The sequence below is a fragment of the Bombus vosnesenskii genome, unplaced genomic scaffold, assembly GCF_011952255.1.
Source record: "Bombus vosnesenskii isolate JDL3184/JDL3185 unplaced genomic scaffold, Bvos_JDL3184-5_v1.1 scf7180000013349, whole genome shotgun sequence".
Classification (NCBI taxonomy): domain Eukaryota; kingdom Metazoa; phylum Arthropoda; class Insecta; order Hymenoptera; family Apidae; genus Bombus; species Bombus vosnesenskii.
The window spans coordinates 101766-322487 of NW_022882985.1; the positions used below are offsets into that span (position 1 = coordinate 101766).

A 220722-nucleotide genomic window follows, 5' to 3' on the forward strand; every position below is an offset into this window, starting at 1 on the left:
AAAAGCGCCAACAAACCGCGAATGAAAAGAGGACTTTTTTCTTCCTCTTTTCAATTAAAGAAAATAGATCCAACAGGTTAACGAAGAACGTGTCTACTGAGTCGAGGACCAAGCAATAAAATAATGTGAAAATTGCACAGACGCGATATTATTGGAAAATATGATATTCATAGTTCAAACTTACCTATACAGGGTGCAACGGGAATATTTGAGCTGGTTCTGGGGAAGGTTCCAATAATCAAAATTAATTGGCGGAGAACCTTTTGACATAAAAGAATCCTTTGGGGACTTTCTTTTTCCAGAAAAAAATTGGTGAGCTTCGAAAGTACAAAAGAATTTTACAATAGCACATACTGCACAACCGAGGACGTAAGAAAATTCCGATAATTTAACAGACACGATTCTGTGTGCGATTCCTTCGCGTCTGTTCAGATTAATATCCAGAGAAGAAACTAGTGATAGAAACATCGTTAAACGAATTCTTCGATACGCTCCTTTTATAATTACGATGTCGAGAAACATAACTCGATATTGAATAATCACAATGATAAAAAACAGATTCGGGTACCTACGGTAAATTGATCGATATAAAAAAAGAAGAAAAAAAAGAAGGAAACATCGCGTTGGTTTACCATGTTTGCCCCTTAATGGATTATCGAGAATCGAAAAAAAGTAGAAAAATGAAGGAATCGAACGCGGTTATTTCGCTAATTAAATGACTCGATGGTGCGTGAACGTGAACGCTGTATTTCATTTCTGGGAGGTTGCCGGTGGTTTCGTTCAACGTCGATGCGTTTCGACCGTGTGTATCGATATTACGCGCGACCATCGTGCCGACGGACGCGTGAAAACCAATCCCGTGGAATTCATTCGGCGTTTTCTCTCGGCCGAGTAATTAAGAATTTATCAATTTTCATTCGGAATATTCGGTGATGTTTCATTTTTCATTCGCCTGTCAGCGGAGAATGGGAGAACCGCGAAAATACAGAACGACTATTTGCACGGCTGGGCCTAATATTTGGTGCGGTTGAAACGACAATTAATCGGCACTTCAGTCGCATGCAATTCTTTCAAAACATTGTTCTATTTCATAAAAATAAATTTCAAGATTCTCTATATCCTATATTCGTATCGTGATAGTTTAACGATAATGGATTAGTTGATTGCATTGAAAGTTCGTGTCCTAACCTCTTAATGTATGAAAGTCATTGGTTTTAGACTCCGTTTCTCGTACAGTTTCAGAAATCGTTTACGTCCACATTAAAGAGATGAAATGTATCTAAGTTGGAACTTAATCTACGAATGAGAACTAACTTTCAGTCACGATAAATCGCGTAAAACACTTCATTTACGTGAACGCAGCTTTCTGCCGATTAAGAGTCTAACCTTCGCCCAACTAAACCTAACCTAACCTAACTAATCAATGCTAATTCGTTCTAAATACAAATTCATTTCGCCCGGGTCTTTCTACCGCCAATCTTTTCTCAGCTTATTGCCTGGTCCAAATGAAATTCGAAGCAGAATCAAAATTATCAATTATTCGAACGCAGGTCCAACTTACGAGAAGCAAACTATTATTTAACTCCCAGACTAGGTCGAACTTAACCTAACCTGACTCCTGTATCAACTCTTAATCTGACTGCGTCTAACTCGCGCTTAACAGCTATCGATCAGAAAAGTAGCGGAGAGCAAAGGAAAGGCGCGGTGTTCTGAAACGGAAGAGAAGAAAAGGAAAAAAATGTGGGAGAAACAGGTGGTGGTGACGGTGATGCGGGGATGGAGCCAAAGGTGCAGCTGTAAAGCGACTAAAACGTACGACATAGTACTTCTCTACTGCCTGTACTACCAGAATACGAGAGAAAAAGAAGAAAACGATAACGGGGAAAGCAACGAGCCGTTCGCATGAAAAAAGACAACGACAAAGCGAAAACGAGGAAGATGAGAGTGGTACTTAACCGAGAGAGAGGCCGAGGCTAGCGTAGGGCTGTACCACTGGGAAAGTAGTAGCGGCACAGCGAATCCGCTTAAACTGGGAGGAAAAAGCGAAAGAGAGACGAGGTTCTCTATAAAACCGGTGAGAGCCAGGGAAGGATGCGTAAAACGCTGACTGCGAATGCGAAAAGAGGAAAAAAATAGCATGAAAATAGAAAAAGCAACGGAACCAGATGTCCCTGCGTCTATTTCCATCGATCGTTTCCGGAGATCGAACTGAAGTTTCCCTTTCTCGGAGATTTTCTTAGGTCTCCTGCGGTCGCGGATTGTTAAGACGAAAAGTCAGTTGAACTATGCAAAGATCGATGATCAGACCGCGGATGTTTTTACAGATAAAAATTCCTACGAGGGTAACTTCGTTTTTTTTATAAATAAGTAGAATCTATGCAAAGATTTGTTCAACCATTTAACGTTGCAATATAAAAATTATCATAATTTAAAAAACACGTTATTTCATTAATTCTTATTTTTCAATGACACGTTTTTACCTCTGGCTTGTAACGTTTCGTTTCTATAGTGTTACGTTTTTATGACGATTCGAAGGTATCATTAAACGATACTAAATGAAGGGGGAATTTATTGTAATCGAAAATAATTAACTAGTACGTAATTTGTACTGTATTTTACGTACAGTAGCCACTGTATATTTTCTATGCATTTTTGCATCTCCCAATTCTTCGTGAATTCATAGAAATCCGCAGTCTGGCAATGTTTCTAAAAATTCGCGCTTTGGAAACACCGACGTAGTTGATCGGAAACGCCTGTACAAAATATCGTACGATCGACGCTCGATAATCTCATTATTAAAAAGAAGAATGTAATATTCCGGATCGACATGAAAATTCAAATTACGTCGGATTCTAACGTTGGTCGAGCGTTTCATTGTTGATAAATTGACAAAAAAAAAATTTCGTTTAAAATTACCAAGAATCCCCGCATCCTTACTGACGATAGATAAAACGAATGAGATTAAAGAAGAAAGTCGATAGCAGCTAAAGAGACTGATGCAGCGTACAAAGGAGAAATTTGGACCGCGAGCGAAAGGGAAAGTTGCGATCGAAGGTGGTAGAAGTGTTTCGTCGGGATGTTTCGCGGACACAAGTTAAAAATAGAGGCTGACGTATCGGCGTCCGTGGCAAGTCGAGAGCCGCCTAAATTATTCCGCCCGCAGAAGAGGAAATTTCACGCTCTTTTGCTTCCTTCTTTTTTCATCCCCGTCAGCGCGCACCTAAGTGAAAAAGAAGGAGAGAAGGGAAAAAAAGAAACGCGGAGAAGGGCGCAGCAAGCCGCGAGGCTCGGTATACTTTGAGGCGAAGATGGAAACGGTGAAAAGAACAGATGAATACGAGTGCATACAGGCACACACCTGGCTTACCCCCGAGCACGCTTCAAAGCCACCCCTTTGATCGTTTCCGCGGGGCAAACTCGACCTAAGTGGGCCAACACCCGGATTCCGATCCAACAAACAACGATCCCTGCTTTATTTTTCCGTGGAATATCTGCCACTCTTATGAAAAATACGACAAATTGTTCAATAATAGACGTGCAGAATGTGACACGTCTCGTTCGATTTGACGTGTACCGCCGCGTAAAGCGAAAAGGGAGCATCTGCGACTTTCGTTTAAGCGAAGTTATTGCTGCCAGATAGAACGGAAATAATCTATTTATATGCGTATGAAACAAGGAAAGCGAAGATACACGTAAGAATGTTTTATATTTTGGACGTATGTGAAATCGACGATTGCTTGTTAAATGATAAAAGTGATTTTCCTGGAAACCAGCCTTCGACCAGATACGCCTGTTTGAATTAACACGGCAGTATAATAGTTTAATCGTAACTGTATCCAGCATGGTGAGTCGTTCGCGTAGATTCATTTATCGATCATGCTGAAGGAAATTAGATTCTCTTGCATCCGATAGCTTCGGACACGTGCAACGCGAATAATGCAGGGGACGGTAAGGAAATAATGCAAGGGATGGGAAGAAGCGTTAATCTCTTCGCTGAATCAAAGGAAGACAAGACCAGCGCGCCAACACGTTTTAGAGACTTTCATGCCAATCGTTGTGTGCTCAATAATTCTGACGCCTTTAATAGTCCCTTTAAACAAAGAACCATCGTCTTTTTATCAGAGAATTTAAGAAAAGGTTTTCTTCAGATATATCTTCGTAGAGTTCTTCGGATTCTCTTCGAATTTTCTTTTATCCTCCTTTGCCTGTTTTTTCGAATGTCTTCTATGGTTCCCATGTTCCACTGCATTTCGAGGTGTAAGCAAACGAGGAAATAAAATAAAATAATATAAAATAAAATAACAAAATAAAATAAAATGTGCTCAACGAAGATAACCTCTCTTCTCCATATATATGCTTTAGTCGCGTGTCAGGATAGAAAGAGGAGAACAGCATAGTTTTCCAGAGAGATGAGGGAAAAAGGAAGGAAACTTCACTTTGTTTTAGTACGCTAATTAACGACTATCATAGTGGACAGAATCGTGCATGTCTGTATATAATATATATAATGATATAACACCATATGCAGACATATTCTATATATATAACTGATTTTTATATATTATATATATTATATAAAACGATATATGTTATATATAATATGAATATATATTATATATATATATATATATATATGTATGTATGTACGTAACAATGCACTTGCACGGAGTGCTCGCGCTTTCGCTTTTCGTCGACGAGAATTCGAGGTAAAGAAAAAGAGGAGCACAGGCTGAAACAGCGAAAGTCGGAAAATTAAGGAACAAGAAAAAAAGACAAAAAATCGCCCAAAAAAAGAAAAGGTGTAGAAGAGGAAGGGATGTTAACGGAGCAAAAAAAAAAAGAAAAGAAGACGAAAGAGGGAAGAAGAGTATATAAAGAGCAAGGGTGAGAATGAAACCGTGTGTATGCGTGCGTGAAAGAATGTACTACGAGAATAAAACATGCGAGAGAGAAATGGGAGAACAAATTCTGTGAAATTGTGCGTCGCGTTAAACGTTGTTAGGTTACGAAGAACAAAAATAAATAAAAGATAAAGATATTATAAATGTTACACACCGTTGTACGTAATGATTAAATCGAAACCAAACCAAAAAGAAAAAGAAAAAAAAAAGAAAAAAAAATGAAAGAGGAAGAGAGCAGAGAAATGATGCTATGTATAAGAGAAATTAATGTAGTTACAATGAAATAAACGATACGACGATTACTACAAGTTCGAGGACTTCCTCCACCTTTCACTTCCGGTCCTCCACTTCCTCCCTAACGAATAGCCAAATAATTACACAAGCTTCAACGACAACGACGTGTACAGGCGGGCACTAGGTGATTCCTTGTGAAAAAATAAGAAGAAAATATAATACAAAATCTTTTCATATGACGCTTCGTTTTCAGGAAAATCGAGTTTGGAAATTTGTCAAGTGTACGAGGTGCTATTGGTCGCTGGGAAAGTTCGTTCCGATTTACATTTCGATTCGATATGCATCTATTGAATTATATATATAGGTGTCATTTTGTTCCACAACCTTTCTCCATCTTTCGCGCCACTCGAACGTTCCATCCTTCAAGAACCTCTCAGATTTTTCGTCGAAAAGCTTTTCAATATGATTCCTTATGTCGATCAAATTCCTTAAAAATCGGAACGAACTTCCCGGGCAACCCATAAAAGTGTTTAATAGAAATCGGTCTGAGTTTATAAAAGCTTGTAAAATGTTTGTTTGTTATAAAAGTTTATAAAATGTCGAAATGTCGTGCCTTGAGCTCCAATTTCATTTTGAGAAATAGAAACAAGGGACTGAATCCACAAGGTATTTGTTCGTAGGTTTGGCAGATTCAGCCCCTTACGACCTGTTCTTATTTCGAAAATTGAAATTTAAGCTCCGCGCTTTAATTTATCTGGTAAGCGCTGCTCTCTGAAGAACAGACTGTTAACGTAGATGGGCAAAATAATTTTCGAAAATTATTTGAGACATGTGAGAGTCAATCTGATCGCTATACCAACGCAGAAAAGGATTATTTTGAAGGAGACGGTAATCAAGTTTAGATTGGGACTTTGATAATATTTATAAAATATTCGTTGAATAATTAATAAGTATTTATAAAACCAGCCCGGTTTCTTTTTAATAGCATCTCGTACTTTCTCATTTGTATGTCCATTTTAATACGAGAGATCGCGATCGATAATCGATTGCGAAATTGACGAAGTTGGAATGGAATCGCGTCCGTATTCCACTTGAAATTTCAATTGTTATCAGAAACCTGATTAATGAATGCCGATTAACCTGACGCAAACGAAAATTCGAATTAACGAGGCCTTAATTAAACGCCAGCCAAGGAAGACCTGATTATTAAGAGGCTAATTAACAATCCTTGATTAACGCCTGTCCAATTAGAGGGAGGGGGAGGGCCCTAATTAACGAACTTCTGACGAGCTGGAATTAGGACGCTGATTTAAGGAGCCTGCGAGGACAAGGAAGGTTTATTAAAAACATCGTACAAAAACGACGCTAAATTCACGATAGAAAATTTGTAAAATGTTGGAAATACAGTGGCGTGGAAAAGTTTCCGGCCAGTTAAATTTTCATAAAGAATTTTAAGGGATATTATACATCTGATACAGGCTCGTGAGACATTTTTCCATTTAAAAGTTGTATAACTTTATTTTTCTTCTTAAATCTTCCTCAGTATCTTTTTAAATCTTTCTAAATTTTTGCCCCAGATTTGCAAAGTTTGGTTTCTTGGAAATTTATAATGGAAAAAATCCACAATGGAGCAGCGAGTGAAAATTCTGAAAAAAAAAAGAAGGTCCGATTACTCTTTGCGACGTAATAATAAACAGCAATTGATGAACAATTTTTTGAGTTTTCGATGACCCAGAACTTGGTATCTTCTTCATTAATATATTTATCCGGGTGAAAAAGCGTGACATTTTTCGTTGGAACAGCGTTGGAAAGATGGAACATTGATTTCGAAAATAAAATTCGCTTATTTTTATTCGTTGCTCCGTTATAAATATTCCTGTTACAAATTTCCAAAGAAACAGACTTCACGAATCTGAAACAAAAATTTACAGGTATACGATAGAGAAGAGGTTATAAGATTTTAAACCGAGCAAGTGACTTATGGACCACCCTGTATAGCTAGACAATATAACGTTCGTGTATCGTATGTGTATGTATCATGTGTACGTGTAGTATATGTATTCTTTTACTTATCACACTCTTATACCCAATATTACTTAAAATTATATTAGATGTCGCTCTTCGAATATAGAGCGAAAAATTTATCTGGAAATTTTTGCACGCCACTGTAGCTTGAAGGAAAATAGAAAAAGAAGAGACAAGAAAGTTGGTAACCTATACTCGTCGATTTTTATTCAGATCGTTTCGAGACGTTGGATGACAAGTCGTAGAACTTTTATTTTTCGATAAAAGAGTGCAGCCAATCCTCGCTTCTACCTTGGAAATCGATTTTATATCCGATATGAAGTCGATAGACGTGCCATTCTTCGTTAACGATAGAAAAAGAGAATAATGCATTTTTATGCTTGGAATTTAAAATCGCACGAGAAAAATTAAGTGAAATCGGTTAATACTGTACAATTTCGATTTTTTCTTAGACTACGGTATATCGAACGTGGCTATTCAAAGGGTACAATATCATTTAAAAAATCGTCGTACGCAACTTTATGTACCTTCAATTCCATACATTATAACTAAACTCAAAGCTAACCTAAAACTAACTATATAACTTCTTCATTTTTATTTGAAAATTCGTTTAGTGTGTGATCAAGTGACAGTGTAGATATTTAAAAAGATAAAATGTCACGGAAGAAGATACTGCAAACAATTCTGAGTGATTCTAACCTTACTGAACCTAAACCTAAACCTAACCTAAAACTCGTGTTATATTTTGTCATTTCTATCTGGGAACTCGTTTAATGGTCCAGCAGGTATCAGTATCGATATTTAGAAAATCAATTTAGGAATCATTAAAAAAAGTGTTGTAAATATGTTTTACTTTATACTACAACTAAACCTGAACCTAATCTAAGACTCAATTTTGTCGTTTTTTATTAGAAAATTCATTCAATACGGAAGCAAGCATCAGCAGCGGTGATAAATCTTTGTAAAGAATAAAGAGCGTGAACACACTCCAACAAGTTTTTTCTCTTTATCCGACAGCGAGCCAAATGGCCAGTAAGTTCCATTCTTTTCTTTATTCTCTATTTATTATCTTTCGTCATTCCAATTCAATATTAATAAATCTTACGTTAAACTTATTTTTTAGCCATTTGCTGTTTACTTTCTACCACTCAATCTGCAGAATTGTTTGCAACAATTTTCTCATAATATTCTACCCCTTTAAATAACCCTTTTTATACAGGGTGGTTGGTAACTGGTGGTGCAAGCGGAAAGGGGGTGATTCTACGCGAAAAAAGAAGTCGAAAATATAGAATAAAAAATTTTTTTTTTAATTTTTCCATCGAGACAACGATCCGTCATAACGAGACGCGATAAAGTGCACGCGTACCGAGCGAAAATTCAAAGTCGATTTTCTCGAAAACAGAGCCTCGAACGAAAAATTGTTATTCTATATTTTCGACTTCTTTTTTCGCGTAGAATCACCCCCTTTCCGCTTGTACCGCCAGTTACCAACCACCCTGTGTATACCGAAGATTGAAGAAAATCGGACAGCAGCCAAATTCCAGAGTATCGGCTGAAATTGTTTAAAAATGGCAGAGGAAATGCCGGATGCAAGGTTGTAATTAAAAAAGAAAAATCGATTTGACACTTACCGAGAGAAGAAGGTTGAGGATTCCTCTGGATCAGCTTCCTCTTTGACCGTTTCCATCGGGCAACACGACTTCTTCATTGAAACAAGGACAAGTGGTCCGCGAAACCCGTTATAACACGGCAAACCACATTTAACTATCGGATATTTTTAGAACCTGATCGATAACCCGATTGCGTTACTGCCAACCAGTTGATGATTCTTCCTCTTCTATGTTCGTTTGGTCGAAAAGTTAGTGGAAACTTGGGATCGCTCGAGAAATCGCACAAAAATTCCGATTGGCCTTTGCTAGGTCCGCCAAGTTGCGTCATACTCAAACTCGTGGTAAAGCGATTAGCTTAGCGAATAGAGTTTCGTGAATCATGAACGACAGAACCTGATCTTTCAACCTGTTAACTCATTCGAATAAAAGTTTCTTTATTTAGAGATTCCCTGTAATTTTATATGCAGCACGTCTCAGCTGACTTGAGACATTTCGTATTATCGATGATGGGAACAAATACGAGAAACATTTATTTGATTTTGAGGAGCAGATACGACGGTGAGCCTGACATTTTTCTGCGGCTCGTATTTCGCTAGATTTTAAGGTCACCGGTGTATTTTTAAATGGGGCTTGAATAAAATTACAAAATCTTGCATCGTTCCAAAATTCTACTGCCTTGAATGCTCGAATCTTCCTTCAAACATTCACCGTTTATATCTTGTCGCTAGTGCTGTAACAGATTGAAACATACCACAGCCAAACCTTTTAATTTTGTCCAAAATATTACAACACTCGTTATCCAAGTTACTCGTTGAGAATCCTTCAGTCCGTGAGATTTACTTTATCCTGATCGCTGTAAGAAATTTACCATCAAGACGTAAAGGTAACGAATGACGAGTCTGAACTCACTCGCTCCTAAATTCTTCCGTATTCTTCGTCGACTCTCGAAAATTTCAACGCACGAAACTGACGTGGAATCCCGAGAGAAAGGTTGCTGCGCTCGAAAATGGAACTGAAAGGGAATGAAATTCTACGCCACTGTTATATTTTTTCTTCGCTGTTCCGAGAAGCCGGAGGACAGAGTAGCGATAGAGGCGTTCGCGGGAGATAAATCGAAGTAGACAAGGCGAAACTCAGGGCACGTACCACGGGAGAAAATTTTCTCGGTGGCGCGCAAAGTGGCGGAGGAATTTGCATTCCAAAGTGCACGGGCCTGATGCGCCGTGCATTCGCTAGCAGCGTCGCTTTTCGCACGTTCGAGGCGAAATAAATCATTTCGTGCTAACTTTCGGTTTAACAAACCGCTCGCTCTATCTCACGTTCAACATTTAAAATATCCGCAATAGCTGGCAAAACTGTTGCCACAGTTAGCTGGCACGGAAATCTTTCTACGAACATACTCTGTCCGTTATACGAAACATTTAAAATTTCCTTGCCACTGTCGTGCAAGATGACTATCTTGATTATGTAATGGTCGAATTTGAAACGAATCTAAAAACGTGTATACTGTGGCTCGAGGAAATATTCCGACGCTGTTGGCAACTCTTCACGCGTATACTATACGAGACATTTCGAAGTTTCACTGGCACCAGAGCTTATCGTGATTATAATAGTAAAATATGAAGCCAGTCGAAAGACGTATACACGGTGGCCGGCGAAAGTATTCGTACACTTTCGGCAACTCGTTCAGCGTGCATTGTAGAAAACATTTTAAAACTTCATCGACGCTGTAACGAGAGACTATGGTGATTGCGGTAGTAAAATTTGAAAGCGGTCTGAAAATGCATATACCGTGGCTGAGGGAAATATTGGAACACCGTTAGGAACTCTTTATGCGTATACTGTACAAAGCATTCTGAAGCTTCATTAGCACTGTAACGAGGCAAGACTATGACCGATGTCGGACAAATTTTTAACGAATTTGAAAACGTGCATAGAAGTTGGGAAATAGTAAGAAAAAGATATTGGAACGATCGATTATTCGCTATATTAATAATTAAAATAATAATTTAACGAGACCATCTTTTTTAGACCATGCTAATCGGATGCTTCAAAATTCGAACGTTTCGTAATTTCTACTAATTTTTTTACTAACTGTACGTTTGCAATAAATGTCTTGTAAATTCCGTACACATCTTCGAATTGCTTTCAAACTTTACTGTTACAATCGCGATACTCGTGTCTCGCCACAGTGCTAACGAGATTTCAGAATGTTTCGTATAATATATACAACCGTGTATAAGTATTTGGACGCCTGATCCAATCCATTCGAAACATCGATATCTCTATTTTATTTTCAACGTTATGACAGAAAATTATTTCACTGCTATTAATTCTCACGAATGTCCCGGCGAATCGAAACCGAAACGAGCAACGTACTTTCATCGATCACGAACCATATTTACATTTAGCAAATATCGTAGATTTTGTCAAACGCGTAGAAACTCTTAGAACGTTGATCGATAGCGCATTAGCTTCCTGCCATTTATCTTAACGATTTGCCCATAAAGATTCGGCAAAATTCTCTCCTAGCGTTTAAAATTGCCTCTACGCAGAGTGAGATTTTTCAAGCGAAGAAAAATACCTCTGAAACTCTTCCAGGGAATACGAAATTTTGCGAGAAAAAATTCGCTCGTGTCTTTTTGTTGATGGAAGAAAGGGAAGACACGGCTGTGAACTGGTTTTCGGAAGAAATTGTCTCAGAGTATTATAAATCGTGGATTCGTTTCGGAATTAAGTAAAAAATAATGGAGACCAAAGTCTGGACATGCAAATGACTGGAATACCTAATCGTTTCGGAGAAACAGCTTCGCGAGGAATAATTCATTCGAGATTCTGGAGCCTGGCAGTCTGCTGGCTCCCAACGTCGATCGCTAGAACCGGTCGATACACCTATTCGAAACTTTATTCCATTTAAAAGAAAAAAGAAAGAGAGAAGGGAAAAGGACAGACGTTTCGTGGTCCGCGCGTATACGTTCTGGAACATCGATAAATAATTAACGCTTAAAAGCATCGCAAACCTTATCGAAATGAATTATTTTACGCACTAATTAACTGTTAGACGCATGCTTTCAATAATTACTTAAACATTCCAGCAGCTGATCAAAAGTCGACCATTAAAGCTTCATACAGGAAATTATTATTCATGAGACATTTAGAAAGTTACATAGAGATTTGCGAGAAGATAGTTGTCAGCAGGCTATATTTGATTAAAGAGAATCGATCGGATGAGTCGATGAACAGCAGAACTCCCGAATTAGACACTTTCGAGAAATATTAAAATCGAAGTGTAAACGCGTGAAACTACACGCCAATGCGAAAAATTACTCTAGAAATACATAGACGATATATGATAGTCGTTTGAGTTTAACAAAATGTGAACAAGTTAACGAAGCACGTTAAGAACATCAAACGAACAATTGACGTTCTATCGAGAAATTTGTTGAGGGAAGGCTGCTGTTCGCAGACAGGACGACGACGACTAAAATTCTCTTAACGGCATGATGAGTTTGCTTTAAGTAGTATCTTTTACCACTGTATTATTTTCTTTAATTTCCTAACTGCAACATGTGTCGAGCTCGGCAACAGCACGGGTCTAATGGTTTTATTTGAATCGTAAGAGACTTAGGAATAACGTTGAACCACAGGTAGACAGACATGAACGTTCGTCTGAGTTGGCATGACCGTATTTGCATTGGGAGAGCACTGTAAAATTAACAGCGTTGACGATAAAAGGCAAAACTAACGCTATTCGTCGAAATGTCTGAAAACGTGGCTTTCGAATACGCGCTGTTCTTCAACTCGCCGATTCAATTAGACAGCTGGAAATAATCACTGCGTTTGTAGGGGAGCACGGCATCCTTTCGGAAATTTCAAACTTGTCTATCTTCGCTTGCGGATGTATCAACTGGAGAGCGAATCAGTGGAGACGTTGTTAATCCTACGATACGTAGACGCGAGCCGCAACGACAATTGTAGAAATACGTTCTGCGCGCGTATGTCGGTTAGTTTAGTAGAAAAGTTGATGGGAAAAATTCAGTCCGCTGGAAAAGTGATAAATTCCGCAAGTGAACGTCGCAGGGAAAAATTGGCCGTTTTAATAGCGACGTTTAGCCAGTTCGGAGCTGATATAAACATAACCCAAATCCTGACGTAACTCAGGTATAATCGAATCCTGGATCACACCTGACAGTGATATAATCCTTGCCCAAGTCAGATTTAATAAAAACGTGACCAAAATCCTGATTTGACTAAAGCGTCACCCAAAGCTAACTGAAGTCTACAGCTCGTGCATAACTCAAATCTAATCCAAACCTATCTCAAGGTTCTACTTTTTGGTCTAACTGCAGCCTGGATGAAATCTAACCTGAATCTCGGTCGACTAAGAAAATGCATCGATTACACGTGAAATTATTCTACGATCGAGACGAGGAGATTACATTTTTAAAATTCATTGCTCGAGAACATCGCGATTTGTCCGAGTGTGTGTTAAATCACGTGTGCTGAACCGCAGACTCGTGAGAGGGAAAATCCGATAATTCTGAATGGTACGGCTGAACTTGAATGGCAAAAAGCATTTTGTCGTTACTGTTTTTCATCCTTATCTCTAATTGTAAGTCCACGCATGAAGATAGCATTGGACGCAAGCGTAAGTTTCGAGCGCTTATTCAATGATCATACATAGACTCATAAATGTGCTGAGAGCGAGTGGTGAATAATTGTTTATAGCTGCCATATCGGTTCGTGAAGCTGAGAGCTATAAACTGAACTAGACGTAGACCTACACCTAGACCTAACTCTCGTAGAATCTAACGTAGACTCGGATCTAGAAGTACACATAGATCCAATTGCTAATCCTGTTCTCTGGATCTTGCCATTTCCGGCTGAATTTTATTTTTCCAGCGTTAAAAAGTATCTCAAGTTTGAAGAAAACATGGCAACATTCTTATCGGTACGTATCCTTCCTCGTTTCAATTGCGCGATGAAGTATCGTCTTAAAACATTGCGAATCTTTTTCGTTTGCTAAAATGAAAGCCGAATTGAAAGGTAAAAATTCGATGATCGCGTAGCATGGTTAAACCTGACATTGACCTTAAGTCGAATGGAATCGAAATCTGACTGGCTTTGATCCTACCTTTCTAATACCCGCTTAACTGATATTTAATTCTCTACGACTGAAAATTGTCAGGATATTGTTAATCTTCCGCCGATCTGTTAAACAAAAAGCTGCTCCCTCGATGGCCTTGAAACCAGTCACCCTGACCTATGCAACCGGTCCCCACCATGTAAACTGGTAGCGCGAACAATTACACGGTCCAAGCCATGAGACAGGTGAATATAAAGGCAGTCGCACGACCGTGCTAAGCTATTAGTCCGTCTGCTTCCGACGACCGGTTCTCACCGGTCAATCGGCCGATTTTATAGTTCGATTGACCTATGTTCACGTATTTAAGCCAACCATACGTATTTTATCGACTTACGCATCAATTTTCGTTGTACAACGCGGGAAAATCCGAATCGCCTGCTGCCGGACGCGAGTTAACAATTGAAGAAGATGATGCTCGATAGAAATGCCAGGCAACTGACGTTGATCTTGACCGTGGTCTCCGTGGCCTCCGCCAACAATCTGTGGCCATCGTGCTCCGGAAAAACTATGATGAGTAAGTGATTATAATTCAGATTTTATTAGCGGTAGTGAATTGGTAAAGATTTTATTGCATGTTATGTTAAAAATGGAATTATGAAAATTTGGGAATTGGAGCGTATGTATGTAATTAGGCGATGTGGAAATCAGAGTAATTGGAAATTGGGACGTGGAAAGTCAGGGAGAATGAGGATTAGAAATCGAGAAAAGGGAAAACTGGAAACATTGGCACGAGAAAATGGGAAATTGTAGCATATATAGTTGCGTAATGTGGAATTAAGAGTAATTGGAGATTGGGGTATGGAAAGTCAGGGAAAATGAAAATTAGAAGTTCAGGAAAGGGAAAATTGGAAACTTGACACGAGGAAATGGGAAACTGAAGAAATTGGGACATATGTGATTAAGTAAAATAGAAATCAGAGCAATTGGAAATTAGGATATGTAAAATTAGGGAAATTGAAAATCAGGCATAAAGGATTAGGAGATTAGAAAAGTTAGAGGGTTATAGAAATTGAGCATTAGAAAATGAGATTAGGAAAATTAGAAACTCGGCAGGGAAGTAATAAAAGAAATTCGAGATTGACGAATTAACAAAAAATTTAGGACTAGCAAACTACGGAAACGGTACATTAGGTAATAAGCAATTAAGAAAAATTAATACGAAATCAGAAGGTGGAAAACTCTAAATCAATGAATGGCCCATTGAAGAAATTAGAAATTGGAGAGCTTGCAGTCAAAAATTAGACAAAGTGCAAATTAATTAAATTTTCAAAATTAATCGTATTAATTTAACGATTGATAATTAATTGTGTGAGAAAAATCAGAAAAATACGAAATAAAAGAAGCAACGAATCTTTGGTAGCCGAGAGCAATGAGAATTAACATAAAAGACCACAAAATTCCAAAATCTTCTATAGAAAAGAATTAGCCATTCTATCGTTAGAGAAAAAATCTGGAACAATCAACGTCCCAGTGGTCACGAAATAATTTCTTCATTCTACGCTCGTTTAACCACAGAGGTTTGCGTAAGGGTCGAAGAATTCGCTCCGGAAAGCGTTGGTTCGATCTTTGCACTTGCCTCTGTTCCACAGTTTTAACGCTTTGTTCGTGGCACGTGGATTTCTAGTGCAGGTGATTCATCTCGTCGAGAAGCACGATTTGAATAATCGCCACGGAACCGTGTACCGTGATTTCCAGTTCGTCTAACGCTCTTCAGCAAGCGCGATAAGAACGTGACTAGGCATAAGCAACTTTTAAGTATCCTTAACTGTCGTTCAGCTATAATTAAGTCATTTCAAGCTCCAGTCATGAAATGCAACTACACGCTGCATTTTTAACGCTTCATCTAGGTTTTCAATACGATTTTATTTTTCATTTATCTGCAATTGTTGATTCGAGAATGTTCGTTCCGTTTATACGGTCAAACTGAAGCGCGTGATTTTTCCTTTACGTGTATCGTTTCCAACCAACGTACGCATCGTTCTTTTCCATGACTTTTCGCCATTATTGTGGCGAACTTCGTTATTCCATCGGCGTAGAATTGCTTAGTCTTGCGAGGAAAAGAAACGTACCAATTCGTTTTTGCAATCTTCCAAAGAAGGCAAGTTCTCATTGTTGAAGTATTTTTCTAACGAGCGAAATAAGCGATGATCTGAGCGTGCAAGATCAGGAGAGTATGGTAGATGGGGTAGAACGTGCCATCCAAATTGCAACAATTTTTGTCCTGTGACGATGGACACGTGGTGGTCTTGCGTTGCCTCGGTGAACCGTGCCTCGACTCCTTTGAACAGATCAACAGAGAACAAGTTACTTTATTGTTCAATTTAATATAATCATCGATATAATTTCGTTATATTTTTCTAATATAGTTTTGATAATTTGCTATATACAGTAACGGACGAAAGAAAGTTTAAAATTCATACGCTATGAATTTTGGTAACTTTCGCCATACTAACAATTTTTTATTATATTGGTAACGGTCAATGAAATATTTTTGCCTATACCTCGAAAACTAAGGTCAAGCGACGATAACGCGTATAGGGAAAAGTTATTCAGAATCGTGTCCCTGACCGTGTATTTCAAGGTCATCGAAATTGGTGTAGAGTACCGTTCGTAAATTATTATTATTATATTATAATAATTATTATTATCGTATACGTGTACGTATCCAATTCAATGTTCGGATATTATCGTAGAGTGGCTATACATCTCACAAAATGAAACAACTGCACGACGCCGGCAAATTGTATTTACGTTGCATCGTTCTAACAACCATTTTGTTAGAAATGAGTAATTGTCCGGTGATTTATGGACAGAGCATGTATATTTACGATACTGGACAGTTAAACGACCGAATTAATTTCCGATTGGTTCTGGTAGATAACGATACCATTCGACGAGAACCGATAAGTTCGTTTCTTCGACCTCTTTTCCATTTTTCAACGTCTCTTCTTTTTTTCCTCTGGCCGCGTAATTGTTCCGCACCTTGGGCATTTTAAATGTTCTCAAAGCAGGGATCCTCCAATTACCGCGGAAAAAGCAAGTTCCTTTGTTCGTGCGGTGCGTCAGGCGCACCGCTCGGTCTCCGTTGAATAACAGTTTCCAGTCGGCAATTAGTCAAGTTCGTTCAACGATCGCGTATCTCGTTCCGCTCGTGAATATTCCCATTGAGAACGAGCATCGGGAAACTGTGCACCGAATTCGAAATTTCGCAGAGACGCGCCGTGCTCTTTTCCTTCCCTTGCCCTCAATTCCAACGGCTCGTTTCCGGTCCGGTCGGGACGCTGCCCCGCAGCCTCTATTGTTTCGATTAAAAAGCTGCAAAATGAGAACGATTTTATTTGCCAAGAAAAATTCGATAGAAAATAGGAAAAGGAGAGAAAGCGAAGAGAAGAATATTATTTCGGTCGTGGGGATATTTGTCTAGGGGAAAGAGAAAGGGGGGGGGGGTGTCAAAAAGTGACAAAGTTGAGAAAGGCTTTGGTTGGTAGGAAAGAAAGGTTCGAGAGAAAATACATGGAATAGCGATGAAACGAATGTTATATTTGTCATAGGGATATTTATTTATCTAGAGAAAAATGAAGCATAATGAAAAAGTACCAAATTTGTCCGCTCTCGGGCATCCAAATTTCTAATCGCACTATATCGGCATCGCGCTATAGTTCTTAAGATAGAAAAATACCTATGGCAAATGCGACGGGAAAGCTGTAAAAAATGTAGAGAGAAAGAGGGAATTTAGGTTTAAAAAATTGTTCTTCTAGTAACGAAGATTTAAAATTGGAGGGAAAAGGCAACAAAGTCGCGGGGAGAATCGGTATTTCAAGAGTAATTATCGACTGAGACGGTCGAGTGATCGGGCAGGCCTTCCCTTGAAGGAATGGAAATAACTGGGAAACTTTGAATGGAGGCCAGCAGCCAGGGACTATTTATTTAACAAGCTGGCAAGTCCATTCCCACGAAATCCATTTAACCAGGCGCTACGACAAGAGAATGGAGTTAGCAGGTGTCGGTCGAATCGTTACGTACCAACCAAGCCCTGCTCATTTCCGCTGCAAAAAGAAACCAACCCGCGCCCAGTGCTGCCAACTGATCCGCCGTCGCGCTAGATCGTTTTTTATTTCTACCGATTTTACGTAATAATACTCGAGCCTCGTCGTTTCTATAGCTCTGATCGTGTGACGTGGGTATTCTAATTAAATGTCAATCAAATATTAAATAGAACGACAAAGGAAATCAATTTTTAGTGACAAAATGACTGAAGATTATGAAACAATTAATCGTTTATAGAGATTAACTCTTGGATGGAAAACTTTCATTGGTATAAATATATCATTAAATGTATATTATATAATATAATTATATTACATGAATATGTTATGTGATATCATATGACATATATATATATCTATCGTTGCGTATTGTTTCTTTGTTCTTTTCGTTTTCTAGTAACTTTGATGCTCTCCAACGACGAAAACGCGGAAAATTGGAGGAAATGGAAAGAAAGAAAATTATTTTAATTTCCGTGGTAACCCGATGTTGTACAGCGAACGTGCCACTATTCGAAATTTCAATAATTTCAGGTCGTTACGGCAAAGCCGAGAATATAGGACTCGTCGTAAAAAAGGAAACGTGTCTATTAAGAGGCGAAATTAGCCGAATATTTGCTCGGTGAAAATGGCGGGAAAATCGACGGCACAGTTTCGAAATGCAATCGAAATGAGCGACGCGACAGTTAACAAATAGAAAAACACGTGCTAGATATAGAATTAATTTCGCAATCTCATTTTCGGATAACGATAGACGTAGGTATCTATGAAACATTAATTCTTTAGTTCAGGTCACATCGAAATTTAAATTCCGATGTTTTTACTTATCCTAAAATAATTAAAAATAAGTACAAAATAACATGAAAGTAGAAACAACTATCTATTCAAAATTACACGTTGTCATTTAAAATATATTCGTATTATACGAAACAAAGAATTAGCACAAGAAATAGCTTCCAAAAGTTAACAAAAGCAAACCATTTCGTTTTCATAACTAAGAGAAATATGTTTATTAAAACAATCAATAACAATTGGACTGCTCATTTCGAACGTAGCGTGTGAATTCATTTTCCTTTGTTCTAAACTATTCGCACTTCCATGAGTCGACAAATCCTGATAAATCACGAACTAAAAACGCATTGAAAAATTCGATACTCGAAGATTTCGTACGTTCCAAAATGTCATCAATGTGATCAAATGTGATGAATGGCAAAATCAGAGACAGCACACGCGCTTACTCGAATGAAAGACACTGTACTTAAAAATTCTCATTACGTGCCGTTTTGTACGGGGATATCCCCCAATTCCCCAACCATGTTACAGCGAATCCGTGTTGTAAGAGTAACCTTTTGCACGGCGGATAGGTGTATTTAAAAAAAGAGAACGAAAAGGAGGAGGGGGACGAATTGAAACGTTAAAGAAAATTCATGTAAAGTCCCGTTGTTTTTATCGCCGGAAGTATCGAACAAATTCGCCGTAATTAAACAGACAAGGGAGAGATAAAGGTGGAAAAAGAGGGACAGAAGAAGCAAAGTAACTTTATTGCTCCGGTTTTCGTCCAGCTGTGCGCCGACCTAGCTTCATGAATAATTCAGCTCGTACATTATTTACGGGGAGAAAATTGGAATCTATTACATTTCGATAGAACGGCGAACATCGATTCGACGGTAAAAATACCGTATTCAGCCGTGCGAGCAGCCACGAGATTCGATTACATTTGCGAATTAAAGCAGTTGCCGGTTAATTACGGGAAATCCGTAAATTTGTGGGCGCGCGCGTGCAATAAACGCCAAGATGCTCGGCGAATTGTTATTCAAAACGAACGACTCGTGCTGAACTCTCGTTTCACGCATCACCGGCGAATTACGATATTTCGGATTTTGCCAGCTTCTCATTCCGCCTACGAATATTTTCATTTCAAATTCCAATACGCGAGATAGCGGAACGCTACATTTACGTTCGACCCATTCTATGGTATGTCGAGTACTACTATAATTTAATAACTATAACGTTAATGAAAATTCCAAGCTTTATACAAAGACGAGCAGAACGTGCCGAAGATGCAAAGAATGCAGGATGGCGCGTAATTCGTGGTACAAATGGGGCCGTGGCTGCGGAATAAGACGAAACTCGATAATAACAAAATTGCGTGGCAGGCGTAGTTTTTGAGAAAAATCGAATTTGAAAATTTCCGAAGTATGCGTAAATTTGCTCGATTCCCAGTTAGAGAGGAGGTTATTCAGATCGATAGAAGGTTATTCTACGCGTGAAGATAAGTCGAATACGTAGAATATAATGTCTTTATCTTAGATTTTATTTTCGAGAAATTCGAATTTGAAAATTTATTTAATTTATTTAATAAATTTCTTGACTAAGATACATTCAAATCTATTTCTGCCCTTAAACAATGAAATTTTATACTTCGTTCTCGACTTATTTTCGAATGTAACATAACCTCTGTCGATTTCTGTCTATTCCTGTCCGACCGGCTATTGATCAAATTCACGAATACTTCACAAATTTTCAAGCTCGATTTTCCCCCAAAAAAATGAAGCCTTCAACGTAATTTTATTATTCTCGATTTTTCCATAGAATCTCCTTGACCCCATTTGCATCATGAATTAGGGATCACCCTGTACAAAATAACCAAAGTACAGTACCCTTCGCCATGTTTAATGGATAAACCAAATTTTTTATCCAGGTTCTAGTTTCTAAATTATATTTTAAAAGATAGAAATTTGCATAAATATCTGTACAACGCTAAATATACTTTTTGAATAACCTGATACTAATCGGTAAAACGAGAAAGTAAGGCGAGAAAGTGACTAAAAATTGTCCAGAGCTGCAAGAAGAAAATTCGATTGCCGATTCGCGTCCCAGCGGGATAGACATTTGCATTCCTCGTCTTCGTAGAGGAGCTAAAAGTTATTAGGCGAAAGAATACGGTAGCAGGAAAGTTGTCTGTCGAAAGACAGAGGGAACGTCGTTAAAGCAGATTCCTGGAAAGTTTTCCGGCACGTTGGCTAATCCAGCTGGCCAAGAAAATGGACGAAAGACTGAGCGGGAAAAAAAAAGACAAGTTTCAACAAGGCGATAGAATCCCTTACATTAACGTTACGTTTGAATAATTGCACAAAACGTTTGAAACATCCTGTACGTGTTGAAAAGAACACTAAAACGATCAATCGAAGTGTTGAAAGTTCGAATTCTTAATTAGAATCTACCAGAGAATGTTCATATTATCGTTTGAACGTTGCTTTGAATCATTCTGGACAATCTCTAACTATTCTCCAAAGATTCTATTAGCGTTAGATCATCTGTAGACTGCCCAGAGGGTAGGAGAACTTACCAGTCTTAACTAATGTCCAGAACAATCGAGTTCGTAATTCAGTTAGTACCTGTTGCTACAGGAAAATACAAAAATGGAAACTGCGGAGCAAATTATAAGTTTCCAATTCTGGGGGAAGATAGAAGGAGGAAGCCTCCTACCAACGTAGCTCGTGGGTGACACTGTTCATGGGAAGAATCTGCTTTTTCCGTGAAATCCATAATCCGTTGATCCATAAACGGAAAATGCTTACAGGATTAGAGATTCCTTCAAGCTAATAAGATTAAGTTAAAAGATTCAGTTTTTGGTGGGGCCATACGGACCATCTCACTCAAATGTAAAACAAAAACCAGTTGCAGTCTCTTTAGAAATAGTTTGTCACTATTTTACAGCGATACGTAGATTGGTGCGTATAGTGGATCTACTTGATTGCTTATGGATTTATTTCTAGGATCCACAGATCTATCCTGCGAGGAGAAACAGACTATCTTAGACGAGCATAATCGCTTGAGACAACTAGTGGCTCTGGGCCAGATCAATGGACAGCCCAGTGCTGCCAATATGAGAGAAATGGTAAGAAATAAAACTATTCGAACTTAACCTTCAAACCTAACCCCAATCTATCCCCGCCTTTTTATCTTCTTGCAAAGAACTACTATCTGTACATAATCTACGATAGATCAACTACAGATTTTTATTCATTTATGAGAATTTTAATGCAAGAATGCGCAGAATACACGTAATATATTAAAATATATAAAATATCCAAAGTGTAGTACCCCTTGTGATATTTGACGAGTGAAACAAATCAGTGCTCGGGTCCTGCTTCTCCAGTTACATTCATAAAAATACGAATTTGCATAAATATCCGCTGCCTAGTAATCAATTGCCTTCTTAAACGATTTTACGAGAGTTCGATTTGGAAATTTGTTACTAGGAGATAGGGACTCTTTTCAGATCTGGGACGACGAATTGGCTGCCATGGCGCAAAGGTGGACGAATCGGTGCGCTGAGATCCACGACGATCTAAGGAATGTTCGTAAGTAGATCTACAACTACTTGTAACCGCTTTAACTAGCAGGACGCTACTTTTGAGTCACTCTGTAGATCAACGCTGTGCTGTGCAGCGTTTGCATGAAAAGGGCATCCGCATGAGACAAGTCACGTGATCACAATTGATCAACAGCACACTTAACAATTCGAAGCATCTGATAAAGCTATAATAGAGATCCCTTTATGCGAATTTCATTTATCAAAAATAAATTTTAATTAGTGACCGGTTGATTGAATTCCAACCGATTGAATCCGCTTATTCGAATATGAATTCTTGATTTATTTAAACGAGAAATGACAAGCAGTATGACAACTCGGTAACTAACTTCTTGTTATATAATAACCATAAAATCTTCTAAGATCATAGATCAAAAAATCTTAAGACAGGTACTGTGACATTTGCTTTAAGATTGGAAAAGATTAAAGATAGTTCAACCTAATACTTGACTCGATAAAAAACCAAAGTTTTATTAAAAATAGGAAATATCCTCAGGCGCTTAAACTTCTAAAGAACATACATACAAACACATATTGTATATGTTCTTGCGTATTTCGATTCGCCTAACTTTTACGATCAATGGGCCCCCTTATAAATGTTAGACTTTTCGTGTACCTTCTTCGTAACACAAATTCAGATCGAAATCGGCAGATCCAAAAGAGATTTTCTTTCCCTTTCACGACATTATTGACGTGGCCTGAACAGCGATGATCCACGCAACTTAGAACAATCGATAAATTAGTGAAACAAGAAATCAGCCGACAGAGAGTACGATCCTCTGTCGGTCCACAGTGAAACAGACTATCGATCATGATTAACGACGATCGATCTGCAGGCAGGTTCTCTGTGGGGCAAAATATGGCTCGAGCATGGACAACGAGGCCCCCGGGACCGTACGACGACCAGCCAAACTGGCGCCAGATGATCAACGGCTGGTTCGACGAGGTACATCACTATCAAACAGGCTATAGCGATGCCACCGGCCATTACACTCAGGTTAGTTGTCCTTGCCGCTCTTAGATGTCCTATCCGATCCCTTGAAACCATTATAGTAGGTCACTATACTGTGATTTCATCGAGCAAAAGTGAGTCCCAGGAAACTATTATGGGAGACCACTATAGTACACTATAGCTATGGTACACGTTAAATGGAAATAAAATTTCTGAGAGAATCTAACGTCAACGGAGAGAGTTCTTAAGATATTTTAAGTGGCCGATGGCTCGGTTGTAATGGAAGATGTCTTGAAATATTAGAATTTTCTATCCAAAATTAGATGTCATTAACTTCAGTTTCTCAAGCTCTGGCATTGCCCAGAAGATCGTAAAAAGATTAGAATAACCCAATGATGATTTTCTGAAAATTCTAAATTTTATTCAAACCCCAAACCATTAAGTTCAAAATGGGACAACTATTAGATGGAACAAATGAAAGCACCTGTAGCACCAATAACGCACTAATCTGATTCACGAATTAAATAAACATAGAACAAAATAAATAAACGAATAAAATGTAATCGCAGAAAGATGAAACAAAAGCTTGTCTGGTATAATATTCCAAAAACTGAAAGAACCTGTAGCACAAGCGAGATACTACTCTAACCTAACTCACAGACAACAAAGTAGATAAATGAAGGAATAAAACGTGATCACATAAGCAAAAGTTTGTCGAGCATGATAATTTAAAAATTTGAAAGAACCTGTAGCGCCAGCAAGGTAATAGGAAGCATCAAGGGAAAGCATTCGAGAAATTCGTGAAAAAGATTCTAGGAGACCTTAGACCTTAGGCAAAAAATCTCGAGTATGCAAAGGGATGAAGTAGGTTTTAAATTACTTGCAGCTTGTCTGGGGTGACACATATCTGGTGGGCTGTGGCTACTCCTTCTATTACGATCCTGCCCGGGGCTACACCAAGAACTACGTCTGTAACTATGGGCCCAGGTGAGAATTCTGTTTCCCCTATTTCCTTTGGCCAATCGCTTTCATTCGATATTTGAGCGCAAATTTTCAACAAGGAAGACCCAGAAAGAAAACTCTTTCGAAATTCGAGATCTGATTCGGCCTATTCTCGCCGCTTCAATTGTTATCGATCAATAACAAAGCCAATCCTTCTCCAATATTCGATTTTTATGTAGCAATGTATTTCGACAGTAGAAGCAAGAATTACGACAGATGGCAGCAGTATCATAAACAACAATCTATGCTCTGAATTATCGTCGAGTGAAAATTGATTGGTTCTACTGGAGAAATAACCTTTGTCGAAGCTGGTTCTCATTAAAATCTAGCTTGTCCGATGAAGATTTTCAGCAAGACGGTCTTTATATGAATTTCAATCGTCACGAGTATCATTTCAGTAACTTCATACTTTAATCAGTTACAATAACAAACGAACGCTATTTTATATAATTGTTTTTAAATATAATATCGAGCACTATATTTTATACGTACATTTTTATACGTTATACAGGGTGGTTGGTAACTGGTGGTACAAGCGGAAAGGGGGTGATTCTACGCGAAAAAAGAAGTCGAAAATATAGAACAAAATTTTTTTTTTTAATTTTTCCATCGAGACAACGATCTACAGTGAGATCCGTTATAACGAGACGCGATAAAGTGCACGCGTACCGAGCGAAAATTCAAAGTGGATTTTCTCGAAAACAAAGCCTCGAACGAAAAATTGTTATTCTATATTTTCGACTTCTTTTTTCGCGTAGAATCACCCTCTTTCCGCTTGTACCACCAGTTACCAACCACCCTGTATATAGAGCACTATTCTATGAAAAATAGCAATCAATTGACTTTCACCACAATGATTCTCAACCAGCCACATTAAGATGATTTAATCTAATAACAGAAACGAAGGAGAAGAGTATTAATAATTTTTTTGGATAAAAATATTAAAATTATTAAAGAATATTAAATTTTATTAATTAAAAAGATCCGGTGCAAAAAAGATTATTCCCTATATCGATCTAATTTGGAAATGTTTCGCTCCAAAAACATTGGATAAAGATTGGAATATATCGATGGAAAATTATTTATTTGCCTCTGGTGGAAAAAGATATCAATCGACAGAGATCGTATTTGTTATGGGTTAATTTTTAATCGAGTTGAGAGTATGCGAAAGGAACGAAAATCGGGGTTGGTCCCGATATTCCTCGAGGAAATAGTCGGAGGCTTGCAAACGAAACGCCACGCGTATTCAATCCTACCATAAATTTCCTTGCTTCTCGAGTATTTCCCGTCGATCGGTAGCTTATTACTGTCAACAAATTGAACGCGCCTGTACCGCCTTTTTCCACTGTGAAAAGGCCTCCTCGAATACGCAATTTTCTGGAATCTGTGGTTCGATTGAATTTTTAGAAAAAACCTTTAATACATTCCTAAAATGCTTCAGATTTCCTCGATTGACGTATGAGCGAATCTTTTCAGTCTTCTGAATTTTTTCTTTTTTTTTTTTTTTTTTTTTTTTTTGAGAGTTCAACAAAAACGAAAAGATTGAAAGGAGGAGAAATAGTTAAAACTGTATGATAATACAAATATCCTATGTCCATCTTCAGGATTATCGAGAAAAGCAAATAAACAAGTAAAAGAAATAAACAAACGTTTCAATGAATTCGATTATATAGTATTGGTTGCCAATTGTACATTGATCCCTTGTAGGGACATAAAGTGACAAATATAGATCAGAAAATGGTTCCTGAAGATATTTCTATACAGATAGTACACTTATAGCACAGTACAGTACAGTACAATACAGTATAGTACACTAAATACAATAAACGAAAGTATTGTATTTGACAACTTCATCATCAACTTAGGTATAAATGTGATTCTTATACAGCTACTTAAAGAGACAGTGAAGAACAGAATTTGTTGCATACAGAAACAGCAAATTTCAGAAAAGGTGGACATGGAACATTTGTACAGTGAACCATCGATATCTGAATATTTCTTCTCAAAACTCAAAGTTTACACTTCTATGCCTCGAGTTCGAGTAGCTTATGGAAAACTATCTTCTTCAACTCGCTTCTATATAACGGCTCTTCCTAACTAATGACTCTAATAAATCTCACAATCCTAATAATTCTTTGTAAGTCTCCGTAACTGTAACTTTCTATAATTCTCCGTAGGTCTGTACAACTCTACTAGCACTTTGTAAACAATTTATGACAATTTGAAGAAGCTTCAGGCGACCAGTCATAACCGTTTTTCTTCTAACGTTTTATTTTACGTTGCAGCGGGAACGTGATCGGCTTTGAACCGTATCAATCGGGCCAGCCTGCCTGTGGCAATTACGGGATGCTTTATTCAAATCGATACGCTGGCCTTTGTTGTGAGTTTCACGTAATAATTACTGTCCAGTTATCGCGATTAATTTCAGAACGAAAGAAACGACTATTTTTAATAGTAATTATAATAATAATAGTAAATAATAGTAATTAATTTAGCGTTAATCTTGCAGAGGTCTTAATCATACTCAAACTATGTAGATCACAGTTAGTAGATCATAGTGACACTATGTGGTTGTGTACTGTGCGGACCTTTACGCGTATTTATATTTCTACGGACGTATTTAAAAAAGATTTCATTTCTCTACTGAATATTATAATAAACACCGCGTTGGATATTTCATACATTTTTTAACGTTGCATGCATTTCGTAGATTTTTGCATCGTTGAATTGCCCAGAAATGCATAAACATTCGCAATCTGTTAATACGTAGCGACTTTAAAGCCACGTAGTAATGTCAACCCTTGCGTGAAGAAAGCTATGTAAATACGTCGGAGACATTTACCTTTACTAAAACAACAAATTTGTAATTATTGGATAAAACATTCTTATCCTCTTGCGACGCGAATAAAAGATAAAATTAACACCGAATTGAGTAAAGCGATTAAAATTTGTTGATCAAAGAACGCGTGAAATATTAGGTTGCACGAAAAGTTATTTTATCGAATTTATTCAATTAATCTATTAAATGTACGATCCATTTTATTCTATAAGAACAAGAGACTATTGTAGACAACTATAGACTCTTGTTCCAATAAAACAAAATGGATCATACGTAATTCAATAAAATAATATAAGACAAAAAATGTTGTGCATCTATTGTTTCCTTATAAAACGAAAGAAACTTTTGGTACAACCTATAACATCGGTCACAAGTAATATTAATATATTCGAGACATAGAAATCTCTTATATTCAATAAATGATAAACATGTGAAAAATCTTTGCAAACGATTTACCATGATAAGAAGGAGAATGTTAGTATTTCTATTTAGATTTATATTTCTATTTAGATTCCTCTTCGGTTTAGTATTTCTCCAATGAATTTATGTTGTCCTGTTTTCAGCTGCGGAGCACTACTACTATCTGGGAGCGTTGTGCAGTTATGGTTAATGATTTTCATATTCACATGCAGAAACAGACAAGTGATTCAATTGGTTTTTCAAGGACCACGCGTCGTCGAAGCCGATCGATAGATCGTTCTATCTGATTTGCTTGAATATTCTAGTCTCTAAAACATAGTCCGTGATTGTAAAGACCAAAACTATAGAAAAGTTATTAGAATAATAAGTACTTACTAATCGTTCCGTGCGGTTTACCCAACGATTACGCGAGTTTCCGTTAACTCATTAAGCTGAAATTCGATCATCCCGCTGGCAGATCTGTTCTGTTACATAAAGCAAAATTAAACGAGGATCCATATTTGAAATATGCGAAAACCAAGCGATTTCGTGTTTCACTGGAATGTAATAACGATTATTGCGAATCACGTGTAATACAACTTTGCGAAGTGACGATATATGTAACATCGATACGTAACGTTCCGCCAGGGTAATAGGATTTTGTAAATATTAATATCTCGTGGCCTCGATTCAATATTGAAAGAAGTGAAAAATTAAATCGTTGAAATTTGTAATCTTGTAAATGTTGAGAGTCTCGCGATAAAATTATTCGCGGAGCTTGAAATATGTATGGAAAGAATTAAAAGTAAAATACAAATTGTAGAAGAATGTTGAAAAAAAGAGGAATTCGATCATTGATTTTAATTACAATCCTTCTAAATGAAAAATATCTGCTTGTTGATCGTTAATCTTCTTCCTTGTATTGACGTTGTACGATCATGATGACACTGTTTTATAAAGACAAATTAAAAATCACTATTCTAATCCATGTTCAACATCCTGCTACGAAAGAACGATAAAAGGAATAGAAAGATGGTAGATTTTTAAAGGGATAAAAGATATTCAGTCCTCCCACCAACGCAACGATTATGTTTCAATTGTGAAATCAATAGTAGAATCATTTTTGGAATTTAAAATATGTATGAAAAAAATTGAAAATAGGATAAAAACTGTAAAATAATATTGAAAAACAGGGAGCTCAGTCATCGATGTTAATTGTAGTATAACTTTGTATTTTTATATATTTTTTTGATAACTTTTTAAACCATCAATATTTCCTCTTTCGTAGTTAATCCACTCTTTTGCATTATCGACAAATTTTTTCGACATATTTTTTTAATCCTTTGTTCCATGACTTTATTCAATGTCAATACTCTGTAAACATGGCACAAATATTTCGACAATAAATAAATGAAGAACTATCCTAATCCATGTTTAACGCGGTGCTTCGAGAGAATAATAACACGAATAGAAAAATGGAAGATCTTAAAAGCGAAGATGAAACGTGTGCGGAGTAATCTTAGAAATAACCAGTCCTTCCACCAAAGCGACCTCGATTATGTTCCAATTTTTCGATTTCCGTTTCCTACCCATTTTAGCAAAGTGTAATCTTCGCGATAGGATTTGAACATCTTCGGAATCAAACATTTTACGCGAACGAGAGTTGTGCACCATTCTAGCAAGTTTCTTCTCATTTGATACCTACACTTCCTATGCATTTTGCATCGCGGTCGTTACGTGACTGCAACTGCAAACGCCGGGTATAAATATTTACGCGACCAGAAAGATACGGCGCTCGGGTTTTTTTCACAACCCATGCACGGCGATCATTCTTTTTTCCAAGCTGTCTCAATTAATTCAATTCGTTTCGAGCCGTTTAATTGTCGGTATAACGTGGAAAAACGCGAGCCGGTTTCCTCCAGCTACAAAATATTCCAATTTAAAAAGCTGCCTGTGTAAATTTTGTAGCAGCTGCAGTTGTGGAATGCGGCAAACAATTGAATCGATGAGTCGAAGAACAATATACCCTGAAAACCACATTTTGAGATATTTCAAAGAGTAGCTTTAGTTTCTTTCTTTTTGTGTGTATATGTGTATTATCAATGTCATTGATTTTATAGCGTTATTGCAATTTAAACACGGTCATGCTAAACGAGATAAACGTCCATATATCTGCCTACCTGTGCTTGAACATCGTTTGTGAGTCTTTTATAATTAAAATGAATTTAATAATTGGACTTTCACCGTTCCTCGACTCAACAGAATTTTTAATCTGCAAATGAAACAAATTAATACAGTGGCAAAAAGTAGTAGTACCTGTTAACGTTAAAAGTAATTAAAATAAAAATGATTTAACGCAAGTTGATTACCAAAGTAAATTCAGCGTGATGTATAAAAGAATTAGTCGTCTTGTTGACGAGTCCCATTAGTAGTTTTCCAAAAACAAACTTCATAGAACGTCGATGCTTCGCTTCAGATGTACTTTATCAATTTGATCACATTTTCTATACTATTTTTACTCTCATCAAACCGGAGGGACTGTCCCAATCGCAGACATTTATACTTCCAATTTTAAAAAGTGGCTAATTCCGTACTTATATCGGTTTTCAACTCGCTAGTTCGATTTCACTATTTTCCCTCGTCTAATTGCCAAGGATTTAACTTAGCTGATGCGATCTGTTCCGACCAAATATATTACCGCTATTTTTCTTCTGGAAACAATTTTGAAAGTTTCGAACGAAAATAAAAAGGATTAAAGAGAGACAGAAGGTAAACAAATTTTCTGTTCGAACGTTGCATCGTGTTCGGACAGGAAGACCGCTGACACGTGAATATAAACAGGCGGAATTTCGTATATATCGCGTATGGAATTATCGTTTAATAAAACACAACAGTGAGATAAAGTGGCGGATTATACAGACGCAAAAATCGCGCAATAAAGTTTAATTCCCTTATTCGGGGACAGCGAAATCCCGGATATCCGAGCAGCAGGCTTTCCTTCGCAATTCTTTTCGATTTATTGTTAGCCGCCTGTGGTCCTCCGTATTGTTCTATCCGGTTCCTGATTCACCAAGTCTAGCCTCGATTCTCTGCTATTTACACGTGCAAGAAACATGTATACTTAATTAGTTATCGTGCTCGTCCAAATAAGTTAGACTTAAGAATAAAAATGTAATATTCAAATTTGATGTGGCTATATATGTAACATGAAAAGAATATATTTTATAATCGCTGTACGTGTGCGAACCTTGTACAAATGTCGCCTATGTGCTATTGTTACGATTCTGTTATGGACACGTGCGGGCGGCACTTTCGCAGCTTGCGTCTCTGAATACCATAGTCTTCTCTATGACTTGTACGAGGTGAGCTGACCGGATTGAGTATCACTGTGCGCCCCGCTGCTCAGGCTGACCTTCTTTTGTTCGTGAATGGAGGTTTGCTCGCGTGCAGGGTTATTCTGGCCGATTTTTAATTGTCAATAACTAAAAAACAAAGCGAAAAACGCAATTCTTTTATTCCTGATTTTCATCTCATTTCGCCTTCAAGAATCATTCCTTAAATTTCCTCACACCTATAGCCGAACACACTGTATGGATCAACTAAAAAGTATAGACCAGTCGAGGTCCTCTGCTTCTATTATTTTCTCATTCCAAAGAAACCTTAATAGATGATAATTTAGCCTTCGGGCGACCATGACGGATTTGTCTTAACTTTATTATCCTAAACCTTAACCTTATTATCTGATTAATCAATTTCTAAATTTTTGTTAATATAATAATTTACATAAAGTTGGATGAACAAAAGAAATAACAATGGACGTCCAATTTTAAATTAGATTTTAGAACCGGTCATTTGATCTTGCTAGGAAAATCGAACAAAAACTTTTTGTTAAACCCAACAAGATGTAAGTTGTAGTTTCTCCGACGTTGGTGTCAACGACGAGATCTCTAGGAACTTTAACACCACGTCTAATGGCATAATTCCGAAAACGCACAGAACAGAAGCCCATATGAAACCTTAACAAAACATCTTCGTGACTACGAGCGTGTTGTGTTTGAATTACAGTTGTTACCACGCAAACTACTGCAATAACAGTTGGTAACCTGCAGGACAATGGCCCTGGGCATCGCTCTTCAACATGAAAGCCAAACACTGTTCAGTTGTGAAATACGGCCGATCAGGAGTCGAAGTTGTAATCCTACAAGAGGATCAGCGTTAATTGACATCGAAAAGTTGTAGGTAAATGGTCCGTGGAAAATGGTACGCACGAACAAAACAGCTGAACGTTCTATTTATGAAGAGGTCTCGCCCTCTTTTATGGTCAACGTTATATTCGTGAACTTTGTTAAAAAGAGAAAAAACGTATTAACAGACCCATTAACGATAAAGACGATTGCGCAATTGGGAGGAAGTTGACTCAACTTTCGGCCGGAATGAGAAACGTAAATGACAAGATAACGCTGGAACCAGTTCGACAGGGTCTGTTATAGCCCAGAGAATTTATTGCCACTCGTACGTACAGTGGCTGGCAAAAGTATTCATGTTAAATAAAGTGAATTTTCGTGCGTGTTATATAAAACGTTTTGAAATTTCATTAGCACTATAATGACATGCCACTGTCAAGATTATATTGGCAAAATTTAGACTTTACCTGAAAATATATACAAAGTTACAAGGTACTTATTGCATGCTATTATTCGATAAAAAAATGAATACACGATATGAATGGTAATCTTAGCCATATAATATTATTAAATATGATATCATCGAATACCGAGATTTAGAAATATTGCGGATGACGCTTACCTGTTTAAATGCCTCTGTCATCTTTGCCAGATATACAAGATGTTCGGCTACGGGTGCCAGAAAATTTAAGGGCTGATTCTTGAAATCGGAATAATTTGTTTTTTAATTATTGACAATTAAAATTCGGCAAATAAAAAATATATATTTGTACTAAATACCTTGCAACTTTTTTATACATTTCAAGAATCGTTTCAGGTTTTACCAATATCGTTGTAATGGCTGGCTGTCGTTGAGGCGCTACTGAAACTTCAAAATGCATCGTATAACACGCGTAACATGTTCATAAAAGCAGAGTCGATAAATATACGAATACTTTCGTCAGCCACTGTAGTTCTTCGATAGGCTGGCGACGAACATTCTACGTCTTTGAAACTCGAATTTTCGGTCGCTGTTAGTCTAAACGTATGCTAATTAGTCAAATGGATGCGCGTTCGTTGATTCAGAGAAGTTTACAGAACTGCACCGAGAGAGATTCTCCGTCTCTATCCTCGGCGAATATTCAAATCAGCCATAAACCAGTCGTGTATACGGCGTGAATATACGTGGCATTTAAATTTTAATTCGACGCCAATTTGGTCCTCGGGAGCAGCAGTCAGCGAAAAGGTGAGCAACAGGATCGTTGACGATTACCTTTTTTCTTTGATCCAAATAAATAGTACAGATATTTCATAAGAACAAAGATACGCGGACAAAAGAAAGTTTATAAAATAAGAAATATGAAAAGACATCATAATTTTACAAAATGTTTTTATATTTAGTAAAAGCAATAAATAGATTTGTATTTAGTAAGAGCAATTAAATACCACAGGCTGGATGACTGTTAATTATACGGTAATAAATTTTTAGTGTAAAAGTTACGACAATTCATAGAGTATCAAGTTATTAACTTTCTTTCATCGACTACCGTAATGACGAAATTAACTGATTTGGTTAACGATACAATTAAATCAAAAACTTACGATATCGTTCTGCAAGAGGGCAGGGGGAGGGGAATCTTTTCGTTGCAGAACAAAAATAACCTAACCCCAAATCAAGCGAAAATTTTCACACAAAAGATTGTCTGTTCTAAAAAGGAATAAAGAAACATTTATCAAGCGAGAAAATTAATTCCGAGTGTTTCTTAAACAGAATTCAAATTTTATTTATGGATAAATAAAAACTTAATCGTTGATATAATGTCCGTCACTTGCCTAAGTTATGTGAAATTACGTAAATGCAGACGGCGTTTTTTTCTAAATTGCTATATGAAATAAAAAAAAAGGATATTTATATTTAAAATATTTAAAAATTGCCCGCCCATTTTAGTAATTATTTTTGGCTTAAATATTTACCCGTTTCATATCAGTTTTAACGAAATGTCATCTACATTTACGTGGATCCACCGTGTATCGAATAATAGAAATTATGTTAATGATTTGAAGCTTACGTCACAGCGAAATTTGAATACTCCTCGAAAAGGTGGCGAATTAATTTACAAGCCAAATAATTATCAGAGACGAGCAAAACTGAAAAGTTATCGAATTAATGTACTAACATAACGTATGGTTTCCTGAGTCTCTTATAATCAACTGTTATTATCAGAGGAGAAAATGGATGGATTAAACCTGATCGGAAATTCAATCTCGCCCATGATACAATCGAAACCTCGATAACAGTATCGTAAACTCGAGTGTCGTTTAATCGATTCGCGATTGACGCGCTCCTACCTCGAGGATCAAATTTCCCTATAAACGTCCGTCTGCTAGTGACATGCGTATATTCGACGAATTGGGTCGAATTCGAGTCGAGAAACGACAGCACAGAATTGAGAATCGAATTAATTAAGATGCCTCGAGTGGTTTCCACTTTCGTGGTTTTCGTTCTCCGATTACATTAAAAACTCAAGGATTCCTTAAGAAAACTAGGTCTCGAAAAAAATTCTTCAGAAAGAAACTTGATTTTAACCTTACATGATTAAATTTGATCATGTTTCTGTTAAATATCTTCAGGACATAACACATTTGCTGCCACGATGATGATCGGTAACCCACGTTACTAAATATTTTAGCACGATTCAAGTATTATAGATTTCAGGAGCTAAAAATGTTCGATAACGTGAGTGACATAGATAATATTATGAAAAAGTGCACAAGTACAATACAATATTTTGCAAAAATTCAATATTATGGTGTAGTATATTTTAATCTATTGTAACTCCCATGACACAAGATGTATAATATATAAAATTCGCATGATAAGCAACATGTTAATGTCACACGTTCCTAACTCTCTCAGATAGCAAAGGATTTCTAAGAAAAGAGAAAAGATAATAAGAGTAAGTTTTCAAACTGAAGCACAATCTTCAAGATTATATGATTTACCCTTATCAAGATTTTAATTGCATTTCGGTTAAAAACCTTTAAAACTAAATAATTCATTTATAGGTCTTTCAGGGAGCAAAAGGTTCCTAGAAAAAAAGAAAAGATAATAACTCTTCAAAAAGGAACATAATCTTTAAGATTATATGATCTAAGTTTGATTGTGTTTCAATTAAAAATCTTCAAGATTTTATGTTAATTCATTTTTGTCTTTCAGAGAGCAAAGGGATCCTGGAAAAAAGAGAAAAAATAATAATTCTTTAAAAAGAAAAAAGATCTTTACAATAATACATATATTTAAGATTATATGATTTGATTGTGTTTTAGTTAAAAATCTTCAAGGCTTAATGTTAGTTCATTTCTAAATCTTCCAGAGGATAAAGGGTTTCTTAAAAAAAGGAGAAAGAAAATACTGAAAATTCGCATAAATCCCGACAGCTATGTATCAAGTAGAATTGCCGGGAATTGCCATAGTAGGACGTTTATAGTAGAAATTTGGTGCCGGTCGGAGAAAGCTTGGCGTGCTTTTAAAGATTGCATGGGCTACGTTTAGCGGGGAAAATAACATGTTGGACATAATGTCCGGAATATTTTAGTATTCGGCTAAACGACGAGAAGTTGGGTGTTTTATGGGGTCGTTACTGTCGCGCAGTGTCGAGGACCATCGTAAAGAAGCGGGCGCAGTCAAGTGAATTTAAAATTACGCCAGTCGGCATTAACATTTCGTTGAAATTCTTTTTAACAGCTCTATACCATCGTGACATACCTAAATTACGACCAACAACCACGCTTGTTTTCCGGAGAAATTGCGTGACGAAAATAGGGATAAAAGCACAGCGTGGATTAACGCAAATTAAGTAACGCGAGTATCTGGAACCACGACGATTTAATTCATTTTCACTTACCTTACTTAAATTACCTTATTTAAATGTAAAAGTCTGTAATTCGTTTTATGAAATATTACGAGACGTAATTGTTCATATTTTTATTGTCGTGATTCCAAAACTGATGAGTAGCCTGCGGACATCTATGAAAAATACATATTTTTATAAACATAATTAACGAACTGGAATCTGAATAGAGCATTGTTTTGCTTATTGAATATTATAGAACAAAGAATACTGTACTTTCTCTATTTGATGCTTTTGCATATTACACATATTCTATGCAAATTTGCTGTTGTAAATTTCTCATAAACGCATAAAAATCCGTAGTCTACTTGTGAGTGAATTGGATCACTGAACCAGCGTCTTTTAAATAATATTTATTCTGATTTTAAAATATATGCACAACAGCTTAGGTGTTATTCACAATTAGGTATTTTCTTTCCTTCTTTTTTTTTTTTTTTTGATTTACAATTGTATGTATATATAATCTTTACAATTTGCAATGAGGTAAAACTAAGTTATCAAAGATATTACGACTGAGAATAGTTCGTAAGAATTGAATTCAAAATCGTCTAACTAATCGGCCTTCCGGTTTACCGTCAAGAATCTGACAATGATCACAGATCAGTAGAACGTCGATTCGATTTACGTCAACGGGGACAAGAAAGACCTAGTGTATAATATTTGATAGTTACATCATCGTATAATAATCGTTTCGTTAAATTATCTTTTATATCATTTTTTTTCTTATTTTCTGTTTCTTTTTCCTTTATCATTATACGATTGGGATATGAGATGGTCGATCATGGAAGCGAGCTTAATTACTTGTGTTTCTTTCGCTTGAATAATATACATAATAATCTTTTGGTTTTTTTAAATTTAATTAGTTCCTTTAATCCTAATTCGCTTATTTAGTTCCCCTCTGATATTATATCTTTTGTGCAATCACGTAACTATTTTGTCTGTGTTGTTAGGTCTCCCGCTAACGAGTGGTCGTAACAGGCGAAACATCGAAGCCTGTGAACAGAGATCGAAATTCCAATATATATCAAATCTCCTTGTTTCTTTCTTAAAAATTTTAAACTATCATTGATATCCATAGCGAGAATCGTTGATTTACATTCGTTACTTTAATAATCGTGGGACCGTGTAATGCCTCCTGCCGGCATCATTTCACATTTCGATCTCTGTTGGGACAGAACGTGAACGTTACCGGCAGACACAAAGAACAGGTGTTCTTCAGAAACGCTCTGTGAACAAAAGCAAACAGTTTTTGTGTTTTAGGCCGTTTGGAGAAACCTTCGATTCAATATCTAAAATGAAACAACAGATTTTTCATGAAGCAATGCGATATGAAAAGTAAAATAGGAACAAAAAATGAAGCACCTGATTGGCTTGTTTAAGACGCTAGCTTTATGAAAAGTAGAAATTGTTCAATTCCTTCGAGCCGCGTATCTGATTCTTCCTGTTCTTTTCTCCCCTTTAGCACAAGCTTGATAATCGCGTCCGCTGCGTATCTCTGTGTATGTATATATATGTATGTATGTGAGACGGCGAATATCTTCTGTCCTTCCATTAAACCCGACAAATATTCGTAGCGACATTAAAAATCGTGACGACGACGATAATAAAGAGATAAATCTTACTAAGAACGATGATTAGAGATTAGTGCAGAAATATCGAGAAAAATCGCTTCGACGATGTGGCGGTATAAAAACCAAAGTGTATTGAGCTGCGAATGCATACGACGGATTCCTGAACTTTTATTATTTTGTATGCTCCCAAACATCTACGAATACTTTCCTACGATCAATCATTTCGACTCGAATTACTAAGCAAATAAAATCATTTGCAAAGAAAGAACGAACTGCCAAAAAAAGAGTAAATTTAGCTTTAAAAATACTCATTTGGCACTTAGAACGTTTAGATAGTTGATTCACTAACCTTTCATCTGTACATAATCGATTATTAATCGTCGACCGATTACCAACGAAGCCTGTTATCGATTTTACAATTTTTACCGACCACACACTTTTTTATCAACTATAGATTAATCGAGTCGAACGTAATTGAATATATTCCAGTATTCGTATTTGCAAATTGTACATGTCATGCACGACACGTATGCACATCGGCCAAATATATTACATATACAACATATGTATATACATCGTACTATGATCAGGATATTTGAGTTGATATTTCGGGCCAGAAAGCGATTCATTTCTGCATTTCAGTTGCCCCAAACGATAGATATCTCTGTACTCATTCTTGTCATCTTTTATGTACATGATCAACTTCGTTCTTCTGTTTTCACGTGATTTCATTGATCACTATACATCACGACAGACAAAGAAAATACATCTTTCTAGTCTAGAGCACAGCACGTGTCTCTTCTCCCTCTATCCCATGATTTTCTGTTGCTTCGTTCAATTATTAAAATATATCAATTATTTGAACCTGATACATATTGACAATCTGTCAGCTCACAAGATAATACTTCGACGCTTTTAACAATTATAACTTCATTCGGGACACCCTCAAAAAGTTTGTTTCAAAGATGGACGCTGTTTATCACTTTCAGAATAATCAAAGCTGTCTAAGTTCTGGAGCCTAGTTTGGTCAGTACTATGTTAACTATAGTAATTAAGATTATCTAATCTTACACAAATATAGGTTCAGTATTTAAGATATATCTACGCTAATTAACCTCCAGAACTTAATTTACAAGTTGCCGCTTTAAAGGAAGACCAAGTTGCCATAAAATTACACCGGGAAAGTAAACATATGTACTTCACGAAATGTTTGCTATTTCCCATAAATTTGTACAGCTGTTCTCTGTCCCTCTTACAGAGAACAAATAATTTTGTAGAAAGAATTTGGAAAAACTGTGCCATATAAAAAAATCGACTCAAGTATTATGTCGAGGTCTGACAACAAACTCTTCCTTCCCCTTCGCTTTTGTATGGCCCGAGATTTTGACCAAAGAGATTTCGACATGCACATAAAGAAGAATACGCAATAGCTGGTAGTGAAAATTACTAGTAAGTCGCATTTCGCTGAAGTCGATTGATACAACGATCCTCGATAACTCTACAAAGTCGCCTGAATCAGTTCTGATCATAAACTAATCTCAAAAAGCGACAAATGACTAATTTACATAAACTAAAATACTTTAATACACTGTAGAACTCCATTTATTTACACTTCATTTATTGAAATAAAATTTTAGTTAATACCCAATCAACTGCACTTTCACTGTTTGAATTCACTCTGAATGTAAGCTCCCATTATGTGAACGAAAATTATAGAGAATACAGAAGATTGATTAACTCTTACTGTATGCACTTCAATTATATAAATTGCTTTCCCCCTGGCAATTTCAGATAAATAGAGTTCTATTGTATTTATTCTTTCAACAAAATGATGGAAAATAATGTCTAGATATTAATTTTAAGAATATCACGATGATATGAAAGGTCAGGCGACTTTGAAGCATGGTACAAATATTACTTTCACGAATCTGTGCCTACATACCTCGTAATGTTCGATCGAAAGCGTCGAAAGCTCGTCCCAAGCGACCTAATTTTCTCTACAGCGAGTATGAGCCGACGTGTATCGTTAAATAGTATACAATATCGAACTGCGGGAGGGAGCGTTTCACGGTCTTTGAGACCTCTCGACGAAAAACCAACGCGATATTGGTCGATCTGATCGTCCAAAATTATCAAAGACATAATCGCGATAAGAAAAAAACAGGACATTTTTATACATTATTATTTGCATATAAGAATTGAAGCAGATGTCTTTTATTTATCGGAGTTATCAAGTTATTGGAACATTACGCCCTTCGAATATTTCGGACGATCAACTAAATAATTCACATATAGTTTCCTCGATCCACGCGTGTGATATAAAATAGCTCGAGGCCCGCGAACGAAACTATGGACGGAGGATCCAGTCCTCCTTTTATCGTTTTAAAACACTCCTCGAGCTCTTGATAAATCCTTACTTACAAATAGAACTCGATTATCTTTGATAGGTAATACACTAAACGCGTGGAGGCCGCGCCGAATTGTTTGACAAAGCGAACGAGAACGTTTACAAAAAGAAACATATTCCAGGATGTTCTCTAGTATCATACGAGACTCTGGTCTCCAGGTCAGAATATTGTCTGAGACAGGACAAAATAGGACGTGATTCCTAACAGCGTTAGAATCTCGTGCAATACAGAACATTTTTCACTAGCTTCAGATAAAAAGGAAGAAACGTGTAAGGGCGTAGCCTCTTCTGATCTCGCTGTGCGATAGAACGAACAAAAGGTTACATATTATTAAATCGGAACTTCATCGAAATTACAATTATCGATCCCAACGAAACTATTATATACTATTGTTTTATCGTATACTTGAAAAAGAAATAAAACGAATGGCAGTTGCGACTAGAAGAAGAGTAGAAAACAGGCGAACAACATGGCGGATTCTACAGCCGTTCGATAAAGTAGAGATCAATAAGTCGTGCAGCCCTCCTGGGGCTCTGTAAAAAGCTCTAAAAGCGATTCTATTAGGTGGAGAGAAACGGTAAGGCGATTTTGAAACCTGTAGGTGTCCTTAGAGAAACGGAAACCCTCTCGTGGAGCCTCTACTTCCGCTACAATCGAATAGAACCCTACAAAAATAGTGTAAATTTTTCAACACACCGTGTACGAACAAGTATGTCTTCGATCCACATATAAAAAGTAGAAAAAGTAATATAGCGGTCATGGCGGCGTAAAGCAAGGTTTGAAGCGCGAACCGGTTCTCTCTCGCTGAAAAGATTGGACTGAACATATTAACACGCCTAATTTCACCTTTCGCACAATTTCCATGAACAAACTATCAGTTCCTTCGTTTTCATCTCAAGAAATCTCACTGAAGCAAAGCGATATCGAAAATGAGGAGCGTTATTGCCACATATTGTTTGAGGAAGTCCTTATTCACTATTTAAAGTAGAGTGCAAAGGATGAAAATGTGAAGATTACGAGATTATAGACAAAAGAAAGTGTATAAAGAAGATAACTTCCTCTGCTTCTTCGCATCGCTAATCCATTCGAACTTCACGCTTGCATGACATAAGCGTAAAGAGACAGTACTCATCTTAACAATGTCTTAGGCTAAACCGTCCGTGTTTAACTTGTCTAAACCCTGTGTGTGACTTTTTCCATGGTTCTCTGCTATCATGGTTTCGATAAATAGGCTATCACCGAGGAGATTGTGCGCGTTGACGCTGCTCTTTCATTATCGATTCCAAATACACGTTAACCGAACTAGACTTAAGGAATCTCCGATAGCCTCCACCATATTTATAACACCTTTCCTTTACTCTCATTTGTGTAGTACAAGTATCAATTTGGGAGAATATCTCTCTTCTTCATGTCTTCCTCCTTGGTCTATCTCCTATATAATATCCTGCGTCATTCTGCCGGGATTATTTAACTTATGGTGTTCTTTCCCGTCCAGGTTCAGCTTAGAAGCGCAATTTGCTAGGTCGATCGACGACGGGTTCCCGTTTTATCCAGTTCTTAATTCTGTGGAGCTCATTTCACTTATTCTTCTCAGAGAATCTGAGTTTTGAACGACATGATTACGGAATTCTGCAATGATGAGGGGTTTGCTACAAACATATTCATCTAGCTGAAGCAGGTTGGCGACGTTACTTTCTGATGCTAGTTGCTGCTTGGAACCTGGGTAGACAAAGACCAAATTTCGTCTCGATTCCAGTGAAGATCGGCAAGGCAATCTGGTAGCCTCCTATGTGATCCGGATTCGTCGATCGAATTTCCTCTGCCATCCCCGTTGCAGGCACCTTTTGCTCCGATCCTGTAGGTCGACTGAAAACATCATTTTACATTATATTAAGGAAAAAAAAATACGTTATGGATAATGATGAATTTCTGGTTAGTATCTGCTTGGATTCACGGGAAGTTGAAGCTATCAAACTGTTTACGCGAACAGAAACAGAATTTTGAATTCAGGAAGACGTACTTATCAAAAAAATAAGGAGTTCCAAATGATTTTTTAATTCGCATGCACATTAATCACAGAAAATTTAAACAAAATGGATAAACGGTTATTGAAAATAAATAAAAATTAATGAACACGGGAAGAAGCGTGTCGATACGCAAATAAAATAAAAGTATAATCATAAATGCACTTACGATCCTCCAAAATCAACTACGAAGAGCCTTTGCAAAAGCTCGTAGGTGAAAAGGGTAACACCAAACTGAGGGGATGATCTGAAGACTCGTGCTGTAAAATGAAAGGATAAGTTGAATACCATCGCTTGCTTCGTGTTACATTTTCACACACTGGTTCATACTCTTTGTCTGAATAAAGATTTGAATCCCAAATATGGACATGAATGTTATGACCTTTTATGAATGGACACATCTTCAGATTCAACATTCAAAGTACTCGAAAAATTTCCTTCCTAGGACTAAATTGACAACGTGATTAGTTTCATAAATCAACAGATAGTGAATAAGAATGAAATAAAAAATTACGTTACATGAGGATAAACTGTGAGAATGCAATGCTTTTTGATGACCACTCTGCATACAAAACAATGAACCTAGTAAAAGATAAGTTAAGACAAGAATGTGGCTAAACAAAAGTAACAAGAAAGTGGTGGTTGGCTGGGAAATTGAAAAAAAGTCACGATAACTGGCAGGCAGAGAGAAAAAGAAGTACTCACTTAGAAGTAAGACGCCAGGTCATATTGGGGAAAAAGAATAGTCGAATGATGCAGCAGGGCCGACGCCCGCGCATGCAATCGACCAAATAAAAGATGTATTACTAACTTTCTCAATGTAGAACTTAAAATAAATGTCATGTCCCGCTATTGCTACGAATTTTCTTCCGACCCTAATGTAACTTCAAAATAGAACTTGATACCTGTGGCTCCTTTCCAGAACGCTCTCGGACCTTCTTCCTTGTAAATTTTCTTTGCACAATCTAGCACTCCACTGTACGTTGTTTGACCTCGTCTAGCCACAACCTAAAAATCAAATTAATATTACAATCTTTTTTCTTCTCTCTTTCTTTCAAGAATAAAAGAGCAAGAAATGTTTAATGTAGAAAATATACTTGTAATCTGGTCTTTATCACATCTGCAGGAGTGACCAGCGCTGCTGCAGGAACACCAGCAATCGCACCAGATACTAGTAGCGACAGAGGAGTATTGTAACCTCCTTCATCGGCTAATCGCGCCTTTGTATGGGCGTACGTCGGGAAGTAAATTGCGCTAAAGGGGATATCCCTTAAGAAACAAGCTTTTGCACCCTGAAATATTAAGAGTTTCTCCAATTCTCTCGTCATATCAAATACTCGCTCCAATTGAATTATACTTATCGTATACCCACTTTATACAAGCCGAAGAGGCCTAACTCTTTGACGACAGTCCAAGCTCTAACTTTAGTTCCTCCTGCTATCTCACCAGCCACCTGCAACCGGATCTTGACAATTTCCAAAGGATTCGTAAATATTACTTGAGATCCTCCAGCCTAGAGAACAAACAAAAGTTCTCGATAAATTAGAATCACGGGGATTTATAGTCTACCATAGGAGTGAAAGGTCAAGGGATGTTCATGGATCACTTACACAGGCCCCGGCTATAATTTCCCCGAAAAGGGGCAAATTGCTGTTTTTATCCATGAACTTATCTCTGACGAAATCGTTGACGGTCAACTTGATGGCCTTTTCTGGCGCTACGCCCATTAGCTGTGGTACCAAACCTCGATAAAGGCCGAAGAAGCCCTCGTGCCGGATCACCTGTCAAACGCAGGATACCAACTTCATAATTAACAATGTAGGCAGTGTATCGTGGCGAGACTTTTCGATTCCAACCTTTTGCAGGCAGTCAAAGCTGTTTCGGTACATCAGCTCCCCAACCAATGAGCCGGTCCTCTGGTTCTGCATTCTCGTCTTCACCAAATCGATGGGGTAGACGGCTGTAGCGCCGACAGCTAAAGAAAATATTCTTCATCTAGTCTTTTTTACTTGCAACACTACCATTGCTTAATTCCACTCCTGATAGAGTTGACGTTCCAAGTTTAAAAAAGCAATTTCCCAAATACTTCGTATTTGTTAGCAAAATATTAGGAGAACTAGTAAATCTGGTATCCCAAAAACCTCCGTGGCTGCAAGAAAAGTAACAAATGGTGGGAACTGGCGGACTTACCTCCTCCTATGGATCCCAAAACAAAGCGGTATCCGCTCTCGAGTATCTGCACTACCACGCCGCGGTCTTCAGGACTCTGAAACAAGAATACTGACTATTCAACAACGGAACTAACGTGATTTCGGTAACATAGATTGTCTTCAACGGTAATTCTGGTGTCAGCTGATTGGCTTGAGTATTCTTCTGTCACCACACTTACCGACACCGCTTTGATCTCAGCTAAGCGTTTCGTGATCTGCTTGAAATACTGCTCAGGAGTAATAGCCACGAGATCACTGTACATTATTTTCCTGAAATTCGAGAAAATGCGTGCTCAATATGTAGATCCGTAACCATGGCGAAGATAAAGCAGTTTAAGAAAACAAAAAATTGGGGGAAGGAAGAAAGAGATCGTTTCCAATTTAAAGATTAAAAAAAGAAAAGAAATATAAAAGAACAAGGTATTTCTAGGATGGTCGTTATAGTAAGGACGTCGATGGCACTGCTTCGAGCGATACTAAAAATGCAGATCCTGTCAATACAAGAGAGTTCCTTAAACATATCCTTAAGTCTGTCATAGCATCGGATAAAATGGAATATCGTTAGTGCCCACGATGTGCAAACGTTTACAAATACCATCGTCCTAAGATAAATGCTAAAGAAAGTAGGTGAAGACAATGTGTATATTATCGATTTATGTACATACAAATACATTGGCAAAAGAAATGGGAATTGTCACTCTAAGAAACAGCAAACCTGGAATTTAGAAAAGAACGTGCATTACAAATTTAGCTAAAAATGGTGGAAATCTTCAACTAATTTTTCTAAATTCATTGTTTCCGTATCATAGAGGAATTCCCGTTACTTTCGCGCGAGGCCAGCGTTTATGCGTTAGAACGAATTTATAGCACGTGATTATTCTTGTAATACAAAGACGCACCCAAGCCGCGAATCTGCCTCGTCATCTTCCGTAGATCTGATCCAGGCAGCGTAAACACGTAAACAAATGTATTCAATCATGGGAACTTTAATTGGCGTTCACAAAAGATCGGAAATTATTATGTGGAAAGCTTTTAGTTTCTTATTTGGTAGGCATAGAAGGCGGTTTTTAGAAATGATTGTTTCAGCAGGGATAATCTCCATCCTTCCTTTGCCAAGAGACACTCGACATTTTTTGGATGATGACGATGTTTGCTTGCTGGTGCAACGATAGCATCTTAATTCTATAATGATTCACATATTGCTTCTCGTTGACCAGGCCAGCGTGGAAAAATCGTAATCGCATGTTTTACTCGTTCCATGTGACCTTTCTGTGATCTATCGATGCCAAGGAGGATGGCTCGCTCTCAGGATTGGAGATACTCACCCAGTTTGATGTAGCAGGTCGCATAGTTGAAAAAGAATATCCACCTCCAGTGGCGTGATCTGCGACATCATTTGTGCGGAATAAAGGAACCTCTCTGAAACAATGGACCATTTTGTTACATTCCTTTTATTTTCACATACTTACCAGGGATAAGAAGTAAATACCTTTAGTAACTTCTTCGAATCTATGGCCGTTCGTCGCGTTAAGGTAAATACGTTTAATGAGTTCCATATTGTGCAAGAGGGAATTGAACGCCATGAAATATGGGAAGCTGACTTTCCGTCCGCCCTGCCCGGTGCTGGCCGCCTATAATTATCGTAAATCAATTAACCAATCCTTTATACATCGATAAAGGAACACTCTAGATCGATTACTCACGGCAACTAAGTTATCCCTCACATCCTTAGTCAGCAAATGACTTTTGATACTCAGCATGATATCCTGAAAGTCTAGCGCTGAAATAAAACCCTGACCATCCTTGTCGAATTTCTTGAATGCCTCCACCGCGTATTCTTCATGAAAATCCTAAAAATAGAATATCTTAACGCTTCAGAAACTGAAAGTTTCCCTATCAAGAACTTACGTGCAAGAATTGACTGAACTCCGCGTAGCTGATCAGTCGCTGCTTATCCTTTCCGAAATAAAGTTTAATGAAACTGCTGTCCATGTTGAAAGGCATCCGCCGATGGAGTTCAGTTTTCTTCATCACCTCAGCGAACTCATCTGCAGAGCAAACACAAGTTAGAAACTCGAGTTGTTAATTAATCGAGAATTTACAGGCAGATTCTACGTACCAAATGTAACCATTCCATTTCCATTAGTATCGAACAGCTGGAAGGCTGTCTTGTACAGGGCATCTGGCACACAAAGAAGCCCTTCGAACGCTTGGAATTCAGCAAACGATATGAGCCTGTAGAAAAAGATACATTTTTATGTCTAGCATTTCATTTAGGAAATATCTTATAGAATTTAATTTCTCATGAACATAGAAAAGGATAAAAAGATTTAATACAAACCCATCTTTACTGGTATCGACGATACCAGCGAGCAGATTGACGGAGTCAGGGTTGTAATCTGGATTGGTATAGAGTCCAAGGTAACTCCGGACAAAGTCAGACGGGGTCATGAACCACTCGCCATTCTTCTCTTGTGAAGCGTACTACAATTTTCGTTTATTTTTTATTTTCATTCATTGTGTGTAATCATTGTGCGTAATGATGATATAATCGCTAAACCTTAATTATTACAAGAGAACCAATTAAAATTGGGTCGTTTACCTGACTAAATATTTCATGGAGGCGTTCAGTATTTGCACGCTTTAAATATCCGGAACCCTAGAAATTACATATAAGATTAATAATCTTTTGAAAGAGGAAAATAATTTGAGAGAAAAAAATTGCCTTAAGATTAACTAACGATAGAATTGAAGTGTTCCACGAGTGACGTCGACTATCGACATTATCAATTCGAAGGTAGGAAGAATGACAGTAAAGATTGAGACATTACGTCAGAAGTTCAGAATTCAGCAATAACCACTGGTTATTACAAACTTTACGAGCTTGATTATGGCTTGCACTACACGCTAGCACGCTAGCGCATTAACAAACAACATAATGCCACTATCTCAAAGTGAAGGCAAATAACATCTATGAACCATGGGTTATCAGCGACAGAATTTACCGTCACATAATACAAAAAGCATTTGTATTCCGTTGCACGTACAATTACGTAAATCGCGGATAGTATACATATATAATAATGAATCAAAAACACAGAATGTACCGCGATTTATGAAATTCCATATATAAAACCAAGAAGAACCAGTAGCGCTACCATAGCGTAACAAAATATAAACACAGCTGGTTCCATTAATAATATGACTAACGTTACATTAATGTACGTTTGACATTACAACAGCCATTGAGTAGTATAGTTCAAAGTTCAAAGGTGAGACTGAGCTTAAAAATGCCAGTCTAAAAAGGGATCACGATGTCGGTTGCCTCTGTCATTTAATAATTCTATCGAGTACCACATGATGTGGTACTTACGCCATCGTAAGTAAACGGTTGTTAGCCATCCTAAATAAGTAAATAAGTAAACGGTGGCGGAAAATCCGAAAAACGAAAAAGGAACACACAAAGTGTGTAAAGCGAACTTCCGAGAGCGAATGATGGACTGAACAGGAAATTAAATTTACACAGATTTCTGCATTTGCATACTCTACCGAATAACAACCTTGAAACAGAAACTACACGTGCTCGTACATCCAATTATCAGAAAGTTCCGCTAGTAATTGCGATACTCGCTCTTCTATCAAATAACTAACCTACATACCGTAACTTCTATTTATGAAAGTTCGAAAGAAAACAACAAACATGATACAACTAGAGAAAAGCACGCTAAGACGATCAAACCATTCTGACATTAATGTATGCAAAGGCGTGTCACGTACTAGTCGCGTGAGTAGCAGCCTGCCTCTATTATATTCGCTTTTTCACGGTCGCGCCACGTTCGAGAACTTGACGCAGAAAATAATGCAATGATACGACCCAGTCAGCCAGTGCGCCAGCGTTGCGAAGACAACTCTGTCCTTCTATCAAGGGAATATGAATGGTTCCCAAAAATAATCCACCCATCCGTCAAATACAATATTTCGCAGATTATTTACTCGGTGAACGTTCTTGGTCAATTTTGCAAAACAGATAACACAGAGGTCGAAAGGTCGCACGTTCATCATGTATGAGGAAGATAATATATGATACGATACGTGTCCATTGTGATCTATAAGGTAACAGAAGATGAAGACAAGAAAAGCTGAAGGATCTGGCGTCTCTTTCGACACTTGCACGTGAACATAGCACCAGAGAAGACACACCTGCATTCCCCACATTATATATCTCTGGGTTCTTCTTTCTTTGATTCCGTAAATAAAAAGGGTCCAATAAAAGTGGGACAGCCGCGTACAATATCTTTTCACGGCAACGACGTTAACTGCTCTTTGAGATCAGCATGCTGACGTTGAAAATGGCACAAAAAATGATCAGCAGGTCTTCTGAGGTGCTTCTGAGAAACATATGTGCGTTGCGATGAAAGGATGGCAATGATTGAAAAGTGCGTGCTTCGCGCTCGGAAGTCACGATGAGACTGATTCAGCCTTGCTGTACGAAAAGAGAACGTTGCTACGACTCCCTCCACCGTGGCTATCTCAAAGACCATTGCCTTTTTCTTCTGGTTTCAGCGATAGCGTGTTACCTCTTCGCCTCTCCTAACTTCTTCGGCAAATAACATTCTTAAAGGATCCTAGAAATCCATGTAAATTGTACAATTGTTTACAGACTCAGATATCGAAGCGCGAGATATTTTTAACTAAATGATTTCCTACTTGTTCAGATACCGTGGAAACGTTTTCGACGTTGAAGATGATCGCAAGTGGGTCGAAGCCATTACTGGCATCTTAACTTACATGGAAGCTTCCTGGTTTTTTTTATACTGTCTACATGTCCTCAATCTCATTCCAATTCTTTTTTGCTTCCTCCAACTGCACACGTCCATTTCTCATCTCTTCTCCTCGCGCTTTTTTTATTTTTATTTTCTCTTCGTGTAGTCCTGATGTTTCAGCAAGAATTCCCGTTTCTTCCGCTCCTAATTTCTCTGCTATCTTTCTTTCTCGCAATTTCCTTTGTTTCTTTGAATAGAAAGCAGATCTGTTAAACGCCACTAGCGATCTCGATCATTGTCAAGAGCAGGTATTTTTGTGTACTCACGAGCGCGTGCCTTGGCTAACCAGCGGATCAGTTGCTTCCATTTTGCAACGCCACGTGTTACATAATCCCGTAAACTGGTTCCCAATGCAGATGCACGTGTACGTTTATCGACGTACGTTAATGAAACCATTAATCAACTATTTTTTTCACACTTTTACAACGTATATCAGATACCTAATGCAAACGCCAAATGAACATCTAAATAATATATACAGCACGTAGCTTATAATTGATAATAATTGCTAATAATTTAAATTGTACATCGATACGAGCTAATTTTATTCTTGAAGACTCTATGAGGAACCTTTATATCGATAACTTCCTTGTATCCGAAACAAACTCTAATTCTTTTTCCTGATATTATACATATATGTACCATTTACGTGGCTTTATCAACATATTGACGTTGGGAGACCTGAATCGATGTCTTGCGTTTTTTCAAGCACTACCGGCGGCAAACCGGAAACGATATTTTTCATTTTTTCAAGCGTTGGCATATTTTTCATTCGCATATTTACCTTGCAAAATTGTGCGGAAGGTGAAACTACACGCACGCGACACGTACACCCACGTCAAAGTATTAAAAGGTGAATCAGAGGCAAGCTTCTTCCGCAAAAGATCTGTGTAATCAATAGATAATAGAAGAGTGACGCCCATGGAGGATTTCCTGCCATGTTTAACACGTGATTTACAACGACCTGTAAATAGATACATTCATCGCCGCTGAGTATGTGTTCGTTTCAGGAAGAAATACAAGTTTCCCTGGTGGAACTGAGATTCTATCACTGCACAGAACTCTGATTAGAGCCATGGTCGAGTTTAATGGGAATCGTTTTACCTCCGCTGGCTTGCGACATGATTCAAAATGGCGCGATTTATTGCCATCGTGTGTTCTGCGGTCTGCAGTCGAGCCTAAAATACGCAAACAGTTAACTAAAAATAGCAGTAATTGAAAAGAATGATCGGAAAGAATGCTGACAACGTTCTAAGAAAGTTAATTTCTTATTCTATGACGTGGAAAATTTGTTATAATTAGGACCAAGGCCACTCGACCGTTATGTTAGCCCTACATATATTACAGTGAATCGTGACTAACATACATCACATCATCTTTTCCAACTTCCTTATACCAATAGCGAACGTTAAATTTGACTGACAATTATTCCCATGAACTGAACATTCCGAAGAATTTAAATTCGTAATGTCAAGGCCTGGCATTTCCACTCAGTGTTGAAGTCAGGGTCACTCGGATGCGTTAACAATACCAAGAAAACTGTATTATCTGATTGCGCGTATCGTAATACACGTAACACCGAATCGCTTAAATACTCTTCTCGTTATCGGTTACATCAGGCGGTTGAAGCTTCCTCTTTGTTCCCTTTTTCAGATATGAAAGCGAACGGTGGGTACTCGTTTGATCGTAGCAGTCTAGACGGCTTCCAATACTAATTCCAGTAATTCCTCTTCACGGGCCATCCTCGTTTCCCGTCTAATCGGTCAGATCTCTCGGAACGGTCGAAAAGGTCTTGAGAAAAAAGGAAAAGAAGCAACAGGTGTGCCTCGAGACGGTAAGAGCGGGTACAAAAGCGACGACAGATAATCCGATGCGAATGTGTACGAGTCAAAGATCTCGTATTGGATCGGAATAGGCACGTACATATATACCTAACTTGGAAGGCATCTAATGCGGTTAAGGAATTTCAGTCTGCTGTCGGGAGCCACCGATGGATTGGACTGCGGATAATCTCGACAAAAACAAGATTACACATTTACGTAATGAATCAACTTGAACAATTGATATTACACCGTCATTCTTGCCAATTATCTAGCTGGCTATCTTGTAATTTTAGTTACGCCGATCATTAGTGCCTTTTCAAAATAATCTACTACCTCTCCTCTAACAATATCTTAACGACGTTTCTTCCTTTCCTTGGAACACAAGCTTTTATACTAGCCTTGGTAATTTTGTCCTCACGAGAATCGAAGATCAATTGACTTGGAATTTGTTTACACTACTTTCCACATGTCTTGATGATCCTAATCTTTTTAAAGAATATTATTTCCTTCGGAAATTAAAATCGTAGACTTCAATGTCTCGTTTCGTATGTTCTATAAATGATGCTTCTAATATCGACTATATTTTAATTTTTAATAAATCCTACTTTATGCGAGACTCACTTCCCTAGACTTAGATTCAAAGTATTCTTTTAATATCGTTCAAAGAAGCCTATTCTCTTTTTAGAAACTCGGGACATATTTTAATGTCTCTAGATTTTCTATGATCGATAACAACGACGTTATCAACTCCATATCAAATATCGGATATCGAAGAGGAAGATCGCCTCTGACAATTCTTTCCTGCCGTAGAATTCAATTAGCACCAAAGCAGATACTTATTAGCAGAATAGTTCCAACATACAGCACGTATCGTGTAACAAAACTCGCATTCAACCATCAACCGCATTCCAATCAAATTACTTCACTGTTTCTCGAGCCTCGCTAACACTTCCTCGAAAAAATCACTATTTCCACATCTCTTCTCCGTTCCCCTGTATCGCCCCAGATATCTAGACTAAACAACAAATCACGATTTACAATTCACACTCACGGCGATCCGTTTTTCGCAAAATTTGTATAATTAGAAAAATCATGGTGCACCATTAATAAACAGCGACTTGGAGATTAGGAATTTCAGTGTAAAAGTGGTTTAAAATGATCCCAGCTAACCTCTTCGTAAACGCCGTTGTTCTTCTCATACATTCTCCCTTCCTCATCCAATTTTCTAGTTCAACGAGTAAGAGTCCGACACCTGAGAATTCAATCAGTCGCTTATTTTTATTAAATGCACATAAACGCGATAAAAAAAAGAACGATACGTCTTTTGGTCCCGAATCACATGACGACGATATATATAAGTGGATCGTGCCGCCTCCAGAGAGAAGTTACCTCGAGAACGATCCAGGCGTGACTGGCGGTGAGCCCACGGCCGACCTAGCGAGTTTCACAACGCAACTGGTGCAGGTTCACGCTGGGAGGTGGACACGAGGTCCCCGACCCTCTTACGGGGAAAACTGTTACAGGAAGGCCCAGATTATATCGCACAGTTTTGTATACTGAACTTATTTTCCAGCTGATCTCCAACAGACGGCTGCATCCTTTTTCTTATCCTTTTTAGACGTATATCAATTTTCCTTCTTACTTCATACCAATAATCTTCTCTTTTTCTGCGAATAAATTTAAACTTCTATGAATTCTTAATAAATTTTTTTTTTTTTTTTTTTTTTTTTTTAGTATTTAATAGACTGCTTTTGATAATTATTAATGAAAATGAGGAAATGTTAATGAAACAAGCATCCTTTTTCTTATGATTTTTTGATATCTATATGCGTATGTATTTTACTTTTTAATCCATATCAACCTTCTTCTTTTTCTTCTGCGAATAAATTTAAACTTAGAGAACTTAGAAAATCAATAATTGATAGGAGATCGATTGAAAGATCAAGGTGACTAAAAGGACTGCAAACGTGTCGAAGGAAACTGCGGCAAAATCGGATTCCTGGCATGGTCGACCTGATTCTGCGACTGAGTCCAACGTGTCCGAAGCCAGGGAATGCAAAATCTCGCGGTTAACCTGGATTTATCTGCGCATCCGAGCCAAACTAGGATCCTGGACTTACCCAGATCTAGTCAAAGAAACGATCAACACGAGAAACCGGTTGAAACTAATCCAGAACAGTACGCTTGCGTGTCTTAAAAAAAGTGATGATTCCTGGTTACATGATGCTGATGCAACAATTCTATCATATTTCCAGTCGATTCTCTGCGCAACTGACTTAAATCTTGAGCACGAAAATTATAAGCCTTCTTGATAACATACTATGCTCTTGTGAAACATGTATCTCCTCTTAAAAGTTCTGAAAAGTTCACGTAATTTAATATATTAATACACCTTCAAATAAAATATTACTTGCTAATTTCAAACTAAATTTTCTATGTTTCAAATTACATTTCCAAAACTATAAATTTTTCAAATATCCACATTACAAAATTACATTACCAAAGTCATCAATTTTGAAAGAATCTACATCACAAATCTACGTTTCAGGAAATTATCAGTTTTAAAATATTTGTGAAAATTAACTCGAAAGAAGATTCTATTCTATAAATATTGTCAAACCAAAGCATGTCGATAACGTGATCAAACAAATTAGCTGTAGACAAAGCGCACCGTAGGTCTAGAGGAAACGTACCTCTATCGATTTTAAAAAATAAAAAAAAAAAAAGTGGGAACTATCTGACTATAGGACTGAAAAGGTAACGCGAGTTCGTCGGCAGATCGAACGAATTCATGGTAGAATAATGCCGTGGCTGGGATAATAATACCCATATCCAGGCCTCGCGTTATGCGAAAGGAATTGGGTCAATGCGAAGGGAACAACGTTGAACTCAGGATGAATCTCGCAACCGTGAGAGAAACGCATACCATTTTACTAGAAAACTGTACGTTTTGAAAAAAAATTCCACCGCGTTTTCAGGTCAACGACGAGCCTTTTGAACGAGACAGCGGTATACAATTCATTGTGTATAAACGATTCCTGCTTCCCTTGTTCCACTTTTATCTTCAATTTTCCTTTTCTTCTTCCTTCTCGTATCGTTTCAAACTTAACGTTATAGATACTGTAGTTATCTTATTTTCTTCTAACGCTCTTAACGAGAGGGGATATTAAATACAGATTCAGTTGGTCGCTATAGACGACTATACCGTAGAACAACAGTAGAAATTGGTGAATGTAGAGGGTGAAATTACGGCAGAAATCGAAGATCCAGGAGGCTCCTTTAGGCACGTATCCAGCGTATAAAAGTAATAATATATGTAGACTGTATCTTGTGCTAGGAGATAGCAAGAACGCGTATTTATACTGTCCTGAATAAATAAATCTCGCGTCCTATATTATTTGTAATATATATCGTTGGCCAAAGCTATCATTCCAATAAAAAAAATACAAATATCGCGATCTTCTCTTTGCTTCTAAATTTCAGATCGTCGATCAGATTCAACGTTGAACCGATTCGGCAATTACTGCTACCGTTCCACGCCGATCAATTACTAAAACAGATTTACAAAATTGGAGATTTTCTTATCTAATTAATTGAAGAAAAGAAAAGATAAGGAGAACTAGACGAGATCATGGTTTTTACGCAATGTTGTTCACGCAAAATACGATGGTTCGAAATTAGCACGGCCTGAAAATCTCGAGTCGCAGTATTTTCGGTCTACGAACCGCTGCACTAAAATCTACGAGCTTTCGCAAACCACCAAAGGCTATTGACTCCACAACTCCATTATCAGACCAAAAAAAAACGTTCCACTCAATTATGAGAGTTCCAATCATACGTCTGAAACTACCTTTAACTTTATATTAATTAGAAAATCATTTCATCAACTAACTACTGTTAATATTAAACTGCGAATAATCAGGAAACTTAGTTCAGTATTTTCTTACCTATAACGCTACACTACCATCCTAATTTCAAAGTTGCAAAAACCTAAAACGCTCCTTATCTATTCGTTAATTGTGCTACAATAATTCTTATCAGTATATTAAACCTCGTTATATAATTACCTGCTAAATCGATTATCAGCTGACAGCTCAATGATTATTTATCAAGTTATGTCAAAGCGAAATCACAAGTCGATACGAAATATTGTACGTATTACGATACGATCGAGTGGTGATCGGATGTTGTATTTTATCTTGAGAAAAATCATGACTTGCGCAGAGAACAGTTACGGCAATGCGGTGTATTCTTCGCGACAGATCTTCCTGGAACCGATAATAAAATTGATTCACTAGTAGGAACAGTCGCAACCACTCGTCTAGTGTACAAATTAAATACGTGGCAAATGAATTAAAATAAATAGACGATTTCAGTTGATTACCTCGAATGTTTATCGCCAATGTCGACGCGACCTTGAAGTAATCGTAATTGTCGTGTGCGTGACGTTCCTGATGTTTACCAACCTTTATCAAGCCCGAAGAAAACTATCGATGCATCGATAAGCACGTTTCACGTCTTCCAAAATAATATTTTATATTCAGTGAAAATTTGCTCGAGAGAAGATTAAGAAGGAAACAGCCGACAGATCTCACAAAGAACATAACCTAACATAACCTAAATTCGAAGATGGTATCCCACTGGGATAGCCATCTACATGTTACTTACCAATTAAGTTAGAAAAATTTACCAAATGTCCAGCTGGACAAATTGTAAAGTATAAATTAAATAATAAATAATAAAAAAAAAATTGCTCGAGTAATGACTGCTTTTAGATAGAAAAACGGCGACGACGAAGGTCAGGGAATCAGGATTTAAATCGCTTGCGAAATAATGCGACTTTAGCCTTCTCTGGCCGACTTTTTAGAGATTCAAGCTTAAAGTTCCTGTACTGGCTGCAGGGAGTAAACCTATGCTTCTTTTGTAATCAACTTCTTTCGCTATTAATGATCCTAAAAAAGAAAAGTAACCGGCAAATAAATGAAATTCACCAAAATGGAGAAAATCTGAGAAATCGATAAAAAAAACGCATATTGCTCTAGTAACTAGATTATTACATGTTAAGGTATCTCGTCGTGTTTCAGCTTGTTTTTCCACGATAAAAGTAGACAATAAACACGGGTGTTGTGAAATCCGGGACACGATAAAAAAGCCTCGCTGAGAACTCGATAAACGAACCGGTCAACGCACGCAATTTCCAAATACTAAATAATAGACAGTGTTACTCAAGAACGAGCGATTAGAAAGTACCGCAACAAAGAAAAGAAAAACAGGCTGTATACTGCGATAATATTCGTTGAACGTCATATTACGCTAAGAAATGTGTCTTTTTCTACCAATATTATCGTTACTGTTATTGTTAACATTTACGCAAGTACGATAGATTAGTAATTGTTTATCACGTGTATAGTCCGAAATTTATTATAAAATATTTATACAAAATTTATTAATTAATTTTATAATAAATACAAATTATAATAAATTTATAATAAAATTTATAAAATTTACAATAAATAACTTTATGATAAATAAAATATTTATTATAAAATATTTATTTTTTATTCTCGAGTCTGTTAATCTGCAATTAATTTGCTTCCTGTATCTTAACAACAAACGCTGCTAACACAATCTGAAAATACAGTTCGTTAGATAGTTAAAGTGATACCGGTTTCTACTGGTTTTCAACGCACTTTAACGTCACCGATGGTATTCATTGGAACGAAGAAAAGAATAACATGAAAATATGATGAACGATGAACTGTTTCTATGAATAAAATATCTCTGTTTTATTGTAAGAGGAATTAAATACGTAATACAGCGCTTTTTTCATTTGAAAAATTGCGACAATTTGTTTCGATACTTCGATAATGCAATAAAGACATTCAAATTCATAAGAACACTATTACGTGAATTTCTGTATTCAGTCCGCTCATCCTTACTGCGTACCCTCAATAGCCTTAATGCCCCAGCGTAAATCTAAGGAATTTGCTAGCTAAGGTCCTTCAGACCCAACAAATATCGTTTTTCCAAATTATTTTCTAAAGACTATTGTCTACTACGGCTTGACAAGGGAAAGTTAATTTTGTTCACGACCGATGCTTCCTACTGGCAACTTTCTATCGAGGACGGCTAAGACCCTTCCTAGTCCATCAACCTTCGTTTATCCAATCAGAAACAATGTATACTGCCCCCACTTTTCTGACCAAAAATGTCATGAACAACTCCGATGATCCCGTGCGCTAGACAGACCCATCGCTAGCTTTCCTCCGACACAGCATCGGCACTGTATACTTTAATTCTTCTACACCGCTAGAAAAGTCTAACTCGTGTCATCTATCTAAGTCGGTTTTCGGGATTACCGAACATTCACTTCCTCTATTAAGTATCCTCCAGTGCTACGTCCACTAACCTAATAAATTCAACTACAAGAGCCCTGCTCTATTGTGCATATCTATCATATCTTCGTGCGCCAAATTGTCATCTACGATTTATACCTACTGAACAGTGTAACTTAAGTGTTGGAAATAAGACCTTATAACCCTGTGAATCACAGTGTTATATTAACTTAATCATCCCTATTATCTTAACGGAAATCAGGGGATCGATCAACTCGTGGTGTCGATTATTATAATCGTAACGGGAATTTACGACTCCCGTTTACGTCTCCCCGCGATTGGTCGAAAATACAGCGATCGAGGGATATCGATTGCTCGATACAGAGACATATCGATTACTCGATACAGCTATGTACAATACATGTATATATTGATCAATAAAAATATCGAATATGTAGATATATAATTTATTTAAATTCTGTTTTTCATGCAAGAAAATAAATCGATATGTAAGTACGTATATCGATTAATCGAAATATCGTATATATTGATAATGTAGGAGAAAATAAAAATTTGGAAATTTATTTAAATTTTGTTTCCGATATAAAAACATACAATAACATTTCATAGGATTTATCAATCGGTACTTGAAAATAAGATTTGAAAGTACAACACGGAAGGATTATTGCGCTCATCACGTTCAAAGTGATTGTAAGTAGTAGTACATATATCGTTCGATTTGGATCGAATGTCTGCATTCCCCACGCTTGTTCCTGCATCTCTAGAAATAGGACACTTTCAGCGATTTCCTCGACCACTTATGTAAGTTATGCGCCAAAATTCTTACACATCAAGGTTACTGTACTGCTTAGTTACTTTTCCACTATTCCCTAATTACCTTAGATTGTCATCTCAGCACCTAAAGAATACAATCTACCGCAGTGCAGTGTGGAGATACTTGAAATATCTTTCCAGAACAACTTTGAAACTAGAGAAAGTTTCATAGTTACCGAACTGTTATTCTGTTACCCTAAATGTGCGGGCCGATAGGTCCGCTCTAAAGTAAACATCTGGTATCAATCAGCAACACCAGAGCAGATGCACCCACGATGCACCAGAGCAGATGTACATAAGCACAAGATTGGAAAGAATAGATTCCCATCTCGTGAAAACCATGGTGACGAGGACAACCCTCAGGATCAGTTGCAACCTGACTGATCGTCACCTAGTTGAGAATTCGCAACACGTACTGTATCAAGTATTGTATATTGTAGTAGGCGTTGTATTTTTACATTTATTTCAAACTCTTCCAACATAATCATGACAGTTGAATCTCATTACAGTGTTGATGAAATTCCAATATTACGTTCAAAGACTTTCATGAGTCACTGTACATTGTACACGTTATCAATGGTAAAAAAAAAACAGATTCTTTGGTGTACATGTTGTGTATTCATCGCTACGGGCAATCTGTAGTACACAGGATGTTAACAATCATAGTAATCATCCAGTAACATTAGATGGAAGGGAAGGCGAGGAGATGATGAAGGGAATGACAATAGACGCTTTGGTGAAAAAAGGGTGCGTGAAAAGGAAAGAAGAGGGATTGCGACGAAGATATCAAGATCGAGAGTGAGGACTGCGACTGAAGTCCTGGTGACCTCGAAAACAAGACGGCCTCGCGACCGGAGACTCCAGAGGATCGATATTCGCACCGCCATTCGTGGACACGTCCAACTCTATGCAGATGTCACTCGGCCAGTACCGCTTCCGTCTCTACGGCAGAACTCGATGAAAATCAAGCTAAAGCCGAATTTACACCTTTTCACTTTGGATGGTCATCACGGATGATTCATCGAAAAACATGTTTTCATCTGCGTTTCATCCAGAGTGACTAGTGAATAGAGTAAAATCAATCTCTGCTCTTGATTCCTTGAATGGATGATTCATTCGTAGTGAGACGATTCGGACGAGTTTAATTATATTTTATAATGTGCGTGCATGCTGTTATAAGTACGATTATACTAAATGCATATTTAGACCGCATTTCTATGACACATATCGCATGAAATGAATATGGATTTGGCCGATTGTTACCATTTCCTGGGCAGTCCTTTATTACAAATTTTAATAACAAATAAGAGAATGGAACAGGAGAATAAGACGTATTTTTTAAGAGAGGAGAATAGAGAAGACTATACTTCGTTTCAAGGTCTATCATTCTACTGGATCAACCTAGAGGAGAATATTTCAGTAAACTGTATAGATACTACTGCTTTTATCTTTCACATTCACTATAAAAAAATTATCTGTGATGATCATCCAAAGTGAAAAGATCTAAATTCGGCATAACCGGAAAATCAATCGTTCGAGGTGCAAGCAGCAAACGGCATGAATAAAGCCGGAAAGAAACATCTCGATTTTGAGAAAGGCGGTCTACATCGAGCGAACGTTATGTCGAGACGGCGTACCGCGTAACCAGGTGAACAGATCGGCAAAACTTACCCACCTCTTGGCAGGATGCTCGAACGAGAAGCGAGTCCATCAACATTCCCAGCAGGAAGCTTTTACCTCGATCGGTCCCTGCACGCACGAGTTTGTAGCAAAACTCGAGGACAAAAGATTCAAGACACCTAAAGAACGATACAGGCCCGCTTCTATAAAAGTCAACTTTGAAATTTTTCAAATCGACGTTCGACGACACACTCTCACACACACAGTCACACACCGGGCCACAACACCAGAGGGAACTCAGTAGCGAGCTTCTTCACCGTCAATCTATCCAAAGAGTCGCGACGCACTCTACGAAACGCTCACCTGTTCTTTGAAAACACTTGACGAAACGGAAGCTGCCATACTACTGTGCGTCAACCAGTCAGCTAACGCCATCTCATCGGCCATTCTATCATCATTCGCTAGTGGCACTAGCGAGCTTCAAAAGCGCGCTACTTTTTGAATATTGTGTTTCATTATCGATCGAGTTATCTCTCAAGAATTATCTACGTTTATCTACGTTTTCCTAAATAAACTCGCTTTATCTGTTTATGTACCTTTAACGAATCTCCTTAGTTCCGTTTCTGGTTACTGTTTAAATTGAAAATTTAATCTCCATTTAGTTTGAATGACAAAATTTTTAATCGGTCGACAATAAAATAGAATGTTATGATAGATACTATTGTGATAGTTAATGCCAGAAAAGAGGATGATCAAAGAGTAACAAATTTAATTTGTATACTTTTAAGCACTTAAAATTTTAATAAGGCATCATGTCATAAGTCCTAAAGTACTATAAAAGTATAATCATTTATGGTAAATATGATGGAAAAGTTGTAAAAAATGTAGATGAAGTTGACTTATTTTTGCATAAGATTGTATTTTGCGGAACGATTAAACGAATCAATTACAAATTTTCGAATTAATCTGTTACTCCAATCCAACGCAGATATTTGTTAATACTATATTATCTTTTATACCTTTTACTTTCTTACGAGATTGAAAATTTTTTAGACGAGATAAAATATTTTAAATCGTATATCGTCGTAGATAGTCATTGTGGCGAAGCAGCTGAAAGAGAAGTACGTAACGACTCTAGAAAAATCGAAACGGTCGGCCATATTGGATATCGACCTTTGTTTGCGCCAACTTCAGACGATAGTTGCATTTCTCTACTTTTTCGTGAGATTGTCGCTTCACGTCCACTGTGTGTCTCGTTCTCGATCGAAACGAAAACAATTACTCGTTTTCTCGCGGAAAATTCATTGTCGAGTGTGAACGGCGAAGAAAAAGCAGGAGCCACGTTTCGGTAAGTTATTCGATCTCGTGTATTTTCTCGAAATAATTCGACCGTTTATCACCACGAAAACTACGTCGTCGAGGGCAGCCGTTTCAACGTCGTGGAACAGGTTTCGTTCAAAAATTTCCAGAATAACACGTTGCAACGTATTAATTCGTACGTGATATTTGGCGATTTCATAATTTTGAGATTCATACGTCTTTCAGGTGCTGTGACAACGCATTTGTAGATACTATGAGCAATAATTGTATCGTAAACGTTTGCACAGCTATTACAGTCCTAGACGAAAAAGACTACTCGTGTCATTTAATGCCGATAATGCCCGTATCGTGGTTTAGTGTTGCTAGATAAAAGATAAGCGAGCGACGGTCTGAATCATTGTCACGAAAAATAGTATTTGCATGGAAATTTTGTGGAAACGTGTGTCGCGACTACATGAAAACATCTAGTCGCATCCCTAGCAACCACCATAACGAGTCTTTTCCCCCATTTTCCACCCTTCCGAGAGAATTTGCTCCGCAATAAAAAGCTGATTTTAAATGCCGATGTTGCATTTTTCGAATTACGCTCACGTTAGCTTCCTGGATTTATACTGCATCAGTGAAACTGTAGCACCTTGGCCGATTTATCTGGTTCTCACGGTATTGCGCGAATTGTTATTTTGTTATCATTTATAACACGAGTTTATGAAAATTATTCATGCTATTTTTTTCAATCCATACGGTATTGTTAAAGTTAATGGGATAATTTAAGGCATGGTGATTCTATAGGTTCTAATATATCTAATTAATACACTCAGTTAGAATATCTATATATACATCCAAATCTTAAACCTAATTCTAACTGTATTACAGTTTGAAAGTATTTGAATACTCATAGATGCCTTTTATGAATATATGCATGTTATATGAAACATTAAAAAATTTTATTAGCACTGTAATGAGGTACAAGTATTATGATTACATTGGTAAAATCTGAAACAAACTGGAAAATATATATCAAAATTGCAAAATATTAAGTACAAATATATAGTTTTCGCAGATCATAAAAGTATTTAAACAGCCAATTATTTGTTATATTGATAAGCCTCAATATTCAATAGAGTCATATTTAACATTTATTATATATTTAAGATGGCTATGAATACTCTATATTAATTTTGTATTAAATGTATATGTGCGATAAACATCTCGTTCCTGTAGTTTTTAGTAGTTTCAATATATATTTTCAGAATGGTTTAAAATGTGACTAATAAATATATTTATGATAGTCATGTCTAGTTATAATGAAATTTCTAGTTATGATGAAAAATGTTTTACGTAGCATATATGATATGGACATAAAAGATTTCTATGGTAACTGTTGAAATATTTTCATGAGTCGTTGTGTAATAATATAATAATAGATACTACAGTACATTTACAATTTTTAAATCAAATACAGTAGTAGTTCTATTTATATTGAGATCTTATATCCTAATAGGTTTCAGTAATGTCAGAAAGATAATAACAGCTCAGCAATAATTTTAAAAGCTACTTTCGAATACATGTTCTATCCTTATACAGTTATAAGTTCTTCAAAGTATCTTATATTGCATTAAGGTGTTTTGATTATTATATTTGCATGCATGTAAACATGAAGTTGTATTTGTCACGCTATTTTAAGCACAGGACAGACACCTCTGTTTCTATATTATGCCTTTGTATACTCTACAACATCATGCATTCTGTTTTCTTACATCTGTATTCTAATATTGTTGTGTATTTATATTATACAATTTATCACAAATTACATCTACACAAAAGTCAATAAATACACCTTATTATTATCGACTGCAGGATGCAACAAGTGATTTGTGATTAGTTTACAATCATTAGAATTTTTTATGAAGTTGGGTTATTTTTTATCTTTTTTCTTCTTCTTAATACATTCATCCTTATACAATAAAGAACTTCTAGTCATATCGAAGTTAAATTAAAACAAAAACGCAAAAGATATTTCAGAGTCAAGAAGGAGATCATCAGGCACGCGTTATCAGATTTTCACTTTCGAATTCTCTGTCTGCGTGTCCAATCTTCTTCGACAATATAAAGCGTTGCCTGGAAAGGCAACTGGCTTAATTATCTGTATGTATCTGCATACATCTGAAAGCAGTGTTTCAATAATTAATCGCAACTGACACTATCAATGGGGACGACGATTTCGCAACGGCCAATAGCGTTTCCTTATAAACACAACTGTATTTTCCAATCTCCCAAACAGTACACCTAACCGCTTCTGCATTAAGTTTGACTCTGTTGAAGAAGGAAAAGGAGAACAAAGCCTACCATCCTCTTTCAATCTCTGTATGGAACGATTACATCACATCATTAACTATTAAGAAGGACCTTATTGACGAAGAACGTAATTGAAATGCGATAGAAGATATTAAAGGTGCGGGGGTCCATAGAGATATACGCAACTAAAATTAAACAGCGCTCTCTGAGGTTGTCCTAGACCCTTCTATTGGCACTTAACCGACATTTTCTAGCAGCGACCTAGCGCAACACGTGTTGCGTATGCATTGTCTTCCCAAAAGCAGACGCCAAGCTAGAAGAGGAAGGCTCGACTGATCCTTCGAATAAGGAGGAACGAAATGGCACATTTAATGGACCCGATTACGTAATATCGCGCAACTGTGTGCACCACTATCGAAGCTGCCAGTAATGTCTCGGTATATTTATATAGTATCTGAAGATAAATCGATGAATTAGAAATAGCCGGTGCATGGTACACTCGTCCGAATGTAAAGTATCAGCTGGTAAGGGATCAAGAAGAAATGGGATTTCTCTTACTGAGTTTCTTTTTTAAACGCCAGGTGACGCACACTGATTATTTTGAAATGTACATAGTAGATGAGAAAGTAGATTGAAATAAGCGTGATACATTGTTAGCAAACGTTTCAGTCACACGGAGGCTGCGGAATTGTTTGCTCGACGCCACGGGAGACAAAGGAAACGGCCGGAATGGTATTTTAAACGGACAAGGATGGTCGAGATCGTCCTTCTGCCGGTAACCGACACAGGCAACAGCCTCTCGAGATCCTTTTTCCTCGATACGTTGCTCACACTGCCCGAATATGTATAACTGACGTCACACCTTCTCGGGAGAGCGCAAAAGGACACCCACCGTTGCTCTCCCTCTTTCCTACGTCTTCGTTATTTACCATAAAAATCGTAGCGAGATCGTTTCCTTATCCCCCAATCGATTCTTTAATCTCTCAATCGATATCGTTTAGTTATAGATGAAATTAAAAGTCCATGATAATTTCAATGAACATAACTTCGGTTTACTTAATTCAACGTGTGTGTTCTGTACTTTAAATGGTGGAAGGTATCAATGACATGAAGGAAGATATAGAATAATAATTTGAAATGAAATATTCCAAAATCAACTTTAATCGAATCTAAATTGGTCATCTATTATGTATCACCAATAGCAATACCAAATATTTCATTTATATCGATTATACATTCAGATTATATTTCATTTGACACCTCGTGGAGATTATCGATTCCAGAGATCAATTTTACGCCGCTTTTTCCAATTGATCGTTTAGTTATGCTCTTCTATGACTAATTTGCCGAGTAAATCTATTGCTACCCACATCGTGCTACATTTTTCTCGGAAATGCTTGCGATTACCAGGAACTTTTATTCATGTAAAATTCCACAAGTTTTTAAAATGATTCTTCATGAGAGATGATAGAAGAGGGGGAGTATTCTGCAGTGACCTTGAACTTCTGTTAAATTTCAAACAATCTGTAACTTCTAATTTCCAACCGATAAAAAAATAAATTATCGGCTACCTAAGGATAGCTTTCACTCATAAAATCTACCACGTCATTCTTCAAATATCTATTTGATATTCTCCACGATGAATTTCTATTTTTTAATTGGCGATTGATGGAGCACGGTTTTTATGCGTTTGTGTATCTTCTTTTTTTTTTTCTAAGAAATCTGTCACTTTAAAGAAACATGTCATTTAAATCCTGACGAGACTTTGTAAAACGAGCTGGAGTCTAGCAAACGGAAGTGTCACGCTGACGATACGTGTGCACTCGCGCATAATTGCCACGCGCGTTTTCTGCGGGGGCACGTTTTCAGGCAAATATTGCGCGTCAATCGGTGCTACACGATCGATAATTTTTCCTCTACCGAACCGGAAATATAAAGCGTCACATTAACAAAAAAACTTCCTTTCTATTCATCGTATTTTACTCGTTGAACTCTGATCTTCCCTTTACGTTGTTTACCAATCTGAGATTTTCAAGGCGTATCGTAGATGAAGAAGAAATTATAAATTAAGAATCCTAGATTCGTAAAATTTATTGTATCTTCCTGAATAGCTAAATATGACAAAGGTCGAACAATATGATGTAAACAAGGATAGTACAAGCGCAGAAAATGTAAATACGTGAAAGTTCGAAGAAGGTGTGAAAAATGGTATCTGAGACGAGGGAGTGATTTACAACCAACATTAGAGCAACGAAACCGCCTTGTAGCCGATCTTTCCATTCTTGGAGTAGTGCCCGGATCATTTCTCGACTACGACGATTATGTTTGGACGAATGTCAAGACCAAAACTGGTACGTGGCGTTTATTAACGATCAACGGATGCCTAGGCATTTCATTTCTTCATAGCAAACCGATTACTAACTGCAACAACTCGATCGAGTGTCTTCCAGATTACACGAAGAAATAAATTACAAGAAGAAAATCATTGGAGAGAATTATGCAAATTTCGACGGTACCATCTTCCAATTGTCAAGAAGAATTTAAAGCAGATGAATCAGCTAGATATACTTCGGAATAGTTTTTAGTCAAACTTAAGGTTCATTTTGGAAGAATATTGTCTAGGGACTGTACAGTTCTCGGAACAAGATTGTCCACAGGGCGGCCGTCGATTGATAAGGCCGACAGCCTTCCCGGCCGCGTTACGAACACAATAGGCATCCGAAACATTCGGAATTGCATGTTACGTAAGGCGATCGAGTCCAGTTCTCGAGGCGCCGGTGAATTTTAAATATCGAAGACCCGTTTCCAGCCGCGTTCCTCGCGCCGCTAAATCGCCAGCTCCTTTTGGCTGATCTACTTTTCCAATTACACGACCACGCTTACATGGTACTTCAACGTAGACGATCGATGAAACCGGAAAATTCCAGCAACGGCATTGTTTTTCTCGGAAGAAGCCACTGACCCGGTATTCTTGCCTTGCATGGAGAATTTTTTCTGTGATTATAGAGTCCGAAGAGACTTCAGAAACTCTTCGAAAAGTCGAAGAAGTCAACTACTACTTTGATTCTTTACGATTAGTGGAGATTGAAAGGCGTGTTGGAAAAATATCAAGCAAACCGGATTAAGATTTCAGATTATTAATGGATAGAGAATGGAATTATCATGTAAGGACAACGTATGAAGTGGAAGGGTGTTCTTCTCGCGGTAAGCTATTGGAACGACGCCCACGACGACCCACGTTGCGATGACTGTTCGCGTGGTTTTACCTGCGACGCTGGTTTTGCGTGTAGGCAGGCCAAAATCACTACCGAAACTGGCGTGAGTCATGGATTTCGCGATCCTCCCGTGATCACTGCAGATTTATTATAAGCTACAGGATGCTTCCTAATTCGTGGACTGGCAAGACTCTCTTCTCACCCGCTGCGTTCGCCAATATTAATAATCGAAGCCGACGATTTCCTCGCATCGGCGAAATTTGTATATTTCTCGCGCGTAAACCTTTCGACGATATTTGTCTAATTTTTATATAGAACGTCGAAGATTTACGAGGATGAAAAGATAGGAAACGACCTGTATAGCATTGCCTCGGACTAACGTCCTCGACCTGATCGCGGAGGTGGCGTCGACGATCGCGTATGGACATGAAACGCGGTCCACCTGGCGCGCAGAGAGAATTCCTGCTCACCTACTAACACACTCCAACGATTTCACGCGAGAACCTCCAGCTAGAATCACCAGCCACGATCAGGAATCGATTAGAATCGAGAATCTCCAACATAGCACATTGATTCGGAAAAAACTAGTTTCTGAAGTCATACACCTTTAACGAACGGTTTCTCTCGCGTAGTTCTTTAAACTGATTATCTAGAAACGTAAGATGGTCCGTTTCCAAACTTGGTCCTCGCAGAAATCCGTTTGCAGAATAAAACGTTTTCACTCGAGCATCTCTATATATCATCTTTTGGATGTTGAGATCAATGGATTGTTTTGGTGTACGTGATTCAATGCATTCTATAGCCCTGTTGGCTGATCAAAGTAATGGAACGAGCAGAATGCAAGCAGGCTGCTTTTTCTTGCCCACCAGGTGGAGGGAGGGACGTAGAAGAGCCGTGAAGCGGGATAACGTAATGACCTCCACCTCCGTGTTTCCAACTATTTTCGATACACGTCTCGGCTAACTTTAGCGTTTTCGTTAGTCCAGTCTTTGACTTTGAGCCCTCAGTTTTCCACCGGGCACTGTCTCACGCGCTCCATTCTCATTTCCTGTGTTGAACTCTTGTGTACCAATTTAATCACTTCCGCTATTGTCACCGCAGCTCTATTTAAAATTCAAAGTCGATCGCTATCGAGGATGATCGGTCCACGTGAAACGAGTCTCAGTATGGTTCAGTAGTGATGAAAGATGTGCGACGCGAAGGAAGAAGCATGTGTGTAAGTTAAAGTTCTGAGCTGATGCAGGCTTACGCTTCACGAGTTCATTTTTTAAACATAACGATCATCCTTTTGAGATAGGAGAGAGACATGTAACTAACTGGGTGGATAGGCGAATTTTGTTTTCCATGACGCAAAAGGAGCCATTTATATAAGGCTGGCCGACTATTTCGAAGATGGCACGCAAAATTAACTTGGTGGAATATATTCGCGCGTTCACTGGAATACTACATAGTACGTGGGAACTATTTTAGAAGTCCGCCGCGTATTTTTTGCCGGCGCTCAGCCTGTCGCCATTCAATGGTGTGCATTCCAACGATTCCTCGACCGATCTCGATTTTACCTAGCTGTACAATTTCGTCGACTTTCTATTTTTCCTCATTGCGTCGATCCTTGGGAAATCGAGCCACGAGATAAAATAGAACATCAAAGAAATAGTCGAGTCCCCTGTTGCCCCGGAGATCCGTCACTTTTGCCGGCTTTTAATCGGACCACGAATTAACTCGAGCGCTCTTTTCACTGTACAAAGCAGGTCGTGTTGATTGAACGCTTTTGAGACGCCTTCATGGGCAACAGGTGGTCGGAAGTTCCTTTGAAGAGAGTACCACTGGAAATCATTTCCAACGTCAAATCCACGAGGACCGTTTATGCAACTAATCTACCAATTATAATTCAGTTATCATCTAATAGATAACAGCATAAAACACTTTGAAGTTAATCTCTTTAACCTGCAGGAATCTCTAATCCTGTGAAGGTTTTGTTTTATGAATGATCCTCAGAAAGTCCTTAGGTTTATTGTGTGCTCTTACAAATTACGGAGAAAGTGGGCTTTTCCTCGTGAACCATGTCATCCACAAGCTGCGTTGGTAGAAGGCTTCCTCTACCTATTCTCATTCATCAACGTGGGTTATAACCAATGAGCATTCTGCACTGCAGACAAGCGGTAAACAGTGAAATCTCAGCTAGACAACCATCAAATCACATTCGCCAACACGAAAAGAGTCTCAGGTCGTACTCGCTCGTAGTTCTGAATTGTATCAAATATTAAAGTGGGCGTAGTTGTTGGAAATATATATGTCGGGGATGAAAGGACACCGGAGCCTTCCCTCTGGGACTTCGGGAAAATCCGTAAAATTGTAATTAAAGTTTACAGTCGTAATTAAACAATCTGCGTCATCCTATCCAATTGTACTTGTTTGCGATTTGTGATAATAAACTTGGGCAGAACGTAGCCGCGGTCAACGGGGCGGGCGCTTCGCCTAACAAAGGTGTGGAGTTATAGTATGACTCTCGTTAAAAGAAATACCAATAGAGGTACTTGACAGTAAAACATTTCAACGGTTCCTTCGGACAATGAATACCTGATGTTGAGGCACGTATACAGCACAAATCCAATTAGCCCGAGGACCCGCTATAAAACCTGGGCTTTTCCGGCAATTGAGATTTTCCAAACGGACAGACAGTCTTTGACCAATTGACAACGACGTCAATTTCCCTTACTTTCGGTACGAGGGCTATACCCGACGAATCCGATGATCTCGTGTCCTTAAACACACCCCATCATAGTTTTCCTCTGTGGCATCATTGGGACTTCGTTCTTGGGATCCCATCGACGAAGGAATCAGCGCCTGACGATTGGTGACTTTGAGTTAGAGCAAGTACATCTTTCATCCCGTTGACCGTGGATTCGTCATCGAACCTAAGACCAACGTCACTGATGTCGCAAGTGCCCAACCACCGCTGTTGATTCGCTGCTTGTCGAATCGGTTGTGTCCATACTCGTAGCATCGGGCCGTATCTTCGTTCACCCACAACCCTGTTTCTGACTCCTCTCCGACATATACAAGGTGATTGGTAACTGGTGGTACAAGCGGAAAAGGGGTGATTCTAGGCGAAAAAAGAAGTCGAAAATATAGAATAACAATTTTTCGTTCGAGGCTTTGTTTTTGAGAAAATCGACTTTGAATTTTCGGTCGGTACGCGTGCACTTTATCGCGTCTCGTTATAACGGATCTCACTGTAGATCGTTGTCTCGATGGAAAAATTTAAAAAAAAGAGAAGAAAGTTTTTATTCTATATTTTTGATTTCTTTTTTCGCGTAGAATCACCCCCTTTCCGCTTGTACCACCAGTTACCGACCACCCTGTATATTATAACCTTAAAATAAGCGTTACACTCGAAACAATATTTCGTTGAATTTGTTAACATCATAGAAAACTATCTTAAACGTGGAAGTATATAGGTCTTCTTTCTTCGTTAGAATTTATACTAGCCAGATTATCGTAATCTTTGGAAGGTTTAAAAACCTCTGTCGTACGTTATACTATCGAGCATTCTTTCCTATGTAGTTTTTGCCTTTTTTAAAGATGGCCCTTTCGTTCAAAGCAACTAGACTGTTGGAGAGTCGTATCTATACGAAAGCTGTATCTCTCCCTTCTGATTCGTTCGTGTCTCGTTACATGGTTGCCAATTGGTCTGCTAATTACTATAACCGTCTCTCTGCATTGCTTGACAGGTGGTTGCCTAAATCCTAACACCCAAGTGCGAACACTGTGAACGATGGTTGATTATTACAAGATACTAGAAGTGCAGCGAACCGCCACGAGCGGGGACATCAAAAAGGCGTAAGTAATCACTCGGTAAAAGCAGAGCAGCCCGTTATCAACGGAGAAGAATGTACAAGAATACTCGAATGTTTAACTTGCATTTGATGATATTCTATTATAAGATTGAATTAGTATTGGAAAAAAGTTATAAAGAAAAAGCCAAGTTCAACGAGGATATGTGTTACAAATATATATACATATGTGTATATATGTTCCAATGAATTACCTTATCATAAATAAGTGTGATTACTTGTTTGTCATTGGTGCTATTTTATTAGACGAATGGTAAATGCGATAGGTGGGGAAAGACTGAATGAATGGCTTTTTATTTCAACTCCGTTGAGGCAGCTGGCTCTGATCCAGAAGTCGATCAGTATTCTCGGTTAGAGGGAGTCAAGAGACTTCTTAAGTTCTACTATAAAGAAGCATCGCTGGTCGGTTGATTAAACAAAGCATTGCCTTACAGATATAGAAAATTGGCATTGAGATGGCATCCAGACAAAAACCCTGATAACCTGGAAGAAGCGAATAAGAGATTCAAAGAAATATCCGAAGCATACGAAGTCTTAATTGACGGTAAGCTTCAGCCGTTTCTCGTCGTCCTATTGTCGACTCCGAAGCGGATCTTATTATTGAAATTACCCTTTTCCAAAGAATCGATCATCTTCAACCTAAAGGATTTTTCTAAATCTTTTTATCTAAATGATAATAGTTTTAATTATGACTCTGTCTCTCTCTACGGCTTCGATTAATCGACGCTAGAGCTAGCTTTAGTAACGAAAACAGTGCGTCGCAATGTCAACGGGAGACGAACAACAACAACTCCTGCTTGTCAGCAAAGCCGAATTTCGCATGAGCCTTCTCTTTCGAGCGGTCTCCAAGTAGTACAACTTATTCTGGGAGCCAGCAGTTCAATCTAGAACGAATCGATTCTCCTTTATGAATGACTGTTTCATAACCAGCACTTGATACCAGCAAAGAGGAGGAGCTGCGAGAATTAATCGTCATCCAACAATAATACTAGAATCTTAATCAATTGGACAATTGATATTCTGACAGTAATTTATTCTAGAATATTGCACGAGAAATAGGGTTGTGAATGAGTACTCGCAGTTCCGAAACTTTGATTCTTGAGTTTCCTTATAAGTTCCATCTCGTTTTTATGTTTTTTAAGTTTGAAGTTTAACTTTTTGTTAACTTTCTGCTGTATTTAGTAAAAAGAGCGATCGTAACGTTACGTTGTTGAAACTCGAGAATCGAGTCAGGCTTGAACAGAGAGAGCAACTCTTTAGCCGAAGCATCGCTGCGACAACTGACAGACTCTGTCGTGTCGACATACGTGGGAGGAAGTAAAAGAGAAATTCAATCAGAAATGTTTGTTTCCGGTCAATCTCTCGTGACCGTGCTCGATGTCCAGATGCGAAGAGACGAACCTACGACCAACGATTGTATCAGAAGGCATCCTCGAGGCCAGGCCGTGGATTCACCTACCGGAGTTTCTTTGACTCCCCTTTCCAGCGATATTTCGGTACCACTTAAGAGAAAAAAGACTTTGAGAGTGACCAAACATTTTCCTTCGTTTTCTTTAAGTTTTATTTTATTTTTATTGTTTATTTTGAATTTGATTTTGTCTTTCTTTCTCTTTCACTTTTTTTTTATTTTTATTGTTTATTTTGAATTTGATTTTGTCTTTCACTTTTTTTTTTATTTTTTTGGATTTTATTTTTTTATTTTGATGGAACAAGACTAAGAACAGAAATATTATTTAAGGCATAGCAAATGTTTTATTGGCGAAAAATTCAGCATATGTCAGGTACCCTAATCCCTCATTCGCCTTAAAAGAGTCATTCCTTACTCGAACTCGTAGAACTCAGGAATCTCTAATAGGGTTTCGTGACCAGTTTCTCTACGAGTTCTTGTGGAAAACTCGAAAGATACTTTTTTCTCTTTGTATGAGTCGCCGTAAATGCAGATAATATTTCCTGTAATCTTACCGCATTTCTAACAATTCTGCCATTGCTCGAATGATTGTAAACACAAGAACGATCAAGTTGTTACCAATAATTTCCTCCTAAGAAAGGCAGATCTTCGAAGAACTAAGTCGTTCCATCGTATTTATATTAAGAAACAGTCTTTAATATTGGAATTATTTGATCTCTTAAAGTTTTCACAAATTCTTCGAAGGCTGTTTACGTTCATTTCATTCGTCCACGATTCCTACGATCGTTTCCTCTTTAATGATTTTGTTCTTGCGGTGGGCGACCTCAGACTGATATTACAAATCATTCAGCGTATTCTACTAACCTGACAAGCCTTGCAGTACTTGCTTCTTGGAATTTGGAGCAAATAAAATCAGCAATCTGCCTTCAACTTTTATTTTACAATTAGCAATAATCGCTTATTGTTTTATATACTTTTCAGAAAAGAAAAGAAGGGTCTATGATCAATATGGAAAGGAAGGACTTCAAATGCCCGGTGGTAAGAGGCGACACAAGGATGACTTTGATCCACACTTCACTGGTACCTTCATGTTTAGAGACCCTGAGGAAGTATTTAAAGAATTCTTTGGTGGTACTTCTTTCGAGAACCTGTTCTCTGGTAAGTACACCCATCCTGCTAGTCTTTGATCGGTGAATCTGTGTAGTATCAACTACATGTACCCTGAGACACATAGAATGAAATATTTAAGCACGCAAATAAGTATGCATTTACCTTATCCACCGAATGATAAAAACGCGTTCAAGTAATTAACCGAATAATAGATGTTTAAATAGTAGTAAGAACCATGTGATTAACTGGTGTTTTAATTGTCCCAAAGACCTTGCTGAAATCGGTGTGCGCCTCGGACCCAACAGGCATAGTCATCCAAGCAGTAACAGCATTAGCACGTCATTCTTTGGCCCGTTAGGAGTTTCTCACTTTGGTTTCTCACCATTCAACAACTTGTTTGAAGGTTCGTCAGGAAACTTCACCTCGTTCAATGCGTTTACGACTTTCGGTGGAGCCAGCGGTGGAGGTGCTGTGAAACGGACAAGTACTTCAACTCGATTTATCAACGGCAAAAAGATCACCACCAAAAAGTAAGAACAATAATACATCGTACAAAAGAGTTCTTTAAAGAATTTATCATAGATATTAAATCGTATGTAGGTGATGCCCATAAGACATGAGACGTCACTTATATTTGTAAAACAACCTGATATCTTCGATAAAATTTTGGTGTATTACCTGCAAGATGTGCAGAAACGATAATGATTTTTATCTGTGATTGTTACAGGGTTTTCGAAAATGGAAAGGAAACAATAATGTCGTACGAGAATGATGTGCTAAAGTCGAAGACGGTGAACGGCGTGCCACAATCAATAACGTATAGTTAAATCAGTTCTCTATCAAGAATGTTCGCTCGATCTCCGCTCGGCAATTGAGAAATTCCTGTCCTCGTGTCACGTTTGCGAGTAATATTTCTGCGCTCTACCGAGATGTTATGTTCCTGCTACCTATCTACCTGATATGAATATAAGAAAATAAAAGAAAAAAGAGCATAATCGTCACCGCGGCTAATTTAACAATTCAAAATGTTCTTGTGTCTCTTATTTAAATCGTCTCTTCATCAATTTACTTCTTCGTTTTATTGTTGAAATATTCTGTTAGAAAATATTGTTTAAATGTAATAGTGCCGCTGGTCGACGTACTTCTCCACACATTATACAACAAGAGAACGATAAAATACATATACATATATGATATATATAATATATATATAATATATAAAATATATAATATATATATAATATATATAATATATAATATATATTTATCACTTTAAAAAAGAAAAAGAGAGCAGTGAGATTTTGAGAAACAGCGATTACTCGACGAAATTCGATGACAGTGATTGGATCTCTAAGCTCGAGCGATCGAGTCCGTTTAAAACAAAGAAAGCAGGAAAACTTGCTTAATTTGGAAAAACTAACACATAAACAAAACACAGCCGCGACAAATTTGAGCTTTTGTTCCCGTCACCTTCTCTGTTTTACCAGGTTCGACGAGTCATCGACTAGTCGCCAGCTAATCGACAGTGCCAGCGATATCTCGATGGCTGGCCAGAACTCGAGAACAGTCCATGGTGACCATCAGAAGGCTAGCAGAATAAAGACGCACCATCATCCACTTCTCACTAAGAAGCACGATAAGAGTAAGAGAAAGTAGAGGCAACACTTTTGCAGCCTTCTCTCATTCGTTTTTTGTCCGTATCTTTTTCATTTTAGTCTCTTCGTTTTATTCTTTTTTTTCGAATTAAACGCATACATACATAAACATACATTATATACGTACGTACGTGTATCATTTACGAAACTGATGTAAATTATATCATTTCTCGCAACGTCGCTTTTGCTATTGTCTAAATAATCGGGATTAAAAAAATGAAGAAAAACTCTTCGTGAATTAGCATTGACTGGTCACAAATGTTCGATTTGATCAATAAATAAAAAAAAAAAAAATTCGCTGCAAAATTCATTGTAAGATTTTGCACCGAAAGTGGCATGTTTAATTGATTCTCGTTCGCTGTTGAGAGAGAGAGAGAGAGAGAGAGAGAGAGTGAGAGAGAGAGAGAGAAAAGAAGGCCCTTCTTTCTGCAAAGGAACAGAGGGATGTTGTTACTACAGAACATTCTGTTGCGTGTTATAGATAGCGCGTCGTTTCCGTTTAAAGTCTGGCGTGTTATGTTTAATACGGTAAGTTTCGCTTATCCTAGATTCCTTAGACAATTAATTTACTACGTCGTAAGTTATATAATTGCTAGATTTTTATTTGTAAGTAAGCTGCACGAATTTCGAGCGTGCATTCACACAGGAACTTCGACTGAGTTTAATCGAATTTAAATTGTTAAAACATACACGTACACACGAGGCTGAATTTCATCACGCGTATATTCGTTTAGGACATCACGATGGACTTGCAGCCGTAACAATTGTTCTTACAGGATAAAATTGTATTACGAGAAATTTTGCTACAATGGATCTTTTCCTTCGTTTGTTTTCTACTCGCGGTGAAGCATTCATGATGAAAGAAATGTGTTCCTTTTTTTTCTTTGTAATCGATTCGTGAGAAAAGAATTGAAACATATACAGGACTATGCTTTTCTGTGGCAGAAATATTTCTTCACAAGCAATTTATGTGTCGTAATTCTATTTGTTTACGTTAGTTAATTTCATATGTATCTGTATATAATAAGGACAAAAATGTTAAAACTAAACGTGGAGAAGAAAAAAAAATACATCATTAATGTATGGTAGTACATTTCATTACTCTCTATCGATATCCAACACTATGTCTCGTCTCTGATGTTCTCTCTTTTTGTTTGTAACAACATTTATCTCAAGGTGGGATACTAGTATAAAACGTCAAATTATAACAAAGTATTTACCACTTTATTTTGATCTTTTTTCTCAGCTTTACTGATATTTATAATATTCATACAGTGAAATTCACTTATAAATCGATATTTATATAAAGAAGATAGGCGAGAAATGTAAAAGTTATCCAAAACGAAGGGAGGACTACTTCTTTTTTTATATTTTCACCGTTATACGCTTCGATGTGGTATTAAAACTCGTGTATATGTATTCGAAAGATAAATATGTTAACAGTTGCATGTCGGTGAGTGAATATAGTACATGTATTGACTCCTCGCAAGTCAACAGCATCGACGTTGTAAATAGCTAATCAGTGATAGCAAAATAAATTCAGCTACCACAAGAATATTGATTCATCAATTCGATATATCAATTCCTTTTAGATAACATGATTTTTTACAACAATTCTTGTCCATACCCAGCATAGACAATTGAATTGTTTCCTCAAATATCAAAAAGATTAGTTGAAAATGTATTCTAACATTTTTGCAACTACCTTGGTATCAAAGACAATCAATACATTACACATTTATAAGTATGTAAAAAAGACAAAATTTGGTAAAAATGCTTAAATAAATGTTCAGTATTATAAATTACTTCCCAATAACGGATATTAGTTCTTCCACTTTCTGAATATATTGTTCTTTCGCAGCATCTTGACTCATGCCCTTCCTTTTGTCCCAAGCATCCCACTTGGCTTTGCCTCTGAAATCTAGCATGCCTGGCCTGGCTGGAAAAATTAAAATCTTCCTTGAAAAGAATAGTACTATCGATGTCACAGAATTCTCATTAGAATTCAACAAGTTTGAAATCACATAAAAATATCTCATCATTTATTCAGCTTTTAAATTTGGTTTCTGTAGGTCTATTAACATTCGCTGTGCAATTGAAATTGCAAATTAAGAAGACCACAGAACAAAAGTGTAGTTACATAATTTTAGTATTACAATAAATATTTACTTTAACTTGTTGCATCAAGTAACGTAATCATATAATTTTGGAGACCTATTCAAGATCCTTCCTAACACATTTATACAAATAGATCCAAAAATTTTCAGCCAAAGTATATTAAGTAATACTAAATGATCACAAGTTGTTTTACATACTTGTGTTGCAATCTCCAACTGTAGCTTGTTTGTAAAGTGAGTATAGTTCAAGCAGGTCAACATCTGAAGCTGGAGCGCGCAATTCCTTCACCTCCTCAGCAGCCTTGTTAAATCTCTGACAAAAAATATACAAGAATAAAAGAATAATTTTTATTTCTTTTTAATGAAATTGTGGAAAAATTCAAAGTATGTACAAGAATTCAAGCAACCAGTAAGCAATAATGACAAAATATTGTCTAATTACAATATTTTATGTTATTTATGTTATTACGTTAACGTAATTAAATATAAAATTAATTACTTCATCGAGAGACATTGTGCTTTAATGACAAAAAGGTCAAGACAAGATTTGAAACTTTAAGAATTTCACTGTCGTGTTGTGCCACTGTTTCGGATCTATAGAACGTTGGCCTGGAAATACAATCGATTAACATTCTCCCACTCCTGTACTTACTACGTACGATACGATCACGACCACCAATAAACTTTCATGCCATCAAGACCTTGATTAACAAATAATTATACCACCGCATGTTATCATAGTATTAGCAAAATTTTTATTCAATTCAACTTTAAGTTCTTGTGTAATATGTATTTATTTTTATTCTACATCCGTGGCAAGCACATTATAGTGTTCTGATATGATTAATGGCAGTTGATGACGTCACATTGCGGGAAGAATAGCGACACTAATAAGAATGCAAAGGAAATTGAGGACGATATTAAGAATAATTATTAAAAACCTTCATTCAAATAGCAATCGAACGTTTCGTAAAAAGCAAATCTATTTTTAGATGAAGTTGGAAGGTCGATGTTGAAATGTTCTCGATGGTTCCCATCTTCTTCAATGATGGTTTAAATATACATGCAAATCGTTAAGAATATCTTATGAAGACTAAAAAAAAGGAGGATAAACAATATATGAATATGTAATAAATGGACTGCGGATTTTTGTGCATTTATTTGAAGGTGCAAAGATCCACATAATGCATGCAGTGCAAAAATATACATATAAAATATTCAAAGTAGAGCGTTTGTTATGATATGTAGTAGATAAATTTCTTTAATTGTTAATCATAAAAATCCACAGTTTAGTAATAAACTAGAATTGAGGACCAGTCAATGAATGTAAGTAATCAATAAATTGTTTCCTTAGTACCAATATTTCGGATTGTATTTTTGGTTAATTGTATCTCGCAACGACGTTATTTAGTCAACTTTTACTAATTTAAATAAAACAGAAGTTATATAATGATTAGATATTACGACATTCTTACGTTTGAAAGAAGAAAAATTTAATGATATTAATATTATTACTACGTAAAATATGTAACTATATATACATGTATATATGAATCTATGTATGGATCACATGTAGTAGAGAATATTTTTTTATCTTCTAATGGATATGGCTAGATGGCGACACTTGACCACTTCCACGTAAAAAATGGCGGACTGCAAGGGTGCGTTTTGTGACTCCTTTCCTATACAGTAAATTAACGATAAATTCTGCACGATTATGTAAATTATAATAATTGAAAATTCATAGGAAATCATTGTTTTTTTTTATCCATGTTATTCTTCTTTGATTCCTATGTATTTCCGTATCTTCCTTTCTCGGCAATATTTACTCTCTAGAGCGTTACAACAGATTGAGGAAATAATTTTGTTTGACAATTATGTTAACTATCTGTTTTTGAATTTCACGTAGAAAATAAAGAAGAGACGAATCGACCATCCTATGTTTTAAAGGTAGATCCACCACAAGAGTCACCGGGGGATTCACCTGAAAATTCCAACAGTGGTAAATACGTAGTGTTATTTTTTGTTCCACATGCGTAACTTTATCATCAGTTTTTTCTATGATATTTACATACAGTTGCTATATTTGATATATTTTCATTATCTCGCTACAATGTAGCGTAGTTTCTGACCTGTCTCAATAACTTTTGTTGGAAACCACATAGGTTATGATGTGATAGGTGTTATTTGCATGTAACAATTTATGACTAGTAGTTTATGAAATCTGAATTTTTTCAGAAGAAATGGAGAGCTCATCGACAGAAAATAATATCCAGGAATCACCTTCGAGTTCTAACAAGCCAGTGTTAGCTGCGTCAAAGTTTAGAACAACGTTTGGGTGTAGTGATTCCATCAAGAACTTAGTCAAGGAAAGAAAGTCATCCACGTTGTGGCCATCTCAATTGAGCACAGTGACAAACAGTCAGCCTACTACTAAAGTATATCTACAACCAGCTAAGTTTCAGAATCCGTTTGCAAAAGCCACAGATTCATTATTAGATGAAAAGAATAAGGAAAAGGAAAATAATAAAACAGAAACAAAGGAAGATAAGAATGAAGAAAAGGATGATAAAAGTGAAAAGAAAAATGATAATAGTGAAGTAGAAGAAACTAAAGGTGAAGTAACAGAAAGTAAAAGTGAAATAAAAGAAGCTAAAAGGGAAGACAAGCCAATTGAGGAAGTAAAGCCCACCTTCCTGTTGCTAGGCACAAGCACAAAAGATAGTGTAAATACTACAATAACGCCTTGTGCGTCAGAACCAAACTTTGTATTTGGTCAGAACCTACAGGAACGCGTTATGATTGCGAACGATGCAGAAAATTCTGACAAAACGGAAGACAAGGAGAAAAAGGAAAAGAAGGAGGAAAGCACAAATGCAAATGGTTCCACAGAGCTTCTTTTTTCTAGTGCGTCAGCAGCATGCCGTACTACCTCCAAATCAAATCTAACATTAACCGAAGCTGCTCAAAAATTAGAAGAAGCAAACCGTGCTAATAAGAGGAAGTATAGTCAAATAACACCATTAACTGGTGAAGAAGGAGAAACGAATGTTCTTCAGATTAACTGTAAATTCTTCGCGTTTGATAAGGTTTGTATAAGAATTATTTCTGCTTTCAATTTTTCAGAATGATTCATTCACGATAAATTTCCGATTTTGTTCAGGCTAGTGGCAGTTGGCAAGAAAGAGGTAGAGGTACTTTAAGGCTAAACGACCGCGACGAAGAATCTCGATTAGTGGGACGCACTGCAGGGACGCAGAGATTAATTATGAACACAAAAGTATGGCCAGGAATGATCGCGGAACGAGCGGCACTTAAATCATTAAGACTAACGGCGATGGATGTTCAAGGAAGTATCAGAATCTTCATTATTCAAGCAGCGCCAAAGGAAGTGGAACAACTCCATGATTTGTTGGAAGAGCGGCTAGTACGCGCACAGCTACGCCACCCCAAGAAATTAGCTACTGAACAGTGACAGTCGATCAGTCGTCCCTGCGAGCTGTTTGCCAGTTATCATCTGAATGTACGCGACGCAGAAGTTGCTAACACGTGAGAACAAGATTCGGGAAACTACGTCGAAGTTATCAGGCCCTATTTGTTTCTATAGTAATTCGTACACAATAGAACTATGGCTATGATTCGCGCTTTTTCCCCTTGTGGAAGTTCTTAGACTTCGATGATATATCCCGTGGTGCACTGATGTTTGCAGACAAGCAAGAGGAGACAAAAAAGGCGAAAATACCAAGCCAAATTCTTTTTGGTATATATTTTCTAATCATTCCCAACCGATAATTCTTTTACACGAATTTCAAGCAGCGTTTTTTAAAAGGAACCGAGGAAACCACTGGCTAGGGAGTTTTGATAATAGCATAATACGAACACACATATACACATATACACACACAAATCAGTCACGAAACCGTGTTGTACGCTTTGAAGAAGAACAGCGTTTTTAGTTTCCAGTGATCAGTCTCTTTATAAGAATCATTTGGATTTTTATCGTAGCGATGTTCGTATCGATTTAGGATTCTCTATTCCTTGTCCGCTATACATAAATATAAATATATAAATATTGTACCTTTTAAGAAAATTAAGATTAGTCACATTATTTAAGATGTAGTTCCGCCGTGAGCGAAAGTAACAGCTCTACACATGTTTATCGACGAGAAAACATTGCGAGCCTGTTTGAAATATACATTACATAAGGTTCTATCACGAGCACATAATGTTCAGGTTGTTTCATGATCGAATCTGTAACTATTTGTACTTTACTTTAAGTGTATATAGTACCGAAGAAAATCAGACAATTTCCTCGCGGTATTTCAAAGGCTGTGTATAAAACGGCTTCTCTCTTTAATTTTCTGCTTAACGATATTTATCGACACGACAATCGCTCGTTTGTTCCACGAGGAAGAATGAGGGGAGTCAGTCACAAAATTGCTCTTTAATGCAATTTGCAGTAATGGAACTGCAAAGATATTAATTAACGTAGAAAAAAATTTTATTCATGATACAAATAATGAATTATTGCTATTGTTTTTCTGTACTTGATATGTAAGGAAACGAACTCATTGTACACATCGTTAATTACACATCGAACAAATACATTCGTTTGCATAAAAAAAATCAATCGTTAGTGTTTCTTTTTTTATACTATTCAAATTTATTAAAAAAAAAAAGTAACCAAAGTCAAGCTTGTCTGAAATGTACAAGTCTTTTCTTATCTAATATAAGGAACTATTTTTTTTTAACTTGTCCAGAAATTTTTCTGGAATCCATTTGCTTTTCCAGGCTGGAAAACGCGCCGGATAGCGCATTCTAATATTTCCCGCACGCGGCGCTACTCGACTCGATGGCGGGCGGTATTCAACAGGCTGATATTTATAGATTCGAGAGTTTCGTGCAAAGCTACACAACGTTTTAGGCGTCAAAATCCAGTTCCTATGTTCGTCAACATCCACGCGATGATCCATAGTTTTCAATTTGATCGTATGTATTCCATAAATTACAGCAGTCAGTAGTCGTTATTTTCAGAAAACGAGAGAGACTTGCTAAAGTACAGCATTCAAATATCGTGTGGAGTCAATCAAACTGTGTAGCTGACGTTTGAATATCGTTAATACTACTTTTGGTCGCGACACATTCCTGTTGAAACGATGTATCACATCGGAACGTTGGACCAAAGAAGAGGAAATTGAAAAGAAGAGACATCTTCCACTTCCATAGTCGATGTAACGTTTTCTTTCTCGAGTATTAGTCATACATCCATTTGATCAAAAACATGTGATCTTCGCAAGGGTGAGAAGAGTGAGACTGAAGTAGAGACTCGGTGTCTTCTAACCTTTTCTTTCAAAAATTTCTGTGACAACCTCAGGGATTTTCCTTCTCGCTTGGAAGCCATATCTTTTTAATTATAATCGCAGCTCTTCTTCTTATTATTATTTGGTGCACAAAGATTAAAAACGATGAAATCAGTGGTAAGTGAACAGTGCCGAATGTGACATCGGATCTGAAAAAGCCAATCAACTGTCAGAACTTATTCAGACGAGTAACGATACCGTTGATACAATTAAAATGACCAATTAAGGAGTCCAGTGTAATCCTCGATAAAGGAGATGATCGAGATTTAGAAGATTTAATGGTTATGCTTCGTTTCTTGTTGACTTGACTTATCAAGGTCACAATTCCTCTGATGACCCATTTCTTTGGTCGAGAATAGTCTATTATAATTTCACTAACAATGTGACGCGTGTTCTGCCCGCTGTTTCTTCGCGAAGGTGGAGTCAGTAAGTTTTAATCGATTGGAAGTGACCGATGCCTTGTTCGTGGCGGACAGAAAGGAAAATGTTGCTGGCCGATGGACGAGAATTCTTCTGGCATTACGCGGCCAAGTGCCCCGGAATTCGAGCGTCACGAGGCGGGAAACTAAAAAGATAGCATCGACGATCGAGCACGCGGTGATTCAGGTACTGATTCGTGAACGTTTAGCATGTTACCAGTGTTATTTTTCGACGTTGAAGCATCTGAATGAATTGTCATCAATGACAAAAGAATTAGCGTGGACAGAAGGCAAAGAGAGTAAGTAGGTGAATAGGAGGAAAATGATGTTCACCGGTGGTGCTCACGCGAAGAGGCGCAACGCAGGCGGTGGTTCAGGCCGGAAGTCGTCCGCGGACCGTAGAAGCCCACGAGCTGGAAGAAGTCCGCAGGCACGCGTGGGCGCGGAAGGATACACTTACAGGTGAGCCATTCGGTAGGTAAAGCTTGTTCCATGACTGTTCGATGTTACCTTCTGTTGTTAATCAACCTCTCCAGATAAAATACCTGCAATTAAATGATAGTTAAACGTATTTCACAATTGTACACTGTTATAATAGAAGATATTTAATCAGATTGTCTTTTAGGAACAAAATTTTGGTACGAAATACTTTAGTTTGGATATACAAATTTTAGAAGCTTGAATTACTTTCTTATGAAAATTTAATTAATTTAAAATCAGCATTAACAAATTGCAAGTTTACGCTTGCAAATTCACAAGTGAAATTTAGAATACAACTGAATAGCTAGAATATCTGTAATAAAAATGTTACAATGTTTACTACAGAGTTTACTACAGGGCACAGTAATAAGTCCAGCGCAATAAATTTTTCATTAAATATTTCGATTTAATCCATCGAGTTAAGTTCGTGTTAAAATTTCCACATTCAAAATGAATATCAGAAACTTCAATTACAAGCGTACAATTGAATCGACGAACACTAAACGAAAATGAAAGTCAAATTCCCTTAATGGCTCTTTAAAAGATTTTGAAGTGAGAAATACGAGTTTATAGCATCAAATTAAATTTTACCTCCATTGAAAAATACGCAGCAAGTGTGAAAGCAATAATTGAAAGATATAAGAAAAATGGCGTGATACGGTTTCAGAACCAGAATTCCAGTACTAAATCCAACAGATCTACCACCGACAACGTCCACAGGGAAAACATACGTATACAAAACCAGGGTTCCCCGACGGGATATCGCGGCTGCATCTGTGTCTCCTGCACGCGAAAAGAACAACATCGGCGGAGCAATTACGAAAAGGAGAGGAGCAGTAAAGCATAACAAGGTGCACGTGGTTCGAGGTCACAAACTAGTTGCAAAATTCTTCAGGCAACCGACCTTCTGCGCCTTTTGCAAGGATTTCCTTTGGTAAAGTTTGTAAAACGTAAATGAAAGAAATATGTCTTGAGGAAACAAAGCAGCCACGAACACACGTTTTATCGAGAACATTCGCTCTCAGACAGCGTAGTAATAATCGAAGAGTTTCGATTTATCGTAAAAGACGGCTGCTTCGACGATGTACGTGCGGACATCTAAAAATAGTTTGCACCGTGCCGTTCGGCATATCACTCAAGTATCGGCCAGCGGTTTCCTCAAGTACGGCGTATTTTCCAATTAATCTGTGATGTGCTGTTTGTCGCAGGGGATTCGGAAAGCAAGGGTATCAATGCCAAGGTAAATATTATATCTCAGACAGCACTTTTTCCCACTGTACCGGCCACGTTGTACCTCTATTAATATTCCATTCCTGCGTTTCAGCCTGCCAAACAGCGGTGCACAAGAAGTGCCATGATAAATTGTTAACCAAGTGCCCGGAAAGTGGCAGGGAGTCCGAAAACACGATAGTAAGTGCATTCGCTTTACACAACCTCGCAACGTACAAACGACAAATTTTCTTCAAGATTTATGAGAATAATCGATATTCGTTTGTCCATTTCCTTTGATGAGAATCAGTGGTGTTTTTTTTTGGTAAAAGTTCAATGTATATCTCGAGGAAACTATGTTTGCTTATTTGCTTAATGACGTATAAATGATCCATGATCATGGAAAACAACACTGTTTCTAACGTTGTCTCTTATGCTAAAATTTATGTCTATTTCTAAACGTCGAGAATCCGTGTGCAAACGTTTGCTCGTGATGCAACGGTAAATTCTACCAAATACCGAATATTTTCAGACATATAATTTTCCAGTAATTCAAAACCCAAAATCCAAGTTTGTGTCCCTGAAAACAGATCTAATTATATACGTATGTGTTTTCCTTTTTGTAGTAAGGACATTGAAATTTTGTGAAAGTATCTGATATCTATTTTTATAAAAAGCGGTTATATGTTATTTCTGGTAGCCCGCACTGCATCTGTTTATGCTATTTGTTCAAAGTAACGCAACGTCCAATCCTACACAGAATCGTTCTAATTTTGTTAATACTTGTTCGATGGCAGTACTTGAGGGAGCGTTTCAAGGTAGATGTGCCTCACAGGTTTCGCCCTTATACGTTCATGTCACCGACCTTTTGCGATCATTGCGGTTCCATGTTGTATGGTTTTTTTCGACAGGGTCTCAGATGCGACGGTAAGTAAGATTTAAGTAAAAGAATTTTCACGAAAACAATCGTCTTGTATATATGTATATCCTTTTCACCTTGATGCACCTTAAGCGTAAGTTTCACCATGTAAGCAATTTAAATTTGTACCACGAGTTTTGTAAAGTTTAACTTTTCAAGTAAATTTTCAAACTAAAGTTAGTTGTAGAATTGACTTGAAATAGAATTCGTTGCCATTCGTTGGCTATTTCTAAGTTTCCCTGAACAAGTAACAATAGGCACCGAGGAAGGAAACATTTGGCGCGGGTCTCGATGGCCGAATACAAAACAACGCGAAACCGTGGCTCCGCTGACACATTGCGCGTTTTACACGGCTACAGAGACAACGACGCGAAATTCGTCGCCTGGCAATTTGACGTGCATGTTATACCGCGAGCCTCACGATGCATGATTGCGCGTCTTTCGGTATTCTTCACGACTTTCATCGATGTTGTTGTTGTGTTCTTAACAGCATGATAGTGACGAGTGATTTTAACCAATATACGTTTTACCAAAATTTCTGTCGACAGTTCTTCACGTTGTATTCGAGTCCCTGTCAATTTTCCGAAACGGAAACGTTCATCGTTAAAATGAAAAATATTCGTATTATCGCGTTCGATCATAGAAAAATAATAATCGTCCTCTCTTTTACCATTTTCGTGTCTCTTTACGTTAGCAAAATGCTTCGCGGTGTTCGCCAGCGATGACACCATAGGAACGCATGGGAAAAGGCTCGTTACATCAGATTTGACAATCGGTTCATACGATTCATTTCTAGTCCTCGCAATGAGTCACGTAAACGCTACAATACGGAAAATATTTGTAGAAAAGCAATGAGACGTTGTACGGGTTATTACAGTCCAGCTAGTATAGTTAGACGCTAGGATGCCACATATACTAGACTTCTATTATTACACTGGGTCGCTGGCTTAGACTCAGTCGGTGTTGGCTCCCTGAACCGTGAGAACGGCTCGTCGAACACCTGAGAACGCGTTCGCCGGCGATCCGTGCCGCACTCAGTCGTCTTCGAGAGCGTGGAACCGCTCGTGCTCGCTGTTCGCGCCTCCCTCTGTTTGTGCTCCCTCTTCGAATTCCAGCCGTTCGACGACTGTACGCGTAAATCTATTGGATAATCATCGCCACGATGCCCTACTACGGAGACAGTTTGCCCTATTACTACGGGGGACCCTTCTCTAATCACAGTTCATTGATGACCGGTGCTCCACGGTAAGCTTTTTCTTCGTCCAATTATTTTCCTTTCCTCTTAGCCCTCCTAAGATACCCTCTATACTATATTTCTTCATTTTCATGCAAAAAATGCCTCGATTCACTTTTGGTAATTTGTTTTGCCGCCAGAGATACTTCTTGCATTTCATCGTGAAACAGTTTTCTTTTTTACAAATTTTGAATTTTTCTCTTTTCCACTCTATCTCAGTGGACACGCTGTTTACATTTGATTTTCATCGCTTTCTTTAGTTCCTCTTCACAACATGCGTTCTTCGTTGTATCAATTTTTCTTCTTTTACGTCCAAATAAAATGACACGACAGACACAATTTCTTATTATTGTGTCTTACAAGTGTACTACTTCTCATTCGGCACTTCGTTCAGTTCATCGTTTTTTACGGTACGATTAAAGAGATTTTTCTTTTTCGAACAAAGGACTTTCTCGGAATACATTTTCTACCATCTTCTGGCAAACACACACTTCGAGTTTGATTATTCCGCCGCACTTGTTCGTCCCGTTTGCCCCGATCGTCCATCTAATCCAAGCGAAAATAGCGTTCCACGAAGCGGTTCCTTTCTTCGCTTTCTTTCCCCGCTTTTCCTTCGCGGACCATTATTCTTGGTCGCGGAGTGACGTTCGTCGTCGCGGAGGCTTCTCTGGTGGTTAGTTACGTGAATGCGCGAGGAGCGATAAAGAAGCTAACCGAAATAGCAAGCTCATTTCCCAATTTTCCTTCGAGTAAGCCAATGGAAAATGAAAGGAAAATTCCATAGATCGGAACATGCTGGTGCAGCAGAAGTGAAATTGTACGCACACGATACTCTGCAATTGGAATAACTCTGTTAGAATGTTATTCGAAATTTTGACAAACGACGAACGATCTGTCAAATCTCAAAGTTATTAGTAAAACGCGAGATGCCGATTAATTGATTAATCCGCGGATTCGAGCGAATCAAAAGGATCAGGAGGAGCAGCGGTCTGATCGAAAATATTAGCCTTTAAAAATAGCCAAGTGTCTGGACGTGTAGTTTCCACGTGATAAAACTCCGTCGCAGTCGTTGCATTGCCAAAAAATCCACTAGTAAAATCCGCGATTACGTTATCTATTTTATAACACTGAAAGGTTTAATGTAAACGTTTGTAAATAATGCGCAGAGAATAAAATTATTGTTCTTATATAAATGGAAAATCATTATAAGTAACGATATACTTAAACGAACACTATATACTGAGGATTAGTAAATAGAATTTTTAGTTATAAAACAATAATTAAGAGAGATTTCTTCCTTTTTGAATTTTTTCAGCAACTTACAAAATTAACGCGACAAAAATATTAAACAATTTAAATCGATATCTTACGTACAGCGTATTTTTTAAATAGAAAATTATTTAGATAAATGTAGAAATGATGGGAAAATATAATTGGAAAATTATTTATCTAAATAAAATATGTAATACCAAAGACAATAGCTCAACATTTGTAGAGAAGTGACAAGCGAAAAACCTGACGAGAAGTTTCAATCGTCTTTCATGATCAATATCGGTCAGTAGAACCATATGTGCGCTCAATTACCACTTGTTTGTCATCGTGTAACTGTTCATGAATCGAAATCTGTCAATCGTTCGTGGCCATGGCCGAAGCCAAATTCAGAGGCAACGCGCGTAACAAGTGTCCACGATGCGCTTTCCATCCCTGCAATGTATAATGCATCGCGAGAAGAAGCTTCTGGTATCGAGACCACGCAATCGGAAGCTTATCGGGTCAGGTTCGAAACAATTGCGCGACACAAAAATTGCCGAGTCTTCGTAAACATTATGTAACCGTCCAAACAACGATTTGCTATTTTTTAAGTCAACCTTCCTTACGATAAAAATTATTTTTACCAGCTTAGCGTACATTCTTCGTGTTCGACTCGTCTACAAACAAACGATACGCTATATTCAGCATCTTTCTATTCCAAATTCAAGGTCTTTGAATCTTATTATTTAAAAAAATACCAAAGAGAAGCCGCCAGGGAAGCATCCACGTTGCCTAGCAACCAGAATTTCATGAAGTTATTCGCGTAGACCGCTCCATTCGCCGCTGTCCCGTTACTCGCCACATCTGTCGACCATCTCCGAGTCCCCACTGTCCACTCTGCGTCGTTACTCTCCCGCGTCAGTGCCCAGCCGGCCTAGACGCGTCATCGACACCGCGGACATCGACGTCTCGACACCCAGGACCCTGACTCACGAGAGTAGTCATCAAAGAAATCGTCTACGTCGTGACAGACCCACGATCAAAATCAGAAGCCAGGCCTTGAAAGATAATCCCGCTCTGAGACAGCATAACGAGAGGCACGAGAAGTCTGTGGGTGAATTATTGGTTGAGAAGTTCTTGATCAAGGACAAGAAACTCGACGAGGCGGAGAAACGTTTGCAGTTGTTCCATCAAGTGAGTTTGGAAACGGAAGAGGACGAAGAGGGCCAAGATCTGCAACAGATAAAGAATAAAATTACTAGAAGATTCACCAGGAGAAGATCTTCGGCGGATATACAGTTGGATCCTGAACAGATAGAAAGAGAGGTGACTTACGCTCAAGTACAGGCAAAGGTATTGGATACTCTGGTTGCCGAGGAACAAGCTGAGATCGAGAACGAGGTTCGTAGAGGGACTCTGATTAAGAAAGGTGCTCCTGGAGGACCAAGGGCAGTTCCTATCTTCTGCAGGAGCGTCGACGGAGAGCCTGGGTCCCAGGATGAGGAGGAAGCTACGTCGCAGAAGGTAAGGAAAACCTTAAAAAAGGTGAAAAAGAAAAAGAAAACTACCGAAAAGCCGTCGCCGCCTGAGGCAGGTGAAAATTTAAGGGAACGTACGCCTAGTACCTCCAGCGACGCCTCCGCGGATGTCCAAACAAGTGAGAATGACGAGGAAAAAGTTCGGAAGCACTCGAGGCCGCAGATGTTCAAGGTCGAAGCCAGCAACAGCGTCGGGGACTTTTCTACCATTTGGGTGAACAGTAGTCCCGTGGAACAGTTCAGGGAAAGCGTGAAAATTCCCGTCCCTAAAAAATTACTTACACGGAAGACGGATAGACGCGAGGTTGAAGAAGAATCTGAAACGGAAATCGTGTTACCCGTGAAGAAACCCTATATAAAGGATACCTCGAGAAACAGCGTGTATTTCACGGTGAAGACGCCTCCGGAGACTCTGAAAAACGATCCTCTGAAGAAATTACAAATTATTACCAATGGAATGAAAGCAGAAGAAACGTCAGAGTCTCTTACAGAAAGAAAGATTAATCAGATCTTACCTGTAGATGCGACAGAAGAGGCTACGAAAACGCCAGAGTATCCTAAAGAAAAAACACTTCGTCGGATCTCATCTGAAAATGTCAAAGAAGAGAATAAGGATACGAACCAAAAGACATCGTCCAAGGATAAAATCTTCCCAAAAGAGAAGAAAGAAGTAATACAGAAGAAAGTCATTGAAATTCCCAAGCAGAAGAAATTAGAATTTCTAGATAAAAAGGTTCCGGAGTTTCCAGTGTCCTCTGTCGTCTCTGTTGCGAAAAAGCAGGAATTATTAGAACCCAAGATCCACGACGATCCCATGATCACAAGGGTTGATGAGAACAACGTGACGTTAAGTGTCGAGCCGTTGGCGAGCGAGAGCAGCGCCAGCGAAGCGCTTCCATCGGCTGCGGACAGGCTGCCAAAAGCGTCTAAAATTAATACGGATGAAAATAATGCCGTAGAAGCGCCAAAGTGTACGTTACGAGAACGGCAGTACCTGGCAAAACCGACGAAAGCCGAACGCGACGAAGACGTCGTATCTTCGGGAAGGAAGGTGAACAAAGCTGTGACCTTGAAGAACGCCTCCAAAGTAGGTGTTTCCACCGAAGAGTCGATCGTAGATCATCTTGGACAGTCCTTGAAAGAAGATAATCTATCAACGAAGACTTCCTCTTCCCTTGATGATGCAAATAACAACGTCGTAATTAAAACGACCTTGTCAGAGGGTCTCAAAGGTGACACGCAAAAAGCAGAAGGTTCGAGAAAAGTCGCTGAAAAGATAGGAAAGCATGTAATAGAGGATGACAAGGGCGGCAAGGTGAACGGGCCGAGTGTTGAAAAGATGGTAAAGAAAGGTGTCGAAGAAATTTCAAGATTGCCCTTCAAGGTGCCAACGGAGAAGACTGAGAGTAACAGAATAGAAAACAAAGCGGAGGCTAAGGCCAATTCGCAGAGTGCAACAAAGACTGAGACGCGAACAAACAAAGAGTCCAAGATCCCGTGGAGAACTAAACTTTCCAAGGTCGATACTCCTGGCGAGAGCAGCGTTGCTTTAGACAGAAGTATCAGTGTGGATTCTACGCCTGTTCCAACCAAAGAACGGATAGATCCAAATGCTTTAAAACAGTCTATATCCGTCGACGAAAATTTGATGACCAAAATGGCTTTACAGAAACCAGCGGTAGTTGGAGAGATTGGAAGCTTGTCTAAAAGCACGTCCACGGAATCTATAGATTTCTGGAGCGAGATCAAGGGACCGGAGAGTCCTAAAGTGACGAAAGTGACCAACAAGGGATTCAATTTCGCTGATTCCAAGAGTTGGGAGCCAGGTCAGGCGGTCGAGGACCTCGGCAGCGGGCAGCTGGACAAGAAAAAAGAGACTGATCCTAAAATAAGCGTCGCCACTCCGCCAGCCGAGTTCAGTAATATCGCCGTAATCGAGGAGGAGCGGAAGACCGAGGAGAAGTCGTCGAAATTCAAGACTGAACAGATAATATCCAGCACTGGAACGCTTTCGAGTACTTCAGAGAAGTCAGACTTTGATAAAGGTGATTCCGCTCCTAAGAAAGGATTAAAGAAGAAGAAGAACCTGTCTATAACAATCGACCAAGATGCGTATGCGACCGTAAAGAAGGCTCCTTTCAAGAGAGAAGACTCTTGGTCATCGACTATTTCTTTTAAATCCACGACGAATACTCCTGATACCACTGTTCCGGCTTCCGAAGTCTCCACGCCGACCGCTGAGATTCCTGTGCCTGTAATAAACATCGAGGAAACGCCCACCCCAACTAGATCCGGTTCTCAGGTTCTGTACGAAGAGGACGAGCCCAAGACACCGACCAACGAATACCAAGAGAATGAAATATTGACAATGTCCAAGTGGAACAATCGCAGTGACCTTTCTAACGTGAACGAAGAGAAAGATATTTCAGTGCCCTCCAAGGAAGCCAACGCGATTTGCAGTCCAGAAGATACTCCAGAGTCCTCTAAAAAGAAGAAGGTGGTTAGAAAAAAGAAATCTTCTACGATCAAGAAAAGCTCTACCAAGAAAGAGGGTAGTAAAGACAACAAGGGATCCAAGAAGAGTTCTACCAAGAAAAGTTGCGCCAAGAGTCAGGAAGTCTTGAAAACTTCAGAAGTAAAGAATTCCGCTAAACCTAATCCCAAGAATAATACACCTACTCAGAAGCCCATAGATCTCATTAGGATGTTTTACACGACTCCATCGGCGTTGTTAACTGCTACACCCAGAGACTTGTCTAAGGTTCGTCGAGCCAAGATCAAGAGGAAAAAGCATCACTCCAGGACGCCATCTGTGAGCAGTGACAGTACCGGAAGTACCACTAGTACGGCAACCACGGAAAGCAGTGGATCCACGTGTACGGATGATGACCCGGAGCACAAGAGGATGAATTCCACCAGGAGTAACGACTCTGGCTTCGACGGCTCGCCAAGGATATCGAGTACTTATTCTATAGTATTTTTGGATCGTTTGTTCTGTTAGTGTAGACAGATTGCGCAATTTCGATTTTTTTCACGTTTGCCTCATCCCAGGATTCTGTTTAGTCGAACTGCCAGGAAGTTTGTTGCAGATTCGCAGAAATTTACCGTCTTCCCAGAGTGTGGGTGGTGTGTTTATGTTCAGAGGAACGTGCTGTTTTCAATATCTTTTTGATAACCATTGGCTTTTTCATTGATTTTACATAAACGTAAATATATTAAATTGGTCGAAAATATTAAAACCAGTTGCTTAAGAATATGGCAGTTTGCTAACTTGTGACTAACAGATATCGTTTGTAACTATTGTGACTAATGTGTGATTCACTCTATTACCTATAAGCTATTTTCTGCATGAAATTCTAGAGAGATACAAAGTCTTATGGTCAGGCTGTCAGAGTATCAGCAAACAATCAGCTGTTGCGTAACCGTTCCACATCCAGATGCATTCTCTGATCCAACAGTATCACGTGTTCCTGTTACAAACGTGAAGCCAGTTCTTCGTCGTTATGTAAGGTCGTTGTCATAGAGTCAACGACACTATTTACCAGTCTGTTTACAGGAAGTACCGTAATTATTAAAATGGTCTTCACTAGTTCTTCGTTGTCTCAATATCTCAATAAATAAATGAATATATATACATATATATACATATATATATATGTATAACTTTCTTAAATCTTGATATAGATACAATTAATTTGTCATAAATGGTCAATTATTGTTTAGTACCTTGATTTAAAACTAATGCACATGGTTGTGCCCATAGTGGCTCTATTTATAAGATGTGGCGCGGTTTCATAACAATACTCTAGACTTTACAATGCAGTCGCGATTAGTTGATGCTGCAAACAAGAGTTTCGAGATAAATTTAGATGGACGATGGGTTTACTGGGTATCAGTAGATAAAGAACCGCGAGAGACCGTTGTTCTCGCGTTAAATTAGCCTTTTTCGTACAAACAAGGTGCATCAAAGGTATTTGTTATAAAATCAAACAAATAAGACCCAGAACCTTTAAAAATAGATTGTGATATGGCCTGTCACAAAAAGTGTGAGAAACTGACTGGAAATCTCTGTGGATTGAACCAAAAACTCGTGGCAGAAGCCTTGCAGGCGCTCAAGAAAGGTGAGTTACTTATTCCAACCCGCTAAAAGTAGGGATCAAAGGAGTAACTAAGATTTTTCAATGTTTGGTACCCTCGAAAGCATATTTCTCACTTTTTTCATATCTGATCTTAAGCATTGGCCGTGCAGTCAGACTTGGCTGGTCCAAGAAGCGTATTCATCTATGACTTTGCCGCAATTCCACGTGGCTGTCATAAATCCATTCATTCTAACTAGAAAATAGTTTGGTAGACGATACCGTAATTCCGGCAATATGAAATTATATCGTGGTTAAATCGGTCTCTAGTGCTTATATCTATTATAATCTTCCTACCTGTCCCTTAATCGATCATTTATGTTGTGTTCCTCGTGTCCCGTTCGCGTCATAAAACGGTCAGTTCTATTTTTGGGAAATGCTAGTCGGCCAACATACAGCGTGTTCATATGCCAAAGCCAGATCGATAATTAATTCGCTTATTAATCAAAATTTGACGAATATTCGAGCAACCAGACGTTCTTTGGCCCGGGAAGATCCCGGAAGAGAATCTAATACGATCGTTCTCTTTCTACAAATCTTGTCCAATAGTTACTTGTTCCTCTTTACTCGTTAGTAAGTATCTTTAAGATCCGAAACAGGCAATTTTTACGACCTGAGACTTTAAAAAGAGATGCACTGCAAGTATTTCAATGTCGTTTGCCTTATGGATGCGAAAATAAGACTAACCATGACATTTATAAATTGCCCCAATCGGTAGATCGATTGATATATTATTTCTATTTTAATTTCACAGCACCTTCGCAATCGTCGGACAACCAGAGGAATTCAGACTCTTCAGACCATTTCCCTAGTGGAAGGATTACGCCACCGGCCACCAATCTTCCAAGGTTCAAGAAGTACACCGTGACGGATTTCAATTTCCTAAAAGTGAGTTTGCTGCCCAAGGCGGTTCATCATTATAAACGGTCGTTAACAGATTTTAGCCACGATCGTCGTGTTTACCGTGGCGCGTGCAACTCTCGGGCCTCTGCCAAGGTCCCGGCTGACGAAACGCCCAAATTATTCACTTCGAGATGATGGAAAGCTTCGTCTACGACGGATTATCTTTCTTCTATCAAAAACTTGCGTCAGTTTCACTTTCAGGGTTCTCTACATAAATCTGAAATAACAAGAGTTGTTCAGATTCTAAATAACTTTATGGAATTTTGGAAGAGGAAGCATTTATATTTTTGTTATTAGAAAATTGAGATAGTTTAAACAAGAGAAATTTTAGAGGATTTTAGATTTTCTGCTCAATGAATTGACTTGATACAGGTTTCTTTTAGATATTCGTAGATATACCTGCTTTGCATAAAATATATCAGCTCCCTTGGCTCACCAGGATGAAAGCCAATCGGTATCACGTGTATACCTGTAACACGTGAACCCAACTTGATTGATTCACAAGGTGTCCCTGCGAAGTGATCCAAACTGGGAGGTGCGACGAACCTTCGACCTCCTAATCTACGCTCGAACCAACGCGATCACGATGTTAAAAAGCTTCAAATCTCCTCGACAGTGAAGAGTTTCTTATGCATAAATTTTAGGCATCAGATAGTTTAATATCTTGAAATATCTGTATTGAAAGATAATAGGGTTTTATAGTCAGGCGACTTATCAGTGAGTAAATTTACAGAGAAGAAAGTTTAAAACGAATTTAATTTTGCGAAGGACCTCACGCAAATAGACTCACCTAAATTAGCTGCACGCAACGAATTATTTTTAACGAGTCCGAGGCACTCTCACGTGCGACATTCTAGCTTTAGACGCATGAACTTTCCACCGTGTGCCATTTTCACTCTATCAGACCTGGATTTCCACCTGGTAACAGAACCTTGCCTCACTTTTGCCTCACACGACTACAGTCGTTTCATAAGAATTACTCCCGGTGGATATTTCTTCCATATCTAATCCCAAGTTAGATCCTCTCCAATAATACGATACGTTGATCAATGAATTTTGGGACCTAAAAGATTTGAAAATATAAATTTAAAAATTCCTAAAATTGGTTTTCTTAAAAACAAGAGCAGAAGTTATAATGTTTGTTATTTTTCCTTAGGTCCTAGGAAAAGGCAGTTTTGGCAAGGTGTTGTTAGCCGAACTCCGAGGCACTGAGTGTGTATACGCAGTAAAGTGCCTGAAGAAGGACGTAGTTCTTGAAGACGACGACGTAGAATGTACCTTAATCGAAAGAAAAGTCCTGACTCTAGCTACGAGGCACCCATACCTCTGTCACCTGTTTTGCACCTTTCAGACAGACTCCCATTTGTTCTTCGTAATGGAATACCTGAACGGCGGCGACTTGATGTTTCATATTCAAAAGTCGGGTCGTTTCCCAGAACCGAGAGCTCGATTCTACGCAGCTGAGATTTGGTCTGGCTTAAATTTCTTGCACAAGAAAGGAATAGTGTACAGAGACTTGAAATTAGACAATGTGCTGCTTGATTTCGACGGGCATATTAGGATAGCTGATTTTGGCATGTGCAAGCTGCAAATTTTTCTCGACAGAACCGCCGACACCTTCTGTGGAACGCCTGATTACATGGCTCCCGAGGTAAAAGAAGATCACAAACAAAAATAGAAAATATTCTTTGTGTAATAGGATCATTTTTCTCTTATCAAATAGCATGAGCGAGCTATTTAATTTAATTGGAATTATTGGCTGTCGAAGGAATCCAAGTTCCAAAATTAAGACACTAAAAGCGACGCTCAAAGAGCCGCGATTCGTTGGTCTCTTTAAGTTAACCAACTGACTGTTTCCGCATTGCAGATCATAAAGGGACTGAAATACAATCAGGCGGTGGACTGGTGGTCGTACGGCGTGCTTCTGTACGAGATGCTCACGGGACAGTCGCCATTCTCCGGCTGCGACGAGGATGAGCTATTTTGGAGTATATGCAACGAAAGACCGTTTATACCTCGTTACCTGAGCCAAGATTCCAGCGACATATTGGTCGCCCTTCTGGAAAAAGACTCTGGGAAAAGGCTTCCTGGTCACGAAATTGCGCTGCACTCCTTCTTCCAAGTAATTAATCTTGTAGAATCAATTTACGGACTGGTCTCCATTCACCAACACAGACGAAGACCATTCTGTGTAATTGAAACCTCTCATATGAACTGTGAAATTCATAAAACAATTAATATGTTCATTTCTCTAGCAATTGCCATGGGATAGATTAGAAAGGAGGCAACTGGAACCACCTTTCAAGCCAGCCCTGGAGCATACTTTAGATACGAAGTACTTTGACACAGCATTCACTGCTGAAAGACCACGACTGACTCCTGTACCTGAACAGATCCTCACCTCCATGGACCAGGGCGTCTTCCGTGGGTTTTCCTATACAAACCCAAATGCAACAGACTGAAGAAACTATCAGAGACGTGCCACGACTTCGCAGATTTGCACGTTGGCGGTATTCAACGTGGTGTTCTTGTCTTACGACGTTAATGGTCCTGATGATCATTTGAAAGTTGATTCGAACGAAAGAGCAGATGCTTACGCTGGTTTCTTGGCAAACGGAGAAAACTGAATGTTACTTTAGAGTCTATCAGGGCCGACAATTGACTGAGTCTCGATGGAATCATTGAGGATGACGGCATTCGTCGGGGAAGATATTCTATGAGCGGTTCTAGCAAGGGTCAATATCTCTGAATCGCTCTCGATGATAAATGCTAGGTTTTTATAACGTAGAGGCCGCATTGCGTTTATAGGACACATAGATTAGCCATTCGTGGAACTTAAATGAGGTTCTAGTGTTTACAGAGTCAAGCTCGGCCGCGAGAAAACCGATTCGTTCAATTGGACGTTATGTTTCGTTTTTTAAACAAAACAAGTTTGTTTCAAAAATCGTGATAGGCCGAAAGTTCTACCGACGTTGGCTACGATGACATTTCAAATAAAACAATAGACAACATGCCTTAAATTATAATTAACGCGATGAACAGCAAAATATTTTAGAAAGAAGATATCACGATCAGATAACCGGAAGATGCTCGCAGACCTCTAATTGCACCGCGTTCCAGCGTTTATTCTAAACCTCTAGCGTTACACCGCGGTCAGGTTATTAATACTCCGAGTGGCTCATTACTTTGGCCACGATAAATACTGTCTCGAGCGTCTTCCACCCACAGACGACTGCTCTCGCTCTTCCTGTCTTCCCTTTTTTTTTTTTTTTTTTTCATAAAAGGACCGCGTTTTCTTTTCGTTTTCGTCGTTCTTCGCCACCTTTGCTTCATTTTCTTTCATGAATCCTACACCTTTCGTGTCTCCTTCCCTTTTTCCATTTTTCCTCCACTCATCTTTTTTTTTCTATTTCTATCCTGTCTACCGTCCACGTCTGTCTTTCTCTTCTCCATACGTTTTCTCGTGTTCCTTCTCGCTTTTCGGGTCGCACACTTGGCTCCGCACTGACTATACGCTAACTTTAGCACACGGTAGAATTGGCAAAGCACCACGATTCGGCAACGAAGTCGAGACACGTTGAAGAAGACTCCAGGACACTTCACATGGATGTCTGAAATACGATCAATTTAATCCTAAGATACTTGTCGACATAATTTAACAAGGATGATCGATTCTGACATAATATTTGGTAGATATCGCTAATCTTTAAATTGTGATAATCATGAAAATGATATAGAGAGAGCCTAGAGTTAGGTAGAGGTCGATAGCAAAAGAAATGGAGAAAAAGCATCGACTGATAGACCCATTAGCCGGCTAATTGATTCAATTGGATCATTCCGACACGGATGGTGAGTTAAGCGGTCGCACTTAATAATTAATTACTCTCCAAAGAACATGGACATTGCTATCTTTAATTGAAACTTAAAATAAACTCGACAGTCTGTTCTTATTTTAAAAGCCCAAATAAATGGACCTTTCCTTAAGATCGTAGGAATATCCAACCATCGTTAATGTATCAATTTGTGATCGGTAGTTTTTCGAATTTAAAAGGTATTTAGCGAGGCCTCCAATGCAGATTACGTGGAAGCGAAAGGTCGAGAAATGAAGAACGATGGAAGGTGTACGCGCGTAGTTCCGCGAAGCGGAGATCGGATCAGTGAGGGTGGAAGGGGATAAATCGAAACGCTAAGCAGCTCGAGAAATTGAAACGAGGAAAGATTTAGAGAGGAAAGAGACGTCGTAGGAAGAGCCCGCAAAAACCGACCGACCGAGAGGATCGGTCAATGGACCCTGAATCCGCGGCTTCTTACTTTCTGCTCTTTAACCGACTGTTATAAACAGATCATTTCGAAAGTGTCGTTATTTAAATATTTTTTACTTGCCTTCGAACAGAATTTTTAAAGCGCTCATAGCTGTCTGTAGTTTCGTTCATATAACGAATATTGTTAACAATCAACTATAGCGAGGATTTCTAATACCTTGACAAAGTTTTTCATGGTTTAGAAACACTCGAGGTATCAAGTTTTGTATAAAATTAATACCAAAGACAAAGTGTGTTCTCTGGTTCATTTCCAACCCTGTATAAATCCTACGCCTCTAAAAGTTATTCGTTGTTCCAAACAAAGTCTAATTCCGTAAGCTGTGCAAAGGGTAATCAAAATTCTAATCCGATCATCGAACCGCTACGTAAAAAACTCCTAGGTACTGATGATATCATTCGACGTCGCGGATATCGATAACTAAAAATAAGAGAGAATATACCGGCCGTGAAATCTGGGAGGGGCAAACGGTTGAAACGCGAGGAAACCAAGAGGAAAGGCTTTACGGCGTGTTCAAGGGAACACAGACGCTCGAAATCGAAGCTTTTAACGAGAAGTGCAGACTTATTTGACGGTGCAGCGACTGCGGGGCGCCCGCAGGGCCGCACACGCTCTCTCCCTCTCTCTTTCTCTCTCGCCCCTATAAATAGACTCGACGCTACCACGATTGCGGCCCTACATCGTGCGGCTATTTTCGACAGGCATCGCTACTCGTTACAGTTCTCCGTACGCCCGCTCCACGACGAGTTTCTATCGTCGACGGCTCTTCGAACCCGCGAACAAAGACACAGATGCGCTGTTTACGCCGCGAGCAACAAGAATCTGCCGATCGTAGCGGCTCCTTGACGACCTGCTGCTCCTCCAGGTCTTACTTGCTCTTCTGAACACGTTCGTCGTTTCTAAAATGGATATTTATTGCGATTTAGTAGATGTCTGATCGATAGTTAATCGTAGTGAAACGAAGTGTAATAGTTTTAGTGTGGTACCCGGTTGAAATCCACAAATTTTCGTCGAGATATTCGAATCTAGTGACCTGTCGTTTCAACTTTGTCGGTGTTCCATGGAAATTATTTAAGTGGAAAACCAGACGGTCCATTCGCTCCATAATAAGCGTGTCTTAAAGGGATGTTTAACGAAAAGACGTAGACCAGAGTCCTTTCTGCACTTCCTCAGCGATGGTAATGATAACTCGATACGGAAACAGCATCGGTGCTAAATAGAATACTCCACGGATAGACTGCCGAGGATGTTCAGCTCGCTGAGACTGACCACCATGCGCTCGCATAAGAACCGTGCTCGGCCAGGAAGCGTGGCCACGTCCGCCAGTTCCGATTCAGCTCGACCCGACGAGATCACATCTCAGTCTTACCATACGCACAGTTTCTTGCTACTAGACGATCAGGACAGTCCTGTATCCACTCCTTCCAGTGTTTCCTCTAAAGTAGCTCAAGTTAGGGTGGAACGCGAAGGAGGAAGTCTCGGAGTTACCCTTAGGGGTGGAGTTTCTAGAGCTCTGGTAGTCACTGGAGTGAAATCCGATGGACCAGCGGCAAAAGAAGGAAGAGTTAGGCCTGGAGATAGATTATTAGCTGTGGATGATACTGAATTGAGAGGTTTGACCTTGGCAGAGGCTCAAAGAGCGCTTAGAAGAAGTTCCGATGCTCCTGTGGCTTCCTTGACTATTGAGTATGACGTTGCTAACATGGAAGAGGCCAGGGCAGCTACTTCCGGTTCCCTTCTGGTGCAATTGGAACGTGGACTCTCGGGTACCTTGATCGAACAGTGCATTTCCAATTTCAACTTAAATAATTAACTTGTATATTTGTAATTACATATATATGTAATTTCAGGAGAACTGGGTCTAACAGTAAGAGAAACACCAAACGGAGTCTACATTGAAAGTTTAAGACCAGCAAGTACCGCAGATCGCTGTGGCGCTCTGCAACCTGGAGACAAACTATTGGCAGTGGACGAAACCCCTGTCCAGGATGCAGTGACAGCCGCCAAACTGCTCAGAAACAACTTCGACTCTCGCATAGCTAGGCTACAGATCTTACCTAGGCCTCCTAGTGCTTCACAGAGAACAGTCAAGAGAAGGGCGCAGCCACAAGCGCAACAGACCTCCAATCAAACTCTGCAAACGAAAGAGAGCCTGACCGTGGTTCTTAGACCAGATCACAAAGGATTTGGACTTGCTTTAAAGCTCGCTGAAGATCGTCTAAATTATGTCGTCAGTCTATTAGAAGCTGGAGGTCCAGCCGAACGCAGCGGAGTGCTTTTACCTGGAGATAAAGTTCTTGCAATTAATCGTAGAATGCTCAGAGATCTTCAGCCAGCTGAGGTAACTGGCATTTTGGAAACTTCTCAAATGGTAATTAGCATAATTACGTTGTAGTGATTCTTCATATTTTACTTTTATTTATTAAGCGCCGACTTTATCTAAATCTTTTCGTATTCTGTTGTTTTATTCTTTTCCCTCTTCTGTTTCTTTTACTTCAACCTCTAAGTTATTAGAGAACAATTCTTAAATTTAAAGTTTCTTTTTCTCGACAGATCGAGCTAGTAACGGAGTACAAGGTCGGTGGACCAGTTGTACCCAGCTCAGGAGTGTTCACAGTGCGAGTGGCGAGACCTATTGGCGGACAGCCTGATGTAGGTCTCACAGTGAACGAGGATTTGATCATTACCGAGGTTCGTAAGGGATCTCTGGCTTACAGAACCGGCAGCCTAGCTCCAGGGGACAGGCTATTAGCTATAGACGGGCAAAAACTAGACCCTGGCGACCTCAGACAAGCCGCACAGCTGTTACATCGACCAGGGAACTCGGTTATCGCCCTGACCGTGAGGAAACCGGATCCTACCTCAGAAACCAGGTAACTATATGACCTACAAGTACCGACTAAGCTCTTTTTAACTCTTCGGTGCTTCCTACTCCCCTAAGGTTGTAAAGATCAAATGGCATGGAGAAATAACGATGGAATATTGAATTTTATAGAGAGTACTGCAAGGAGTCCAGTATAGGAAGCGATTCGGTGCAACAGTATCCTTCAGGAATTCTTCGACCAGCTAGGGAGAGTCTACCTAGTGTAGACAGTGCAGTGGATTCTTGGGGAGAGCTAGGAGAAAACAGTGGGACAGGTCCGGAGATTCTGAGGCTTTGGGATACAGCTTCGGTGGATAGTGGTCAACTGGATGTACACATGCCTCCTTATCCTGGGTAAGAATAGAACTTATAAAATTTTTTTTCCTGTTTTATTACATAATAGTTTTCTACTTAAAGGCATTTCTCTAAAAATAATAATTTATTTTAATCTTTTCCCCATTCTCAGGCCACAGGAATGCAGCAACTCAGACAGGCCTCAACAGATAGTTCACGTCTCCTTACACAAGGACCCAGTATACGAGGACTTTGGCTTCTCCGTATCCGATGGTCTGTACGAGCGTGGAGTTTATATAAATCGTCTTCGGCCTGGAGGACCCTGCGATGGCGTTCTAAAACCTTATGACAGAATTCTGCGAGTAAACGAGGCCAGCACAGAAGATTGCGACTGTTGCTTGGCTGTTCCGTTGATCGCTGCGGCTGGTCCACGTTTGGACCTCACCGTAGCCCGACCGGTATCTCCTCCTAACATTATAAAAACTCTGTAAAGGAGAGCAAATCGTTGTGACGAAGCAGTGTAACGAGGAAAATGGTGGTGAACATATCTGGTATATTTTTATACACACCTGTATTTTATTTATAAAAATAAATGTATAGATTGCTTTCAGCTAGAACATCTCCTGCATACAATTCACGCATACCATATCTGAACACACGCTTGAAGAACGTCAACGTGACACTTATTTAACCCTCCACGAATTATTTCTAGAATTTCTAGAGGGAGGTATAATTGCTGGAATTAATATAATAAGGCACTACGCGGTTTTAACAACTGTAATTAGAGAATCTAAATTAAGTTAGCATCCAAAAAGGAGCAGTCCAATTTTTAAAACCTTACTGTATTCGTTCCGCCAATTATACTTCCAAACTTCATACATTAATATGGGCGGTATATAGAAAAAATATTATTTCGGTGGTAATAGTCCATACAAGCGAAAGTCTACTGGGAGTATTATCAAGACAAATTTTCATAGAGGGTTAAAGAGATATAACAACCTAAGGAGCTGATGATATTCAACCACAACACCTGAGCTAGCTGGAAGAAGGTATTGAATTTGAAACCTAATCGATAGTATGTGAATATCGCTCGACATCGATCGATACAGTTGAAATCCGATTTCTATCTATTCACCATTGTTTTCGCAACAGGGGAATGTAATCGATCTTAAAGGCTAATTGACCCAGCAATTAGCTATGAACGCTAACGATTTTGCGAATTATATACTCCCACCTTGCCAGCAAGTCTATTCGCCTGTGAGAAGCAAGATAACATAAACGTAAAATCGTCTTAATCCCTTAACCTACAACATCGAGTTCGATTCATGGTACGTCCTTTGGGCCAAACATGAAGAACACGTGCGAGAAACGTAGTACATCCTTCGGGCCAATCATAAACAAAACGAACATGAAACGTACGTTCTTCGGGTTACATGCGACAAACACATTTTGTTCTTGACCGCATTCGCAACTTAAATCGTACGGCAAGGGGTTAAAGTAATCCCTAAAACGAACAAAAAAAGGCAATCAACTTCGAGTAGTAAATGAATTACTCTTTTGTGCAGAATAATACTAATAAAATATGTACGTGTATATAAATATTTTTGTCATCATATGAGTTTTGATCCGTGTATATTGTTTTAACTAGAATGCTATATCTTCCCTTTATACTTCCCATGTAAATATCTGAATCACTATAACTGAGTATACTCTATAACTGAGTATCACTATAACTACCATATATCAACAGAAAAAACTCATATGAACTTGTCAAATATAAAATGAGTCGAATATAACTCAGACTAGACTGCAAGCAATTGGTGCTTCTTTCCAGTCCATCCATTTACCATAAAGGAACTATTGCTGCCATTACGGTCTTTATCATAATACTTCGGAAGCGCTGTTCGACTCTCTTTCTCTATTCTCTGATCATACTTCGCTTTATTGTAGCACAACACACCGAGTATGGCCAACGTCATACCGAATATGTTTAACCACGTCACTGGGTTCCCAAGCACGAACAAAGTTACCGCGATTACGAATATACGTTTACTCGCGCTGGCCACTGCATAAGTTAAAGGGGTAACGATAGACAGTACAGAAAACGCGATGATATTTTGCAACCAATTCAGCACACCATCTAATAGTAATAAGCATATTATGTAGTAACTTAAATCAGCAGATTCTCCAGTAACTGGATTGTATATCAACCTCCACAAATCGTATAATAACCATATAGGTGAAAATAATATCAGTGCCAGGCGGCCCAAAATGAGTAGAAGCCTCAAGTGATGTATTCCTGTGTCATGTAGCACCTGAAAACAAATGTATCATTAGTATTATAGATCCACAGCCATAATATGAGCGCTAAATTAGTCTAAGTACCTTTTTAGAATAAATATTCTGCAAGGAGAATGCCATAGTAGATGCTAAGGCACTCAATAAGCCAATCATATTAAAACTGAGCTCTGTAAGCGTGGCTACAGCCACACCTACCACGATTGGGACTAGGCTAAGATACACTTTCCAAGTCTGCTTTTCCTTCAGTATGATTCTTGAGAGGAATACAGTGAAGAAGGGCATTGTAGCCTTCACTGGGACAGAGCCAAACTTTAGTTAATATATGGGATTTATAAAGTAAAAAAATAAGCAACATATTCATAAAAACTAGTTCTAAAATGTATGCATTACAATTTTGGATAATAATTAGAAGAAATACATGTATTTATCTAGTAGGCACAAGTGCAAAATTAGATAAAAGACTTATCTTTAATTTGCTTCATTGATGAATTACTTATCAACTTGAATCATGAGATAACATCTATTCACATTTTAAAGTATTTCTTTTCAAACATTCATAAATACATGTAAACAAGCAATTAAAGCGATTAAAATCATTCAGAGTTATCATCATTATCACAATGCAAAGGTATAGATTGTGTCGCATTAGCTCGCGCGCATTTAGAAGTAAAGGTCGGCTTGTTTTATTTTTAAAGATGGATCTGCGTGCGAAACACGTGACTGTCAAAATAATATCTCATACCAGTATGAGCGTAAGAGACGGGCACTTTCCAAATGCTGACGTGGCTGAACACGTTCGCGAGGAATTTGCCCAGGGCGAGTGGTACGATTAACCGTAGATAGTATCCCCAGGGAATATCATTGGAATATTTTCTAACGCCCCATAGATTGAAGAACGGGCCTGAATAAACGGTGATGGAGGTTAACTGGACCATGGTTACTGTCATCGGGTAAGGAAATTCCGACAACAGCATCTTGCCGACGACGTTACTGCTGCTCGAGATTCCATACCAGAGCAGGCACAGGAACAATATGGTGACCACTTCGCGGCTGTTCCGCCGATCGTCCATGATTGCGCGAACGATCCTCTTATAATATCTTCTCAGTGATCACTCCATACGTTTACGCGGCCGATTGACACAATACTCCCAACTAATCGGTATATGCGGCCGCTGCCACAGATGGAATTTAACCACAGCGTCCACAGCTGGCATTTCTCTCTCCCTCCTAATGAGTTTCCCCTCTCTCCTTGCGTAATATCACGGGAACACGTGGCGCACGCTCCGAACTGAAATGAAACATGTTCAATCAACTTGCATACAACTCACTCGAGTCGCACAACTTGCTAGAGCGTTTAGCAACCTGGGTCATCTCGCAAAATAAGTTACTAATAGTATTAGTGAATTTAGAAGTTGCAAGTTGTAGCCTGTTGTATAAATGTTTTTGCGATTTAATTCCATTTCTTCGGAAACAGAAATTTGTTCTAACCAATTCTTTAGTGAGTGGGTAAAATAAATTTTGATCAAAACACGATAAGTAATAACTACACTATAATATATTCTGTATTGTTGTCTTTTACTTGTGATTCTAATAGTACAAATTAATTTCATTTACTTTCCGCTTTATATCTGAGATTCTAATAATATACAGACCGAAAATTTTTACATGTCACTGTATATCAAAGATACAATATGTTGGCGGCAAAAATAGCATAAGTTGAGTTATACTGTTTTGTCCATAGTTTTCTGACTTATACTCTCTTAACCGCCCACCAGAGAATTTTGTTCCATATTTTCCAATCTTTTTCTCACGAAGGAGTAATCTTTCTAGTTGTACCATAATTTTGAGAACATCCTGTACATGTAACCCTACTTATCTCTGTTATAATTATTCATAATATAATAAATGTGATATCAAAGAGAAAATAATACGCATACTTTGATTCAATGGTCAATTTACTATCTGAGAAATTAATATTCGGAAAAGCAGTTTTCTATAACATCTGCAGTTTATGAATGTAGTTCTATTTCTATCGTAAGATTTTAGTCATGGGGTTTTATTTATCTCACCTGTCTCGATTTGTTGAATGGAGTATAGTAAATACAATGAAATAGTAAAATTTGTTGTCAGTAATACCAATAGTTACCTCACATAATCCCTATAGACACTATAGACGAACGAATGTAAATGTAATTATTTTATAATACGCTCTTAAGTTATTAATAAACAAAAGTAACACAATTATTTATGAAAGCTATTAAAGGCATGCGTTCAATTAGAAGCTTCGATTAACTAAATTTATTCATTATTTTACATCCCCATTATTGCACCTTTATATGAATTTAATTGCGAGACCTAAAACTACTTAAAACCTTAATTTTATCTATCTACTTTTCTCAGAAAATATTATGCTCGGTAATTATATACATATTTTGTTTGAGGAAGAATCGCAATAATTAGAAATGATTGGAAAAAGTAGGTCAACAGATGATTTTTTCCTGGGCTTAAACATAAACGCAGTTTTCACAAAATAGATGGCAGTAAATCTCGATGGAGGGATGTCCCGTTTTGTATAAAGCGGATGTTGCATATTTTTAAAACCAAATACCATCGATTTTTTTGACTGAAGATTGATCCTAGTGGTAGGAAATAATTTTTCCATTACATAAACGATCGTATAGCTAAACAAGGTTAAATAATATTTTACCATTTACGTGTATGCAGGTTATGTGTCACATAATTCGATGTGTGATACGAACAGCTTTACAATAATTTTCTTATTTCACCACGTGGAATTCCACAACTCCTCGAAATTCTGCCGATAGAGTTACATTTAAATGGATCCTCTGCTTTCATCAACTTCAAAAAGATACCGTAAAGAGGCCAGTATTAATATCCCAATAATAGAATGCAAGCGGGAATTCACCTTGCCACACAAATTTCCAAGTACGGTCAACTTGTCTAAATGTAGTTCAGTATTTAAAGATCGCGGAAGGATTACTATTACTAATACAGAAGTGCAAAGTAATGTGAGTGGAATTAAGAATAAAAAGGCGCTGTCTACTAATGGTATAAAGAAATTGAGGATAAAAACAAAAGATGGCAAAGATCTGGGAGAAGTTAAAGTACAAATTTTGACTCAGAAGAATTTACTAAATATCCCAAAGATTACTAAGGTCCAGCAAGGTAGAAATTATGTAAAAAATAATGGTACCACTTTTTCTGTCACTTCACAAAATAATATTAGTGCATTATTAAAACCATTAGGATCTCAGTTACATGCAGAAGCACAGAAATCTACTACAGGATCATCTTGCTACACAAAACCACATACACAGTTTGTTGTAAAGCCTGTTTCTTGTAGTGAATTATCGGCATCTGTCAAATATAAAGTGCCTGTAACTCAAAATAAAAGCAAGAACGTAGTTCAAAAGCACTATGTCTTGGCTAAAGTGAATAAAATGGATCAAAGTAACAAATTGTTACTATTAAATGAGAATAGGAATATTTTTCAAAATATTCCAGGTGTTGCAGAAAAAAATACAGAACCAGGAAAGAATAATATAGTATTAGTAAATAAACAAAAGAATACAGAGGAATGTATTGTCAAAAATAATGAGAAAAGTAGAGGAAATGAAAATAATGATGTTTCAAGAAAAACAAATATATCAAATAATAGAAACTCAATAATTCAATTAGCAAAATCAAAGTTTCCAGTAGTAAGATGTGAGAAGTTAAAAATCTCTCCAACTAAAGTTAGTACCAATAAAATCACTGTACCTCCTGAAAAAACAAAGAAAAGAAAACAACATTCTAATTTGGGTGGATGGAATCATTCTGCAAAAAAGATTATTCTATCAAATAGTAATTCTTGTAGTCCAAATAGTAGTGAAATTCAAAAACTTACAAGTATTTTAAAAAAACCAGCAAATTCTATACCAAAAATACTTGATAATAATAAAAATGATGATGATAAGGATGATGTTATGATTCTATGTGAAAAAAATACAACTATAGGCCAATATTATAATAATACACAAGAGAAAAATTGTACTTCAGTACTTGTAAATAACAAAAATGTTGATAAGAATACTCAAGGTATATTTATTGAGATAGGAAATAAGCCAAAGTTTTGTAAAAATAAGAATCAGAATAAAATAAAAGCTGAAGAAACTGAAGACAATGAGGAAAATGGAAAATTATCAGAGTGTTTAAATGTAATTAAAGAAGCACTAATTAGTGTAAAAGATGATCAACTTCGAGCTAAAGCTTTGCATGCCCTTGCAGAATGTGGAATAGGTATAGCAAAGCAAGTCCCAATTATTCCACCTGAAATATTAAGAACAGTTCATGATTCTCAAATTCAAACTGATGTATTTGGACTTCTTGATAGTGAAAGTTTTGTATTAGTGAAAGAAAATATACCTACCGTAGAAAGAATAAAGCAAACAGAATGTTCCACTGTTACTTTTCCTCCTGTTATGCAAGAAGTACACACGCAAACAGAAAAGGAAATACAGTGCAAACCTAAAGTTAATAATAATATCAACGACATAGATTTGTTCCCCATGTGTATACAGAATACAATACCTTTACAAAATACACTAGACTTTGATAATTGCTTTAATGAACTTTTTAATAATAATACTGATGTGAACAGAGTGAAGGAAGTATTGTCAACACCTCATTCCTTATGTAAAAAAGTTGCTATACAAATAGAAAGAGACTATAATGAAATGCAGCATTATGATGATAATGGGATGTTGAATATACATCGAGCTGTGGTGAATGACCAATTAAACGAAGTGCAAAGATTACTGTTAATTTTAGAAGCTTCAAAAACTAGTATTGATGTATTAACAGAAGATGGAAGGGTAAATCCATATGTACTCATTAACACAATTAGTATACAAATATAATAATATACATATAATATTTTTTTAGACAAGTTTGGAATTAGCAATTATAAATGAAGCATCTAAAGACATAGTGAAATTGTTATTAGAAGCTGGAGCAAAACCAATTTTATCAGAACTTGTTCATGACTCTGCAGTACTTTTAGCCTGCAAACAATCATCACCATTTTTATCATATCTTTTGAGTTATGTAACAGAACCTAAACTGCTAAATAGAGAGGATTCAACAGGTAAGGCATATCCAAAAATAAAAAATAAAAAGATCTCTAATTGTGTATGTTTTAAGGAATGGCTCCATTGCATTATTGCGCATTAAAAGGCAATTTAGATGGAATTAATGCTTTAGTAGAAATGGGAGCAGAAGTAAATCTGAAGGATCATCGCTCAGGAAGAACGCCATTCTTCCATGCTCTTGAAAATAATCATATGCTAGTCGCACAAAAGTTATTAGAATGTGGCGCCATGGCGGATATAGTAAACTTTTCTGGGCAATCTGTTCTATGTTTAGTAGATGAAACAAAAAGTCTTTCATTCAAAGCATTAGTTAAGCAAATAGCAATTTAATTCTACCAGAGCCGCAAATTTATTTCTAGAGTCATTAATGATAAATGTGTAACTAAACATCACAATGAAATGTAACTCCACGATTTATATAGGTACGTATTTAAAGACTGTTACAGTAGTGTTACGTTAACTGGCCGGAATTTTGTTTCGTTAAGTGACCATTACCCTCCAATTCATATATCGAATTTCGTGGAATGGACCTATATATATATATATATACACATAAATAAATAAATATGTATATAAGGGATATTTTGTAAAATATTTCTCTGAATAATTGGTATAAGATTTCGATCCGTGAACAGTTAGCGAACCACTACTGTATTTGTAAAATGAATGTGTGTAACATACATTAATTATTTTATTAACACGTTGAATGCCATGAGAGTCACTGGTGATCGGCATTCGACTTGGCCGTGGGGGTCACCAAATATTCGACGCACCAAGATTAGTAGAAATATATAATTTGAACAAATGTCAATAGTTATAAACTTTTTATTATTACCATCATTACTACAGTGGTGTGACGAAATCAATGCAGTATAAAACATAGAAAAATAGTTTTATTTATATATGAAATATAGATCTAATATGTGCACCTCCCACCAGTGGCTGTCGAACATGAGAAAAACCTGCTTTTTCCGTGTTTTACCTTAATGAACAATAACCCTAAGGAACGTTTCTACTTGAAAGATGTTTGATGGCAATTAAGAGCCTTGATGGTTTAATGGTTTATGGTAGGTCCTGGAACGTAGCAACATAGAACAATTATTTAGCAACGCGAAGAAACAATATGAAATAATTGATAAGCGCAAAAAAATAAGTGAATCGAGCGAAATTGCATTACAGCGTCATGGGGGTTACCGGTGACCTCAATGAGATAAATTCATTAATGAAGATTGTACACCGTAACATATTTCTTGTAGATAATATTACAAATTTATATGTATCGCATAATAAAAAATTTACCGTGGCGCCAGGACCAACCTTTATAAAACTGGTGTGGCATTCAACGTGTTAAATTGTATACAAATAGTTCTAAAATTTCTGATAAAAATAGAAAATTCTAGAAAATATTTCTTACGTATACATCATATTTTTCGTTTTATTACGTTAATTTATACTTTTTTGTTGTTGAAAACAATAGTTTGCTCGTTATTGTTGACACATTTTGGACAAATTGAATTTTATAAGCGAAGAGAATCACTGCCAATCATTGTAATCTTTTATTGAATCGTTCTTGGTATGTCAAGGGTAAGATTTAATAAATATAAACTAATTAAATATTTATTGTTACTTAGATGGAAGAAATGCAAATTAGAATAGTATATTACATGCAGTCTTAACATCAGATTAACCCCTTAAACTACAACGTCGAGCTAGACTTGTGGGTACGTCTTTCAGCGCAAACATACGAAACACGAATTAGAATTGTGGTACGTCTTTCGAACTACATGCGACAAACATTTTTTTTTCTTGGCCGCATTCGGATGTGCAGATATATTTTCTTGAAAAATATTAGAAAGATACCCTTAAAAATCTTGTTCAATGATCAATTGGTAATAATTATTATCAAACATATTGCAACATAAAATTAGTTGCACCTTGTACAACTTCGAACGCTCAGCCAGACCATGAAATAGTTCGACATCTGACTGACCCTGCCGATGGTTACAGCACGCGCAGTTAGAATTTAAATCGTAGGGCAAGGGGTTAATGATTAATGTCTAATAATGTAAGAGCTATATGTCTCTATATAGTATAAGTATCTATAAGATTTAAATAAATATTATATTTTTAAATTGCTCTCATCAACTGTGAGTAAATGAAATGAAATTTGACCAAATGTATAATCCTGATGCTAGTTCGCAACGCAGTGAGGTTGTACTGTAGCGAATTTCAGAGCTACTGTACACCGACTTCAGGCCAAAGAAGTACTGCCATACCAATCTCAAAGACAATTTCGATCACATCGGGGTTATCAATTTGTGCATCTCGACAGTTAATTCTAACAATTTAATAATTCTTATAACACAATAAAACTTTATTTTATCACGAAAAGCTGGACTTATTTATTTAAAACTTTAACACTAAACTGAACTTTAAAATAGATTCCAATCAAATTTCACTATGTATTTGACATGTCTGGATACTTTAAATTCTCGTCTCTAACTAATTATTTACAAACAGGATTACGTTGCTAAAAAAATAGAATAATTGAAATATATGTACAGTATGATAAAATAATAGGTAGTAAAGTATAAATATTACAAAGTATTATCATTGATAGTTTTGATAACTCAGTTTTCTTCTTCGGTTGATAAAGTTGGGAGCTTCTTTAACTTGAAATTAGTACGGTCAAAGAGAAAATTTTCTCTGGTGTTCTTCCTTGTCCTGAAATTGGCGTAGAGTAACTCTGAAGTCCGCTACAGTACTTTACTGCAGCGCAATCTATAGGAAAATTGCTTCTAAATTTGAGTGGACGCTGAAGTAATTCGTAGTTTATGATCATACACCTGTTACAAAATGTCTGTAACCTTGTAAGAGAAATCATCATTATTTTGTAAAGATAAAAATTATCTAATATTTATCTAACGGAGTTTCAACAGCTTTGTTTCGTTGTGATGGATCTGGAAAGCAGACATAAAAGTTCTGATAAGAGGTTAGTTTTTTTCAAATTTCTTACTAAGTTTTACAAAACGTATTGCATTTGTTGCAATAAACAAGTGTTTTTTTACAGTTTCTTTTTGTAACAATCTGATTGTAATTAAAATAAAAGCAAATTGTTTCAAAAACGTCAGTATAAATGTATGTTTATAATATCATTATAGAAATGTTTACAATATTTATCATAGAAAATTAAAATTTGTTTATTTTGCACAGTTTCGACACAGATGACGATTCTGATTATGCTATGATAAAACGAATTAAAATGGAACCAGAAGCTATATTGTCACAGGAAGATGATATAATGGCTCAGTTACAACAAGAAAGTTCTGATTTAGAAGTGGAACCAAGCTTTGCGTTGGAAGGCTCTGCAAATGGAGAGGATTGCAATGAAGGTGTTCTAATGCAACATATGGATATCAGAGAGCCTCTCTCTACCTTGAGAAATTTATTAGAACAAAGACTTGGAGTAGAGTTAACAGATTATTCTTTTTGGCTCCAAGATGCACAAATGGTAATCAGTGTGATTAAGCAGTTCAATGAATTTGGTAACATATTTGCTTACACTTATATTTATTTCTTCAGCTAGAAAGCCATAAGAACTTGGTTGATCAGTGCGTGCAAGGAGAGGGATTGGTTCAAGTAAATGTTCAGATAAAAGCAACACAAAGGAGAATAAATATAGTGGATGTTTTGAAACCTGCAGAGGATTACATAGAACTAGCAGAAAACAATGGTATATAGAGAAAATTTATAAATTACCAGTAGAGATTTCTTTAATACATATGTTTTTCACTACTTAGCATCCACACCAGTAAATGAAGATAGCAAACGAAATGTTATAAGATGGATGGTTGATCCACAATACAAAAAAGAACAGGTATAATTTGTTGAAAATTAAACGTCGAACTTACTTTCAATTTATATGGTGACTATACACTTGTATATATTATACAGGAACGGTTAAAAATTCCAGCTGATCCAAAAGAATGGACACAGACACATGTCAAGCACTGGCTTCAATGGGCAGTTAGGCAATTTAATTTGGCCTCAGTGAGATTAGCAGATTGGAACATCACAGGTCAACAATTGTATAATCTCACCCTGGAAGAATTCCAAGCTAAAGTGCCTCTTGACCCAGGGGAAGTATTCTGGACTCATTTAGAATTACTTCGAAAGTGCAAATTTGTTGGTATGTATACTTACTAAAAAAAGTGATATCTAGAATGCAGATTTTTATGTATTTATATTTAAAAGAAAATTAAATGTGCAAAATTGTGCAGAATGTATATAATGTGGAAAAATATATAAAATATCCAAAATATAGTGCTTTCTATAATACTTGGTAGGTAAAATAATTTTCTACTGAAGTTTTACTATTTAAATTATATTCTCAGTATGAAAAATTATGCAAAATTTATGCAATTTGCATAAAAATTTGTGATCTAATGGTATCGAATCATGATCGAATATTTAATTCATTCCGCAATTTTGCAGCTGTCGTTCAGAAGGATCCACCATCGTCACCCACGGAAAATAATGTGGATAAAACCATAAAAATTCGCAACCAAAAGGCAACAAAACCGCGACCAGTAGTGAATCAACAAGCGCGAGTAGTTAGCGTTCCTTTAGAAAACATCGATTCCACACCAATCACTATAGCGACATCGAGTCGTTCGGTTAACAGTGGTCAAATACAATTATGGCAGTTCTTGTTGGAGTTGTTAACAGATCGCGAGCACAGAGGTGCTATTCAATGGGTCGGGACTGAGGGGGAGTTCAAGTTAAATCAACCGGAAGCGGTAGCGCAACTTTGGGGAGCGCGTAAAAACAAACCATCAATGAATTACGAAAAATTGAGTCGTGCGTTGCGTTACTATTACGATGGAGATATGATTTCAAAGGTGCACGGGAAACGATTCGTATATAAGTTTGTATGCGATTTGAAGCAGGTTTTAGGTTATTCGGCAGCGGAGTTAAGTAGGTTGGTGGAAGAGGGCACAAGATATTTCTGATGACATATTTTTTTTATAATCACAACAATTTTTATCATCGTACTGCGGGCGTGGTTTGTATGAATAATTGTACATATGGAAAATAGAAGATGGAGAATAGATTATTGTTCAGACAATCTAATGTACATTGAAATACAGAGAGATCAACACATAAATTGATGTTTATTTTTCTTTTTATCTTAATTAAATACACCCATACTTTAAAACCGCGTTCGTGATATTTAATTATCACGATTTACTTAATTATATTTACTAAGAGAAGTACTAGAAATTACAATCCGGTACGTAACTCCTATATGTAGGATACTTAAGATCCGGAAATCTGAAATGCATCTAAACATTTTACCTTTAACGTGAATATATAACTGTATTTTTAGAGATAGTTCCTTCTTTTGTTACAAGATATTCTGATACTATACCGAAATTATAATGTTAAAGCATTATATATTCACAGGGTATCTCCAGTATGTTTTTAAGATGCACCATGTAATAGTGGATTATAGATCTATAGAATGTCGAGTCTCTTTAACTTCCCTGCTTACAGAGCGTCGACGTTTCCGGCCGTTTTCTATCTCTGATGACTAGGACTGACTTTTGATCGGCAAAAGGCAGCACTCATCGCCAATACCAGAGAATCTAGCCTGTGAGATATCGGTCGCGACGTCACAAGTTAGGGTCTCAGGGGACCGGCGACGCGGCAGGCTTTACAATCAGCCCGCCCGCCATTGCCCTTTTTCTCATTTCATCTTTTCTCCCTCTTTTATTCGTTATTAATCGTACACATATCCACGCATTCACGTTTTCATCATCTAAGAGAAGCCACCACCTTCTATATGGTTTTCTTTATAATCTCCTTGTCTCATAGTTATGTTACAGCTACTAGAAAATGTATATATGTAGTAACTTAGAATAATGTCTATGGGTATTACTGCATCGCTTATGGTGATAGATCTTCTTCGTTCTTCTTTAACGAAACTATTTGCACTCAGCACACACGCGGTTACCAACATATGCACGCTTCAATATAAAGTTCGTGATTTTCTTTTCAGTAACGATACGGCTAGTGTCTTCTTGAAGATGTCGCTGGATGATGAAACGTTGCGGCGTCGACGACCGGGAAAGTTAGCAAGTTGTACAGTGGACTTCGTATATCGCGAATTTCCATTCCCTACTATACAACCTACTACCTCACCCAGGCGTCGTCGCTGATGTGGCTGTCCTCTTCGTAATCGATCCCTTCGTGGATATTAATGTATAATATATCGTATAGTAATATAGTAGTTTATAATATAATAAAGCATAATAATATCGATGTTTATTAAGAAATAATTATGTAACGTACTAATAATCAAGAAATGCCTCAACAAATTGCATATTCTAACTAATCTCAGAACACAGGTTTGACGAAGTTAGCTTTGATCAAAGTAAGTACATTCATGTTTTGTGTTTCAAGACTTACGACGCTTCGATCGTTACATTACTATTCGTAATTAATTTGTCAGTAAACCGGAAGTGACAGAACGGTAGATACTGCTCTTTTCATCCCTACTTTCATTCGTCATACTCGTCCTTTTTCACTTCTTTTCATACAATCAAGAAAATTACTTGGCAAAAAATGCACGCGTTGATAACCGGAAGTGCTGCGGGCTTTCAGGAGGGCAGAGGGGTGTGTGAAGGAGAAGGAGGAGGTTCCGTCGAAAAGCTTAAATGCTGGCCTGACTACATGTACCGGTAGATAGGAGCTTGCGGTATACATATAAAAAAGCCCACAAGTTCGGATCTACGGGTTAGTATCATCAAGTATAGTTGATAACGGCTATCACTGGATCGTTCCGCCATGTGCTCCCAGCTTCCTTTCACTGCTTCCTACTGTCCGTGGAAGAATACTGCAACTGCATCTGGAAATTAACAAAATAGCATTTGATCATAACAAATAAAAATACTATATTCTTGTTTCTTCGATTTTTCTTTTATAAGCATAGTTTGCCAAGTAGAATAATAAGAACAACATGTTAACGAAATTAAGAGATTCATTTAAGTTGACGAATTAACAGCTGAAATCGCTGCTTCCTTAAGGACTTAATCATGATTTTCGTCAAGTGTAAAGGAATATCAATAATTGTCAAACTCGTTGAACATTAATAAATCTATCGATCGACAAGCATATTCTACAGTTGTTATTTAGAGGCATTATCTTTTCTGTGAAATTTGATATAATTCGAGTTTTAGAATCAAACTTCTCACGCGTAGGCCCCCGGTTTACTGCGCCATTGCCGGGTAGAGAGATCAGGAGAGCATAGAAAAAGAGGGCCGGGGCTATCCTACAAGAAACAAGACGAAGAAGAGGACGAAGAAGATGGAGAGAGGAAAGAAGAGCAAGAAGAATATAGGAGAGTAGGTAGAGAGTCCGGGCGTTGTAAAAATCCCCTGCCTGCTGCCTCGTAGACAGTTGAATGGCCTCTGCCATCTCCTCACGCGGCCCTAAGGGATGTTAGGCATCGTTTCCAACTGACTGATTACGTTTTACAACCTGGACCTGAAATATGTGCCGTAGATTAAAAAATATTCCGGACCAGCTGGTTACGTTATACTTAAGAATATAGAGTGCTTGAGTAATCGATTTTAAAGATATTATTTAGATTTAATACCCATGTATACGACAGCGAATAATATTAATTTTACCTTGGATCTCATTTAAAGACAAATTCACCATGGATTTGAATTGTAAATCTCGAAGTTCCAAGTTTCCTTGGGGGAAGGAAACATAGGGAAGTTGAGATTGTTCGTTATGAACGGATCTTAAGGTTTGGAAGACGGCGAAGGACCTGGATGCAGGAGTAGTCGAGCGGGAATTATGTACGCTACACGAAAAGCTGCACTCCTCTCTTGATTCCTCGGCAATCGGCTCATCCTTGGTCTCCTCCTACCATGTAAAGAAACAAGAAAAGAGAGAACTTTTAGTAACTAATAGTCGATCATCGAGTTTGCTGAAAGCGGCAAGATATTAATGGAAGCATCCCTTCTTAAACTCTACAAGTAATTTCTCCTCAAAATGATCCTGAATCCATAAAACCATCTCCGATGGAATCTACTAAGAATGGATTTCATCCCAATTTAACTGCAATCAATTTTAATTAACATTTACTGCACGTTTGAAACAGAATCCCTAAAGTTTCATCATAAAACTTCTAAGAGAACTAAAGTTAAGCATACAAAGCTCAAAAGCTCGTAAGCAAGTCTGCCAATCATCGTTGGTTGGTACGACTGGAACAACCGTAAAAGTAACAGGAAAGATAAGAGGATCAGAGGCCTCTTCTCGCTCGGTTTTTCTTCCTCGAGAGACAGAGAATAGAAAGCTCCAGGGGCAAAAGACGAGAATGTAAGGAGGGGGGAGGGGGAGGACGAAGGAGGGCGGGGGAGGGGGGAGAAAAGAAAGGAAGTTAAGCGAAGTGAAGAGAAAGGAAAAGAGAAGGGAATACATACGAAGAAGCGAAGTGGAATGGTCCCGGGAACGAGGAGGCGCGGGGACAGAGACGTAATCACAGGGGCGTTGAATTAGGGAAGCATCGAAGGGAGTAGGGGGGGGATCAAGGGGTGTGGGAGGGGGAAGAGTCGACGGTGGAGGACCGGGGTCACCGCCATATTATATTTAGCGAGACACAGCCGTGTGAATGAACTGCATATCCCAGGGCCGAACGCACTTTGCTCATAATATTTTTGAAATAATTCTTCCAAATTGACGCCCTTAGTTTTTCGCCCATCCAATTCCTCCCTTGTTGTCTTAGAAATTCTCTGCTACGGTGGCTGCCTCGGATGATTTTATGCATGCTATTCTTCACAATCAAGTATGTACTTAGTGGGCGCAACATTTTGTCATGACACTTTTCTTAAGGTCGTGGATAGTATTTTCAGAAAGTAATTGAAGCATCGCTGGGCTTGTCGTGGAGAGAGGAACCAGGAAACAAAGGAAGATTCGCAGTTTATAAAACGGAACAGCTTCGCAAATTGGCTTTATAAGGAATGGTGTATTCTGGAAAGGAAATATATTTCTGTGAGATGGATGTTATTGGGATAAGTAACGAAATTATGGTATGTAGTGCATTTGAGCATCGGCCCAACAGGATGGAAGTACCTCTTCATGTTCCATTATTTTTCCACTAGTATTCTCTTTGAACTTCAATTGTTAATCACAGCTTTTATCATATAGATTCCAGTAATATTGACTGGCTCTTTGTTTACGCGCAGACTCAGTTTTCAACATGTGATTCTTTATCTCTGCCGATACATTTGCACGTCGGCTTGCTTCGCGGAATGTAACGCTGCCTGACAATAGAACACGTTACATTCATAGAACCCATCAATATGTACATGTATTTGTTCTTGTTTTTTAAAGAAGAAAAATTCGCAAACAGAGGAAACTCTAATTTCACTCTAAAACCCTAAATATAATTTCTAATTGAAAAGAAAAGTGTCTGTTAAAATATATTATTATAATTTAAAATCACAATTGTTTAAGAATACAGATACATACACATTCACTATCCTCCAATTCTCTAACTTATTTAATTCTACAACAACTTGTTGCAAGATTTTCCCAATTTTTTAAGAAACTGAGTCTAGATTTTCTTCGTACAATCATCGTAGAGGCCCTTCGTGCTATATCATTTATGCAATAATTCTCTAAATTTCGAAGATTGCGTTAATTATATATTAAAAAATATTTAGACTTCGTAAAGTCTGAGTCATCTGGATTTTAATTTGAACCAGGATATGTTCGTGTATGAGTGAAGGAAATCAAAACGACTCGTAAGTCGTAAATTACCGACATGAAGTTAATTACACAGGTTGACACGGATTCCTTTCCATTGTCGTCGCTGGTACATCGTCATGGTTAAAAAAACGTGGTTGCGGTGGAGATAGATTTCTCCGCAAACCGCAAGAAATCAGTAAAAAGAAAAAAAGAGGAGAAGGGGAGTAGAGCGAGAAGTAAAAGAAGAGAAGAAGAAACGTCCCCATAGCAACACGATGCGATCAGGTCTCGCTTGCATGTACAGTCAACCTACATGTGTATACAGGCACACACACTTGCGAATAATTATGCTCTGTATATAATCACGAATTTCGATAATTGAGAAAAAATCGCGCGCATTACACGAATTAAATCCGTTAAAAACAATATAAACGTATCCTGTAGAGGAGTGGAAATGACTGACAATGACTTTGAAAGACGAACGTTTTTGTACAAGATTATAGATTGGTCCAGGTGGAAAAGAATTAATATCGTACAAGTTCTCAAAGAACGAAGGAAAGAAAAAGGTGGCGTTTTTGTAGGGACTGTAATATCATGACGAGTGACAGCGATATGTAAGGCACACCTTAATACGTTCACAGAGCAACACATGAGAGATAATGGGAGTGTGGAGTCGGAGAATAAGGTCGCCAAATGGGAAACGATAATCGATTTAACTCGTTGAAAAGCGAATCGACCTTCCACTGCCGGAACAGGTGGAATATCTCCTACGCGCGTCCTCCATCTTGGAACGGAACCAACGTGAACCAACAATCCTACGAAATAAAATTTATTTTCAGTTCTGCCTCGGAAAAGAATTAACTGAAATTAAGAACATAATTTAAATGTCATCTTAGAATCTTAACGAAAGTAAAAACCTATGCTTATCGAACATTCCATTGTTATTTAATCTCTTCCTTTAAAATCAATATGGCGTCTAAAACTTCTCTTACAACAATATCTATATACAGAGTTCCTTTCTGCTTGAGGATTCTCCTGTTAACTAAGCAAATAAATGTCACAAGATTCTCCCCAAAAGCATGAAAGAAACAAAGAGAAACGAATGGCAAAGGAAGCACAGAAAGACACCAACCAGGCGCATTTGAATATCCAGCGAGCTTGCATCGGCGGAGAACTGGTCAATCCTGTCCTGGGGGAACGAGAGCCGCGAACCGAGGAAAAAGGACCTGCCCGAAGGTGTATTCGCCTTCGGTTGCAGCTCGGCGAGTATCAAGCCGATCTGGACCAGCGGCCGATGCAACTAGACTGCCGTTATAATGCGTTACCTCGGCCTCCTAACTACCATCTGCCTTCCCTACGCTCGAACGTGTTTCCAGTGTCCTCGGCAAGCACTTCACCTTCCTTTGATATTGCATTTGATATTTTGAATGGGAAATTTATAGCTTCTTTCATTGTTGCTCACTCGTTGGCTCTCGACGAATTGCAGTTACATAGTATCATAGTAAAGTTACAATACGTTAAAGCTAAAATTTCCCAATTTTGTAGTGAGTACTACGTATCCAGAGAATTAGGACAATTTTATCACAATTCGCTTTCTGTAACTCAAAATCACGATCGTATACATTACGATCTTTTAACATTAGAATTGCATACTGGTGTTCTACGTAGTTCACAGAAGAGCGACGGAAATAGAATAGGAAGTGGAAGATCCGAATTTTCATCGGACTTCGATTTAACGACTTACCATAGGCAGATTGGTCGAAAACTTGCGCAACGAAGATAAAACCAAATGTTCACCACCGACTATGGGCAAGAGAGAGAAGAACTGAATGAACACACACAGGGGGGGGAAGAGGCCCAGCCGAGGGGAGGGGTGAGAGAGTGTTTTAGGAGGGGGTGAGGAAGGGATAGAAAAAAGGGACACCATGGTTCGATTTAGTACTCCCATACGCCTATCCCCGCCCACCATATAGAGCAAACCGACCAATGACCGGCATGCGTTCTACTAGAGACCGGCTAGATCGAACGCACACTGCGTGCATTCTCTCCCGCTCCTCTTTCAACTCACGAATTATGGGCCTGGATGGGTGTTCTGTATAGAATAGGTAGCTTGCCTCCTGGGGAGACACCGACAATCGGATCGACTCGATACGTTACCCTGCCCTTTGAATTTTTCTCGAAATTCCTATGTTTTCTTCTTTACGTACATCGGTTTACTTCTGTCTCTTTCAATCCTTCGAACTTCCTCGGTGTAACATCAAATAAACCTACAACAAGATAATTGTCGTAACACCAGAATAGAAAAAGGCTGTCGAGTAAAATATTTTCAGAAAGAAGCTTAAAAAATGCGAACGAGATGAGGTTTTCCTTTCAGCGAAGTCGGTTGAATGACGGCAAACAGATTGGAACAAGGTCGGCCATCCCTGATTCGATAAATTAATATCTCCATTAAATCGTTTGATGCCGGGCACGTTTCTTTGCTCGCGGACTTATTGTTGCAATTATGTAAATGGTCGCGGGGCAATCCTGACTGTGACACACTCCAGAATCCAAATTCGTATCTGCTTACGTAACCCTCGACTGACGCTAGATAAGATTACGCTTTATCGGCGGAGAAATATCGCAACGAACTTGAAAAATAAAACCGCGCAGTCGGCGACCAACGAAAATTCTCTCGCAGCTCCTGCGCTGTTCGATGAACGTCGATATCATTTACAAGCCTGGGCTTATCGGCTGATAATGTGCTATTTATTAGCAAAAGTTGCAGTCATCAATCCAGTAACAGGAAACATCTAATTGCAATAACGCGGTTACAAAATTTGTTATTAGATGATGTGTTGATTCGTCAGTTCCTTGTTCAAAAAATATCCACTATCTCTCAAGTCTCTCTATCTATCTCTAACTAGTTCTTAATTTTTAATTTGAGACACGAGCAATTGCAATAATCCTCCGGAAGCTCCTGAAGAAGAGAGAAAAGATGGTTCACCAGGACATAGGTTGCCAATTAATTTCAATTACCTGTGTTCGAGCTCTAAGCTAATTATCAACGGCCTTGAACTGTGTGTCGCGAATCAGTGCCAATTAACGCTCTGTCGCTATCTGCGAATATCTGGCGAATCGCGTTAATTACATCCATTTTGAACACGCGGACAGCCAGCAGGTGTAACGCGACTCCGCAAGATTATTGTTCATTGTCAATGTCAGACGCCTTCATAGCTACGTTACAGAACTTCGTCAGCCGATCGCTGTTAGCTCCAGGAATGTTTCTTCGATGCTTGGATCAATCTTCATTTTCGTTTAAGTTAACTGTCCTTTACATAAATGTATATGTCGTGTAATAAATGTCATAATTTCTTATCTTCTATGATTAATTAAAAGATAGACGGCATATATTAAGATTTTTATATATGTATGTATATACATGCCTCTTTTCTCATATTATTTTAGATTCCATGAGGCATAACATCTAAGTATTTCTTTGGTTTTGTAGAAATATAAGATGTTCAAGTGTAAAATATTTTTATCTTTGAGTTTCCCTAAAAATAACAGAGGCACGACAACAGCAAAAATAGCTCCGATAAACAGGAGTATTCGTGAGACGTAGCAGCCCGTTAGTGTCATTTTCTGATAACGGCAGAGTCAAATACAAGTATCACGCGAAGCTAGAACACTGGTCAAAGATGATGTATCATGAGTTATGAATAGGAAATTAGCAAGTGCAATTCGTGAATCGCACGACGACTCTCCCTCAAGAAAAAACACGTACAATCGCAGAACCTAAATGCGATATCTTAAAGAATCTAAAATATCGTTCGTGTAATTCAATTTTAGTGCGCAATTAAGAGACATTATTAGAAACAGATTGATTAGAACGCAGTGATTAAAATCTAACGAACTAACAACTGATTAAACGGATATGCATCTTATGTTATTGGAGATACATATAATCATATGTAATATAATTTTTTTATGATTAACAAACACGTGTAGCAAGTATCGAGTCTTAATATCAATTACACTGACCTAGCCAATAGCCGGCTAGATAAGAGTAGCCATGCGTGTGTCCGTGACGCGAGTAAATCGTGGCATTGCACGTTGCACCGGTTGCAACGAGGCGTTGCACGCTGCGTGCCGCGCACGGGGAACACGCAAGCAAGGAACAAGGCTTGCGCCAGACAGTCTGTTGCACAACTTAGGTATTGATCTTGGCCGGAACTAGTTTCCGTTTCCGTCTTCCCTTCCTAGCGTTCTCACCGCTTGCTTCGATTGAATTTGGAAAAAGCCGCCAACTTGGCTACATTCTTCTTTTCCACGGTACGATAAGAAACTAAAAAATTATATAAAGAAACTTGAGAATAATTTTAAAATAAGCGAAAATCATCGTGACCGATCAGGGAACTGACTACTTGACCATTATTACTTTCCGTTCCACTTCCACGAACCGAACGTTTTACCAACTACTAAAGTGATATTAATTACATTTAAGTTTCCTCCTTTCTCTTTATTCTCCAGTCTCCAAATTAATTGCACACATAGCTGGTGTGTTAAAGTTTGATTAAAAGTACAGCTTCTTCTTTACTCATATAGACGGTTTTCACTTCCGGTTTGCTTTTTCCGTTCGCCACTCGTTTTTCGTTCGCGAACAATCAATCGAGCTGCAACGAGGAGACCGCGGGAGTACATTGCACCGGCGAGGTATTGATCTCGCTCGCGGGTGTCTTTTTCGGTTCTCGTGTCCCCTCGTACGAGCTTCCCATTCGAACTTTCAATTCTCGATCCTTCGCCTACCTTACCGACTGGAGCAAACCTAAAAAAAACATTCGACTTCTCATTCATGGAAAAGGCCTATCGTCTTCGCGGCCCAATTTGGAATCGATTAAACGTACTTTATGAGCCCCTAGTCTCGTAAACAAAAAACATCGCGTGTCCAGAGGAATCGAATATCGGTTCCGGGAAGAAACTAACAGATATGGGTTGCGAACTGCCACGAGATTAGGGAGACGGAGGGGAGGAAAAATTGTAAAAAACCCGTCCAAGCCCGAAGTATTTTCCGTCAGCTTCTAATTTTCATCAGCCGTGTCTCTTTTTCACTCGAAACAATCGCTGTCGATAAGTTATCGAAACTAACGACAATGTGCTTCGAGTTCCAAGAGTGTGATAAATCTCCAATTCTCGCGCATTTATCTGTCTTCCAGCGGTCTATCCTTTTTTACCATTCTCATTTTGCTACATCCAAAGCACGTTGATTCGATCGATCTACACAGCCACGTGATGGTGAAAAAGAACGAAGGAGAAAACAAACGCAGAGGAGGCGAGCATTGAGGCCATTTGCAAACACGTCAACCACACCGCACCACTACGCTAAAATAAATATAGAAAAACTGTAAGTATTTCAAAATTACAGGCAACCTACAATTTATATAACTTCCATTTTTTAAGCAATTTATACATATCGCTTTATGGTATATGGACGTGAATTAACATTCACATAAGTATAACATTAATATTGTTTACCGAAAAATAATTCTGCCGCTGTAATCTTGGTTCAACGCGAACCGCTCAGTTGTAGCGCGCCATTTCAATATGGCGTCGGTAGAATACAATTTCAAGTAGAAGAGGTAGAACGTGCGGATAAAATATATGTATGTAGCATAATTTGTTTCCCTCGCGAGCTGAAAAAAGACGACAAATCGTCTGTTTTTAAAACAAAATCATTCAAACGATTCTAAACGCAATAAATTTCCTCAGCTGCATAATATCTGCAACTCAAGTCGCGGTACAATGTCTCTTTTGTTATCTCCTGCGCTATGATTTGCAACACAGTGGCATGACTCGAAGAATGTGTGATGTTTCTAGAAACAAAGCAATGCCAATGCCCCTTGATATGGAAAGCAAGACACAATGGAATATTACGGCTACCTCGCTGACTGTATCCAGTCGTTCTCTTTATCATTGGAAAGAGAAATTGAATTGCGTCCTGTCAATGCTTTCTCGGAACCTTTACCGACGAATAACTTCGCTGTTTCCTGTCGAAATATGCATTAACCTTCCTATTCGTTTGAAGATATTCGAACAATTTGCTTGAGAATTCAATATATTATTTCAACGTTAAAGCTATTCAAGTAAACGAAGAAAATTAATTACGTTTTATATCTGAAGAGAAACTAAATAGCATTCTTTTAGTTTTATTTGAGGTATATATTACCAACATAACCGTAGCAATGATCTTGAGAATATTATGGATCTCTTTATCTCTAGTAGAAAATTCTTTATCGTAATCATATTTTTCGGCCAAATGTATTATTAAAAGGCGAAAAATTTGATTCCAAGCCGAAACAAAGATGTTGGCGTCCATACATACATACATACATATACTTCTCTTAGAAACATCTTCGCCGCCTCGGACCTGTCAAAACGTGCGCATGCGCTGCAGGGGGAAATGAAACAACAGGGAATGTCATTGACCCCGAGTGCATGTACATATCTAACAAGAGGTTAAGGTTAATTTTATCACTCTATGGTGAAAAATACTTCCTTCCATCATTAACGTGGAATTCTATGCAGGCATCGAAAATTGAAGAAAGAGCATTGGCGACCCTTTCCTTTCTCGCATAAATAATTGCGATCACATTCGATAATTTAAGTTCATCTTTCGGCAGTTCCATCACATACCAAAGCAAATTCTTTATGGAGCAAAAGGAATCATTTACCTTATGAAATGATCTACAAAACTTTAGTAAAACCCGCTGGAATTCACTGCGGATTAACAATTTTTTAAAAAATGATGACTAAAATAATTTCATGATTGAGAATATAATATACAGATGATCAGAAGCTATACACGGTTATAAGTTTGTCAGATTTGTAGCTTTGTAATAGCGGTAGGAAGGTGCAAGCTAGTATCGATCTTCCCTCTTTGCAAAAGTCTCCAACTTTTTCTTTTAGTAATGTAGAAAACGTTAACTGCATTTTTACGACTGTAAATTTTAATGTGTAAAAGAAATATTAGAAGTATGATCGAATGACAAGACAGAAAATTATGAAGGAAAAATAAATTGCTCGAGCGCTCTATACCACGTGCACCGAAGTCAGGGTTAATATTCATTTGCATCGATCGTTCATTTCCGAAGCCAGAGCTTCCGGTTAAGATATTAATGAACATGATTAATTGAAATAATAAAAAGGACTGGTATCCTAAAGCATTAACAAATTATCTAATATATAGATAAATAGATAATATATTGCCTTATTTGCTATTCACTTACCCATGAAATAATAGATTCTGCCTGCAGCACATCTCCTACAATTATCCTCATCGATTACACCAGATATTCCAGAGCTACATAAGGACTCGCCTGAATCTTCACCACGTCGACCATACACTGTGTGGACACACTGCACGCACACACCCGTCACACAGCACAATTAACCGGGGAAAAACCGGCGTCTCCAGATCCAAGGAGAGAGAAGAAAACACTTGCCACTTTACTGGACACCCGCGTCACTCATGGGAAGATACCATGTCACCTTCCAGTCACGGTCACAATCGCGATTCGCGCGACCGGTTTCAGGGAAAATCGTATCCAAGAATATTCTCGAGCTTAAATTCACCATACTTTCAGGATAATCTCAAAAAACTAGAATTCCCCTAGAAAATGATTGAAACTCTCGAAGAACTTTGACAGTTGGTATCCGATAATCGAGTTTCCTCTACCGGAAGTGTCTCTGAAAATACGTAACCATGTTAAATAACCGCGGGAGGGGACTGAAATTCACTCGTCGAAACACCGTCCTTTTTTCAGGAGATTAATACAAAAGCGACTCGAAATAGCACAAAGAAATTCTACGTAGACATATTTAAAAATAAAGAAACGACGGAAAACGTCGGATGAAGGAACACGTACTGGTTGTTCGGGCATACGGCTATACGAGAAACGAGCTTCGTCGGTGACAGCGACAGACTGCGTGCCGTGGGACGCCAGCTGAACCAGCGAACGAACCGAGACATGGACGGTGGAACCCGGACGGGAGGAACGGCGGAACGAACGGAACGGCGGACTATCAAGCTTGCACCTTTGCTCCCCGACAACGATCAACCACGGTCCCGGCTGCACTTCGTGTTCCACACGCGTCGGCCCTCGCATCATCTTTTTCATTGGGAGCTCGAGGAGCGGAGAGAAAAGGATGCCGCTTATTTGATGCACTGAGAATTTCACTGGTCCTTGTGTGATGCAACATACTCCAGTGACGAACCTTCCCAGATTTCATATCTCTGCAACAGGAATTATTTATGAAATATGTTAGATAAAGTACCTATAATGATAACATATATAGAAAAATTAGTTTTTTTTTAGAATTACGTAGTAATAAACACCACAAGTGTGAAAAAGGAGAGTCTCATCCTACTTCCGGAGACGAGGTCGAGGCATCTCGTGCGGAAAAACCGAACGACGGGGTCAGACGGCCGGGTTCAGTGACACGGAGAGAATTTGCTTTTCCGCGGGGGTGGAAAGTGGAGGAACAGAGACGGAGATTGAGAGGGGGTGGCTACTGGGTTGGCTGGACGGAGGGGTAGGAAGGTGGGAGGACTCGACAGGGTAAACGTACTTACACGCTAGCACGAATTCGGCGCGAAGGAGAACGGGAACGAAGCCGAACGTTCGTATAGTTGCAGAGAGCTTCGAGGCTGCTCGGAGACGCACATGGCTGCCTCTTCTCTCTATTTCTCTCCCTTTTTCTTTCTCCGTCTGGTCTTTGCCCTCTCACCCTCTTGCAGTCGGTGGTCTGTCGTGTTCCGTCTCTGTTCCTCTCAGTCAACTCTCCGTTTAGACCGTGCGAAATTCAGTGCCAGTGGCGTAACCAGTGGGGGACCATCGACCCCACTCCACATTACTATAGTTTCACTCTTACCCCTCCTTCGTGCAGTCGACCAGCGTTGCCACTTGCCAATAGCGTTGCCAGCTCGTTGCAATTGAGTGGGAGACAGCCCCCTCCCCCTTTTATCCCGCCTAAGGTCGACTTAGAAAATCAGCCAGCGTGCAGCGAAAATACCACCTGCGACATCCTTCTGATTCTGTTTAATTTTTACTGATGATTTTACCCTTTATATCTCCCTGTGACGAGCGACATATGTGTTACTCTTTCAAGGAGAATCGGAGAATCGCTTTTGAAAGGTCCAGTATTGAGTGATTGTACAAGACTATAAGTTATCATCTTTGAGCTTTACCAGTAGTAAAAATATTAAATATTGATAAACTAGGATGTGTTACTATGTCAGTCCTTTTCTAAGTACCTCTATTACCTCTATTTCAATCATTTTAATTTCCTATAAGAGAGATAAGTCAAGCATTATATTCTGTTCCATCCTTATACTTAGATTGCATAATGACGAAGAATACTTATACCTTGGGGATTAATTCCCCGCTATTACTAACAAATGTGTAGATTTTGTAACATTCGTAATATGTATTTTACGTTGGACTGATGTAACAGTAAAATGTCACAGGACGATTTTATTTTTCTGTGCACTGAGCAGACCAGTCTCTCCTCTTACGGGGAGCTACCGCTGGATACGTGTGAGCTTGCCGCCTATCCACATAGGCAGAAGCACATGCGTATATATGTATAGTGCGTTCACATGAAAGCTTGAAAAGTGCAATGGACGATATCTCGTGCTGCTGGCTGCATATAGGTATGTAGTGGGGGTGGTGGAGGCCGACATGGCGGCCAGTTTTCTGGAACGTACACGAGCCTGCCTCTACCAATTTTCTTCCTCCGGCCAGTCTGCCTCTCAATCTTTATCTTCTTCCTTCCGTCCGTGCATACCCTTTTGTCTCTCTTTTTTACCCTCGTATTTCTTGAAAAGGGAAAGAAACCGGCTGAGATTGAAAAGAAACATCCATCGGATTACTAGACTTGTTTGTAGTAGCAACAACAGTATGAATAATTGCACGTAAGAGTATTGATCTCGATCGAATATCTTGTTCCCATAAAATTTACAATATACATACGATACCCTGACTTCTGTTCATTGAGCTTCTTCGATCGAAGATTAGATCGGAACAAAAAATTAATTGACGCAAAGATCATAGACGAAGCATCACAAAGCGGTTCTAAGAGGCTCGGCCCCCAGTATGTTAAATATTTGTCGTCACAGGCTTCATTACTCTCGAAAGATTGATCAAGGGGCCGCGGAGAGGCAGCAGGAGTCAATAAGCAGAGGAGCCAAGTGTCGGTGAAGGTGTGCAGGCTTAAACTTTAATTCATATGAGTGAATATCGCTCAATCGAGCCGAGAAGATTTCGTCCATCACGCTTCGCTGCCACCTTCCACCAGTATTCCAGCCATTCTGTATTTCACGCCTATTTCAAACACCTCGGTAATTATATTCAAGATAAAACATATTGCTCTCAAAAAGCGATTGAAAATTGATCAACAAATTCTACCGAAACTTACAAATTTGTAATCTTCTACCAGGCAATATGGCTGCCACATTTGTGCCATTTTAATCGCAATGCTACCTATGCAACACCTACCACATAGCATCGTATCTGATCATTCATTAACTGTAGAAGCATGAGTTCCCTCTAACGAGAGAACTTAAATAATTCCCAAGATTATAATATTCGTTCTTTCTCTCCCCTCTTCAAGCCGCTTCGACACTGTCACGGATATATAATCGAGGATGAAAGAGCAGAGCGAGTCGGTAAGTATCGGACAAGAACAGACAGCCCTTATAGAAGAGAAAGAGAGAGAGAAATAAAGAGTCGTGGAGAGGGGGAAAGCGAGTGCAGTTCTCGCGATCCAGCGTGCGTTGCACTCCGCACGAAAAAACATCGTCCGGGCGGGTCGAGGAAGGAGGAGGTGGATCTTCGTGCATCTCCGGCCCGCGTCGGAGCTTATATTGATCACGAGAGAGTGCACGATATTCGAGAATACATTATACGCGGACTCTAGCCTAGCCGGACTGCCTATAGTCACGCGGAGTATAGGCAACCAGGCCGCTGCACTCTACCCTCTCCCCCCTAAAACCCTTCCCCTGCTCACCACGACGACTTGATCCCCTCTCCTTTTGATTGTCTACCTGTCCTTGTTCAATGCACTCGCTGGTTCTTCTTGTTCTTCTTGCTTCAACTGAACCTCCAGTCTAGTGATGGACACTCGTTTCTCTCTCTGCATCGAGTTTCTGAACAATTTTTGATGGAAAAAATGATTCCGACCCGTAGCTAAATCTCAAAATTTAATACGGTTTGGAGTTTTTCGATGATCTAGGTCGTGTCTCTTGGAAAACTTTGATTTTGGATCTCTAAAATAGTAGATAATATAACATTAATAATAAAAGGTAGGAACAGAAACTCTTGGGCTTAATTGGTCTAAGATGCTTCGAACCTATCACTGCTACATCTCATGCTCCTTCGTCCCCTTCGACTCTCCCTCTCAAACACATCCATCCATATATACAGGGCTAGACTGCTTGTTCTCTTTCCGTTTCATTTTTCATCTTTTTCTTTCTTTCTGCTTCTCTGCCCGCCTCCCCGCCTTTTGCTTCCTCTTTGTCATATACCCCTATATTTCGTGTGTTTTCTGTCGTTCTTTTTCTCTCCGTCATCTACTCCATTCCCTAGCCGCTATTTTTCTCGATTTCTCTTTCTCTCCCTCTCTCTCTCTCTCTCTTTCTCCATCAGTCGCACTCTGCGTGTATCACCCCAATTGGGGCCGATTGCCTGTGCATTTCCTCCTGGAATGTATATGTACGACAAAACTACAAACACGGACTATCGCTCTTTTAGACCCTTCGTTGCTTTAAAATAATTAACAAAGAAATATTCCATAAGTAGATATTTCCTTTACAGGAAATTGTGTTATCAACGTACTGGCTTCATAGAATCTTTAGAACAGAGTTGTGGAGCAAATTCTCCAGAGGTGCGGGTATTAATCCAGAAGGTTCTTCATAGCATCCCCCAGGAGCCTCCCCACCTATCGAGGACACGTCGACGATGCCAATGGAGGGGATCTGGATGGAAAGAAGGGAAAAGGGGCGGCGTGCGGGCAGGGGACTGTTGGCGGGTATGCACGGTAGGGGCAGGAGAGGACCTTGGCCTTTTCGCGGGGCAAAAATAAAACCTGTTGACACCGAAGCCCCGCGGACGTAAAGGAACCTCTCTGTCTCCCTTCTTCGACCAGTTTCCAATATCTCTCTTAAATATTCGCCTGATGATTCTCCTCAAATTGCACGATTTTCGAACTCGTTCATATAGGCTATGGTGCTATTATTTTGTTAGTGGAAGTTCCAAGCTGGTCTAAAAATAAAAGGAGAACAAGGATATGTTAGATTAGACCAAAGTGGAATAAGGCGCATTTGTACTTTTGCGTTTACAAAACGTCATCGTTACTGTCGATGCGTAAAATGAACGCCCCCGCGGCTTTGTGCGCTCCCAGGGCCGGTTTCATCGCATGTTGAGTCTCCGCTTCGCACGGGCATTCCTTTCTACTACTGCATTTCGGCCATTCTTTTTGCTGCTTTAACCTTCTAGAACTCTTTTTCCGATACATCAACATCTATCACAGTATATTTCCTCCAAATTTCGTCATCTAGATTTCAATTATTTTTCATCGCGGACATTTTGCGTAATAGTTTCAACTTTCTCATAGTTTAGAACTTTATGGTGACTCATGGAATCGAGTATGGCTCGACTATACCGTCAACTTCTGAGAAAATCCGCATTATTCAAAAGTGATCTTAGTATTATATACAGTAATACCAGTCGAATGCATCTGGTCTCCAGTGTTTCCCCTATAGTACCTACCAGACACGCTGCTCCAACGATTGCTTTCTGCGTGTTCGTGCGTGCACGATGCCGAGCATGCACCTTGCCACGACTAGACGAGCGAGAGACGACGAGAAGCGGCCTCCGGCAACCTCAACCTAGCTACAGACAACCGCTACCGTCTCTGTGTGCACGCTATGCTGCCACGACGCGGAAAAAAGCGATACAGAATGTACCGACTAGGCTACCAGCCGCTACTCCCCATTTTTTTATGAGAAAATTTTGCTTGAAGACCAGTTGTACTTTCCTTCTCTTGCATAATCATTCCTCTTGGATTTATTTAGATCTTTGTTTAGTAGTCATTGTTTAGCAAAAATAGATATAGTTATAAGTTAGCTATAGACTTCTATAAATGAAATAAGAATAATTATAAGTTATCGATACTAATTGTTAAGAATTCAGTATTACCTAACCTCCATCTACTATACAAATTGACCGCAAAGTACCTCCAAAACTAAAATAAGCTTGCACATGAAAACAAAATATAGCTGGTACAGGAAGCGACACATCAGGATGGAAACGCATCGTATAGGAATGCACCTGCCATCGAACACGGGAAACGAGCTTACGCAGAAAAATGCGATTCTTCTGCAAAGTTGAGCGATTCCCGGGAAGAGAAAAGGTCACGCACACCTGCGTAACCACGGTGCAGGTATGTGCACTGCGCACAGCATCGATAGTAGGTATATACATAGCTTTGTGAGCCTCCACCGATGTAGAATAACTCGATGCTCTTCGGCTAGACAGACCAGAGACAGAAAATGGCGTATTTCTTTCTCGTAACAGTGCATTTTCCATCGGGTAACGCTTTATATATCTACAAATTTAAAAATACAATATACCCGAAATATAAAGAGGATGAAAGGTTGCAGAATTAATAATAATGGAAACAAATTTGTTTAATATAGAAACGTTGCAACGATAAAAGCGGTAGTACAACGTGGCTACCATCGATGGGGAAACGTATAAATAGAGGGCTGGCCTAACAGGCCATATCGGAAAAATTCTCATTTAGCCCCTGGCCAATGAAAGACCAGGTGGGTCCGCATGAAAAACTCCAGAAGGGAAAGGGTCACGCCTGTTAACTTCGGGAGATCTTAGAAGAGTGGCTCAATGGAGGGGGCCTCGAGTGCATCTGCATCCGGGAAATAAAACGTATCATGCTAAACAATTAAACAAAACTGGAATATGAAGCGGTCTGGCTAACTGCCATTTCAGCTGATTGGGTGACTTCTCATTCTAAAGTTTCCGCAACTTCCTACAATAAAAAATATATTGATATTTTGATGCAACTGCAACTTGAACGTCGAAGACACAAAAATAACAAAATAACGTTATGGGAAAGTTCAATAAAATATCCCAAAAATAATAATGAAATACCTAGTCGTGATTGTTGATTCGTTGCTGGTTGCAAGCAGTTTTTCATCTGTAAAAGTAGTCGAGATAAAAAGAATATCCAAGACAAAAAGCAAGTAGAAAGGAGTACGGAAGAGAGGAAGAAAAGGGAGAGAGAGAGAACCTTGGCCCACAGGCCTACTGCAGCGCTGCAGCTTGCTTGCAATGTACCTCCACTGCTCTGCCATTCATGTGGGAAACACCCTAGTATCCGTTCGTCGTGGGGCTGGGCCAACAACCGCCGGAAAAATTTCTCTTTCGATGCACTGCAACGGCCCCGCCCCGTATGCTGGAGTATAGGGAAGAAAAGTTTAGAATAGACGATGCAGGCTGAACATTGCAATGTCCGCCAATTTACTCGAGATGGAGATTCTATGAACCATTGAAAATCACCTTATATAGTGTCTCACGAAAGTATTCGAATACTTACCAAAGAATTTATTTTATGATTTTATGAATATATTATGTGCATTATACGGAATTATTTGAAATTTCGTTGGCACTGTAACGAGATACGACTATCAGGATTATTGTAGTAATATTTGAAATCAATTCGAAAATGTATGAAAGAGTTAGAAGATTTTTGTTGCAAACATATATTTAGTGAAAAAGTTAGTATAAAGTATGAATAGTAACCTTAAAAACGAGTTAGTAAAAGAGTTAGTCTTAAAGATGATAAAGATTTCATTATACATATATTGTGCCTTACTAATATGTGAATACTCGACTGTTTATCCAATAAACATCTTGTAATATCTGTATACATTTTCAGATCTGTTGCACATTTTATCAGTGCCATCGCAAAAATCGTGTCTCGTTATGAAATGATGCCAATGAAATTTCAAAATATTTTGTGCAATGTGTATGCGCATACTTAAAAAGCTTTTGGAAGTGTAAGAATACTTTCGTGAACCACTGTATACCAGTTTCAGGTACGATTCGTTTAAAAAGATAATAAAATTAAACGTATTATTTGAAGAATTAAGCAGAGTGGCTTTTTAACATTATTTACAATAAGTCGTGAAATACGAGATTATGTAGTTAAAGAAACTTATTACAGTGCATGCAATAAAATTTTAATAGATTGGAAAAAACGTCCGCAAGGTGGATGGCCAGCGCTACTATCGTTAGTGATTATATCAACACATTCATGGCCAAATACAAAATCGAGGTTCTGCAGAGAATTCGAAAAATTTGATTTCGAACATCGTACTATTATTAATTAAAATAATTACAAAAAATTCTTATTTTTTCAAAATCACTAACTAAACTGCATGGATTTATTTTAATTATGGAAAATCGTACTCACATGTCAGTGGTCGATAATGTTTAAAGTAATTTTTATAACGTTTTTGACTAATTTCCTTTAATCTTTAATATGAATTGCTTATTAATATATTATAACCTCTTTTATTGTTGTTAACAATAGAATTGACCATATGACCCCGACCTTCTATGGTTTACGATCTCATTAGCCTAACCTAGGACTCTTCTTGCTTCTTTAACCTCGCACGATCGAATAGCCCGATAGCATTATGTACGCTTGAACTTGCTCGACGACGCTTCCCGCGTTTCAATCGGCTCGAGGATTGCAAATGACGATAAGAAGATCGATAAAGATGATCGATTTTTAGTTATCTCGTCAATATCTTAATCGATATATGTATCGATCAATCTCGGAACTCAAAAATTCCTGTGCACTGTTAATATCACGCTTCGATATTTTAAACAACTGCGATTCTCGAAGAATACTGCCAAGAACACAATTAGCATTCAAACAAGAAAATTAACGTTAAAAGTCTGTATTTCGTCCTACGATTGAATCATTATGTACACTAACGTGCATAAGTATTTAAACGCTTTCAAATAATCGCAAATATATACATAAAATATTCTTCAAATAAAGCTCTTTAATCTTATCTCGGATAACCATTTACATTTAGTAAATATTGATAAAAACAATAGTTGATATTAATTAATATAAACAGAAAAGTAAGGAATCCTAAAGTAAAAGCTAAGTTAAATGACCTTAAATGAGAATAAGCGTCGCAGTAAGTCGTAGAATAAGCGAAGTATGTGCTTGCAACCACATCCGACAAGTTTATATAAAAAAAATATTCTAGCTGCAATTTGGTGAAACATTTGACTTTAGGTATAACAAAAAACAAAGAATTAACAGTAGAGAAATAGTCTTCTATCATAATGTTAAAGATATAATACAAATATTAATGTTTTTATTGGATTGTATCAAGCGTCCAAATTTTTATGAATAGTAGTGTACATTCTAACAAATGATTTTGTCCAAAGTAAGCAAGTGTCCAGTATCAAATCAAATTAAGTATCGATTTTTGATAATCCGAATCGTTAACTGTGATTATACTCCTTAGAGTCGATTCGTCAGATTCGCATACTGAACTTGATCCCGTTCCATTTGATCGGCAATTGCGAACGCGTGCCAGAATCAACCGGCAGCACGAAAAACAGCGGAAATGCGAATTCTGTTCTTTACCTCGGTAGTCCAGTGAGAACAGGAACGTCGCCGCATCCCATGGACCCGTGCGTAGACATCTCTAACCGTAGAAAATCCAACGACATAGGAAACAACGGAGAAAAGAACGTGACGATGTATATATCCTATATCTATCGAACACCGTTCGTTCGTATGTTAGGTCGCCGCTCCCTGAGAGATCACTGCCCTCACGCACACCCGGTGCCTTCTCTCGTTCCTTTGGTGATCGTCGTCGTGTGTCTCTCTGCCCCAACGACGGGAGCCAGGGGCGTGCCACGAAACTGGCGTGCCCATCGCGAACGATATACACATGAATTGTTCTAATTTTTGTAGCAATTTCATTAACACACTTCGTAATTTCAGATCCATTATTAAGTTACTGCGAGTACTGCCTCAACAAAAAGAAAAACGTAAAGAATCATGGGAAGCTTGAAGGAGAACAGAATCTTGAGGTAGTGATGGAACCGATTCGTCGATCATTGCAAAATATTAGAAACAGGAGTATGTATTTCAAATGTATTTCTGTATAACAACACTTTCACACAAAACTCAAACAAGAACTTTAGATTAGAAGAATGCAGTATGAGGCAGATAATTCTGTTAACCAAGTTCATTTCTAGACGTGTTGGTTGAAATTAATAAATACTATACTACTATAACAACACTTTTACAAATATGTAAGTTCAGATAGTTAACAGTTCCTTTATTTACAGAATACCGTAGCCGTTGCTTGCGAATACGTTATTCCCATCACTACCGGTCGCAAATTTCCCTCCCTCGAGTCTGAATTTCGAGACTATCGAGCTGTCTTGAAGTTCCGATGAATAACTCTCATTTGACGTAGTGACCACTCACGAACTAGCAAAATCTTTTTGCAGAAACTCGCATGGATCAAGGAGCATGCAGTCCAGAAAATATTTTCGCGGTGGATTATCCTTTGACGGAGTGCACTGGCTGTTCACATACTCGAACCGTGTGTCTCGTTCGCGAATTCGCGGCACACAGACGGCTGGCAGCCAATTGCAAAAACCCCTTCTTTTCGCGGCGGAAAGAACAAGGGATCCAGAAACCCTACCCCCCGGGGCACGTGTACGTGTGTGCGGGCTGCACGTTGAGCGCACACCACCGTACGCAATGTATACGTGCAGGAAAGGGGAGGCCGACGTACACGAGCCGGCAACGAGACGATGATTTCCATTATTTCGCCGGCACGCGTGGCAAGACTTGTTTAACGAGCGCAACGTCGCCATCTGTATCGCGGATCTCGCATCATGATAATCACGAATTAACCGACAAACAACTCTACTTCTGATGGATAGCGCTTGCGCAATTATCGATTGGAAAATAGCAAATTCGTATAGTTTTTATACTAATAAAAGAGATTAGAATATCAACTTCGGTAATACTTATAATAAATTTTCTATAATTTAATAATAAAGAATTTTAATTCGTTTAAAAATATTATTTATTTGTGATAGAAATCCATTGTAGTTTTAGAATACTGACTTCTACTGAGTAATTTTTAAATTGGCCAATGAGGATAGAAAGGATATTTTGATTTGGGTGATCGATCATATGCATCAATTTTCTCGTAATAACTTTCTTTTACGCTGTAATGGAAACCGGATTAGTCAAAGTTGGAAAGAATTTTTATGTACACTAATAAATTTGTTGTTTCTTTTTTTTTTTTTTTTGAAGAATTTATTTAATGAAGCAATATTATTCAAAACCGATTCGTAACTTTCAAAAGTCAATAGTCCTCACCAAATACGATGTCACAGTTTTTTAAAAAGTTAAACGTGATTTTAGAACAAAAAAAATGCATAATTTTTAGATCTTCTTTTTCAAAATCGTTAATTTAAGGTCTTTCCTTCCGATTACCTGGACATAGTTAAGTTATTCTTTTCTTTAGAGGAAATCGTAGTACAATACAAGAAAAACTATTTCATATGTTCATTTTTTCCCTTAATGTTATATTTTTTATTGGTATGTAATACGTATATAATAATATATATTTATATATATATATATTATATTCGTCAATATCGAATATATTAATATTTTATTAGTTTTTCTTTCCATAAATTAAATAAATAACTCTTGACTGTGTGATATTATTAAACAAAATATTTTACAAAAGTAAATAGTTATAGATTGCCAGGTGTTCAGTGAAGAGTGAGGATAGATGTATGTTTTTTACTATATCGTCTATTCAAAAGTAACTAGACATCCGAAGCGCTTTTTTTATTCCGTATACGTGATTTTTGGCGAAGTCATGATTTTCTCTTCGTTTTTCTTTAAATACCAAATGTTATGAATTTATATATTATACTTCTATTAAACCCGTCTGGCAAATCTCGTTCTTGAAACACATGATACATTCACTTCATATAAAAAAAGAACTAATATAAAAAAAAACTATATAAAGAAGAACTAGAAGAGAAAAAAGTCAAAGATAAAGAGAAACGATGAAGATTCGAAAGAGAAGACAATGGTTCGAGAATCCTGGTGAGACCTTCTGTTCGTGTCTTTAACTTTCAAAAATGTTTGTTCATACTAAGCATCTTATTGATCTTTACAGAATTATTCACAGCAATTCTTTGAAAAATGCACGAAAGCATCTGGTTTCTGAAGAAGCCGAAATAAAAATGACCGGAACACGGTGGAATATCTCTAACCACGAAGAAAAACAAAAATTTAGTTATAATGGAACATGATTATCGCCAATAGTCACACAATACACACACGATTCGCTTTGTATGTTCGATAAAAACGACCTCGGCGTTTCTCATCGTTCAATGTTTAGTCGCTTTTCAATACCATGCGATAAAGTATATTAATTCCTTTCCTTTTCTCTTTGTCTGTTTTCTTTTTTTATACTATATGCTGGACTGAGGTATTGAGAGGCAAGATGGTCGTCTTTTTTATACTCTAGGCATGGCGTAAGGTTACAAGTGAGAGCTGTGAGGCTGTTGCTCGTAGAACAATACGTAGGCTTCGTTGGAAACGACCGATCGCGCTGGAACGACGGACACACGGCTGTCATTATACTCATGCCACTCCCCCGAGTATGGATGCTTACAATACGCCGTGTAATGGCCGGAGTGCGTTGTGCCCGAGTGATTCGCGACACCGTACAAATTGTACGTACAACCCGGAACTCTGGGCGCGGCAAAGGCACTGAGATCCAAACCTGTCAATGGAAAATCTACCATTACGTTTAACTTGCTGCGGAATCGTTCCATCGGTGAAAAACGTTTTAAATCTTTAAATTTTCATTAAGGAAGCTATGATGAAATAAGAAATAAGTTTCGACATTTGAAAAAAAAATTACTCTTCAACAAGTACATAATAGGATTTCACAGCATATAATAACTAACCATGACCTGTTTAACGTTTAATCTTCATTAAGATTGGGAAAGGATACGAATAACAAGAATCTTCGGGAACTTCTGTATGCTGAAGCTTTTCGTGCACTTTCTCCTCATCTGACACTTGGAACAAGTCGGTTTTTCGTCACCATCGAGCACCTCTTCTCGCGTGAAGTGTTCCAAACATTGACTCAACTTCACTGTACCACTTCTGGCCGGTATTGGCAAGCTTAGATCCCAGAAAGGATCCAATGTAACCGACACGTGGTCGCAAGAAGTGCAGTGCAACGACGAACGTAATTGGCCCACGAACACGTCCACTATCATACTATCTTCGCTGCGCAGGTAGCGTTTCCAGCTCTCTACTGCCTTCTGACTGTCACTATTCATAAAAAATCACCAACATTTATATAATTAGTACCCTTAGACATCATCATTCTTAATAATTTTTTCTTTCTTGCATTCCGTATTCACAAATAAGATTTAAGGTTTTCTTACGTGTACATTTCAGGAATATCCGTGTGTATCGGTTGCGGCTTCACCGTTACCCTGTTCACGTCTTCGTGCAGTCCTTCCAGCAAGTATCTGAGAAATTCTTGAGCATCTTGTTGGCTGTACCCCATGAAACGTGGTGCGAATCTTTGTATCTGGGATTTAAGCGCCGTCGTGTTAACCACGAGATCACCGCCCACTTCCCACAGCTCGTGAATCACCTGACTGAAGGCCTTGATAAGAGCCCCTTTCATACTGCTTGTGGAGGTGTTTATGTCCGCCAGGTACTGTTCGTTCAGCAAATATTCCAGTAACGGTCTCGTGTTGCTCAAACATTGGATTACACTGTTCATAAAACACTGCAAGACAGAAACACTAGTAAAAAAACCGGTTCTTTCAAAATGGTCTTTAATGTCATTTTTTGTGTACAAGCAGGGTCCAGCACTATATAGATTCTGAAGGAAATATATTAAGAACTACTTCGTGCATAGCAGTAAAGAAACTTCAACTGGAGAAGCAGAAATATCCCGTTTCAACGCGTAACATGGTCATAATATTGCACCCTTGAATTTTACGCAGCGTTATTAATTCTTTCTTTGATTATACAGCACATTCAACTTTAAAAGGCGCAAATTAATCCATTTTCATATTACTAGCAAATACACGTGTTGTTGTGGATAAACAATTATATGCAAAGTTCAAACACAGACTAATGTCGCAGCATAAAAGTTGATGTAATCATAAGTACATATTCTTGATATATAATTAGTGTATACTTACTGTGTTTCCAATATTTCGCAACCCGTTTAGTCCACATCGCTCATCGCGATGCGCTTGTAGCCGATTACGTGCTGTTTTGTTTGTCGGGCTTCCTTCCTGCAATAGAGATAAGAGTTACATTTTTAAATCTAACTGAGTTACTATTTTCTAGACATTTACTTCTCTACGGGGAACAAAAACCGTCAAATTCTGTCGCGTTCTCTGTTCTAAGCACGACTAGTTATACTTTTTTGGCGGTGGCGGTGTCTAGCTTGCGGCATAAAGAGCATTTCACACGAATATATGTATACGCACGCACACACACATACCACGAAGTCGATATGACCTTGGGGATGGATACGTGCTATACAGAGAGAGACCGGTTAGTTATGGACCGATTATGTAGAACACGGCATTTGGATTAGTAATGTGCATCACCGGTATTGAAAGAAAAGAAATACCACACGGTACGTACATTTTTCGGTGTGTTCAACCTCAGCGTATGGATTGTTCCGAACAGAAAGTACGCCCAACATAATATATTCAGAAAAGGGAAGACAGCGTAAATATTTAAAGCGTCGAACAGTCGTGAAAAAGAATCGGTACTCAACGACGAAGTCGACGTCATTGCGTGCTCGAACGGGACTAAGTATATTCTCCGTATCTCTTGTACCTATATTCTTCACGAACACTCACCTTCGTGCGACTGGCTGGAGGCTGCAGAGTAGCGCGCGCGGTCACTACGGAACTGTTGAACTGTACTGAATAAACACCAAAAGAGACGCGTTTCTGAGGCGTCAGAGGAGCCGCAACGCCCAACAGGAACGCGTACACGAACAGCAGAGTAATCACTACCCACACGCACCACAACCCCCAGCCTATCAGTTGGGTATAAGCCAGTTTACACGGTGTAATTTTCGAGAACCTCCAGTCCCTCTGCATTAACCACCAACCCGCCCTCTATTTCTCTCGAGCTTCCGAGTACGTTGTCAGATGTACGTAACGAATAAATAGACGTCATATCGTTGAAAGTATCTTTCAAGGATTCACGAGAATATGAAGAAACTGAAAAATGACACAAAGTTCAAACGATCACATCTATACGAGCTGAAGGAAAGTTTCTGCGGCCAACCACGAATCTTTTCGTGAATATTCAGAGATATCCCACTCGGATAGTCTCTCCCCACTCCGTAGTCAAAATGATGTGTGAAACTGGCACGCTACTCGTTGTCATCGATGACAGAAATTGGCCGTGTCGCGAAGAAGATCTGCATCGGTCTTCAAGATCTTTCCTGCAGAAACGACAGGCAGCTCTTAGCAGTGAATGCACCAGGATACGTTGTGTACTTCATACGCATAGTTATACTTCGACATAAAGAACACCCGTTGCTACTGGGTACCGTTATGTTATGAGAGATCCGTTGACCGCCGGTTTCCTCTCTCTTTCTCGCACTCTTTCCCCTGCCCGAAGAGCTCTGGTCTATTAATAAAAGCCAGCTCTCGCGACTAAGCGTCGAACAGAATGGCGTGTGCTCGAAGAAAAACATAGACTAGTTTCGTAACAAGTGACTAGACGAGCAATGGAAAAGCATAACCTAACGTTTCGATTCATAGTCCATCTTTTTCCATCTACCACCACTATTCTATGTAAATCTATATACCATCAGGAATTCGTTACGAGTCACTGAACTTTCCATAAGTCGAAAAAAATGGCGGTTTACAAGATACGATGATCTATCATAGTTACGCACATGTCGCTACATGTATAAAAGAAGGCGGATGCATTTTTGGCCGCGTTTAAAGCTGCTGTAAGACTATACGCCATTGAATGACAGATATGCGTTTCCTAATAATAGAACATCAGAATGAAACGAAATTCTATAGCATATGCTACATATACGTCAAATGAAAACGAGGTTCCTAAGACAGCAACTAACGAAAAGCAGAAGAAAATATAAAAAAGAAATGGCGGAAGCCAATATATCTTGAGATGTTCACAATGTAGCACTGGGCAGGTCATACTTCGTTCTCTTAGGACACACTTTTACCGATGTTTCTAGTAAGTAAAAGTTTCATAAGACAAAACTACGATGTCTTCCCATTGAACGATTAACGGAAATGACTAAAGGACACTCACAAACTGGTCGGCGACTCCGCGGTAGAGATTTTGGTGAGCCGTGGACGGTGCAGTGGGCGACGAGGAGGAGGTCAGATTACTGGCAGTGTTCGCGGTTGTCCCCGAGAGGTGACCATCCGGTCTCCTAGACGTGGAAGGCACAGATGGGTCGTCTCCATAGGTACCGGACGGTCTTCCCGCCACGCCGTTTTGCAAGATGGGCGGCGTGCTGCCGCCTACGAACCCGGTCTGATCGATACCGTACGAAGTAGACGTTTTCCGTTGCTGCTCGCTGTCCTCGAGGCTCTCCGGATCTCCAGTGCGACCACCACGGAGGAAGGAGATCACGTCGATGGAGGTGACGACGTCCTTGATGCCGTGTATTACCTCACCACCGCCTCTAGCAGTCTCGTCCTCGATATCGATGTCCTCCTCTTCTTCCTTTACCCCTTGGATATTCTTCCGAGCGTTGTTGTTAATCAGCAGCCCGCCGTTACTCGGATTAGTGGCTAGGTTAGTGAACAAGTTGAGCTTAACACCGATCAAACCAGCAACGCCAGCACCGCCACCGAGCACAGGCGACAAGAGGTTACGCTTAGCTGGTGAAACCTCGTCAATCCGATAGGCAGCACCGCGTTGCTGCTGTTGTTGCCGATGATGCCGGTTGTTCAGCTTGTTGTCTTCGTCGTCCTCGTCGTCATCGTCCTTGTCGTGGTCGTCGTCAGGGTCGTGGTCGTGGTCGGGGTCGTGACTGTGTTCGTGCTCGCGATCGTTGTTGTTTATTATCCCATATTGACCGGAATCACAGGCGTCCCCACCGCCGCTGCTGATATTCCCATTACTGCTGTTGTTGTTATGTTGATCGTCGTCGGTGTTATTGTCCTTGTCGTCGTTATCGTCGTCATCGTCGTCGTCCTCGTCTAGGTCGCGGATCGTGCCGCGCTCGTCAATCGTTACCTCGCCTGGCGACGCGGCACTATCTGCGCGTGCATGCCCGCTGCTGAGCACCGTGCTGCTGGACAGTGGCCTTCTCTTTGACCTGGACCAAAGTGCACCACCAACGGCGCAGGAAGACGACGAGGAGGACGAGGAGAGCGACGACTCAGGACGATGATCTCTGCCGGTACTACGTTCGATGGCTATATCACGATCGTCGCCACCGAACAATTCCGTCAACGAGGAACCGGCCGAATGATGCTTCCACTGATGATGATGATGATGATGATGATGATGATGATGGGCTCCACTAGTGCTGCTGGTGCTGCTCGTTTGACGGATATTCGGTATGTAACCGGACGGCGAGTACCTGATCAGATCTGCCGCTATTTCCAGCCTCGACTCCGGAATTCCTCTATCCCTGGACGAACTTCCGACAGAGATGTTCGACGAGGACGACGACGTAGACAAGCCGAATCTGCTGCCGCTGGTGCCGTTTGTCGTCACATTCGCGGCCGTGCCACCGCTGCTGCCAGTGCTGTTGTACGTCGACGACGAAACTGACCTGCAAACGTTCAGCCAATGTGAATATTGCGAACATCCTTTTTCATTCGTCTGGGCCCGCGTCCAAGGGCTACCCTCTCTTTCTCCAGATTACGCAATCATCAGCCAGCATACGCGAAACACGTTCGTAAACACACGCACGCGCAACCCACATATATAACTAAATGAATAAGCACTCCGCTTCTGTCTACGTTAGTAGTAATTAATAATGAAATAAATCGCAGGCTGCTGGATTTATCAAATTGTAAGTACAGACTTTTTCCGATCGTCGACCCATTAACGATCTATTCCTTCTTGATCAGAACATTTCCTTGAACACTTTGTCCAAATACATTTTTAGAATACACTCCGTTCTACAAAATCGAGCAACTCTCTGAACTCCTATATTGTCAAACAAGAGATTAAAACTGTTTCAAAAGAAGGAGAACGAAGCGGGGAATGGTTCAGTAGTATCGGAATAATTCTCCTTGATGAATAGAGAAAAGGAAGTTGGGAAGTACACGAGACGATCAGGCAGATGCCGCTGACCTACATGTTGATCAGATCCTCTTCGAGGTTTGGAGGTTACTAAATCAGACGCGTGACACCGTTCGTGGATTTGGACACAGCACCGGGAATACGCACTAGATATTTAAAATATACACGCATTCTTGTGCGCGTTCGAGCACACATGCGCTAAATATCTCATTGTAGTTAAGGACGAGACGTCAGGGAGAAAGTAACTGTCATCTCTTCCCGTCTCTCCACACACCATACCAGAGGACAATTCGATGCGAGGTCAAGGCCTTTCGCTAGATTTCCACCACGTCAATCGCGATCGATCGACCAGCACGAATGGATTGTACGTATGTATATTTATATCCACATGGCTGTTTATCGTGACAGTTATTCCCTACGGAGGTTAAACTTTGCTCTAGCTTCTCAACAGCTCACAGTGACGTACGGTGATGTGAAGTAAATCGACAGTTATTTGTTTGCATATTTGCAAAAATTTGCAAAGATATTAAACCACCTATCAAACAAAAACGTTGTATATTTAAGCAGATGAAAATAATTCCATAAAAAATATTAACGAATTTAAAATTACTAATATTTCGTGTTCCTTCCCTAGGTGGCAACAGATCATTTGAAGATAATGTCGAGTAATATCTTTTATCGTTGCTAGTTGTCGTTACACAACTAACAGAAATGTGTTCATAAAAACCTTTCACGGTACATTGTCCAACTATACCAAAATATTTTGATTCTGTTATGAATTTTGTATGTGAAAATGAATATGAATATTGAAAATGTTATGCATACGGGATAACCAGACATAGCTTCTATATCACTCCACTATTATCAAGCAGTTTAATTATATCAATTAGTCAGCAGGCAAAACTCTGGTTATAGAGGGTTACATTCACTTCCACGAATTCTATAACCACTCCAAAATCAAAACTCAAGGCTACCGAGCAACCGCCTCCTCCATCATCTGCATATCATCCCACTGATACGCTTCCCAAAAATGGTGACCACAATGTGACTGGCAGATCTTATGACTTTAATCACATGTTTAACGCCAAGTAAGCAAGAGGAGCTAGTTTTGTTGTCCAAAGACCAGACAAAATATCTACTATCTTCCATCAATGGCAAGTGGATAGACAGGATTTCTGTGTATAACTAGTTCTCTGGCAGCCAGTGCAAGTCTATGCGGCCCATTTACTATCGATCTCGAGCTTTGTCGTCGCCTCGACCATGCCATAGAAACGGGGACTCATAGGTCGCGCCTTCCTAATTGAATCATTGTGACGCGAACAAAAGTAATTGGCGCATTGTAAAGGGTGTCGTTGGGATACCTGTTGCCGGCTGATGTATTTATAACGTGCGTCCCGTAGCCATTTTATCCACGTCGTCGCGTTCCCCGCGATAGAGAAACGCAATTGGCACGAGTGTGATTCATCGGCCGACAAAAAGGAAGGAAAGATCGATGACAAGGGACTTCCGCCATGTGGTCTCTGACAACCATAGCTTCGAGCAACAACCGCGCCGCTATAGTTAACAGCCTAACTGGTAACTATCGTTTAGCATTTCAGGAAATCCATTCCGAGAGTGGACGTTAGTTGTGCATCAAGCAATTACAGTTATTTAATCGAATGCTGACAAATGTGGGGGAAACCAGGAAGACACTGCACAGAATCGGTGGAAACTTATCGGGGCCTTGATCTCATAGTCAGTGACCCCGGCTGTCTCATATCCCTGTTCACGGAGATTGCTCACCTTGTGGGTGAGCTGCGAGACCGGCTGTACTCCGACACGTAACTCCTGCGGATGCTCGTGTTCGCCGACGAGTAGAAACTGTAGGGCCGATCGAGTACCAACTATTTAATTAACCTCCTTTTTCGCATTGTCAAGAAGCTCGGGATCGGCAGCACGCTAACCACGAGTTTAGTTCTAATATTAAACGTTATTTATAATATCGAAGTACGTGTAATACTTGATATAATCAGCTGCTTGGCCAAGGCCAACCCCGGTAAAGGAAAGCCTGAACGGTCCAAAGAAACAAAGTAATTGACAAGAAGTCAAGAGAAGCATGCATTCGACCAGTCGGTGGAGTATCGACGGAAGTAAAACGCCTCCCCTTAATCGATCTTCCTCTTTGTAAACTTCTTTCAATCAATTTCTATCTTTTCAGTGCCAATATTCCGAATACATCAACGGACCAACCCCTTGCGGACGTAAGATGTAATTAACGAAAACAGTAGATAATATCCTTGACCATAATTCTTATTATGTACTGCCTTGCTAACTGACCAGATTCAGCCACATGGCCAATCAGCAGGGTATTGCTATACTTCTAGACTTTAAACAATATAAAAAGTCTGGAGTTCTATTTGAAACGAGGGCAGCAAAGGGTTAGACTTGCTTGTTCCTAAGTTTCGATCTTTACAAACTGCACGTGATTGCCGATCCCTGGAATCCATTAGTGGAATCTCGAATTAAGGGAACATGGAAGATGGAGAACGTGACGAGAGAGGAAAAAAGACTCACCTGCCTGATGGGCAGTAGGATCGCCTGTACTCGGTTGTATAGTTTGAACGAAAGCCCGAGCTGCCCGATGTCGACGAAGACGAGTAGAAGTTCGTCGGTCGATCTAGGATCGACGACGGAGCAGTAGATCGGTAGGTGCTCAGCTTCGAGGTGGAGTTGCCGATAGAGGAACTGGTGTTGCCGCTGTTACCGCTGGAACATCGTCTGCTAGGAGAATGCGGCGCCATTGGACTGGTGCTGTACGACACTGCTACGGCGCCCGCCTGGCCCCCACGGTGATACGACATTGCACCCGGGTCACCAGTCTCACAATCTCTCTCTCTCTCTCTCTTTTCTCTCTTTTCGACTTTCTTCTATAGAAACCTTTTCCTGAATTCCAACACAATTTAGGAGAGATTGGTCAGTGTATCGACTGGGATACTTTCTAAACAATTTTTTATTACTAGAATGCTAATTGAATTCCGAGTATTCCGAGGGTGTGCTTAATTTTTCCAGGAAGAATTTAACCCTGTTAACTATTCCATTCTAATTCTATTGTTTCTTTCTTATCGATTAATCTATACTTATTCAAGTTTCAAGAGAATGTACGAAGCTGTTGATAAGTACGAATCCTGTGTAACCGGCTTAAACGCAATCGTAAATCTAAGTAGCGTGCAAAAGTCTGCACGCTACGATAACCAGTGGACATTTTGTTTCTTATGAATTAACATAAAGATAGTTTTGACGGTATCTTAATTCTGTTCTTCCTCGAACCATTCTTAACAAATTTGTGAGCCATGAAAATCACAAATGAACATGTATATAATATATATATGTATATAATCATCATAAAGAGAATATCTGAACTATATAGGAGTATTTCCTAAAGATACGGTTAGTTGTTGTCATAAAATTCGAATATAGTAGATAGCCCAAGGCTTTTGCATTCTATAGTACCATAAATCAAAGAACTTACATATAATACATCGATTTTTGTCAGAACTGGTTCAATTTTGCAAATGGATTTTGACATTGTACGCGAAGAAACTGACGTGGCTGATCCATAGAACGTCAGCCACTAAAGAGCATTAGGTAAGAAGACTTTTGGAAGTGTTGAACGACGATAAAATAGAGGGCAGATATAACGAATTCCGGTCTACACCGTGTTCCATACAATCCGTAACAGTCTGACCCAGAAAAATCTAATTATTACACAAACTGTCTTACTTGTTCCATTTTGAAATCTGCAAGACCTACATCTTTATACCTGAACTCGAAGGTATGCTTAAAGTACTCTAGTAATCCAAATGACACACATTATGTATAAAATTAGACGAAAAATTAATCGATAAGCATTCTCTTTCCGAAGAACGAGAGAAACAAGAACGATTTTCAGCTTCAGCGTCGACCTTGCAACTCGAGCAAGCTATCTCACCTTGTCCCCCTTTTTTCCATAGAAGAATCTACCCGGTGTTCGTGAAAAAATAACGGATCTTCATTGGACGCTGGAAGCGGAAACCGCATTGCGTTATGTGATTAATCGGATATTGATTAGTTCTATCTTCGTGTGGAATAAATTACAATAGGGAGAAGGAACTTTACCGTCGATACTCCAACTGTCAAATTCCACGAAGAAGAGCGGGAATACAAAATGAAGAAATGCCAGAGGTTACTGGGTCGTGCTAAAAAAAGCAAACTAACCTTGAGCCGGCAAAAAAAGTAACTACCCGTGCACTGCTTGATACTCAACACGCGTGTTATTGTTTTGACCCTGCTATACGTTGATCAGTTTGATTCGATGAAAGATCGATGACCGAGAAATCTAACTAATAGCCAACATATAACGCATAAAGGATATACAGTGCCAGATTTTGTATCTTTTCATTTTCGTTTGCATAGTTTTTGGGTCACTTTACAATGTATTTTGACAGTAGTTTCTAGCTGTTTAATTCTTTTCTGAAATTAAAACTTTTTAAGACTGACGATTGAAACGCAAATGTTGAACAGAAGATTCGAGTAAAATATGAAAACATTTGATAAAATATAATATTGTAAAATAAATATCTAATCAGTGAAGATAATCGGCATGTAGGTAGAAAGATACTGCTAATTCAAAATTTGATTGAGATATCATGACTGGTAAGTACATACTTTTTCAAAGTCTCAAATGGAAGAGCAAGAAATATTTATTACCTAATAGACAAGGTTCAATTAATTCGGTAACACCGTAACTTTTATCTCGTCCATAACGTAACAATGAAAAAAAGAATTAAAAGTAGGAAACTGCTTTACCGTCGCAAGTTAAGTAAATTCCATCTTCGATCTATTATTAACAGTTTTTCGAATTTTGTTTCTGGAGTGAATGATGGCGTAAAAGTCGCGCGTAGCATCCAAGAAGAAAATCCACGTCTCTGCCAAATACCTAACGTCAAGAAAGCAACCACATTTTTCCCTTGATTCTGGCAACCATCCCAGTTTTCACCGGAATACATCAGACGCGCAAAACCAATATGAGAAACGTCTTGAATTTCCTCGCAGATCGTGTAACATGTAAAATTATTTACTTTTCTTTAAATATTTCGATCGAATCGTTTGGTAAAGTATATCGAACTTCATTTTAAAGTTTTTTTCCACGCGCAAGATGATCGAGCTTAATAATTTGTCAGTATTTTTCTTTCAACTTCCAGAAGGTCACATGCTGGAGGAAAGAGAAAAAATATATCGCGTGCGTGAAACAGCATCTCGCTGAAAAATTACGGCAAAGATATTACGGGTCATCTCTTATATTTCGCAAAGTCAATAACGCAGTTACGTAATCAGATAAAGAGCACAATTGGAAATTATGTAACTAATCTTATGATGCGAACCTGCTAGTAAATGCCTGAAGCGTGCGATTTCATTAATTACGTTCAATGTACTCAAGTATCCTCCGCAATTTTTTTTTCTTTTTTGATTTGGAAAAACATATTTCTGTAAATAATCGGAGAATTGATCAAAATTGAGTAATTTTTTAAGCTAATAATTATTCATCAACGTCTCCGATAGTCTTTACATAATCATGTTTAAAATGGATATAGCAAAAACGGAAGTGACAATATTTTAAACTTAATTCGAAACGCAGATGACAGAGCAGAAAACGGTCCGCATTATTCGATCAATGGATCACGCCTATTACATCATGAGAATCAGTACACGTGGATCCCTGGCAGAGCAGATTATACGTTTACGCAACGAAAACGAGGTGGAACACATATCCTAGCATTTTTTTTTTTTTTTTTTTTTTAGCATTTCAAATCACCGTCTACAACGGTAATGTCGCGTATCGGTAGGTAACATACAACAACGCCATTATGATAATACCTTTTGTCTCTTTCTTCCTATTTAAGCTGCGAAATGTGGAAAAAGAATGCACAAAAAGCAAGGCCCCAACTATTATTTTTTTCAGTGATCAATGTAGAAACTTATTAAAGAAAGAAGATATGTTATTCACGGTCAATGGATCATCTTGAAGCAAATATGATGGCGAAAAGTAATAGAGAGGGAAAGATGTACATAGTTGAACATGAACATAACCATGTTTTATTTGTAATACCCATATGAAAAATACGTATGTAAGTAGAAGCGTGAAAGGTAAGGCGCGTAACGAGTACACTCGCACGTGACGATGCTTCCAGTTTGCGTACAACTGCACTTGTAACGCGATTAATAGGACCGATCGAATTCACTTATGATCTTTAGTTATTCGCACACCGGTTTCGTCGTATCCGTGCGTGTGTAACGGTTTGGGTTACATAAGATAACGCGACACATACACCTACAGCCAGTCACAAAAGTCCGCATACACCTCTTAAATTTAAGAGCAATATCTTTTAGCATTAAATCTTATATTAAACGTATGACACATATTTAAAAAATAAAATAAAGAATAGAAGACACAATGCCTCACAAGAATGCATACACTTATACTTACATGAAATTATAGAGAAAAGTAGACTTTGTAATGTATTAATACTCCGTAAAGTCTTCCTGGTATTGATAAAGTTAAATATTTCGCAATTTCTGATATAATTCTATGTTAAAATTTTTGTGAGCTAAATATTTACATTCTTTTAATTCCTTCTGGAAATACGTTAATGTATTATGGAAACACACGAAACTCGTAAAGCGTATGTAAACTTCTATGACTGATTTGAATTTCTTTCGCAGAAGAGAAGAGAAACTTCAACTCAAATGTGATCGAATAAAATGTGATTTTACCGAAAACAATAGTAAAAAAAAGAATGAAGGAAGAAGAAAGAGAAGATAAGGAACGTAGAAACATTGTTTATTATTTGGATACAAAACTATAATATGAAGAATCTCTATTTTGCGTTTTCAAGAGAGTAAAAAAGGAGAAAGAAATAAAGCACAATGAGTGATTATAGTAACAAATAGATTTACGCGATACGATATGTCACAAGAATTGAAAACGTTGCTAAAATATTACAATCGTGTACGACTCGCATCCTATTCTCTCACCTAACTCTGAATTCTCTTTCGTCAATCGTATGAATTTAAATCTATTAAAATCAAGATTTCAATCTTGGACAGTTTTTCAAATCTAAAATAATTCGAAGTTTTCTTATCATGATTCAATCAAAACGATTTGCCAGCTCTTTCAACATTATATATGTACTATATATTTCCCATTTCTCCGTATCTTTCTTGAAGATATCGTTTCTCTTATAGCAATGCCATGAATATGAGATTCAATAGATTATAGAGATTCACAATTCAACGTAAAATTACTGAAAAATTTGCACATTCATGATTTTGATACGAGGACGGTACAATTTTCAAGTTCATTGACTCAATTAACCCTGCTGAGTTCTTTCGATCATTTTTTATCCAGTGGTATTTTTTGACGTTATTTCAAATTCAGGTAAGATATGAGAAGACTGTTATTGGTATGCATGACTGCTCATCTCAACTTTAAGATAAATATTTTCTTAAAATACTATAAATCTCTTTTACTGCTAAAATTAAAACAAAATTGGGGTATCAAAATTTGAGGATCGCAGCAAGGTTAAACTTCCTTTTAGAACGCCAAAAGTTTATCTACCAATGCTACGACACCCCGTATAGGGATTAGTCACTAATTCTTGGTGTCCTGAAGTAAAGTTTTCAGCCTGATGCGATGGTGTGGAAGGGAAACATTTCTGGATACTTGAAATATTTTTATCGAGCTGTTTCGATTTGTAACCTAACTCCGCGTTCACGAGGCCAGAGAGTAAGAAAACGCGAGAAAGAGACGGTAAACTGGGTGCAGGAGGGAAGAAATAGAGAGTGAGAGTAAGTGAGTAAGAAAGAGAGAGAGAGAGAGAGAGAGAGAGTGAGAAAGGGGGACGGTTGGAAGAGAGACAAGGATAGAGTGATAGGACAAGATGGAAAAGAAAGAGAAAGAAAGACGCGTTGATTTGGACACAGAGCCTTTGGCATTTCTCACGTTCCAAAGTTAAAACCCACAGACCCGTATATATATATAATCGTATATTTCACACATACGAGCCATTCATTATAAAATGGAAAATACTCACGGGCTGTATGCCTCTTACACAAGTAGATAGGGGTTTTCACTTGATTAATTCGTCCAAAGTAAATGTGTACACGATTTCACTAGAAAACGTCAGTGTTACGTAGACGAATACGTTCGCGTTCCCTCGATCATGTCGTCGTTTATCGAGCAGCAAGGAATTTTAGCTTACGCTCTTACGGAGATTTTACGAAAAGAAAAAGGGGAGGAGAGGTGATGCGTCGCGATACTGAAAAGCACGGGCCATCCCTCGGAATTGTCGGTGACGTCACACACCGTGACGAATACTCGGAACTTCCGATTCGATGTGTCTGAGCTGAGGAAATAGTCGCTCGATGCTACGAGACTCGAGACACACGATCGATTTACAACACGGTTTTATATGTAGATCACGTCACGATGCTCGTTTTTACTGGAAAAATCTTTGACACGATTTGGTACGAGTGTGGTTTCGCCGCCGACCGAGTTTGCTACTCGAGTTATTTACCTTTTTTTTCCACGCTTCCCTCTCGTGGCTTATTAAACACTTAAGACACCACGAGATTATCACCACTGACTTCGCTAACACAACGTGTGTGCAAACAATATGGCGATTACAAGATTGCCGAATTCCGCGTTGACAGTCATCGCTTCCGCGACTACCGCATTCTGCGCTAGCGCACAAGAAAATGCCGTCTCGTTTGCCTAGGGTGAAACTTCGAAGCCAATGCTGCCACTCACGGTTATAAGAGGATTTTGATTACCAATCACGTTTATCGCGCCACATTATTCCAATTTTAAATGCGACTAACGATCGATTCAAACCTGTTTTTAACTATCAATTTATGTAGTTCATATAAAAAAAGAAATTAATAATCGTAACTTGGGCAGACCTGAAGAAATGAACTGTACTGTTCTCGAAACGTTGACACAAAGTGAAAAAAATAATTAGGTGTCAATTTATATTGTTCTTTCACTTTTATACCGTGAATTTCATTAATCCTACAAATAGCATCCAACTATCATAATTATATTTTTGAAATTTTAAATGATTCTGAAAATAAATGCAGAAATTATAAGATATTTAGTACAAGTACATGTACATGTACATATATTTTGCAGAGATTATAAAAATATTTAAATAAGCAATCATTCATAACATTAGTAAGTCTTGGTATTCAGTGGGACCATTTTTAATATAATACATTATACGCTTAAGGTGACTATACATACTGTAAATTAATTTTATACTAAATATAAGTTTACATTAAATATCCTGAAACTTTTATATATCTTTTCAAATTGTCAATATAAATAGGGCAATCTCATTATAATACTAACAAAATTTTAAAATGTTTTATATACAACACACAATGTGAATATAAAAGTTTTCTGTGACAAATGTAAATAATTTAGCAAGCCACTGTATATATCAATGTCAACAGTATGTTTTTGCATATGTAGAAATAAAATAGAAGTAAACTTTCGAAATATTCTTAGATATTGTGTAATTATGTTTTTGCTGACATCCTGTAATGAAATATGTGTCAAAATATTTTATCTTTGTTACACTGCTTCTCTTCATATTCTATAAATATTTGCTGAACACAAACCAAACCTTTCTAAGTACCATACTGTTCTTCAAACTAGATATACATTTTGAACGAGATCCTCATCCTTTTACATAGTAATGTTTAAACAAGTGCTTTCTCCAGGACTTTCCTACAAATTCATTTATGAAGTAAGCACTCTATGAAATTAAAAATATCAACTCTTTTCAAATTATTATTATCGCACAACTTGTCTTATACAGGGTATTTCTTTTCGAATGCAAACCTTACCATGCAAATAGGCATAATATTTTATTCTGAGGAACTTAATGAGACATATCGCTCTCTGATTTTTCTGCTTCGCAGGCCGCAGGCAACAGATCCTAAACCAGCTGGGGGAACTATCTAAACCGGGGCAACAGGCAATGAAGCAACCCACGTGCGACTACATCACAAATCACGAATATAATCCATATTTCTATGTCCATAGTCTATGGCTACATTTCACCAGTGTCAGAAGCGCCACGAAGACCCAACGGTCGAAGAAGTAGACGCTGACCGCGCGGTTTTTGATTTAGCTTCTCAGTTTTGGCTATTAGCTATTAAAAATTTGTAGTTCAGTAAGTAGTCCAAAAATTCAAATCGTGTCTTTCTTCAAACTGATCGACATACACTTCATACAGAGCCTCACAAATGAATCAGATAGAAATCTCAAGTCGAAACAATATGAATTTATTGTCTTCAGGATGCAGCATGAATTACCTCAACAAAGATGCTTAAGAAGATAGACGTAAAATGTAACAATCACGAACGGGAAGTACAAAAATGAAGACTTCTTGAATAAGGATATCTACCTGGGTACCTACAAAACCAATTAGTACAATTTCAGACATAATTTAAATGTCGCCGAGACCTGAAGTCAATAGTGCGGACGTGGTTGTAACAATCGGTCAGCTAAAACTACTGCTGTACAGTGGAGTAGTTGCGTCCCTAACGTGCTAAAAAACTTTTGATTGAAATCATATATTTATCCTTTATTTTTTCTCTTGATTAGACATATTCCTGGTTTTGTCATTACGAAATCAGAGAAATTATAAATATGTCAATTTATGTTACTTTTTTCATTTTTATATGTATCAATATTAATAGTACTTTGCATATGTGGTAGAAAACTTTACATAACTGGACGTTTTTAGGTATTGTGTAATTAAGGTTTTGCTCACATGATGTAATAAAATACTTGTCAAAATGTTTTATTATTTTTTATCATCTTGCACACTGCTTCTCTACATATTCTACAGCCATTTGTTGAACACGAATCACGTCTTCCTGAGTACCATGCTGTTCTTCCAAATTGATAAACTTTTTATACAGGATTTTCATCTTTCTAGGTGGTAATACCTGAAGAACTGCTCTCTCTAAAACTTTCCTGTAAATACAAATTATTATAAAGTAAATTCTCTATGAAATTAAACAGACAAAATATAGTTGAAATAATATGTTTACCTTGCTATATCAATATCATTAGATTTAACCAAAGAATCAACATAACAGGACCATATATCCACCCGTTTCGGATAGGAACTTAGAATTTGCTCAAACAGAGTTTGTGCTCTCTCTTTATCCCCAAATTTGTTCTCCATAATCGCAAACCTTGCCATTAGATTTACATCTGTAAAATTTATATTATATTAGTATTTTATTCTTTATAACATTTTATTTCTATTGTATACATACGTTCAGATGCTGGCAAAGATTGCAATGCTCTCTGCATAATATGCCTTGATTTGTCCTTCAAACCCATTTTTACCAAAGCTTCTCCACAATTAAACCATACTTCAGGAATATGTTTAAACTTTCCGATCATGGTATTAATTGTTTTCTCTAGTTCGATCTGCCTGCCAGCCTCGACATGAACAGTCAACATGTGATTGTATATTTTTAGTGAATCGTTAGACCTTACTGCCTCTTGAAAAACATCATTCAATGATTCAGGAATTCCGTATTTAGACTCTAAATTCAACCAAGCATTCCAAACGTTTAATTTTTCATTCTCTTCCCTGAAATTAATCGTTTTCACCGCTCGTCTCGCAACTGCTCTTGCTTTCTCGATTTCTGTCGTCTGTAAATGGTATGCCATATACTGTAACCATATTATTGAACTGTCTGGACTAGCTAAAACTAATCTATCGAACTGATCTACGGAATTTGGTAACAGGTTATTGGCGAGCGCTTCCTCTCTTTGACGAATTTCACGTTCCTTCTGTCTTTCTTGTTCTCGACGTTCAGCGGCGCTTAATTTCTTATTTTTCAGCTTTGGTTTTTCCTCTATTTCATCTTCACTATCACTAGATGACTCTTTATCCTGAAGGAGAGTCAAATCAGGGTTGCTATCCCAGAAAAATCCACACGCAGATGTCCTTGGCCTCTGCTCGTTATCCTTATCATTATTAACATTTTTAAATGTGTCTCTCAAATTTTTTTTGGAAGGTTTGGTATCTTCCAATTTAATCTTTTCTTCTCCTATTTGTTCATCACAGATTGTCTTTGAATATTCCTTTTCTAAATCATTCTCTGGTTTTTCTCTGTTTCGTTTCCCTTTGTTTTCCATCTTTGGTACTTCCTGTAATTTTTCAATTTTTATTTTTTTGGTGAGTACCACATTCTCTTGATTTTGTTTTTTTCTTTTTAAGTTATTATTATCACCTGATTTCTCTCTCACACAATACTTCTTCTCAAATGCAGATTTTATGATGCAGAGAGGCATAATATCGGATTCTTTGGAATTTAATAAGGCGTAACATTTAATTTTAGAATGAATGGTATAAGGTGTTAGATCTGGCTGTAAATCATTTATGTGACGACGTACAGGTATCGCAGCTAAAGTTCCTTTACCAATACCTTGAAGGAATATCAAGATAAACCAATTTGTCACCATTAAGATTCTACCACGTAGCAATTTGCCATCAGGGAATTGTATTTGCTTATTTTGTTTGGCACTTATTTTATGCATTATTGACGATAACGTGGTCAATTCGACAAGCTCATGTACGTAATTTTTCCATATAATCGTTCCAGAAATTTTGTCCCCTATTTTTTTATTCTCAGAGTAATGATCCTTAGACACTATACCGAGCAAGTTATTCTGCAATTGAACAACCAAACCATCAGCTGTAATTTTTTCAATCGTTCCAGTAACTCTCTGCCCTAATTTTACAGATGCAATTGGTCTGTTTTTGTAGTATGAATTCCTTGAAAGTTCTACTAATTTATTAAAATACAGGATTAATGTATCCAATGCTGCCACCATTCTACTTTTAGGATCAGATAGATCATCGTATATTTTCTTTAGCGACAATGTTAGTCCTAATTGTTGTTCTTTCTTGTTAATAGAAAATATTTTTGCCATTAAAATTTGGTTTGTGTGCAGTAAATTAAAATTACTAACGTTACTATAGGACACATATCCAAATGGCGTACATTCTGCAACTGGTAAAATTAGTCTTATACCATCTGGCTCCATATCTTTGATCGTACAAGGTATACAGTCTCCTATTTTCAGTTTTTCAAAATTCCTGTATCTTCCTTGAGTTACAAAAGTCCTAGTTAAAATTAGATTAGGTACTGTAGCAAATACAAGAGCTGAAAGTGTATCACCAGGAACATATTTTGATGCTAGTAGAGCTGCTATCTCCATACAAGGTGACATGTGACCAGCTGGTAAAAATCCTGTACTAACAGTTTGTCCTTCATTTCTACTGATTCTTAAATATAATCCCTGAGTGGATGATTCTATTATTGTGCCTTCTACTTCTTCACCAATATCGAATGTTGCTTTTTCAACTTGTATGTCCTGATTAGCCACATTTAGAGTTATTTCTCCCGAATCTGTGTTCACTGTTTGAATTTTTACCAAAATTGTTTGTCCAATCGAATAGTTCCAATTTACGTTAGATGTTAGCATGTCAAGAGCAAAATGTGGAATCCAACCTTTAATATCCCCGAAAAACTTTACCAATATTCCACGCTTATGTATTTGAATGATAGTTGCGTGGTGTTTTGCGTCAATTTTCGCGTCTTGTATGTTTGCTAAAATAGGCAAGTCACTCGTTATTAAAGATCTTTTCAAAGTGAGATATATTTTTTTTCGGTCTATATGAACGGACAAGACTCTTGCTTCTACTTCTTCATCGACTTTCAGCTTTTTTAAGGCACTTAAGCCCTCGTCAGATATATGATCTGGTGCAATTTGCCCATTAAATTTACCATGTTGTACATTAATGAAACCATTCACTTTATCAATATTTGTGATCTTTACATTTATCACATCGCCAGGTTTAAAATCAGACAATGAAAAATACTTCTGTTCCAACAGTGAACGTTGCATGGTACAGATATAAATTCCATCTAACCAGCTGTATGATAATATTCTGCATTTATGTGTGGTACCAGATGCAAATTTTTCAATGATTGTATCATATTCAACACTTGTTCTTTTAAAGGAAACGAATCCCCGTATTCCACTCTTAGCTAATTGTAGTACTATTCCACCAGATTCTCTGAATAGAACAGTAGCTTCTTTTACAACATCTCCAGGCTTAATAGTATTGTCTCTATTTTTATCTATCGTCGAGCTGAAGTATGCAAATTTGATGGTCGGCAAAATATATAATAATGTCCCAGTAATATTCAGATTATTTGAGTATTTAGATAAGGGCTCATCTAAATATGTTTGATTTATGAATCCTATATTGTTTTCATCTAATGAAACACATAAGCCATTAGATAAAACTTTCTTTATAGAAAGATTAAATTTTGTGCCTGGCATCAAGCTGTCCAATGATTTAATTTCTGTTTCACAAATAGCTTTAACAAGCTTCTGTTTCAAAGTTAATATAATCGTTGATGTATTCTCATTAGTTTTAACTTCTTTAACATAGCATAGAAGCTGTTTACCTGGAACTACATAAGACTTCGTAGTAATAACTGGTCATTTTTTTTATAAACGTATATACTATTTAAATTTACTTACACAAACATTTTTTATTGCCACTTTCCTTAGTAGAAATAAACGCTCTTACGTTTATTAAACCTGTATCTACCACATAACCATGATCTTCTATACTACTAATAGTACATACTATTTTTGAGCCACTATCTAAATAAGTAACATCTAAACTTTGATTTATCAGACTGGGCTCAAGAGATATCGAAATTTGCCACGTCTCTTGCGGTTGTATAGCTTTTACATAACATACGACATAATCTCCATAGGTATATAACTCAGGAAGGGACTTCAATTCGTTTGTCTGAGAATCTTGTGATTTGACCAAGCTTTGCAACAAATTTGTGTAACATTCACTGATATCTGTAATTTGAGCACGACCTACTAAGCCACCTGGCAAAGATATCAGCAAATCATAGTTTGTCACTTCATAAATACATCCTAATACCACTAATCCTTCAGATATTGTTGCATATGATAATCGTTCTGCAGTATTGGGAATAAAATTTGGTTCTCCTTTGTCTTGTTTCTTTACTCTCTGTTTCTCACAATTCCTTTTACCAATTTTCTCATATTTGTCAAATAACTATTAACATATAAATATTGAATAAGTAATTTTAAGATATTAAAATATGATAAATATATGTAATAAATTTACCAAATCCGATGGTTTTCTTTTTTGTACTTCTTTTCCACCTCTTGGAAAGCTTTTCAACTTCATCTATGAAAAATAATTATGTTACTATTACATTATAAAAAGAAAATTTACAAAAACTGTAAAAAAGTATAACTATAAAGTACAGAGTTAAAGTATTATTGAAGATAATAATATGTCAAATTTAACGATTTATCTTCTTGAAATTTTACCTTTTTCAGTGTTAAATAATTATCTTTTTGCGAAAAAGATATTACATTCACACACGTGTGAGTCGTTGTGGCAGTCTCTATCGCGTTTGATATTTACAGGTTATGTTAGCAACATAACCCGTAACAGAACTTTCCTCTATTCATAATACAAAATGAATTCGTACATATGATTAATAAAATTTTATTTCACACTTAATATCGCAACACATTAATAGATATAGAAATTATCCTATAAATATTATATTACTAATATATATATACATAGTGCTATTTAATTATTTATCTATAAGTTCACGCTTTTTAGTCGGTAGTCGCTGTAATCCACAATATAGGTTAGATTTGTCAGGTAATGGAGGTATTAAACCTGCTGCGATGTATCTTCCATCACTTACGAGAAAATTGTATACTCCACAGGCTTGTCTTACCGGAAGTATTTCAGATCTAATATTATATTTCAGTAATACCTTTTTTATTTCTAGAACTCTGTTATATTCATAATTAGTTTCAAGACCTAAAACTATGAGATCTAGTTCTGGATGTACAATAGTGAATAAAGATAAAGTTGCTTCATTTATGTCCTTCGCAGAACCAATATTCCAAGACAGAATCATTCCATCAAAAATTACAATAGGACCCAATAGTAATGAATCATCGTTTAATTTAAATCCTATCTACAAAAGTAATTTATACTTAAAAGTATACAACTTTATCAAGTAGTCTTATAAGAGCTACAAAATTGTTTTATACCGGTAAACATTTGTTTATTAAAAATCTGCGTGTTTCAGGAATATTTTGATTATTAATGATATCGATTGTTGTTTTACCAGGTCCGTCATATTCTTTGCTAGTTCTTGAAGTATGGAATTGTCTGTAAAAAAGAATTATTTGAAAATCAAGTAAACTACACATTCTTTTTCCCTGCAAGATTTTTAAAGAGTGAAAAACATAATTTAGTACTTACTTGGTATTTTGTAATAATCGCTTTAAGATAGGAAAAGTTTTGGTCAAAACCATTATAATAATCTAATTAATATTTAATAATTACTTGCTTATTTTGTGAAATAAACAATGTCAATCAGTAAGGAAATTATCTTTCTGGTACTGTGTTCATTTGAACATATGACTCGGAGTCTCGGAATAATTATAACCATTCTATCTTCTCGATAGTCTATGACTATCATCGATATCGTTTGATTGGTCGATTCAAATAGTATCAAAAACTTTTACCGGTACAAAAATATAGTGTTCAGAATAGTGAATAAAACCTAACAATATCCTATCTTAAACTCGATCATGGAGATGTTCGATCGACCACAACGTCCCCTTCCAATTTTCGTGTATTTTTAGAAATATTGTATGGAAAATAGTTTATCAGAGAGAAATAATCAACTTATTTTGACACGATATGGATAACGATTCGACAGTGAAAATGAGCAAGGGCTGCTGGAAATTTGACGAAGAAGATCGAGGTAAGACTTAAAACGCGGCAGGTTATTGAATGATAAATGTCAAAAGGCAAAATGAAACGTAAATAATTACGTACTACCATAGAATCATTGCGTTATAATTATGTTTTTAATCTATTTACAAAATTATTAACCGTATTATTATATGTCGTACGCACTTCGTACATTTTGAACATTAGAATTACCGATGATCAAAGTAAAAAACTTGTATTTGAAAAATCAAAAAGAAAATACGTATAATGCGAAGCTTCATCCGTATATTCTTTATTTCCATAATACTTCATAAAAAATGCAAATTTCCAAAAATATACTGTTGTAGATCTATAAAATTTCTGTAAAAAATTATGTCTTAAGAATTTTAATCATTCTGATAAATCTGATATTAAGGAAATTTAAAGTAGCTCCTATCGCATAGTTAGTTATAATCTTTATTTTGTCATAAAAATTAAATGTTTATTAATTTTATAGCGTTGTACATAGACATTGAAGACGACATTGAAGATGATAGAGAAAATAAAGTATACAGCTGCTGGGATCAAACGCCTGATATACTTCTAGAGGAAATTTTTTCTTACTTAACTATTCGCGAAAGGTACTATGCATCTTTGGTATGTAGGTCATGGTATCGTGCCTTTAAATTGCCAAGGGTATGGTCTACCTTTACATTGGAGGATAATACACTTACTAGAGGCAAATTTAACTATCATAGTGGTTGGCAATATGTGTTAGATCATATGAGAGTTTCTGCATGTTTGAATAAAGTTGGCAGGAATTTCAGATCTTTAGTTTTTGACCCTATGTTGAATTTCTATAATCTTTATGAATTCATGAACATGATATCTTGGTATACTGAGAGACAAGGGTCAGATAATACATCAGTGGCAGGAGTCGGTACTCACATTCGACGACTTAAGTTTACATTTTCTTGTAACATGGCAAATAGAGATGATCCTGATAGTATTAGACTTTTTGGTACTGGTGGAAAATTACTAGAAGCATTGAAAAGGTTAATGCGTAATTTACGTAATTTGAGATGCTTAGAGTTGATAGATCTTATGTTAGATACCAAAGAAGCTTTACATTTAATGGATGATATCTGTGCTAATTGTACGCAAACGTTGACGAAGCTGATTCTAATCAATACCACAAGGTATTATTGCCCCCTTCTACATGTAGGGGTATTTATTAATTTAAATGTAAGTTCATTCAAGGTAAAAATATAACACAATTCATATGCATTATTTAGCTTAAAATATTTGTTTTATGCAAAGGTATTAGTCATTAGTCCACAAAACCTCCATGAGGATGTGATAGATTTAATTGGTTATACTAAATTACAACATCTTCATATCCTTCAAAATCGCTATAGCCAGAAAGATACCACAATGAGATTGGTAATAATTGTGAATATTAATTTTATAAAGTGCATGGTTCCAAATACAATAATTTAATTGATCTTTATTGATTTAGCCTACAAGAAAAGCTTGGATAAAAATGAGAAAAAACAATCCACACATTAGAGTACATTTTGAAGTGGAAAGTTATAAACCTACGGATATACTTTTGCCTATTGATTTGTTAGAACATGGAAGTATTCCATGTCACAGTATAGTTTTAAATACTCCAAATACACAGGTTAGTATATTTTGTGATTATTTGCGTATATTTGTTAAATTTAATAATCCAAAGATTAATTACATAGATTAAAAATTTCAGATTTCAACTTCAACTATTCTTAATCACGGAACGTTTTTCGAATCGACAATAAGGGTGTATGCATTCAAAGGTCTAACCAGATATTTTGCGCCTAGAAATTTTTCACAAAGATTGGATGAAGCAATAGTACAATTTTGCAAAATGTGTCCGAACCTTCATACACTGGTATCACTTTGTGTTTGAACGAATTTCTGATGTATATCGTGATTTTCTTAAAATCAGACTCTATGACTCTAACTCTTAATGTGATAGCATGCATTCGAATTTTTGTTATACGAAAGGCTTTATCTCTATTTGTGTAAGTTTTATCTAACTAGATTGCATATATAATGGAATTTAAAGAAACACATTGAAAATATGAAAAACATCTTTTACAGCTTCTATGGATCTATTTATATACATATGTTGTGTGGCAATATATCAATGATTTGTCAATAGTACACAAGGCAACAGATTTAAATTCAGATCGATTACTGTATCAATGACTTGGAAGCCAATCAGTGGGAGGCAAACATTTTACCATGACACATTTGATAACTTGCCTGGGCTTTTGGTTATTGAACGAATAATACTTCATACGATTACGTTAATCCACGGATTGGTTTCCTTAGTATTCAGCTAATACATTTGTCAAATTGTCTTTCAAATAACTAACTCATAAAAAAGATTTTGAGTAATTTGAATTCATAATTCAACAGACTTGTATATTTAATAAATGTTTTTCTGCAGATGATTCGAGATAAAATTTCAACCGCCACGATATTAGAAATCGTGTCTACAGCAAAGAACTTGCGTTGCTTGTACATCCGGAGATATTCAACCCTAAAGAAATGCGACGGGGATTGGTTAAAAATTATGAATTGGTCACCAGAACATTATCAGTGGATTAAAGAAAATAGTCGTAGCTATGAAAGTACGGAAAAAGAGGTATCTAGAATATTAAACTACAGGTGGCATATGCTAACTGAAAGAGAATTTAGAGATCAAATGGTAAAATTATATTTATGATGTTCTCATAAAAGAAAAAAAGGAAAAATTCCTACAAAAAGTGTTTTATATAAAACAGATTGCGATTATGCAGTAATTACACTTTTATAAAGTAATATGTGTGTGAAAAATACCATTTGGATAGTTTATGTATTACATACAATTCGTCTAATGTATTTATACTTTCTGACATAACTGTGATGATGTAGATAAGAGATTTACTACATATATCAAGATGATTGAGGGGGATTGTTATGTACACAGATCTGTACAATAATCGAATATGTAAAATAATAAAATGACAGTAATTGCAAGTATCTCCACTTTATTTTATCATATAATATATAATGAAGTATTCCTATCCTACATTTTATAACTTATGTAATTATGTACAATGCCAATTCATATATTTGTATATATCGATTCTTAATAACATAACTTATTTAAATAGTTACATCTAATACAAACATTTAGCGTATAATTTTGTGTACATTCTAAATATTACAGAAGTTAAAACAATCGATAATAATTCAAGCATTAAAATTAGAAAAAAATTATTTTTATACCGCAATTTCACAAAATTATACTAACATAATAATAATCATTAAATTCAATAGAGAAAAACAAGTATAATAGATACTAAGCAGTTTTGTAGCATGTACATATTTTAATATTGTATATACAGAATTGAAATAGTATTAAACAACATTCGACTGTAATTAAGAACAAGTTAAAACAAATTTTCTATCTACCCAATTTAAACGAAATTTTGAAGTATAACAGTTTTTTTGTTCATTTCTATTTACAATTTAAAATAGATTATCGTGGAGAATAGTATGCAATAAGTTTTCTTATGTCCTTATAGAATGGTTATAATAAATAAAAAATTTAATCGTGTTTCTTATTTGAAAAAAAATTATCTAGCGTATAAAAGCAGAAAGTTGAAGAATCACGGTGCCAAGGCTGCCGATCGTTTGTCCCGATTTTTATTACGTTGAATAGTACGTGCCTTAAATGCAGCAGCATTCATCAATGTCTAAATGAAATATAATAAAATTCACTCAATTAATTATTTTGTTTCTTTAAAGTTAATGATAATTAATCTCTTGGAATTAAACTTAACAAACTTACTCTTTCTAATTTACTCGTTTTCTGATTTAATGGTATCGGTAAAACTTTGTTACCAAGATGAAAGATTTCGCGCAGAAGTTGATTTTCTGCAAGATGAATATTTATACCTGGACCAAGCAATCTACAGCATGCGTTGTACTGAGTTCGTGCACACCATCCTTCTAAATACAGAATTTCTTGACCAAATTTTACATGCATTTCTGGTACAATGTCTTCCTAATAAAAATCATAGATGTGTCGTCAATAATACAGTATATGGTGATTGCGTACGATATTTCAATATTGTTATTGTGAAACGCACGTCTATGTAACGAAGTATGTCTCTGAAATTAGCTCTCTGTTGCTTGCGATCTTTTTTTGCTCTGTACTTGTTCGAATCCGTAGCCAGCTCTTTTAACACCTCAATTAGATCTAACGACCAATCTTGCTCGTAATCACAAGAGAAATCGCGACCCAGTTCGAATATTACAGCTAGGGCCTCGCCAGCCGACAATCTTACGTCCAAATGCGGTGATTCTAGTAACTCGCATAATCTATTCAGGGACCTTTAATAAAAATGGTTAATTTTATTATTTCACGCAACTTTTTAGCCCGTTTGAAGATACTTACGGCATGTAACTATTGGTTCTATTGCTCGCAAGCAAATTATATATATCAGCTGGAGGCATTACTGTTAAAAGAAGTGTCCACGCTGATATAGCCGCAGAATGTAACGCTGCAACCTCCACAGATATAGTCGCTATAGCACCATTCCCTTTTAGGTAAGAACCAGAAAAGATAGTAGACAGTAATTGCACAATTTCCATAGTGGCGGTAGCGTCATTGCCCGATAAGAATTGATTCATGCTTAGAGCCCAACAACACTGTAAAAGTAGATAATTTATTATTCGCATGTAAATCGAACTGTCTTGTTTTGTTTTACCTCTGAACGTGCTTGTGTGGAAGCCGTGGTGTCGCTGACGATAAGAGTCAAAGTACTTTTCAAATCACGACAGACTACTTCTGCGCTTTCGAAAGCTCCCAGTTGAACACAAAGCAAGGTACTTAACCTGGCTGCTGTAGATTGTTCTTCGCCACGGCCCTTTTTCAAACCCCGCTCCACTGAATCTGTGATGGTCATTTTCCTATCCTCTACAAAATCTGGAATGTACTTGATGGCAAAGATTTTTTCCATTCCTTTGAAGCAAATTGTTCTGCCCTTTGCACTCTTCTGTGTTAAACCGTCAATCGCTTCCTTTAATTTCTCTTCGAATGCTTCTTGCTGCACGAATTCATCAACCTCATTATCATTCATATCATCTAACATGCTGCGATTGTCAGACTGACTACTGGATATACTGCATGCATCATTATTAATCGAATCTTCATCAGATGTTAGCTCAGCTTTTTTTCCAGCATGACCTATAGGCAAAGTGATTTTCTTGTTACAGGCAATATTTAATAAATAAAAAATATTGTAAGAAGGGAAACAAGATTGTTTCTATTTTTATTATATAAAATAATACATTGAAAGGAGATAAAGAATAAAATTATCAATAACATAAATGATGAATGATCAATATCTGTGTTTAATTTATGTAGATAATAGTAGTCAAATATAGCAGATATTAAAAGCAAATATCATATTACATAATGTGAAGTCTAAACAGCTGTTAGCTGTTGCTATCTAAAATAATTATACCACATGTGACTGTCTAGATAAAAATTTAGTCAATCTATATAAAATTATAATTCCACAAAAAGTCATTCAAAAAACAGCTGTATAACTTAGTATAAACCAGAAAATTACTACAACACATTGTGTGATATAAGTGTTACACATTCATTATAAATATTTGCAATTCTAATGAATGCAACTTTTCAAATGTTTATGACGCATACTGATAATTGCATGATATGTATGATTTGTATAAATAATTACTTGTATCAAATCACGTAGAATTAAATTGTATGATTTAGCTCACTATAATCTTTTAATTTTTAATGTGCATAAAAATAATCAACATTCTTAAAGTATAAACGTTATTATTTGTAAAATGAAACGCAAAAGTAACATTTACGCAGCTCAAACTCGCATCAAGGAAATGATAAGTTTACCATAATAATCTGTAAATGATAAATAATATTGGATCGAATACTACGTATGACGATCTAAATTTAGTACACATAATGCGAAAAAAGCATCGGTTGTTTTGAAAAGCATGATTCATCTACCTAAACTTTCGTGTAAGCTTCTGTAACATACGAAACATGTCTCTTTTTTTATTAAACATTTTGCGATTCAAAGAAAAATTTAATATTTACAGAACAAGCATTTCCGCATTATTTTCTATATCTCGTTATGCAATACGAATAATGTAGCGATTGGTATCGTTAGTTCTTAATATTTCGAACATAAGAATTTTCCTTCTGTCTTTAACCCAAACCCATGTGCGAAAAGCATGAAAGTCACATGGGGATAGGTGGTAATGTCACGACGTTACTTCAACTCGAACATATCGCCAGAAATTTTATAGATCGATATGCAATTTTTTCAGCCACGACATCATTTTGTGACTTTATTTATGATATCGTTGAAATAATCGGAATAGCTGACCATCTAGCACGTGACGTAAGGCGAAATAAATAACATTTCCAATGCTTGATGAGTCATTCCAGGAAAATGCTGATAATTTAATAAAGAATGTTTAACGCGAAGTTAATCGAAACTCTTTTGGTCGATGCCTGGCCTTGAAGATATTTTAAAATGATCATTTTGCATTCGTAAATCAGCAGGGAAATGAAATGAAAAATGAAAAGCAGCTTTTCCTCACCGGATTTTCGTCTTCTACCTCCTTTGCCTGGCATCGTCCTTCACTTTCCTTATAGCACAATTGATACTAACAGAAATACTTAATCAAGAGGGTAAATGTCTTGCACTATTAATTTTCTTTCGTATACTGAACACACTGCATGAATTTTTAATTAAAATCTGGTAAAAACTCATTAACATGTTGCGAATTGTTCAAAACATACACGTCGAGACAGCCTGCGATGGGCTTTCTCAAGTGCACTGTCTTTCACGACCTGCGCTACGAATCTACCCGAACGTAGGCGAATGTGCGCAAAACACTGATTGCGCATGTGGTACATATTTCTATAAAAGTCACGTGCTTGCCAATGAGCGGGTCGATTTGATTGAACCAGGGGAATAAGACCAATCAGCTTGCATCAATTGAGCCATCGCGCATGTGATACTGCCAGTTTCAATAGAAGATATTCTCATTTTATTCGAGCGTTTCGCGCGTGATAATATGAAACGCATGTATCGTATTTCGAGGAATGTTCATATGAACTTTTGAATGCATGCATGCATGATACAAATAGAAATACAATGATTCGCAAAAGACCTGTACACCTGTCAACATCTTTTATGAACATATTATATCTGTTATACGAAATATTTTGAAGTTTTGTTAATCTATAATGAAATCCAAATATTATGATTATATTAGTAAAATTTTTAACGATTCTGAAAACGTGTAAATAACTTACAAGATATTTAGTACAAGTATATATTTTACATAAATATTTGAACAACTAATCATTTATAATGTTAATAAGTTTCAGTATTCAGTGGGACCATTTTTGATAGTTATTGCATGCATAAAGTGATTATTCATACTTACACTCATTTTTTGTTAAATATAAGTTTGCAATAAGTATCTTGCAACTTCTATATCTTAGATTAGGTTAAAATTTTGCCAATATAATTGTCATCTCATTATAGTTCTAATATAATTTCAAATCATTTTATATAATAAACATAGCATACATGAAAAGTTTTCAATGATGATTGCATAAATATGTTTACAAGGCATTGTACTTTGTTATAACAATGCCGTTAGTGCTTACATGTTATAGCACCATAGACATCAATCTATACTGCATTGAGATATAAAAATCAATAGGACATCACAAGGTATGAATATCATTATTGAACATATAAATTTGTACTATTGTAAAAAGATCTGTATTACATAAGAAAAATTGTATATTATTTTATATTTTCGAATATAAAAAGGCGCTTCACAATGATACATTATCATTGTAACAATAACATAGGAATATATACAATGAAGAAATGAATATACACATGTTTTAACCTTAAATATCACGTAAAGAGATACAATGTACGCTACAATAAATTAGAGGTAAATGATTACAATTATATGAGGCTTATTATTGCATATAATTCATAGTAGTTATATTACAAGTCTGTATGAATTTAGTTGATTACATTACTATGGTACAAAATTGAATATATTCCAAGTGTAGCAAAAGTGAAGAAAGATCTAGATTCTACTGTAGTTATAACTTATATTTAACATTTGTTTGTATATTCAGATGGACACTTACAAATATGTCAGTCTATTCTGAGGTACCAGAATCATTAGAATAGTACAAATTTTGTTTATTACATTGCAATCAATGTAGTGAAAAAAGTTTTTGAAGATAAAAAAATTTATTTTTTTTATACATTGGAATGTTACTTTTACTTTCAAAAGTATCACATATTCATTGAAAACCTAATATTTTGAATAGTAAAATTTATATTTGTAGAAAAAAAATCTTTTTATCTCCCAAAGTAGTTTCTTTGTACATAAACTCTATTAGAACTAAATCTTTTATACAAATCTTAATGACACAAATACTAGACTTATTGTAACTAGTAAATTAACTTTGAAGTTAGAAGCAGCACTTTCAAGTGCCATCATATTCTGACATGGTGTTGCTCTTCGAATAAAATTAAATATAGAATCCACAATATTTGCTGGTGTTGGATCTGAACATTCTTCCAGATCTTTTACAATACAACTTTGAAGTTTGGACATGTCCCTGCAAATACATAAAAAAAGTGTAATTTATATTTGTAGCCTTTTTTATCATTACTATCAATTTACTATACTTAAATGCATTGATCCTTACGTGCATTCTTTATTTCCAAGGGCAAGGAGTGGAAGATTATCTAACAAATGTAAAGTTTCAGTGTTGGAATCTAGTTGAATCATATAACTTCCCAATGTAGAGTTTATACACTGTTGAATTTCCTGTTGTTTCGACTTCAGACACTCTGGCCCATTAGCAGATATGAAAACTGTAAGCAATTAAAATGCTTTTTAGCAATGGTTAGATAATAGTTTCCTATATTAAATGATCCAACAAAAGAATACATACGAGCAATACGATCTCCTTCTTTGTAGCATACAAAATTTAAGAGAGAATCTGTAATATTATGAACAAGTTCTTTATTTTTTCGTTCCTGTGGTTGTACACAATGTTCCACTGCAGTGGTAAAATTTCTGACACATTGCTTAAGAGTGGGAGTTTTTTGGCAGTACTTTTTGAACACTATATCCAAATCTCCAGTAGGCTTGTACTGTTCCATTTCTTGCTCCAATGCTGTGTAGTTAACAAACGAATCAAGGCACTGTTTGAATTTATCCCTTGCATTCTCAACATTCTCGAATGCGCCGTCTCCCCCATACTGCTCGCATCTTTGTTTGAAAGCATTTGTAGCTTCTTCCAAAACATGTATTCCAGATGTGTTGATATTATTTATATTCGGGATTCCACTAGATGAGGTTAAGTTGATGGCACTGGAAACTTTGTTTAACACTTCTTCCGCGTTGGGCACATCTTGTTGAGAAATAGTATGTCCAAGAAAGCCTGTAATAAAAAATAATTAATTTATTATTGATATATTGATTTATATAAATATAAGAAAATTTATAATAGACCTTTAATTTATATGCAAATCTTTTTTCCTTTTTTAAATAATTCAAATCTTTTTTTTAAAATACAATATTCTACTAATAGTAAATTTCCAACAATTCTCTGTTCAAACATTTAATGATTAGCCCAATAAAATCTTTAACTAGATTAAAAAAACATTTATTGCTGTGTATAGCTTTTAATTATCTTTTTAAAATGTTGAAGACCAAAACGTTTATCTTCGCGGCTATTAAAAATCTTGTTTTGTAGCATTTCCTGTTCAGAAAGGAAGTAAATATCATGTGGACTTTGCATTGGTTGTTGCTTCGACTTGTAATCACAAAGTATCTATTTTTTATCTGTGTAATCTCCGAAAGTAATTAAATTATTTTGCCATTTAGTATTTATGTCGGTGAGGATTACAATCAATTTAATTACTCTTGTTGTTTTACGAATACATTTCGATACAGCGCAAATATTGTATGTGCACTTTTAGCGTTTTCGAGAAAAACAATTTAAAACATTTAATTGCACTTTATACCTAAATAAGTACCTTTTGGATTGTATTTATTTTTATGCTATTATAAGGTCCGTTTTAAGAACATAAAATGTCAAAAATGGATCCTTAAAAATATTTCTATAATATAATAAACAAAAATATCATTTTTAACAAATTTATAAAGTAGATATAAATGTAATTTTTATACAGCATAAAGAAACAATCAAGAACTATTCGTTGCTTATAAAAACACAAGTTTTACAAAAGGTGAACATATAATAGTTGTACAGTAAACCATCGATTTATAGGTTACGATAACGTAAAATTTCTGATAAAATGAATTCAAATAATAAGGAAAGTATACAAAATATATTTTGTACCAGGTTAAATATGTTTTCGTGTGTTCTATGCATATTCTGTTTGTAAAAAACTGAAACAGTTTCATAGAGTACAAAGTGCATGGATTGAATCAACGTGCAATCTGTGCGTTCGTCACACGTGTACTATAATGATAAGTAGTCCGGTACAAGGAGAGAACAATGCAGTCTTTAACTTTACTTCCCATCAATACATGATTCCCATGATCGTTATACTATCTTTGTAAATATCTATGTGAGGTACGGTACTCTATTTATTAAACATCTGCACAGAGATCATACATTATGTCCATAAATCGAGCATTCGATACGATGTAACTGCATTTAATCCCAATGACCGTATTGTTATCGATTACGCGAGTATGTACGAAGGTCATTTTCGTTTCTTGATCATAAAGTCGAAAGCAAGATTCGAGATTTGACTGTTTGCTATGTTCGATATAGAACAATGACCAGTTCTTTCAAATAATACATAACCGGAAACAACTGCGTTTTGATTGGTAACGCTTAATCCTGATGTGTTTGTTCATAAAACAACGTTTCCTATTAGAGGCATTATTTATCACACAAAAAATAAACCATTCGTAAACATGATTTTGCACATGCGATCATCTTACGTATGCCAAATTTTTTCTTCCGCCTCGGTCGACCGTGCACGCAAGTCTCCTTTTTGTTTTTATAAGATATCGCGTGTCATGAATCATTGTTAGGAATTCTGTCAATGAAAAAAATAGAGAAAAAGATGCAAAAAAAAAAACGATCTAATCATTTCTAACTAATAGGAAGGAGAAAATTCCATGTAGCAACTTACCAGAGAGGAATATCATGGCAGTTAATGTGGTAGAGTATTTGATCATTTCTATTTTGTTGCTAAAATATGTTCGACCAGGGATTGTGTGGAGATGCTTGCCAACGTCGGAACACTATGTATTATCCGGAAAAGTAGAGAAAAGTATTTATATGATGAAATAACGAGACAGAAATGTACGTTCAGTTACGCATCACAAGTGTCACTTTGAGCGCATTCGAATTGTTCTGTTTATTATAAGAAGCATACGCCGATGTGTCAGCGTTGTCCGGAAAATTAGTGAAAGGAAGAGAGATAAGAGAGCGAGACACAGTGATTTAGAAAGCGGAGGACAGAGATACACTGTAGTAACTCCCGAGAACAATATTCCGATACTAAGTTGTTGAGCGCACGCGCTCCGCTTATATAAATCTCATATGCATAGTATGTATATATACTCCATATACTACCTTTGCTTCTGTGTTAATTTTAATTCGATTCTATGAATATGTATGCACATATATATATATCACCTAATGTAATCTAGTTGTCTTGCATAATTTTTCCTGCTTTGAAAATAAACAAGTAATTTTGCATTCAATAAATTATACTGAAGTAATTATATGTACATAATTTAATAGTAGTTGAACATTTTAGATAGAAAGTTATAGAGTTTGGATCGATCCTTAATAATTTAGAATTTAGACAATCTTTAGAATATTTTATATATAATAAATATCGATATAATTTATTTGGTAATTTATTCATTTATAAGATATATTTAAAAGATTGAATACACAGATTCCTCGGTAGTATAGTGGTTAGTATCCCCGCCTGTCACGCGGGAGACCGGGGTTCGATTCCCCGCCGGGGAGATGTCTTTTTTGCATAATTTTCAAATAACTTTCTCTTGTTTTTGTTCTTTCCTTTTTTATATAATTATAACGTAAAAAATATACATTTTAATAAATGTCTATATTTCGTAAAGTATACTCAAAACTATATTTTACTGTCGCTACTTTGAGACGTTTGATTAATATCCAACTACAATTATTTAATCCAGTTCGTTCGTCGTTATGAAACACAATGGCCTTGCTATGAAAATGCAAGGATCGTTGTCACGCCGTAAAATAAAGTCCTCTATGTCCTGGCTGTTATTGTAATCTTTTGTATACGACTGTATACTTGTATACTTTTACTCTTGCAAATATTTGATCCTTACAATAAATAGTAGAAACTTCAGTGATATATTTAAGCATATATGCTTTTAATAACCTTCACAATATAACGAGGTCCAAAATTAAAGCATCAAATAACAGCACTGATTGGTGCAATGACAATCAGGGCCGCATGCGACACTGTCTTTTTGAATACCGTCTATACCAATGGTAAAGTCCATGCAACATTAAATTAGGTTTTAAGACTCTAGATTCTTAAAGTGGTGTTATCTTTTTAAGTGCTTTTTCGCAATACAAAAGGGACGACTTTAGGCCTTTATTCGTAGGGCACAGTCATAGGAAAAATATTACAATTTCATTTTCTTCATTCAATCAAAATATCCCATTTTAAACAAGTCAGTAGGAATTATATTTTGATATTCCACTTTTAAAAGCTTTACTAGCAACTTCTTCAATTAGTAGATAGAAAGATTACAACCAAATCAGTGAATGAATACCTTTGATGTATCTTTTGAGAGTTCGATTAGTGAGAAATTGGTGAGTGAGATTCGGGTTATATTTTACTGTTGAGTTCACAAGGTTTCACGTAAACAACATAACAACTTAAGCGATCCTGCTTAAGCTTCATCTTCTCAGGTTTCTATCTATTTGTTTATTGCAATGACTCGGATATGTGACATTTGATCTGTTTTGCATTTCTATGAAATCTGTTGCAAGTAATACTGCGAAAATAGGAAAGATAGTCTTTATATGTGCATATGAATAATATAACAGCAATTCAACATAAAGAGTAATGTAGTGAACAATATAAATGTGTTAGAATAAAAAGATTTATAATGTTAAATATATATAAATATATGTGAATCGGTTCACCATTAAAATAGAAACTGTATTCATGCAATCCTCGGTAGTATAGTGGTCAGTATCCCCGCCTGTCACGCGGGAGACCGGGGTTCGATTCCCCGCCGGGGAGATTTTTTTTTTAAATTAAATTTATCATATTTGTATAATATTTTCAAGAGTCAAGAAGTAACTAGACCATACCGGCTTGCAAAGTTATTTATGTTTTGTTGACATTTGGTAAGAGTATACTATGCTAAAGTAGCCTGTATAAAAAAATGTAGAATACCAAACAAAGGAAGGCGAAAGACTTAGTCTCCTCAACGTGATCATGAAACCTTTGCATTTCATATCAGGGCTATTCTGTTTCGTAGAGACTGACTGAAACTGTTAATTTTTATAAATAGATATTTTTTACTGACCTTTTAACTCAGGAATTAAAGTGTCGTTTTGAAATAAAAAAGATGATAGTCACAAAAAGTATTGTTATTTCGTAACTAATTGGTAATACCCGTTTCATTTGTTCCTTGTGTAACGTCAATTCGCATCAGAGACCAGGCCACACACCGCGGACAGGATGGCACCCAGATGTCTGCACATCCTTGGCGGGTACCCTCAATAGTCTTAAGTATCCACCAGGGGTCTTGGAATTTTTATAGTTAAGGTCCTTCGGACCAAGCGAGTGTTTCTTGTCTTAGATTCCCTTTTACGTTTATTGTCTACCACGTGTTAGCGTAGAAAGTTGGTTTTCTTCACATCTGGTATGTTTCGTTAGCAATTTTCTTGCGAAGGCGGCTAAAACCCTCCCTGGCCCACCAATTGTCTTATTATCCAATCGGAGACGGTGTCTACTGCCCTTACTTCCTTGACCAAAATTGTCATCAACAAATCCGATAGTCCCGCGTCCTTAGACACACCCACCCCTAGCCTTCCTCAGCTACAGTATCGTCAGTAAGACTCACTTATTCTGTATCCTTAGAATAGTCAACATATCTTTTACCGGTCTCTACCCTTATAACAGTCGCGTACTTAATGTATCATTGTAACTAAGTCTTACATAACGTGGTTGGAGTGAATTGTGATTTATGTTAATTCAGTGTGTATTACATTGTGATTGCTGAATTCATAATAAAGTTTAATTAAAACCAAATTAATAGTTGTGTTACGACTCAGCTATTTTATTTCATCAACCAACCCGTAAGTTTACGTGACACCTGCAGCGGTGAACGTACTGGACTGAATTATAGTCAAAGAAGCTGAACGTCGTAAAATAATATCAGGAAGTGTATTTTTGATTCTAGAAACGAACAGATGATTTCTCCAAAACGTACTGCTGGTTTCCTATTAAATATTGTAAGTAAAACCGAAAAGAAGTTGCAGAACTGTTAACCCACAACGTAGTATGGAAGAGGACTCAATTTATGGCACCCTCGAGTGTCCGCATCTTCTTTTTCCAAATCCGTGGGTGACGAAAGCTACGAACAGTTACTTACTTTTTCTTGTACTATTTTTATATATATGTAATTCTACTGATTCTTAAATATTTTTAAAAGTTTTCATTTTATTTTAAATACAGCAACTAGTATTACGGGCATACAATACTTTCCTTGCGGTTTTGAAATAAATGCTCAAATATTACTATTATTAGACTATTTACAGGGAAGATGTCAAAATTTTTTAATAAAATATTAATTTTTATACCATAATATCTACAAACAAAATTTCATATCGTAACGCGCGTATATGTTATAGTAAAATCTTATTATTTTGTTAATTGTAGTTTTCAGCCTTTCTACGTAATAAAGTTTTTATTATTTAAAACGTGTTCATATTATTATATCTATTAAAAAAATAAAAGGTAGGGAGGCGTAGAAAAAGATTTTTTATTCGGAGAAGCATAGTAGCATAAAGATTGGAGAGCGTTGAAATATGGCATGATAATAGACTCGTAGTAAAATTTGCTAATAGCTGAAAATAGGTCATATTGCAGCTGTTTTTAGAGATATTTTGTCTTTTCCTACGCAGCATCGGTGGTTCAGTGGTAGAATGCTCGCCTGCCACGCGGGCGGCCCGGGTTCGATTCCCGGCCGATGCAAGTACTCTTTTTGCCTTATTAATTGTAATTTTCTATTACGTACTGTGTTTTATTTTTTTAAAACCATTATGTGTATCATTCTCTGTGTTGCAATTTTAAAATAGACAACCCGTGACCTACGATGTAATACCTAAGAGGACTTAATTTATTACACTATTAAGGTTGTGTCGCTACCACTTCCTAGATCCCATTAGTATAGAAAACTGAACGATTGTTTTGTATATTTTTAAGGCTTCACGTTCTCTTACTGTATAACGACTATTAAGTAAAATAACTGAAATAATATCTGTGTTTTTTACTTAAACAATAGAATTTGGTACCTGGCAACTCTGCGATTTCAAGTCACTTGAATGGCTGCGTATTTTTATATGCATATATATACATACATATGTAGATAACAATACTGAAAACACGCACATTAAGTATCAACTAGAAGTCATTCAAAAGCTAGAGTACGAAAGTGGCAACACACAGATTTTTCTTTCTTGTTTCTTCGAAACAAATGCAATTTTTTCTTTTAAGGTTTCTTATAATAAATTTCTTACTGGCATTTAATTAAACTTGATAACATTGCTTAGAAGGCAACTTTGTTATTTGTATTGGGCTATTATATTTATAGATAATATGTATACGTATATGCATAATTATATGATCGTTGTTATGAGATTAAGTCAGTTGTTAAATCTAATTACCAGATTTAGCAACGTGTGTCTTTTTTATGTATGTATATACATGATCGATTATCTGTTTGAATTAGGCCTGAAGTTAGTAGGTTTGTATGTTTTAATAATTGCTTTTATATGTTTGTTGTCGAAAAAGATCCTTCGCGAGGGTACGGCCTGAGAAAACTCCTTGAGGGCCTGTTGCAAAAATATGATGTACAATGCAAATTTGTACTACAAACTTATGATGAATCACTGTGTCTGTCGCACATCGGTCCATTGTAGTAAATACAACAAATAGGTCTAGAGTTTTCGAACGGATCTTAGATGCCAATATCAACCAAAAGTATTTAAAAGTGAGTACTGAGATTATATTAAAATTTATTATCTAAAACTAGATCATACTAGTTCTATTTCTACGTAATATTTTGAAATGTTTCCCGTAGCATCGGTGGTTCAGTGGTAGAATGCTCGCCTGCCACGCGGGCGGCCCGGGTTCGATTCCCGGCCGATGCAACCTTTTTTTCTTTTTTCTTTGTAATTTTATAGTATGCTATAATTTTAACAGTTTTTTTCATATATCGTAGAATTTATTATAGATTTATTAAATAAACATTACAATTGTCACAATAACATAGTTGATAATTTAATCCACAGTAAAGGAATGAGATAAAGATTAGTATTATCAAAAACTGATAATTTATCGAACATCTATCAAATATTAAACTAGAAAATATTTTGACTAGGGTAAAGATATCTTGCTAATTGAAGTACTTTGAAAGGGATTGATACTAAATGGAGATTAAAATCGTTTGAGAAATCGAAGAAAATCGTGACGCATGGCTGAGGTATTTGTATAAGGATTCCCAACTAAATATTAAGTATCCAATTTTCGTTACACTCTCTTATACTTTAAAATATATGTAATTGGAGGAGTGAAATTGAAAAAGATTACCGATTAAGAATTATAATACTTGAAATTGCTTTCTAAGGCTTGAATAGGTGAAATTGTATTACTCAAAGAATGCATGAAATGGCATCCTATTTTACAGTATGAGTATATGTGCTTGCTTCGCTGCATTGGACCCAGTAACCAAGCTTCTGTTCTTACAAGCTATGCACACATTTCACAGATGGTCGTGTATACAAATATATAAATAGCCAACTTGGTGCAGTGGTTCTCAAACTGGACCAAACATTCTAGTCAGAAAAATAGTCACGTATGTGTAAATGTTTAAACGTATAAATACCTTCTCTGTTTATTACGAACATTAATTAACATTGATTAAATTTATATACAATATTTAAGAATCACGAAAAACATTTTTAGGTCAGATTGAGAAACACTGTAGTGTTATAGATATGAGGATCAACGGATTATTTTGCTAGCTTCTTCACAGAACACCTTAGTCATCAATTAATTGCATTGGGTGAAAATCGGCCGGTAGGCGAAGCTAGTAACCATGAATTATTACATAAGTCAGTTTGCTGTATTCCGCAAATTGTCTAGGGGTTTGCGCATGAATTTTTCATTAGCCACTACTAGTTGCGCGAATACTTTAAAGGTCGACATTAAGCACGACAGTCGTAAATTTAAAACCAATATAAATAGAACTGAAGGAACACCTCGTTGCAGGACTGTGTAAAGATTCAGAGTTTATATGCATTTCGCATCATTAAATCGAAATAGGCGTCATGATCGATGCTTGCACTGATGGCGCTGTAATAGTTCATAAATTCTTCTTCAGTGACCTGTAACGAAAATTATGAATGCTGCAGTTCGCCCAAAGTCAGTTTTAACCGCGATAATTACACCGTTACGATAAAGCAATCTCTCTACTTTATTATATTCAACTATTATTTTAGTAATTATTATTACTAATCATTATTTGGTTACTCTACTTTATTATATTCAATTATTATTTTAGTGATTATTATTATTACTACTTATTATTTAATTTACTATATTTTATTACATTCAACTATTATTTATAATAAAAATTTCCAATAGAGAAAAGAAGATACTCACAGTGCCATCTCTGGTATTATTTTGTTCAAAGTTGGCCAGAAACTTATTCAGAATACTGTCCTCACTTTCTTCACCGCTGATATAACGGGGATGGCACTTGACATTGTAAACTCCTTTCAAATCTTCGATCGTAATCACTCCGTCGCCGGTTTTATCCAGTTTTTTAAAGGCTTGATCCACCACGTTTCTGCGATTTTGAGACATCGGCGGCTACACAAAAATTTTTTTATTCAAAATCCAGCAATTTATTGAATTACCTAATTCGGAAAATACACTTACTCTTATGCCAGCGATGAATTCGTCGACGCTGATGTTCCCATCGTTGTCTGTGTCGAATTTCGTGAACATGTTTTGGATATCCTCCTCTGGAAGTTCCAGACCACTTTCTTGAAGGCCTCTGGTGAATTCATCTAGGTTCAACTTCTTGTTTCCGTCATCGTCCATACGACGAAAAGCTCTATATAAATTAACTTGTGGTATAGTATAATAAATTATTATGTTTCTCTGGAAGTTTATAATAAATTAATTTATGCTACAAATGAGATAAGAGAGATTCTAAATCTCAAAATGAGACGAAAATGAAAATTAACAAAATTGTAGAAAATTAAATGTGTAGAAGGTTCATTCTTGAGAAAATCGATTTTGAAAATTTGCGATAATCAATAGCAGCTTATTCCAAATATATAATGTGACAATAAATCAAAAATATAGAATAACATTTTTTCATTTGAAGTCCTATTTTCGAGAAAATCGAATTTATGGATTTGCCTAATATGTGTGTCCAGTTAATTCTTAATTGACGTATTGAAATTTTGTTTTCTCCAAAACGAGGCCTTAGACGACAAAATTTTGTTCTTCATTTTCAACTCATTCTCATATGTAAAATAACCTTCTGCCAATTATCGGTTACTATCCAGTCGAGAATCAATCAATTTACGTACATATACTTCACAAATTTTCAAACTCGATCTCTGTCTCAAAATCGAAACCTCTAATACAATTTTATTATTTTCGATCTTCGTTTTATTTTGAGCTGTGGGACCTCACTGACCTCATTTATACCACGAATTACCATCCTGTATAATGAATTATATGTCTATGGAATTTTATAGTAAGCTCTCGTTAAGTGTCATAGGATAATATATGTAAAAGATTTGGAATTTTGGATTACATAATTTATATATATATATATAATAAATAAAAAAGGAATTGTTAACTTACCTGCCCAACCCTAGGATGCCATTGGCACCTCTGGCCAGACAGAGCAAACGAAGTTTCTCTATGGAGTCCGTGGTGTTATACAGGGCCCGTTGGGCCTTATTGATCATCTCAGTTTCTTGCCTGGTTGTTGCGCTCTGTGGTCTGTTCAAGAACATTTCTGAAAGAGAAATCCGCACAGTGACTCATGACTATGACTCAGGTGTTTGGAAAAGAGACAGAAAATCTGTACTCAACATCTCGATTTTCTGATTATTCTTATAAAGTAATCTATAACTTTCAACTATACATATACATCCTCTATTATTCCAGGGACCTGCTATTGTTCCATCCACAAAATCCAGATATACGTTTGTATATTAATCCTTGCAATTTCTTATCTTAATTAGATAAATGCAGAAATAAGTAAGAGGTGGGAAAATTGGAAGAGAAGTGGAAATTGCTTTCAATTTCTTAACGTTACGCTGTTTTTTTCCTTGCTCTATATGAAGTGGCAACGCAATGCGTCCCCACTGTGCATACTTCGATCGTTTCGTTAATTAGACGCAATTTAATTCCTCCAAAGGTGCAGTGAAGGTCCCGCTCTAACTTGGTTAACTAAATAGCTAGAAAGGAACACTAACTCGTCGAAATTGACCCATTGAAAAACTGAAATGAGAATATTGGATCGATATATAATCGCACGTACGATTAGACGATCGATCGTTGAACGATTCTTGTTTTATGCGCCAAATTATTCCATCAATTATTTGTAAGCATGAAAGCAGAGCGGAAATTGCCACAACTGGTAATAAAATTAGCGAAGACAGAACGATGTAAATTACAGTGAAACTTTAGTATATTTTTACGGGAGTCAGTGAAATAATTAGTGAGTCATTGTTTAAAAACAGATATGCACAAAAAAGAATCATCCTTGGAACAAGTTGTACTAAAATATGTATATAGTGTTTGTACTAATCTAAAATCTGAATATCGATATTGACCTTTAGATCGAGATCTTGATTTGTTTCTGTTCAAACATAAGCACTAGTGCTGAGCTAAAGATCTTTAAAATACTTTATTTATGTGGGTAATTTAGAATGACTGCCTTAATTACAATAATTCGAAATTTTTCTTTCTATACTAATTTATTTATTTATCAAATTTAATCTTGATTTAACTTACTTTGGTATCTTGGAGCTGCATATACTGTTTTTTAGAATAATTCTAATCCACTGGTGATGATAAAAAGAGTGAAAAGAATTCGTAGCTCCTTTGAGGAGAACCGGAAGGCGAGTGACAAGGGATTCCCTGGAAGCGGATCCGCGCATTCTATAGGACTCTACACACTGGATTACACACGTGAACAGATAAAACACATTCACGTATGAAAACAAGGTGTGTTCGACATACATAAACCATACGATAGTCTGTAGAAAACGTATCCATAACGACCGACTAGTCACAACATGTGTATCGGAAAAAAATTCACGCGTGATCAGTCACCGGTACCGATTTCCTGTCGATAATTCTCCCATGATTACCAACTAAAATCCTCAATAAATTCTATGTCTAATTGTTAAGTGTAGCACCACCTTTCAAAATGGCATTTGGATTCTCGAGAGTAAGAATATAATTTTCTACTTGTTTATTAAAAAGTAAAGTTATTTTAATTGGTATTAAAGTTCAAATGATTCAAAGTTGTTTTATTGCGTAATTATGTTACAGTAATGATCATATCCGGTCTTTGTTCCAGGAGACCTATTCTGTTGAACAATATGTATCTAGTTACTATTCGTTGACAAGCAGTATTATATGATGAAAGTAATTTTGCGTCTGAAATTATCTCGACGATGTGACATCACACTGTGATATATAGAAAGATAATGATAGTATGTATTGCTTTGACCTTGAAAAATAACCATCCGTTTTAATTGCACATATATTAATAATTTTTACTGTACACAGAATATATTTAATTAGAAGTGATTAATAATTACTTTAAATTCTATTGCGTTGTTGTATTATCGCATTGCTAATACATATTTATGTATAAATAAAGTAAAATATAAAATTCCAATGCGCACTTACTCAAGATCAAGAATTTGAATTGATTTTACCGACATAGAAACAGATGATAAGTTATCGATTGGCTGAAATTACGCTTATCACCTATCGGTAACTATCATATTGTTGAATTTTTTAAAATTTTATTAATTATAAATTTCTTTAAATACGATGTTTTCATACCAAATTATTTTGTATATTAAGGAACGTAGTTTTAAAACAAACTATTTAGTAAATATATTATTAAAAAACGGAAATATCAAGGGAATATTCTAGAATAGTAAATGCCATGTGTTGTGTCTCTCCACCAATCCGAAGAAGACATTTGGACCAAGTTCCAGCCGGCTTGTATCTCATTGGTCGACGTGTATTGCGTGGGTTCATTCTATTGGTGGATTACTACAGTCACCTTTTAGTATATCAAAGCGTCGCGGGTCAGATTATATGACAGTCGGCATAAAACAGCGGATCAAGGTGTTTGAATTGAATCTAAAGATATATACTTTTTCTTCCTACCATTATTCGTGAATCTTTCACGGCAACAATGAAAAAGGCGTTATTATTATTATCGGTCCTGTTTTTTGCAGCAGGTAAGTTTAATAAAAACCGTGTAATTAGAAGAAAAAAAACCATATTAGAATGCTCCCGTTAATCGAGCAAGAGCATCAACATACATTTTTGTTATCTAGGATTCGTTAAGGCAGAGAGTTTGGTTGAGGAGGATGTGGGAACAGTGGAAAATGATTTGGGTGCTAGCCGCGAAGGATCTCGTACAGGTGAAATACTTCTTCCATTCTGGTTTTTCTTCTGTCGTCATCTACATCGACGGATTAATCATTCATGATAACTATGATATAAAACAGATGCACACTATTACGCATAAGTATTTGGACGCTTCCAAATTATTTCAAATATTCTTCAAAAAAGGCTCTTTGATTTCATTTTTACATCTAATCTTATCTAAGGCAGCCATATACAGTTAGTAGATACAGACTGATAAGGACAATAGTTTGATATTAATTAATATAAATAAAAAACTGAAGGTGGATGAAAATTACTTCTATGAAAACACCCAAGTTAAGTGACTTTAAGTATATCTGTTTAATTAAGATCTTACAATGATTTTATAAAGTGCCAGAAGATCAGTGTTTTGATTAGATCCCATTAAGTGTCCAAATATTTTTGCATTGTAGTATACATATGGAATCTTTATCTGATAACTTTGACTATGAGACATATGTCTTTTTTCCTTACTTTTGGGGTTAAAAATAACTTTCTGCAAGTTCTATAATATTCTATGATGGATGTAATTTGGTTTAATAAGAAAATACATTTTGCAGATAATGAGGTAGTTCAAAGAGAGGAGGAAGCAATCAAACTAGATGGATTAAATGTTGCCCAGATAAAAGAACTTAGGGAAAAAGCTGAGAAATTTACCTTCCAAACTGAGGTCAATCGTATGATGAGACTCATTATAAACTCTTTGTATCGTAACAAAGATATTTTCTTGAGGGAGTTGATATCTAATGCATCTGATGCATTAGACAAAATCAGACTACTCTCGCTCACTGATAAAAATGTCTTGGATACCAATCCAGAGCTAGCAATTAGGATAAAGTCTGATAAAGAGAACAAGATATTGAGCATAACTGACTCTGGTATTGGTATGACCAAGAATGAATTAATCAACAATCTTGGAACTATCGCAAAGTCAGGAACTGCTGAATTCTTAGGAAAAATGCAGGATACTTCGAATGCTCAGGATTTGAACGATATGATTGGTCAATTTGGAGTTGGTTTCTATTCTGCTTTTCTTGTCTCTCATACAGTAGTAGTTACCTCCAAGCATAATGATGACAAACAACATATCTGGCAATCTGATAGCAGCAGCTACAGTATTGTAGACGACCCTAGGGGAGACACATTGAAGAGAGGAACTACAGTTAGGTGAATAAAATGATATTTCTTACATTTTGTTTTTACGAAATTCGTGAAATTAATTTCGACTGCTTTGTAATTACAGCTTGCATTTGAAAGATGAAGCATTAGATTTCTTAGAAGAGGATACCATTAAAAATCTTGTAAAGAGATACTCGCAATTCATCAATTTCCCCATTTACCTTTGGAGTAGTAAAGTTGTCCAAGTAGATGAAGATGATGTGGAAGAAAACACCCCTTCTAAAGAAGATGAAAGCAAGAAAGAAGAGTCTGTTGAAGACAAAGTAGATGAGGAGGAGGATGCAAAAGTTGAAGATGCAGAGGAAGAGAAAAAATCAAAAAAGGTTGATAAGACTATTTGGGACTGGGAACTCTTAAATGATTCCAAACCCATATGGTCTTTGAAACCATCTGAAGTTGAAGACAAAGACTATAATGACTTCTATAAGGCACTAACAAAGGATACTCAGGACCCTCTAGCAAAGATCCATTTTGTAGCAGAGGGTGAAGTCACCTTTAAGTCGCTTCTTTTCATTCCTAAAGTTCAGCCAAGTGACAGCTTTAATCGTTACGGCACTAAAGCGGACAATATTAAGTTGTATGTCAGGAGAGTTTTCATCACAGATAAATTTACAGACATGATGCCTAACTATTTGTCCTTCATTCGTGGTATCGTCGATAGTGATGACTTGCCATTGAACGTCTCACGTGAAAACTTGCAGCAACACAAACTCATTAAAGTAATCAAGAAGAAGCTGATTCGAAAAGTGCTGGATATGATAAAAAAGATTCCTAAGGGAGATTATGAAAAATTCTGGAAAGAGTACAGTACTAACATCAAACTAGGCGTGATCGAAGATGCTCAGAATAGGGCCAGATTATCCAAACTTCTTCTATTCCAATCCTCTACACAGAAAGGTGTGACGTCATTGTCGGAGTACGTGTCCCGAATGAAGTCCAGTCAACAGTATATTTACTACATCGCTGGCTCTTCCGAAGAGGAAGTGAAAAAATCTCCATTTGTGGAGAGATTGGATAAGAAAGGTTATGAGGTTCTATACCTTACCGAAGCAGTCGATGAGTATGCTATTTCTGCTCTCCCTGAATTCGACGGTAAGAAGTTCCAGAATGTAGCTAAAGAAGGTTTCTCGCTTGATGAGGGGAAGAAGGCCAAGGAAAGGATGGAACAGTTGAAAACCACATTTGAACCTCTGGTCAAATGGTTAAATGATGTTCTGAAGGATCATATCAGCAAGGCTCAGGTGTCTGAACGTCTCACGGACTCCCCGTGTGCATTAGTTGCTAGTATGTTTGGATGGACAGGTAACATGGAGAGATTGGCCATTTCAAATGCTCATCAGAAGACTGACGATCCCCAGAAGACATACTACTTAAACCAGAAGAAGACTTTGGAAATTAATCCGAGGCATCCACTTATTAGGGAACTTCTGCATAGAGTTGAAATTGATAGCACTGATCAGACAGCGAAAGATATCGCATTAATGATGTTCAAAACGGCTACCCTTCGATCAGGGTACATGCTTAGAGAAACTGCCAGTTTTGCCGATAGCGTAGAGCAACTGATGAGGAAGACCTTGGGTATTTCTTTAGACGAAGTTCCTGAAGAAGAAGAGCTGCAGGAAGAAGAATCTGGATCGACAGAGAAGCAGGAGTCGGAGAAAATCGTAGATATAGATGCCGATGAGGATGAACAAGACGAAGAGAAACATGACGAATTATAATCGAAAATTGTATCACATTAGATTATAATTTTCTAGTTGTATGGCTATACAATGTATAGTGAATTATCATTGCAGATGCAACTGTGTTGTTGCGAGTAAAGATGAACTATTGTACAGAGGAGAAAAAAGTATGATAGCTATATCCTTTGATGACACTTTGCAGCATTTCATACTGTTTTTTGTAATCCAATACCATTGCAACAGCGTATCAAAGGATATGATAATTATTTAAAGGTGAAAAAAGGAGATTTATCGCTCATTAAGTTTGTCGTTATAATAATGTGTAATCTCATAAGTTCCATTTTTGGTAAAAAAACAATTTTCATAATTTATTTCGTTTGATCTTCCACCTTTTTATATAAGTAAAGCGAAAAGAATTACTGACTGAACCCAATAAATATATATATATAGTATGTTTGTGATGCGAATGAATGTATTTGTATAAAGGATATTTAAAAAAAGATTATTATGATATTGTTCATGTCCCCGTTCCTTTATACGAAGACCACTACCGATCGATTTTGTTCCTTTTATACAATTTACGATTTTCCATCAATCAAAGATAATTATAATCTTTTAATTATAATCTATCTACCTAAGATATCGAAAATTTTGTTCAATTATCAATTTTTCGAGTTTCTTTTACAATTGTTAAGTTTGTTTTTGCTTTTTTAAAAAGTTTGATTAAGTTCATAAAAAGAAATGGATCAGAAACCGCATTTTCAACACGTTGAAAAAGGTATACTGGTAATTGCTTTAAGGATATTATCTAGCTATTTAAACAAAATAATTTACAGACAAAACTAATTGTCAAAAGTTTTACAATTTTTAAATGTGTGAAACAAAATCTCGTTGGAAAGCGCCATTTATTATATAATAATTAAATACTTCCATAATTAACTTTCCCATACAAAAGTTGTATAATATTTTTTTATTATATATTTTTAAATTTTTGTTTCAGATTTGTAAAAATTGTTTTTTGAAAATTTATAAAATTTAAGAATTCACAACGGAGCAACGAGTAAATATAATTGAATTTTATTTTCAAAATCAGTTTTAATAAACAGAATACCATATTTTGGGATACTGAAAATCCAAAGGTTAGATTATATATTTATCAACGTGAATCGTATCCACAAAAATCACAGTTTGATGTGACGTTATGTTGTAAAGAGTAATTTTACTTTTTTTCTGAGGACTTACTCATTGCTGCGTTGTGAATTTTTCCATTGTAACTTTAAAAAAACAAACTAAAAATCTGGAACAAAAATTTAAAAATATGCAGTAAAAATAAAGTTATACAACTTTTAAATGGTTTAAAGTGACTTATGGTCCACCCTATATTTATACAATGATTTTTACAATTAAAAGAGGGGGAGAAAATCTTACTGATTTTCGTTAGCTTCTTATTGTATTGTAAAGTACAATGAGTTATATGCTAATATTGCAGCCTTGCTCAAGATAATTTCTGTTTCCCTGATGAGTTCGTATTTTCAAAACAATGTTAAGTTATTCATTTCCGGTCGGCAAGCCAATGATGGAGTCGATTCCCATGGAACCAGGACAAACAACGTAGATATCCGAGCGCGGCCGAGCGCTCATTTCCGTTTTCGAATCCGACGTCACCTACTCTCAAAGCCCGTGTGTTTTGTGTTTCTTTGGGGCCACGATGATTATCGCTAATTTAACGTAAGTATTGTCACGTTTCAGATCACGATCGTTTAAATGATATCAACAAGAATTCGCATGGTATCGTTCGTATAGGAAAACTGGTCACGAAACCGCGCGAATTCCTTGCGTAAGTTTTGCACAACGAACGAAGACTCTCGCCATGCCGGTCTATAAAGCCCCTCTTTCTCGAGCACGTTCAATTAAGCGAGAAATGATGGTGAAAATCATAGCTGGCTATCGTTTGTTAGTGTCGCAACGATCGTCTTGGACCAAATCGATCGACTTAACCGGGGAAAGAAAACTGGACGAGACGGATGGTCACATATAAACAAAATAAATGGCGTCGGCATACTTGTATTCCTGAATATGACAAATTTTTACTTCTCGAGTGTTTTCCTTGATTAAGGGCCACGATCTTGATATTCCTTTTCTCGAATCGGAATAAAATTTAATGTATGAATTCGAAGATTTCTCTGTGGCAATTTCACCAGCCAATACAATCGTTAATCATTGTTTGACTTGTTTTTTGAATTTGCATTTTTTTAAAAGGAAATGTCCCTGTTCCAGCATGTGTGCAGTCTGATATTATAAATAAAATAAATTTTAGAAACTGTATTCCTGGTAGCTTTCGAACAATTTGTTTTTTAAGCCTAAGAATATCATAGAAAGCGGTACTTAGTAGGTGCAAGTAATGAATGATATTTATTTTCCAGGTTGAAATTATTGAAACTCAAATTAGATTTCTTCGTATCTTAAAAATATCCAAAATCGAAAGATAAAAAAATTATTTACTTGTCTAACAAATTAAAGAAGAAAACAAAGAAAAACATAACATTACGTGATTAATCAACCAAGCTTAATTAATAACTGTAAGTCACTAAGAGAATCTTGAACAAAATGGGCATTCAAGATTTGCAAGTCTTTTTGGATAGCAATTATGTACAAGGTGGATCTGTACCCGTGGATCTGTTAAAAATAGCACGTACCATTACGCAAAGACAACATAATCGCGTTGGTAAAGCACAACAGTTACATTCTGGAAAATTAAGACTAGTCCTTGATGGAGAGTGCTGTTTAGATAGATTATATGGAGGATACTTTTCAGGTATATATAAATCCTTTCTGTACAATTGTTATTGCATTAAGTAAAGTACTCAGTGAAATAATTTCTCATACAGATTGGGCTTGTGGAGGACAGTGGAATAGAATGTTGCAATTTTTAGCTGTTCTTATACAAGCAACAGAAATGTCAGGTTTAGAATTAGCTGTATTCTTTAATGGATGTTTCGAATCTCCTAGACGTGCTGACTGGGTTCTAAATCAATTACAAGTACGAATTAAAGTAAATAATGTAAGTGATAGTTTATTGAAACATTTAAAACATTTTGTCAAAATTCATATAATTTAAGACTATATCTTTTCAGGTGTTAAAACATATTTCAACCAAGGGAACTCCACCACCGAAAATTTGGTGGACCCCACCAGTTTGTTTAAGGACTAGTCTACGTATGGCCTTGCGGCATTTAAATGTTACAGTACTATGTAGCATGGACGATCATCATCAAGAAGTAATTGCATATTGTCGAGAGAACAGTTTTAACGGCTTAATTGCTGACGATGCGGAATATGCTGCGTTCGATCCTCCACGATATTTCTCGTCTGAACAGTTAAAACTTACGTACAAAGGCTCTCTCGACACCAAGGAGTACATTCTTCCGGAACTTTTAAAAGCTTTGAACATCCCTTCCGATAGATTATGCTTGTTAGCCGCGTTACTTGGAAATTATATTTTAACTGAGCAAGACTTAACCGATTTTTATAAGAAACTGAATGTCAATACCAGCCTAAACAAAGTAAACGTCGAACACACGATTAAAACGATTGCTAATTTTGTTCGGGATTTACCATCTGTCGAATTAGACGTAGTTTCGCAGAAGGTTTTTGGATCTTTGTCAGATCCGAGGTGTTCGAAATTGAGGCAATCAGTTCAGTACTATATAAATGGAACTAAAGACGGATTTTTGCATTATAAACCAGTAAAACCAAATAGAGGTATATTCTTACTTCAATTTACAACTCAATGTAACACTGTTGGCCATAGTTATTTAGGACGCCTATTCATTGTAACTATCGAAAGATCTATCTAATAAATTTTATTTTATTTAGTATTTTACACAATGAAACACATAATTTTAAACAAATGAAATAATAGATTTATAATATACTATATAGAAAAAGAAAGCAGTAAAAGGCACGCAATTTGTACTAAATATCAGTTGGTGTCCTAATATTTATGCCTGGCAGTGTATTTTTACTACTATATTTTAATCTTAATAAATTAATTACTTCAGTACACAAGTTGGACCCGAAGCAAAGCGTGCAACAGTCAAATTTATCCGAAACGCCGTCAACATCGGAAGCCGACTCGAATTTAGAAACTTCAAGATTCGCGTCCGAAACTGTAGAAAGCGAACGCGAGAGTTTAAACGCATATAAGCAAGCTACTGCAAATGCAAAGTCCGCGCCACAAATTGTGATAGATCCACCGGGTATCCAGGGCCATGGAGACGATAATATTAGGACAGAGGAAGAACAAAACAATGGACACGCTATAAATGGTACACACAATCTTCTAATTAGTTCGTCCAGTTCGAGCAGTAGTTCTTCCGCTACGTCTCCATCTCACGCGACAGCTGATTCGTCGAAACAAGCGGAGAAAACGATGACTATTCCCAGCACGGTACCAGAAGTGATGCGTACTGCATCTGAACGACATCAAAAAGGCTTAATGTCTCCTCATATTTATCAAATTCTCATTGCCGGAGAGATCAAATTGCCCGTTCTTCTCGAAGACGAAAATCATCGCGAATTTCCATCGATCCACCTTATTTACAGACCCGTCAGGCAAATGGTATACGCGATACTATTCAATCTTCATCACCGAATGTATTTAGCTGCTAAGAGTAAAGAGAAGGGAGGTAGGTAAATTAATTCTTTTTGGAAATACTTTGGAATGGATTGAGTGTGTACTAAATTATTTTGAATTAATAGATAGTGAAAAAATTGAAGTCCCAGATGTTGTAATAAAGGAGTGGGTATGGTCCAAATCGAATCCATATCTGACTCCAGAACCTGTAAAGGCAGAACAAATTGGTTGGGGCGTTCCTACGATTCAACGTTTATGGTTTGGGTATGTAATTATTTTGTGCCATAATTATCATGTTCACAGTCTGGTATCTCATATATGGGTCAGAATACTCTCGACCTACCGTCGGTTGATCCGATCGTAGTTCAGGAGCGTCTAACATTAAAAAAGATGTGACTCTTGATATAGGGACATTTTGTGTTTAAATTTTTATAATTAATTAATATTAATTATATAAATAATTAAATTATAAATGTTTTATATACAAGGAATAATTTAATTGAATACCATAATTAATTTAACAGAAGTTATTGGGAAAACAAGAATTGTTATAGCTTACATTTTTATGTGTGCTGTTTCTTTAAGCAGCTAATGCAAAGTATATGCATATCGTTTTCTGGGATGTACGGGAAGGAAGTACGTTTTCGGCTTGGACTGTAAACGTGTTATTTTTATTGGAGGATGAGAAGGGAAGTCTACTCGGAATTTTCATTTGCAGCACGGGCATAGATGACAAACGTCGTCGTTTACGAGGATTCCTGACTTGTATGAAATCAGATACACCACTTATGTTAAACACTTCCTATGTACCGCAACACCTTTTAGTCATGGCTTGTGTATTAAGGTAACTTATGATTCTTTTTCCTGTGAAATTTTTTTTTTATTAATCTACTATTCTATGATACATTTAATTTTATTACAGATATATTATGTCGTTTTCGGATAAAATAAAGGTTCTACGTCGTTGGGAATTAGACGCCTTTATTGCACAAGCATTTTCGCCAGAGCTTATGAACGCTCAGTATTTACAAGATCTTCAGGTAACTTGAATAATTTTTTACTAAGTTAATGATAAAAATTATATATTATCTTGAACTTCTTTATATAGCTTCCTTTAGTAACGTCACGCGGAGTCCAATTAGCTACTTTATTCATGGCTGGTGTTGAAACTGCTCTCTTAGCTAACGATGCCTGTGGTGCACCGATTCCATGGTTAATGTGCTGCCCTTGGTTATATTTTGATGGAAAACTATTCCACCATACATTGGCTCGTGCTAGGATTGCGAAAAACTTACTAGAACTCTGTGGTGGTCACATAGATCGTATCGTGAAAGTCGAACGGATGAAAAAAGCTATTTTAGAGGGTACCAATGTTATTTTCGCTCGGGCACCTCCAGTTGGCCCAGGTATATCTTTCAACAAATGCTTTCAATTTCTTAAACCTTAGAGGCTATCGTGGCTCAGTGATAAAACATTTGTCTTATAAGCAAGTGTCTTAAGTTCGAATCCTCAGTTTGTCGTTTTTTCCCTTCCAATAATCTTAGCATACTGTGTACATATTTAATGGTATGTTTTCAGAATGGAAGGAAAAAAATATACAGCTGTATTGCTTCGTGGATTTAATATGTCTCGACTTTGTCTGCGAATCTCAAAGCTGTTACATAATTCTTTTATTTACTACGTATTAATTTAATATTTTTCCTTTTACCCAATCATTTTTTTTAAATAGGTATTCGCATGTCAGTACCACAGAATATTCTGGCCGCCGGATGTACAATTAACGACGGCTTAATGCGCGGGAGAGGTAACGGAACTATGCCTCAACGTGGATTAATGCGTCGCCCTATACCTTCCCGTGGTGGACAGTTAGAAATTGCCGGGGTTGTTGTTGGACAATGGGGTCCAAACTATGGACAACCTGGCCGCTTACCTCAGCCTCTACAGGGACATCCTCGCGGGCGGCTCCCGCCACAGGTAGGTAGCGTCCTTCTGCACAGTTTGCACAGAGTAAGAGAAAAGTAAGATAACATTTTAATGTGTGAGAGAAAACTATCGGAAATGATAGACCTCTGTTGTGTAGTGGCAACATTGGTCTATAATAAATGAATTGATATAACATAATATTAGCACTATTCTAAGTTTTTGATTGCTTTATTTTTGCGTTACCTTGTGCTTTTCAAGTAAAAAAGACAGCAATTATACTTCATAATTAATCTTCAAGAAAATTGGAGCTATCCAGTGTAACGTTTTAAGATGTATGTTTTAGGTGACTTCAATTGGTGGTCTCAAATATGGTCTCCCTCGTGGTTTCACCCCCATGGGCCGGCCCACGTTCCAAACTCGAGGGAACAACCGTACACAAATCGCAGGTCGTGGAAAAAAAACGCAGATGAAGGTAGATAGACATCTTCATTATACATCTTATTTGTTCCATTAAAAAAAAGATTGTGAAAGTGAGTTATTGTGTAGATAACTGGTAAAAAGAAAACTCCAGTTAAGAAGAACAAAGAATGCGAAAACAAAAAAGACAGCAGGGGGCGAGGCAATAACGTTGATGGAATAACTGATTATAAGTGAGTTCATTTTATACTTGCATATGCATAAAATAATCATCTTGAACATCTATGAACATGTTTGTTGATATTGCCAGTGACTCGATTCCAAATATGAACACAATAAAAGACGCACTGCCAGTACCAGGCCAATTTGAGGACGCTGTAGAAAACGGCAAAGGAATAGAAAAAGGACAGGGCGACGCGTCGCTGGTCGCTCCAGTCGCCGCAGAGAATTAGGTATTTATACATCACATTTATATCGACTTTTAGACACTCCCGGATGTGACTCAAGACTGCAATCAAAAGGATTTTCTTAGAGAAAAAAACAAGTGTGTGTAAACGAGTAATGATGCGCCAATGACATTTGAAAGTTGCATCATAATTATTGCATATGACACAATTACTTTTAATCGTGCAGAAAATTGTTTTTATAAACGAAAAGAAAAAAGGGGGTTTAGAGTTCTTTTTCATGTACCTTTGCTCTTTAAGGAAAAAGAGGGAAGAGAGAGAGTGTGAAAAAAGATGTATACACAAAATTGCCTTGAATTTTCGCACAATGAGGATGATGAGGAAGACTTTTCAAATGTTACGCGCAGAATCACTCAACAATGTCTAAAGCTCTGATGGGGCCAAACTATTTAAACTAATGTAGAAGAAAAAAAGCATCGTTAACGCGATGTCAAGATATTGTAAAACCACAAGGATGTAGACCCATTTCCGACGTACACGATACGATGTCCTCACTGCCAAACGTACCATTCAGCGTGTAGGATAAGAGCGAAAACGAACATGATTTAAGAAAAAAGAAGAAAATATTTAAAAAAACAATGAAATCGTGCTTGTGCTAACACGAGCGTGCTTTTAGACTATTACTACTCCGCTCGGATCACCATAAGGATGAACTCGACTGATTAGTGTATGCGTGCGCTAATTTTACTAAGAACGAGAACAAGTCGTCAACTGCTATAAGTATTTAATTCTTAAGAAGTGTGATTATTTTTTTTACAATGAAAATATATATTTTCCGGTATTATATGAAATGCTCGCATTGACAGTCTCAGTACTCTGATCTCTAATAATTGTAGGCACAAGACAGAAATCGCATGCTCTAAGACATCACAGACGGACGAATGGACAAAATTTGGACTGGAGTGTATCACGAATAGTTTTACTGAGTTTTGTAGATAACGCGAGGCAGGATACTGAGACATTCATTAGCAAATGGAGACTGATGCTTTTCATATAGGTAAAATATATATTTATATATGATTTAGATTAGAAATTCCTGATAGATTACATATTATATGTAAGTTGTGAATGATTGTGTATGAATATGTGTGCAATAGAGTGCGAGGTGCGTGGAGTCACTGTATGTGAGAGAATTACATAAGCGCGAGAGAATATTGTTTTATTTGTGTGTGTGCTTGCGTGCGTGCGTACAACGTGCGCTCGTGTGTATGTGTGCGTGTGTGTGTGCACGTGCGTACGTGTGTGGTATGTGTCAGAGAGAAAGAGGGAGAGGGAGAGGGAGAGGGAATATGTTGTAGACGCGTGACTGTGAGAATGACATATAAAGAAACATAAGAAATGTATATAAATGTGGAATGTTAACGCGTGTCCGTTTACGTACACACGCGTGGTACATAAGAAAATGAACGCGCGTGTACGTGAGCGAATTGATATATTTATTTGTTGTTGTGTCGGTGGAGAAACGAATGAATGACTTTTGAACGAATTATAAATTTCCATGTATGATATGTACTCATGGGCACACGGAGGGCTCATTGCGAGAGTAATCGGCTTGAATTTTTATAAAATAGAAAGACGAGGTTCTCTGAAAGAGTTATTCTTGCGGAGGTCTTCCGGTATCGCTTGGGAAATATGCTACACTATGCATTATTCTAATTCTATTACCAGGTTCGATAGTACCTCATTTAATAACGTAAAAAGAATAAAGAACCATAGAGAAGTATCTATCTTTTATGATTCTATTGAAGAATCTAAACGTGTTGTCTTCTTTTTCATTTTTATTTCTTCTTCCTCTTATTCCGGATAAACATTTTAGGTATTGTTGCCTTTTGTAGCATATTTTCGGAAGCATATGTGTCCCTCCTTTAATTGTACATACGAATAATTTAGAAACAACAGCGTAAGGTTGGTGTACATAAAAGAGGAGTCCGGTGGCTTTGCGCTTTTGTCGCGCAAAGAACCGGTTCAAATTAGGAGATCATCATGTTAAAAGAAGAAGATGAAAAATACTATTTATGTGTAGAATAGTCGAAAAGACGTTCTACCAAAGATCATTGGAGTTTGAAGGGTAAGGTGGGTTCTTTTATCAGTAAAGTATGATAATACACATATGACAGAGATACAAGACAGCACGACAGAACACGATTATTTATGGAATGGAATGAAAACATAAACAGAAAGAGTAGGTAAAAATGGCGTGAAGAAAGGATATGCGTCTAAAATGCAGAGGTAATTTAAATTGAGTAAAAGAGCGAACGAAAGCGAGAGAGAAAGCGATTGTGAGAGAGAAAACCATTTATTGAAATAATATAATGAGAGATAAGATAAAAATGTTATATTTTTGTAGATTTGTTATCGCGTAAAAAAATGCATTAAGACAATGAGAAACTTTATATAATTTGAGCGACGGTTGAATTGAGCCTGTGAGAATTAAAGCGAATGACTAAGATCATAGGAAGAAAGTGTATTGTACAGAGAATGAAAAAGAGATTTAAAGGAAAAAAAGCATAGAGGAAAAAATGAAAAAGTGCTTTAGAAGAGACGATAGTATATTGAACATGTTTGACATCCGTGATTTAATAGAAAATCTCATTAATTCTTCTGTGTCTCCGAAGCTCTCAAAGTTCTGAGTTGCTTGCAAACAAAGAAAAAAGCTAAAAAACAAAAAAATATAAAACGTGAAAAATAAGAAGGATATTTAAAAAAAAGAAGAAACTAAATGTCAGCTTCAATATAAGCTATACCAGTGTATGCATATAATAAACAGTTTTCTCAACGCGATTTGAAAAATAGGCTGAAGATTACAAAAAAAAAAAAAAAAAATAATGAAACGAAATAAAAAGTCAAATCCCGTCATGAACGGAATTGTGTAAATTAAAAAAAGCAGAAATGAATATCATTTGATTATCAATTAATAACACGCATTCACACCATCCATTATTTTCCGAGTACGGTATATAATATATAAAATGTGCACCGACGTATAAAAAAAAGAAGAAAATGATAGAAAAAAAGATCGCCGTATATCTTTCTTGAACAATTTAAAGTTAAAACGACGCCAATCGCTCATGAACGACTAACCAACGTAATAATAATAACGATAATGATAATATTAATAATAATAATAAGGATAATAATGTTAAACTAGAAGCAGAGAGACGTTTCAGATCCGACGGATGAATATTTGAGAGTAAAAATGCCACTTTACGCTTTCGTGTAAAGGTAGATTTTCTTTCTGAGAAATCGATCATCCTGATATATGCAAACCGGAGATTACAAAATATGTAATAAAACAAAGTAAAAAATGAAATGATAAAAAAGACATAATATATATATAACTATATGTATAAAACATGATGGTACACAAACACAATCAGTTGCTGCTGCACTGATATGAGGTAACGCAATAAACATAAGAAGTGAAATAATTTAAATATACGAAATATTGAAGCGAAAGCAAGCAAAACCACGATACGGAATATAAACGAAAAAAATGAAAAAACGGAAAAGAGGAAAAATAAAGGATAAATAAAAGGAAGCAAATATATATGAAATCCATATTATTGAAAAAGAAAACAATACAACAGAGCAGAAGTACCGCAAAAATAACAAAATATAATATGTAATGCAAAAGAAAGAAGTGGAAACTTGCGTAAAAACGGCGAATAAAATGATCGACGTAAAAAGAACAGGTGCGCGCCTGACTCGTGCCTGCTTTTTCGTTGTAATATGTAGTAAATGAAAAAAGATGATAAAACACGCAAAATATAGGGGCCCACGAAACAACTTTAACGATAGAGGACGTATCCGTGCGAGAATGTGAACACAATAAGCCAACATATAAAACGAATAAACCTCTCTTTGTGTATTTAGGGAAAAAAAAGGAAAAATTCCATTTATAAACTCGATCTTCGAACACTGTGTGTCATTGTGGTAAACAGAAAATTAATTATATTTCGAAGTAAGGCACATCTTTAAACTCTTGCTATAAAACAATGATAACGATGATGATATGATGATGATGATGCTGGAATATTGATGATGATAAATGCTTAATAAATGAGAAACAGTCGAACGAGAATGTAAATTAGGCGACTGTATGTATATTGTTTCTCTTTTTTTGTTTTTTTTTTAATCTGTAGAAGAGCACTTTTATTGTAAATGAAAGCGTCAATTTCCGGTGGACTGTTCTCTCTCCTTATTTTCAATCAACATTATAGCTGTATTTTTATTTGATTAAATTTCGATTTTGTGTCGATACAGCAAGTGACTAAACATTCAAAACAGACATGGTTTATCATGTCTTCCATTGTGAAAAAATCATGAAAAACTTTTGCTTCTTCTCTACCTGTTCATTTTTTTTTATTGTACGTTCTTTTTTTTTATTATTATTACTCTTTCGTTCTTCGTTTGATTTGTAATCATATTGTAGTAAAGCCTTAGGACTTTTTGCGAAAAATCACACATATATATGTATATGTACATAGGGAAAAAATATAACATAAAAATGGAGCGGATCATTTAATTTCAATGATTTGTTTTAAATGATTGCCACAAAAAAAAATCAATGAATAATAAGTTTATGTTATTATTTCACTGTATTTCTGATAGAAGCACGCAACCGATAGGCATTAAAAAAAGAAAAAAAACGTTCAACGTTTTCTTCTGATTTCTTTTCTTCTAATGTATGCTATACTCATAGCTTCGTGTTAATAGAACATCAGGATTTTCGATAGCAACGCAATGAAAAAAAGATTACAATACAGAGTGCCTTCGATGGAAGATCAAAAAAGGCAAGAATGAAGGTGATACTGAGTTGCTATGACAATGCTCGATACATAAATTTTAAGTTTCTCTTTTTACCATAGTTTTTCGCTTGCATACCCTATTAACAAGATATATTAAAAGTACGGTAGCAAATACAGTAAATAAAAAAAGTATTAATAAGGTAAAAAGCCAAAAAAAGATGAAGTAACGAATTAAACACTTATCAATGTAGCTGCAAATGTATGTGGGCCCCGTCTTTATATATTCTTATTAAATATTACATAACGTATATTCTGCTATTATTTTTCATAGCTAAAGGAAGCAACAAGAACAATGAAAAAACAATAAGATGATTAAAATACCAAGCGTACACAGAGGGTAATCATTGTATGTTACAATTTATAATCATTGTATGTTTAATTTTTTTTTCTGTTTTACTCTCTTTTTGTTTTTCTACTGCGTAAGAAGACGAGGTAGTCGATGATTAAGTGTATAGCGCATGACATGATAGAGCAATATTTTGCGAACAAAATGAGGAAAACATTCAGGAAGAATACTTTACGTTTATCCAGACAAAGATGCGAAGAAAACGAGTAAAATTGTACATGCGCTATGATATTTTGCCGATGGTCGCGTTATTTTCAACCTATATGGGTCGCTAGGTGATTACCACATTATTTGCAACAGTAGAAAAATCCTAATTAAATGTAATATATTTATAGTCCTTTTCAAATTATTATTTGTTGGTATAACAGTGTTCAAACTATTGCAGCATAATGATTTAACTGATCTATATAGAAAAGAATTAAGTGAATATTATTTATTTGCATTTGCTATAGAAGTTGGAAACAGAATGGTGTGCAAGATTTCTGTATGCAAAAACAGCATGCTGTATTAGTTGGTAATTTATAGATGTGTTTATGGTATTGACAGTATTGCCTAGCCGACTCATTTAGTTGTTGTATTTCTCTATAATACACAGTCAAATTGATGTATTCTTGTTGGATTATTCCATCTTGTAAATTATTGTTGTAACACATACCCCATTCATGTCTAGTGTCAAGCAGAGCTGATTCTATGCTTTTGCTAATTGGAAAACCAGAACAAATACGTTTTCAAACAAAAAAAAGAAAAAAAATAAGGAAAAGAAGGAAAAGAAAACAAAGCGCGGATATTTAATTAACCATTCGTATATTTAAAAAGAAATGGAACAAGTTAAAGATTTTCATATTGTTGATTAATTTAGAAACAGGCGTGTGGAAAGTTAATGGCAAATCATAAAAATAAATAAAGGACGGAAGAATCAGTGCTGGCGAAAACACAAGGCAACCAAAAATTATTATAAAGCTAAAAAAAGTCACATTTAAAGTACTTTTAAAGCGGATACATATTTGGAAAGTAGGAGGTAATCATTGTATAAATGTAGTGGCAACTCTATAATACTACAAAACAAAAAAAAAATCAATATATTCAACAATTATTCGAAATACTAAATGCAAAATGCACTTTAATGGATGTTGTAACAATTTAGAGTATTCAAATTGCATCGACATTTTACTGTAAATCTGTTTTTTGGAACACGACTGCTCTGCTGACTGAACAAAGGATATTTTTCTTTCTTAAAGAATAAAAATGAATTGAAAAAATCACTTAAAAAGATAATGATTATATATTGGGAAACAAAGAATGATCTTTTTTTCTTTATTCCAACAAGCAGAGAAGTTTCTCCAATGACAGATATCTTAAGTTTGTTTCTTTTGAAGAAAAAAAATATATATATTTATCTTCGTTTTTTCTTGTATAAATGCAATTACACGACACACATGCAAAGTAGAGAGAACGGCAATGGTTCATAGAGATTCTCTGTTCATTTGAAGAGGAAAATAATGAAAGCTTTGCAGGACACACTGCACGGTTCGAAATAAAGGAAACAAACTTTCAATGAGGTTTTATAAAGAAAGCTTGTTCGAATGAGAGGTTCTCGGAGATGGTTGGCTGACATTTTCGGAAGTTTAATGATTTATTAAAACGTGTTGTCATGTCTTGAATACAATTAAAAGAACTATAAAAGAAAAGAAAAAGATAATTTTGTGAGTTCATCTTCCATTTTATGTCCATGTTTTTTCGTCACAATGTGTTATTCAGTTTATTCAATTTAATTTTATATTACTCCCCAAATTAATACTCTGTTATCTTATAAAAACGTAAATTGTAATAAGAATTATTAAAAATATTATTTGATAGTTTCTTAAGTACCAGCTTAATTAAACGAAATGGAATGAATGATTAACAACGCATCGTCATTATTTGTTGCATATTTATTCTGATTTCAAAATTTTTTCAAATATGACTATAAATTTTATTAGTTTTATTTAGTATCATAAAGTGGTATGATTTACAGGATATATGTACAGCTGGTTTTTGTACTTCTCAATATCAGTGATGTGCACCAGAGATTTGTCAGTCTCTTCTGTGGTAGGAACATAATTCAATGAATACTTTACCTTCCCATATTTCTCTACTTTTGTGTCTCTTTTAGCCGAATCAGCTGCAAAAAAAATCGATAACGTTTTCATTTAATAGTATAATATATAGTACAATACAAAATCAGTGCACTTACAATTGACTGCATTTGCTGATGTTTCAACACCTTTGTTATTCTCTGTATCAGATGATTTAGCAGTTCCCACTACATGCACGCTTAATTTTCTGAAATTGCTGCCATTAAATGTGTGAGACTTCATCCATTCCCTCAATTCGTCAATCTTGATATATTCGATCACACTCAATTCCTTTTCTATTCTATCAAACATGTAATCGCCACTTTCAATTTCTGACCAGTTCCTATCAACCTCTTCTTTCAAATGTATATCCGCACACCGTTTTAATTTTATCACTGCTTCCTTAACGCTGTCTAACTCCTTTTCCGACATCTCTTTCAAAATATTATTAAACATCGCCAAAAATGCTTCTATCCTATTATCCACGTATTCGGTGCTGTATTTGTCTGCCTGAGTGTACACTGTGACAGTATAACCGAGGATACCGAAGGTATCCCTTAACAGACAGAAGACATTGTAACCAAGTTGCTCCAGTGTTCTAAGTTGATTAAAAACAGGCTCTTCCATAATCGTCTAAGTTAAAATTAATAGAAATATTTATTACTCATTGTACAATAAATTTAAAGTAATATAATTTAAACTTGTACTTACAATTAATAGTTCGATAATAACTAACAATCTAATAGATGAGACATCGGATTGATAGTAATTCATTACAACAGAATTTATATCGATGCTATTGAAGTTCCTTACTTTGCAATAATGTGAACCAATTGGTATTTGCGCCACCCTCACATGTGGCATAGTATTAGGCAACAATGATCCACACTTCAGTGCCTTTACACATTCTTGAATGTTTTTTATTACATCTTCTTTTGTCATGTTTCCTTGTACCAAAGATTGAATATAAATGTGATCAGTAAAGTGTTGAACAAAATTGTGAAATTCAGAAAATTCCACATTCTGAATGGCAGCGTGCTTGTCCGCGGCCGTCCAATAGACGAGCATTAGAATTGATAATCTTACATCTCTGAAACAATTATGAAAAAAATGTAGAACATCTTAAATTTATTGTTTGTGGTTTTGTGAGAATCATTACCTACCGAACCAAGCTTTTGGGTTTTACTAAGTTATTATAATATTCCTTAGTTTGTTCTTCCTTCATCACTTCGAAAAACTCTTTAGTTATTAATGTCGGAATATCAGCTATACATTTCGCAATAGTCATTAACAAAAGCTACAAATAAAAATAAAAAAGTACTAAATCAAAATAGTAACTATCCGGAAAAAATTATTATAAGTAGACTGTAAAATTTTACGCAATTATCAGTAATTTAAAGATACAAAAATGCATAGAATTCACATAATATTAAAGAACAGATAAAATATCCAAAGTGTAGTATTCTTTATAATATTTAATAGGTAAATCAAATTTCTATCTAGGTCCTACTTTTTTAATTGTATTCATAAAAATATGAATTTGTATACAAATCCACAGTCTAATTATAAGTATCCTTACTGGTAACTTCTGATTGAATCCATTCATTTTAAGCATAATACCCTTTTCGTTCGTGTAAATAGCATGGTTTAATTCAGCAATCGTGGCTGGATACAATGTTTCCACTAACAGTTGCTTCAATATAGCAACAAATAGATCCATTATGACTACGCTAAAATTTTAATTATTTCTGTAAAAAGATCATGCTTCTTTCATAAAGATTCCAAATATTTACCCTTTCAGTGAACAAACAGCCATTGGTGATATGATACAAAAATACATATAACATTCAGGCAAGCCGAACTTCGGATCAGGTCGGTACCAAACTTCTATTATCTCATCTGAATAGATTTTTGTGGGGTACTTGGGTACACCAGGTGGTATTGAGATTAAACTGAAATCATCCGTGATATACATATTGGGTAATGGTAAATGAAATTCAGGCAGAGGCTTCATAGTCTTCCAGCACTCTATCCATTCTTGAGGAATCTCCATATTTGTATATTTAGTTTTGAACCAAGGTTCCACTTTATCGAATTCTTCATCATTGAATTTTTTATCAAGTATTATAATATTCACATCATTAGGTGTTAAATAATTTAAACAGGTTTGTATAGCTTCTGCATTATATTCAAAATACAATTCGCTGCCAGTAATATAATCACGAGGAGGATAATAATGCATGTTTTCGCACAAATCTTCCACATATTCTGCTGGTGGAAACTCATCTGTAAATCTATAAGGAAACCTTGTCTATTAGTCATTCTAATTATTATATTAACAATCATTGATCACTTTAATGCACCTAAAATTCATTTCCTTAATTTGGTGGATCTCATCATAAATTCGTTTTTGCGGGCCTTCTTTTCGCATTAAATTAATAAATGAGAATGTGGCGTTTAATACTTCCGGTAGGTGTTTATGTCCTTGCTCCGTCAACATCAAAGACAAACTAAACAACCCGTACATCGAATTGTGTTCGAAGCCCCTTTCTGCATTTCCGCTGAAAATCCCAAGACACCACATCTTTTCCCTTAAGTAACTAATCAAAGAACCTTTTCCTTCGTATCCCATAATCCAGGAAATATACTGATGCGGCTTGCTTTTATACATATCGTGAAGAGGTGGCATGCACCATGTCAACTCTACCTACGAACAAAATAAAATGTAATCGCCATTACTAGGCTGCGAATTTTTATGCATTTTTGTATTTTTATGAATGTAACTAAATAAAAAGGAATTTAAACAGCTTGCTTTATCTACTAAATATTAATCACAAATACTATTTTGGACATTTCATATGTTTTTGCATATTATATGCATTGTGTATATTTTTACATGTTCAAATTTTCTATAAACGCATAAAAATCCGCAGTCTAGTTATCACTTCTAAAATTATGAAGACATACTTGGCAAACATCTTTTATAGGTTTGATTTTATAAATTCTTCTAAAACTTGGTGTATTAAACGAATCTGTGCCCTTAAAGGGAGTAAAGTCATCAGGTGATAAGCCATTACTTGGTACATTTGCAAAGCATTGTATTACATAGTCTTCTAGCACATCCAGTGGAAGTCTGGCCTGTAAATCAATTTTGTAAGTTAATATTATTTCTTCTGAGAGCGAATTCCGATTTAGTAAAATAAAAGACTAACTTGTATGGCAAGTTTCATTCTGTGAGCACTGTAGTGACGCTCCCTGAACTTATGCAACTCCTCATAAAGTTTTTCATCAGTTACATTATCTCGTAATGTAATTAAATTACCCCAACAAAACTTTGTAGCTGGATGATTTGGCTGCGCAAAGCTACTAAATAATTGTTCTTTTCTACAATAGTCAGAGGGTAAGGCCATCTGAAACTCTATATGGTTTATTTAATCTTATTATACTAACTAAATTAATTAAATTTCATTATGTTTTGCATTTTCAAAATATACCGCTTTCTATGGATTCACGTTCTCTCGTTATAGCGTCCTTCCTCATTAAAGGTTTAATAAAAAATTGAGCAAAACGATCAAGGGCAGCTAAAAGATGCTTTTCTTGTATTTCAAAATAGAATGTTGTTGATTCACAATCAGTGGAGGCATTGTCTGATCCACCTCTTTTTTTAATAAACATATCAAAATCGTTTTCCTGTTAATATACATGGAAATTAAATAAAACTTCAGGAGATATAAGATTCTTTTTCGAAATGGGTACCTCAGTATATTTCTCTGATCCCATAAAAATCATATGCTCCAAAAAATGTGCCAGACCTGGAATTTCTGGTGGATCACTGAAGCTTCCTACACCCACAGTTAATCCACATGCTGCCTGTGTAAGAAATATGCGTAGCAGCACACTAAGAATATTAATAATTCATATTTTTTTTAAATTGATTAAGCATCATATGGTGTATCGTAATAAAAGATACCATTTTTTCTTCTGCTTTTACTGGTTTGGGGCAAGCACATGAATCAGCATCTTTGTCATCGTCTGATGGATTATCCTCTGTATCACTCTCTTCTGCACTTTCTTCTTCTTCATCCTCTTCACTTTCAGTCTCTTCATCTTCATCTCCTTTTTCATTTTTAATATTTATTGCATCCTCTGATAAGTTCCAAATATTTATACTTTTATAAATTAGTGAATTGAAATAATAACATAAAAACAAATTAGTGAAAGGAAAGTGCTAACATAAATAGTTTTCTTTTGAATACACATATATTTGTTTTCTTTACCTTTATCAGTGCACTCATCATCTTGGGTACAAAAGGAGTGTAGGTCAGCAATTAGCAAAGCAGTCAAGCCATTTTCCAATTTGATCACTCTATAACATTCAAGAAAAGTAAAACAAATATTCAACAGAATGTACCATCTATTTTTACTACTATTTTTTTTTTACCTGTACTCTTTCTTGTCGTTCTCCGACTTAACAGGCGTTTCTAAATATGTAACTTTCTCTCGTGGTTGTTTTGAAACGCAAATGGAGATTTCCTGTGTTTGATTTTCTGTTTGCATTTTGCCAATGACCATTATGTCCGTATTGAGGTTATGTTCGGTAGGGATATTGGAGTTTTGTATCGAATTAATCGAGCCTTGATTCGGTTTCAGTTTTTTTTCAGGAGGACTTTGTATTGACCTTGTTGGCATTATCGTTGTGTCAGGTTGTACATTAACTTTACATTGGAGAACCTTTGTAAAAAGGTGTCTCCAAAACCGTATCACCATACGTGACTGAGCAATCTGTTTCCAGTTATCTAGTTATCTAATTCCACCTTCATCTGTTTCTATTATACTCCATCATATCAAATTTCTTAAAATATGTATAGTCTTTTTTTATTATATTCTTATTTATAATGTTATGTAAATATAATATTTACAATCATCTTTTTTGTTAAATCTTTCGTTTCCTATATAAAGTACGCATTAGTAATTTATATTTCCTTTTTTGCAATACCCTTTACAGGAATAACTTGATCTACGATTTAAAATTAAAAGTAACCGCTGAAATATAGAACTATCTAAAATTCAATTTACACTTTCTACAGTCCAAAATGACTTTACAATAATCTAGAATGAATTGCAAATGTTAATCTAAAAAACGTCAAGTTGCAGTCTTATTGGCAACATTTTGTATCGAAGATACATTTATTTAAATTCAAAAACAACTTAGAAAATTCAACTATAGGCACTTTATTAAATCAATTGTTTTATTTAATAAATAAAAAGAATAAAGAAAAGGAACTTTTTATTTTTCACTTCAAGTTAAACAATGTACATATGTATATAGATAAAAAATATGCGCACAATAGATTTAACCTAATAGTGACATTTTTTCTTTTCTTTAATTTTTTCAATGCATCAGCTGATTGTTAGTTATGCCTAGTAGTTTTAACCACTATAACAGTGTGTCATGGAGTAATAAGTAATTAATGACTATATGTAGTAAGGAATCAATGTTAACATATGTAGAAAAAGTAATAGTATGAATGGATTTTTTCAAATTCGTGAGCTTTTTATGCCGACCTCGCGTAAACAGGTTATGAACCAATCAGAATCATTCCAACACCGCCGAATATTGGCGGCGCCATACGGAGTTGTCCGAAAGCAGCCGCCTATTGGTAATTCGAAAGCGAACGATAAAACTCTGTGCTATACCATGACCTATAAAGTACTTGGTAATTATTTTCATATAAGAAGAATCGTTTTATTTTATGAATTTTAATAGATATAATCTCATAAACTTAAATACATACTGTACATATATAATATACTAACAGAAGAATATAGTACTACAAAAGCATTTCTGTAAAAATGCTATATAGCTATGTAACTATATATGTTGAAATATCCCTGTAATCTTTTCTTTGATAAAAAGAATATCTTCAAAAAAAAAGTATTTTTATAACTATTGAAAAAACATAATCATACTATAAAACTTACTATAACTGCAAGATATTCTACAAAATTTATTTTATTGAAAGTAGTTTTTTACTGAAATATTATTAATCATATCAACATCAATTTTGTTACAACATAAATTATTAGATGTAGAAATAAATTAAATAATCATAATTAGATTGTTGATTTTCATTCACATTCATATTTTTGAGTATATAATTAAAAAGATAAAATCTCGATAGAACATTATTTTATCTACCAAGTATTACAGGAAACATTATACTTTAGATATTTTATTTATTTTTTTATATAATGTGTATTAAATAACCTTCTATATTTCAAACAACTATTTCTCTTTTGTTAAAGATTTAAGAATGTAAAGTAAACGATAATTTATAGGAAATAAAAATACAATTTTTAATATATTTATATGGTATTACGACTGAAAACAGATCCAAATATGTATGTGTGTATACTATGTATGCATATTAAATCCAATACGATTTTTGAAGGTTTTTTATCAACTCGCTAGGTGGAACCGACAAGGTATTTTGTCTTCTATCATGTATTTTAACTTGCTCGAAAATATAAATAAATAATGCTAAAAAACGAAAAATTAATTATATTCGATTGAACTATTAAATATCTTAGTTTGCTTGACAATAAATTATCATCTGAAATAATTTATCTAGTAACTGTAATTCAACTCCATTTTCTAACCTATAAATACCGAAATTATTGCAGAGAAATGGCAAGGGAACCGGATGAAGAGTTAAGGAAAGCGTTCTCGCAATTGCATGAGAAAATGATTGATACCACGCAAAAATTGAAATTAGCAGATTTGCAAATTGACAAATTGAAACGATCTAAACAATTTGCCGAGCTGACAATGAAAGAGATAACCTCTTATCCTGAGAACACAAAGACGTACGAATCAGTCGGCAGGATGTTCCTTTTGGATGACATAGATAGCATAAAGGCCGGTCTCAAGAAACGAATGAAAAATGCTGATGAAAAAGTGAAAACTTTAGAAAATAATAAAACGTATTTACAACAGAACTTAAAAGAATGTGAAAACAACATTAGGGAAATGATCCAACAAAGACAGAATAAAGACACGTCTGGTTAAAAATATGCTTTGTATCTTTTTACCAAAATTATTGTCGTATTATTTGCGTTAGAAAAGCTTCATATGTTAGTTTTTTATTACTATTGTTCACTATATCATTGCATTTTTGAACTTATGCATAAAATTATGTTTCATTTTCAACGTATATAAATTATGAACAAAACAATTATACAATTTGAAATATGTAATTATGATTAATTGTTCTGTTATATTTATGAACTTTACAGCGTTTTGTAACCTTTATTTATTGTCTATATGCTAATTAATAAAACTTTTTATTATAACTTTTAATATGTTTAAAAATTTAAGAACCTACAAAAAGATACATCAAGTACTAATGTGGTTTCTAATTATTAATTTATTCCAGCAGAATTAATACATACAACAAACGATATTCCGTGATTCGGCTTATATCTTTAATTCACTTTATACTCGTTCATTCCTCTCGCTCGTTTTCCTTTCATTCATCTTCATAGTCTCGTTCAGAATTTCTTAGCTAAATCCTAAATTACCCTTAAAATCTTATATGCCAACGCAGTAATTTGGCAGATCAATTACTCAGAAATTAAAATGCTTTAACATATCTCAAACTTGGGATAGTAAAAATTGAACAGTATGTTTACTCAAGACTTTTTAATGTATTTGTGTTTCATAATTATATTTATAGTCGTTCCTTATTCTTCCTCTTTTTTTTTTACTAATATAATGCATGGGATGTGACGTGCTTTCTGACCTTATACGCAAGTGCAATTAATATGTACGTGTATATGTATTTTAGTATATGTAGTGCAGTAAAATGTAACTCGACAAGTATGTACAAAGTATATTTATCAAACAATCACGGTATTATCAAATTCAAATCTAAGTCATATTTTTATAGTCACCGGCGTGACGTTTTAATAAAACTGTCGATTCCTACAGAGTCGAATTACGTATTTATTACGTAGAGTTGTATCACCGTGTATATTATAATATTTAAGTATCAAACAGACTTTGTGTCTCTGTTCTCTGCAACGTGATACTTACACAATACGATATATCTGCTTCTTTAAAAAATTTAAACTGAAAGATTGACGATTAAAGCATGCACGTGTAAAGAATCTTGCTTATTCAGTATGAAAAACCCATGCATTACAATAGCATGTAAAATCGTGTAAGAAATGAAATCTCCTGAATACAGCACGTGAATGTCAGTCTTAACTAAGGTGATTGCCATTGTTCGTCGTATTTATGGTACTCTTATATGACGATACTCTGTGTATTCAGTATGCAATCCTAACTGAAATCCCTGAATTCACAAATACACATATCGGGCGGGGATAGGCTTCCAACTAATTAAGTCTTTCCGGCATCCATTAGGAAAATATTGATGCAAAAAGAAATTGCGAATAAATTACGCCGAACGATTAATCGCTCGAATTAATTAGCGTACCTTATGTTTAAACTGCATAAATTTATGTAAATCTATATTGGTTTCTTAAATAAGTTGTTATTTTTGTTTCTATTAAGTAAAACGTACTTATCGTTACGATACGATACACACGCCGGTCGATGAAGAAATATAAATCATGCTCTTAATTAGCTTAAGAAAATAATTTATGCCGCTTTCTACAAGGACCGTATATGTATAAATACAAAAACATGATAATCTTGATGCTAAACGCCGAATGTACACATAATAAATACAGCAATAATGTAATTTAGATGTAACGTATTATGTCTATGTGTATGCGTGTGTGTGTCTGTCTTCGTTACTTCGTCAAATCGTAGAGCATCTCCTCTTCTAATAAAATTCAGCTAGAAATCGTAATTTACGAAAAATAATACAGCGCGCATGGACTTCGTCGAAAGGTAGTGTTGACCTGCGCTATTACAAGTTTTCGATTGAGCCACTGTTTATCAACCATTTACTATTCAAGCTGCAATATAAATTATTTTTGTAACAATCATTATATCTAGAAATCCGATATCTACATTTTAGCAATCTGAAAGTTATTGCGAACCTGTGAATCCCTGTGGTGGTTGACCTGGTACTGAGTATTGTGGTCTAAAATTTCCGAAATTAGCCGCACCAGCGAATGTAGCCGGCAGTTGTCCACCGGAGAAACCGGCTGGAAACTGTTGTGCTAACAGCGCTGCTTGACCCGATTGAGAACTACTACCACCTGGTGCGGTTGCTGCCAATCGACTCAATATCGACCTCTCTGACATTTGAAGTCTTTGAGCAACAGGTGGAATGCGAGCTAATGTTGCTGGTAAACGACTCACGTCAGATTTCATGTCAGACAACAGTTCTTCCAATTGATTTAGTACCTACAATGAAACAATGTATAAAGAGGAATTACTGAAAGAAGACGATTATTTTCTATCCATAGAAATATATTTACTTTATGCAACACAGCATTTGCTGGTTTATTTCCGGCAAGGCTTTCTTTACTAAGATGTTGATGTGATTCTGCAAGGCACTCGACTTCGGCAAATCTTGCATTCAGGCTCATCGCAGGATGATTAGGATCCTGCGTTAAGTTCAGGTACGCGGCTCTTCTCAATTGTTCTTCTATCACTAATGCCTGTTCCAACAGTTTGAAACGTCGAGCTAGGAATTTGTTTTTTATTTCTAAAAAGTTACCCTTGCCCACGTCCATCTTAAATGGTTCATTTATTATTGCAAACCTGCAAAATAATATTAAAATAACACGTTTATAGTAAGCATATATTTTCCTATTATTGTTTATTTGTTACCTAATATCATTTTGGATATCCTGCCAACGACCATAGCCATGTGTAACAATGCCGGCCAGTAACCAATAGTCATGTCTTCTATGCCAGATTTCGTATTCACGGCCAGGTACTGCAGCTTTCTCTTCATTTAACCATAATGTGTGTAATTCAGTGAAACCACCATCAGCTATGTTGAACATGAACTTGCGCTTGGGCTTTATCGTTTCTGAATCACAGTCCTTTATGTCCTTATCTTTATTATCTTTCTCCTGTAATATTAATATTCTCAATGTAATATTAGAAATCTTATTAATTGTTTCAAATAAATTATACTGATTTAACATCGAACTAGCAAGTACCTCTCGCTTTTCTGTTTCTTCTTCATCGTCTTTAACGATAACTACATCTTCCTCGGAATCTTGTTTTGTTTTGCTTTCGGAGTTGTCTACTTTTTCGTCGTGTTTCGTCACTAACTTTTCGTCTGTAGCATCTACTTTATCCTTCTCTTTATCCTGTGTTTCTCCCTCTGTATCCTTCTCTTCTTTCTTGATGTCCTCCTTGTCTTTATCTTTTTCCGCATTATTCTCTTCCTCTTCTTTAGATTCTTTTGATTCCTCCACATCCTTCGCATCAACACTCTGTAAAATAATTCTTCCTTTACTACAAATTCATTTGGAATTATTTAAGTTTTTACGATCGACTATACTAACTTCTTTGTCCTTGGGTACTTCTTTACATTCTTTTACTTCAGACGTGTCTGAATTTGACTTGTTGGAGTCAGTATTCGCACTTCCAGGAATAGCAGTTGGCGTTGGAGTTGCAGCAGGACTCGGGCTAGGTGCATTAGAAGTAGCTGGTGTTGCACTGGTACTGCTAGTTCCAGTTGCTCCTTCTCCACCACCTTCTATTTTCACAGGTTCTACCGGTTTGCGAATCATTTCTGGCATCGAGTAATATCCGTTTATGTGTTCGAATTCTTGCACCTATTACATAAAACAAAACATTATTAGAAGAAAGGAAAAGAAGAAAATAAAAAATCAACTGAAGAGTGTTTTACCTTTTTCCTTATTAAAGACATTACACCAATTCTTGTTAAAACGTGTTGTCTGCTAAGACCTTCTCTCGGGACACCATCGGCAAATGTTTCGGCATTATCTGCACCAGGTTCACACAAATGTCGCATGAAAAGGGAAACGTAGGCCTTGAAATTCTTCTCCGACTTGCCTCTCAGGTCTCGTACCAACCTGAAATGCGACAATATACTTTAACAGTACTTTAAATTTACTGATTGCGGAATACATTTCGAGCGAGTAACTAACCACTGAGAGTTAAACGCGTCCTGTGGTGGCATACCATAACGCATAATCGCGTTCAGGAATGCTTTCCTTTGTCTGGCATTGAAGCCTAGTACCTGGATTTAAAAAACCATATTATAGTATATATCTTTCATTAATTTTTAAATATAAGATAAATTATGTAAACCTACTTCAATGTTTCCATTAACCCTGGCAAGCAATGGAGGAAGAGGTCGATCCTTTTCGTCTCTCCTCTCTAATCTTCGCCTGCTTCTGCGAGATAACAGGTCACCATCACCCTTTTCATCAAAGTCGTCGTCTTCTTTATCGTCGTCACTAGGAGCACTAAAATCACTGTTGTAATCAGAAAGATTCTCCTGCCATGGTTGATCATCCCTTGTACTTTGGTCTCCAGTTACTCCTCCATCATTATAGTTCACTTGCTTACGTATTCGTTTACCTAAAAATAATTATTACTTTGTAATGACAAGAGAGAGACGGAGAGGAGTATTTACAGGCAAAGAAATAAATTATATATACCTTTTCCAAGTGTTCTGGCAATATCTTCTTGTTGTTGTTCATAATGATGTCTCAATAATTTGATCCAATAAGCTGGATCTGTGTTCTCAGCTTCCTGTTTAATAATCTCAGTATCTGCTTCTTCTTCCGTTTCACCTTCCTTTGTTACATACGATGCTACTTTAAACGAACTTAGATACTCGTTGGCCCAGTTTTCTTTCTGTTCGATACCTTCCTTGCTTCTGTCTAACAATTCAGCCACAGCTTTGTCATCATAATGAATGGCTTCATCCTCTTTGCCTTCCTCCTCTTTGAACAATTCCTCAGTACCTAATACGAATTGAAATTATAGACAAGTTCCATAATTTTAAATCCTATTTTATAATCTTTATTTCAACGACATTACCGAATCGTAAAATGTCGTCAAGTTCTTGTTTACTGAAATTGGCACCTTTACCACCCATTCCAGGTCTCACAACTAAATGTGTTAACATCATTTTACGCTTCGCCACTTGTGTAACTCGTTCTTCGACAGAGTTGCGAGTTACAAATCTGTAGATCATGACTTTATTAGCTTGACCAATTCTATGTGCTCTACTAAATGCCTGAATGTCGTTGTGTGGATTCCAGTCGGAATCGTAAATGATCACAGTGTCGGCAGTAGCCAAGTTTATACCCAAACCACCGGCCCGAGTAGAAAGTAGAAAAACAAACTGTTGCGCACCTGGTAAAAAAATTGATTAATTTTCCGTTGATGATTCGTTAAAGATACAATAAAACTATCTACTCACCAGGTGCATTAAATCTATCAATGGCTTCCTGTCGTTGAGCACCAGTAATGTTACCGTCTATTCTTTCATACTTATAACCCTCTCCTTCTAAATAATCTTCGAGAATGTCCAACATTTTTGTCATTTGAGAAAAGATTAAGACTCTATGTCCATCATCCCTTAATTTCTTTAACATTTTGCTCAATAGAACCAATTTTCCTGCTGCTTTGATTAATGCAGACGTTTCGTAACTTCCGTTTGGTGCGGTTGGTGCTTCCTGAGACGCGGCTGGAAATAAATAAGGATGGTTGCAGCACTTTTTAAGATCCATCATGATATTCAATAGCGACACTTGTTGACCTCCCCCCTTGGGATTCAGCGCCTCGAAGTTCCTCGTCAATATATATTTATAATATTTCTTTTGCATAGGCGATAATTCGACACGGACGATGAATTCTGATTTACTCGGCATATTCTATAAATAAAGATGATTAGTATAACTCACATATTGAATTTATGAAAAGAAGTATATAATAAATACCTTTAATACATCAGCCTTTAATCTCCTCAACATGTGTGGTCCGAGTAGTTCATGCAACTTCTTCACTTGTTCTTCTTTTGAAATATCAGCGAATTCATTTTGGAACGCAGCTAAGTCATTGAATTTATCACGACAGAGGAAATTCAAAAGATGGAACAATTCCTCCAAGTTATTTTGCAGAGGAGTTCCAGTTAACAATAATTTATACGCGATATTATAGGACGCTAATAGTCTAAAAAATTTCGACTGGTTAGATTTGAGTCTATGCGCTTCGTCTACTACTAATACAGCCCAATCTATCGATCCTAAACACGCAGAATCAATTGAGATCAGCTCGTAACTGGTAAGAAGTACATTGAACTTAATTTGATTCGATCGGATCTTCGATGCTCGGCCACCACGAACAGCACCCTCTTCGAAAGACAATTCATTCTCACGAATTACGATACGACTGTCCTTGTCACCTGAAATATACAAATATATTAATATAAAATATTAATTAGCAATGAAACAAATCAATAAACGCATTTTCATTAATTAAGTTCATATACACGCACGTACCAACGTAAGTAACACAATAAAAATCAGGTGCCCAGGTTTCAAATTCACGTTCCCAGTTAATGATAGTTGATAGAGGAACAGATACAAGGAACGGTCCCTTGCAGTGACCTTCTTTGTATAATGAATACAGAAAGGTGATAGTTTGGATGGTTTTTCCTAGACCCATCTCGTCCGCTAAAATAGTGTCTATACCTTGGCCCCATGAATATCTTAACCAATTCAAACCCTACAAAATTATGAAATTATAGAAAGCTCATTAAGGAATAAGTAATGTAATGAAGACAAGATATATACTTCTAGCTGATAAGGATGTAACTGCATTCCAGTCTGATCCAGATATTCTGGCTGCCGTTCATACTTTTTCTTTAGATCTGTGGTAGGTTTGTCAGGTGGCGGAGTATACCTCTTAGGCGTTCTTTCTTCGTCGTCGATGAGTTCACGAGTCTTCGATTTCTTGCCTTTACCTGAATATAATGTATATGTCCATTTCGCAGCTCATAATAATGATTGTAAAAAGAAAAAGTAAATTAACCGACTCTTCTCACCCTTCTTGCCCTTGCGGGACGAACTACCATCACAACAGTTTGCAGCTCTGAGATCCAAGTAATATTCGATAGCTTGCTTTAATCCAGGAATATCTTCATGCTCATCTTCCCAAGTTGCCTGATCGTATCCTAATTCCCTCCATTTAACGAGATACGTCGCTCTACCATCTCTTGAAAGCCTATGATTAATTACTCGATGCACTACAAGCCACTCTGGTCGTACTCCGTAACGATAGAATCGTTCCTCTAAATTGTATTCATCCCTATTAGTTGCAACGTCCTGTTCTTTTAAACGTTTCACTCGGGAATCGCTTTCGTCTAACGGTTCCTCCAACTTCGGTGGTTCGTCCATATCATATTTTCGTGAATAATTTCTAAAGATCACAGTAAAATTTTAAACAATCATAAAAAAAGGATTAAGCATATCATTATTGAATAAGTGCCATACCTAAACATGAGAGGATGGAAAACATCAAGCTGTAATTCTGTGATCCAGTCGCAATGCCAATAAGACATATCAGCCCATTTCACGAAGAATTCGCGTATTCTACGTTGCTTAGGAGCAGCTTTACTTGTTGACGGCTCCTCCGAGGGTGTTTCTGGGCATTCCTTCCACCTCCATGTTAAAATCTTTGCAACTATCACATAAAAGATTAAATATTAGTTATGAGTATGTGATGCATAATTCTTTGTCTTAATCATACAGTACCTTTTCCACGTATAGGTGGACAAGAACATCTGGGACACTTCCAGTCGCCATCAGGAATTTCTGAAAGTGGTGGGTTCAAACAATGTGTATGGTACGCGCTAGTACAGCTATCACAGCATAGCAATTCACCACCATCTTTACATATTCTACAAAATTCCATATGCTCATCATCGTCTTCAGCTGCACCTGAAAACAGAATTAATAATCCACGATTCGTTTTGATAGTTGAATGCACATCAGCATGTTGGGGAGGATGAAAGGTTTGGGGTTACAAGGAAGGTACCTGCAATACCTTCTCCTTCACAATGAGGACAACTCCATTTTCCTTCCGGAGTTTCTTCTAATTCAGGCTCTAGACACACCAAGTGATAAGCTCTAGGACACGTATCACATAGAATAATTTCTCCACCTTGTTGACATACTTCACAATAATCCTGATGATCAGTCTGCATAAAAAGATATAAATATCATAAAAAAATTCAAAAGTTTCATTGACATAGAAAATATAACCAGTATTAATCAAAAGCAATCTAATTATACCTGAAGACCTTCTTCTCCGTCTGGAAACTTTGACGTGGTTTTTGTCTTTTTCTTCTTCTTAGTCTTATTTCCGATTTTGGTCTTTGCCTTCCTGCGAACAGGTGGTTCTGCTGGTGGTTCAACCCCGCTTTCTTCAGCATTTCCTTTGTTCGTCCCATCCGCACCAGTAGGTTCCTCCGCATCTGCCAACATTTGCTCGAATTCCATGTCTGAATCTCTGTCAGTACCAACGCCACTACCCTCTGCTTCCTCATCCGAGCTTCCTCGTTTGCGCTTTCCAAGTTTGATCTTGAGTGTAGGTACTTTCGAAGCTTTCTTTCCCTTCTTCGCTCTCGATCCTCGTGATTTCCGTTTTCTATCACTATCTTCATCATCGTCTTCTTCATCTTCGCCTTCCTGGACCGCACCACCACGATTTGCCCTTGCATTTCTACTATCTTCATCTACATTTGCAGAAGACACATCCGCATCTGGCTGTGTGTGAGGATTTAACTCAGAAAAATCACGCCATTTGGCAGCCACTAACATCATAAGCTTCGACATTGGAACCTAAAAATAAGCATAACATAAAATATCAGAAGTAAATAAAATATCGAAAAAATAATCACTTGAGCTCATTGCTTTTACGAAAAATTTACTTTTGGATTCTCTTTTGCTAGTAGCGGCCTGACATGTTGTTGAAATAATTTATAGGTAGTTAAATTCTGGAAGTCTGCATCAGTATATTCAATTTGTACATCTGTTAACCCAAAAGTGTTACAGACTTCCTCAATTGTAGGCATTCCTGTTGTGGGTTCCTGGCTAGGAGGAACAGGTGCATTGTGACTAGACGATTTCCTGGAGGAAGATTTTCTACTTTTTCTATTTCCAGCATAGTCACTATCATCACCAGCTACATCACCAGTTTCACCGCCTCCTCCAAAATCACTTTCCTGCGTAAAGAAAACATTTAAGTTATTTTTATCAGTAAATTAATTATATTTTAGGAAATAAAATAAAAGTAATTACATCTCCAGAATCAGATTTTTTCTTTTTCTTCTTTTTCTTCCCTTTCTTATCTTCACTACGAGCTTTTCGTTTTTTTCCTTTCTTCTTCTTTCTTTCCTCTGGTTCATAATCATCATCTTCTTCCTGCATAAAAAAATATATTTCAAATAATGTTCATAGTTTAATCAATGTTTAATGTGTATATAAGATACTAACTAGTCTTTGAGATTCTTCTGCATCGGATGAACCATCCACTTGTTGGTTAACATTTGAAACTTGACCTCCAGTTTCATCTATGTCATCCTCTCCTAAAAGTTCATTATATTAAAAAAAAAAGAAATTATTTTAAGAAAAAATAAAAGGACCAATTAGGACATTAAGATACAATTATCAATAAATATATAAAGTCATTTATAATACGAAATAGGTAATTTTTCGAAATAAATAATGTTCTATAGTATTTCTAATATAATGATTTTCATGTATGATTGACATATTAAGCTACATTTTCACTGGCTACCTCTGACTTACATAAAATCAATATCTGTATTCATTACAATGTAGGTTCAAGAATAGTCAATGTATACATATATTTTTCCAACAAAATTAATATTTCATGTAAATCAATACTTTACAATTTGTCTGCAATAGTATATAAACATATATTTATCAATTCTTTTAAAAAGAATGACTTCATATAATCCTATGGATTCAAATTAATCCTATATATTATACAAATATATGTAAATATTTTGAGTCGAACCGTCGAAAGAACTATTTTCCATCACAGTACCGCGACGACATGGCACCGACAAATATTTTGCCATTCGTTTTTGCAGAAACCCGAGTAATACGCGACTTCAATTCACTTTAGAAAATATATTTCTTAAAAAATCGTAATACAAAATACTTAAGTCAGGAAAAGAAAGAGAGAGCAACATATAATTGGAACAAATGTTATTGGACGGGACGTTCGACCAGCAAAACGGCGGCGGACTGATAATTGCCAAATCGATAGTAACGTTTTATAACAAACCGATTTTTTTATTCCTCCGAAGCGATCAAAACGATAAAACCAGCATAAATACAAACTCTCTGTACAAAAGCGAGTTTGCGTGCATGCATAAGTCTCGTTTGAAAATTGAACAAGCTATTAAGATTGGACAGTCGAAATGTATAAATTATTTTCGACTAATCCACGTTCGATGAATGCTTTGTAAGAGAGTATGCGTCCGCCATTTTCTTCGAAAGGGCTCACCACATTGGAGAGAGAGAGAGAGAGAGAGAGAGAAGCCTATATTTTATATTCATAATATTGCCGCGGATTCTGATCTCGTTCGTTCACTGATTATTCTGAAAAATCGATGAACGAACCTGTAATCACGATATACCGCTGCAATTTTTAGTAAGTCCCGGAAGACGATATCCTCGAGAAGCTCGCACCGGTCGCTTATATATTACGATTAATAGTGTGCGTGTGTATAATGAATACGCACACAACCGTACCAGATGGTCGGAAAACCGAAGCTAGCATTACGAAATTACTCAAAGATTCCGCTGGAAATTAGAATTATCACTTTACATTGTTTTTTACTTTTTCTGTAAAGAAATTGGATTTTAAGCAAGAATCCTCGAGATTGTTGAAAAACACACGATGAATGAAATTATCTTATTACTCCGCAGTTGAAATAGATTAAGATTGTACTAGAACTTTGCATGAGAAAACAGCGTGACCCTTTTGACTTTTTCGCATTGAAAAAACAACGGTTAGAACAAATTCAAATGCGTACATAGGATTAATTGTACAACGAAAAATCAAATAATGAAGCGTTAATTATGTAAGGGTCACGAAATATTGCGAAAACACCGTGCAACATTCGATATTTGACAAGTTTTTAATTTGTGATTGATTTAAGCAAAAATCTCACTTAAGGGTTAGAAATCGTTTAGCTCTCGGAATTGATTGTCGAATCATAGTATGATTTAAAATGTAATTACTGTAGAAAATTTGTTGAAATCGTGGCAACAATTTGGTACTAATGTACCTGTAACTGTAATAATATCTAAAATAAGTAAAAGTCAGAGAACCATGTGATTTCTCTCTAACTATCGAATGTAAACAATAACCTATACTCAGATGATTATTTCGTTACATTTGCGTGCTGGTTAAATACAACACGAATATGTATGATACATTAAACCGTTAAACAGAATATCGTGACACGTTCGTGGGATTATTGACAATTCGAAGGTTAGTTGTTCCTTTACAAAACAAAGTAAGATCTGTCGAATTGAAAGGTTAATTGTTTTCTCTGGACAATTTAACCTGCCATCGAGTTAGACAAAAACACAGGAGAAATCACGTCGAAACGCGCAACACGCGACAGCGCGTGAAAAACCATAGAAGGATCAATTGACATGGCAGCCATCGTACGAAAAGCGCGCGTCCTGCGTGCTCTCGAGGATACAACTTTCCGGTAGTATTCGTGATCAAGTGTGCCCTCGTCGCACTTACCCGCGTAGCTCTCGTCCACCTCCTCATCGGATGCCATTCTTTAGTACCTCGACAAACTACACGTTCGAGAAAACACCCGAGATTATTATTAATAGTCACTCACTGACTAAGATGCTCACCGTAGAAAAACAGCACGGAAATGCGACATTAAACGTTCGTGGCTCTCGGCGTTTCAGTTTCGGCGTGCCGTCACACTCGTACGTGCACCGATGTGCACCTACTGCTCTACGCTTCTTCTTTCACGCGATTCGTCAGTTCTCCTCATTCTTCCCCCCCGCCCCACTATCGCGTCGCGATCTTTCTCCCCCTCGCTTTCCCCTCCCACCCTTCACAGAGAGTTCGTTTCTTCCCCTCTCTTTCTTTTTCCTCGTCTCCTCCGTTCGCCCACCGTTACATATAACGCGCTATAGCTGAATGTATACCAATGGTCTGCCCGAGTCTACCGTGTTGCATTTATTTCTTTTTACCCCTCCTTCCCTCCTCTATCCTTCATCCTCTCTCTACCCCCTTCTGATTCCGCAGAATATATGCTTTTTAATTTTTAGAAAAAGAGATCTTTTTTAATAGCAATGCATTTTTGTGTACTAGTCGCTATACTGACCCCTACTCTTACTTATTTTTCTCATTTTTTTCATTCGTTACGTTTTTAGTTGTTTTTATTGCCGACGCTTAAAAATTTCATCGATTCGGAATATATCTACTTTCATTATAAGATACATCCTTTTTATAAAGTATATATGTATACATACATATGTAGACTACGAATTTTTATGAATTTTTATATCTTTATGAACATAACTAAGGAAATAGAACCTAAATAGAAATTTATCTCATCTACTAAATACTATAATAAATACTCTATTTTCAACATTTTATATATTTATGCATATTATATTACCCACAGATGGATAAAAATCTGCAATCTATACATATGTATATACATATCGCATGATATATGCCCGCTATTAAGAAAATTAATATACCGTAAATTTTTGATGATTAGTTCTCTGGAATTCCACCATTTCAGTCCAATGTAAATTGTACAGTTGCAAACTGTAATAGTATGCGTATACGGATTTGCGGTATGATTAATGGCCGAACAGTTACATGCACGTACTATTATATATGTGTATATATACATGTATATGTATGCTCGTGTATCGACCTTTTTGATGGAGACAAGATAACCGAACGCAATCAATGTGTATTTTTTTTACCTGAATCTGATATTCATTTTTAATTTGAAAAATACATATAGTAGCTCGCAAAAGTATTAGTATACTTTTTATGTACACATTTAAAAATTTCATTAACACTATAATGATAATTATATGGGTATAACTAAATGATTCTAGAAATGTATACAGAAGTTGTAAGATATTCAATACAAATATATATTTTGCAGAGATCACAAAAGTATTCAAGCAGGCAATTATCCACAATATTAATAAATCTAGGTCTAATTCAGTGAAACCACTTTTAATATAATACATTATATGTT

The 220722-nt window shown here is 36.7% G+C and overlaps 23 protein-coding genes, 7 long non-coding RNA genes and 4 other non-coding genes across 88 annotated transcripts; 20 read left to right on the top strand and 14 right to left on the bottom strand.

Moving 5' to 3' along the window:
- Positions 1-14108: 14108 nt before the first annotated feature.
- LOC117236529 (venom allergen 5.02-like) lies at positions 14109-28357 on the top strand. Its single transcript, XM_033499574.1, has 7 exons — positions 14109-14430; positions 21739-21860; positions 22245-22326; positions 23174-23334; positions 24176-24276; positions 26577-26671; positions 27694-28357. Exons 1-7 carry the CDS (start codon positions 14325-14327, stop codon positions 27738-27740), a joined length of 714 nt encoding a protein of 237 aa, XP_033355465.1. The 5' UTR covers positions 14109-14324; the 3' UTR covers positions 27741-28357.
- A 7584-nt stretch (positions 28358-35941) lies between these two features.
- LOC117236528 (calcium-binding mitochondrial carrier protein Aralar1) lies at positions 35942-59642 on the bottom strand. Of its 11 annotated transcripts, none has more exons than XM_033499564.1 (21): positions 51852-51996; positions 51633-51714; positions 46419-46475; positions 46158-46300; positions 45936-46051; positions 45725-45864; positions 45520-45666; positions 45306-45447; positions 45142-45235; positions 44716-44751; positions 43996-44086; positions 43797-43872; positions 43463-43581; positions 43217-43387; positions 42979-43119; positions 42704-42898; positions 42512-42614; positions 42312-42332; positions 41776-41866; positions 41275-41448; positions 35942-41211 (listed from the first exon to the last, which is right to left on the bottom strand). In XM_033499564.1, the coding sequence occupies exons 2-21, from the start codon at positions 51663-51665 to the stop codon at positions 41202-41204; spliced, it is 2100 nt and encodes a 699-aa protein (XP_033355455.1). In that variant the 5' UTR covers positions 51666-51714; positions 51852-51996; the 3' UTR covers positions 35942-41201. The 11 variants fall into 11 exon arrangements, with proteins under 11 accessions (XP_033355455.1, XP_033355454.1, XP_033355461.1 ...); XM_033499563.1 differs by having other exon boundaries at positions 51782-51989; XM_033499570.1 differs by lacking the exons at positions 51633-51714; positions 51852-51996 and adding exons at positions 48605-48826; positions 48906-49062.
- On the top strand, positions 47103-55422 carry LOC117236530. Its single transcript, XR_004493869.1, has 3 exons — positions 47103-48064; positions 50293-50458; positions 52388-55422. It is a non-coding gene; the product is annotated as an uncharacterized LOC117236530 (long non-coding RNA).
- Positions 59643-60424: 782 nt separating the features above from the next.
- LOC117236538 (dnaJ homolog subfamily B member 6) lies at positions 60425-75663 on the top strand. Of its 5 annotated transcripts, none has more exons than XM_033499591.1 (8): positions 60425-60599; positions 69813-69921; positions 70370-70479; positions 71321-71431; positions 72325-72501; positions 72722-72983; positions 73181-73270; positions 73941-75663. In XM_033499591.1, the coding sequence occupies exons 2-8, from the start codon at positions 69857-69859 to the stop codon at positions 74107-74109; spliced, it is 984 nt and encodes a 327-aa protein (XP_033355482.1). In that variant the 5' UTR covers positions 60425-60599; positions 69813-69856; the 3' UTR covers positions 74110-75663. The 5 variants fall into 5 exon arrangements, with proteins under 5 accessions (XP_033355482.1, XP_033355486.1, XP_033355485.1 ...); XM_033499593.1 differs by lacking the exon at positions 60425-60599 and adding an exon at positions 63544-63641; XM_033499592.1 differs by lacking the exon at positions 60425-60599 and adding an exon at positions 67070-67297.
- LOC117236542 lies at positions 72420-72756 on the bottom strand. The gene is made up of 2 exons (XR_004493871.1): positions 72616-72756; positions 72420-72539 (listed from the first exon to the last, which is right to left on the bottom strand). It is a non-coding gene; the product is annotated as an uncharacterized LOC117236542 (long non-coding RNA).
- On the bottom strand, positions 75311-76868 carry LOC117236539 (putative acyl-CoA-binding protein). Its single transcript, XM_033499596.1, has 3 exons — positions 76725-76868; positions 76424-76538; positions 75311-76047 (listed from the first exon to the last, which is right to left on the bottom strand). The coding sequence occupies exons 1-3, from the start codon at positions 76737-76739 to the stop codon at positions 75911-75913; spliced, it is 267 nt and encodes an 88-aa protein (XP_033355487.1). The 5' UTR covers positions 76740-76868; the 3' UTR covers positions 75311-75910.
- A 522-nt stretch (positions 76869-77390) lies between these two features.
- LOC117236536 (ran-binding protein 3) lies at positions 77391-80855 on the top strand. 4 transcript variants are annotated; one of them, XM_033499586.1, is made up of 5 exons: positions 77391-77551; positions 77840-77886; positions 78135-78227; positions 78467-79314; positions 79389-80855. In XM_033499586.1, the coding sequence occupies exons 2-5, from the start codon at positions 77871-77873 to the stop codon at positions 79698-79700; spliced, it is 1269 nt and encodes a 422-aa protein (XP_033355477.1). In that variant the 5' UTR covers positions 77391-77551; positions 77840-77870; the 3' UTR covers positions 79701-80855. The 4 variants fall into 4 exon arrangements, with proteins under 4 accessions (XP_033355477.1, XP_033355476.1, XP_033355480.1 ...); XM_033499585.1 differs by having other exon boundaries at positions 77394-77551; positions 78464-79314; XM_033499589.1 differs by lacking the exon at positions 77840-77886 and having other exon boundaries at positions 77396-77551.
- Positions 80856-81647: 792 nt separating this feature from the next.
- Positions 81648-87984, bottom strand: LOC117236540. Its single transcript, XR_004493870.1, has 4 exons — positions 87856-87984; positions 87742-87774; positions 82338-82549; positions 81648-81734 (listed from the first exon to the last, which is right to left on the bottom strand). It is a non-coding gene; the product is annotated as an uncharacterized LOC117236540 (long non-coding RNA).
- Positions 81734-98221, top strand: LOC117236531. Of its 2 annotated transcripts, XM_033499577.1 has the most exons (10): positions 81734-82466; positions 83152-83418; positions 83693-83724; positions 83809-83894; positions 84491-84624; positions 88108-91595; positions 93526-93659; positions 94831-95325; positions 95542-95796; positions 95930-98221. In XM_033499577.1, exons 1-10 carry the CDS (start codon positions 82327-82329, stop codon positions 96134-96136), a joined length of 5238 nt encoding a protein of 1745 aa, XP_033355468.1. In that variant the 5' UTR covers positions 81734-82326; the 3' UTR covers positions 96137-98221. The 2 variants fall into 2 exon arrangements, with proteins under 2 accessions (XP_033355468.1, XP_033355467.1); XM_033499576.1 differs by lacking the exons at positions 81734-82466; positions 83152-83418; positions 83693-83724; positions 83809-83894; positions 84491-84624 and adding an exon at positions 85065-85857 and having other exon boundaries at positions 87925-91595; positions 95930-98215.
- Positions 98222-98345: 124 nt separating this feature from the next.
- Positions 98346-101768, top strand: LOC117236533 (glutamate receptor-interacting protein 1). Of its 2 annotated transcripts, none has more exons than XM_033499582.1 (5): positions 98346-99760; positions 99845-100365; positions 100548-100867; positions 100990-101211; positions 101324-101768. In XM_033499582.1, the coding sequence occupies exons 1-5, from the start codon at positions 99241-99243 to the stop codon at positions 101640-101642; spliced, it is 1902 nt and encodes a 633-aa protein (XP_033355473.1). In that variant the 5' UTR covers positions 98346-99240; the 3' UTR covers positions 101643-101768. The 2 variants fall into 2 exon arrangements, with proteins under 2 accessions (XP_033355473.1, XP_033355474.1); XM_033499583.1 differs by having other exon boundaries at positions 99845-100335.
- A 1117-nt stretch (positions 101769-102885) lies between these two features.
- On the bottom strand, positions 102886-104742 carry LOC117236537 (solute carrier family 35 member E1 homolog). Its single transcript, XM_033499590.1, has 3 exons — positions 104195-104742; positions 103537-103745; positions 102886-103466 (listed from the first exon to the last, which is right to left on the bottom strand). The coding sequence occupies exons 1-3, from the start codon at positions 104520-104522 to the stop codon at positions 102954-102956; spliced, it is 1050 nt and encodes a 349-aa protein (XP_033355481.1). The 5' UTR covers positions 104523-104742; the 3' UTR covers positions 102886-102953.
- A 1263-nt stretch (positions 104743-106005) lies between these two features.
- On the top strand, positions 106006-111154 carry LOC117236532 (MATH and LRR domain-containing protein PFE0570w-like). Of its 4 annotated transcripts, none has more exons than XM_033499579.1 (5): positions 106006-106094; positions 106177-108326; positions 108397-108598; positions 108655-109024; positions 110080-111153. In XM_033499579.1, the coding sequence occupies exons 2-4, from the start codon at positions 106290-106292 to the stop codon at positions 108930-108932; spliced, it is 2517 nt and encodes an 838-aa protein (XP_033355470.1). In that variant the 5' UTR covers positions 106006-106094; positions 106177-106289; the 3' UTR covers positions 108933-109024; positions 110080-111153. The 4 variants fall into 4 exon arrangements, with proteins under 4 accessions (XP_033355470.1, XP_033355472.1, XP_033355469.1 ...); XM_033499581.1 differs by having other exon boundaries at positions 106086-106638; positions 106720-108326; positions 110080-111154; XM_033499578.1 differs by having other exon boundaries at positions 106086-108326; positions 110080-111154.
- Positions 111155-111556: 402 nt separating this feature from the next.
- LOC117236535 (DNA-binding protein Ets97D) lies at positions 111557-113769 on the top strand. The gene is made up of 6 exons (XM_033499584.1): positions 111557-111594; positions 111816-112113; positions 112185-112335; positions 112403-112479; positions 112557-112791; positions 113097-113769. The coding sequence occupies exons 1-6, from the start codon at positions 111557-111559 to the stop codon at positions 113612-113614; spliced, it is 1317 nt and encodes a 438-aa protein (XP_033355475.1). The 3' UTR covers positions 113615-113769.
- Positions 113770-115031: 1262 nt separating this feature from the next.
- LOC117236545 lies at positions 115032-127681 on the bottom strand. 3 transcript variants are annotated; one of them, XR_004493874.1, is made up of 5 exons: positions 126976-127681; positions 126269-126636; positions 125630-126089; positions 116297-116537; positions 115032-116150 (listed from the first exon to the last, which is right to left on the bottom strand). XR_004493874.1 is itself a non-coding variant. In XM_033499606.1 (4 exons), exons 2-4 carry the CDS (start codon positions 125678-125680, stop codon positions 116131-116133), a joined length of 312 nt encoding a protein of 103 aa, XP_033355497.1. In that variant the 5' UTR covers positions 125681-126636; positions 126976-127681; the 3' UTR covers positions 115032-116130. The 3 variants fall into 3 exon arrangements, 1 of the variants encoding a protein (XP_033355497.1); XR_004493873.1 differs by having other exon boundaries at positions 115032-115512; positions 115859-116150; positions 125630-126636; XM_033499606.1 differs by having other exon boundaries at positions 125630-126636.
- Positions 127682-128442: 761 nt separating this feature from the next.
- On the top strand, positions 128443-136488 carry LOC117236544. 3 transcript variants are annotated; one of them, XR_004493872.1, is made up of 4 exons: positions 128443-128742; positions 129015-129069; positions 135459-135596; positions 135809-136114. XR_004493872.1 is itself a non-coding variant. In XM_033499604.1 (4 exons), exons 3-4 carry the CDS (start codon positions 135554-135556, stop codon positions 136405-136407), a joined length of 477 nt encoding a protein of 158 aa, XP_033355495.1. In that variant the 5' UTR covers positions 128443-128742; positions 129015-129069; positions 135459-135553; the 3' UTR covers positions 136408-136488. The 3 variants fall into 3 exon arrangements, 2 of the variants coding, with proteins under 2 accessions (XP_033355495.1, XP_033355496.1); XM_033499604.1 differs by having other exon boundaries at positions 135974-136488; XM_033499605.1 differs by lacking the exons at positions 128443-128742; positions 129015-129069 and having other exon boundaries at positions 134914-135596; positions 135974-136488.
- Positions 136489-137189: 701 nt separating this feature from the next.
- On the bottom strand, positions 137190-152537 carry LOC117236543 (ubiquitin carboxyl-terminal hydrolase 36-like). 6 transcript variants are annotated; one of them, XM_033499602.1, is made up of 9 exons: positions 152405-152537; positions 146364-146734; positions 145593-145670; positions 143140-143334; positions 141855-142659; positions 139739-139834; positions 138965-139317; positions 138523-138848; positions 137190-138360 (listed from the first exon to the last, which is right to left on the bottom strand). In XM_033499602.1, exons 2-9 carry the CDS (start codon positions 146648-146650, stop codon positions 138044-138046), a joined length of 2457 nt encoding a protein of 818 aa, XP_033355493.1. In that variant the 5' UTR covers positions 146651-146734; positions 152405-152537; the 3' UTR covers positions 137190-138043. The 6 variants fall into 6 exon arrangements, with proteins under 6 accessions (XP_033355493.1, XP_033355494.1, XP_033355488.1 ...); XM_033499603.1 differs by having other exon boundaries at positions 142443-143334; XM_033499597.1 differs by having other exon boundaries at positions 141855-143334.
- On the top strand, positions 143343-145065 carry LOC117236547. Its single transcript, XR_004493876.1, has 2 exons — positions 143343-143577; positions 143674-145065. It is a non-coding gene; the product is annotated as an uncharacterized LOC117236547 (long non-coding RNA).
- Positions 148782-150988, top strand: LOC117236546. The gene is made up of 4 exons (XR_004493875.1): positions 148782-148937; positions 149030-149264; positions 149464-149953; positions 150549-150988. It is a non-coding gene; the product is annotated as an uncharacterized LOC117236546 (long non-coding RNA).
- Positions 152538-153049: 512 nt separating the features above from the next.
- LOC117236446 lies at positions 153050-153966 on the bottom strand. Of its 2 annotated transcripts, none has more exons than XR_004493855.1 (3): positions 153735-153966; positions 153507-153615; positions 153050-153423 (listed from the first exon to the last, which is right to left on the bottom strand). It is a non-coding gene; the product is annotated as an uncharacterized LOC117236446 (long non-coding RNA). The 2 variants fall into 2 exon arrangements; XR_004493854.1 differs by having other exon boundaries at positions 153512-153615; positions 153735-153960.
- A 706-nt stretch (positions 153967-154672) lies between these two features.
- On the bottom strand, positions 154673-159411 carry LOC117236567 (protein RRP5 homolog). Its single transcript, XM_033499642.1, has 6 exons — positions 159316-159411; positions 159107-159169; positions 158476-159034; positions 155181-158405; positions 154950-155115; positions 154673-154872 (listed from the first exon to the last, which is right to left on the bottom strand). Exons 2-6 carry the CDS (start codon positions 159167-159169, stop codon positions 154710-154712), a joined length of 4176 nt encoding a protein of 1391 aa, XP_033355533.1. The 5' UTR covers positions 159316-159411; the 3' UTR covers positions 154673-154709.
- Positions 159412-159480: 69 nt separating this feature from the next.
- LOC117236570 (NADH dehydrogenase [ubiquinone] 1 alpha subcomplex assembly factor 3) lies at positions 159481-160442 on the bottom strand. The gene is made up of 3 exons (XM_033499648.1): positions 160277-160442; positions 160063-160183; positions 159481-159986 (listed from the first exon to the last, which is right to left on the bottom strand). Exons 1-3 carry the CDS (start codon positions 160327-160329, stop codon positions 159591-159593), a joined length of 570 nt encoding a protein of 189 aa, XP_033355539.1. The 5' UTR covers positions 160330-160442; the 3' UTR covers positions 159481-159590.
- Positions 160443-160578: 136 nt separating this feature from the next.
- Positions 160579-163801, top strand: LOC117236568. 5 transcript variants are annotated; one of them, XM_033499644.1, is made up of 7 exons: positions 160579-160784; positions 161250-161977; positions 162053-162184; positions 162252-162416; positions 162498-162662; positions 163227-163487; positions 163564-163801. In XM_033499644.1, exons 1-7 carry the CDS (start codon positions 160721-160723, stop codon positions 163579-163581), a joined length of 1533 nt encoding a protein of 510 aa, XP_033355535.1. In that variant the 5' UTR covers positions 160579-160720; the 3' UTR covers positions 163582-163801. The 5 variants fall into 5 exon arrangements, with proteins under 5 accessions (XP_033355535.1, XP_033355538.1, XP_033355534.1 ...); XM_033499647.1 differs by lacking the exon at positions 163564-163801 and adding an exon at positions 162779-162795 and having other exon boundaries at positions 162875-163335; XM_033499643.1 differs by having other exon boundaries at positions 163227-163801.
- Positions 163802-164021: 220 nt separating this feature from the next.
- On the bottom strand, positions 164022-172452 carry LOC117236506 (interferon-related developmental regulator 1-like). The gene is made up of 11 exons (XM_033499517.1): positions 172057-172452; positions 169833-170324; positions 169584-169752; positions 169286-169493; positions 169014-169183; positions 167429-167466; positions 165538-166016; positions 165225-165478; positions 164917-165160; positions 164616-164831; positions 164022-164520 (listed from the first exon to the last, which is right to left on the bottom strand). Exons 1-11 carry the CDS (start codon positions 172100-172102, stop codon positions 164434-164436), a joined length of 2403 nt encoding a protein of 800 aa, XP_033355408.1. The 5' UTR covers positions 172103-172452; the 3' UTR covers positions 164022-164433.
- Positions 172453-172835: 383 nt separating this feature from the next.
- Positions 172836-172907, top strand: Trnad-guc. Its single transcript has one exon. It is a non-coding gene; the product is annotated as a tRNA-Asp (tRNA).
- Positions 172908-174111: 1204 nt separating this feature from the next.
- On the top strand, positions 174112-174183 carry Trnad-guc. Its single transcript has one exon. It is a non-coding gene; the product is annotated as a tRNA-Asp (tRNA).
- Positions 174184-176074: 1891 nt separating this feature from the next.
- On the top strand, positions 176075-176145 carry Trnag-gcc. Its single transcript has one exon. It is a non-coding gene; the product is annotated as a tRNA-Gly (tRNA).
- LOC117236430 lies at positions 176101-177304 on the top strand. The gene is made up of 3 exons (XR_004493852.1): positions 176101-176169; positions 176965-177163; positions 177254-177304. It is a non-coding gene; the product is annotated as an uncharacterized LOC117236430 (long non-coding RNA).
- Positions 177253-177323, top strand: Trnag-gcc. The gene has a single exon. It is a non-coding gene; the product is annotated as a tRNA-Gly (tRNA).
- Positions 177324-177787: 464 nt separating this feature from the next.
- LOC117236429 (calcyphosin-like protein) lies at positions 177788-182040 on the bottom strand. Of its 5 annotated transcripts, none has more exons than XM_033499368.1 (6): positions 181943-182036; positions 181219-181344; positions 180058-180214; positions 179116-179293; positions 178837-179046; positions 177788-178559 (listed from the first exon to the last, which is right to left on the bottom strand). In XM_033499368.1, the coding sequence occupies exons 3-6, from the start codon at positions 180210-180212 to the stop codon at positions 178458-178460; spliced, it is 645 nt and encodes a 214-aa protein (XP_033355259.1). In that variant the 5' UTR covers positions 180213-180214; positions 181219-181344; positions 181943-182036; the 3' UTR covers positions 177788-178457. The 5 variants fall into 5 exon arrangements, with proteins under 5 accessions (XP_033355259.1, XP_033355258.1, XP_033355254.1 ...); XM_033499367.1 differs by lacking the exon at positions 181943-182036 and adding an exon at positions 181447-181627; XM_033499363.1 differs by lacking the exon at positions 181219-181344 and having other exon boundaries at positions 181943-182040.
- A 481-nt stretch (positions 182041-182521) lies between these two features.
- On the top strand, positions 182522-186108 carry LOC117236428 (endoplasmin). The gene is made up of 4 exons (XM_033499362.1): positions 182522-182690; positions 182790-182876; positions 183441-184047; positions 184124-186108. The coding sequence occupies exons 1-4, from the start codon at positions 182645-182647 to the stop codon at positions 185778-185780; spliced, it is 2397 nt and encodes a 798-aa protein (XP_033355253.1). The 5' UTR covers positions 182522-182644; the 3' UTR covers positions 185781-186108.
- Positions 186109-187345: 1237 nt separating this feature from the next.
- Positions 187346-199738, top strand: LOC117236563 (constitutive coactivator of PPAR-gamma-like protein 1 homolog). 2 transcript variants are annotated; one of them, XM_033499638.1, is made up of 13 exons: positions 187346-187469; positions 188165-188556; positions 188630-188802; positions 188876-189503; positions 189803-190429; positions 190503-190641; positions 191096-191221; positions 191300-191417; positions 191486-191783; positions 192107-192351; positions 192644-192772; positions 192847-192950; positions 193028-193169. In XM_033499638.1, exons 2-13 carry the CDS (start codon positions 188349-188351, stop codon positions 193167-193169), a joined length of 2937 nt encoding a protein of 978 aa, XP_033355529.1. In that variant the 5' UTR covers positions 187346-187469; positions 188165-188348. The 2 variants fall into 2 exon arrangements, with proteins under 2 accessions (XP_033355529.1, XP_033355527.1); XM_033499636.1 differs by lacking the exon at positions 187346-187469 and having other exon boundaries at positions 188349-188556; positions 193028-199738.
- A 509-nt stretch (positions 199739-200247) lies between these two features.
- Positions 200248-205292, bottom strand: LOC117236562 (nardilysin-like). 3 transcript variants are annotated; one of them, XM_033499633.1, is made up of 14 exons: positions 204891-205292; positions 204727-204815; positions 204420-204595; positions 204206-204319; positions 203944-204139; positions 203662-203867; positions 203417-203587; positions 202813-203156; positions 202243-202743; positions 202029-202179; positions 201613-201746; positions 201161-201539; positions 200569-201082; positions 200248-200496 (listed from the first exon to the last, which is right to left on the bottom strand). In XM_033499633.1, the coding sequence occupies exons 1-14, from the start codon at positions 205214-205216 to the stop codon at positions 200327-200329; spliced, it is 3471 nt and encodes a 1156-aa protein (XP_033355524.1). In that variant the 5' UTR covers positions 205217-205292; the 3' UTR covers positions 200248-200326. The 3 variants fall into 3 exon arrangements, with proteins under 3 accessions (XP_033355524.1, XP_033355525.1, XP_033355526.1); XM_033499634.1 differs by lacking the exon at positions 204891-205292 and having other exon boundaries at positions 204420-204618; XM_033499635.1 differs by lacking the exon at positions 204891-205292 and having other exon boundaries at positions 204206-204347; positions 204420-204618.
- A 1520-nt stretch (positions 205293-206812) lies between these two features.
- On the top strand, positions 206813-207701 carry LOC117236456 (prefoldin subunit 1). The gene is made up of 2 exons (XM_033499434.1): positions 206813-206935; positions 207134-207701. The coding sequence occupies exon 2, from the start codon at positions 207138-207140 to the stop codon at positions 207516-207518; it is 381 nt and encodes a 126-aa protein (XP_033355325.1). The 5' UTR covers positions 206813-206935; positions 207134-207137; the 3' UTR covers positions 207519-207701.
- A 152-nt stretch (positions 207702-207853) lies between these two features.
- LOC117236447 (chromodomain-helicase-DNA-binding protein Mi-2 homolog) lies at positions 207854-219459 on the bottom strand. 12 transcript variants are annotated; one of them, XM_033499401.1, is made up of 24 exons: positions 219341-219459; positions 219222-219277; positions 216923-217014; positions 216728-216850; positions 216358-216651; positions 215720-216268; positions 215463-215625; positions 215180-215365; positions 214919-215108; positions 214462-214844; positions 214220-214389; positions 213926-214151; positions 213365-213828; positions 212845-213298; positions 212460-212777; positions 212075-212383; positions 211726-211994; positions 211559-211650; positions 211297-211483; positions 210950-211222; positions 210261-210877; positions 209906-210191; positions 209522-209831; positions 207854-209437 (listed from the first exon to the last, which is right to left on the bottom strand). In XM_033499401.1, exons 2-24 carry the CDS (start codon positions 219256-219258, stop codon positions 209433-209435), a joined length of 5997 nt encoding a protein of 1998 aa, XP_033355292.1. In that variant the 5' UTR covers positions 219259-219277; positions 219341-219459; the 3' UTR covers positions 207854-209432. The 12 variants fall into 12 exon arrangements, with proteins under 12 accessions (XP_033355292.1, XP_033355300.1, XP_033355301.1 ...); XM_033499409.1 differs by having other exon boundaries at positions 210261-210508; positions 210599-210877; positions 211297-211501; positions 214471-214844; positions 219222-219457; XM_033499410.1 differs by lacking the exon at positions 219341-219459 and having other exon boundaries at positions 210261-210508; positions 210599-210877; positions 214471-214844; positions 219222-219258.
- Positions 219460-220722: the final 1263 nt, after the last annotated feature.

What these genes read in the sequence shown, in the direction of transcription:
- LOC117236529 (XM_033499574.1), top strand. Translation starts at nt 14,325, where the DNA reads ATGATGCTCGATAGAAATGCCAGGCAACTGACGTTGATCTTGACCGTG. An exon ending in CTCCGGAAAAACTATGATGA is followed by an intron (nt 14,431 to 21,738) that starts GTAAGTGATTAT and finishes ATTTATTTCTAG; the next exon opens with GATCCACAGATCTATCCTGC. An exon ending in GTCTGTAACTATGGGCCCAG is followed by an intron (nt 24,277 to 26,576) that starts GTGAGAATTCTG and finishes TTTACGTTGCAG; the next exon opens with CGGGAACGTGATCGGCTTTG.
- LOC117236528 (XM_033499562.1), bottom strand. Translation starts at nt 59,348, where the DNA reads ATGTTGATGGACTCGCTTCTCGTTCGAGCATCCTGCCAAGAG. An exon ending in CTGAGATCAAAGCGGTGTCG is followed by an intron (nt 43,873 to 43,995) that starts GTAAGTGTGGTG and finishes TTCTTGTTTCAG; the next exon opens with AGTCCTGAAGACCGCGGCGT. An exon ending in ACCTGGCGTCTTACTTCTAA is followed by an intron (nt 41,867 to 42,311) that starts GTGAGTACTTCT and finishes TTCATTTTACAG; the next exon opens with CACGAGTCTTCAGATCATCC.
- LOC117236538 (XM_033499591.1), top strand. Translation starts at nt 69,857, where the DNA reads ATGGTTGATTATTACAAGATACTAGAAGTGCAGCGAACCGCCACGAGC. An exon ending in CCCTTTCCAGCGATATTTCG is followed by an intron (nt 71,432 to 72,324) that starts GTACCACTTAAG and finishes TATACTTTTCAG; the next exon opens with AAAAGAAAAGAAGGGTCTAT. An exon ending in TTTCGAGAACCTGTTCTCTG is followed by an intron (nt 72,502 to 72,721) that starts GTAAGTACACCC and finishes ATTGTCCCAAAG; the next exon opens with ACCTTGCTGAAATCGGTGTG.
- LOC117236539 (XM_033499596.1), bottom strand. An exon ending in AGTTGGAGATTGCAACACAA is followed by an intron (nt 76,048 to 76,423) that starts GTATGTAAAACA and finishes TAATTTTTCCAG; the next exon opens with CCAGGCCAGGCATGCTAGAT.
- LOC117236536 (XM_033499585.1), top strand. An exon ending in ACCTGAAAATTCCAACAGTG is followed by an intron (nt 78,228 to 78,463) that starts GTAAATACGTAG and finishes GAATTTTTTCAG; the next exon opens with AAGAAATGGAGAGCTCATCG. An exon ending in AATTCTTCGCGTTTGATAAG is followed by an intron (nt 79,315 to 79,388) that starts GTTTGTATAAGA and finishes GATTTTGTTCAG; the next exon opens with GCTAGTGGCAGTTGGCAAGA.
- LOC117236531 (XM_033499577.1), top strand. Translation starts at nt 82,327, where the DNA reads ATGATGTTCACCGGTGGTGCTCACGCGAAGAGGCGCAACGCAGGCGGT. An exon ending in TTTTGCAAGGATTTCCTTTG is followed by an intron (nt 83,419 to 83,692) that starts GTAAAGTTTGTA and finishes TGTTTGTCGCAG; the next exon opens with GGGATTCGGAAAGCAAGGGT. An exon ending in GCAAGGGTATCAATGCCAAG is followed by an intron (nt 83,725 to 83,808) that starts GTAAATATTATA and finishes CCTGCGTTTCAG; the next exon opens with CCTGCCAAACAGCGGTGCAC.
- LOC117236533 (XM_033499582.1), top strand. Translation starts at nt 99,241, where the DNA reads ATGTTCAGCTCGCTGAGACTGACCACCATGCGCTCGCATAAGAACCGT. An exon ending in ATTGGAACGTGGACTCTCGG is followed by an intron (nt 99,761 to 99,844) that starts GTACCTTGATCG and finishes ATGTAATTTCAG; the next exon opens with GAGAACTGGGTCTAACAGTA. An exon ending in GATCCTACCTCAGAAACCAG is followed by an intron (nt 100,868 to 100,989) that starts GTAACTATATGA and finishes TGAATTTTATAG; the next exon opens with AGAGTACTGCAAGGAGTCCA.
- LOC117236537 (XM_033499590.1), bottom strand. Translation starts at nt 104,522, where the DNA reads ATGGACGATCGGCGGAACAGCCGCGAAGTGGTCACCATATTGTTCCTG. An exon ending in CGTCTCTTACGCTCATACTG is followed by an intron (nt 103,746 to 104,194) that starts GTATGAGATATT and finishes GCTCTGTCCCAG; the next exon opens with TGAAGGCTACAATGCCCTTC. An exon ending in AGAATATTTATTCTAAAAAG is followed by an intron (nt 103,467 to 103,536) that starts GTACTTAGACTA and finishes ATTTGTTTTCAG; the next exon opens with GTGCTACATGACACAGGAAT.
- LOC117236532 (XM_033499579.1), top strand. Translation starts at nt 106,290, where the DNA reads ATGGATCCTCTGCTTTCATCAACTTCAAAAAGATACCGTAAAGAGGCC. An exon ending in TATTAACAGAAGATGGAAGG is followed by an intron (nt 108,327 to 108,396) that starts GTAAATCCATAT and finishes ATATTTTTTTAG; the next exon opens with ACAAGTTTGGAATTAGCAAT. An exon ending in AAATAGAGAGGATTCAACAG is followed by an intron (nt 108,599 to 108,654) that starts GTAAGGCATATC and finishes GTATGTTTTAAG; the next exon opens with GAATGGCTCCATTGCATTAT.
- LOC117236535 (XM_033499584.1), top strand. Translation starts at nt 111,557, where the DNA reads ATGGATCTGGAAAGCAGACATAAAAGTTCTGATAAGAG. An exon ending in GGCTCCAAGATGCACAAATG is followed by an intron (nt 112,114 to 112,184) that starts GTAATCAGTGTG and finishes TTATTTCTTCAG; the next exon opens with CTAGAAAGCCATAAGAACTT. An exon ending in CACAATACAAAAAAGAACAG is followed by an intron (nt 112,480 to 112,556) that starts GTATAATTTGTT and finishes TATATTATACAG; the next exon opens with GAACGGTTAAAAATTCCAGC.
- LOC117236545 (XM_033499606.1), bottom strand. Translation starts at nt 125,680, where the DNA reads ATGAGGATAATTGTAGGAGATGTGCTGCAGGCAGAATCTATTATTTCA. An exon ending in CAGAATCTATTATTTCATGG is followed by an intron (nt 116,538 to 125,629) that starts GTAAGTGAATAG and finishes TTTACATGGTAG; the next exon opens with GAGGAGACCAAGGATGAGCC. An exon ending in GTCTTTAAATGAGATCCAAG is followed by an intron (nt 116,151 to 116,296) that starts GTAAAATTAATA and finishes CACATATTTCAG; the next exon opens with GTCCAGGTTGTAAAACGTAA.
- LOC117236544 (XM_033499604.1), top strand. Translation starts at nt 135,554, where the DNA reads ATGGAACCGATTCGTCGATCATTGCAAAATATTAGAAACAGGA. An exon ending in GCAAAATATTAGAAACAGGA is followed by an intron (nt 135,597 to 135,973) that starts GTATGTATTTCA and finishes ATCTTTTTGCAG; the next exon opens with AAACTCGCATGGATCAAGGA.
- LOC117236543 (XM_033499597.1), bottom strand. Translation starts at nt 146,650, where the DNA reads ATGTCGTATCACCGTGGGGGCCAGGCGGGCGCCGTAGCAGTGTCGTAC. An exon ending in TCCTACTGCCCATCAGGCAG is followed by an intron (nt 145,671 to 146,363) that starts GTGAGTCTTTTT and finishes TCGGCCCTACAG; the next exon opens with TTTCTACTCGTCGGCGAACA. An exon ending in GATATTCCTGAAATGTACAC is followed by an intron (nt 138,849 to 138,964) that starts GTAAGAAAACCT and finishes TTTTATGAATAG; the next exon opens with TGACAGTCAGAAGGCAGTAG.
- LOC117236567 (XM_033499642.1), bottom strand. Translation starts at nt 159,169, where the DNA reads ATGAAGTTGAAAAGCTTTCCAAGAGGTGGAAAAGAAGTACAAAAAAGA. An exon ending in AAAGAAAACCATCGGATTTG is followed by an intron (nt 159,035 to 159,106) that starts GTAAATTTATTA and finishes ATATGTTAATAG; the next exon opens with TTATTTGACAAATATGAGAA. An exon ending in AATGATATTGATATAGCAAG is followed by an intron (nt 154,873 to 154,949) that starts GTAAACATATTA and finishes TTGTATTTACAG; the next exon opens with GAAAGTTTTAGAGAGAGCAG.
- LOC117236570 (XM_033499648.1), bottom strand. Translation starts at nt 160,329, where the DNA reads ATGGTTTTGACCAAAACTTTTCCTATCTTAAAGCGATTATTACAAAAT. An exon ending in CGATTATTACAAAATACCAA is followed by an intron (nt 160,184 to 160,276) that starts GTAAGTACTAAA and finishes TCTTTTTTACAG; the next exon opens with ACAATTCCATACTTCAAGAA. An exon ending in TAATAAACAAATGTTTACCG is followed by an intron (nt 159,987 to 160,062) that starts GTATAAAACAAT and finishes TTACTTTTGTAG; the next exon opens with ATAGGATTTAAATTAAACGA.
- LOC117236568 (XM_033499643.1), top strand. Translation starts at nt 160,721, where the DNA reads ATGGATAACGATTCGACAGTGAAAATGAGCAAGGGCTGCTGGAAATTT. An exon ending in TAAATACTCCAAATACACAG is followed by an intron (nt 162,417 to 162,497) that starts GTTAGTATATTT and finishes TAAAAATTTCAG; the next exon opens with ATTTCAACTTCAACTATTCT. An exon ending in GTCCGAACCTTCATACACTG is followed by an intron (nt 162,663 to 163,226) that starts GTATCACTTTGT and finishes GTTTTTCTGCAG; the next exon opens with ATGATTCGAGATAAAATTTC.
- LOC117236506 (XM_033499517.1), bottom strand. Translation starts at nt 172,102, where the DNA reads ATGATCAAATACTCTACCACATTAACTGCCATGATATTCCTCTCTG. An exon ending in AGAAGGAGATCGTATTGCTC is followed by an intron (nt 169,753 to 169,832) that starts GTATGTATTCTT and finishes AATTGCTTACAG; the next exon opens with TTTTCATATCTGCTAATGGG. An exon ending in AAACGAGTAAATTAGAAAGA is followed by an intron (nt 164,521 to 164,615) that starts GTAAGTTTGTTA and finishes TATTTCATTTAG; the next exon opens with ACATTGATGAATGCTGCTGC.
- LOC117236429 (XM_033499363.1), bottom strand. An exon ending in GGCATCCTAGGGTTGGGCAG is followed by an intron (nt 179,294 to 180,057) that starts GTAAGTTAACAA and finishes TAATTTATATAG; the next exon opens with AGCTTTTCGTCGTATGGACG. An exon ending in AATTCATCGCTGGCATAAGA is followed by an intron (nt 179,047 to 179,115) that starts GTAAGTGTATTT and finishes ATTTTTGTGTAG; the next exon opens with CCGCCGATGTCTCAAAATCG.
- LOC117236428 (XM_033499362.1), top strand. Translation starts at nt 182,645, where the DNA reads ATGAAAAAGGCGTTATTATTATTATCGGTCCTGTTTTTTGCAGCAG. An exon ending in GGTCCTGTTTTTTGCAGCAG is followed by an intron (nt 182,691 to 182,789) that starts GTAAGTTTAATA and finishes TTTGTTATCTAG; the next exon opens with GATTCGTTAAGGCAGAGAGT. An exon ending in CCGCGAAGGATCTCGTACAG is followed by an intron (nt 182,877 to 183,440) that starts GTGAAATACTTC and finishes TACATTTTGCAG; the next exon opens with ATAATGAGGTAGTTCAAAGA.
- LOC117236563 (XM_033499638.1), top strand. Translation starts at nt 188,349, where the DNA reads ATGGGCATTCAAGATTTGCAAGTCTTTTTGGATAGCAATTATGTACAA. An exon ending in GGCACCTCCAGTTGGCCCAG is followed by an intron (nt 191,784 to 192,106) that starts GTATATCTTTCA and finishes TTTTTTAAATAG; the next exon opens with GTATTCGCATGTCAGTACCA. An exon ending in GATGGAATAACTGATTATAA is followed by an intron (nt 192,951 to 193,027) that starts GTGAGTTCATTT and finishes TGATATTGCCAG; the next exon opens with TGACTCGATTCCAAATATGA.
- LOC117236562 (XM_033499633.1), bottom strand. Translation starts at nt 205,216, where the DNA reads ATGGTGATACGGTTTTGGAGACACCTTTTTACAAAGGTTCTCCAATGT. An exon ending in TGATGAGTGCACTGATAAAG is followed by an intron (nt 204,596 to 204,726) that starts GTAAAGAAAACA and finishes GGAACTTATCAG; the next exon opens with AGGATGCAATAAATATTAAA. An exon ending in ATCAGCAAATGCAGTCAATT is followed by an intron (nt 200,497 to 200,568) that starts GTAAGTGCACTG and finishes TTTTTTTTGCAG; the next exon opens with CTGATTCGGCTAAAAGAGAC.
- LOC117236456 (XM_033499434.1), top strand. Translation starts at nt 207,138, where the DNA reads ATGGCAAGGGAACCGGATGAAGAGTTAAGGAAAGCGTTCTCGCAATTG.
- LOC117236447 (XM_033499397.1), bottom strand. Translation starts at nt 217,533, where the DNA reads ATGGCAAAATATTTGTCGGTGCCATGTCGTCGCGGTACTGTGATGGAA. An exon ending in GGGCAAGAAGGGTGAGAAGA is followed by an intron (nt 214,390 to 214,461) that starts GTCGGTTAATTT and finishes CATTATATTCAG; the next exon opens with GTAAAGGCAAGAAATCGAAG. An exon ending in TTATTGTGTTACTTACGTTG is followed by an intron (nt 213,829 to 213,925) that starts GTACGTGCGTGT and finishes TGTATATTTCAG; the next exon opens with GTGACAAGGACAGTCGTATC.